Source organism: Alligator mississippiensis, chromosome 8, assembly GCF_030867095.1.
Source record: "Alligator mississippiensis isolate rAllMis1 chromosome 8, rAllMis1, whole genome shotgun sequence".
Taxonomy (NCBI): Eukaryota; Metazoa; Chordata; order Crocodylia; family Alligatoridae; genus Alligator; species Alligator mississippiensis.
The window spans coordinates 12192224-12402742 of record NC_081831.1 but is presented as its reverse complement, the minus strand read 5'-3'; the positions used below and the strand labels follow the sequence as shown (position 1 = coordinate 12402742).

Here is a 210519-nt window from a genome sequence, read left to right as displayed (position 1 = left end):
TGACGCAATTTGCAGATTCATGGTAGACAAAGTGCCAACTTGATCTGTACGTGTCCAGATCCCAGTGTCTCAACTGGATTGGGAGCTGCTAAATCTGTGTTCATTGCAGCTCCTGGTTCAGCATCAAAACTGCTGCGCTTGATCTAAAGACACGCTAAGGAGTCAGGCCCTGCATTCCTCACATATGAATCATGAACGATTGAGAGCATGAAGTGTCAGGTATGCCTAAAGCATGCAGTTGGTCAGAGGCCTCATTAAGATCACTTAGTGACCCTGTTAAGATGAGCTGGTATTATGCCTTTTTCCCTTCTTCACACATTTTCCCCCCATCCGTGTACTTCTGCTGTCTTAAAACAAAATATCTGGTGTTTTCCTCTTGTAAGTAAAATCCTAGTGCCAGTGCCTGAGCATGTCTGAGGTGCTCTGCTCCAACATGCTCAGGGATTAGTCTGGCCATTCAGGAGAGAGAACAGAAAAGCAAAGGGATTTTGGTTCCAAGTTTCAAGGGCAGTGACATGCCATGAGAGAACACAGCAGCAAACCTCAGATGCCCAGTTCTTTGCTTGCAAGCAAACCCTAGACTTTCAAGTGGAGCATTTGAGGCTGTGGCATTTTTTTTTTTAATTTTCCATATTCCAAGCCAAATTTGCCAAATCCATGAGTCAGTCCAGAACCTTAAGTGGCCCTACTACCAGCAAACATCCTCCACCCACATCTGAGGCTTCAGATGTTTCTAAATCCTTAGGCGGGCATCCTACTTGGGAGGCCCAAGCCCAGAGACTTGGGGTTTTGATGCCCCCAAGTTTTGCTTGCCCTTAGCCATATGGCTGCAGGAGCCAGCTAGGGAGGTGGTCTCCCTTTTTTCCATAAAGTGGGTATAAAGCCAATACCTTCCCACTCCAGCAGCTAAGTGGGAGGTTTACTATACATTATCTTAGCAGGTATTATCCCCATGCCAGGAGAGTGGTCTTCCCCAGGTGCGACTAGGAAAACCGCCTCAGTGGTCATGGTGTTTCCTTGCCAGGCAAGCATAGGGCTATACTTGATCTAAGCTGAGAAGAGACGTTGGCATATTACTGCACAAAAAGAATAATGGCCTTGTGCATGAACTGATCTGAAAGTTACTGCCAGGTGACAGCTGTCAGAGGAGTCACTCGGGCATTAGGGAGAGAGGCATGTCCCAGTCCCTGTAAGAAGTTTTTCCAGCTGCATTAAACACCACCTTGAATACATCCCTGAACAACACTCTAAATACATCCCTGAAACATGGAAGATGCTGAATTTTAGCTGATTTGGGATTTAAATTTCATTGGTGAACAACAAGAAAGATTTCTATACCTCCCTGCCTGTCTGCCATCTGACACCACCAAGGAAGGAATCCTGTCTTACCTGCGCATCAAAGAGCAACTCACAAAGATGCTCTCATGGACCCAGAGGAACAGGCTTCCACCTTCAGCTTCCTCTGTGCAAAAATGAAGTTTATTTTCTACCTATATGGACTTTTTACCATCTTTAATTTTCCCTGAGCCTGAGGAAGGGCATACATGCCCAAAAGCTTGCAGGAAAAGTTTTGTTTTTTTTTTGCGATTTCTTACCTGGTCTAATAAAAGGTACCATCTCTGAGCCAAGAGTTCGAAAGTTTTGCACATGGTTTTGCACACCATCGGCATTAATGCAAATCACTTCCCCAAGCTGGCAGTGCCAGCACAGCCCAAACTGAACAGAGCCTGCAGTGGGAGCTTTTCTCCCCCTTACTAGGAGATCCAAGTCCAGGCAGGGCTGGGGCATATTTTCAGTTCAATGCAAGAAATCTGCCTTGCAGCTTCTTTTCACTGTCCCTTGCCTGTGTCCCAGTAGAGCCCTTCAGCCTACCTGGCTCTCAGCCCTCCCCAGAGCTAAATTCACATGGAGAGGCCAAAAACTGGGACTGTCAAAGACCTGCAGTTCATTTATAGCCTTAGACAAAGAGTTAAGAGGCAAATGCAAATGCTTTCATCCCCAGGTCCTGGACTGATGAAGAGGAGCAGAGCTGGGATACCCAGAGACCAGCGGCTGGGCTCCAGTGAGCCAGGAGGTGGCACTGCTGCTGCATCTCTCCTCTTCCTCCTCCCCCTTTGGCTCAGGCTGTGAGGAAATGACCTAAGAGGAAACCCTCAGGTTTGCAATGGAAAGAATCCATCCGTCTGGCAACAACTGACCCCTACGAAGCTTGAACAGTAAGGACAGCAGCAGGGAGGTTCTGGCTGCTCTGGCCTGCTGGGCTCCCGGGGGTGCTTTCGTGGTGGTGGGGCCGATGCTGCGAGGATGCCCATCTTGCATTTGCATTCCATGCTCGAGCTGCTGCCTTTTCTCCTGCTGCTGCTGCTCTTCTTGGCTCTGGGTTTTTTCCTGATCTACCTGCAAAAGCCCGAAGCCGAAAGCAAAAAGAACTAGAAGCGGGGGCCAAGTCTCAGCTCTATGCAGAGACACCAGCAAAGCCGGCGCCCGAGTCCTGGGGAGGGGAAAAAGATCCCTCGCAGGGAACGTGCACAGGAAAACCCCAAACAGGTTGGTAGAATCTGCTGATCCCTGGCAGGGGCTGCCCTGGGGAGTTTTGGAAACAAACTTGTGGCTCTTCTGGTTGAAGGGGCATGAAGCAGCGGCTGTTTGAGCAGCCTGGGATATCCTCTGCTTTTGCTGCATGGTTCTTCCTGGTTTGAAAGCAGGCTAATCACTTAATTCCCTAGTCCTGTTCACAGCTCTGGCAGGAAGAAGGTGTTCCTCCTAATGCAGAGTTTCCCAATCCCCTGGTGGCCATAATCTGTGGGTGGTTTCTGAAGCTTGGGTGTGTGCGGCCACATCATGTTCCAAGCTGCTGCTAGGTGAAAGTGTCATAATCACCAGGCTGCTCTGCACTCTGCCAGACTGATTTTTCCTCCAGCTTTATGGCAAACAGTGGGGAATTGGTCCCATGCTGCAGGGCTGTTCGGGTGCCAGGGAGAGGGGTCCCAGCTCTTTGTTTCCCCTCCTCAAGGTCACCCTTTAAACCCACCATGTATGGATATCCTTCTCCAGGCCAAAAGCACATGCTAAGTCCTTTTCTTACCTTCCTTAGCATTTGTTGGGTCCTCATCATTGCCATAGCATAGAATCATAGAAAATTAGGGTTGAGAGAGACCTCAGAAGGTCGTCTAGTCCAGCCCCTAATGCTCGAGCATTTCCCAAGCATTAATGTTTTTATCCGCACAACGCCCCTCTCATTGCTATCATTCCTGCCTCACAGGAGCACTGGGCCAAAGAGAGGCTAAAGGACTTGCCCAAGATCACACAGGGAGTCTGTGGCAGTGCTGGGATTTGAACCTGGGTCTCTAAGTCCTAGGCTCAGGTTCTAGCCAGCAGGACACTCTTCTGTGTTTTTGTATTGGTTTTGGTGGGAGCTAGAGGTTTCCATACTGGGAGCACTTTAACCCCATTTCACTGCCCTGGAAAAGGGGAGGCCTGGGTAATTGTTGCTTCTTTCTTCCTGCCTCCTTGCAGACGGTGACCAGGAGCTCGGGCTGGGGTGTTAATAGACTTGGGGGTTGTTTGTGGGCTCTTCCCTGCACTCTGATGTGGGGAGGCTGCACCCTGGGGGCGACCGGGCTGGGATCTCCACAGCAGTGTTTAGGCAGTGGAGAGACCAGACTTCACTAGCTGTAAAATGGAGCTTTGATTTGTGTGTGGAAGGGACTGTGTAGCCCGGCTGTGGGCACTAGCCAAGGACTGGGTGTGAGATGCCCCATCTGCCCTGTATCCCATGTTCCTAAGATCCTCAGGAACCAGGAACAAAGAGTTTCTTGGAGCAGAATCAGTGTTCGCTTTATCTTGTTTCTCCCAACCTCCCTGTGACTCTCTTGCATTGAATGAAAGGTCGGCAGCAGCAGATGGGATGTGTTGGCCTCTCTTGTGGGGGACCTCTCTTGTCTTCCCTCTGGGCTGAGTTGCTTCTCCTGGTCCTGCAGAGGGTTGTGTTTGGCTGCAGGAGGGAGAGGCAGGCAGGGGAAGCCCCTGCCTCCAATCTCCTTGTGTAGAGTGACAGGTTCCTTGGATGCTCCTTCCCACGTGCTGGGACTGGGGAGCGCCTTCCCTCATCCCATGGCAAAGGAGTGAGACCCTCCTGGTCATTTTGCCAGCTCCTTGTGAGGCTCCATCCCACGTCACTGTGAATGAGATGCAGCAACTTGGGCTCTGGGAGTGTTAATCCTCTGACCACGCTGACGACGAACATGGGATCTCTAGACACCAGAGCAGGCTCTGTCTACATTGAGTGTCTGTGTGATGAGTGGGAGCCCCAGGGCCTTCTCCCCAGCCAGCAGACTCAGCCACCGAGTGCCCTGGCCTCTCGTCTGACCGTCCACCTGGCAGAGGGACACTTGGCACAGGATCTTTCAAGACTCCCCAAAGGGGAAACGGACAGCGATAGCAAAGAGGACGTCGAGACAACCGGATTGGAAGACAGCGCGGAGGACAGCAGCAGCGGGTCCTCCAGTGGAAGCGACAGTCCTATCCCCATATTCGGGGACAGGACTGAGAGACAAGGGGGTTTGTGAGGGAGATGATGCCTTGCGCACAGGTGCGTGGGAGCGCCATCTCACAGGTACCTGTATTGTAATGGGTGCATGTGTTTGTATGGTGGGTTAACGAGGCAATGATCAGTGACCAGGTGTGTGTGTGTGTGTATATCTATATCTATAAAACCTTTATATATCTATATCTATCTATATATATGTAAGACATATATTTTTACAAAAAAAAATGCTGAGACTGCAGCTCGGCCTCCACAAGCAAAGACAGTGACTCTCTAGGTTTATAGGTCAGAGGGCTCCCAGAAAGGTGAGCTGCTGCATGGTGCATTAGGAAAACTGATATATGTGACCTTTCAGAGGCAGGGAAGAGCTGAGTGGAACCAACTGGAACCAACTTCCAAGGGAAATGGTGCTGGTTCCTACTCTGGGGGTCTTTAAGAAGCGGCTCGATGCCTACATGGCTGGGGTCACTTGAGCCCAGTTTCTCTCCTGCCCAGGCAGGGGGTTGGACTTGAAGATCTACAAGGTCCCTTCCGACCCTACCTCTATGATTCTATGAGTGGGTGGGGGCTGCAGGTGCAGGGACAGGTGAGGTTTCTCCTAGAGTTCAGCCTGAGAAGGGTCTGGGGGTCCTGCATGATTGCAAAGCCTGGCTGGTGTGTGCTGTCCCCCGGGCGGGTAATGGCCTCCATGCTCTCCCTAAGCCCTGATTGTGGCTGTGGTGCAGCGGGTGAGTCAGGACTGTGGAATTCTGCTGAGCCGGCGAAGGCATTGAGCGCTCCACTTGGCCTCTCGCCTCTGGGGTGTTTGTGACACATGCTGCCGGGGCGAGGCTGCAGCACACTCTTGGTGCCGCGCAGACCAGGACTGGGCTCGCACTTGGTAAGGCTGGGTATCCCCTTGGAATAACTGAGCAGAGCATGGCACGGCTGAGCAGTTCCCAGGATCTTTATGTACTACAGAAAATAACACCGGGTCTAAGGGGGACTAGTGTCTTGGTGACGTCCTTGGCTGTAGAACTTGCTCCTCTTCTGTGCATCTGATGCAATTCCAAGGAAGCCAGTGAATTTGGCCCAGCATTGTGTGGAAGCAGCTGTACCAGTGCCTGAATTGTTGGCTGATGGTTTATGTTTCGAGTCACCCCTGCGCCTCTGTGGTTTTGAAGCAACTTGCTAGTGAGTGAATGGGTGGCAGCACAGGGTAAGGATAGGAGTTTCCCTGTGCTATGCCCAGGCTGCTGCTCCCTTCTGGGAGGGTGCGGGTATTTGTTGCCTTTTTGAATCTGTAGATCAACCAGATTGTCCCAGCAGACAGTGACACAGCCTCGGGGGGCCAGCACCTCCTTGGTGAAGTGTGGCAGAGGGCAAAGCTTAAAGTAATGAATTCCCCAGGTTGAGGGCTAGCTTGGAAAGAAATCTTTATAGTTTCATAGATGTAGGGTCAGAAGGGACCTAAGTAGATCATCAAGTCCAACCCCCAAAAGCAACCATGAAGGGACTTGAATCCTCAATCTTCTGATACGAAGTTAGACGCCTTATCCATCAGCCCACATGGTCATCTTGTTTCCCCTTCCTTTCCTTCCCTTCTCCCCCCTGCCCCTTCCCCAAATAATTGAGTGCCTCAGGGCCCTTGGCACCCATCAGCTGTACAGCCAAGGTGCATGGATCGTTTGGGGAAGGAACTGTATCAAGATCTCCCAGCAAGTCAGGGGTTTGGTAAGAAAGGGATTTCTGGTGCATGCGAACAAAGGACTGTGCTCCAGCCACTGGATCATGCTGCCTTTTTTGCAGGGTTTCCCCAAATAGAAAAGCAAAAGCCCATGCTAGCCTTTGCCTGTCCTCCCTCTGAGCTCAATTGTTGTTTTTTTTCCTAGGGTTTCTTAACTCATCTGCTTCCCAAACTCTTGGAGCAAACCAGACATGGGCGAGACAGGCAAAGAGGAGTACAAGATACAGTCGTTTGATGCCGAGACTCAGCAGTTGCTGAAAACAGCCCTCAAAGGTCAGCAAATATCTCCCTCTCTCCATCACCCCTGGGCCAACCTGCCCTGCCCAGTCTGGCTGGTGGATCTCAGCTGGGCAGTCTGATGCCATTTTGCCATGTTAACTTTAACTGCTGGGTGGGCGGTGGGTGTGATCAGGTGCAAGAACAGGTGTGTTTAGTGGAACGTTTACACTGGGGCTTCTGCTGCCTCCTCCCTGGTATTTAATACAGTACCTATTCTGGGCTGGGCTCCAGGCTTGGGAAGAGAGTGGTCTCTAATGACGGAAGAACTGTTCTGCTCCCATATCCTTGACTCTGTGTGTGTCCCCCTCTGCCTTGGTATCCCCTGCCTTTCTGCTTCTATCCAGTCCTCCCACCTCTAGCCCTCCTCCCTTCTGTATCTACCAAGTCTCCTCTCCTATTTCTTCCCCCTGACTTCTGGCTTTTCCCACTCTGCCTACATGCCCTCCTTCCTTTGTTCACTTCTCAGCCCCTGACACCTGCCCCTCAGCATCTGTATGTAAAGCCCAGTAGAGTTTGCCTGTTCAGCTCCCATTTAAACCAGCCTTGGAACAAGGCCAGGGTCTCTGGTTTAAACCCCCGAATATTCTCCCCTGCTTCTACTCTTCACTCCTTCCCTCCCTATCATGATGACTCTCTCTGGCCAACACCTTTAGGAGATGTCACCCCTAAACCAACCTTTTGGGATATTAGAGGGACCATTTTAGCCTCATCCAATTCCTGCTGGGTTTGGAGCGAGTCTGGGTTTTGCAGTGTAGATACACCACACATTTACCAAGATTTTGTGCACACTCCACTGGGATTCAGAGCAGACAGACAGCCAGCTTATCCCAGAGTAGCAGGCTGTAGGCTGCTACTACAGCCCTTTGCCACTGGCTGGTGGGGAGCAGGTGATACCTCAAAAGAAGGGCAACCGTGGGATAGTCTAGATTGGACTAGAACTGTAGGCACAGGACATGTACGCCTGTGTGATTTATGTACTCCTGGGGGTAGCTGCTAAAGTTTTGTGGAGTAACTTTACACTGGGGTAGGGTGAATTAAACTGCTCAGAGCTGTGTGGCATGTGCCCATTCTGTTGTTACACTGACATGAACATGTCCAGGGGCCTCACTTCTTGTAGCACATGGTGCTATTGTAACTCTTCCATCCACCCGTAGCTGCTTTCCAGCAGTTCTGGAGCATTAGTAAGGAGTGTGTGATGTGGGGACTCTGTGCAGTACCAGGGGGAGCCAGTGATGAGTGGGTGGCAGTGATAGCATGGCCTCTTCCCTTGCAGACCCCAGCAGCGTGGACCTGGAGAAAGTCGCCAACATCATTGTGGACCAGTCCCTCAAAGACTGTGTGTTCAGTAAGGAGGCAGGACGCATCTGCTACACCATCATCCAGGTGAGTAGGGGGCTGCCCTCCTGGATCAGGGTTGGGGCTGCTTTGTAGCCTGGCCTCTCTGCTGGGCCTGACTCCCTCCTACAGCACTTACAGAGCACAGTGCTAGCACTAGAGGCCCTCAGAATGTCTCCCTGCCACCTTATGCCTAGGACACAGGGGACCACCCCTCAAAGGGGATGTCCAAAGGGGATTGAGTGCTCCACCATGGCTATGAAGTGGCTGGTTCCCAGAGGTTCCTTCGCTGGCCCCATGTTCTGCCTACCAGGCCAGCTTCGCTTTGTCTAAACGGTGTACTGGAGCAGCCAGTATTTCTACCCACTGCCTGACAGACATCAATTCAAACCTGCTCCCCTTAACATGAGCACACCTGCTTCATGCTAACTCTGGGCTGCTCCATCTCAGAGTTGGGGTCTTCGTGGCAGAGGGACTTGTGCATTGTATTGGAGCAGCTTCTTTCCAAGAGAGCAGGCATAAGGCTGGCCAGGGGAGTGCTGTGTGTGATAAGGTGCTCCAGGGAAATAAGGGGAGGGGAATGTAGGGGGATGCACAGACTGGAACAGTGGTCCTGGGTCTGTCTGCAGCAAGACTGGCAGATAGCATCCTCTTCTGGGCAGTGGTGGGAGTCTGATCATTAAGAACGTGTGTAGACCCAAGTCTCCTGGGAGCCACATCCTTCTCCTCCTCTACTGCTGATGTCTCAGCTCTTTGCCTCTCTCCTGGTGCCATAGGCAGAGAGCAAGCAGGTGGGTCAGAGTGTCTTCCGGCGGAGTTTGCTCAACCGGCTGCAGCAGGAGTACAAGGATCGGGAGGAGCTGCGAACCCGCTCCCTGCAGGCCTGGATCTGCTACGTCACCTTCATCTGTAACATCTTTGACTACCTGAGGGTACGGAACTGGACCTGGGAACATCCCTGGCTGCTGCCTCATGGCTGGAAATGGGTCTGAATCAAACCCCTGAAAAAAAGCATCCCCAGAGTTCAGGCACTGGCCTGGAGCCTGGATCCTGAATTCCATGCTGCATGTGGTGGCGAGGTTCAACAGGATCTTGGTTCTGAGCTTCTCGCTCTTTTTGCATACACAGATCTGCATTTACATTGCATGGTTCAAAGCCTCTCACTAATTGTGCCACGACCCTTTACCTATTGGGGACGTGCATTTTCCCTTAGTGGTGAAATGCACAATGCCAAAACTGTTGTTAGAGCTGATTCTCAGATGAACAGATGTGTTCTCAGATCTGTTCTCAGAGTGAACAGATATGGCCCAACTTCTTCCCCCTGCTCCCACTCCCTTGGCGCTTGCCTTTGGAAATCCTTCTTTCTCATCTCCGAGGTTTTAACTTAGAGCCTTGCTGCTCACTTGCTATTGTTGAGTTAGTCACATGGTGTCATTCCCTGATGCCTAAATGGATGAGCACACCTGCACTTGGCTCTCTGTGGGTCTTTGCGCCAGCAGACTTCACATGCTCCGATATTGGCTGACATGGGCGAAAGACACAATTGCAACTAAATCATTTCCCATGAAGGTTTGGTTACTTTTTAAAGTGCACATAATGGCATTGCTTGTCCATCCTTGTTAGCACCTTTGTCCCTTTCAGGGATCTCTAGCTTCTCTGGCTAGGAGAGACTTGAGTGTCTGTGGTTTCCTTGGCAAGTCCTGCCAACACTGAGCTCTCAGCCAGTGACATCAAGGCCAGTTCCTTGGGGTCCTGTTTCCTTCCCCTTTCGGAGAGCATCAGTCCTGTAAAACAAGCAAACCGGCTCTTCTACCTGTGAGTTGATACATTCATGCCTCCTGCTAACAGGTGAACAACATGCCCATGATGGCGTTGGTGAATCCGGTTTACGACTGCTTGTTTCGACTGGCACAGCCTGACAGCCTACTGAAGGAGGAAGAGGTGAGTGCTGGTGGTATGCTAACTTACAAGCACTGCTAAGTGATCAGAAATAATACAGCTAAGGAGGAGGATGCTGGGAAAGGCTTGGACCCCTATTTGCAGCACAGGAGAAGGCACAAGGCCCCACAGGGCTTTTTTCCTAGGACTGGTTGTAAGTGGCAAGCATGGATAATGAAGCCTTGTCCAATGGGAAACTCCCTGCAGCCTCAGATTGGAGACAGCAGGAAGGTCCTGGCTGCAATTCCATTGTTAAAATTGCAATAGTTCTCTTCTCAGCCTGATTTTTCTCCCTGTAACAATGTGTTTTAAAGCTATGGCTTGGACTGTGAGCATGGCTGTATGTAGCAATTGGTGGATATGAACACCTAAGGCTTGTCTAGCACAAGCAAGGAGTGGTTATAAAATTTGTGTGTTGTCTGCCATGGACTTTACTTGTGCTTGCTGTTTTCTGTGATGCTTTATGTCAACCCTTCCCTTTGGGTGGAGGGTAAATTGGATGTGAGGGTGGTGCTGGCAAGTCAAAAGACTTCAAATGCACCAACTTTCTAGAAACTTGGAGAGTGTTTCAGACAGTTTTATCTGTTCAGTGCAGGTGCTGACACAGGGCTCTGTGAATGGGCTCACTGTAAGTGCTGATCCAGGATTCTGTGCCCTCATGGGGGTCCCAGCATGAGCTGGGGAGTTTCTAATGGCATGTTCCAGTCCCTTGCCTCCATGTGTGAAATTGTGGGACCTCCCTTCAGACACATCCCCTCCAGAGCTGCTGGAGGCATCCCACCTTCTACTATCATATATTTCTGGGGTGAAGAGGGCATTTAGGACCAGACACTCTCATGAGGAAAGAGGAATCTTGAATCTGTCAGAAATAAAAGGGATTGGGAACTGGCTCACTGTAAAGGTGCTCAGCTCAGAGGCACCAGAGACATCATCACTGCCATATTTAGGTGCTTTTTCTCCCCACCTCTTTTCTGTGCCTCAGGTGGACTGCCTGGTGCTGCAGCTGCATCGCATTGGTGAGCAGCTGGAGAAGATGAACTCCCAGCGCATGGATGAGCTCTTCTTCCTCCTCCGGGATGGCTTCCTCCTGCAGGAGGGGCTCAGCTCCCTCTCTCAGCTCCTGCTGCTGGAGATCATTGAGTTCCGTGCAGCCGACTGGAAGATGACAGAGGCCGCCCAGAAGTACTACTACAGTGAACTCACGGATTGACCCTTCAGCATCTAGAACGGACTTCACCAGCGGCAGTGAACTGACCCCAGCACTTTCACCAGCAAGCTTCACACACACAAGTTTTTCTAGTGCTTCTTGTAAATAGGATTTATAATACTGACACCCGATAGATGCTCTGTATCATATCATTACTAGATTGCAACTTGTTGGGCTGCTTTAACCTAGCCAGAGCTTCCACTGTTTTCATTCAAGGAGGGGCCCATATTGATCACTGCCCCTCAGGCTGTCGATGAGCTTGTAACATGGGCTTCAAGCCCAAACCAGGATTTTACATTAATAGGCAAGAAAGCACAGGTAGTGGTTTCCACTGAGATGTGCCCTCACCTTCCAGCTCCCCCAGCCACCAGCGGATCTGATAGAGAAGGAAGAAAAAGCTGATGCGTCTTGCCTGGAGAATTTGTGTCTTTCTTGATTTTCTACCCCATGGGATCCCTGCCCTTACTTCTCAAACCAGGTCAAGACACATCATGCTTCTACCCAAAACAATGCGTGTATGGTTGAAGTCCTTATGTGGGTTATTAAGTTTTACTTCTTCCAACCCTTCCATTCACCTGCTGGGTGCAACCAGAAGCAGTGACACCTCCTCCCACTGGTGACAAAGCCACCCCCAGGAGCACAATTGAGCATATGCAGCATAGGAACTGTTTTTATAAGTTTTATACAGTAACCACAACAGAAGGTTTTCCTGAACAAAACTGAGTGAACTTGATCACTGCACATTTGTGATGATGATAAAGGCAGAGAAAGGAGCAGAAAAAAGTGGGTTTATGATGCTTTTTCTAATAAAACCTTTCTACTTATGAATGCTGTGCATGCTCTCTGCTAAGCTTTGGCTGTATCATTTCTACAGAGTGGACCTATTGTAGAGTCCTAGAGATGGTGTAGTGTGGGACATTAAGACTGTAACATGTTGGTTAGTCCTCTGGTGTGGAAGAGGTGCTCATCAATACTGGGCAGATGAACAGTCAGAGAGAAAGCACTATAATATTAATTTCAGTCAAACAGAGGGGTCTAGAACAGTGTTGCTCAACCTGTGGGTTGCAACCCAAAAGTGGGTCACAAGAAGATATGAAAGGGTTGCAAACAAACTTTAACAATGGATTCTCCTTCAAAGGAGAAAAATGTGGTGAACTGTGGCTTTTCCTTTGCAGGCAGGCAGCATTCCAGCCTGCAAGGGGCTGCTTGGGACTCCCCATGCCCCTCTTCCCCTCCAGCCACACTGGGGGTCTGGGGCCTGGAGGCAGTGGATTAGGAGTGACAGGCACTGGATCAGGACTGGCCACTGACACCAGCATAGAATTCCTCCCGCCCTGCATGGAATGTGGTTAGACAGAGGCACAGTGGTAGGGAGATCCCATTTTTATTTTCTCATTGTAACATTCAGGTCAGATTTTTTCAAACTGATTCTGCTAAGAGATGCAACTCCAGTGGGCTGAGAATCTGACTGGACTCATCTCTGTCTGGCACAGCTACCACTGACTGTTCATGCTGCAGACCAAATTCCAGCTTGTTCTTCTCTGGCTCAACTCCTAACAAGCAAGTCACGTGGAACAGATTGACTTGCACCCTCCTGCTCCTGCTCGAGATGTGGACAGGTGGGGTAGGGAGAGTTACTTAATAGCATTCCTCAGATGTTTTTTTTTTCTAAGGGCTTCACTGTATGTGGAAATTATTTGAAAATAACCAAAGTGTGAATTTAGAGGGCAACAGGGCTCTAGCAGGGGGTTTAATCCCCAAGGGGCAGAAAAGTGTTAAACCTCACATAACCATATTCATCAACTTGCTTTTTCTCTTAGAAGATCCAACCTGGAAGCTGCTTGGGGACAATGACACTAGCACCTGCCTGTCTGAAAGAAAGCAGCTTTGGGATGTTTCTTTACAGGGCTGGGCCTAAGGAGAAATGAGTGTAGGAGGAAATTTCTTCCTGCCTAAGGCAAGGGCTCCCCAGCCCACAGCCACGTCCTTTGGTACCGAGTCCCCTATCCCCAGCGGAAGTGGGCAAAGGCTCGGTTGCCCTCTGCCATCTTGTGCAAGTTCTGCTTCTTTTTGATCACAGGGCCGTCATTGCGGAAGGCCAGCAGCAGCTCCTGGGACAGCTTCTCAGGCATGAACGTCCGATAGTGCTTGTTCTCCCTGGACTCAGTGATCAGCCACTTCATGGCCAGGAAGCGCTGATGGTTTTTCTTAATAGGGGTGGGGATCTAGGAGACATTCAGAGAGAGAGACAGACAGAGAGACAGAGATGTATGAAATGCCACTCCAAGTAGTTCAAAGGAAAGGGACTGGTACTGAAGAGATAAGGAAAGAACTAACTCCATCCAGGTAGCACAGCTTAGCACTGCAGAAGCTTACTGCTTTCTCTCTTACTAGCTAGAGATCAGCTAAGGCTTGGCCAGTGCAAACTGCTGGATGCCTACTTGCCTCAACCCCAAGGTAGGGTAGTGGCTACCCTTTTAAGGGTGACGGAACAATCCCATTTAGTTTTGGGCCCAGTTCAGAGACTGGCTTTTGTGACACAGAACCTTGTTCACCTTGTTCACCACAGTAGGGTGGGGGGGAATTTTCAGCCACTGCTCACCTGAGGTGGAAGAAAGCAGGTAGAAATCTCCCTGTTTTATCAGTGTTCCAGTCTAATGACAACTTTGTCGATGCTTTCAATAAAATTATCCATACAATCCTTTTTACATGCTGACCTGTCTTCTGCAAGAGCTGAGCTGCTTTCCTACTCTTGCTCAAGCAAATAGTCTTACCCAGAAGGAACAAACGCAGCCTTGTGGCCAATGCATAATTCAGCTCTGTACAGCATCCCTCTGGTCATTCAGAACACCTGCATTCTTTTGTTGGCTCTGCCACAGGCAGGAAATTGACCTTCCTGTGCCTGTTTCCCTCCTACTTTTTCTCTTTAGCTACTTAGGCTGCAAGCGGTTTGGAGCCAGGACAAAAGTGAGTATAGAACTCAATGGAGCCTTGATCTGGGATAGGGTCTCTAGGTTCCAGTGTAACTGCTTCCCTTCCCCAAGGAGAGGCAAGCAATGTTTTTGGTTATTTCTTCCAGACAGGGTTGATTTCCATAAATCCCCCTCCCCTGTTTACCTGGTAGACTTTGCCACCTCTCTTGATTTTTTCAAGTCCAATGATAGGCTTGCAGTTATTCACTGCCTGATGGAAGATGGTATATGGGTTGCACTCAATGTTCACTTTTTCCTCCTCAGATGCTTCGTGATACTTCTTCAGCTGCTTCCTTTTAATGGTTTCTAGAGTCTGTGTGCAAAAAGCAAGGAAACTCACACTCAGCTCCAGCCTTTAACCCCCTCCAAGTTCAGACAACCAGGTCAGTTTAACACGCATCTTCCACTTCTTCTTTTTTTTTTTTTTAAATCTGGTTCAGTCTGTTTTCCAGCCTGCTGTAGCTTCAACGGGCCTGCTGAGGATCAGCCCAAGTACTTCTGTCTCTAATTTCAGCTCTTCTCACTTTCTTGCCCTGAATACAACACTCAGCCCTGCGGGACTCTAGTTCTCACTGGTTTTCCTGTAGCCTCTTGACCCGTGTCTAGTATTTCATTTCACACTAATACACAGGAGTTAGCAAAGGGGAGATGGGACTAAGAGTTTTTTTTCTGTCCCTCTTCCTATCTTCCCTTTGATTTTTCTGACATGCATTTCCACCTCTCCAGCAAATCCAGCTGTTTTGCAGAATCAGGTAGTTTTCTAACCAACTTATACCAACTACACTACACCCCTACCTGAGAAGTCCTATGTGCCCCATAAGGCAGGAACACTGAACACCATGAACTAGGGAAAAAGTTCTATATTGGTGAGTTGCAAATGAGGCAGAGATGTTGGAAGATGACGACAAGGGATGACTTCACAAGAAATGAGCAATTCTATATTCAGAGTAGGATTTGAACAATGCGGTAAATAAGACCTGTGCAATGGTGGAGGGAAGGCAAAGAGATGGTCATTAAGTTCCATATGAGGCAGAGGCTCGTGCAAAAATTGGAAGCAATGACTTAATTAAAAACTACTGTATTGCAAAAAAAGGGCTCAAGTTAAATTGTAGAGGCAATTTTAAATCCTGCTATACTTTAATTTTACATGTTTGATTATACAATCTTAGCAAGTCTTGTGATATAGTTTGAGCACAGTGTCCAAAGGAAGAGAGTGGAGTTCTCACCTGCATCATGATGTTTCTGGCCAGTATTTTGTTTCCGTGTTTGATCATCATGTTGATGAATTTGCTGCAAGCACAGAACAAATAAGACAAGTGAAATACTGGTTGCAGCACAGAAGGCAGCAGGCCCCATGCTGGGTTTGTTCCTGCGATTACATCTGCTTCCTGCCGGCATTTTGGCAATTGCGCTCCTCTTTAAATCACTGTTTGGTGACAGAGCAGCCTTCCAGGGAAGAGCTTAACCCAAATGAACGGATTACATGGTAACAGGAAGACAGCGTGCAGCCCAGTAGATGAGAGGCTGCTCCAACTATTTGGAAGTGGAATGCCCGCTTAGATTTTCCCTCACTGAACTCTTTCACAATAAAATCAATTTATTGACAAATTAAACAGCAAATCCCTACTCCAATGACGAGAGCTTGTTAACACTGTCTACAATCAACCCATATACAACCTACATGTTAGGGGAAAGAAATGATAGGACATGTTTCTCATTGATGGTGACCTCCTATAATGTCCACCAGAATAAAAAGAACTCACAGCTGCTCCTAGCACTTCTAAGCTCTACACTTAATTGCAGTCACTGATAGTGACCTCAGTGGAAGCAGAATCAGCTGCTCAAGCTCCTTTTTTTCCAGCTGGTGTAATAGGAAAGATGGGGCTTTTTCTGACCTGATCAGAGGGTCACTAAACACAGAGCTGGTAACAGAAGAAGGGGCAGCTTTTATGGGGCAGGTGGTTTTGAACTCCCATTGTTCTCTCTCTTCCTTGGACAGCTCTGTCAACGGCTTGCATAACATCTCCTTGTTCACCACCGGTTCAAGGAAAACGGGTGCGTACCGGCTCCATCTCACCTGGATCAGCCTGCAGAGAATAAAATGAGAGGAAAGGCTCTGTCAGTCTCCACCAACATAAAAAGCCTGATTCTGGAGAGCTTGCTGAGTTTGCCTCCAACATTACAGACCAAGCTGCAGAAGAGAAAGATAGGGAGAGACAGCTTTCACCTTGCTAGCATTGTTTGTATTACAAGAGAGCCCCTAAGTGCCAAGCACATAAAGGCCCCATCATCCAAGCTGCTGTACATAAGCTAACAGTGTGTCCCTTTTTAAAAGACACCATGCGCTAAGTAGGGTCTAGAATTCATTCATTTTACAGATGGCATGAACACTGAGTATTGGTACTGTTAAGTGTTAAATTATTAATATAAAACCAGCAAGAGTACAGTGGCTTGATAAGGCAAGCCAGATGTTACAGCCACATAGTGCTGCTCTCTGCACCTCTGCCTGCGCTAGCCTTGGGGCAGCCATGGTGCACGCTTTCCCTTATGTGGTAACAGCCCATTGCTGAGGGGAGGAGGTGGAACAGGAGATCCTGGGACTTGGTGGGACCACAGGCGGGGAGTGCGCCATGTGACACGGGCACAGTTATTTTGGGAATTTGGTACGTGGAGTTTAGCCACCAAATCCATACAAAGTGCGACCCTGGTGCTCCAGCGCGCAGACGCCCGCAGCAGTCAGTCTTGCACGTGGCCTGCTTGGTGCAGCCGACAGCATCTCCGATCCCGTTCTTCGGAAAGACCGTCAGCACCCCTGGGTCTCCTCGTAAGCGAGGCTGGAGATGTGCGGACAGACCCGCCCCAGGGGTGGCGTTTAGCGTCTGGCAAGCCAGGCGGCGGACGGCCGTCTTGAGAACATCCTGGATGTTGTCGCAGAGAACCGCGTGGTGGTGCTTGGCACCTCCTTCCCCAGCGCCCGGCCCCCTTTGCCACGGCCAAGCCTGGCCGAGCACCTACAGGTAGGAAACCAGGCAAGACGGACCAAGCCAGGACTCGCAGTTCTTATGTCCTTGGCCGTCACTGAGCGCCGCCATCCTCCACCTCCTCAGACCCGAGGCCCCCTCAAGCCCTGCCGCCCCTCGCGAAGTGCCAGCTCCTCATTCCCACTTGTTTTCGAGTGGAGAAAACCTCTCCGCCCGCTGCTGCAGAGCCCCGAGAGCCCCCAGGAGGTTTCTGACACGCTAGGTTCCTACGGGACGTCCCTGGGCCGCTCCCCAGAGAGAAGCGGGGCTACAAGGGCCTCCAGAGCTCGTTTCGTCTATCCCCCGGCCTGAGGCAGAATCATCCCCGTCCAGCCCCTCCTCGCCGGACCCTGGAGTTAAATTCCTCCCGGCCCCGCCTCACCCGGGCAGCCAAGCCCCGCGGGCCGCGCGCAGCACCCCGAGTGCGGGCGCCGCCATCTTGCCTCTGCGCTCAGGACCCTGCGGCTGCTCGGCGCGCGCCTGAGCAGAGTTTGGCGACTCTGCGCAGGCGCGGGAAGAGATGGGGGGGGCTCGCTCGCGTCGCAGTCTGTGACGTCATAGCGCCACGCCTTTGCTCGTCCGGCCGCGGATCCAGACTGCGAGGGGAGGGGGCGTGGTCAGCGGAAGGGGTGGGGCGGGGCCGCGCGGAGGCCCCGCCCCTTCCGGGCCTGGCTGTCGAGCGGCTGGGCGGGGCCTGGGCCCGGCCGCGACATGGCGGAGGCGGAAGGCGAGAGCCTGGAATCGTGGCTGAGTGAGTACTGGGCTCCTGGGGGCGGCCGCGGCCTGGGTCTGAGGGGGGCGGAGCCCCCGGGCCTGGGTGAGGAGGGCCCGGCCCTGGTGGGCGCTACACCCCCGCGGAACAGGCCGGCTCCATGCTTCAGAGTCACCCCCACGTCACCCCCGTGGCGTCACCCGCTGCGGTACGCTGTGCTGTTCTGTCATCATGCTCTGGTGTGCCGTGTCGTCACCCCCCTCCCCCCCCCCCGTGTTGCTATGTCATTTTCCTGCACTGTCGCGTGCCCTTCTTTGCCCCAGCTTTTCCCTGCGGTCTGCACAAAATCTCCCCGTCTGTGAACCCGGCGTGCGCGGGCTGCGTGGCCCCCGCCGTGGCACCCCCCAAAAGACGGGTGCAGGGCACCCTGGGTGAGAATCGCTGCCTTCATATCTTCCTGTCGTCGGAAATCAAACGACAGCTTAGAGCTGGGGGGTCCCCGGGGGCCCGGCACAGGTGGAGAACCGCTGCGCCGCTCCAGCGGGAGGGAGAGACCCGTTTGTCAGAATGCGGGAAGCTTAAAACGAGGGAAAAACCTTGGGTCGTCCGTCTCCCGGCCAGTGCCGAGTGTTTCGCCGTGTACGTCTACTCGTGTTTTGTGCAGTTGGACCAGCTTTTTGCCCTGTGTTTGTACAGCTCCTAGCACAGTGGAGGCCCGGGGTCTGAGGCGCTACGGCCACATGGATAAATGAAAGCGGTGCTTTGTCCTTAAATAATGTTGTGACTGATGCGGCCTTTCCCACTTCCCCGAGGGAGGCTGCTCTCTAAACTGATACATCTGCCGCCTGGATTTTCCTGTTGTTCCCTTGTGTGTATGACCGTACCGCCCGGTAGCCTCAGCCAGGATCTGGCACCGTAGAAGCATAGGACAGAGGAGCTTCCAGTATAAAATCTATTGCTCTTCGTTGTACCTCCATATCTGACTTAAATAAACCCTGTCATTTTTCTTCGTTCGTGTTTGCACTGTCTGAACGCGTGTATCATCTAGCCCAGTGGTTCTCAACCTTTTTTGAGCCAGGACCCATTTGTAAACATCAATGGCCAGTCCCGATCCAGCGCCCCTCGCTCCTGACTCGCTGCTCCCAGGCCCCAGCTCCCAGTGTGTGTGTGGGGCGGGGGAGCCCCAAGCAGCCCCTCGCAGGCTGGAGCTCTCTGCCAGCCTGCAAGGAAAAACCTGTGGTTTCCCACATTTTTCTCCTTTAAAAGAGCATTGATTTTTAAAGTTTATTGATCCATTTTTAAAGCTTGTTCGTGAGCCTTTCACATATTCTTGCGACCCGCTTTTGCGTTGTGACCCATGGGTTGAGAAACACTGATCTAGCCTGTAGTTCTTGCTGGGCAACCTGTGCTTTTTGCTGTATGTTTTGTCTTGTAAGTCCACCCTACCTGGTTCCTGATCATTCGACTGCTCCTCTGAATTCTTTCCCAGTTTGTCAGTCTCTCTCTGGTAAGGTATTAATTGAAGCCTGTGACACACGCAGAGGAACACCCACATGCTCCCTGCTTCTCTCCCTACGGAAACCTGACTCACTGAATGCAGTTCATGTATGAAAATATATCTAGTGTGAAGGAAATTTTAGGCTGAGCAACAGTAATGACTTCCCAGTTAGCTTTTATTTTTTCTGGTAAGACTGAAAGTTCAGGGGGACGTTTAGTCTGCTGATGCATCACTTAGAGCTAGACAAGGACAAATGGTTTGAAAATGTACTATAAGGAATAATACTGCCGTGGACCATCGCAGGCAGCTATAACAGGTCTTCCCTATAGCTGAGTATCTGAGCTGTTCCTCATTCCTTAAAGAAAATGCACATTTTTGTCTATGGGATTTAAGACTTGAATATTGCTTTCTAATTTTAAGAATTTGTGTTTATGCCTGATCACTGACATGGTGATTTGAGCTGTGGTACTTTCCACAAGCCACTGAAGAAATGCATGTGGGCTGACAGGGAAATCTGAAATCTTGCCTGATGTCTTTAGATTTGTTTTTATGATAACTCACCTTTTTGATACAAGATTGGGTCTGCTGCTAATCCTGGGATTGCAGTTGTTGTGTCCCTGCTGATGGGAGAAGCAGACCCCACAACAAAGCTGTGTAGACCAGTGTCTCCATCAGGGGAAAAGATTTTTGTTTTTAGGGATTAATAGAGTCTGGTATTCAGCCTTCAGCAGCTGCAGTGTCACTCTGCCATCAGATGGAATCACACAGAGTAATAACATCCATGTGTCCCCATGTTGCAGCAGGATAGGTGTTTCAGTATGAAATGCCTTCATCCTCTCTCCTGTCCCACTTCTGGCTGTTGAGATGAGAGAGAAGTGTCCCTGCTTTTCCTCTATCTGCCTGCCAGCCAGTCTTCCACCCATGAAGTTTGAAATGGACAGGGAGGTTGGCAAATGAATCTCAGCTGCTTCCATAGAACTGGACCCTCTTCTTAGCGTTCCTCAATCTGACGTGCACAAAGTAGCTTTTCTATATTATGATTATCTCTGTGATGTACTATGCACTATTGAATACATAGAAAACAGTTACTGTCCAAAGGAGTTCATAATCGGAGAAAATGGAGGAGTATAGGAGTTAAAACATATAATCCAAATCTATCTGTTTTCCTCATCTGTCAGTCAGGATTCTGCTTATTCTACCTGGGATACAGAATGCCAGATAGTTGGAACAGGGGATCCCCAATGCAAATCTTTACTTTGGTATTGGGCCTCAATGTGTTTTGCAAGTATGTTGGCTTGTGATTTTTTTTCTTCCTCTTTCAATGAAGAAGTGAAATGCAGAACACATGAGAGCTCATTAACGGAGTTCCAAAGCATTGCTGTACAAGTGAAATAAACACTGTTGGTTCATGTCTCAGAGTATAACTCAGGGTTGGCTCATTAGTATTTAAGGATATGGAAGAACAAAAGAATTCTGAGTGGTGCAGACACCTACATTAGATATGAGACAGTATTGTGATACAATATAAGATATGACCCAAATGTTTTAGTATCCAAAAGCCAAGGGACTGAATGATGATGGGATTGTGGTGATGTGGCCCCTTGTGCCTAGGCTGCTGGTTCAAATCTACTGAGTGCTGTTCAGAAATCAGTTGTTAAGTTGCAGTCTGACTCGCTGGTGTTTAATCTCTCTGGCCCCACAGGCTGTATGTGTGCTGTAGGGCCAGTCTGCAGACTGGATCCCTCACTGGATCACATGCAGAGTCAGTCCACAGGTGCAGTCCAGCCTGCCAGCCTGACCAGATAAGGCCACAGAGCAATCCTGTGTGTTGGTGCAATTTAGCATACAAGGCCATGTTATCCAGACCTGTGGGGGAGGCAGCTCTTTGGGCCTTGAGTTGAGCACCACTGGTCAGATCCTAGGGGCCAGGTGTCCTCATGAAACATAACTCCAGCTGGGTGCTAACTGAACCCTTATTGGCGGTTTCAAGAGGGAACCTGAGGATTGAATACATCGCTGAGTAGAACATTCCTCCCTAGCAGTAATCTTCCACGGGACAGTTGAAGCACATTAAAGGGCTAGTGTGGGGAAACTTGTTCTGCTGCTGCTTACATCTGGTCTACTCCGTACATCAATAGTGGACTGTGTGGTAGGTCTGTGGCACAATGCAGTGACCTGTAGAAATACTTAAATTGGCTCTAAAAAAATGAGCTCAGGAACTGCAAGCACTATAGCCACATTAGCGCAGGCTAATTTACCCTGCTGGGAAGCCTGGACAGGTGGAGGGCTGACTAGCGTAACTGTCCTGCTTCCAGTACCCACTCTAGCTTGGGTCTCTCTCTACAGGGCACTGCATTAAGCAATGGAGACAGACTTGTAGCGTCCGCAGCCAAGAATAGAACCTCTGAGGGACAGAGCATGTTAGCGTCTATGAAACTGGACAACAGACAGAAATGGTCTCAATATTAGAAAGCAGGGATTTCCTTATTTGGAATGTAATCTCTTTCTAATAATGTCTCTGTTCATATGCAACACATTATCATCCTGTGAGAGCTTCGAGTACGAAGCATTCAGGTTTGTGAGAGAAATCTAAGCCCAAACGGAGCCTTCTGAAGTTCCAAAAAATGCTGGGAGGAAATATTGAAATTAAAAAAGCGACTTTGAAATCAGCGATTGCCCTGAAAATGTCAATTGTGTTTTATTGTCCAGACCAGATCTTTCCTGGATTCAGAATGTGCAGCCAACCAAACACTCATTGTGTTGAAAGTCATTTGCTGTTTCGTAATAATAGAGCATCTCCGATGAAAGAAAACAAATGCCAGCAGTCCCAGCTGTACTGCTCTGTAGTACTGAAGCCAGCAGCGCGTACAAAAGCAGCAAAGATGGAGGTGTTAGCAGTGTGTGGATTTTGTGGAGCATTGAGTAATATAAGAGGCTGCTTCACTTGCTTGACAATAATTTAGACTCTTGTAAGCCTATTTTTCATATCTCAGGTGTTTAGCAGCCGAAAGTGAGGTAATAAGGTTTAAGTGCCACATGTTTTAAGAGGTGTAGTGCCACGTGTTTTAAGAAGTATCTGGCAGTGGAATGATGGCATTTATATTCAGTTGGCGTTAAACTTCTTTAATTTAGGGTATAACTTGGTCGTTTAAATACCAAGGTAGAGGTCCTCCAGGTAGCCCTGCATTATACCCTCCTGGTTGCCCAGAGATCTACAGAAGTCAGTTGTCGTATGCAGGAACACGGGGAACCACCAGGAACAAAATTACTTGTAAACCCAACTCAAGGCCTATGGGATTACTTTAGGCATGGTTTTCTGGGGAGGAAGAAAAGCCAAGCAAACAATGAAGGAATATCACAGTAAAAGGATCAGGGTGTATTTTAGAACAGATTTTGGTGCAGTAATCTGACAACTGCTGTATTTATCTGCCAACAGGAAGGTGGAAAGATGCATTTTAAGGCTGACCTTGAGATGCAGAGTGCACTTAAGCTCATTGTTTTATGCATTTGCCTCTAAGACTACACATTTTCACTGTCCTGACTGCTGTATTTCAACTGGTTTTGCTTTCCTTTGGTATTGATTCCTGTTATCGCTAACTTGATCATTGGTGTTTTGAGGGATTTCCACCCCCCACCTCTTTTTTTAGTAGTGCAACGGTGCAGCATGTTGTTGCTGCACTTGCAACAAACACATTTCTATTGTATTATTTGGTGTGCTGTACTGGAAAATTAGGTCTAAGTAGAAGCCTTAGCAACTGAAAATCCAGTGCTCCATCTGAGCTGATCTCTCTGGGGCAGATAAATTCATAACAAAAATAGACCTTGATAGTATCAGTGTGCTGCGATCTGCTTCAAGGACGTGTCTGAAAGCAAGAGCTTGCCCTAATGGATTGTAATTTTCATTACTTATGTGAAATGCAAAGGCATCTAACAAATCTGATGCCACTCCAAAAAATGGGTGTCAGAACCAAAGGACTTGCATACTGTATTCAGCTGTATCCTTTGGTGTTTGCGTGCAAAACTCGCAGTGTTTACAAAGGGGATTTTCACTTGCAGCAGGTCTGAGAGCTTTGGCCCTGAGTAGTTTAATACCAGATGGGCAAATAGAAAAGAGATATTTCAAACCCTGCTAACTGGAGGGAGATTATTAACCTCCCTTTGCTTCATTCTCTCATCTTCATTATGAAAATGCAGTGTCTATAGGCAGACAAGGTTTAGACCAACACGGCTACAACCTAAACCCCTGCAGTGTCTATAAGCACTTGAGATTTGATAGCCAGGGCTTGGAATGCAGTGAGCCATGGTAGATGCTTTGCTTTGTTCTGACCTGACTTGCCCCATCCCAGCTGGGCACTCATGGATATTTAGGGATGCAAACTGTGAAGTTGCCTCTCCATGCTTATGGGTGGCAGTGGATGCTAGGTGCTTCTCCATGGAAATACAAGGCCTTTTGTTCTGCTGCTTCGGGTTTTTTTGTAATATAATATTCTCTTTTTTTTTTATGAAGATAAAGCCACCAACCCATCTAACAGGCAAGAAGACTGGGAATACATCATTGGGTTCTGTGACCAGATCAACAAAGAGCTTGAAGGGTATGTGTTTTAGTCGGTCAGACAAAATGTAATGGTTTTACACACTCAGCTGAGAAAAATATCTGTGTCCTTTGGTTACTGATGTTTCACGTTTCTAAATATGCTCATGTTATAATATGAACATGAAAAAAACCTGGGTCGTGTGAAAGGATATAGCAAAATGTCTGTCTTTTCTGTGAAAAGCAGCATGGTCTAAGCACAGGATTTGGGACACTCAGAGATCTAAATCTGTCTCTTGACACCAACTGTTTTTTTTTTTTTAAGCCTTGGGGATCTAACCTCACTGCTCTTTGCCTCAGTTTCTTGGTCTGTAAAATGGGAATAATAATTCTGAGCACTCATGGTTTTACAGCTTTAAACAGTTTTATAAACTTCAGCTAATGAACTAAAGTTAAGTCATGGCCCTCCTGGGAAGGAAGGAGGGTTATTCTGCCCCAGGTGGAGGAAATGAGCCACTGGAAAGTTAAGCAACTTGCTCAAGATTACAGGGCAAATTGATGAAAAGATTAGCACTCCACTTCCTGGCTCCTAGTACCATGCCGTATCTACAAGTCCCTGTACCCCTCTACCCGTGTGTAAGCTCTCTGGCATTTTTGTTAATTTTTGCCAAGTACTTTGAAGGTATGATGCTGGAGAAGAGCTGTGGGGCATTTCTTTCTACTTTTGTGATATCTAAGTGTTCCTAAAACCGTCTCTGTCTGTTTTGTTTGTAACATTCACTTTGATTTGTTTCAGTCCACAGATAGCTGTGAGACTACTGGCTCATAAAATCCAGTCGCCCCAGGAATGGGAAGCAGTCCAGGCCTTGACAGTAAGTAGTCTTTACCTTCTCTCTCTGATCCCAAGTCACTAGTTAGCTGGCATTTTGAGTGTAGTACTCAGGGGCAGAGCAGTCCATTCTTTTCAGGGGGGTTATCTAGTATCGCTCCTGTGTTCATTGACATTGGAACTGAAGCACTTAACTCCCTGGAAGTGGAGAGTGAGAGACAAGGACACTTATGTAACTGAAGTGTACAGTTAGATTGCTAACTACAGCAGGGCTGGGCAAAATGCAGCCCGGGGGCCAGATGTGGCCTGCCAGGCCATTCTAACCAGCCCGCGGGGCCCCTAAAAAATTTAGAAAATTAACATTTATCTGCCCTGGGCTGCCTGTCATGTAGCCCTCAATGGCTTGCTAAAATTCAGTAAGCAGCCCTCTGCCCAAAATAATTGCCTGCCCCTGAACTACAGTGAAGCTAGAAATAATGTGGTTTTACTCCAAGTCCTTTAGTTTATCTTCAGGCCTTCTTTTTCCACCTCTGCTAACCCTGCTCAGGAGAGAGCTAAGTTTATTGTGGTCATTACTGCCCGGTAAGCTTGCCATGCTCTAGTGCAGTGGTTCTCGACCTTTTTTTTTGGACCAGGACCCATTTGTAAACATCGATGACCAGTCCTAACCCAGTGCCCCTCACTCGTGACCCACTGCCCCCAGTCTCCAGCCCCCTAGTGTGTAGGGCGGGGGAGGCAAGCAGCCCCTTGCAGGCTGGAACTCTGCCAGCCTGCAAGGGAAAAGCCAGTTTCCAGTGTTTTTCTCCTTTAAAGGAGAATCCATTTTTAAAGTTTGTTTGCAACCCTTTTATATATTTTGCGACCCACTTTAGGGTTGTGACCCATGAGTTGAGAAACACCGCTCTAGAACAGAGTCCTCAAGCATTTTGCGCTGCTTTGAGTGGGCTGTTGCTTAAATTAGAAGCAAAGTAGTCGCATCAACATGGCCTTTAGGTGGTCTAATTAGTACTGCTGAGTGCCAATGAGCCTGTTCACAGCACTGTGCAGACAAACTGCGCTACCTCTGGCATAGGAAGAATCCCACATGGAGCAGTGCAGTGTACTTGAGGAAACCAAACGTGGACAGTTTCCTCTGTAGATGTAACCCGAGTGCTAGGTCACAATTGAGGAGCTACATGTCTTGATACCATTTCACATTTGAAGAAGTGGAGTTCAAGCCCTATATTCTTGAGTGAATTACTCTGTCCCTGTGAGTTGTAACCCTCACCTCGTCCAGTCACAGAAAACTGCTATGTGATTTTTATGGGTTTGATGGGTGTTGACTTCACCTCATGTTTTTGTTGCTTGAACACAGGTGTTGGAAGCTTGTATGAAGAACTGCGGGAGAAGATTTCATAATGAAGTAGGGAAATTTCGTTTTCTAAACGAGTTAATCAAAGTTGTGTCTCCAAAGGTTAGTCTTGTAGCTGTTTTTCTTATCACTGTAACTCTCTGTTTGGGAGACAGACGGTTCCTAAAAAAGCATAATGCTCTGTCTGGCTGTCTTTGTGCTAGGCTCTTGTTAGCTGGGTTTTTGTACTCTGATTAATAGCTCTCTCAGCAAGCAGCAGTTTTATTCCTAGTACTATTTCCACACTGAGCTTTGTTCCTGTCTATCAAGTGGCTCAAAGATTTTCTGGGCCTTGTGTTACTTGTTTTATTTGGATGTGATCATCATCCAGGGAGGAAGTGTGGGTCCATGGTTAGAGCAAGAAGCTAGGAGTTGGGACTCCTGGATTCTCTTGTGAACTTGGGAAGGTTTCCTAACCTCTCTTTGCCAGTTTGGGAAGGGGATAATCAGTAGACTTCTTATAGGAGTATTGATTAACATTTGAGATTCTTTGGTGAAAGTTGATATCAGTGGAAAATATTACTGATACCATTATTTTCGTATGCCTAAAACAACTGACAGAGACTGAAAAAGGGCAGTGACACAGTTCCTGTTCAGTTCAGTGAGAGGAGAACTAGGCCCAGTGGGTGACGTTTAGCTCTCGTGCAATGGTTGCAAGAGTGGAGACAGGATGATATTTTATTGTGGAAAAGTATGTGACTTATTTGTAAAGGTGCTAAGACTTTTTTCTGGTGAGTTGTATTATGCATCACTTCTGAATGTCCTAATAGATATTCCTGGTTACGTGGTCTATGGGACTGTCCCCCAGATCAGTACAGGGAGGCTGCCTGGTGTATTCATACTCCCATCTCACATGAAAATAGATTTTATTGAGTTCTAGCGAATTCCTGAATTCAGTGCTGTTTGTTTGTTTTTTTAAAGAAAAAGAAAGTGAGGGAGTCACTTCTCTACTTTTCCTTGCAGTACCTAGGAGACAGAGTCTCTGAGAAGGTGAAGACTAAAGTCATTGAGCTGCTGTATAGCTGGACAGTGGCACTGCCAGAGGAATCCAAGATTAAAGATGCCTACTACATGCTGAAGAGACAAGGTGAGAAGTAGCATGTCCTTCATGTGTTTCTCTCCACCCAGTGCTTTTAGGTAGGACTCTCACATAGCGGGGGACGTTCTGGAAAGCAACCTTCGGATATCTTGATGCATTGGAGATTCAGTTAGATGGTAGAACAAGGGAGAATTGCAAAAGGCCTTGTCTGCAGGGGAAAGGTATCATGGTTAAATTTAAATGGGTTTTAGGTCAGTTTCAAAACTTCTGCTTAGATGCCTCTATTTTAGTTTGAGTGGTTTATCTTGGTGTCATTTATCCTCATCAGTCTCAGCTTAACTTTGAATAAGAGTGTGCTCACAGCTTTTGGCATTGTTTTAACTAAGTCACCTTAACACCACACCTTTCGTTAAACTGGTATGACTTTCTTATCTAGAGAAGGCAGGCGTAACAGGCTTTAGGTTAAGTATTAAAAAAACCTGCTTTCGGCAACCTATTTGGATAGACTATCAAACTAGGGATTTTGTAGTAAGAACCAGTTATGAAACCAGACTTCTGTCTACCTCCATCCCTGCAATATTGTTCTGTTTCTGTCTTCTGCTACTCTTACACTCATGGCCTTGAGTTTGCACTAAGTAGGATGACTGGGACCTTACAGTGAGGTTTCTTGGCCAAAGTGAAAAAAGAAAGACCAAATAATAATTAATTGTATTGGGTTCCCACAGAAATGTAAGGATGTGGCAGCCCAAGTCCCAGAGTGTTGGATGTTCTCTAATGACAGCTTTTCTCAGTTCAGCAAACAACATGCAGAGAGATTTTGCTGTTGTTTTAATTCTCTCCTAAATATCCTGCTGTAACCATTGTTCATTTAGCTCAACTGTATATTTCCTTAGACTCCAGGCTACATGTACCAACCTACTTTGGTTCCCCTCTCTCTTCTTTCAGGTATTGTTATGTTTGACCCTGTAATCCCTGCGGATAGAACCCTGATTCCCTCTCCTCCACCTCGCCCCAAAAACCCTGTATTTGACGATGAGGAGAAATCCAAGGTAAAGTGAAGGCTAGAACCATAATTACCACAATCAAAATATTATTGCATAGCACACACTTGGAGTGAGATTAGGAGGAAGACCACTAACAGCACTGATTTGCTGGTAGGTCAGCCCTCATTTCACATGGGCCATAGGTTTGATTCTTATTGCTAGTTCCCTTTCTTATGGCCTGTCCCAAATTTAGACAGTGTTTAAAATCCTGATTAAGATGCCATGTCATATTGTTATTCCCTAGCCAATCGTAGTTAGAACAGGAGTGGGATAACCATTTAGAGGGGAGAGAAGGCTGTTTACTATCTTTAGGGTCTAATATTTTGGGATTCATTCTTGACTAACATCAAAGGGCTCCAGGGTTTCAGTGCATTTAAACTGTTTGGGAGGGAAATGCTGGTGACTTAACCCAAAACAAAATAGGCCCCTAAAGGACTTCCACTGAAGTCCCTGTAGCTTGTAAAGCAAAGCAAACTGCTTTGTAATATGGAGCTTTGTCTGCTTTTGCTTAGTTACCTGCTTCCTTTGCTCCCAGGGAGCTGCTACCTCTTTGCCTCTGCTGAGGGACCACTCTTTCTTAAATGTTCTCTTCTCTTTCCTTCTTCCAGCTTTTAGCCAAACTATTGAAAAGTAAAAACCCAGATGACTTACAAGAGGCCAACAAGCTTATTAAATCCATGGTAAAAGAGGTGAGGAGACCTGCCTGTTTATTTACTAATAAAGCTCTGTAGGGAGGGGCTTTATTAAGGTCTTGTTTTATAATTTTAAACACTTTGACACTGAAATGGTACCTAGGTATGTAGCTGTAGTGACTCACAAATGGCAGAGTAGTTGGATGTAATCTTTCAGTATCCATTAATATTGTGCTAGTGCCTTCATCAGTTAAATTAGTTGTGTCAAAGATACAGCCCACAAGCTGAATCCAGTCTGTGGAGCCACATCATCCAGCCTCTGCTGCCCTGGCTTGCCAGTTGGCCCACGCACCACACACAACAGACACAGGGCCTGGGACACGCACCACATGCTCTGAGACCCACCTTGCATGTAACCCCCACACAGGGCCAGCCCAGGACCTCTCCCATGTGTCAGATATAGTGCCTGCCCTGGTTGGTTCAGGGCTATGCTGCATTGTCCAGTCTGGAACATATGCTTCATGTGGCATCTGCTCTAGATGGTCTAGGGCAGGCACCACATGCAGTACAGCCCTGGACCGGCTAGAGTAAGCACTGGATCCAGTGTGGGCTGGGGGGAGGGGGTTTGTGGGTCTCTTGCATAGTGGATCCAGTGCCTGCTCTACCCAGTCCAGTACTGTGCCACACATAGTCTTTGCTTCAGCCAGTCTGGGCCTCGTGCTGCACAGTGAACCTGCCTGGACTGGCTGGAGGGGTGCCGTGTGCTCAGTTGGAGCAGGTGCTGTATCCAGCATGCTGGGAGGGGGAAGGAAGTATCTGTGGACCTGATCTGGCTGGCAGGGCTGGCCTCTGAGTTAAACCAACTGCTTGTCTGTGTTTGAAGCTTTGGGGACAGAATGGCTTAAGCAGGTTGGTGGGGACCCAGACTCTTCACTAGGGTTACCTGTTCACCATTATAATATACAACATGCAACTTTTAAGTCAACATTGGCATAAAACACAGTTACATTATCAAACCAGATTCTGTTTTTAATTTTGTTTCCTGAGAAATTCTGACTTTTGCATTTGCTGCAGTTCAGAACTAAAAAAAAAAACCCCAACCCCCCATAGTAGTGGAATTTCCCATGAAATGGAAAATCCCATTCCTGTCAGTTCTGTTTCAAATACTGCTCGGTATTTTGTTTCACACGAGTCACAGCTGCTGGTAAGCTATTATGGGACCATAGGGAAGACTCACTTGTCTCTCTTTATTTTAAACCCTGAAGGATGAGGCCCGCATTCAGAAGGTGACAAAACGCATTCACACCCTTGAGGAGGTGAATAACAATGTGAAGCTCCTAAATGAGATGCTTGCTCACTACAGCAAAGAGGACTCGTCAGAGGCTGATAGGGAGCTCATGAAGGTACAAGTTTTTCTGTTTTCATAGGAATCCTTTAGCATTTTCGTCTTACAAACTTTATTTAACTTAACCTTTGAGCCAACAGCAAGTAACACAGAACAAAGCGATCAGTGCTTGGAGACCAGTGAACAAATTGGGAGTTATCTGTGGGAACAGTTGGCAGGAGATGAAAGCATTGTCCATTGGCTCCCTTTCATCCAAAGGACTGTAAGATCCTTACAAGGACAGCAGGTATTAACTACGTTTCACAAGTGCTGGAAAGGAAACGCAGCAGGATTATGGGACTTGCAGAGATTGTGCTGGGTCAGTAGCAGAATCAGGAAGCTTTGTCTTCTACTTCCCAGTCTCATTAGATGTGCGACCTCTAGTAGATAACATGACTGTGTTCCAGTGTACAAAGGCTTCGATCCAATCAATACAGGTTGCCATCCTTTCAAAGAGAGAACTTTTAGACCTTATATCTGATGGGGAGAGCACCAAGTCACTAGTAACCAAAACAGACATCAATGAACAGTTCAGTCCCTTAATTAATCCTCAAGAGGATCTCTGTGGCTGGACACACACATTTAAAATACTTACTAGTCTTCCCACAGGGCTGAGTAAAGGGGAACTTGGTCGCTGTATTGGCACAGCATCACATTGAGGGGTGACTCTGGGTCTCCTTTTGTACTGGGACTTCTGTGCAAGTGAATCATGTGTACTGACTGGATTTGCTGTTCTTGATGTCTTTTGGCTGATGAGCCCTTTTCAATTTCTCCCCATCTCTTTTCCCAGGAGCTCTATGAAAGGTGCGAGACCAAAAGACGAACTTTATTCAAACTGGCCAGTGAGACGGAGGATAATGACAGCAGCTTGGGTAGAGCAGCCATCTTCCCTTTTATGGCTGAGGGGTTAAATGGTTTATAGACTGCAGTAGGGTTGCTGTGATAAGCAGCCATGCAGAGGCACAGTGAGAGGGCTCTCTATGTCGCTGTAGGTGTGCTTGACCCTTAGCAGGCAAACTACATACAAGATCCTTGCCCCTTAAACTTAATGTCTGTATTAGAGCAAGGACCTGAGAAGGTAGTTGCATGAAAAATCTATAAATAATAACTGAGGCGAGTGCTGCCTCTGGGGAAGAATAGTTGTTTGCTGTGGGAAACTCACCAGTCTGAAAGACCCATCAGGGGCTCTGTGCTAGGCGTGATGCAGACATCAAGTTCCTGCCCCAAAGAACTTGCAGTCTAAGTAATAGATTGTTGATTGTTATTGACTTTTGAGAGTTCAGTGTAGTGGTGAGAGCAAAGTGACCAAGTTCCTGATGCAGTTCTTTCCTCTCTTGCATGTAGGGGACATTCTACAGGCCAGCGACAACTTATCCCGGGTAATAAATTCCTATAAAAAAATAATTGAAGGGCAAGTCATCAATGGTGAAGTAGATATCCCAGCAACATCTTCAACAGAAGGTAGTGCTGCATGGAAGCCATCTCTTTTTTGCTTTGTTTCAAATCCTGAAATTTTGAATGTCCTCCTAGGAAAATGTCCAACTCATTGCAGTAAAAGAATAGTATTATCAACTCTTCTGGTCACAAGCTGCTCAGTCATTTTTGACAGAACAAAAGCCGCTTGTGGATACTCAGTTGAAGTTACAATTCTGGCCACTGGTGATAACACTCTTATCTGGGAGACTGTGGTTTCCCACTGGCTGCTGTTTAATAATGAAGTCTTGTGTAACAGTCTGGCTAAGCAGACCTGTACCTGAGCTGAGCTTTCCTGTCTAGACTGCTGATGTGAGGTACTGCTTTTTAGTTAGATCGGGGGTGTCAAACATACAGCTCGTGGGCTGCACTTGGCCTGTGGAACTGTTCCAGCCAGCTCACTGGTAGTCCAGCAGGCTACCAGAATTTGGGGGGTGTGAGCCTGCCACAGAATTCAGGGTCCCTGAATGGCTGATAGATTTAGCCATTGGCAGCAGGCCCCTGGATGCATTCCAGGTCTGCAGTGCTACCCGAGTGAAGACCTATGCTGTGCCTTCAATATATACCCACCACAGCTGCTCCAGCCTGCAGATCTGGAGGGTCCAGGGGTGGCATTCAGCACTCCCAGCTACATGAACAGTTTAGTGGCAACAGATAACATTTTCTTAAGAGGGAAGGATCTAAGGGATTGGAGCAGGGAACTGAGGGGTCTGTTCTCGGCTCTGCCACAGGTGGTTTGAACATAGGTAAGTCACTCACTCAGTGCCTCAGTTTCTACATCAAAAAAATGAAGCCTACAGTATCAACCTGACAGGGCTTCTGCAAGCCGTAACTGCTGTTTGTGAATCGTTCTAAAATTCTTGGATGAGCAGCTCGAGGAAGTACAACATAATTACATACTAATCATGATACAGTGCAATGCGCTGTGTATTCCCTATGACAAAGGTTTGGTTGTGATTAATGTGAAGAGGATCTTGGACGCAGGCCCTAGATTTCTCTGTGGTTCTTCTGTTGCCGGATTAACTAACAGCCAGTATTACTGTGTCACTGCACAGGGTCTTGTGGATTTTAGCCTGGGCTGAACAGACAAAAGGAACTGCTTGCTTACGCTGTAGACAGCACGTACTATGGAGTGTGCAGTGACTGCACTGGGCTTCTCCTTTTATACAGAAGGTCCTTAACTGTGCCTCGCTCGGTAGTAGTTAAACAGCTACATTTCAAGGACAGTATATAGATTTCCTCTTTTTCAAAGAGCCACACAAGCTGTAATTAGTAGGGAAGCATTTTTCTGATGTTTGTACCCTCTGTTCTTTGTCCATGCTGTTCAAAGCCGCCTGCTGTACATTCCCTATTGTTACATTTTCTCCTATATTTGCTGCAGGGAGCGATCCTGCTAGTAATCTCAACACCCTCATTGACCTTGCTGGATTGGACGTTACCAGCACCCCGCCACCACCGATGCCATCCGCAACGCTGACACCAGCCCCAACGCTAGCACCAGTGCCAGCCTCGTCAGAAATCCCCATCCTCCCTCCTCCTCCCCAGACATTTGGTCACTCGCGGAGCCGCTCCTCCAGCCAAGCCGAGACGGCTCCTGCTCAGCAGAGCAATACGACTAATTCTCTCTCCTTGCTGGATGAGGAGCTGCTTTGCTTAGGTAAGAGTTGAGGATGTACCCTCTGGGGATAGGGTGTTATAGAAGTTAGTGCTCAATCTGGGAGTATTGGTTTGTCCATACATCACCAGCACTATCTCTTCTTCCTTCTCTCTTGGTCTGGGCCTTCCTGGATGTCCTCAAGTCTCTGTGCAAGGGACATCTAGGGAACTTCCTCTACCAAATGGTCTAATAAAAATTAAGAAGTAGGTCAGTGTTCCTTTTTGGAGGCTTCTCTTGCATTCAGACATAGGTCAGAAAGGACACAAAGAGCCTCTATTTAAACCCCACAAGTGCTTGTCCATGTTGGAAAACCTCCCCTGCAGTTCACCACAACCTTCAGGATTAAAATAGCATCAGTACTGTGGTTAGGAGGCAGGTGCATTAGATAAGTTGCAGAGTAGCTACCTGGGAAGCACTGACATTTAACTAGCAGGGCACGTGTCAGTACAACAGTGGAGTATCTTAGAAGTACAGCTTGCAGAAGCTCTCCAACTTTCCCAGAACACATCTGAATACCTGCTGCTCTTGGTCCAGTGCTCTCAGGATCATTGGCATGCCACACGGATGTTTTCTTCATCATGCTTTCAGACTGCTTTGAGAGGAATCAAATGGTTTGATCATAGTCAGACCCCCAGTATGGGATGAGGAGGGGGTGACATCTGACTTGACCTCTGATTGCTTCTTAGGGTGAACGGTAAAAGATTTTGTATGTTCCTCCTCCAGTTTCCAAATCTTTTCTTTTGCATTCAGGCCTGAATGACCCAGCCCCTACAGCAGTGAAGGAGTCAACTGATAACAATCAGTGGAACGTGTTCCAGGTATGAAGGAAGAGATGGGGTTTGCCTCCAGAGAGTGATACTGCCAAAGTCTCTGAGGGCTTTCCCTGCTGCAGTAACGGTGCTTTTGCCCATATCCTATCAGGAGCAGCTAAGCACAGTTACCAGTTGGAAAGAATAGCTGTTCCAGACTTAACCGATCTGTCTCATTCTGGACAGAACAGATACCTGAGCTTTTATTTCCCTTCTTTGTATGTGCTGCTTTCCAATTGTACCTGAACAAAGCCTGATATGAAAACTCAGGAGAGGAGTTTAATTAAATAAAAACAAGAGGGCACTCACTGTATACAGGGTGAGAACTATAGTCTGGACTGAATGCCCTTCAAGACCAAAGGCAAAGGAGTCCATCCTGTAGGGATGCAGCTGTTGCTGTAACCTTCCAGTTGTTGCAGTATTAAAATGCATTGGCCAGGGTTCTGATTTGGCTCCTAAGAGTGTCTTTGCTCTGATGGGCAACTTTCCTGAGAGAGACCAGCCTAAATGTTTATGATAAGGGTTGCTACCTTAGCTTGTGACCTTTCCTTACTGTCCAGTAGTAATACCCTATCCAGCACAGCATGGAAGCCTGTCAGATAAGCTGCGAACTGGACATAGCCCAGACAGATGCCACAGATGCTGCTTTTTTCATGCTAGCTTCTCCTCCATCCTTCCATAAAGGAGTAAAATGTCTCCTCACGTTATGGTGATACCTGTAGATCACGGTGGCGATGAAGGAGTGACTGACAGCATGTACTTGTCCTTTCTGTTGCAGAACGACCAGGTGGACCTGGACTTCTTTAGTCCAAAGCTGGTGACTGTTGCCTGCAACTCTGCAGGGAACCCTCTTCTCCATCATGGGTCGCAATCTGCGTGTGGAATTTCTGCACCGCTGCCTTCCACTTTCACAGCCTCTCAGACTGTTTCCAGCATTCCTGCACCTAACTTATTCTCTGCTGGACCAGCCACCCCTCTGGGCCCTCCTAAGACCATGCCAGCTCCTCCTGGGTACCTCCCTTCAGCCATGGGGGGCAATACTTTGCACAAGCTGGATGCATTGGGACACCTTCTTGAAGAGGCCAAAGGGTAAAAGTCCTGGATGTTGCTGCATCTCTTCAGTTTGAAAATAAATCTTGCTGCAGTGTGTTGAGTTTGTAGCTGGACTCCCCTCTTCCTCTTTAGTTGATAGAAGTTTATGATTGGATACAGCATGACCTCTTTTATATAGCACCTCTCCCCTTCAGGATCTCGGAGCACTTTACTGACTAATGTACAAAGTACATATTTGAGTGACAATCCCTCCACTGAAATGCAGCTGACTGTGGTGGAACATAGCAGCTGCTTACACTATAGAGATGAGCTACATAATGCTTTAGGTAGACGAAGTGTTACACGTCCAGCACGCTTGGTTAAGGAACTTTCTTTTGTGAAAAGTGCCCTAAGATTCTTAAAGGACTATCACTGATCAGGAACTTGCCTACCTTCTCTGCTATTTGGAGGATCCAGCACCCTACTTAGGGCACTAGACCATTGCTGGGTAGAGAGAACAGTGGCACCTACTGAATCGCCAGTATGCCCTGAAGCATTGTGGGTTTCCTTGTAACTCTAACTCAGCGCAGCCCTGCCTAATGTGAGCAGCACAGGGACCCAACACTGTGGCATGGCTCTAGGCCTCCACTTCCGTTCTGGTGACTCGCGATGGCCTTGGGGAAGGCAGTGAGACCTTGCCTTTGGTGTTGTTGCTTCTACTGCTGCTACACATGTATCTTTGTAATTTTCTGCTGTTATTTTTGTCTCCCTCTCAGGATGTCAGCCCAAGTGAAGCCCACACCCTCAGTGTTCCCTGGAGTTACCTTATCAACCACTGTCACCTCAGCACCCATAGTATCCACTGCAGGTGTGCCGGTCACTGATCCAGTGGTCCCTACCATTCCTTTTCCAAGCAGCTGCACCGCAGGTTCAGGAAGCCCCCTCTTCCAGCCAGCTTGTTTCCAGCAGCAGGGCAGCCCTCTGAAAGCACCTGACATTTCTTTGGCCAATGTCCATGTTCCACTGGAGTCCATTAAACCCAGTAAGTATCTCAGGCCCCTTCTGACCTTTTTCCAAGCTACCCCTGCTTCAAAGCCCCTACTGAGCTACCGCTCTTCAAAGCCATTATTGGCTCTTGCTTTCAGATGCTGTCAGTTGGTGATTTAAGATCAAATTCTTTTCTTTCTACACATACACAGGTGGACAGACATGCACATGTGCGTGCACACACAAAGACAGACACGCAGACAGATGCACGTTCCTCCTTCCCCCCCCGCCCCCCCCCCCCAACGGACAGACACGTACTTTCCTCCATTCCCCCCAGCCCAAGCCAGACTGTGGGGCTGCGTAGATGTAATTTGTAGCAGAGTCCTGTCCCTGCTACTGATCACAGTTGGGAAGCAGCTAGTTTTGGTTGCAGTGTTTTATTGCCAGGACGGGCTGTTGGCTTTTCAGAAGTGGACTTTCCCTCATCTGGACCTGCCTTTCCCAAGGCACAATATGTACAAATGTTGGTAGGCTCTTAGACTAGTGTGTTATGGGCATGTCACTTCTAACTGGCAAGGGACTTAAAAGACATTTGTCTAGTTGTTTATTTAGGAGCTAGTGTTTGCTTATGAAATCCCCTCCCTGTGTTTGCATCCTAGCTGTGTTGCAATACAGGCACATAGGGCCTCCACAACTGTATTGCCACTCACAACCCTGGAGGTGTTGTGGAGCAAGACACTGCATCATTGTGCTACCCAACCCAAGTGCTCAAAACATCATTGCAACCAGGACTGGCAGTGCAGGCGCAGGGTTAGTTTTGATCCGGAGTCTCATTGTACAGCTGAGATGTTGCTCTGATGCCTGAATCCATTGTGCTTGTCAAATCCTGCTGTTGCACTTAGCACCCTCCCTTTGCTTTCCCATTTAAAACCATCTGGAGAGGACAAAAGCCCAGGCTGGATGAAGAGAGAAGCAGTGTTGCTGCTGAGGAGGCCATCAGCCTTGGGAGAGAATTGGTTGCTCTTTGAACTTATTCATACAGAGATCAATGTCCTTTACTGTTTAGCTGTATTGTGAAAAGATATGGAGAGCTGTGTTGCTTTTCTGAAGAAGAGCCTGACATTGAGAAAAATGCCAGGCAGTGAGACACCAGAGTCTAATCATCTGCTACAGATTTAGAGTATGATGAGATGTTAATTTATAGCACTCTTTCCCTTCTATCCTTCCCCCAGGCAATGCTCTTCCAGTGACAGCCTACGATAAGAACGGGTTCAGGATCCTCCTACACTTTGCCCAGGAGTGCCCACCTGGGAGATCGGATGTGCTGGTCGTGGTTGTGTCTCCCTATTAAAAATATTATACTGCAGGCAGCAGTACCAAAGGTAGGGACGTTGGGATGACCCTGAGAAACAGAGATGCTTTTGGGAAAGCCTACAGAGCCAGGAGATGTCTGAGGTTCCTGACCTCATGCCCATGACACTCCCCCTCTCTAGTCTCAGACCCCTGCTCCTTCAGTTTCCAAAACGTAGGGTGTAATTGTTATTAGATTTAAACCACAGCTTCCTGGCAATGAGCTTGATTAGACTGCAGGATAATGTGCCAAACAGAGAATTCTAAAACGCATTGAATGGGGCATTTGAAACTAAACTGGATTACTGCTAAAACAATGTACAATAATCCTGCCCTGGCCAGGAGATGGACTGGAAGATCTAATAGGCCTATTGCATTTCTCACTTCTCAGATTGCATCAGGCAATGGTCCCACCTTCCCCACTGAAGCTGCAAGGTGTCATTAAGCAGAATTATAACAAACGCAGAACATCTTAAAAGCTGTTTTTCTGCAGCGTAGACTTGTAAAACAAATGGGCAAGCTGAAAGACAGGGAGAAGGTACAAACTGTATCTAAGAGCATGAAGTGAGTTTCAGGGACTAGCGCTGTTTTGCATTGAGCCATGGAAGGCTTTCTTGATAGGCCTTGTTAAATCTTTTCCAGTCTAATGTTGGATGATTGATTCTACTTGTGGAAGACAGCATAGAGCTTGGATCTAGTCTCTTCACCAACTAAGGAATCTCTTCTGAAATATAGCTGGTGAGAAACCAGTGCTAGAGGGGTGCTGTTCTGGTTTGCCTGGTATTGGTTTATCTTGCCTGTCATAGTTTGCGTCACAGAGACTAGCCTTACCTCGGTTTGTCACTCCTTCCACACGGACATACACTCATCTGTGCACTTCAGATGTGCAGCACAACTCTCCCTGTCTGTGCATAGATTCCTCACTATCCCCAGTCAAGTCATGTCACCAGGTTTCCTGTGTTTTTTCATTTGCAGTCCATGAAAGTGAAGTTGCAGCCCCCCTCGGGCACGGAACTGTCTCCATTCAACCCCATCCAGCCACCAGCTGCCATCACTCAAGTCATGCTGTTGGCAAACCCCACCAAGGTAAGAAGTTTTGTCTTTTTGCTGTGACTTGAATACCACAGTGAGTTTAGACTAACTGTATGAACAGACTCGTCTAAATTCTGGAGCAGTATCCTGAGGGAGGTTAGTCATTGCAGGTGGAGTATATTCACACTCCAGAAGTGTTTCGTTTCCGGGATGGGGAAAGCCTGAATGGCTCAGGGACAACCTCACTCCGCAACAACCCTAGACAAGCCAGGGGAGATGGGATGAGCATTTGGAGAGCTCTGGGTTGGAAGAATAACCACCATAATGTTCTGCTTCAAGTGAAAACAGGTTGGGCTCCTGCCCAGATCTTCCATCTCCCCCAGTGGGATGTCTAACATTCAGGAAACCCAAGCTGATCCAGGGTAGTAGAAATACTCTCATCCCACTGAGTCTGTAGCCAGACACAAAGGTTTGAACCACAAGCATCAAGAGAGATCTCCCCACTTTCCTTTGGGACAGTCACTGCAAAGTGTAATGCAAATAATTTAAAAGACAACAGTCAACCCCTTCCTTTCTTATCACATAGGAACTACTTAGCTGCTATATTTTTTCTGGAGCACTTTGCTGTATCTACTGTGTGGTGATCACTGCAGTGGGATGTTCTGTGAAGCTCAAAGTCTACTCAAATAGTGTTTTGATTACTCCAATCATTTGGATGTTTTTTACTTACTATTCCCAAAGAGTATGGTTCTGTTGGCATTAAGAGCCTCAGCTAAAAGGCATGATAGCCTCAAGAGACAAATATTGTGGGATGTTGGATTTCTGTAAAATAAATAAATCTTGACTTCAGGGAACATTTTGAAATTCCAGATACCCAAGCAAGGACAGATTTCTGTTCCCCCTGTTCATTCTCAGCAGGGACTGTGAAGCAGTCAGATTTATCCTTAACCTCTGCTACATGCTGCAGCCTTGCTTAGTTTTGAGACTTAAGTTCCTTTGAGCTGCACTCACACACGTTTCACAGGATCACTGAAGAGCACCTGAACTCCTAATGCTGGTCAGCATATGTAACGTAGGTCATGCTTTTCTCCTGCTGTTCCATTCAAGAGGGGGGCTCCTCATAGCATGTGAAGTAGAGGATAAATAAATCAGCCTGCCTATGTGTCCAGAAACACGCCATGAACTTAGCTTGACTGCCTCCTCTCCCTGATGTATGCATGCATGGAGCTTTTATGGCTTCTACAATACTGTTACAGCAAAGCATGTAACGTGGAAATAACCCTGGTCGTCTCATTCCACTACTGATTTCACAGTCTTTCTGGGAGGCTGTTTTAGCATCTCCTCTTTCTTCTTTCCTACAGGAAAAAGTGAGACTGAGATACCGATTGACCTTCACTTTGGGAGACCAGCCCAGCACAGAGGTTGGGGAAGTGGATCAGTTTCCCCCGGTAGAACAATGGGGGAATCTATGACCCAGCGAGATTGCCACAGACTCCATGACAGGACCTGGCAGGGATCCCAAAGGGACTGGAATGACTGTGACGTGGAAGGGGCGCACATGCTATCCACTGGTGATGTTTAGCTTTGTTTACATGTCCTGACCACTCTGCTTGTAGCTTTAGTCCAGAATGTCTTACCCCAGGTTGAAGTGGTCCTGGGGCATATATGCCAAGCATGAACTGAGTGGCAGCCGGTAAGACCTTTTGCTGGCTGCTTTTATCTTGGCTTCTGGGTGAACCTGGTTCTATCTTCCACTTTGTTTAAACTTGAAATGATGGTGTTTTGGAACAGAGACCTGTCGCAAGAGGGGGATTGGGTTGGCTTACTCCCATGCTGTTCTCCAGAGATGCCTAAAGGCTGGTAGGGTAATGATGTAATGAGTTTCCTCAGTGCAGAGCCCTAATATAGGCCTACCCTAGGGCTTTTATCTCCTGGGTACCAGAACTAGACTCTCTAAGCCTGTTGAGCAATAAGGCCGGCTCGAAGAGGGTACATTTATTTTTTACACTAGAGTGACGCTGCATACGCCCACTCCATTTTCTCTCCCAACAGCCATCCTAAGCAGTCCGTTTAGGCAGATAGTAGGTGTGAGCTGTGTGACACTCCTTTCTCTAACTGATAAGGTTTATTTTATACTCCCAGGTGCCTGTATACAGTATTGCTTCCAGGCAGCTGGGACTACTCTTTGTACACATGTGGCTACACACTGGTTATTCTTCTGACTTCGTCACATTCCACAGTGTTGAGCAGGGGGAGGTGAGGAGGTAAAACCACCAGGGCTAAAAGGCTCCAGGGGCCCAGGATGTAAGAGCAGCAGAGTCTCTGCAATTGCTAATCAGGTGCAGCAACCAAAGCACGGTTAAGATAGGCCTCTCAAGTCCCCTCATGCACGGAGTATTATTATTGTAGTTGAGTACTATGTTCTCTTGAGGTGATTAGGAGTAGGATCTGTAAATACTAGAGCTGTAGAGCAACTACTAAGTAAGCAGACAGATGAAGGGAAGGAAGGACCCACTAGGCTATGATGATGCATGTGTTGGGTGTCTTACCACTTTATCTGTTCCCAGTATTAAGTGGCAAAGTGCAATGGTCTCCCCAGTGGGAAATCTCTATCCTGCCGGACATCAACTTTGTAGTGGGGGTCAACACAAGGAGGTGAGAAGAGCAAGTCCTCTCTATACTTACTAGGAAATGCAGTTGAATAAGGAAAGGTTTGATTCTTGTTGGATGTGGCCTGCCAGGCCGTTCTATTCGGCCCATGGGGCCCTTAAAAAATTTAGAAACTTAATATTTACCTGCCCCTGGCTGCCTGTCATGCAGCCCTTGATGGCTTGCCAAAACTCAGTAAGCAGCCCTCCGCCCAAAATAATTGTCCACCCCTGGAATAGACTGTGCTTTTCAGGGAGGTAAGGTCACTGGGTTTTTCAGTTCCCTAAAGGAAGTGGCGGTGTTTTTCAACAGAAAGGAAGAGGTGGGGAGCAAGAGAGTCCCTTTCTGCTTCTGACAAGGTCCTCACTTGCATTTTAGACACAGTAAGCATAGGGCTTTGCTTAGATCATTTGAGTCTGCCCAGGTGCTGTAGTATATCCTTTAGGAAGCAGGTTTCACTGCTCTAGCTGCCTACAAGTGAATCTCACTGTGACTTTGAGGAAATCAGACGAGCACAAGTGCTTTCTGCAGAATGGCTTCATTCTTACTGTCAACAGCGCTGCAGTGCCCAAGCTGTACAGTCAAAAGGAACGATCCCATCTTCTCGCTGTGTGGAAATGTATTGTTAAAAGCTTTGGAAATTAAATTATTTATGAATGTTACTTGTTCATAGGTTGAGGTTGCAGCTTCATACTGAACCGTCTTATTATAAATACATCTCGAATGCATTTGTTTTGCTGCATGTTAAATAAACTGTTTTCCCTACTCTGCTCTGTGGGCAACCCTTCCTAATGACAGCCTGAGAAGTAAGACAAGACTCAATCCAAGAAGGCAGAGGCAGGCATCTTCTGGAAGGTGAACACTTCCAGCCTGCGGTTTGGTTTGAAAGGTAGGTGTATGAAGCATTGCCTTTGCTTATATTAAAAGCTGCCTTGCGGTGTTCCAAGCCAATACAAAGAAAGAACTTTAAGGCCAGTTCTTTGCTGAGGCAAAGGAAACTGCAGGGACCCTATCCAGGGTCTCCTTTGAAATGAGGAGAGAGACCAGCTAGATGTATGTGAAAAAACAAGACATTTACTCTTAGAAACACCATCAAGTTTATGTACAGTATGCCACAGAGGAAGTATAAAAATAATGTGTTGGCCTGATCTCAGGACCCTTCCAACGTGCCCTCTTTCACAATGGCTCGGGCAAGGTTTCGTGCAAATGCGAGTCTCAGCATTTCCACCTTGGTTGTCTCAATGTCGTCATCCTGGAAAGGAGAAGTGTTAGGGAGACAGCGATAAACACTGACACGGCCCTGGGTGCTGCTTCTCTTAGGTGGCTGTTAAGCAAGGGTTTTTTCCATGTTCTAAGAGGATCAAACCAGGTTTCCTACATCTTCAGCCCAGCAGACAGGGCAACTCAACCTCTTTCTTCCCCTCCAGAGCTTTTTGTATCTAGCAAACAGTTGCCCATTTGATGTGGGCAAGTGCAGTAGTTTGGTTCCTTATATAAAGTGTGTATCACCCTTTTGCTCTAATTTACAAGTTATTTTTCCACAAGGAAAATGCTTGTAAAGGTAAATGATCACGGAGTACCCCTTACAAAACAGCACAGGGTAAGGGAAACAGACAGGGTTTTGGACAGATAAGGACATGTTGATGCCTCACAATATCCCCTTCCTTGCTGTTTTTCAACTGCTCATGGAAGGTCCTCCAGCCTCAAGATCCTGGACCTTCCCTCAGCAACAAGATCCATCTCACATACCAATGGATTTGTTATCTGGGTGTCCTCACAATAGGACTTACCTGGAGTTTTCGATTATCCAGCTTTCCTGCTGTCAGGTCTTCCAAGCACCGCATCAGCTCATATGTCTGCTCAGCTGAAAATATTACCTGCAGGACATAGACTGCTTACTGAATGCTAACTGGTTAGCACAGGGAATCCAGTTTGGGGCAGGAGAAGCTGATCAGAAAGAAGAGCATGCCCTTTGCCCTCCCCTGACTCCACTTTGAGCCTTTGGATGTTTGTGGGTCTGGTACTTAAAGCTGAAGTTTTCTGAGCCCACCTCAAGCCACTATGAAGTAACATTCATTGCTGGAAAACCCCAATTCAAGCAACTAGATAAGCCTGCATGATGTCAAGTCCTCAGCAGTACCTTGATTCTACTATTTTGGAAGAAAGGGGCTGAATGCAGTCCTAGTCATTCCCCAGCCTGCACCACCTGCAATCCTACCACAGATAAAACAACTGCCTAGGGCACACAGAGCCGAATTCTGCTGCAAGTGCCTGCACCCTTATCTCACGGTTGTGCCCCTGCCAATTCTATATTGCTGCTGTACACATGACTTTCAGATGGCCATATGTTTCTCAAAGTTATATTACCCGTTTGCATTGGGAGCATGGAGAACTGCTCGGAGTTCCTGCTCATTAGATCAGCTGTTTGGAGATACTCGGTCAGATCCAGTCCAGAAAAGGAATGGCCTATGGGCGGATTGCTGTCTCTGAACGTTAGTCTCACCTCTTTCTGCTCCAGCAAAGGAAGAGCATCAGTGAGTAGAGTCATCCAGAAGGAGCAAGGAGCAATATGAGCAGTCATCAGCATCAACAGCAACTTGGCAGCTTCAGAAAACCGCTTCTCGCCATATAACCGATGGAATTCCCGGTACTTCCCTGTGCAAGTGGAAGAGGGACCAGGGGCAGGGGGTGAGTAAAACACATCAGCACCTGGCAGAAACATCCCATGCCTGAGTCACAAGACACTAAGCAGGCAATTCTCCCACAAAGTTCCTGGTAGAACTTCCAGCACCTAGAAGTAGGACTGGGCCACAGTCATTGTTGGATAAAATTCTAGGATCTAGGGTCTGGAGGAGCTCAAATGCAGCAGGCACATTTCTTTCTAGGCTCAATCACAAACCGTAATATTAAAGTGCAGAGGAGCGATTCTGAATTGTCACCCTGGAGGGATGAAATGCTGTGGTCACCCGGAAGCCAGCCAAATTTTTGTTCCTAGTCGAGATTCTGGCATTATAAATCAAATGTTCTAACTGCCAGTAGCTCCCTGGGAAGTTGCATTTCAGCTCTGCTTCCTGCCTTGTTGGTTCATGAATCACCAGAAGCCACAGCTGAGCAATCTCAGGTTTATGGCAGCTGAAAGGAGGAGGAAGTTGCGGCTGTGCAAAGGAAATTGGATGGAGCCCTTCCAACACTCGAGTTCCTGTGTTATGGGGAGCCCTCCTCACTTGTGTGAGCTTGTCAATGTAACAGACCATCAGAAGATGGTGGAGATCTTCAGGCAACAAGCAGAACTCTCCTATACTCAATGTACTACAAGCCACTAAGCTACCTTGTATTATCTAATGTGGTTTTCCTGGTTCTGGTTGCTCACTCCTCAAAGGAATCCCTAGGAGGTAGGGGTAGAGTGCATGGTGGAAGAATCCCAGAACACTTGGCTGCTCCGGTAGAAATAATGCACAACAGGCACCAACTGTGATGCTGGTCGAGGCACCAATAATAATTTGTTTTCCTTGCCATCCTCTAACGCCCTTGGGATGGAGGGAACAGAGGGAATGGGGAGCTCCAAGCAGTGCCGGCAGAGTGGGCGTTCTTTCAGGAAGCATTTGGTGGCAGAAGGTTCTCACCAAGAAATGTCAGGCGATCACTAAGCAGCATGGATGGCCCCAAGTTGTCAATGAGGTCCAGGTCTGAGAAACTGCCCCTCTCACAATAATCCTTCAGGAATCTAGGGAGGAAGAGGCATAAGGTCCGAGGGGAAGTCCCATATTACCTCCTGGGCTCCATTTTAGCTGTCTTCAGTTGGGCTCTGGAAGACCCATAGGAGTGGAGCGACAATGCATGCTTAATAGCCCTCTCCCCATGCTGCTTATTGTTCAGCAGCTCAGGAAGATTTTTGCTTTTGAAAGAAAAGGTGGGAGAATCCGGAAACAGCCCCAAGGCAAAGCAGCACAATCAGCTCTGCCAGGTCATAACAGCAGCTCTACTTTCCTGCGGCACAAAGGAACTGATAAGCAGCTTTTCATTTGCTCAGGCAGCGGCTTTGTTATGCTGCTCTGCTTCTTTTACCTTCTGTTAAAGCCAAAGGAATCTCCTCCCACTGGCAAACAGCAGAGACCCTTTCCCACAGAGCTCAGCCCTCAGCTGAGCCTCACCTCTGACCCAACCACACATGGGTGCTTGCCCCTCTCCCCCACCTGGCAGAGCTTAAAGCACAGACTGACACTCTATGATTTCTCAAAGATCATACAAAGCTGCAAGCAAGCCAGGAATAAGCCCAGATCTCTTAGGCCACTGCTGGGGAGCTCGTTCTCCTTTAAAAAAAACAATCCCTTTCTTTACAATCCACTACTGAAGAGTTTATTCAGTACAAAACTAGGGCTTGCTACACAACTGGCCATTTTATCTGGCCACTCCTGTTATCTTTAGATTGCAAGGGGTGAGGAGGCAGGACAAAGGAAAAGGGAATGGCTAGAGAAGGATATTGTGGATGTTGCACAATCCTTGATCTCTGAAGAGAGCCAAGGATGGATTTAATTCCCTAGCACAGAAACTGTAATCAGTTGGTGTGCTGGGGGGCAGGGCTCTCTTAGGGGCAGATAATCCCAAAGAGACTTCTCAGGACAGTCTCCTCCTCCCCCCTCCCTCCTCAGCAACCGCAGTCTCTAGAATGTCCAGCTTAGTCCGGAGAGTAAAATGACCCACCTGTCTGATATGAGTGTAGCGAAAGCAGCGTCCTTGGCTCTGATGCTCCAGGACAGGGCTGAGCCCAAGCGATTGTTGCGCAGAGCTTTCATGGCCATGATTTTACAGATGCTACGAACTTTGGGACCAGGGTCAGAGAGAAAAGAAAGTCAGGATTCGACAGTGACACCGGGGTCACTACAAGGGAAAGAATTCAGCAGTCTGTCACCTTGCTCGTGCATCTGTCTCTGCTCACAGATCCTCAGCACCTTGAGGGCTTTCTGCTCTGTCGTCAGGGGGATCCGCTCAATGTGAAGCTCTAGGTAAACCCTGCCATACTCAGAGCAGTGGTCAAAATAATCGACCCCCAGCTGCCACAGGCTACAAAAGAGGAAGGAGAAGGGTCAAACATCTCAGTGGCAGGAGACTGCTCTTACACAGAAAGAGCTCTTAAATATGCATGTTGTTAGAGCCACAAATGGGATCTGAATCAGGACCCAAAATGACAGCACACTGCTCATCTTCTTTCTCCTGGGGTACTTCAACAGGCCCCCACCCTTTGTGTAGCTGCTGTTACCTAGAACTGCAATTCTGGACTATCCCTTTATCCCACAGGCTGCTCTGTGGGCTCAGATGCAGAACATGAAATGCTTTATTTGTAACATCTCTGATTAGACAGAGCAAAGCACTAGCTGGGACAGGATTTTTCCCCGATGGAAGTGCTAGAAGAGACCTGCTAGTTTTCTCATGATCCTGGTAATGGAGTACACAGGAGCTTGTAAAACAGCATTATCTAGGACCCCTCAAGTGGATCCCTTATCTGACCTGTCTTTCCCTTCAACATGAAGGTTTCTCTTTTGTTGCCCTGGCATCCCGGAAGAGAGAGGATTTGCTACCTGTGATGGGAGAAGAGCCCCGAGGCGTACTCCAAAAGGAGGAATTCCCGCATATTCGAGCCAAAGCTGGAACAGAAAAGCAACACTTATTTCAATCCTAGATAGTGTTTAGACTACAAAGGAGTCAATCCTATGCCTACATAGCCCAATTTGAATTCTTCATCTCCAGTTCCCTGGTCCACTGCTCTTAAACCATGTTATCTTTTCCTTGCAGCCTTTTTGTTCCCATCCTTTGTCTTTGGGTGTCTGACAGCCCAGAGAGACACTTACTAGAGGTTGTGAGACTGCAGGAGCTTGCAGTGGTCTAGGAGGTCAGTCAGATGAGCCACAAACCACCAGTTGCTCAGGGCGATACTGCATTTGCAACAAGAAAAATAAAAACAATTTTAAGCCTGGAGCTGGCTAATGACACATTAAACTTATCAGGAGATATCTTCTACAGCTACAACAGCAAAGCACAGCTCTCCCCCAGCAGGTGGGCAGACAGGTTACATAGTGGCTTCATAAACCTTACATAACGGTCTCGTAATTGCTGATAGATACAGAGCTTCTTGCCGAGACTGTTAAAAGGTTTAGCAGAGAGGCTCAACCATCTTTATTCTGTGCACACGTATCCACAAGCAAGTAAACTGCTCTGTCTCAAAGATGTAAGAGGTGCTAGTTTATCACCAGACTGAGGATGGACTGGTAGTCCTATAAAATCCAGAAGTTAATGTCTTAATAAAACCTGACCTGCATTCCTTAATCACTTGATGGATCTCAAACTCAAAGGCTGCCATTAGGATGGTGTCCAAAGGCTCGGGGCTGTTCTCTCCTCCCAGGAACTGATCCAGGCTTGACTGCAGAAGCCCCAAAAACAAGACAAAGTGAATGCAAAAAGCCACAAACTGTGCAGAAGAGAGGAGGAAATCAGTTACCTCATCTTAACTCAGGCCTGTTTGGACTGGGGGTAAAGCCTTCTAAGGGGAAAACAAGTCAACTGAAAGGGTCAAGCAGAATTTGCCTCCACTTTTACAGGAAAAGCTCAATCTTGTAACTCAAGAAAAAGCAGCAACTCTTGTCAGATGCAAATGGCTTGCTCCTAGAACCTGATTTCCCGCTCATTGCTTTTGCCAATCCACTTCTGGACCCCATGAGAATTCAGCCCCCTCAGAGTTGTTTGGTATGCAGTGGCCTCGGACTTGCCTGGGCATAGAAGCGGAGTTCCACTGGCTTCACAGCTGGATGAGAGTACAAGAGACGGGTCACCAGGAAGTGGTACCAAGTAGTCATGAGCTCCTTCTTCTCCAGTATGGCATTCTCATCGCCCAGAAGGATCTAACAAAAGTGAGTACCCCGCTGTAACCCTTTGAATACTGCAAAGCAACAATCACACCTTTATTACTATTCCTTCCACTAATTGAAAGCATTATTCTGAGGGATCATCTCAGCCAATGTCATCAACCCCTAATAGCCACCTTCAGCAAGGAACCCTTAAAATTTCACAGTTAATTGGACTTCAAAGTGTGACTATGAGCTTAGTTCTACGATCAGCATTTCTGCCCATCTCATCTCACAGAGATGAGTCAAAGGAAAGGCAGGACAAATTATTTGCCTCAAGTTGCACAGGGTCTTTGACAAAAATTATTTGCTTCAAGTTGCACAGGGTCTTTGCAAAGTCAAGAGTAGGCAGCAAGAGTCCTGCCTCCAAATTGCTTGCTTTGATCAGCAGACACTATAGCCTGCCCATGTTTTACTTATGTCCACCCAGGACTCTTAATCTCTAGGATGGCTAGTGCAATCTTCAGATCCACAACCTTGACCATAACCCCCTTCTTTTCTAGCCAAAACACACCTTGCAGATGGATTCCATATGAGGATTAGAAGCAAAGGTTCCATCCTGCAGGTACCGCTGGCATTCCTCATGCCAGTGCTGCCATTTCAGTTCCATCTCTGTCAGAGTCTGGGTGTTGCCAAGCTATATATGGGATGCACAAGCACACAAAGAAAGGAAATGAACGGTATAGTCTATAAAACTCATTTCAGCTCAACTCAGTTTTACATGGTGCAAAGCTAAACATTAGACCTTACAGTAGATGATATATGCTGCCACCGAACGCTATCTGAAGCTTTTTGGTCACTAGCAATCTAAATATTAAAGTAACATACAGTAAGAGAACCCACATTAGACCCCAATGAAGCAGCGGCAGCCTTCCCTCCACGGGAAAACCACAAGGAGAGACAAGAAGTGATGTCTTTAAGGGTCTTCAAGCTAATTATGCAACACTACAGCCAGGAGGGGACAAGACTGATTACAAAAATAGCTTGATGAGCTATGATGTTATGTCAGGGAGACCCATAAGAGGTACAAATTAAACTTCAAAGTGCCACCCCCAAGGGCTGCATGCATACACCAAGAATGGGCATCTTCTTCATCAGGTCATCCAGTATTTTGCACATGCCCTTCGACGTAGGATTGGCGGTGGCCTCTTTAGAGAGCAAGTGGCGGGCATCCTCCATCCGGCCTTGAAGCACAAAAATGTCCACCTGCAAAAGCCATCAAAGCCTGTGAGCACCAACTGGGAACAGTACAGAGAAACTGGCCATATACAGAATCAGGCTGAAGGGGAATTTCAGTTGAGTTAGTGTGCGCTGTTTAAGAAAGTTAAGGGGAAACCAACGTTTTTAAACTTCAGAATCTGTTAACTCAAATGCTCACATACAGGACAACACAATGCAGTCTCCCCTACACTGTGCTGGGCCTAACATCTACCTTGATCTGAAATGGAAGGATCACCCTCTAGGGATGAGATGCAATGCGGTCTTCACACTTGATTCGTTCAAGAGCCTCTGGGTAGACACTAGCAACTAAGCTAAAGGTCACTTTTTCAGATGTAACCTAGCATACAATGCCTGTGGAAGAGGACACAAAGCACATAGAAACTCCTTCAGCAGACGTGTATACTCACTACATTCCAGAAGAGCTCATGTTTGGATGGATTTTCGCTGTTCAGAACTTCACGGACCATACTGTCCACGTCACACACGTGAAGTTGAACCCAGTCAAGGAGGTGAAGCAGGAGGTGACCAGCTGCAGTCAGAGAAAACATCTCTCCATTAGATTCTTGCTCTGCTGCCTGCTGTTTCCAGCTTCTAATGTTAGTAGGTGCACCCTGCGTTTCCTAAGAGCAAGAGATGGGGACAAGTCTGCCTATTTCTCTTGCTCATCCATATTATCATCTACCAGTCTCAAGCCCTAGCAGAAAATACACAAATATCCAGATGATGGAAATACAGCAGACTCCAAATTAAACTCAGAATTTTACAGATTGAAAAAGAACCCTTTGTCTACTAACTTTCTCTTTCACCCTGGCAAAGTTACTGAGTAACTATAGTGGTGTCATTTGCAAAAGACAAGTGCTTGAAGACACAGAAGGATGAACATAGATAAACCTTACACTGTCTACATGATGCACAAACTTATGAATGTGTTTATTTTATTCCCAATCTGATTTCTCTTAGCCTGAAATGAAGAAAAAAGCTTGTACCAAGTAATGAATATGTTCTCCAGCAACTAGTGTCAACACTTTGAAAAATCTCAGTATGTGAATGAAAAAGGGAAGTCAGTTTATGCAAAGAAATATGCTTCTACAAGCCATTTGGATTGGAATCCTAGGGTCAAATTCTCTGCTGAAATTGAGCTGAAGTGAATGAAAACACACTGAAGTCACAGGAGTTGCATCAGATCATTTGGCCCCTAATGGGTAACTGATACTTAGGAAGTATATAGAGTTGCTGGTTAAGAATTTAAATAGCATTTGTATTTGAGATTTTTCCTTAATTTTTGATTGTCAGGTGAAAACAAAGTCTGTTTGATGGCACTGTAATTAATTAAGGTCAGGTAACTAGAAACAGTTCCATTTCTAGGTTAAAATACACAGGGCACAGAAAGCAGGAACTGGAAGGAAAAAGGCAAATGATCTATTAATTTAGAATTCGATGCAAGATACAGAAAGTAATTCTTATCTCTGGCCAGAAGAAGGGACAGGTTTGTTGTTACTTCCTGGCATTAATAGTATGATTGCTGAAGAGATGGTAAGATGTAATAATTTCTACATGCTTTTCTAAAACAAATAGGTACATGAACAAAAAAGCCCCTCTCAATATTAACATCAGTATAGGTCTATTCTCACCTGGTGCCACTTCAACAAAGAGAATCTCACAGAGATTCCAAATCAGTTCCATTGCAGAGAGAATAGAGACCTGAGGAAAAACAGGAACAGTTACCAATGTATTAATCACTCCCATGCTTCCTAGCAAAAGCAAAGACATTTGAATAACATCCTCCCTCCTTATTGCTTAAGTTTCCTTCTTGTGGGTAAAAGAAATGGTTACTGACATTTAGAGAAGATGTGAATTACAAGGAGACAATGGGTCACCACATTTTCTTTATGTAATTGGGTTAAGTTTTAAAAGTTGTTTGTAAACTGTAATAGAAAAAAATCCTTCATTTGTGCTAAACACTGAATGGTACAGGAATTCTTTCTAACATTAATGCTCAAAGGCCTTGTACAGAAAAGCCTTAACCAAAAAGTGATTTACTCTGGTTCTGTAAAGCAACTCAGATCTGAATTTTAGAAGAGAAATACCAGTGATAAGATGCATCTACATCTAATACTTTTTGCTCTTCCTGGAAGATTGGTCTATTATTGCTGCAAGTTCACGGTCTAATTTTCAGGGATTGCTAGGAGACGCATCTGCTTATTTTGGATGTGGTATTTGAAGGGTGAAGTGAGATATTGGCTCACAGATTTTATAAAATGGTAAGATTGCCTCTCACCTGCAAAACTGGACATATACTGAGGTAATAGTGGGGGAGCCACAATTCAAAGGGGCAACTTTTCATAACTGTATAAATACATATAAATAAATGGCTCCTACAGCTTGTGTATCTGGCCATGTACAGCTGCGGGTACACAGAGCCAAATGACTAAAACAACCCAGATTCAGAACATATCACTGCCACAGTATGCTAGCCTTCGTATATTTTCTGGCAAGAGTTTACTTTCAGTTGTGACCAGGTTTCAAAAATATAAGGACTGTTTACCTGAGTGCTATACTGGTTGTGCAGGGCAGGATCCCGAGTTGAAACTGAGGAAGAAAAAAATAAATAGAAGTAGTCCAAACATTTGTCCAGACCTTTTAAACTGTATTTTAGACATGTCACACAGTGCTTAAAGGCTCATGAAGCAGAGTAGCACAGAAAAATAAATGACCATGAGTGATGCTATGTGCAAGAAAAAAACATGACTGGCAACAAGTATCATCATACTGCTGCAATCAGTCACAGAGAGTAGGGGCATTCCACTATTATAATGGTGCTATATTGTTGTCTGCTCTGCGGGAAAACCTGTTTCTAACCCTAAGGGTTCAGAACAGATCATAATAAAGAAACCACCTTTTTCATTCATGAAATGACAGGTGATTCAGAAGTCCAGCATTCTAAAAGGGACAGCAAGAATGACCCTTGACGCAGCTAGGTTAGAGTTGGGGTGCTAGGTTGCAAAGTATCTTGTGTGAAGAAAAATCAGCAAAACCAGAAGCAAGGTAAAAAAATAGAAAATGATCAGGTTTGCCAAGGAACTGAAAAATTTAAGAAAGGAATTGAAGAGTAGAGAAATAGAGTGGATAAGATTAAAAAGACGTAACCACAAGAGTAATCTTGCAAGTTCAATTAAAAAGTAATGCAACGATGTCTCAGCCTCTGTTCAAAAATCAGCATGGAATTTAGGGAGAAGAGCAGAACCCCCACTGACAATCAGAACAGCTTATTTTACGGTCATTTATAATAAAGAGTTGCAATAAGATTCAATGTATGGACTCAAACCTAGTCTGTTTGTTGTTAATGGAGAAAAACAACTTACTAGCCACCTGATGCATGTCCTCCATGCAGGCTCTGATGACTGACCGGTAGTTTTTACTTACTCCAACCAACCTAGCAAGAATAAAGAGGCCTTGTTTAGAGAGAGATGTATTATTGGCCATATGGCTACTGGACATTAGGATCAAGACCCTTCAAATTTTCTCTGCTCAGCCAGAAATTCACCTCCTGCACTGGAGAATCTAAATGAAGCAAGGGGAGTCCATATAGGTTCTGTCTGCACAAAATAATCTGCAGGCGCAGAACCTAACTTTATAAAATATATATTGAAAAGATTAGTTACGTAAAATTACTGATCAGCAGCAGCTCTGAGAACTTGAAACTCAGAAGTTTTGTTATTGGCTTCACTGCAAACGGACTTGTGTTTGATGTACAAACAGGAGCAATACGTTAGGCCTTTTTTGTACAGCATAATTATTAATGTACCACCTCCCTTCCTAACAAGACAGCCATGTGCACCAGTCCTAAGGGGATTGATCTCCTACCCCCTTGGCCAGGGAGGCGGCAACATTCATCAGCAGTAAAGGAGACTAGGCAATAATAAAGAGGAATAACAAAACCAAAATACATTCATTACTACGTTCAGTCAACAAGAGGCAAGTAGGTATTTATGTCTGATCACTTCAGTGACTCGGAGACACTTTAACAACGAAAGGGGACGTGCAAACATGCTACCTGAATTTTGCCTCAATAAGAGGATATTCTTGGGGGGGGGCGGCAAGAAAGCTGAATTGTCCTTTTTATGTCAAACTTATCAAGCATTTCCATCCACTCACTGTGCCTTCCTTGATTTCCCAGACAGTTCTTCCTCACTCCTCTGGAGCCCCACAAAGATGCCATGGGATTCATTGAAAAGTTTACGTAAGGTATGTAAGTATATGTCCTGATCCTTGCGAAGGACATAAATATAGGGGCAGCCAGGCCCTTTCTCCCCGTGTCCTGAAACAAATCATGGAAAGCCATCAGTTCATAAAACAACACGAGCGTTACCACTCTGCAGGGCAGAAGCACGCTTCTAGGCTTCACAAGTTAAAACCCAGGGTTTAACTGTTTTTAAGCGACACATGAGGATTAAGAAATGAGCCAGTAACAAAAACAGCGCGAGAGGTGCAGACCGACTGGATGCGATAAATATTCTGCTGGAGACAACTCCAAGTCGGTTCCCCTGTGATCAGTGTCCGAGTCCCTGCGTTCCTACACCTGAACGCCTACGGCTGATCAGCGCTGCTGGCGCTGAACTCTCCCCCTGCTCCTGCCCCGTTTGTGCTGCTGCTTCTGCCACGTGAAGGTGCAGTTTCCTTCCTTAACGGCCTCAACTCGGGGAGTCAGAGACGCCCTGAAAATCTCAGCTCCTGTTAAAACAAAACCTTAACCCTTATTTCTTTCTTTATTTATGTTCAGCATAAAATAGGGGGGGAGGATGGTAACCCTTATGTTGCTGAATAAGACGGAGGGGGGGGGGGTGCTAACCCACCTGCGCCGGGGAAGGCGGCCTCGCACACCAGCATTTCTCCGGGCCCCCACTGGAAGTGCAGCCCGCGGCCCGGCGCCACCCCCGGCACCACCTGTCAGGGAAGAACGGGGCGGTCAGGTCAGGCCAGGCCAGGCCAGGCCGGTGCCCTCCGCCCCACCCGCCCCGCCGCCTCCATACAGTGAGCGCCGGCTCCACATCCAGCTCCTCCATGGTGCCGCCGCCGCGCTCCAGCCCGGCCGCCGCGCGCCCTCGCAGAGGAAGGCCCCCTCCCGGCTGCCCTCCGCGCTGCCTGTCGCCTTCGACTCCGCCCCACGTTGCGAAGCCACCGCCTTCATTAACCTCCGAGAGTAGAAAGCGCTGTGGCGAGGAGGATGGGTTTGCTGGGCCTTAACAATTAGGTTTGTTTTGGGTTTTTTGGGGGGGGCAGGCGCGCCGAGGGCAGCCCCGCGCGACGGGCTGAAGGAAGAACCCCACTGGCCCTGCTGGAGAGCCGAGGGCCGGGCTCGGGCTCTGGGGTGCGGGCGGCTCCGTTCCGTTCTCCCCGCCCCGCCCCGCCGGCTCGGGGGCGCGGTGCTGTGCCGGTTGTCGGGCTGCACAGCGAGGCCTCCGAAACATCGCCCTGCTGGGCCAACGGGTGCCGCTGTCTTTCCCTCCTGTGCTGTTCCAGGTCCCCGCTCTGCGTGGGGCGCCTCGTGGTCCGGGCCGACATGGAGAAGAGATGGAAAGAAGACGAGACGGCCGCGAATCCGTTCTGTACGAAGCGGTGCGTCGCGACGGTGAAAAGCGAGCCCGACGCGTGGGAACCGCTGGATCCCGAGTCTGCTGCGGCGCATCAAGCTCAGCCGTTGGCGCTGGATCAAAAGGAAGCCCTGCCCGATCCCGAAACTCCCCACGACTACGACATTGGGAACTACGTAGACTGTAGGCATTCGATAAGCGATGAAATTAAGTATAAACTGCTTACCCAGCCGTGGACCCCTCATCCGAGCTATGAGTTCCCGGTGTATAAAGACTCGGAGAACACGTCGCGAAAATTTAATTACTCGTGGCTGATAAATTATCCGTTCGTATCTTATAGCGAGAAATGCGCGGGCGTCTTTTGTCGTGTTTGTGTGCTGTTTGCCCCAATACAGGTAGGAGGCCAGAAACTGTCTACGCTGGTTTCTCAGCCATGCAAGAATTGGCAAAAAGTTACGACAAAATTAAAAAATCACACTACAAAAAAGTTTCACGGAGCAGCCTGTTTGGAAGCACAAATATTCAGCGAATGTTATGAAAAAACCTATAAAATTCTCATACACACGCTGGATGAAGAAAGATGTGCCCAGGTAGAAGAAAACCGAAAGAAACTTGCGCCTATCATTGAGACTGTGGTGTTTGCAGGTAAAAACGGTCTGCCACTTGGAGGGAAGGATAACGGTGAATTGGGTAAGAACGGTGAGAGTAAATCTGAAAGCATTTTCCAATCACTTCTGCGTCTCCATTGTCAAGCTGGTGACATAACCTTACACGAACACTTACTAAATGAGCCCCAAAATGCAATATACAGTAGTGAAACCATTCAAAGGGAAATTATAGAAGCAAGCAATATCATCGTCAGAAGCAAGCTGGTACATGAAATAAATGAGTCGGGTTTCTTTGCGGTATTCCTAGATGATGAAACCACAGTCATTTCAAATGTGGAACAAATGTCTGTCTGTGTGCGATATGTCAAAGAAGATCCAGTTACAGTTTGTGAAGTTTTCCTAGGCTTTTTACCTGTTTATAACCTGACTGGTGCCGGTTTAGCAAAGGCCCTTTTGGATTTCTTGAGGGAATGTAGTCTAGATTTGACAAAATTGAGGGGGCAGGGTTATGATGGAGCCACCAAAGTGGCTGGCCACGTAAACAGTATACAGGCTCACATAAAATCTGACTTTCCCAAAGCTGCGTACAGCCATTGTGCATCTCATGCTTTGAATCTTACCATAGCAAAATCTTGCACAATACGTGGAATAGAAACTACCTTAGGCATTCTGAATGAAGCTATTGGATATTTTGAGGAGTCGGCCAAACGGATGAAGTACCTGTCAGATGCTATAAATGCCACGTGCCCAAAGAGCAGGCACAAACGCTTGCAAAGTGCCTGTGTTACTAGATGGGTGGAGCGACATGACAGTATCATGGTGTTCGCTGAGCTCTACGATGCTATTATTGCAGCACTGGAAGCAATGCAGACGGATGGTGACAAAGCTGTCAGAAATAAAGCAAATTTCTACTACAAAAGCGTATGTGATTTTGAATTTATTATCAATTTGACAGTTGCTGAATTCCTCTTAGGAATCACTCTTCCACTGTCCAAGGAACTTCAGAGGGTAAATGCTGACATTGTGGAATGTTTTGACCAAGTGAAATTGGCAGTTGAGGTTTTAGAAGGTAAGAGATCTAACTCTAATGCTGAATTTGCAGAAATATTTAATATTGCCCAGTCACTTGCAATTAAACATGACATTGAGGTAAAATTGCCTCAACTTGCAGCCCGGCAGCAAAACAGATGCAATGTTTCATGTGACAGTGTTGAGGACTACTTTCGAATTAACACTTATATCCCATTTTTGGACTTCATGATTCAAGAACTGGCGAGGAGATTTACATTGCACAGCAACACTGTAACGGATCTTGGCATTCTAATACCTCTCGTTTCATGTCGGTATCCATCTGAAAAGCTTAGCCGTGTTTTAGAAATGTATGGTGAAGACTTGCCAGATAGCAGGAATATGGTTTTGGAGGAATTTCAATTGTGGAAACTCAAGTGGCAGGGCAAGGAGGAAAAAGAAGTGCCAAGCACAGCCATTGATAGTCTGACAGACTGCGACAAGGGATGGTTTCCAAACATTCATATTTTACTCAGGATTCTGTGCACGCTTCCTGTATCCGCAGCTCCAGCGAAAAGATGTTTCTCTACTCTCCACAGAATTAAAACTTGGCTTCGTTCAGCAGTGGATGAAGAGCGTCTTAATGGACTGGCCATGTTGTACATAAACTCGCACATTAAAATAACTGTCAGTGAAGTGTTGGATGAACTGTCAAGACGCTCAAGGCTAGATTTTATTTTATTACTCTGAATGAGAAATGTACATAGCATCCTAATGATTACAGGACAAAAGTCTTTCCTAGTTTGTTGCCCTTTTTATACTTAATATAGCAACTGACTGCACATTCCAATAAAGTTGCATTTGTTTTTGTTTCAATCTTAAACTCAATAGTATAACCCTTGGCCCCTAGGATATTAGTAAAGTTTCTAGTTTCTTTGTAGTTGGAGAAAAATTGTATTGTTATATGTGATGATGATGCACCGCATCCCATGCTGGTTCTTGTGCCTAGATGCCCCAGGCAATTTTGTCTGTCATCCCATTGGTTATGGCCAGAGGAAACCAGTCATGGTTTATGCCTGATTAACCTCCATAGGCTGAAACTGGAGGCCAGTGTGGAACTATGGAACTACAGAACTCCTCTGGCCAGCTGGGAACACTGCCAGCACAGAAGGTCTAGGGAACTCAAGACCTGCCCAACCAAGAAAGCAAAAAGCAGGAAAGCACTATTTTCTGAAAAAGCAGAAAGTTGATGAGAAAGGGGGCATTGATTACCTTTTAAAGCTCATTCCTTCTACACTAATGTTGTGACTTGGGGAAAGAGGAGGTGTCAGTATTTATGAATGTTGATGTAAGAAGTTGGGAAGATTGCATGCAGTTTATACTCTGTGCACAAAACCATATTAATGCAAAGTGACGGTTATACAATCAGGCTTCCAGAGTTAAAAGTTGAGAGGTCAACTTTAGCCTCGCTCTTTTTGCTTATGCAAACCCAACCTCGGGCTTAATGTGGAAATGATTATGAAATTGCACATTGGTTTTTCTCCTGGAAGTAGCATTTCTGTGGAGTTCTACCCCTTTGCTCCTCTTCAACTCACTGAATTAGGCCATTGACCCCTTACAGACAAGGCACCAGCTTGTGCCACTTTACTATCACTTGGGTGCCACAGGTTTAGGTCTGTTGTGCAGTGTGACCTCCCTCTGCAGTGTGCTCTGGGTGACTAGACACTGTCATGTGTCTCTGTGATGGAGTTAGGCTCTCTTCTTCACAGATTGGCCAGTTGGCACCAATTTGTTGGTATGGTTGGCCAGTTGCCCAAGGATGAATCTTGATTCCTAGATTCAAATAGAATTTAAGCCTCCTAGGGAATCTGGGGGGGGCTTTGCTCTGCTGAACTCAGCTCTCACCCCTTAGCCTTCTTTGTAATCACATGTGTTTCAGCTCAGTTGATTCCAGGCAAGATTCTATCCTTGCTGCTTTCATTTCATGCTTGTTTTACTCTCCCTGTTGGAATTTGGGGCAAATTGTTCTGCCCAGTGTCTCCTGTGAGCTTGGACTTTGGAGTCTGTCCTTGCCATTCCGCAGAATGTCTGCAGATGGCTTTGGAGGGGAGAGTGCAGCGCTCCTCACTTGGAAGGAATTCTGTTTTAATTGAGAAGTTGAGAGAAAAATGGGGAATTATCCTAGCTGATCAGGAGATACAAAAGCTAAGAATGGAAGCAGACTTCCAGCATGCCCTCGAGCAACAAATTTTAATAAAGCTCTGGACTTATCAAGTGTCTGCTCCTTTGTGTCAACCAAATTTCTCCATGCTCTCAAAACTCCTCCTCTCTTTGGTACAATCCCAGGCCAACTCCCAAAGATCCTAAAATCTTTCATCTCCTGAACATTTGTATATTTTTAAATAATCCTTCTTTATTCTTTCTAGCTTCCCAATGCTTCCCAATGCAGTTAAGGAGAAAAAAACACCCAGATCCCATGTTCACAGGACTGTAGCAGGAGAGGAATCCTAATTTCCTTGGGTTTGTCCTTCAGTTTATACTCTGATGCCTCTTGCCACACATTTACCTACTCCCTGTCCAGAATTTGTCTGCTCTCATATCTGGGCTCCTCTTTTTCTTTCCATGATGCCTTTTAAATCTCTCTTTCATGTTGCCTTTTTCTCTTGTCCCTTCTCTCACTTGTATCTGGCTATATCATTGTATCCAGTCATTTTGTTCTCCCCCTGCAGTGCTAAATCCCTCCTAGAAAGGCAGGACAATCTTCATTGCACAGGGCTATTGCTGTGTGGAGTCCAGTGCTGGGCTTGAACACTTGAGAGGGTAACATTACAGTCCAGTACTGAGATGCACTCTGTGCTGTCTCTTTCAAGCCCTCCTGTCTCCTTTAGTGGTGCTCGTCTCATTCCACCATTTTGTGACCTCTTCTTCCATTGTCATCATTGGTGGCAGTCCCTTGATTCGAGGATGATCTCTACCACAGCTCATTGGAGAGTGTTTCCTGTGGCAGAAGCCTGTGTATGACTTCATTTAACCTGAGGAAGCTGGTGCACAAAAACAGCAGCCACACAATCTTCACAAGGTAGAGATCTGGACCCGGTGTCGGGAGAAACCCTGATGACAGGAGACCTCCGTTTTGGTGCAGCCGCCTTCTGTTTTTACAGCTGTTGAGATCCTAACACCTTCTGCCTGATCCACCATTGAGGACTTGGGGTTGGACCATAGTTTGTCTGGAACCTCCCCTCAGGCTTGTTCACTGTGAGTGATCCTGCCAGAAGTACAAAACTGCAGACAACATAGCTCTGAGGATCATTGGGACACACAAGCCTCTCTGCCACTACAAGGTCTCAGTCCACAGAGAGGATCATGAATATCTGTGGGGTCAAGTAGTACAACAGCTAAGTATCTTGCTATGGCTCCCAAGATGTGAGTGTGAGTCTTGTTCTGGACTTTTGCTAAAGGCTGTCCCTAACTGACCCAGCTTCAAATGAGTACCTAGTTGCTTCGGCAGGCAAATGGCACACGGGAGCCATGTCACTCCTTCGTGTACTGTTGGCTGTAGCGATTGGTGTGCCTTTACTGTGCTAGCTCACTGGGCTGCCAAGTTCAGTGAGACTTTTGATATCTTGTTGGTGCTTAGCAGTAGTAAGACATCTAAATAACTTCAGTGACTTAGTCCTGTTCATGTACTCCACTGGAAGTCCCATATGACTTGGACAGGAAAGGGCACTTACTTCACCTGTTCAGAGGGACTTTTCTGGCCATTTTGCCTCCAGAATTTCTCTTTGTTCATTTATATCCTTCATAGTCCCTAATGGGCCATGGGATTGCTCCCAGCTCTTCCATTCATAATGTGAACACTAACAATTGTGGGAGGAAAGAACTATGCATCATCTCTCACGGCAATGATTTTACTGTGTTGGGGTTAGGGAGAGTGACATCAGAGCAAAGCTTAGATGTTCTCCCTGATCTTTTTCTCTTGGATTTTGGCAGTAATACAAGGAACAAAGTTGAGATCTATGACATATTTGGTCAGTTCCCTACACTTGGAATATTGCTATTAGTACCAATATCTTACTAGTAAAAACCTGGGTTGGGTTAATAGGCACCCACTGTACAATTTGCTGGGTAAATTGTCATCAAAGGGTTAATTCATGCTTGTATTTTCAGAAGGTCTTACTATAAACAGGTTGGATTAGAGTTTCCTTTCATTTACACTGGAGGAAAACAGAAATCACTTTGTGAAAGAACATGAGATTATACCAGAAAAAGGGAATATCAGACTTTAATTTCTCTCTTCAAATGTAGAATTGGTATGAGTTGCATTATCATAAACTCAAACACGCAGGTGTAGCATGAAGGCATTTTGTTGCCTCTTTGTATATTGTTTGGCGGTATCAAGATACCATCACCCATATGTGCAGATAAGATGAGCCATGTGATAGCAGAACTTGTAGATTTGCCAAGAATGTGAGATAAAGTGAGTATTTATTGCTCATAGTGAGAGTGTTTAATTTCTAAACCATCTGCATGTGGAAATGAACAACTTTACTTCCATCTTGTAGTGACACGATGCAATAGCTGTATGATGAAATGGAGGGTGTATGCAGTCACAGACTGGATTAAACTAATTTTTAAAGGCACATTTTTTTCATTTCATGGTTTCATTGGAGAACAAAGTTAAGCTGGTTTAGAATATCCTGAGTTTATAACACTTGGCTTTTGGATAATTAAAACAGCCCTGTGATACATTTTACCTTTAAATTACCAATCTATACTCTATACTATTTTAACTTTTTCCCCTAAATGTCCTTGTTTAAAAAAAAAATAGAGATCATTCATGTAAATTAGATAAGAAATCCATAGAGAATCTTACCATGCAATACATGTAATGAGTTGAAGGCATGTGGTACCAGCTTTAAATCATTTGTAACTATTAACTTTCCAGGGGGAGATTCAGTGACACACTAAAACGGGCACTGCTGGTATGGACCAGTTTCAGCAGAGCGTTCCAGGTCTGGAGGTTGGCCGAAAGAAAGTGCAAAAATATTTGCTGGAGAAAGAAGCAGAGTGTATGTTGAAACACAATTGCAAGAGCAAAGGAGCTGTGCACAGAGCAGATAAGTATGCAGAGATGGATGTGAAAGAGCCTTGATAGTGAGAACAAGAAAATTGACCTTGAGGCAATTAAAACAGGTAACCAAGGGAAAGATTTAAGGAAGGGTGAGGAATGTGGTCAGAGAGGTGAGTAGGGAGGTGATTTCAACAGTAGGGGCCTATATGGGCATGTGGGTTTTGGAGGATCCAGAGAGGAAAAATCAGGCTGGGAGATAATGAAGGCCTGAACAAGAGTCTTAGCTATTTTGAGTAAAATGATCTCAGAAATGTTATGGGGAAAGATACAGACATGCAGATCAAGGGACAAGAGGCAAAAAATGTGCATCACCTCCTCTTCTTTCTCCTGTTAACTGTCCTTAGGAACCTGGAGGGTTGTGCTATCTTAATGATGGAGGCAAGTTTAACTGTGATGGCTTTTAGTCGATAGCAAGATATCAAGAAGTAACTGACAGAGAGGGACTGAAGTGCAGATCAGATGGAGGGAGTCAGGTAAGACATGAGGAGGTAGGATTGCATGCAAGTCATCAGTGTAATTTGAAACTGGGTAGACGAGGTCATCCAAGGAGTGAAAGAGAAGAAGGGCCAAGAATGGGATATATGGAAGAGCATCTGCAGAAGGAGTGACTAGAAAGGTGGAAAGGGAAACAGAGGAGGACAAGAGTAGGGCAGACAGTGTCAAAAGAAACAGAGAGCAATGCAGGAAAATGAGGGTGGAATACAGGCCCTAGATTTGCCTGTGCAGAGGTACGTATGCTGTGTTTTACTTTTCCATGTTAGCAGGTGAATATGGCTGCATTTTGACTAAAGACATGTAGTGTTAAGGTCTGCTCTGAAACATGATCCTACCCAGAATGGTGTTGTGCAGTCTCACATCTATTCTCCAAAACTCCTGGGTCAGATCTGCTTCTTTTACAAGTACATGCATGTTTGTTTGCTTTTTATAACTACCAGCACTGCAAATTTAGCACTAGAAAGTCTAGTAGTTCTGCATCTGGCATTTTCATCATCACCACTAACAAGGATTTTATAATTAATGTCTGCCCTTGGGTATGTCTGGGCAACTCTGATATCATCTAAACACGCGCTGGATTACACCTCTGCAACTCCTTTGCATAGGTGTAAGAAAGGAGGTCCTGTGACTGGAACATGCAGTCTGCTGGTGTTAACTAAGAAAGGAACCCAGCTCATTCTCCTTGAGCTATGGCAGTTTGACAGGACAGATGGGAGCAAAAGCCCCTTGTTTTCATAACTGTGAGTAGATAAAGGACACAAAGGTAACAGGTCTGCTGAGGCATATTTACCTATGCTCTTAAGAGAAGCTGCTTGCTTTCAGAAATGGTGAAAACCAACACTTATGTCTGGAGGTTTTGAATGGTCTGTCACTAGTAATCCCTACATTCTCAGTAATAAACTTAGAGATGTGTCATCTCTTCCCATTTTTATAATTTTATTTGAAACAGCACTTGATATCTAGTCAGTTTGGTTGTTTCTCCCATATAATGAACTTTCCCTGTTGCTGTGTAGATGCCCTGTATACGTTTTTTTTTGTAAGTAATGTTCATGAACATGCATAGTTGGTAGCAAGACTCGGGGCAAAGGTTGTCATCTCTGAAATTGTTTTTTAGCTTGCTTTTATATAGTTGTAATACAGGAATCATGAAAGCTGATATATTCTCTTAAGATCCAGTTTCTTTTCATATCTGCCTTCAAATCTTTTATTCTACTAACAGTGCCCATCTTGATATGTCTTCTATGTAATGCTGCTTCTGTCTTCAAATCTCCCATTCTATTCTCAGACATGAAGCACTAGTTCAACCCTCTTCTTTCAGATAACCCCTAAAGAATTCCCCTGTATGGACAGGTTGTAAATACTAAAATACTAAAAAAGAGATCAAATAAGAGGGAAGGAGTGAGCAATGAGAAAGAAGACAGAGATCAAATAAGAGGGAAGGAGTGGCCAATGAGAAAGTAGACAACTTATGTTTAAAATACAAAAATGTCTTGTGGCACTATCAAGTAATCTCCATTTTGTGACACGCTTCACACAGTGTTTGCTATGGTGGCTATTTGCATTATTTCTATAAATAGCATGTAAGATGGTTTTGCATGTCTTTTGATCTGTAATGGCCTTCACATGTTTTGAGCCCTGTTTAAATAAGCTGTATACTAAATGGAAGAATATAGCACCTTTGGTTATTTTAAGAAAGCTCCTTTTCTTCCTCCCCCACATGTTCCTACTTCTCAACCAGCTGTTACAGAGGTGGTGCTGGGCTTTGGCGCTAGTCCTGCCCAGCCATCTTCTGCAGATGAGAGAGTCCCTCAGATAGAGTGTGTTAGGGAAACAAATTATGAGACTCTTGGAAGAAACCCAAAAGCGAGAAAGTCCATCCACTTGCATGCAAAGAGCAGAGTAATGTAGATGTTAGGTTAGAAACAAATACTGTTGCTCTTCTAAATCAAGCATTTGTTCAAGTTAAAACTTTGGAATGAACTCAAAACAGTTCTTAGAGGACATTTATCTGTCACAAAATCACCAGAAAGTATAGTGTCTCTGGCCACAAGCAGGCCAGAACTGAAAAAGAGATAAGAGGAGGTTGCAGATCAGAATGTTGTTCTGGTACAATTGTGTTTCCATACCAGGAGCCCGTATCATGGATGTCTCTAGTTACTAGCTATTTGTTTATCTTGCCTCTTAGGAACTGAAATAAGTACGAGCACCGTAATGTGAATGATAAAATGTATGTCAAGTCAAAATGGAGAGGCTTATTGGAGAAGTCCTCTTTGATAGTCATCCGAGAACATAAGAGAAGTCAAGCTGGGAAAGAACTGCTGAATCATCCATGTGTGTGAAAAGTTGGTTTTGTGTTGCAAGGAGACATGGCTTGGAAAGAATGGCTTGCCTCTCCTCTTTCACCAGGTTACTCCCTGGCTCCTTCCAGTTTGTCATGTGTTATAAGGTCAGTGCAGTATGTTAGGATATAGCATGATTACCGTGTTACTTATTTTCAAATACAGTGTATTCTTTTCTCTATGTGGTGTGACCAAGCTATGCTATGGAAATGCTACACTGGCCCCTTGAACGAAAGAAGGGGCAGGATGTTACAATTAGAAGTTTTGTTGGAATTTGGGATTAGATTCCAAATTCCAGTGCTGGGAAACAGAGTGTAAATGTTACAGTTCGTGAGAGGCTGGACTACAGAGAAACTGTGCAAGGAGAATTAACTACCTGTCTTCAGTGGCGGGAACCCGATCAGTCAGTTCATAGGCCGGGCTAAGCCCCTCTTGTAAGGTTGCAACCATACGATATTCATACGATTAATTGTGAAAATTTGATTTCCAACAAGATCCCAAATCCTGGTAGGAGTGAGGTTTCAACTTCCAGACAAATCTTTGCAAAGGTCGTTTATGTGGCCTTAGAGAAATCAGGTAGCATTAGGGAGGGAAATCCATGGCAACAAAGGAAAGGAAGGGGAGCAGAATTCCTGATGGGGGATGAAAAGGAAAGTCTGAGTTCGGGAGGTGAATCCGAGTTCTCTTCAGTTGACATTGCACAACATTACTATTTCAGTTTGGTCATTTTCAGCTGTTGTGTTTCTGCTCCTATAGGGATGTGGAAGGTACATTTTTGGCATTAAAATATGCAAACAATTGGGTTATTTTCCTTCCTATGAAACCATGTGTGTACAACCATAGTGCAATACAATGGGGACAAGCTGCCCTAGTAATACCCAAGCTATAAAGGCTCAAGACCAGCTTTGATGGAATCTATACAGCCGGCCTAGCCCACCTGCTGAAGCTTTCAGACCTACTAATGTCGAGTCAATGTTTCTTCCACAACTGTGTGATTAATTATTTTACAGGCTTTCAAATGGCATTGGTTTCAACTGTTAGTGTGAGGTTTCTGAAACTAGCCAGATCAAGTCATGGAGAAAGACTCACTGGTTCTCCAAAGTGTGTGGCTGGGCTGGTGACTTTTTTTCTTTTAAGTAGGACTGTTGATGCTTGAAGGGATCAAACAAGCAGAAGAATTCATTGTGGCAAGCGCCTGCTTGGGGTTAGTTTCAGTAAGTCTCTTATTATCGGACGGTTTTCCAGGTGCGGTGTTGTCTTCGTGCCCACTTGAAGGATCTGAAAAACAAACTTCAGCTGCCATTATATTGCTGCATTATCTCCACATTAACTTTTACAGGCAAACATTGCTTTTGGGCTTATATGTGGGATATACCCCAGTGACTTTAGTGGAAGCTTTGTACACTTTATGACAGTATTGACTTGCACCTAAAATATATAGCTTGTGCTTGCTCATGTGTAATCTCTGTCTGTCTCTCTCTCTCTCTCTCTATATATATACACATGCTGTGCTTGGCTTGTTTTGGTTGCACCTGATGAAGACTATCAAGCGTTCAAAAGCTTGTCGAACTCTATCCCAACTCTAGAGTTGGTCCAATAAAAGCTACCAGCATAAGAAATCCTCTCCTCTCCCGTATGTATATTTACACTTTTTGGATCGTCTGTAAAGTGCTAATCTACCCTGTCATCTACTTGATTTCAGACTAACATAGCTAACAACGTCTCTTTATGCCTGGAACGCCATGGGACAAATACCAGCCTTTTGCAACACGTACATAACCCGCGAAAAATGCCATTTACTGGGTCAGCCCACGGGTCCGTCTTGCCCGGTCTCCTATGTCGCAGTGGTAGAGCTCGGGTGCAGAAAGGGGAAGCGAATGGGGTATGACCAGGGTTTTTCCCCCCTTTCCTCTCCCCCTTGCAGCCTCTGGCGTTTAAGGTCTAGGATTTCGAGGCTGCACCCCGAATGTCCACATTCAATTGCTACCACCGGGCGACTGAAACCACCCCCCCATAAGCATCGCACGTGGAGCACGTCACGCGGCTTCACGACCCGTGGGGAGAGTCGCGAAGCCGTGAGTCTTAATAACAAATATGACACAGGGGGACGATGCCAGGCAGGGGCTTTGCCGTCTACGGCGGGCGGGCGGGCAGGCGAGCCTGCGGGGCAGACGAGGCCGGGGTTTTGCCCCAAAGTGGCAGCGACCGTCCTGAGGAGGGTACGTGGCTGGAGCAGCAAGGAGGGAGGTTGGGGGCTGTGTGTGTGGGGGTAGAGGGGGGGCAAGCAGGGGCCATGAGGGAACTGGGAGGGGGCAGACAGGGGCCATGAGGGTGGCCCTACAAGGAGCCTGCGAAGCAGGCCGGAGCGGGTGAGTGATGTTGCGAGGAGCCCTGCAGACAAGGCAGCGCCCATGGGGCCACAGGCGGGCGCGGGGAGGCCCGGCCACAAGGAGCGCAGCGGGCTGGGGGGGCTGCCAGGGGCCCCGGCCTGTACGAGGCGGGCGCGCAGCCGCGCGGGCACGCGCCGCGGGGGGGGGAGGCGGCCATTTTGCGAAGGACAATACCCTCCGCGCGGCGCGGCCAGGGGGCGGGGGCGCGCACGCACGGCAGCGCCAGGGCCGGGGAGCGCGCACGCCGGCAGGGCCGCGCGTTATGTAAGGGCGGGGGCGCGCTCCCGCCGGCCGGGGCCCAATGGGGGACGGGGCTGGGGGGCGGCGCGGGCGCGCGCACGCAGGCTAAGGCGCGGCCCCGCGGCAGTGCGTGCGCGCTCCGCCGGCCTCTCTCCCCGCCGCCGCCGCCACCTCCTCCTCGCTCCCTCCCTCCCTCCTCGCCGCCGCCGCGCTCGCCCCGGCTCCAGGCCTAGCTCCGGCCTCGGCTCCCCCCGCGCCCGTTGTGCAGCGCTCCGAGCGGCCCCGCCCGCCCCGCCATGGCTGACGAGAAGCCCAAGGTGAGCGGGGCCCGGCCCCGGCTGCGCGCCATTTTCCTGCCCCCGCGCGCCAGGCCCGGCCCGGCCCGGCCCGGCCCGGCCTCCCGCCGCGGCCTGGACCGCCGTCCTCGTCCCCGTGCCCGTCCCGCGGGGCGCCCGCCGGGCCCCCGCGCCTTCCCGCCTCGCAGGATCCCCTCCCACGAAACCACCCGCCGCCTCTTGCGTAATTTGGGGACCATCCCGGCCAGCACATCCCTCCAGGCGAGGGCAGGGCGAGAGCGGGACTTGGCTCCTGGGACAGCGTCGTGTCCTCGTTGAACTGCCCCCTCCACCGAAAACGCTACCTTGTTTCATTGCTTTAAAAAAACCCAACAAAACATCCCTTTTTTTATTTGTTTTCTTTCCTGCCTTGTTGGGTTTTTTCCCCTTTGATGGGAGCTCGTCGCTTCTTTTAAAATCGTGCCTCTTTCCCCCCCCCTTGTTCCCCCTCGGCGGGAATTCATCGCTTCTTTTAAAATCATGCCTCTCTTTTTTTTTTCTTCTCTTTTTCTCTTGTTTTTCCCCCTCCCTCCCTCGACAGGAAGGCGTGAAGACCGAAAACAACGACCACATTAATCTGAAGGTGGCAGGGCAAGATGGGTCTGTGGTGCAGTTTAAGATTAAGAGGCATACACCACTTAGTAAACTAATGAAAGCCTATTGTGAACGACAGGTATGGTTCTTGCATGAACGCTAGAAGAAGCAATGTCTGTTGGAAGGGTCATCTGCATAAGATGGATGAGGACAGTAAAGTCTTACCACAGTGTAAATATTTTTTCATCAAAATCTCGCGTATTTTTTTTTTAACACCTCTCATCAGGTTCGAGGGATGCCTTGTTTGGAGGGTCTGTTACAAAGTAGGGGGCAGGGAAGGGTAGAGCAGGAAGTGAGTGACAGATTATTTGCAGGGGTGTAGGTTTTAGTTGTTATCTTTGCAGCTCTGGTTAGTCCGAGGGCTGTTGATGCTTCTACCCCAAAATCAGTCTGGAGAAGGTGGGGCAGGGACCAGTAGAAAATACGATCGGTAGTTGTATACCAATAAGGATTTTTTTTTTTGTTCTGGGTCTGAATTTGAAAGACATCTGACTATTAGCTTGGTGTTGCTGGCTTGAGCAAGATAAAGAAGCAGCCAGCTGAAAATGGACTTATTTGGATTTTTTGAAGCTGTGTGATGATGGGTTTGGGAAGGAACATGCACATTTTGTGATAAGGTTTGGTTTATTTCCAAGGGATTAGTTGTCCTGATCAGCCCCTTCCAGTTCACAAAAAGAAAGCGGCAAGCATTTTGATAGCATGTGAGCAACTGTACCTAACCTGCCTCTAAAGATATTAAAAGAAGGGAGTTTGAACATAATGGTTGCAGAAAGAGTGTCGTGATAACACTTTTTGCAGCAGCAGTTGAGGAAAAACTTTTTTTTTTTTTTTTGTGATACTGCCCAGAACTTTCTCATGGATGTCTATTTTTTAAAAGCCCTTCTTCAACAGGAATTTTTGAAGTGTATTAAATGAATCTAAGGGCTTGTCTCTTACCAGGTTAAACTGGTATAATCCTTCCCATCCCTGCATGAGCACAGTTATACCAATGTTGTTATGCACTCCAGAAAAAGAGTAGGCCAGACCAGTACAAGGGATCTTCATTTGGATATAATTGCAGTCATGTTTTGGGTTATGCTGGTTCCAGTTGAGTAGAAATTGCACATGGACCACAAATTGGGGTTCTTATTCAAAAACCATGTCTAGTCCAGACCTAATCTAAGAGCTCAGTCATTCTGAGAAGTGTGATAGGAATAGACAAGAGAACGTTTGTGAAGCTCTGGATTCCTTTTCTGCAGCTCACTCTCAGACTCGCGTTAGCTTAGGTAAGTCACTTGACCCTCGGGTTTCCCAAGTGTAAACACGAACACCATCTTCATGGGATTTTGTGAAGATTAATGAACTGTTTGAAAAATGTTGTGAGATTCTTGGATGGAAGGTGATGTGATATAAATGGAAAGTATCATGGACACTCAGGTTAGTCAACATAACATGTTTGCTGTGTTTGTGTTTGTTTAAATACTTTTAAAATAAAACTGGTGCGAGACTGTTTAACCCATGAAAATCCATGAGTAGTAAGGTTTAGACACCTCTTGCAATTAGCAGAAACTAAGTTTTAAATAAGCCAGCATTCAAAGTGTTGCTAAATTAAGAAGCAAACGCCCACATGACAAAAGCCATGTTTTTGAACTGGGCTGTTAACTGGTTAGGCACCAAATATTAATTATATTGTGAAAGTATACCTCAATATACTTAAAATCCACAGCTTCCTTTTGACCTCATTGGGTACAGTGAGTGTTCAGCACCTCTAAAAATCAGACTCTTCTGATATGTACAAGGTAGACCCTGGTTAAACTCTAGCTAAATAAGCAAAGCTTAACAAAAAACAGGCTTTTGAGAGAAATGTAAACTAGGTGGTGTAGAGTGGAAGGTTGTGCGTAATATATGATAAATAGGAAATGTGAAGAAAGAGTTTAGTTTAAAGTTCTGACGATCAAGGTGGGTGATGATTTTGCATTACTGAAACTTGTTTTTAGTATACTGAACTACATGCATTAAGATCCATGTCTTCCTGAGGTTGGAAAAGCACTTCAGTGAATGCCAATCAGGATCCATTTTGAGATGCATGCACAGTTGCCAGGAATCTCTGCAAAATAACCCTTTTTAGAATATATAACGTAAGATGCATGCTGTTAGAGAAACAGTATATACTCTTTTTGATGAAACCTCCAGTTTTCTCCATCTGTTTAATTCTTCCTTTCAAAAACCCCTCTTCAGTAACCTGGCAACAGGAAGTCTCTTCCTAAAGAGATTGGCAGTTTAAAATAGCATCCCCAGAGCTGAACAAGTTGTGTCTCTACAACATTCAGCCTCTAAGCACTCGTGCTTGAAACAAATTCTGCTGTGCAGAAGTGGGTCGTGTTGCCTCTGCGCTGCTTAGTCACCTACATGCTTGCCTTATACTAAGACAGTGTCATGGGTGAACGTGCCGGAACTTATTTTGTTCCTTAGTCTGAGATTTGGCCTTACTGGTGAGATTTTGTTTTGCTATGAACCGTAAGTTTTTATTCACTTAAATATTCTTACTAAAACTTGGTTCCTGACAACTGGACCTATTCGTGACACTACAGTTTTGTTTCTTGTTTATGTGGCAAAGTAAGGATTTTACTGTTCAGCGTGGTCCACTACACACAATGTGTAATTTGAAAAATAAAAAAATACTTGCTGTACATTCCCAAGCTAGGCAGAAGATAGAGCTTGCAATTGAGGCAGGAGTTCTGGTCTTAGTTCTGCCACTAACTATCCTTGGGCAAATTGCTTAGGATGTGGACACACAGCACATTTACTGCAGAGCAAACAGCAGAGACATGATGCACAGCTTTGTATAGGTGTAAATTGCTTCATTTTGGGATGTAGTTACCTCAGAAAATGAGGAGTGACTATACGGTGGTACCTGTTGTGCGTCAGCTCCCATGGTTGGCATCAACCTCTGTAGCTCTTTGCTCAATGAAAATTGGCTCCTCTGCCACCTAGTGGTCAAGGTTTATCATAGTATTTGCAAGAACTCCAGGCAGGAGCGTGGAAGGGCTAGACTTACCTGCTCCTTACGATAGACTAAGGTTGTGGTAAACACAGTTACTATGCTGTATGTCCTCGTCCTTAATCTTTCCTTCTCTTTAGAAAGCCAGTAAAAGAGCTGAGAGGTCAGAGCTAAAGTGCCTCTGAAGTAATGTTTACAAACTTCAAGCTTATGTTAATGCACAGAACTATGACTAATTAGCTAGGCATTTTAACTGCTGTTCTTTCTCACTTGGTCCGATAAAATTTTTGGAAGTGGGAGAATCGGCAAAATGTGATGGATAGGAATTTGAATGATTTTTTTTTTACTCTGATTGTAATATATTTTATTTGGAAGATTTCCTCTGAAGCGAGATGGTTCCATTGACTCTTTTGAAACCTAACTGCAAACTAGTGAGTTGTTACCTGTGTGTTCAAGAAGTTACCTTTTAGGATTAATTGGTTACTTCTTGAATTGCTTTGGACTAATAGGCCAATATCAACTTTTGGGGAAAACTAGGAAGCCGTGTTTCCTTTTTGTGGGTAGGGTTGTTGCTGTTCTGATGATGACACCTGATACACAAAGTGCTAGTTCTAACTTTTTTTTGGCTGTATTATTGAATATTAAATATTCTTGTGAAAAAAATTAAGGCTGACTTCTGGCCTTCAGATAGGCTTTGTGGGCCTTTTGTCAGCAGGGACACTGTTTTATGTTCTAACAACTAAGTTACAACTTGTAACACACAACCTATCACTAAATCACAGCAGTTGGTCTGGTAGCTCCAAAACGGGTGCATGAGAAAAGTAAGAAAACTCTGGTATGAACTGTGGATGATTGGTTTTCTATTCTGAGTCAAGATGCAGTTCCAGTTACATATTGGAATGAATGCTGAGGAGTGTTTTAACAAGTCATTTATTTTGCTTTTGTGTTCTTTCTTATCCAGGGTTTGTCAATGAGGCAAATCAGATTCCGGTTTGATGGGCAGCCAATTAATGAAACAGACACACCGGCACAGGTAAAAATTGTATTTAAAGTTTAGCTCCGGAACTAGTATATCTGTTTAACAGAAGCATTTGTCTAGCTGAATACTTGAGTGATAGAGCTTGATCACTGTTTATAACCTAAGGTTTACTCAGGAACTAGTTCAGATTTGTTTGGAATAGCACTTAATGCTACTGAACTTTTACCACCTCAGAGCAAAGTAAGGTAACAATGTACAACTACAGCTGAGATTGAGCCTTGTGAGGGAGTTCTGTGCATTATAGACTGTCATGGTTTCACGATCCTGACAGAGAAGTGTTGGAGTTGTCCAGTAATAGCATTTACATTCATTTGCCTTTTACACTTGATAGGTACACATGTTGATCTGCCAGTTGATGCTAGCACAGGTTCTACTTGTAATGCTGGACAATGATATCTGAAGATTTTCTAGTATCTCTAGGTTTATTTCTAGTGTCTCTGGTATAAAAATCACTGGATGTTCTCCAGGTTGAATTGACCTGAAGGTTTAACATTGTGGTGCATGGAAATTGGTTAAAACATCAGGATGCAGGTTAATTGCAGCAGTAACTAGTGGTGATTGTCAAGGATGTCTTTCTGTAGTGGGCTGTGTAGTTGGCATGAGTGACTGACCAGTGTGCAGTTCCAGTGCAAAGTTTTTATGCTTTCAAAACACCATCCCATGATAAATGAGGGGCTTGAACAATTTTGTCAGTGTTGTCAAAGGGTCAGTCAGCTGTTTTGAAGAATTATACCTCCTTTAGCTGTTGCATTTGGACCTTTGGTTGAACCTGACTATTGGGAATTAAGATTACATGCAACTCATAGCACACATGGAAAAAACCATGTTGAGGCTAAAACATCAGTTGGGTGTCTGTCTACAGCAGAGGTCAGCAATGTTTTTGGGCAGAGTGCCAAAAACACCCACAACCTCAACTTGTAAGGGGTGTGCCAGGGGTGAGGCTGTGAGGGGTCCAATCCTTGTTGTGGCAGCAAAGCCCCAGCCCCTTCCCAACATCTCCCTTGTGGTGCTCATGCCAAGCAAAATGCCTTTGCGTGCCACACTCTGGCACCTGTTCCAGGGGTTGCCTACCCCGATCTACAGTAAGAGTTGTACTTGTACAGTAAGAGTTGGAACAAATTGCTTCAGTAATATTGTCTGTAGCTCAGAATTGTGATGTTCCTTGTTTTATGGCTAATTATGCAACATACTTAAAAACTGCCAGTCTTTCAGCCTTTTTTGTACTTAGTAGCTGGTGGTTGATTTTTGTTACTCTAGGGGTATAGAAATCTTAATCCTGGTCTGCTTCCCTTTAGTCCTTTTGCTGAAGCCACTTAGATCCTGTTCATTTGAACAATCATAGTATGGGAGGTAGCAGCTTTTTAAGGACAGCCAAAAAAATGAAGAATGAAGAATAGGGTGGTCTGTTTTAAAGCAGGCAGCAAGATTTCAGAACATAAAGATCAGCACTCCTGACTTGCTACTACAATAGTAATTACCTACCATGCTTCATTATTTATACTTGTTCCAGTGAAGCAGACTAAAACCCCCAAAGCTTGGGTTCTGCTCTGGTAGGTGGATCTAAAATGAAGGATGTCTTCAGCATCTAATAAACTTAATTGAGTTGAAAGCAGTCTTTCTTTTTTCTGTTACAGTTGGAAATGGAGGATGAAGATACAATTGATGTGTTCCAGCAGCAGACAGGAGGAGTTTACTAAAAAGAGAACCTGCTTCTTTCCTCTCCAGAACTGTGCTCCCACAGATGACACATTCACAATTAGAAAACGAGACTTGGTTCAGCCACATCCTGACTACTGCAGTATAGTTTCTCTTTCTCTTTGATTTTTTTCCCCCCTATTTCTTCTATTGTACATAAAGTAACTGGTGTATGTGCACAGACATAATGCATATTTTTTTTTAACTAAATGCCCAATAGTATGTTTTGATCAACATGGAATGGAGATGAGGTGGGAAAAACAAACTGGGTCTGTGAAAATGCCCCTTTTCTCCATTAGTGGCATGCTCCTTCAACTTTTATCTTTATATTCCAGTAAGTTATTTTGCTCTCACTGTTTAAAAACAAAACCTTGCATACTTTGTTTGATTGGATAATTTCATTGTTTTTCTTTTATCATTGTAAAACCAAGGACGATTTTATAACTTTTTTGTACGTAGCTGTTACACGTAGAGCAATCTGTCTAAATAGGGGTAAATTACTCTTAAAAGGAAAAAAAAAAATGATCCTAGATAGTTTTCCCTTCAAGTAAAGCGTCTTGTTGTTTAAATAAACTTCTTGTTTAAAATAATCAGTTTTTTCTTTTATGCTTTTATACAGTGGTAATACTTGGCACTTGCGGCTTTTTATTTCCACAGCACTGTACAAACTTTAGTCCTCAAACCATCTGTGGTAAGTATGATCCTCGCTTTATGGGTGGGGACACAAAGATGAAGGGCTTATCCAAGGTAATGGAAGAGTCAGTAGCTGGTCTGGAAGTAGAAGCTAGGAAACCCTCGCTCTGGGTTTTGTGTGCATTATACTACACCGTTCGGCTGTCATGAAGGGAAAAGAATTACTGTTGTTCAGTTAATTGGAGGAGGGAGATGAACTGTTGTACAAAAAGAAACAGTTTCCAGAAGCTAGGTGAATTGCAACAGACTGAAGCGTTACAATATCTCATGGACTTGAATTCAGTTTTTTTGCATAGGAACTTGGGATGCATTTATAGAAATATTGGCATTTCAGTTGTAATAGTTTTTTGATATTTTTGATTTGCTGACTTTTTCTTTTTTGGGGGGTGGAGGTTGAGAGAAGAAACAAATCATTGAGCATTCAGCTTGTAAGTAGGGTGCTCACAAAACATGGAAAGTAGAATAAGCAAGTTGAGTGCTCTGGGCATGTTCACTTTTACAATATTTGGATTCCAAACTCCTGTTCCTTTGTGCTTTGTTCCTGGATGAAAAGGGAGGAGCTTATATTTCATTGAATCATTGGAGGCAACCAGAAATAAAGGCTTCTTGCAGCTATGCATGATTTTGCCGCTTGTGCTCATCTTGTCAAGACAACATAAAATCTGAGGTAGTGGTAGAGTGGAGTTGAAACCCAAGACTTTTGTGAAAGACTATTGAACTACTTTCACAAACTACTCTTGCTACTTCCTTGCTTCACTGTACCTGGAAAATGCTTTCTTTGCCACTGTTCTAGTTCTTCAGGAAGATCTTATGGCTCTATGCTACTCAAGTAATTTATATCAGATTCCTAATGCATAAAAGATAAAATAGATAAAACCAGATCCTTGTTGATAACTATGCAACTTCGCTGATGACCCTGAGAGTTGATCATTGCATGTGTTTTTTTGCTTTTTTTTTCCTGTGCCTGATGTTGGAACAAGATGATTTTAATACCTGGTTTTGTGTGTGTGTGTGTGTGTGTGTGTATGTGTGTGTGTTCCTGTGTTTTAGAAAAAAGATGAAGGGATGATGTTTTTCCCATCCTGTGATAGCACTATTGCTCACTTCTAGAGAACTATAAGTATTAGGAAAGGATAAACTACTACTGGATGTGCCTTTGTGTGGTAATGCTTTAATTGGGTATGTGTAGCGGATCAATGTCCTACTTTCTGGTTAATTTTAAGGAATCAACAATCATAGTAAGCAAATATTTTTCTTCCCCAGTTTACACCTATTTTGGACTGCCGCACCAGGCTATACAGTCCTGTACATTTGGAATGGCTTCCTGTTGTAGATAAATATTTGTATCAAGAGGTGCATGGAAGCCTGGAGAAATAGTTCTTTTTGAGCTAGAATAGTTCATTACCTTTCATAATATTTCAGTTTTAATTTCCTACCTCAGTTCTCATGTGGGTCTCTGAAAATTGTTCCTTTTTGGCTTTAAAAGCTCTATTCTTATCTTCCCCCGCTAGACTTCTGAAAACCTGGACTCAATGATCTGTAAGGTCCCTTCCACCCCTAACAACTATGAAACCTTCCATCTCATTCTTTAAACTTTGCTGGCATTATTGCCAGGATTTTGTTCTTTGCTGAAATCTCTCTGTTAATCCAAAAAACATATTTGGCCTTGTGTTGGCCTCTGAAAACGGTGGGTGAGGTCTCCTTAATCATACCTTCCTGAGCTCTAACCAAATTCAGGCCAAAAACTTCCAGTTACATCTTGTTTTCTGTTTCTTCTTCCCTGAGGGGAGAACAATGAAAAATGGGCAGGGAGTGCAAAAATGCTTTCAAAGTTGCCATCTTAACCTTGTAAGAAAGTACAATTAATGCTTTGTCACAACCTGCATGTGGAATTCCTGTCAACAGAAAGGGAGTTGCACATTTTGTTAAGGAAACCAGGCCTTCTAAGGGGGGTTTAGGCCAGTTTATGAAAGCTCCTCTGTGCAAAAATAGGGGGAACCTGTCCATAATCCCGTTTTAAGAATGAATCGGCTGCAATGGTTTTATGAACGTCTGTCTTCTGTCATCTTGTGCTAGAAGCCTTTTACAACATGCTATTACACTTAAACTGTCAGCTAATCTTAATTCCTTTATATCTAATACCCCTCTTATTTTTAGCTTATGTTGAGCGAGCCCAAAAGTGCCTGTTTGTAACAATTTATTTTAATATGACTAGAAAGTAGCTGTTTTCAAAGCTGTAACAGCCTTACACGGTCAAAATAGCTTGTTTTGGAAAGCACCTTACTGAAAAGATCCTGATGATAAAAATGTCTTGGAAAGCTTCTCTGCATAAGAGCTTCAGGTTTTTTAATTCACATTATTCTAACAGTTCAGTGGATGGCTTTGACTTGTTTTTAAGTACAAAATATTTGTCTGCCAGCAGGGGGCTAAGATACCAACCAGTTTTTAATTTTAAACCCACAAACTAGACATTAGGTCTGTTCTGATGTGATTCTGTAGCTTGTAACCTGATGGTCATGGAACTTGGAGGCCTGTTGGCACGGCTCCTAAACTGGAGACTTGGTAGCAAAGCCTCTGTTCCCTAGGATCTGAATGCTTCCTCTGTGACTTAATCTGCACTCGGAGAGCTACTTCTGAGATATGAGGGGGAACGAACGGATCTTAATGCCAGTTTGCAACAGCATAAGTCATATTCTATGTAGTTTTCAAAAACAGGTTAATAGTGGGTGTCGTATGAAAATGGTTTGGTTTGTAGGCCTAAATCGCTTCCCAACAGTTTTCCAGTTTTCAGTAGAAGAAAGAGGTTCTCTTTGCACAGTGCAGACAGATCAGTGCTTCACATTTACCAAACAGTAGGGAATCTTCAGGGGCCTGTGAACGTTGTGCTGTCCACCAAGTCTCTGAAAACTGCAGGCAAGTGATTGTGTCATGTAGTTTGACAAAGCCTTTTCCACAAGTACTGGACTATGCACCGTCTTAGTCTTGGTGAAGGCATGGGATGTTTTGTTCCTTAGTAAAAGAAATCATTTGAGAAGAGGCTTTGTGGTGAATCCAACACTGAGGACTCTCAGTAGCGCAGCTCAGGGGCAGAGACAGTGAGCCTCGTAGCTTTTAAGAGATCAACCAGTACATGAAGAGCATCTGGTTAACTTGCTTTGGCTGAGATAGAGTTAATGTAGTGAGCAAGAGGAAATTCTCTTTGAGGACTTCCAGAGGGGAGAGCGCAGTATCTTTAGGGCCCAAATTTATTTTCAGTCTTTTAACTGAAAAGTCCGAAGGCCTGTAAAGGATAGAGGCAACATGTATTACTTGTGGAAAAGGCTTTGTCAAACTATTCCAGACTATATGATTATAATTATTATATCCTGCTCTGCTCAGAAAGGCTCATCACTTTCAATACAAAACTTTAATGCAAAAAAATTCCTCCAGTCTTGAAAACCAGCATTTCAATTTTATGTGCCCCTCAAGTCACAGCTGTTCTACTACTTGCTGCGTGCTGTTAGCCTTGGGCACGCTAGGGCTCATTTATTTTCCCATTACTGTTGTCTTTATATATTTAAAAAAAAAAAGTGTGGGCTACTCTTATCTGCTAAAGCACAAGGAATCGAGATTCCTCAGTTCTATTCTGGGCTCTAATGCCAAGTTATGTTTTTAGGCACGTGACCTAAGGCAGCATTTTCAGGCTTCTGTGCCTAACGGGTGGGTACTTGCATCCACAATAGTGACCCTAATAAGAAGTAACTTAAACTTCCAAGGTGCAGCTTCTATTGACTTTGTGCCCCTCCTCTTCCCCTCATGGGAACTTGTCTACTTGGTGCCTGACAATCAGGCTCGTTTTATTCGGACAGTTCATTTTAAGCATCTCACTTTAGGCGCACAAGTTTGAAAAGGTTCACTTTTGGTCTTTGGGCCGGCCTTAGTTTTGTCATCTGTTAAAATGGGGATGGTACTTACCCACTGCAGAAGAGTGTTTTGAGGATTAATGTGAAATACCTTGATGTTCATATTTGAAAGTTTCTAGACATGCAAAGTATTATGACATGCTTGATGTCGAGATGTTCTGAAGCAGAATTTGTTGGTGAGCTAATAGTGCAGCATAAAAGGGTGCAAAGGGGTATTTTGGTGTGATGTAAGAGATTGCACTAGTTATGTAGGGGTATTCTAAAGTTGTTTTTCAAAGGAAAAATAGGTGATACTACAAGAATCAATTGGGGTGAATATTTTTACTGTCACAAAACAAGCACATTGCTCAAACTCGGATACTGCTATAAAACAAGCATCTTCTGCTTTAAGCATAACTATCTTTTGCAAATGTTTCTCCTGTGAGAGTGCAGACCTCCCAGTGACTTCACTGCTCATGAAGTAGCCAGTGTAGAGCAAGTGCTGGCATTGTGTGAGATGGATGTTGATTCTATTGTGACTGTTATTGCAACATTAATGAAAAGGTATAATCTAACTAGTCCAGAGAGCTGATACTCAGCTGCCTTTAGCCAATTGGAAACGAGCGGCTTTCCAAAGCTCTAGCTATTTGTGTTCAAAGTGAAAGATCTGAAAATCACACCCTTGCTCTTCACTTTTTTAAAAATATGAAGTGAATATTACAGTAGAAGGGTTTTTTAGGGGGGCGGGGGTTGGTTTTGTGTTTTGGAGGTTTTTTTTGTTCAACTAGGAGATAAGATTGTGGCTTCTTTTCAGTACGTGTCTCTCTCACCTAGTGTGATAGGCTGTTTTGGAGTAATAAAGTACAGTTTAAAAGCATTGAACTCAAATATGTTGATTGATTGTGATTTTTTTTTTTTTTAAAGCTAATACTGCACTGCATCAGATTATTTGTGTACAGAGCATGGAGGCAATGGATCCCAGCAATGAGGGCAGGGATTTGTTGTGGGGGATGGGAATCTGGATTCTGATCTGAATTTTGCCTCATTACCAGACTTCTGCTAAGTCATTTAACCCCTTGGTGTCCCTGTTTTGCCAACTGTAGAAATAGGGCTAGTGCCCCCCCCCCCCCCCCCCCCCCCCTGCTTAATCTATTTTATGTTTATTGAACCACTTTTAAAATACTTGGACAGAAGGTGCTATTAGAGTTAGATATTACAGTTAGCTTCTGACAGTGACATTAGATAGCTACACAGTTACAACCTGTGGAACTGTACTGGACTATGCACTGTCTTGAGTCTTGGTGAAGGCATGGGATGTTTTGTTCCTTAGTAAGGGAACTCATTTGAGAGGAGGCTTTGTGGTGAATCCAACACTGAGGACCCACAGTAGCGCAGCTCAGGGGCAGAGACAGTGAGCCTTGTAGCTTTTAAGAGATCAACCAGTACATGAAGAGCATCTGGTTAACTTGCCTTGGCTGAGATAGAGTAAATGTAGTGAGCAAGAGGAAATTCTCTCTGAGGACTTCCAGAGGGGAGAGAGCAGTATCTTAACACAGAGTCTAGGTCCTCTTCACAGAAGTCTTCATAATTTTTCATCTGGCTGACTTGAAGCAACAATTATAAGTCCAGTTTAAGGTTAGTTAACCAGTCTATTGCTCTTGAGGGAAGTGCTGCAAAGTCTCAGTCTGAGGGCTGCCAACTATAAGCAATTGTAGCAAGAATTGCCTTCTCTAATTTTCATTTTGGATGAAGGACTGGCCACAGTGCTTCAGGCATACGATGCCTCCACAGTAGCCTGTTGCATCTCAGCTGCAAGTGGGAGCAATGCAACCTGCATTTTGTGCAAAATGCAGCTGTCTGCTGTGACAAGACAACCAGTCAAGAATGTATCGCACCAGTGTTCTGCACTGGGAAACAAGGTGCAAGCCATGCCTCATGGGTCAGATCCCAACTACATCCGAGATCACTTCTATCCAAGATCCAGGGACATGATGGGTCTTTTAGCTAATTTAAGGGAACAAACCACCAGGAGAGAGATCATTGCAGTAAGATCTGTCCTTTGTAGTCTGCTCCCATAATCTTCTGGTCTTAAAGAGGAGTGTGCTTTGTAAAGAAACTAATGGTTTGAGAATAAACACCAGTCTCAGGAGAGTCAGCAGACAGAGGCTACCCCAATACTTATCTGCCTCATGCTAGCTCTGCTATTCATATTCCTGGATGTTAGTTAGTTTCAGCACATGTTACAGGATACGTTGCCACATCTAGCTAGTGTTCCAGGGATTCAAACAGCTGCACAGGGCTGTGCTACTGAGACACGCTGCCTGGAAGGATTAGTTCATTTAACATTGGCTAGTCTTGGTTTCCTTGGTTATGGCTGTAAGACTTACAAGACCGCTATTCAACCCATCTTTTCATGGTACTTTCCATTCAGCTCCTAATACAAGCATTTTGAACACAGATAAGCATCCCTCTGTCATGCTTAGAGGCTGCTTTTCCAAGTCAGGGTTCAAACATCTTGACAGTAGGTTGTATATGTTGCATGCCCTGGATTTCCTGGGATCATCCCGATTTTTAACGGTAAACTTGTGATCCCCACACTAAAATTGGGCCATTTCGAAGATCATTGGGAAGATGCACATTGCACTTTTTACAAGCCCACTTCTTTTCAGTTGCCATTACTGCGTTCTGTTGCCGTGTGGTGATTTGTGACGACACACCAAAAATTTGTTCCGATAGTACTGAGCGTGCTCTGGGACTGTGACAGCGATGACGTGTGGCTGCGTGCCTCGGTTTTGGGGAATGCAGCTGTTTTGACAGCTTTTGGGTCTCGTCAAAATCTGAGCCGGCCCATTGCAGTACACCATGCTGAGAGAGCATCATAGAAAATTAAGGTTGGAAGGGACCTCGGGAGGTCAACTAGCCTAACATGTTTAAAACTGAACGCAGTACTCCAGATGTGGCCTCACCATAGAGGGGAAGAATTATTTTCCTTGATACACTGGCAGTGCTCCTACTACTGCAGCCCAGATATCGAAGCGGCAGTCTCCTGGCGGTGCTCTTTTGACCCTAGAGCCGTGTCACATTTTGAAAACCTACAATCTGCTTGTGTGTATGGTGGGTTTGCTGGTGCGCTGCTGGGCCGGGTGGTGAGACGGTTTTGTGAGGCTGCAGGGCAGGTGGACGCTGTGCTGTGCATAGGCTGATGCAAGCACTTGCAGGGGGTGCGGTGCATCGCCACATACCACACAACACCTTTTTCTCCAGTTAAAAAAGCAGCTTTCCTAATCTATTCCTGGGCTTGCCCTGACCGATTCAGTTTATGATCAAAGCGCAAAGAAATAGAGTTACTGGACTGTGCTTGAATTTGCTAGAGGTAGTCGGTTTAAAAAAAATGACAAACTAGGCACAAAGAGTGGAAAGATCATGTCAGGCAGTTGGCTTTAAGGTTTGGGTGGAGTAGGAATCGAAGGGGAGGGTGTGACTGCCCCCTCCCCCTGGACCCAGCCCTAGTGCTGTGATGCCAAGCTCTCAAAGTTGCGTCACAGTATGATGAGTGACGTGTGGAGGTGACGTCATTACATCACACTGTGGGGTGGTGATGTTTCCCAGACTATGTTCTTGCTTTGGAGGGTTGTTGTTGCGAGGCCGATGTGAAAGGTTCCCCCCCACTGCAGCGCAGCTACTCCCGGCCCGACCTCGCCCCTCTCCCGCCCCCTCTTCAGGGAAAGCCGAAGCGACTACGCGGATTTCTTATTTTTTTTGTCTCGCCTCATGTGTACTCGAGCCAATCAGAACGCGCTTTACTTGAGTGACAACCAGTCTCGCCAATCGCCAACAGAGAAACCAGGTATCACAGGCAGCCAATCACTGCTGGGCCGACCTATTTCTTCACCAATCACATGGGCGGAAGGGGGTAAGGCGGGATCTAGCCAGGAGTGACAGGCCCTCGCCCAATGACGCTCGAGGAGCGGGTTTGAATTAGCCATTGCGGTGCCATGTGGGGGGCGTGTCCAGGGGCGCCTATAAAAGGGGTCGCCGGGGCGGGCGGTGGTCGCAGTTGTCATCGACAGCGGCAGGAAGAGGAGTGTCCCGCTCCGGCAACGGGACCCGTCGGCCTCAGTCGGGAGCTTTCCCATCTCTCCCTCCATGACCACCACCACCACCTACACGGGCATGGACCCCAGCGGCAGGAGCAGCTCCAGGTGCGGGCGGGACCGGCGGCCCTTACCGGGGGGTGGGGCTGCTGGCACCCCCCCCTCTCCCTTCCCCCCCGCCGGGGTGACTGGGGGCCGCTCCCTCCCCTCTGCCGGGCGTGGGGCTGTCCCGGGGGGAGGCCACGCCCACGCGGGGTCCGCCCGGGGGGGCCAGGGGGGTCCCCCCGCCCCGGGCGGTGCGTGCGGGTGCGCGGCGCTGCCTCCTCGCCAACAAAGGATGGAGTCTCCCCCAGTCCCAGCCGGGCTTCCCTTCGCCCCCGGCGGGCCCCGGCCCGGGGCTTGCCCGCTGCGGCCACCCGCCCCGCTGGGTGGGGCGGGGCGGGCTCCATTGTCTCCCCGCTTCCCCGGAGAGAGCCAGGCGCATCTCTGCAGGGCCGCTGTGGCTCAGCGCATTGTGCAACGGGTCTTTAACAATTATAAGAATAAATAAAAATGCTGGCAGATGGGGATTTCCCAGGGAGGAAGCCTCATTTTTTCCCTTCATTTTTCCCCCCCCACCCCTGGGATCAAAGCCTGTGGCGTTGTATCGGCTGGTCTTGGGGGTGGGGGTTACCACCGGAGCCATTTTGACAGGCAAAGCAGTGCTGCGAAGCCGGGGTAGGCAGGTGGGGAGGGGAGGGAAGGGAAGGGAAGGGAAGGGGGTGTGGGAGCAAGAGCTGGAAGGCGAGGAAGCCATTGCTGGGCTAGAAACAAAGGAGAACTTGGATGGGGAGGGATCGCTTTGCCTTCCCTAACCGTGTGCGGTGGCGGCGGCAGCCCCTGCAAGACTGCAGCAGCGAGGCACAGGGTTTGGGGGGACGGTGCAGAGAGTCCGGTTTTCAGATGTTTTTGGCAAGCCTCCGCTTTGAGCAAGGAGGTGCTTCCTGTTGAGGATGGGAGACTTTAAGCGGCCTCTAATACGAGAGGGTCGAGATGTCTGTAGAGCTGTAGTTGCATCTTCAGCATCTTAACTCGCCTGGCTGGGTTTGCTGCGTAGTGCTAGCGCTGGCCCTTTAAGTGTGACTCAACTGTTGCAGGGCAAAAGCAAAATCGGGAGTGTCCGTGTGGATTCATGAGCAACTCTCGTGAGGATGACTTGATAGACTAACTGGGTCCTAATACTAAAGCTGAAGTTGTGTGGCTTGCATACTTGTCCCTCTCGCGTCTGTTATTGTTTCAGATGACCTCATTAAGATGTCGTAACTGCCTAGGAAACTGTTATGATGTCAGTCGTTAACTTCACCAGTTTGTCAAACTTGAAGATGCAGATTGTGGGAGCAAGCACTTGTTTAAATGTTCTTTTCTAAATCCTTTTACTGCATCTCATGCAGTGTGCTGTCACCTATGAAATCTTATGTCTTTCTGAATGAATGAGCATTTAAGGTGCTGCCCTGCCTTCTGCCTGACTTCAGACTGATGCTGCTAAAACTAACTACATCTTCCTAAGAACTAGTGGATGTGACAAATGCTACATGATACAAGAAAGGAGGTCTTGCCACTTTAGCATATTCCCTGAAAGGATCATTCCTCTGGAAAAGTAACTTTTGTTTAACCAAGGGTTACTCAAACTTGGCAAGCTATGTATTTCAAAAAGGAGAGAAGGAAATTTTTGGAGAGGCATGAAATCTTAAAAGATTCCTGGATTTCTTAAGAGGATTCTTAAGCCACTGAGTCTCTCATAAATAACCAGCACTGCTGCGTAGCAACTACATGACAGATCTCTGGAGAGGAATAAGGATCTCTTTCTAAACTTGCAGCATTTGTAGGATGTTACTAGTAACTAAATCACACCTAAATAGAACATTGGCAAGCCACATTTTATCCACCTTTGAGTTTAGCAGGCCTCCAAATCGACATCTGTGTTGTCCTTGGTGTCATAGGCTAAAGGACTAGGAAGGTCAGAATTCAGTTTTTTTTTTTTTTAGTACTGATCATCCAAGTCCACAAACACAAGTTTCCTTTTCAAGCTCTGTGGCATTCCTAGTTGAATCCTGACATGGTGAAATCCAACAGGCCTTTTTCTATTAGGAACAGCATCAAGGGCTTTCTAACTTCCCAGGCCACCTTAAAAAGGATGGAAAGCTATCTGCTTGGCCCCTGTATTATGGAACTGTCCATTTTTCAGAGCCTGGATCCAAAGTTCACGTGGAACCCACTTCATCTGGCACACTGAGGTCACATATCAGCGTTTTGAATTCTGCTTGAGAGCTGGTCACACTTCTCATCTAGCCTCATTCATTGTTAAACTCCTGAATCTGATCCTCTGGTTTCATCACCCTTCTGATGAGTTAGAGGGATATTATGCTGAAAGAATCTGCAGCCTGAGTATTGTGAACTTTCTCACTTTCCTTGCTGACTGTAAGGAGGAAATACCAGATAAGCTGATTGAAAGGTCACTGAAAAACTTGTTTTTGGAGGCTTGGACCTGTTTTCCCCGCTCCTTAGCAATTCTTCCTCAAGGTTTATGGCTTTCAAATAACTTGTTTTTGTTTAAAGCTTTGCAATTAAGTTTCTCATTAATATGAGAATCTACAGCAGATTACTTTTTTTTTTTTTTTTTTTAAATGGAACAGCTGTAAAGAGAAGAGTCTGGAGCCCAGATGTGATCAGTGATGGTGTAAAGAGTTGTGGGCTCATGAGCCAAACTTGAGTCCTTGTCATAGTATTTGCTTTGAGGTTCACTTTTCATTCAGTGCTCTAAAATGGCTATTAATAGTGGGGAAATTGGACATAGACAGAAATGAAAACCCCTTTTTGGCTCAGTTTTTTGGGAGTGGGGGCTGGGGTCCCCTCCATTGACCTTGAGATATAAAAGAATAAATAGAACTGGTTGTTTTATTAGCTTCCTCTTTTGGGCTGTCCTAATTTTTAGTGTTTGAGGAAAAGATATATTGAGGCTTCTGTGATTAGCCTCAAGCCAAAGGAATTACAGCGATGGTACAAACTCGGTTATATTGTTCTAAGTGTTGTATTTCAGTCCTGCAGTTTTAAAAATAAACCACTTTTAGTGCTTGGCCCCTGAGTGGCAAGAAGTATAGCAGACAGGTTACTTGCGTTGACCACTACTATGAATAGGCTGTGAAATTTAACCATCTTGCATGGTAGCCTTGAGTTACTACCAACCTAACCTGACTTTAAGCCATGTGACTCTTAGTTCTGTCATCACTTCCCAAAGCAGTTAGTCTACTTCCTCACCCCATGCCTTTTGGTTTGTCAATAATATTTCAATGCTGATGGTTAAAATGCTCAGTATATAAGGTTGTGAAGTCAGTTGTTTGGTTTTTTCCCCCCCTCCCCAGAGTACTTCGCCCTCCTGGTGGTGGATCTAACTTTACCTTGGGCGGCTTTGATGAGCCAAAAGAGCAACCAACGCGAAGGAACAAAATGGCATCCAACATCTTTGGGCTTCCTGAAGAGAACCCACCTTCTTGGGCTAGCTCAACAGGTAAAGTTTCACTATCTGGTTTCTTCATCCAATATGTGACTGCTTAAGATCAGCTCTGGTGTCCTGGGTTGTAAACTACTAGGAAGTGAGGTGGAACAGTCTCTAGGTTGGCTGTACATCTTGATAGAGTACGTTCTTGTGGATAATGGAAAAATTGATATTTTAAGAGTGCAAATCATAGATAGTTGGTCATAGAAGACATAGCTTACCATCTATCTAAACTACAACTGTTATGGCGTATGTATGGCATACTCTAATGTGATCTGTATAGGAAATTGGGGACTGGCCTGCAAAAGGGGTAGCATCATTAATGTTCTTTATTAGATTACACTGTGGGACTCCCTAATACAGAGGGAAGATGACCCAGTAGTTAAAGCACTAGATTCAGATTGGGTTTGAATCCCATTGCTACCAGAGCTTCCTTTGCTCTTGGAACCTTTCTGTCTGCATAAATAGAAAAAAATAATGGTATTTGCCTTACAAGGATGAGGTTGTAATGATGGACTTGTTCATGTTATGGTAATGCCTCTCGAACACTGCAGTGCAGAATACCATGGAATTTCCTAAACAATTGGGATGGAATCTTTGTCTGCTAGGACTTCATGCATTGGGACTAAAGCTTTAGAGATTATATGGCTTGTTTCCCAGTTAATTGACCTTTACAGCTCAGCTAAAACATGTGCTTTCAGGAGCCAAGCCCAGTGGTGTCAGAGAAGATTTTGAATCATCTGGCCCTCAAAGAAGAAACTCATCTGATGCAAATTGTGGAGACTTTGTAGATCAAAAGGTCAGTGACTATATCAGAAGCCTGATATAAAATATATTACTCTTCCATTTTATTGACTGCTTTATCACCTCTGGTAAGATGGGAAGAACTTTTTTTTTTTTTCCTTTGCTTTGTACTCCACAGCTTCCTTGAAATCTCCATTAATTTCTAATACTGTGTAAAGTATAGGTTTCCCTCACTTTATGTGGTTCTGTATGTGCGAATTTGCTCTTGTGCAATGACCCTTTTTAATACCAAAAAATTGTTATATGTGAGGTAAACTCACTCGTGTGCGATCGGTGTGGTGGAAGCCCACAGTAAGCTGCTTTGTGCAGTGTATCGTGGGCGTGACGTGCACCAAAATATATAGGTCTCCTGCGTGGATCTATGCTCCTCGCTCTGTCTGCGACATGTGTTTCTGTAGTTGCTATCCCCATTATGATAGTGCCCTATGCTTGTGTGTACTGTCTGCTGTTGGTGAGTACCAAAATTGTTTTGTAAAAATGGTAGAAATGGGTCTGGGGGGGTCAGTACAGTTGATGTGTTGGAACATATCCCTATGTGTTACATTATAAAGTGGGTTCCCTTTATGCAAATTCAAGTTGTGCACTGTTTTCCAGGAATGCGTGCACAGCATAAAGCAAGGGAAACCTGTATTAAACTGAGTTCTGAATTCTTAAACTGGGCACTTGCTAAAGTAAGGTCTTAGTGATAGGACAGACCAGGAAGAGGTGAAAAGCCTGGCCTCAGCTACAGGTTCACTACCAAAAATAGTGCTTATTTTATTTAAAAAAACCCAACAAACAAACAAACAAACCCATGTACAGCTCTCCTTAATGAGAACAGGCTGACTTCATGCTGGAATGTAAACCAAATAGCCTACCTACTGATGTAATGCCTTTTCTGCTCTAAACTGTGTAGAAGACCTAGTTGCCAAAGGGGTACAAAGAGCATGGATTGTGCTTAGTACATGATTTTGAATCGTACGATAAAAGCTGCTCTTGATAGCAAGAAGGGGAAAGTCTAAAGCTGACTTTGTATTTACAAATTTTACAACTGAGGATTCATAATCCTTGTGCAAAAACAAGAATTTTTTTGAAAGCTGTGTAGGCAGTGTAGTTGCCAGATAATGGTGGCCAATGCTTATGTTGTCCTAGAGGCCTATTCCTATTGTTGCTCCATGTTTAGCTAGTTCACGTTTATTGTTGCTAACAAAGGATGAGTTAGAGAGAGCTCTTCAAACTCATTAGTGTGCAAAATGTTCCTAATTTGGAACATGGCAGCTATAAACTTAAATTGGCTGTTGCAACAGAAAACAAAAGTAAGCTGTTTGTTCTAATTCTGTTATCTTCTTAATTGTATTATGTACTGTTTAGCCAAACAAGTATAACTTTTCAGAGAATCCTTTATTTTTGTACAGTAACTGCAGTTACAAATGGGGAGGCTTAAACTAGTGGTGTGGGCTCAGTCAGGTGTTTAAGGGACACATCTACTTAAACAGCCAGCTTCAATCCTGACTGGGCTTATCCATTGGAACTGTACTAATGTACAAGCACTGATATCAGATGCACGTGTACCAGCATCACTAGCTCCTGAGACTCCTCACTTCCCAGTTGGTCTGCATGAAGGGAAATGTATTCTTTTACACTTTAGGCCCCAACCTTGTTGAGCTATTCAGATGCTAATGGAGATGGGGACACTTCCAAGTTCTCTTGCTGAAAGTGTAGTTGAGAGCTGGTGAGCTTGACTTCTAGCACCATTGGGGATTTCATGTTTTATTCACACTAAACTGCCCATGAGAATTGGCAATGGGGCTCTTCCTGCACACCAGGGGCCCTACTCATTTCCTTTGACCACTGCTCTGTTTTGAGAGTCCTGCTTCTGCCCACTCAATCCTTAAATGACTCTCTAAACAACGACCACCCCACCTATGTGTAAAATGATGCATTTCGCTTGTTTGAACAGTTGACAAACCGAGGTGCTTCCAGAGGTGTGACTCAATAGCATTTCATTTGATCAGCAGGAAAATATGTGGTCTTCAGTAATGCCTTGACATCTGACTTTGGAAATCTAAACATCCTGATGTTTGCTTTATTTTCCCTTGCAGCCCTGTAATTCAGGGAGCTCTCTTGGGTATAGAGAGCCATGTTGGCTCTGTCTAGTGGCTGTCGCCAAGTAAGGGATTGTGGTCAAGACATGCCACTCAATATCAAAATGCCTTGTAAAATACAGGAAATAATGTCTCTTTCTTTTCTTTTTTCTTTCCCCTCAGGGAGGGGAAGCTGTTGAAACTTTTGGTGAGTAACTCCTTGTTTTTATAACTTGTAGTCCTTCATCAATGAACAATTTCTTTACACTTTTGAGGTGCTGGAAGGGATGGTGGTTGTCAAGTACTAAAGGCGAAATTTAGCTTGTCATTACTTCCTGAACCCTTCAAAAGTTTAATGATCACAAACTACTTCTAGAGTGTGTTTAATATAGGGAAATGGAATCAAATTGTAGCATGTCCTGGTCTCTCTCACTAACGCATTGACTCTGGTAGTGTTATTGGATGCTTTGCCAGCCAGTGGTTTAGTGCTAGGAAGATTTAAACTTGGGACTAATGGGTTAACTTGCTACTCCTGTTACAAGGGATATGGGGATGGACAGGGATAGGCATTAGCTCTGTTAAAGTTATGATACAGCGTAGCACATGATGTCTAGCTGCATTTTATCTAACCCAGGAACTAAATTTTGGGCTCTGATTATGGCAGCAATAGAACATTTCAAGAATGGTGATTTAGTAATCTTGATATCTGAAAATAGCAAAAATATATTGCTTCTACTAGGATTTTACATTTATATTTTACAAGACACCTGTAAGTAACTTGAATTTGGCTTCCTATGTTTCTAAAACTTGGTATTAAGTTCAGACTCCAAGCAATATAAATAATTATTTGTATTGCTGAACAAAAGTAAAGGTTCAACTCGTACCACCTGCATTTTCCCCAAAGATGCAAAGACTAACTTAAAAGTAACAAAAGAAATGTTACATGATTAGGTCCATCTTGTGTAACTGTTTGCCCAGGATGTACTTTTATTTATTTATGTATTTATTTATTTATTTATTTATTTTAATACAGACAAAAGTTATAATTTAATTGTACAAGATGTGCTTCCTTGAAGGCATCTTATAGAAGGACTTTCTCCCAGGCTAAGGGTGGCTCCCAGAGTCCCTAGTGGAAAGTAATCAGTCACTAATGTTGATCTGGTTTTAAAACTTCATGGCTACCTGCAGAAATGTTTCATTTACTCTGGACTGGAACTAGGCTGTTTTAGCTCTGTCCTGAGTTGGACAGTATTTGTATGCTTGGGACCAAACACTTCTTTTAAACAGTACAACTGCAGAGGGATGGAACACTGAATAAGTTAGGTACTTACAAAACTAATTGTTTTGGAGCACTTGGATTTCAGCTCTGTGACAAAATATCTAAGACCATAGTTTCTCTCTTGGTCTAGTACACTCCAGATCTATTGGTTGTCATCACAATAGCTTTCCTGTTCCTGAAGTGAAAGCATGGTTCACACGGAGAGGCTGGCAGACAATATTCTGTCATTGGTACATATCTGGTTTAGGGGTCAGTCATTCTAGAGAATTGGCAGCTTGAATATTTGTTCCTCACAGACCAGGTAAAACTGACTCCACTCCTGTCTTTTTCCCTTGATGTCATGTTTGTGCCAGTCTTGCGTTGGAGCTGAAGCATTTGTGTAGTGATGTCAAGGATACTCAAGACTGATGTAGCATCTGAAATGATTCTTCACTGATCTTCATTCATTGATTTCCTTTTTAACTATTGTTAAAAAGGTGATGTCCTCTTTTTTTACTATTATTTAGCAACCTGTTTTGTTGAGGAGGTGCAGACATTGGTAGAAACCTGTTATAAAGAAGGGGAAAATATCCATTCCTTTGATACCTGTCATCTTAGAATGGTCTCTTCCAGGATTGGGTGGAGACAATGCCTCTTCCCACCATTTACATTGGAAAGAGCCTGATTAGAACACTCATGTGATTTTTACTCTGGTACTTTGCAGGTGTCACTCTTCACACCTATAAGCTTCATCTCAGGAAGATGATCAGCACAGCTCTTACCACTTCCTTATTCTGAAAGGACATCTCCCAGGGAGACATTGATCTCAGTTTTTCTTAAATACCTCTCAGTGGGATTAATAATCTCTGACTTCCGGTAGCCATACAGCAGGTGTTAGGTTTGGGTAAAGCAATATTCCTGACTTTGGCTTTTCAAATTTCCTTTATTTTCCTTTTAAGCTATGTCCAATGATTCTTGATTAGCACTGCAGTGCTTCATGTATAATCCAGGGCCAGAACCTGATCTGAAGTTGAGAGTATGAGTTTCAAGACCTTTAGAAATCAACTCTCTCTGTAGAGTAGAAACAGTTATAGCTAATACCTAATTTATAACTGGTATCAAATGTCATTCCTGTTATGTTTCTAATGTTCAGAGTGCTAACTGCATAGCTGATGCTACCTTCACTGCTCCCAGATACTTAGTTGCTCACTTCTTAATGCTTGGAGTTTACAGCTGGTGGGTAGTTAGTTGCCTTCACTGACAGCCATCATTTAAGAAGCAAGTGAGAAAGCTGACTCTGAAGAACAGTTCAAATAATATTCCTGAAAAGTCCTTTTTAGGAGTTGTTTGCTTTTCCTTCTCTCCAGTCTGTTCAGGATTGAGGATTAGCATGTGTGGGGATGGTTGATCACAATAAATATTGAGAACATAGCAGGCAAACCATTCAAATTAAACCTGCTATCATTAGAGTGCATAGAACCCAGCCTCTTTTGCATCTATCTCTAGAAACTTTATCCCTACTATCTTAGTAGTGTAAAAACTTGTAGAAGAATGAACTCATTCAATGCTCCTCTGAGGCAGGGATAAAACAACATTTTTCTAGATGGGAATCTGAGGCACTAATTCAAAGACATGTCCAGGGTTCCACAGGAATCTTGTAGCAGTGCTGATTTTGAGTGTAGCATCTTTTGCGTTCAGCATCTTATCAACTAAGTGATTCTTTCCATAGTGACTGCTGAGGTCAGTGGGTTCCATGTACTTTACCAGTTAACCAGCTGAAGAGGATGAGGTGGTGTCTAATGCTTATCTAGTGTGTAAGCCTCCAAGAATGTGGACATGAAGATAAAGTCTGGCATTTGGAGAACTGCAGATCATTCTGACATGTCTCACAGTATTCATGAACTGTTTCACTTGAAATGCAGACAGTGGAGCATTCAGCTCTCTGCAATGAATCAATGGGCTCAACTGCAGTAGTTTCAGTTCTGCTGAGTAGGCAGGCAGTGGTATGCATGAGTTTTATGGAGGGTGTAAGCCAGAGGCTTCTATAGAATATAAAAATCCACTGCCTGTTTTAAATGTGCCTATGGACTGGTAGCTCTGAGCAAATCCTGTTTCTGATTCTGTCTAGTCACTTGTCTACATTGGTGCTTTTGAAATAAATGTGGGAGCAAAGGCTGTCACTTGCACAAAATTTAGCCAGTTTAAAAAGGGATGTGTTTCTTCTTGGACAAATACAGAACTCTGTGCCTCTCTTGCTAAGGCACTAAACTAGGCAGTAAACTACTAGTGGCCTGGAGAGTTGCCTGCTGCTATATCAGCATGCCATCTATCTGTAAGCAATTGCTGTAGCTCTCGCAAGCTTTGAAACCAGACTTGAAAGGGAAGATGTCATTTGGCATTGGTACGCATGCTTGTGCTGCAGCGGTGGGTGCTTTTAAAAGCTCCCAGGGCTGCAGTGCATACATTTGTATAAACGACGAAATGCGCATCAGTGCTGAGAAAATGGCAGCAGTGTGCTTTTGAATCTAAAATGCATCAAAGATGTTTTAGTTCAAAAGCGCACTGCCACCATTTTTTCAGCGCTGTCGCTCACTTTGCCATTTATACGAATGTATGCAATGCAGCACTGGGCATGTCACCTCGCATGTGGAGCAAACTCAATTAATCAAAGTGTATAAATGCCTACTGAGACCACCTTTTAGATGTGATCCATGCTGAAAACTTAACCCATCTGAGCCTGCACTTTTTTAAATAGTACATTAGTAAGAATTTATTTCAGAGGTGCAACAAAATCGTTAATGTTTCAGGATTCTGTTTAACGTGTAGGATCCATGCTAACCCACCCAGTTTCCAATTGTAGCATTATTAGATACTGCAGTCTTTTTCATGTTAAAAATCATTAATCTCCTTTGGATTCTTGGAGCATGTTATATATTCCTGTGCATCAATTAAATAGAACTATCTCTTTCTTCCTTGGTTTCTTAATTCTGTAAGATAATTAATTAAATGGTCTTCGATTTTAAATTGGCCAGCCATACACTTCTCCCCCGTCAAGACCTGAACTTTGTCCTATGTAAATCTTGTTAAAACAAGACTAGACACAAATAATTTCCACAGTTCCCGAAGCGTATTGCAATGCATCTCTTATCTTCCCATCTAATTACAGTAAAGCCCACAGACTTACTGTTTTTAATATTTGCAAACGGACTTCAGTTATTGCAAATTTATTTATTTTTCTGAATAGTTGAGAATTTGGAGTGGGCTGGGTTTCTGTCTGCCTTCTTCTGAACTACTTGGTAAATCTCCTGCAAGGCTTTTGAATAAAATTTGGGATGTCCTTTTGGTCACTCTCTTTTGTGGGTAAATAGATTAGATTATAGACTAGCTGCTTGGGTATCATAAACAGAAGGAAGGTCTGTTTCAGGAAAACTACCTGGAAGTATTCCCAAGCTGCAGCAGAAACTGATCTAGGTACATCACTCCTTGGCATATGTATTGAGAAGTGAAACGTCTTCCATTCTCAAATGTCTTAATGCAGGCATTGGCAGAGTGGATAACTGACTATAACAACCACCAAAGCAATACATCATACTCGGGCAAAGAAACTCTTGAGGTATTGCATGAATAAGAGTCCTGTATGTGTTGGAGTCCCTGTAATGCAATTTCAAACTGTGGAGTACACCCCTCCCCCGAGGTGTATGGTCAGGCTTGAATCTTTCATCTTCATGTCAGCTTGATTGAAAGCTCCAGCACTGGGGAAGCTAAGGAAGGATTAAGTATCTCCTCACTTGATTACTGTTTTTCAGCTTGCTTCTTTAACCATTACATTTGCATCTTGTTTACAGGCAGTCTTTGGACTTGGGACACAATTTGTTCTTGAAGAAAACCGTGTCTTAAGTTGAAATGTTGTAACTCGGAACCAATTTTCTCATAAGAAACGGTGTTGTGAATGGGCAATGAGTTCCTGAACCCAGGCCTGATGCCCTATTTTCACTAAAAAAAACCTAGAATTTTGTACTCGATTAATTATAGATGAGTAATATAGCTACATTAATGCATTTTATATTGTAAATAGCTATCATATTGATTTGGAATTACTTCTTTGAGGTGACTTTGCTGGACTTTTTGAAGGGTTCTTGGCTGGAGTCCTCTCAGGAGTCTTGGCTGGAGGCTTTTCTGGAGTCTTGTCTGCTTTATTAAAGGAGGTGTCCAAGGACGTTTGAACAGATGTTCTCCAGGGAGATGGGTGACACAGCAAACTTGTTTGCTGGCATGGTGTGGCATTGCATCGGATCAAGCCTTGTCAAATCAAAACTGATGTCATAAAGTTGAAACGGGGTGTCAATTTTTATAAACATTGTAATTGCAAAATGTAACTTCAAATGTTGTAAGTGGAGGACTGCTTGTACTTGTAAATACAGAGCTCAAGTCCAGCCCTACACTGTGGTAGCTTTGTTTTTAGCACCTGCTCAGGCTTCCATAGGAGTTGTTACAATTATGTCTCATGTTGATCCATAACATGTATGACCGCATGAATTGTGGCTTCTTGGCAAGAATTACTGGCAGGTTGCCCCATTTGGTAATGGGACTAGTAGAGTTCCTAAATGACTATATCCAAGTGTAAAGTTTGATAGTCCTTTGTGGAAATGTATTTTTAGTATTTAACTTCTGCTGGCAATATGGACTCATCAAAGCTAAACACTAAAGCAGGCTTGGGAGGAAGCATAGCTTTTTGCCCTCAGAATGCTGATCTATGTAGTGCTTCCATAGCATCTGACAAAGTGAGTCTGAACTCTCATGCCTCTGTGAACCAGTTGGTTTCTAAGGTGTCACCCTGCCCTACCTTCTGCCTCTTTTATTTAAGAGGAAGTCTGCCTTTCCTCTTCGCTGCATCAAACACACTTCTGTCTTTTCTAGAAAACACTGAGGCCGACGTAGAAGCTGTCCCGAGCCAGAGCGAAGAAAAATCCCTGCCTGCTGCACCTGTTCCTAGCCCTGTAGCACCAGTACCTGCACCATCCAGGAGAAATCCACCTGGTGGCAAGTCCAGCCTAGTCCTCGGTTAAACCTGTTCCTTCCTGACTGTTTTGAACTCGTGTCTGTTTCTTTTCCCCCCATGCTTGTGAACTGCACAACTTGAGCCTGACTGTACATCTCAAATGTCGTTCATTAAAAAGAAGCACTTTATGTACTCCATCTTTTTTTAAGTACAACTTTTTTTTGTTTGTTTTTCCCTTCTGTCCTGTCTCCCCTGGATCTACCGGAAGTGACATGAGTGTTTTCTCTAGTGATAGACTTGAGGGAAAGCTTTGAGGTATAGTAATGTATTTCAAAGGGGACTAGATTTGGTTCTAAGTGTGGTTAGAGGGTTTTTGTACTGAGGTTTTTAGAACCCCCTTAGTTTCACAAGGGTCTACAATCCTGCATATACAGGCCAGCAAGCAATCAGCAAGAACTGTCCCCTCCACCACACACGATAACTGATTATCTAAGGTTTCATTGACTTCCTTGTGGTAAATGTCTTAAGCCCCACTGTGCCATACAGAACTGTATAGTGTGGTGCTAGCTTACGCCATGCTGCCTTCAATGAGGAGTATCTGAATGTTGGACCATTAAGTGGGGTATGTGTGCCAAATACAGGGCAAATGAGTTGCCTGTCCTAATACTGGGGAAGGGACTCTTGTATACAGGAGACTTCATTCAGTGAAGGTGGAGTGAGGAGTGGATCATACAGGAGTGAATATTTGCATACAAATCTACAGGGCATTTTATTACAAATGACTCAATGCTGTGCATGATCATGCTGGTGCTTGACCATGAGGTGGAAATCTCATCCTTTAAAATGTGTGTTGTAATTTCAGAAAGCTGGACTGTTGCTTAAAAGTAAATAATATAGAAATTTTGAAGCAGTGTTTCCTGTGTGGGCTTTATTTTGGTGCTCTTGCTCATCTTGCCTTTAATTTACAGGTACGACGTCCTGTACAGGAAGGTGCAGGGACCCCCATAGTGGACACTCTCTTGCAACCTGCTTAGTGAGGGGAAAAGTCTTTTGGTCCTACATCAGCTGGAGTTGAGTCTGGCTTCTGAAGCATGATGGCCTTTTTTTAATAAAAGGATGAACTCCAAGTTAAACTTGTTTCTTTAGGATGCATTTCAATTCAACACATTTTTTTGTGAAAGAAAAAACAATAGAGATTAGACATGTTGCTGCCAGAAAGAATATAATTTGAGCTTACATACACACCCCCCTGCTTTTCAGTATGCTTGTTCACATTTTTTTGTCCATTGTCTTGAGCAAAGAATTGGGTTTGGATGTTACTTGCTGAGATTCCCCTCTAGTATAGCAAGCATCAAACAGGGGCTTAATCAGGAATAGCTTTGTATTTTAATAGCTACACTTCCATCACTGTGTTATGAGTCCTTCATGCTTTTTGGATAATGTGGGAAAGCCACTCAAGTGCTGCCTCTGAACATAGTCCCAGAATGTGGCTTTCCTTAGTACTTTTAAGGAAGGCGTGAACTAATTACTGACACCTGCCTACTCCTGTTAGACCAAAGCTTAATCACCTCCATTCTGCTCACTTGCACTCTTTGTGGTGGCTGGGGGAAAGTGTTCCTTCCTGCTGACATACTCTAGTTCTAGCCTTCAGTCATGCTAGTGCCACATTTCTTAAATTCCTTTGTAATCTTCAGAGGGATTAATTTAGTTTATTTTTCTTGTTCCCTCTAGTTTTCACTTCTTAAAAGATGCAGTTATCCACAAGCTGTGTCCTTACTGATTTGATTCCTTACCTGCTTTAAAACAATCCTGGTAAGAGAAAAGGGTAGTAGCCCCACTTACTGTGCGGGGTACCGGTGCACTACCCTGCCCCATCTGTAACAAAACTTCTGCCAAAAGCCTAAAACAATGCTCAGCCCTACCACACCCTGCAGACTGTGGAGGGAAGTAGATACCTTCTGCAAGCTGGCAAGCGCCTCCACGCTTGTGCAAATGGCTCTGCACCAGTCCGGCTTCGAGGAGCCTTGGCCACCTGCTCTCCTCTGGCTGAGGGAGCTCCAGCAAGATCTCCCAGTGCCTGGCCTTCAATTCAGCGCCCAAGTAGGGGCTGCAAGCTGACCGAAGGAGGGGCTTGCAACTTACGAGGCGGCTGCAGCTGCTTTAAGAGACGCAGCCTCTCTGCTGAGGCCAGGGGCTAGGGCTGGGAGGGCCCTGCCGGGCTGCACTGCCTGCCTCCCTCCCTCCACGCTGCCCTGGGGCTGATGGACAAGGGGGACCCCCCCCATGCTCCTCCCCGCCACCGCCCTCATGAATATGCATGCCGGGCCCCGCCCCGCGCGGCTGAGCATGCAGCGGCGGTCGGAGGCGCCATGGGCTGGGGCGCGGCGCTGCGCGTGCTGGCGGACATGGACGGGGTGCTGGCGGACTTCGAGGCCGGCGTGCTGCGGGCCTTCGTGGCGCGCTTCCCCGGCGAGCCCCGCGTGGAGCTGGCGCAGCGCAGGGGCTTCTCGGTGCGGGAGCAGTACCGCGGCCTGCGGGAGGACCTGGCGGTGAGCGCGGGCACGTCCCCCGGGGGGTGCCGCAGGCCGGCTTCCCGCCAAATAGTGCCCGGGGCTTGGCGGGTCGCGGTGACCAGAGCAGGAGCCGCTTGCCCCCCAGCCCTGGGTGCAGTGCCCTCTGCACGGGCGGGAGCCGAGACGGGCTTCCAGCCCCCCTTGCTCTCTGCCGCATCCAACGGGGGGATGGCGAGCCCGGGCAGGCGCCTGCTCTTCCTTGCACGCCAGCAAACCAGGCCGGGCTCGCAGGTAGGAGAGGGTGGCGCTTAGCCCTCCCGCTTCTGCAATCTGCGTGAGGCGCCAGTGCCCGTGATGGCATTTCCTGGCGCCATTTGACACCAGAAACTTGCTGAATGAAGAGGACCGACCTGTTGAAAAGGATGCGAGTTGATCCTGGGCGTGAATCCCAGCCAACTAGGCAGATACACTGGGGTGAATGCGCCTGTAAGTGGCTGCAGTGACACCATTGTATAACATCCTTGTTAAGAGACCCTCTAGCTCCCGAGCTCCTTCTCGGCTATTCCTGACCCACAGCCGTCCCATTCAGCTCTGTAACCCTCTGCGATTTGGGGGCTGATCTTTTCTAGATGAAGAGTTTGAATCCAGCTGGGCTCGGTAGGGACAAGCGGCTGCGACTCGCTGCGTGTTGTCCGCGTTGGTTGTGTTTGCACTCTGGTGCTAGGTGCGGTAGAAGCATCTAGCAAAATAAACTGTGCAAAATAAATTGCTCCTACCCAAGAGAATTCGCAGGTTTGGGGTTTTTTATTAACGTAAAAGCAAAGTGACTAGTGTTAACTGTAAGCTTGTGGGGATGGAGATGTGTGCAGGCACATACAGCACCGAGCACCGTCGCCATCAAACACAGCTGTGACTGTTTGATGACAGTCACCTTGCATTTATTTTTCCCACTGGCTCGCTGTTAAGTCCTCTCACTACTCTTTGCTGTTTGAATGCTGTTTTTCTGATGGTTTAAAAAAAAAAAAAATACTAGCCTCTTGCTTCTCAAGCGTAGGTGTTCCCAACCTCCAAATGCTAGTTGTGAATCCCCGTCGATTCAATATTGCCTCTCTCCTCTTTATGCTGACCCTTAAATTGACCTGGCTTCATGCGCATAATGAATGCTGATGACTCTCTCAAGACTTTCATGAATGTTTATGTGTTCATTTTGCACCGGTGACACACAAAAGGGGGGGGATAGGCAGGTCAGCTAGAAAAGCAGCAGTCCTGCACGCTTGGATATGTCTGATCAAAGGCTGCCAGACTTCTCCAGAGGATTATTCACCCAGAACTAAGCTTTCCAGCCTCTTCGGTAGTATGGGTATGAGGGAGTACAATGACAGGTTTGCAGCTCTGAAGAATGAATGTCTTTGTGCTTTGCCTTTTCTGTGCTCACACACGCTTCTCGAGGTAGGACCGACTGGACACTGTGTCTAGGTGTGCGAAAGGGAGCTTTGTCCCTGTGGCCCCTTCAGTCCCGTCCGCTCCTGCGGTGACTGCCCTGGAAGAGGTGAGGGGTGGCAGTGGGGTGTGTGAAGCGGGTAGCTGTCTGTGTTGAGACTAGGGGTCGCATCACATGGGCCACTGCACAGCCACCAGCCAGCAATTTTTGTTAAACCACCGACCAGAGCTAGATTCAAACCAGTGAACCTCTTAATAAAAGATGCTATTGAGGTATTAAAGAAAATGAGGAACAGTGTAACTAAATGACTGGAGGGCCAGGCAGTTCCCAAGGAACAACGCCGGGCAAAGATTCCTCTGTGTCCTGCAGCAGCCCTGCCATCACTCAACAGTAACTGGCTCATTTATTCTCTTGTCCCTCTTAGGGCCAGTACTGCCCTTACTGGAGTCTCATCTGACAGTAAACGCTCTCTTGCTTCATCATTGCTCCTTAAACCCTGTCTGTCGATTGGAAACTGCCTCCTTTCCTTCTGCAGCTCAGTTTCCCCTCGCAGCAGAATGGCATCAATCACATGCATGCGCCCCCCAGTATATCTGGAGCAGTTGCGCAAGGGCAAAGAGAGAGAGAGAGACCCTGCACCCATGGTTCACTCCTCCCCTGTGGGCGTACTCCCCTGAAAAGCCAGGAGCTGACCAGGAGTGTCCTGCATATGAATTAGGGAGGGCAGGGAGGAAAATGTGCATCAGAAACAGAGACAGAAAACTCATTCATCTGGTATAGGCGCCAGGCCAAGTGGGAAGGGGCCTGTGCTTCCCAGTGAAATATCCCAGGCAAGCAAGGGCTGCCTTGCCTTATTCTTCTCACCCGGGGACAAAGATGTGCTGGCCACCCACTTCATCCAGGCCCTTCCCTGCCTCCTGTGCCCCAGGCCATTCCCTGTTCCTGTGGCTAGTGATGCCAGCTCTGCACCTGGGGCAGTGCTCTCACTGGGAATGGTCTCCATCACAGCTTCAGCCCTGAGCCCACACAAGGACAGCAGAGCACAATAGTGAGTCTGGGCCTTAGTTTAATTCAGAAGCAGAGAGATCAGCAGTGACTGATTAGAGAGGCATGTACGCTTCTTTAGCTAAGCGCAAAACTGGGATCCTGGAGCAAGGGGCAGTGTTTTGTCATGTGTTGTGACCAGAGCAGAGTCCTTTAAACCTCGCTTTATCTGTGATAATGGGGATAATATTTTCCTGGGAGCCTCTAAATTCAGGCCCTTGCCTGTAGTTATGTGGCAGCTGGTAAAAAACCTGTCTGGCTCGTGTTGGACTATGCAGCCTTTGGCAGAAGGCACCATTTTTCACTCCCATCTCAGGAAAGCCTGTCCTTGTCCTTTCCTTTACAAATCCACACCTGGTTGTGTTGTGCAGCCAGGCTGCTGACTGACTTATTTGAATAGAGGCAGCGAGCCTTGGGGCACCCTTCCTGGCAGGGCCAGCATAGCAGACATGGACAGGGAATGGTGGGAGAAGCTTGTGCAGCCTTGGTCTCTGCTGAGCCTGTTTGAGGCTATGGGGCTCTGCTACCAGAGCTGTCAAGGAACAGTCTTAATTTTGCATTTGTTCAGCTTAGCCACAACCTTAGCACCTCTGAAAGGAGAATGTTTGACATGTTACCCCGGTAGGACAGCTGTCTGCATAGAAGCCAGGTTCCGCTGTGTTACAAATACAATTTTTTTCTTGATGCTGAATTGAAAATCTTGGAGAACAACAAAGCAAAGTTTCCTCCATACTGGAATGCCTTGCTCGTGGTCTGGAGAAATCAACTCTGAAGTTCCCAGAGTAACGGAGTCTCAATATCCCGGTCTGTCCCTGGTTCCTCTGTTGAGGGTCCCAGCTATCATGTCTTTTCTTGGGAACTAGAACAGTATCTGTCAATGTGCTTCATACAAGACACCAGATAACAACATCCAGTCATTATCTACCTGGGCTGGACTTGTCTTGACAATCTATTGGTGAGATTCTGCAGTCCTCTTTTAACCACCTTCTCTCCCTGGAAAATGCGGACCAGAGACCCATCTGAGGTTGAGCAATACGCAGTGGATAAAGAGAACAGCTGTCAGGCTCTGAAAAAGTAAATGTTGCTAATTCTCCTCATGTCTCTTCCAGGCCAAGATAGTCAGTGTGTATGAGTCACCTGGCTTCTTTCTGGGACTGGACCCAATACCAGGAGCCATTGAAGCCATGAAGGAGATGATCCAAATGAAGGAGTAAGGACCCTTTGCAATGCACCGTCCTTTTCTATGATCTCATGCACTCCTATAACTACTAATTGGGGCTCTTTCTTTTTAGCACTGAAGTCTTCATTTGCACAAGTCCCCTCCGGAAGTATGAGCCCTGCATCCCTGAGAAGGTGGGAGAACTTTTTTTAACTTTGGCTGGGCTTTGCAGAAGCAGCTTTTAGCACTGTACAGACCAGTATGACCATAGCCAGTTGCTCTAGAGGGTGTTCAGACATGCCATCAGAGGTGACTGTCCATCCGAATAGCGGCCAACATAATAAGCCAGCACCTGGGACCTCAGCACTTAGGTGGAGCTGCATCTTTTTTTTTTTCTTTAAAACATCTGAGCCCTATTTATTGGGAGCCAGAATAAAAAAGAAACCATGCTTTAAAAATTGCTTTGGCTGCCCATCTTGCAGTAGCAAGAAATGGCACAGGAGAACTAGGAGATGGTACAAGAGTAGATGCAGCATGGGCCAGCTGGACTTTCAGCACGTACCAAAGGCAAGCAGTGAATCTGGCGTACAGAACTCGATATAGGAGGAACCTCATCTGAAAAAGCCAGCAGATTATTCAGAGCACAGAGGACTAAGACCAGAATTGCTCTTGTTAGCCACAACTGCCAGACAGGAATGTAGGATGAGAGAAAGGTAGGAAGTGGCCAGGCTAACAAGTTATAGCATGGTAAAAGGGGAAAGTGGTTGCCATGCTTCAGCTGATCAGAAGTAACTAGTTTGTGTCCACTCTTTCCTGCAATCGGTGGAAGCAAAATTGGTAATTTTAACAGTTGCTTAAGAAGCAATTTTTCCTTCTTTAGTTTTGCTTTCTGCACAACAGAGCAGACTTGATTACTGCAGATCAGCTGACATACAAGAAATCAACCCCTTTCTCTCCTTGCAACCTTTCTCTCAACTTGGTATAATTTGTTCATCTGTCCACAGCCTTTTAAAAGGTATTTTTGGCCTTTGATTATTGGAGACGTTTACATGCCAAAGGCTTGAGTCTCTTCTGCTGCCTCCTGTCATTTAACTTTACAGAATACATTGGAGCTTCTCTTGCCTTAAGTTGGTGAAAAAAAGAAATGAATGAAGCCTTATGTATTTGAACAGTTTTTAATCAAACTGGATGTAATTTGTGAGCTCTGGGCAGATGGCCAGTACAGGTCTGCAACTAGATGAAGTTTGGACCTCTTCAATGCAGTCCTTACTAAAATCTGTTGGAAGTACAGGTCAAAACAAGCCATTTTGGTATCCTGGAGCACAGCCAAATTGCAGGGTCTGGAAGGGATACAGACAGCCTAGCCTTGAAGCCTGAAATATTTAGGTTGGGAGCTGTCTGGCGTCTATAGCGTGAACCTCTAAAGCTGCTAGGTCTAATGGCTTGCTTTTTGCCCTACAGTACAAGTGGGTGGAGAAGCATTTGGGACCAGAGTTTGTGGATCGACTGATTTTGACCAGGGATAAGACCATTGTATCAGCCGACCTGCTGTTTGATGACAAGGACACCATTCAAGGTTTGGGAAACTTAAGGGAGAAAGTTCACATGTGATTTACTGCTGCTTGGGAAGGACAAAGATGACTGACTTCAGCTTCTCCCTTGCTCTTCTCAGGTGTGGAGCCTAATCCGAGCTGGGAACACATCCTGTTCACTTGCTGCCATAACAAGCACTTGGAGCTTAAGCCCCCACATAGGCGGCTGCAGTCATGGGCCGATGACTGGAGAGCAATATTGGAAAGCAAACGCAGGAAGTAATGGAGAAGGGAAACAGTGCTGTTCACATCGCAGATGGAAACAGCTGGGTTGTGAACTGGCATTCAAGTCCCTTTTGAGGGAATCACTTTGACATAGCTCAGGCAGCACCAAGGGCTGACGATACTAAATGGGGAATGACTCCCAAACTTTGAGTCATCACAGATGTGCATCTCCTTCAAACTTCCTGGAACACTTGCCCTATTAAATTATTTCACTTTGTCAGAGAGTTGTTATTGAGCTGGAGGGGGAATCCTTCACAAGAGGAGCAGCAGCTGGTTGTGAGGTCTAGTACCGTGTTCTGGGATGCTTGGGTGAAGTAGGCAGGGCACTGAACCCCCAGTTACATATCGTGCCACCCACCATGCAGTGACAGGTGTGGATGTAAGAAAGTCATGTTTAACAGCATTGGCATTTCAGTGATCTCATTTACTGGTCAGAACTTATTTGGCAGCTTACCCTCTACCAGACATGACCTGCTTTATATTACAAATTTGCTCTCGCAGCCCAGCTCCCTCCCTGCCTCTTTCCAAACAAAGCTACTTCCATCTGAATGGTTTTCACCCCTTCTACTTGGTTTCATCCCTCTGGTCTGTGCCCAGCAGCTATAGGCAGGCTCTGAAGACAGGGCCAGCTCTCTCAGTTACTACCCCAAGCTGCTTGCGCAGCTCTGTGCTGCTCAGTCCTTTGGGAGGGGGATCCCTACCGCAGTGTGTTTGCTTAGGCTCCTGGCCTCCTCGACCTGCACAGGTGTACAGTAGTCCTCAAGGAAGACCACTGCCAGATTGCTCAACCTCCTGTTGGTAGAAAGGGAGAAACGCAACATGCACTCCACCACGGGGAGAGCCGTGATCTGTGGGCGAGACTGCGGCGTGGTCAGGTACATCAGCGTAGTGACTGCCGACATCACCGTTTCCTCATTCGAACTGGATAGGCAGTTTATGATAGGCTGCACCCCATTGGCCTCCAAGATATAGTCCTTGTTGGTTTTATCCAGGCAGAGGTTACAAAGACCACCTGAAACAGAGAGGACGCGTCTAGCATCTGCTAGCAACACCTTACCTCTGACGTTGAAGTTTCAAGTGCATTGGTGCAACCAGGCTGCTCACTTCTTTTGTAAGGCTTATCTACATGTGAACTCAGATGAAAATGCCTAAATCGTTGTAACATGTTTTAGTTTGGTGAAAGTTTGGGTAAGAACATGCCTATATTTGGGGGTGGAGGGCAGGGGAAGTTACCCAAGATATCTTGCTTTAGCTGCTATTGACTTAGGCCTATCCTTCAGAGAGACTTTCCTCTAGAGCAGTGAGAGACAAACCTTTCAGCCATCTAAATCCTGGGGATGAAATGTTCTAATAATGCAATAGCAATTGTATAAAGTACATAAAATCCCTAAGGCTAAGCAAGGGTTTACACATCATTGACACCCAGATCCCAATATAGAAAGAAATGCTCAGAACATTGTTTTACAAGCGTTAACATGGTGTATATCATCTGCCTCCTGGTCTGAATTTACTCTCATGTCCTTCCTCAAAGGGAGTTTTCAACCAAAACACTTGCTCTTCTCTATGGCATTAGGGGGCACTGTGCTGTCAGAGGTAACGTCTTTTTCATAGGAGAGACAGAACCCTGGTCACTAGAAATCTCATGGCAACTTTTACAAATAGAGGGTTAACAGTCCAAAGAGTTCAATTGAGCAGTTATCCTGTTTCATCCCAGAGGTGGCTACAATCCAGTAATCAATAAAAGGGTTTCTAGAAATCTCTTTGCTACCTCATACAGAGGGTATAGGGAGGCTTAATTATGTGATCTACTGATGGAAGGTGTTATTAAAAGTAGTATGTCAGTACTAATTGTGTTTGCAATATTTGATTACTATCTGTTACATGGTGCATGGGTAAGGACAGTACTAACCTGTCAGGCATCCCACACTAACAGTGTGTGCTACTTGCCTGAAGTCTTGCCAGAGGAAGTTGTAATATAGATGGGACCCAAGGGTATTTAATTATCCAATCATCTCACCCTGTTTGCCATTTGGGATTAAAATCTGACATTGCTGGCTCCCAAGTTTATATTTAGCCCATGCTGACTCACTGTGATAGGATTGTATTATTTGGTATAAATCATTACCATTAACTGCTGACAAGAGCAAGAGTAACAAATGAATATTGTACTTCCACAGGCTGTCTGGCAAAACCTTAGCTGTTCTCAATGACTGTCTTATGCAACAGAGACTTCCCTTAAAAATAACTATTAGAATTGAGTTGTTGTTCCAGTATTGAGGGACTGGCCTAGTCCTATAAATATGTATTTTGTTAGCACTGCAGCATGCTACTGAAATGAAGGGGAGACTTGCCTTAAGCTAAAATAACAAGCCCCAGCCTCCTTTCCTGCTCTCTCATCCTCCCCTTACATTGTTCCAGTTACTGTATCCTAGAGAGGTTCTTATCACCATTATGTTTGGCTGCCATCCACTATTACATTAAACAGCACAATTAATCTCTGTCGCAGTGGCTCGTTCTTTCTCCAAAGCTCAAATGGACCACTGGGTCGAAGCCGTGAGGCTGGCATCCCATGACTTGCTAGTGCTCCATTAGCACTTCGATAAGCGTTTAAATATAATCCTTACCAATTGCAAACTCCACAAGAGTCTCGTTGTCCTCCGTGAGCGCGTCCAGGAACAAGTCAAGGACTTGAAGCTGCCGGAGATATTCATAATTCTTGGGATCATAGGCAAAGTTGGCTAAATTAGCCAGTACTTGTTCCTTGGCTTCTGCAACATAAAAGCAGCTTCAGATTCAGGAAAGGGACAACTGATAACGGGGACAAGCTGTAACTGAATCCACTATGATGTGGTAGCAGAGTAACTATACTGCTGCAGTGTCCTACTTTGGCCCTAGAGCAGTGGTTCTCAAACTGGTTAATTCAAGGCACCCCATGGAAAATGCTAACTCACCTCGCGCTCATTTTTTTGACTGCGGAAAAAACAATCCAGCAATTCTTCTGTTGCAAAGAATTCAGAAAGACCCCAACAAGTCACAATGCTTTTGACGCTGTGGATTCCTATTTGAAATCTCTTGGGTTTATTTTGTGACTCCTGTAGATTTGTCATTGCAATGGCACCCTTATAAGGATCACACAGCATGCTGGCTGAGAATCACTGCTCTACAGGCTCACATTCAAGCCTTGCTCTTGGCTCATCCTGAAGGATGCTCCCAGCTGGTACAGTGGGAAATGGGCACCTGGTCATTCAGACTGTGGTGTTGAATGGGTAATGCCAGCCACATTGTCTTTTTGTGTGCTGCTGGCTGCTGAAGATGGTGTGCCAGTCCTGGGGTGTCACCCCCGCTATTAGACTGGGGCAGACCTTTGATTTTGTCCACGCAGTGCACAAGGGAGAGCCGTGCAGACCAGCCAGCTGACCCGGAAGCTCAGCAAACACCTTAATAAAATAAAAAGTTGCATCCCACAGTCTCACCTGAACTCTCCGTCACTTGAAACTCAGTGACAAGGGCCTGCAGGTACTCGAGCCGCCCCAGATCCATTGGATCCTACTGATCCTGCAAAGAGAACAACAGGGCTTTATTTTGGCGGGCCCTAGAGTCTCCCATCTTCGCTGCTAGATTAATACAAAGATGTTTGAGTGAGCGTTAAACAGTCCCTGGATTTTCTTTGGAGTCCCTTCAGACCCCCCAGGGGGATCTCACGGGGTCCTCTGGCAAATGTTAACCTGGTCAAGGCTTGGATAGGGCTGCCGCTAAACACGGCGGGGCCCGAACAGGGCTGGGGACAGCTGCAGGTTCCCTGGCTGACCCCCACAAGCATTGTTTGCTCTCCCAGGACAAGTGTGGCCAACCTGCGTGGGCGTGCCATGCAAGCCGGTCAGCGGATGGGGCTGGGAGCAGAAAGCAGAGCAGCAGACTGGGCAGGGAGCACAGTGCTGGGAGCAGAAAGAGCAGCTGGTTAGGTAGGGCACAGAAAGCAGAGCAGCAGTTAGGGCTGGGAACAAAAAGAGCAGGCAGGCAGCACACCCCATGGAGCAGAAAGCAGAGCGGCAGGGGAAGGGCCCGGGGATGGCGGGACCTGCGCCCAGGACCGCGCGGGGCCCGAACCGGCGGCAGGGCAGGAGTGGGTTCACATGGGACAGCGGCGCCCCGCGCCTTGCAGGACAGAGGGCGGAAGTGACGTATAGGGACGCTCAGGGAAGGGCGGAAGTGGCTGCCGAAGGCGCTGAGCCGGAAGTGGTTCCTGTGTCTCCGGGTGGGGGCGGGGCCGGTTTGGGCCTGGGGGCGGGAGCGCTGCGGGCCCAGGAGCAGGAGCTCGGCCCCCTCCCCCGGTCACTGAGGAGAGTTGGGTTTGGGCCAGGCCAGGTGTTGGCAGAGCCCTTTTACCTACTTCACCTCACGGATTGCACCATAGGAGGTTGTTGCCCTGAATCTGCACTGGGGAAAAGGTCTAGTACTCACTGACTAGTACTCACTAGCTAAACCTGCCGGGGCACGGCTGCTTTCCTCGTTGAGGTGACCCTCTTCATTTTGGCTTCTCCGTCTGGAAAATGGAATCATAATAATTCCCACTTCTGTCACGAGCTGATATACGAGGGCTCGAACGGCTCGGCTGTATTTTTGCATGCATGAGCGTACATGCCGCTTGAAGGAGTTTTTCTAGCCTGTTGTTTCCGCTGGGTGGGTGTTGCACACCTTCTGCCCAGCCAATAAGACGTGTAGCCAGTGTCTTTGCCTGATGGTTCATCCTAAAGTGGGACTGAAAATCTCAGGCATAAAACACCCAGTCTTGACCCCTGAAGATTGCTTGGGGTGACATTCACAGCCCGCCTCCAGCTCTGGATGAGAGAGGGGTTTTTTTGCCTATATTTTTTGCTTGAAAAAATGAAGGGCCCACTCTCCCTGGTCAGGAGATGAGTACTTGCACTTCAGACTCGGCAAGTCGTGGAGAATCGTTGCAGTTCTGGACGGTGGAGTCTTCAATGACCCTCTCGGAAGGGTCAGCATTTCTCTTCGGTGTTAGTTACCTGCTCACCTTTGTATTTCCCTAGTACAGACTATTTGTCCCTTGTCCCATAACTTCTCTGAATTGTTTGTAATCGCTTCATTGAGTCACTACTAGGAGAACAAACAGCTTGTTCCCAGACTCATGACATTGATCAGCCTCTTGGCAGGCCCGGGCAGCGCAAGATTTACTTACCCTGGACAAAACAGAAGTCTTTATCCCAGCATCTCCCCCTTTCTTTACTTCAGTAAATGATTAGAGAAACGGATTTGAGAAGCAAAAATTCACAGGGAAGGGGCAGTGCGTGCATGGGTGGGAAAGGGAGGAATGATGTGTGTTTTTGAAATGTATCATTGGGCTGAGATGCTCAGGGAGCGGGAGAGGGAGGGAAATGTCAGAACAAGAGTTAAAAGAGAGAGACAAGGCAGAGACTGCAAAGTGGGAACAATACTGGCACCTCCAGATGTGTGAATGAGAACAGAAAAAGTGGAGTGAAGCCTGGGCTGTGACAGAAACATGGGAGGCCACGACAGGCTAGCAATACAGTGCCCTGGTTTGAATACAGAGTTGCATCAGCTTAACTGACAGTAATTTGAAACCGGTTAAAGTTCATTTTTAAACCCATTTAAGCTAAATGAGTGCAGCTCCAGAGTGTGGGCATGGCTTAAACTATGAAGCAGGGAACTCATTGCAGAGACAAATGATTGATGAAACGAGTTAAATGCAGTACTGAGTTACACATCAGATGATGCCAAATGACCTGGCTGTAGCCAGTTAGATACGGTGGTACTTCTACCCAAGCTTATAGGTTGAGGGCAAGCCTATGCTGAAACTTTTGCTGGTGTCATCGGTGGTGGGGTTCATCTTTTTGAGGGGCCCTAGGTGGTGGGTCTGTTTCGGACCCTTGTGCTTTTTAAGCAACCAGACCAAAACTGTTGTAATGCAAGAAGGGTCTCTGTCCAACTTGGAGCTCAGTGCAGTTGCCAAGTTTGTACTCCCCCAATACCACCATGGATATAGTGATGTCAACCAAGTTGTTAATGACTGAGTTAGACACTTCTGTAGCAGCAGAAGCCCTAATGCACAGAGCCCTACCAGAAGAAAATGCATTCATTGGCATGGGTTATGTTATTTGGGGAGCAGGTCATAGCTATGCTGCAAAAGCACCTGTTTTGCTGGTCCAAGCAGCATCTGCCCAGGAGGGCTTGCTGGTACGAGTCCACTGGGAAATCTTTTCTGGTGTGAACTAGATCTGTTGTTCTTGCTGAGGTTTCTAGAAATAGAAGTGGTGTGCAGAAGGCAGCAGTAAATTCAGGGGCCAGTGTGAGGCTGTGAGGGAGGGGGAAGCCCACTGAGGTGAGTTTGGGAGGTGAAATGATGCTGAAGTGAAGTGGAGGGGGGGGAGAGAAGGATGAGGGGAGTTGGATTGAATGGGAGGGGGGGGAAGGAGCAGGGAAGGAAGAGGGTATCTAGGTCTGAACTTGTGGTCCCTCAGTCTGTAATTCTGCACAGAGGAAAAAAGGAGAGAGACTATCACTCTTCTGTTCTTGCGCACATGTCTTGAGCCTGCGTTAGCTGGATTTGCTAGTATATGTGCTATAGGGATGCACTTCAGGTCATATTATTTAATGCTTAGTGAGTGGGAAAATCACTTATCAGCTCAGGGTGAGGGGCCCAGCTTTGCTTGTCTTCCTGTGACCCACTAGATCTGTTTTCTGAGGTCTTTCTCTTGCTTTGACATAAGCCCAGATTGATTTAGAATCAGAACAATGGAAATTAAGGGCTGGAAGGGACCTCGAAAGATCCTTGAGTCCAACCCCCCTGCTCTGGGCAGGAATACTACTGAGATCAAATGATCACCAAGGTGTCGGTTCAGTCTCCTCTTGAAGACTTCCAAGGTTGGACACTGCATCACCTCCTTGGGAAGTCTGTTTCAGAATCTGGTCACCCTTACTGTAAAGAAGTTCTTCCTTACATCCAACCTGAAACCATTCTCTAACAGTTTATGGCCATTGCTCCTTGTCCTCCCCTGGGGTACCCTAGTGAACAGTTTTTCTCCCAGCTCCCGATGTACACCCCTTACATACTTATAGACAGCTACTAAGTCCCCCCTCAGTCTTCTCTTCCCCGGGCTGAACAGTCCCAGATCCCTTACTTTTTCCTCACAAGGTTTGTCCACCAGGCCCTTAATCATTCTTGTGGCCCTTCCAAGATTGTCCACATCTTTTTTGAAGTGCAGCACCCAGGACTGGACCCAGTACTCCAGCTGGGCTCTCACCAGCGCTGAGTAGAAAGGAAGTATCACTTCCTTAGCCCTGCTCGTGATGCATCTGTTAATGCATCCCATATGCTATTAGCTCTGTTGACAGCATCGCCCTGGCTGCTCATGTTCATCCTCTAAACATGAAGGTGTGTGTGGGGGGATGTTTTTGTGGTGGCGCTGCTACCCCCTGGGAGGTGGGTGAGACAATGTTCACCTGGCTTCTGAGTTGGAGAACTTGAATGTAAGATTTGTGGGAGGCTGACAGACAATACTAGTCACGTTCTTGACAAGACCTGTTGGGAGAGTGGGTGCATTTGTCCCCTTTAAGCTGGCTCACTGCCATGGTTTTCTTTACAGACCGCTCAACAGCATACAGAATTGGATCCCATGAGCTCATCTTTTTGGCATGTGACACTTGCTGTTTATCTTAGGGATTGTTAGAGCCTTTCGAAGTCTGACTGCTGTCCCTGCCAGGTGTTTGCCAGGACAGTTGATGACAACCAGGATGATATCATGGAGGAGGCATGTACAGGGGTAGCCCCTGCAGCTGCAATTCGGTGAGTTTTAGGTTGTAGCATGTGTGTATCACCCCAGTCTCCAGCATGGCAATCTAGGGATGGGCTTGATTCTACAGTCATTAGTGCCTTAAATACAGCTGAAATGGTACAGATTGTGTCTGAATGTCACCCTTCTCAGCTCTGGTTTTTATAGGACCGCAGCAATGGTTCCATTGGTTAAATATCAGTGAGAATGTGAAGTTTGATTAGAATCCTTGAATATTTAAGTCTGAACTTCCTGGTTTGTATGCCACAGCCGTACACAGACACGCTTACTGCAAAAGTGCGGAGGAGCCCAAAGGTTGATGAGACCTGCAGAAACAGAGCAAAGGGGCCTCGGAGGGGTGTGTGTCCCTGGCCAATTCTCCTTGTTCTGCCTAGGTTCTAGTAGTTTATAATCTGGTTGAGGCACTAGTGTTTGTATATAATTAAAGCTGATTTCAGCTTGACTGTCTATGGGAAGTCGGTAAAAACCAGTTATGCTTGGTAATTAAGTGGGGCTGCCTTGCATCATTGGATGACCTTAAGCTAATGAAAGGAACCTTTGTTACGGGTTTCTTTTTCTTTATGTTCTCAATCTTTAGAGCTTGTGGCCTCCCCTTCCTGTCCTCTTGTTCTCCAAGCAAGGGGGACTTTTTATTATGTTTTTGCCACCTGTGTGCATGCCCCTTAGCATATATACACAGGGGGAGACCCTACTCAGGTCTTTAGGTTACAACAGGAGGCAGAAGGGCTGTGGAGCGACAGGGCTGAAGGATGTTAAGGGCTTCATCTAAAAGGGTAGCTACAGTGATCAGCTATAATCTAAAGAGAAGTGATTCCAGATCCTGCTAATTGGGAGAAGAGAAACAGAGTCCAGGCTGGAACCCAGGAGCACAGTATGCTGCTCCTAATCAGGAATTTGATGCATCACCTATTAACTCTGTGCCCTGTACTCTTTCCCCCCACCTTTCCCACTGAAAAGGATGAAAATCAACCTCTGGGGCTGGTTTTGTAACACAGGACTAGCAAGATGGTTCTTGACACCCCTGTTCACTTTCTGTCTTAACCTCTTTGCTGTTATGTCCTGCTGAGCAGTTACTACAGGCCAACCCATCACTTCTTTCCAGTGCTGTCTGCATTGCTTGACTCTTGAAGGACAGGAAGATGCCTCCTGGGACTCCTTCCTGTCTGGCTCGGGGCAGTTTTGATAGGTTCCAGCCTAAGCCTGTATCATGTCCATTTTGGCCATGACAGAGAGACTTTGAGATCATGCGATTTTCCCTCCTGAGGACAAGGTCAGCTGGGAAGGAACAACCGGAAATGTAAAACATTATATTGAATACAGACATCGCTTGAAGCACACGCTGTTGTCTAGCTCCTTTATTTATTGAAGCTAGAACAGGGTTGAGACTTGGTCCTTTCTCATTGATTGGTTCTAGTGAGGAAGAAAATCCATACATTTCCTTGGTATGAAACAGTAGTTGTGTACAGTCAGCTGAGTGACACTAAGTAATTGCTTTGCAGTTATTGACCATCTGAGCTTTATGGAAGTTGCTGAAAACATGTGACTAGAGATAAGATGCCATCACTTCTAGGAAGCAAAGGGCTACATGTAAATCTGGTAATAACCTTACTTGAGGAGATGTTTGATCTAGAAGTGTAAAGTATGTTATGCTCTAGGGATCCTGGACCACTATTAAAATAGGCACTTGTTGACAGTGGAAGCAATACATCATGACCCAACAGGGTTAGTTACAGATACCTTCATAGTCTCAGAAAGCACAGGGGGTCAGCTTTCTAGTGGTTTAATTCCTTGGTTTCTAGGTTTGGCAGGCTGGGACCCCATAATTGCATTGGTCTCAAATAGCAGCTTTGGTTTTGTCACTAGAATTGAAGTCTTTAGCACCTTTTATCCTGGGGACTGCTAGAGCAAGTCTTAAAACCATTTGAAAGTGGAGAGATTCTCGCGCTAATCTCCAGCTCCAGTGTTTTTTGAGAGGGCTGCTACCCTTGAATCAGAACTGAAGTGGGATAAAAGCAAAGTTCATCATCAGGACTATAGTGCACGGAAGAGCCAGTGCAGTGGCTGCTATCCCAGGCCAAATCCAGAGAAGTGGCTAAGATGGCTAAGTCAAAGCTTGCTTCAGCATGACTTCAGACTGATCTTCTAGATTCCTTGGTGCTCATGTGGACCCACCCATTCAGCAGCAAGAAACTCGCACCCACAGGTTACCTGTCCTCTGAATTTGGTCCATGGAGCCTAAAGCTGATGTAACATGCATGCTACAACAACAGAAGAGCAGTGTAGCAGGAAAGGCTACAAATTGGAGGTTGGAATAAAGTGGAGGTTAAATGAAATTCCTCCCCACATACTTCTTTTTCCACTTCTTTTTATCTCCTCAGTACTAGGTTACATCAGTGTGGACTCGTTTATTCATCAGAAAGTAGGTGTCATTAACTCCAAGCATCTAGGGTTGACTTAAGTCCATTTATACCAGAGAAGACCCTGACCTTCTGAGTGTTACATCAGTGCTGAAATTGGCCCTGTGTCTGGCAAGTTCAGGACTTTTTTCAAAGAACTGGTCCTGGACAAGGCCAGAGAAGGAAATGTCCATCTCTAAGTGCTGCTCCTTCTTTTAGTGTCTTAATATGTTTATGTTGGCCATGAACTGTCAGATCCTGTCCTACAGCTCTTTTGGGCAAGGGTGTGGAGGAAAGCACTTGAGAAGTAACTGGCTATAAAATGCAGGCACTCTGAGTCTGCCCTGTTTCCCTGGGGTTTGGTTTGAAACCTTTGTTTCCCTGAAAATGCCCCTGAAATACAAGAATGCTCATTGTTTGGTCATTAGCTCGTAAGAAAAACCACTTGGCCTAGATGTGATTGACAGAAGAAACGTGCCTGAGTTCTGCATCCCGTATAACAACTTCCACATTCAGAGATGGGGGACATGGCAGAAGCGCCTCTTCCCCTGAAATGAAAGTGTTTCTCCCAGCCCCTCTGTGGGAGGTGGTTAAGTGTCACTTCTGGTCCTTGCCAGGAGGATGTGTTCAGACAAGGTGACTTAGTGTGTAACTCGTCCAGGACTGATAAATGTCGCTGGTGTCAGGAAGCTGTGGTAGTGCAGAGGCCGATGTGCTAATAGAGCTTTTCTGGTCTTAAAAACAGCTGTACTTGAAAAAGAAATCAGCCTTTAAAAAAAAAAAAAGTCATAGACTTGAAGCTAACTAGATTCAATTACCCATGATGTCACCAAATGACTTCTGTCATTGCCTCGTGATTCGCATCAGGCATAAAAAAAAAGTGCTGTCTGTTCTTTGGCTTGCAGGCTGACGAGGGGTGTTAGGGTTCAGTCCCTTCCTCTGGGTCTTCTGTCTGGAAGCTGACATACATAGTCCCAGCAAGTGGAAGCTCCCGGCAGGAGGAGGATGGGTCACTGTGAAAAGCAGGCACTTGTTTCCTACCTGCCTCCACTTAAGTTGTGTGCACGTGCCCTGGAATTCCTTGGGTTCCAGTTTGTTCAGATGCTGGTGATATACATGACAGCAGGAGGGGCCTGCCCCTCTGCCTCTGGCTTGCTTGGCACTTCGGTGTACTGGTATTTGGAGGGACTGTCTCCAGTCACCTTTGGGGCCTCTTTCAGCTTATTCTTTTTCTCCAGAGCACAGAAACTGAGCCCCATGAATAGCGCAGCTGACACCATGAAGAAGCTGGAAGCATAGAAGACGTAACTGAATTGGCCAGTTAGGTCCACCAGGAGACCTGAAACAGAGAACTGGGGCTTAGCCAGACAGTAAAAGAAAGCATCTTACACTTCTATAATGCCTAGGACTCCAGATCGTCTGACAAACAGCAGTGAGGTCACCTCGCCATCAAATGGAGCTGCCACTGGGGTGGAACAAAGCAGCTGTTTAACAGCTCACAGCAACACTACTAAGCCTAGTAAGACAGGGAAGTAATGGTAACTTATCCAGGCAGAGACTATGACCCCAGGCAGGGAAGAAGAAATGCCTAAAGGAGAAGTTGGAGCATGGGCTGATGCAGACAATATGTCTTTTTTAAACCCTAAATTAGCTGCTTTGGTAAAAAAAAAAACTGCCCTGAAAACAGCCCAATAGTGAGCTCTGCCTGAAGTAGGTCACAGCCTAAAAGCATTCATCCATGGGCTAACTTCTCCCAAGTACAGATGCTGGGCTATTTTTTTTAATAACTTGGCTGACTTTTTCTGCAGTTGTATGAGTGTTTGCTCAATAACAAGCCAAGTCAGTAAAGAGGGAAAACTCCCAAACAACTTCAACCTCCTGCAATTTATTTATTCATTTAGTTTCCTCAGCAGGGGGCCTTAAAAATTGCTAGTAGTCACTGGATATTGGAATAGGCTAATTCCCAATCTGAGAATCCAGCAAGCTTCAAATACTTGAAGGGCTGCCATAAAAAAGAGGGAAAGCACCTTCTCTCTCTTGCTGCATTGAGGAGGATGCAGACCAATGGCTTGAAGTTGAAGAAAGTAAATTTAGATTGGATATCTGGGAAAACTTCTTCACTGCTAGAACTGTGAAGCAGTGGGATAGATGCCTGGGGCAGCTGTGGACTCTCCATCACTGGAGGGGTTGAAGAAGAGGCTGGACAGCCACTGGTCCGGGACGATCCAGGTGTAGCTGTGTCTATGTTCTACTATAGAGATTTCCCAGGCTTCTGGGCTTTAATGGTTGCCCCTCCCAGCCCCCTTTCATTCTGCTACATGTGTTTTTAAGCCTTCCTCAGAGACATTGGGTGTTGGCTACAGCCAAGGCCAGGGACTTTGACTGGGCTGTGCCAATGCTTCTGTTGGAACCAAAGCCAAAGGTTCCTGGCTAGGGGGGGTCTTGCCCTTCTACTCAGGGTCAGCTTGATCACCATATTTGGGATCAGGAAGGAATTTTCTCCATGGTCAGATTGGTACAGACTGCAGGCAGGGGTTGGTCCTTTGTAGCATGGCCTTGGTGGGGCTGGCCCTCTCCTTGGGACCTCTTCAGCATATATTGACATTTCATATATTTGAAATGTCAATATATATTGACATTTCATATATTGACATTTCACAGCAGGATGTTGACTGCTGTAGTTTTGCTTTACCTGTTGCAGGTTTAGGTGTTAGGTCTGTGTTGCGTCAGGGTTGACGGTCATTTTATGTAGAGCTTAGATTACAGTTTATATGGGATGGTTTGGATAGGGATGAACCTGCCTCAGGCTGGGAGATGGACTGGATGACTTCTAGAGGTCCCTTCCAGTCCTACTTCTCTTTGATTCTACAAAATCTGAAAATCTGCTTGTTTTGCTTCTAAACTGAAACCCTCCTTCATGAACAGGTATAGTCAGGGAGAGCAGGATTTGCAGGTAACAAGACTAATCCATGTTTTTAATGCACTGTAAAGATGTAGACCCTTTAAGACAGGTGAGCTAGGGTGAGCCCCATTCAAATGTGGACAGTTCATGTGTGTGAATAACTAACCTTTGTTTTAGTTGGAAACAGGCATATTACAGTGTGTCCTCTCTGCCCATTACAGTGCATATACATGAGGGAAGCTGAAGGAACAGTCATTATCCAAACACTGAATGTTAATTAATGGCCCTTTCTCTTAAAATGAGTGTCCACACCAAGCTCTTTGAGTGCAAGTGTAAATGGAGCAACAGGAAATGCATTCCTGCTGGTTTTGCAGAATTTGGTAACAGTGCCAATGCTTTGCTCTGCCCTAGCACCTGCCATCAGAAGATTTCAAAGTGTTTGACACACATGAATGACTTTCCTTCTGGAACTCCCTGGCAGGTTAGTGTATGGAGGAAGTGTGGCCATTACATTAGAATGGCCCTGGTCTCAGCAAGCCTATCCTGGAAGACTGTGCCCCTGTTACGCAGCAGGAGCTGCATGTGTTTTGCCATTATAGCATAGTCCCTGTGACAAAAGAACCTTAAGAAGGCTCTGAAGTAGCAGGGCAGCATTTGATCAGTGTGAGGTAGCCTGCTAGACCCTCACTAGTGCTCATTCAGCTCCTACTGTGTCAGGGACTCAGATCCTCAGCCTGAGATTCACATTCAGTGCCAGTTTCCTGTCTCTTAGTTACTTGTTGCATTGCTTGCTGTTGCACTGCAATGCTACTTCATGCAGGGACAGCAGAGATATTAACAGGACACCTAGTGGGGTTCAAGGTGAACTGCATCTGGCTGAAGGGATGGGGCAAATGGCTATCCTAGCTTCCTTTCCTCCCCCCCAGAGAAAATAGTATTAATTCATGGGGCCAACAACAGGGAGAGACAGAAGTGGCTGCAAACGCCTAAGCAACCACATTCCTCTTCCTACTGTAGGTGTCCTGCACAGCACAGAACCTACTACACTTCTGGTCCTGCTTTGAGCAGGGGGTTCGACTAGATGACTGCCTGAGGTCTCTTCCAACCCTCATTTTCTATGATTCTGTGATCAGGCTGTCCTGTGTCTGGACTGCATGCTAAGAAGCCTCCAGGGACAGGTAGAGAATGGTGCAGTCAGCAAAGTGGTAAGAGATTCTGTCCTGTGAATATTTCTCAGTCTCTGTCTACCAGCCAGTGAAGATCCAAAAACCTGTCACCTGCTTGGATATCGGAGCTGTCTGCCAGTCAGGTTACCTCTCCATGCCCTCCGCTGATTAAAAGGAATCCAGCTGCAAGCCCCCCTCTTAGAGACACCAGGGAAGATGAAGCTCCTGTTAATGATGTTCCCTCCCCACGGCCCTGGGGAAATCAGATAATTCCTCCCACTCTCCCTCCACTTTATACTTCCCAAGGTTTGGCTTCAGGGCCCTATCAATCCTCTCTCCAGCCAGGGAACTTTTCTCACCTATAAGTGGTGGCCCAATGAGGATGGTGATGCTCTCCAGGATGGTGAAGAGCCCCAAGGCACTTGAGAACCTGTCCATCTCCACCACGTCCATCAGCACCTGGAACACGAGTGCTCCGATGCCACTCATGGACACGCTGTAGATGAGGCAGTAGAGGACGAGCACGGTGAAGTCAGCTGAGATGACGCAGATGAGGTTGCTGAGGCCGTTCAGCAGCACGGCCAGGCTGAACAGGTAGATGCGCCTCCCAGCAAAGATGTTGAGTCCTGAAAGTAGCCCAGCCATGGGGCGCATGAAAATGTTGATGAAGCCAATGATGGAGATGAGGAGGGCAGCCTTGCGCTCCTCCACCCCATTCTGGGTGGCGTAAGGAACCAGGTAGATCAGAGGCAGCACAAAGCCCATCACCATCCAGGTCACACCAATGGTATAAATCTGATAACCCTTGTTTTTGTAGAAGACGTCAAAGGCCAGATACTTTTGTAGTATCCGGCAGCAAGTAGCAAACCTGCCCTGCTGCGGGGGCTCTGCTGGGTGAGGACCAGCCCCATTGGATAGCTGTGCCCCCTCTGTTGTCTCCTCTGGCACTTGTCTAGGGCTAGGAGATTTGTGCTGTACTGGCCTCATGATGGCTCCACAGACGCAACAGTTCAACTGCACCCCCCCAAAGATGAGGAAAGTGTTTCTCCAGCCCATCTCGTCCAGCAAGTACTGGGAAATCAAGGGCCACAGTGTGAGGCCAATGGAAACACCAGTAGATGCTACAGCATTGGCCAGGGCCCGCCGGCGCACAAAGTAGTATCCCAGCACGGTCACTCCTGCTTGGAAGCTGAAACATGATCCCAGGCCTTGAAAAAAAGAGAGAAAACAATAGCAACGTTTTAGGTTTCCAAAGCACCTTTCTGCCTGAAGGATCATTAGCCTCAACCGTGCCCACAAATTACCTCAGCCACCACTCTGTAACAGTGTGCACAAGTGAACAGTTTTTAGTAGCTCAGCACAGCACAACACATGATATAAAAAGCAGTATCTTACATGGAGCTTCAGGCAATTTTAGGTGAGCTGGATGCTCTTATCCAAGTTGAAATTTGTCCCAAAACCCCTGATCTTGACAAAATGGTACCAGGATAATTAATTACCCCCATGATAGAGATTTGCCTTCTTTAATTCATTTTACCAACTTAGAGAATGGAATGATATTTCCTGCTGATGGGTTTCCTGTGCTGTTGCGGTGATCATCAGCTTTGACCCTGCTTTTGCTTCAGCAGCTGATAAAGTGAGCTACAGCCTACGAAAGCTTGTATTATATAGATACCTAGTTTAGTTAGTCTATAAGGCACAAATCTACTGCACCTTGTACTTGACTTCAGACTAGTACATCTACCTATATCTCCCTGCTTTGCTCGCAAAGATCCAGTGAGACTGAGTCCCAGGGTGACCTGACCACAGAAATTCATGACTGTGCTACAAAAAGAGGGAGAGTCCCTTAATGGACACATAACAGAAATATTCAGGGCAGTGGTTCTCAACCTTTTTAGACTTGAGAGCTCTCCGTAACTTTTGAGGATTAAGTGGCACTCCATTTCAGAAACTAATGTATTTAGTACAGTGCTTGCCTCCTTGCAGAGGGGCTGGATAAGGGGGGCAGGACAGCAGTCAGGCAGGGACAAGCCTGACCCTGAGCTTATCCCCTCACACATCAGGCACCCCCATGATACCCCCCCACAAGTGGTTGAGAATCACTGGGGGGTGGTGGGGGGAGTTTCAATATCATTTTGATCAAAACCACCACATTTTGGTAGAAAAAGGGTGTGTTCTGACTTCTCTGAATAGGGAGGGGTGAGCTATGAACACATAGGACCCACATGGATGTTTTCCCAGTGCACCACATTGCAGCTTTGGAGAAATTAAGGTCAGAAAAATCATCCCCCTTATATGACCTTCCCCCTCCTCAAAACCAGAAAACCACCCAGCTTCTAAAAATGGTAGTATCTTTGTTCATCATCTCTCCCCTGTAGAGACGTGTATCCTTGTGGGGAACTGTGGAAGAAGCAGTTTCCAGCAAGCCTAGCTGAATAGTACGTGCCATAAGCAAGTGCAAGAGGCTGCTGGCTATTCAGCCCGTTAATCCTACCAATTTGTGCATATTGTGATCAGTCGTGTTTGCTGGATGAGGGAAAGACCCAAACATTCAGCCTGGGCTCTGCTCCTTCTACACCGCTCCCCAATACTTTCAACACCCAAATCCCAACAAGGGCAGTAACTGAGGCCTCATGTCCTAACTTAGCACTCACCCGTGATAAAGCCGGCTGTTATGTAGAGCTGGCTGATGGACTTAGAGAAAGAGCTGGTCACCATGCCCACTCCACTGAGCAGACCTCCCAGCATCACCGTGAGCCTGCAGCCAAATCGCTCGACCAGGACACTGCAGAGAGGGCCTGAAAAGCAAGTGAACAAGAGTCCAGAGATAAATTCAAGATGGAAAAACGATTCTGCATTGGGTTTCAGCCCCCAGAGCCTGTAGAGACCTGGATTCCTTGGTCATTCCTGGCATGCAGTGTGACTCGCTTGAGAATTCCCTTATGATCCTCCCAGTTCCCACAGCAATTTGGCGGAGGAACAAGGAATAGAAACCAGCACTCCTGACTCTCCCATGCTCTTGCTCAATTTGTGTTAGTCAAGACAAAGGCTCCCTAGATCTGATTATCTACTGGCTTTTAGGTAGGACAAGTATAACAAATGGATTGCCATGCTTTCCTGCAGAGGATTCTGGGAGCTCTGCATGAAGACAGAGGAGCAATCACGAAGGGAACTCTAAGCCGATGACGTACAAATTCTGGGCATGTTCTTCAAGAGAAGAACATGACCTGGATTTCTGTGGTCCTGGGGAACACATTCGGTGCAGAGCTCTCACTCCAGTGACATGTCTCTAGGAAGGAGGATACAGCAGAAACACGTGCACTGTGCGGTGAGTGTAAGTGCCCCGCATTAAATTCTTGCCAGCATCTCTCAAGTGCTCTCCAGTTGGGTGATGGGTTCACCCTCGAAGTCAAGAGTGCTGCAGGGCTCCAACACAGTGATGCTCCAAAAGTCCTGGTATGAACAAAGAAGGTAAGAAGGGGAGACAATGGTGGAAAGAAGCAGTTGAGAGAAAAAACAAAGAGAAAAAACAGATCGAAGAGAAATAAAGAGAAAATCCAGCCAGCTAAAAACAGCCCTTTTGCAAATAAGGCCCAGCCCCTGGGAACTTCCTACCAACTCCCATGCTGATTTTGGCTGAGGGGTCCTATCAGTCGAAGCTGGGAGGTGCTGCCTTGGAAGAGCCAGCTCAACCTTCAGGGAGTGCAGGAAAATGTTGTGCCTGGCTATAAACCTGGAGATCAACTCAGACCACCACAGCAGGTGCTGGACTGGGATAAAGAAGAAGGAGGTGTTTATTCCAGCTCTGATGCAGAATTCTTCTGTGACTCTGGCAAGTCACATGCCTGCTTGGTACCCCAGTTTCCTCAGAGGGAAAGAGGGACAGGGATAATTCCGGCTCTCAGGGGCTTGGCATGGGTTAGTTCATTAATGTGGGAGAAGTGCTGATCGGGGCCTTGCCAAAGCTTAAATACAGGAAGAGTCTGAAGTCGGGTCCAAATTTTGCCCCCTTGGGTTTAGATCCAATTCAAAGATTATAGCAACTGGTCAGAGGATTCCTAGGCTGAATCTAATGATTCTTCCCATCCAGATCTTGGATTCCCATCTTCAGAAATAGCCCCTTTTCCTCCCTCCCTCCCTCATTCAGAGTCAGCTCCAGAGCTCATGCTTGGGGGCATGCCCCCATCTGTGCTTTGCTGATAGAGCCTAAACTTGACCACCTCCTTTGAGTTTCTCCTCTTCAAGTAGGTGATGCCATAGCCCTGAATCTCCACTGCTATCGTTAAGGGTGAGTCAGCACTCTCTGACTCCAAGACTCAACTTGGAGATGGAAAGATGGAAAAGCGTTCTGAGGTCTCAGCCTTTCCCAGTAAAGCAACAGAGCACCTCAAGTGTCAGGAGCACCGGGACTGACAATATTCCCATGGGGATGAGAGCCCTTTGAAAGGAGGACAGACCCAGCCCAAAGCAAGGCAAGAATAGGAGAAAGATGACAAGTGCCCTTGAAGAGGGTGATTTAGAAAAAGACCGATGGGCTCGTTCTGCTCCATGTTAAAACAAAATCGAACCTCTGCAGTCCCCAGTATCCAACCTGTGATGTGTGCAGTTGTCCAGCTGCCCACCCCTTCACCTGCCTTGGAATCTAATAACAATGCCAAGTTAATGCCAAGTTACAGCTCTTTATGCCTGCCAATCCCCGTGCATTTGACAAGTTTAGAATAGCTGCTTGCCAGAGAAGGAGGTCTTCCAAGCTAATGACTGAACTCAGCACTCCTGTACCTAGCCTACGCATCAGCAGTGCAGCCCACAGCAACTAATGCTTCACCTGTCTCAGAGGCCAAATTTGCCGTTACTCTCAAATGGGATATTGGGGTTTGCTGTTTGCACTGCTGGTGGGTTCTGCTGGCAAATACCATCCAGCAAAACAATGTCCAAGCGTGTATGGGCGTGTGCATCTCTGTTTAGTTATTTATGAAAATTTATGCTGCCAGGCTATAGCCCACAGGCTGCTAGCAAACTGCTTATATGTTGATATTGCTAATTATAGGGCACTTCTCTTTGGGGCAGGACAGCCCTGAAATGCTGAGGGAGGAACAGGCTCTTCGGTTTCAAAGGCCTTGAGTCCATTGGGAGGGGGACAGAAATAAAAGTTTCCCTTTTCTGAAGAGGAGGTTGAGGGTTTTTTTAAATTTAGCATTGCATAAGCCACTGCGAAATGCTCATGGACATCCGCAACTGATCAGAGTGGGAAAACAACCGGCAGCAAATTTTTTATCCTAAAAACAATGTGCTGGTTGAAACAAAATCCATACTAGTTAAGCAAGCAGCTGAATTTGATTAATATGAAGGCTGCAGCTGCCTTGTATTTTGATCTGCATGAGAGATTTCACCTGTTTAGAGCTTTTGAAAAAGTAATTGATAGGTTCAGCAAAGTGGTGGCCAGAATGATTTTCCCTCCCACAGAAGGAACTACAGGCTGCTGGAGCAGTGCTGCAAGCCCCAGAAGCTAAAACAAAGCCATGAGACTCCTCTCTAAAGAATACATATTTGGTTCTTTTTAAAATGTTTTGTAGCTTTTGAGCTTTCTGGGCATGCTTCATGTTCTCGAGCTGTTCCCTAAAACCCTCAGGGCTTAAAAAACTTAAAAAAAAAAAACAAAGAAGAAGAAAGCTGAGATTCAGTTTTCTTAAAGCCCCACCCTGAAATCTCAGCTCTCATGTACTTAAAGTAAGGTGAGTTTTTTTGGGGGGGGGGTTTCTTTGGTCATAAACTTACAAGAGTTGACAACATTAGTAAAATCTGAGGGTCTAATGCTGTTCTCATCTACACAGGGGCAAAGCTGGATGATTCTGATGAAGTGAATGGACTGGCTCCAGCCCTACAGCTACATGAGGACAAAATGCAGTGCAGAGAGAGTTCTGCTTGACTCAACATCTTGGAAGAAGGAATCTGCTCAGGCTGAGCTTCCAAGATCAGGGACAACATGGGATCTCTCAAGTGAGCCTCCTCATGCTTGTCTTATTTACTGAACTCTTAGAACAGACCCAAATTAGCCCTTTGTAGACCCAAATTAGCCCTTGTTAGACTCAAGGCCCCCCCCTGGGAAAATGCTAGCTCTTAGTTTTTAGTTTGTTTTTTGACAGCAAAAAAATACTAGAGCAAGTCTTGTTGCAAAGAACTCAAAAAACCCCTAACAGGTCAGAATGTTGTTGACACTGCAGATTCCTATTTGATATCTCTGGATTTATCTTGTGAATCATATTTGCAAACCTAACAGTGCTAGCATTGCATGGCATGCTGTGGCACGCTTAAAAGGAATTCAAGGCACCCCAGGATGTCACAGCACCCCGGTTGAGAACCACTGTCTTAGAAACTTCCTCAGTGCCATTGGTGTTAGAGAGACTCGGTGTGCTGGTAAACTTGGATCTGTCTGTTCAGGTGTACTTTGTTATGAAATTTGTGGAATACTTTGCTCCTTGCCTTTACCAGTTTCTAGAGAGCTCTGCTGAGAGTTATATATGCTGCTGGAGGCTTTGTTGATGTCTTAGAAGCCCTATTCCACTTCCAAAGCTGAACTGACAGATTTCAAAGCCTCAGCCAGCATATATTTAAATCCTGCCAGTCATGGTGAAAAGACTATCAAAAAGGCAGATCTCGCAGCCTGTTCTGAGATTTGTCAGGCTTCAGATTTGTCTAATTTCCTCCTGTAACCCCCCTCCCTCCACCCTTGACTGAGAGGACCATCAATTTGCTTCTCTCCCATTTTATCCTACATTGTTTCAAAACAGGACAGCTGTTTTGTCAGGTCGTGTGGATGGTCCTCCAGCCTTCTGAAGACTCTGCAGAAGGTGGCCTTGTATAGGTACCAGAAATGGAGTAGGAGCCATGGAAGATGCGAAGTACAGTAGTGATGAGCCCATGCTACACCAGCTGTCCTCCTGCTTTCATCCAGCTGATGGTTCCTGAGAGAGACTTTCTGTTACTGATGCAATCTGAATGTGCTGCGTGCCACCTGGGAACTCCTGCCCTGTGCAATAAATACTGAAAGTGCATTTGCCAGTCTGCTAAATGGGGAACAACTAGCCATGAGCAACAGGTCCCAAGAACCGATTATGAGGGAAGCACTAACTTCACTCAGCTCTCTTTTTGCACAAGTAACCTCTGCAAAATCACTGATGATGACAAGGTCTGTCTAGAAAGTGGAACTTTTCCATTGGTTCCCTCTTCAATTTGTTTCCTCCATTTGCTGGAAATGGTCACAGCTTGATTTCCTTCCCCTTCCTCTTCCCCTTCCTTCCCCGCCCCTATGCTTTACTTCCTTGAGTTAAGTGTCATAACAAGGGAGGGAGAAAAACAAAATAATTTAAGCCTGGTTCTTTTTGCCCTGAATTTTGTATGGGTTTTGCTTCGCAGGTCAGCCACGTCTACTGCTTTGTGCCAGAATCCGTGAGCAAGAATGTGTTGCTCCGCATTTTGGCAGCTTGAACACTGAGACATAAATTTGCAGAGTAGACATATCTGGCTTGGAATTGGCTGGTTATGCCCTGTCCCATCACATGTCCTTCTGCTACTGTTCTGATGGTCAATTTAATAACTGCCATGCTGTTCTTTCCCTCTCCATTTTATGGCTTCCTGATCAGTTTAATGGCCTTCTTCCCTTGACCCTGAACTATGGTGCTGAAGTGTCAGGAAATGGTTGTTTCCTTTAGGAAAATGAGAGTGATAATATAGCTATCTAAATGCTGTTGGATGCTACCTGCTTGGATGGCTCAGGACAGCAGTGTGCCTGACCTAAGAAAGTCTCTCAAGACAGTGGGCCCAAATAAACTCTTTTCTACAGATAGCAGGAGGTGCTGTGTGTGCCTGTGGTTGGAGGACAGCATATTGGACACCATGAACCAAGTTTTCAAAAGTTAGGCACTGGTTCTGGGTGCTTAACTAGAGATGGATTGAGGCTTCCAGCCTCTCTATCTTGAGTCAAGCATCCAGAATCTCCTGCTTATTTTGGAATATTCGAGTTTGGATCCACAGATCCTCAATCTGTGGAGAGAAGCGCGCTCTGGGTGGTGGAGTCTGGGTGCTGGGTTCAATATTTCTGCAGAGCTTTCATAGGGATCTCTCTACATTCAGCATAGTTCCACCTGTGATTTTTTTTTTCTGCCTTATATTTCTGGACTTGCTGCAACCTTGGTCTCCCCTGGCTGTCAGCCATCCACCTTGGCCTATTCAGGAGATAACCATTGGTGAATGAGGGTTTCCCCATGCAACCTTGGCATGAGCATGACTCAGTGTTTTCTTTTTCTTCGAAGTGTCACCTTTCACTGGTGCTAGGGCATACAGAGCTGACGGAACAATTCAGGTGTTCAGCCCCAGGCAGCACACTGTGGCCCTTTCCCCTAGTGCCAGTTCATATTGTGACCTTTTTATAGAACAAGCACAGGGAACATGCAGAGAGGGTGTTGCAAGGCACAGCCCATTTAAATGGGTGCTTTAGAGCTGGCTGGATATTTTTCCTTCTTCCATCCCCATAAATATGAAATCAAAGGGAGCTTTTGAAGGGCTGGACTAGATTCTGGCTGTCGCCTGGGAGTTGGGCAGACACTGGGGTGGAGAGACAAGGCACACAAAGCCTCCTATTCTGACCCGCGTGCTCTGGTTGCAGAGATGGGGCAAACACCGGTATGTCTGGACTCCCCAGAGATGCTCTGGTGGGCTGCAGCTACCAAGGGGAGCTCCACCAAGGAAAGGTTTGGCACTGCTTGATGGTGTGATGCCACTGGAGACCTCCACCCCCCTCTGCTATCTGGAGTCCTTCCAGCCTTTTTACTGAAGTAGCAGAGCTGCTCATATTCATTAATGTCACAGACCCCCAGCAGAAGCTTTTCTAAGAGAAGTCCGAAGGGTGGGATATCCTTTCCCTGTTGGAAAGAGGGCTTTTCTAACTACTGCTGAATCCCAGCGTCTAGAAGTGAGTGATGGATAAATCCTACTGAGAGCCCTGAAAGAGACTCCCTCCCTCATTCCACTCTCTGCCTTACAGATCCTTCCCGAGCTCTTTGTTTATCCTGACTCGGGCCACTGCTTTCTCCTGGGAACTGAGCAATCCTTATGCTAGCTTATTGTTGGGAAATTTTTCCCAATGCCCAGCCTACATTATTCCCTTACTCGGCTTCATCCCATTATTTAATCATTTAGCCATGACTCAGCTTAACTGTTTTTCCTCCTCTTGGCTGAGTTATGTAATAACCATTTTTTTTCTTTTTTTTAGCCAAGACCAATGCAGAAGGAGCTGAGCGTACCCAGGGTTTGACGCCCATGGAGCTTATACGAAAAAGTACGTGACTGTAGGAAATTCTTATAGCCTTCTTTTACAGGTCAATCTCCCTACCCTTGCCTATTCTTATAACCTCTTCTTACAGGTCCATCTCTCCACTCCATACTCTTCTGGAGCACTGTTGCACCCAAAGATAACATTAAGCAGTTATGTTTTGCTCTTGTATCCTTGCCATGAATATAACTAAATGAGTCCCTTTTGGGGATCTGAACTTTTCAAAGCTTCTCTGTGCTTTTCTGTTTTCCTGTGGTACTAAACACCTGAGGGCAATTCTGTGTGTTGTTGTAGGATACTCTTCAACTACATAAAACAGTTAAATGCTGAATAAAGTTCCATGTGCCCTTGGAATACCAAAGAGATCATAAATACTTAAGCTTTGCTCTTGTTGCTAGCAAGGTGCAACCAGAAGCTTGTGAGGGAAGAATGACATGTGGGAGCATTTGCAAGGCTTATATACCAGTAGTTTCAGTTTATCTATGTAATGCATTGAGTGTGCTCACACAGGTACATATAGATCCATGCATGCATGTCTGTCACTAATGACATAGTGTGTGTACATACTGTGTTCCATATGTGTGTATTAATAGGGTAGTGTACTACTCTTCATTGTATTATGATGGATAAAAGTCTGCTCAGTACGTCATGGCACAGATAAAAAGACATGATCTTTTTATCTGTGAAAAGAACAAATGGACTGGGGTTGGAAGAAGGCAGGGAGAAGTCACAGTGATAAGATAAGGTTGTCACTTGGTGAAGGCCTGTGAGCAGCACAATGAGAAGGGTTTAAAGTGCAATTATATATATATGCAAAACCAACAAAACAATAATCATTGTCATGGTTCCCTTCTTTCCTGTGTATATCCTGTTAAAAGTGAGTCTCTGGGAGGGATTTAAAGGTGAGAGAACAAAAAACCTGATCCAGGTGTCTAATTCCCATTGACTTTAAGAGTATTAGGTACCTAAATCCCTTGCCTCTGGGCCTTAATGTCTATGAAGGCTCCCTAATATATAGCACCCTGCTCCTGAGAAAGAGAAGAGACTGGGCCTGGGTGTGCAAGGGGAGTAGCATGTGTGTTCTAAATTCTGCTTTGTTACTGACACCAGGCAAGTCGCTTAGTTCCTTAATGTCTCAGTTTCCCCACTGGTGAAAAGCAGCTCCTGGTACTTCTTCCTCTATCTCCCACAGGGGCCCTGATGATTAATTAGTTAGTGACCACTGAATTCTCCGATCATGTAAAGTGCCCTCTTGAGACTCTACCTTATTAATCTTTCATAGCTCCCTTTTGACTGTGGCACCAGACTCTCCCTCTGATCCAGGGATCATGTGCTGATTCTTATGCTCCTGGCACAGGTGGGGAATGTGGGTTTTAGTGTCCCTAAGAAGGCAATTAATTCTGGAATCAGGAGTTCCAAAAGTCACTGACTAGCAAGTGTTGTAGACTGAGTCATCTCTGCAGCAGAGACACCCACCTGATGACTGTTTTGGAGGGGCAGGTGCCCACAGCATTGCACCTCTTTCCGGTAAGAACCACAGAAAGGATGCTCTGGCACTTGGTGGTAGTGCCAAGGTGAAGTCAGTGCCACAGCTGGAAGAACAGAGTTCAGGGACCCAGGAAACTGCTGGGCTGGGAGCTCTGTTGAAGCAGAGAAGCAGATGGCTTGGTCCAAGGGGCATGTAGAGCCCAAGGAGCCACTAAATGTCTAAATGGTTTAACTATCACAACAGGCCAGTTGGCTAAAGAATGGAGAGCGCTAGCTCCACAGTGTCAAGTACCAGCTAGCACTCATATTCTTAAAATAAAGTTGGATTCATCTCTGGTGCCTTCCAGCTTCCCCTGGCACATATGAAGGCACTGGATGCCCAGCAATGGAAAGTGTGCCAGGTGGTGTTGGCATAAGATGGTCACAACCTCTGTTCTACCGGGAGTCCCCACAGGCCACAAGGGCAACCTCAGACGGGATGGTATTAGTTGTGAAGGCACCTCCAGTAAGCACATCCCACCTGCTCTACTGTTGAGGTGTGATGGAACAGCAGAAACTAAAGCAGTCATCACTTAGAGAGGACCCCATTTCTCCTCTCACAGGCAAATCATTCCTCCATCCTCAGAAAGCAATTCTCCTTCCACCTCCTGTTCCCAGCAGAGATAAATCTGGCCCGCATTGCATAGCACAGCTTGGCTAGTAGTGTCCTGAGAAACAAATTCCCTGTCCACACTGGCCAGGGATACTGTGTAGGTGGGAAGTACTTCTCTGAACACGGTCTTCTCCATCTCTGGGCACTGAGCTACATTGACTTCTGTCCTTATTTAACTGACAGCTGCTTGTCAGCTGCTTTTAATCCAGTTGATTTGTATTTGGGGATCTCTCTGGAGACAGCAAAAGCCTCGTAGTATCTTGTACACCATGGAAGGCAGAGTGTGGTGTGGTACGGGCAGAGAGACATGCTCTAAATGGGCACAGAGAGGGAAGGGGCAGTCTGAGGGTAGAAGTATCAGATGCACTAGCCAAGGAACTGTTGTGCAAAAGGCAGTGTATTTTGGCTGTTCTGGAGAAGACAGGTGAGAAAGGGAGTCAGCATCTTAAGCCTTTCTCTCCCTGCCAATGTGCCTCCAGCACAATCTAGACAGTTGAGAAAGGAGTTCAGTCTCCATGTCCCAATCAACCTTTGCAACTGCCACCAAAGGCTGATTGTAGTGGTGGACCCGGTCAGAGACACCCTGGGCTCATTTCATGGGTGCTACCAAAGGAAAAGCTTTTGGTCACAAGCAGCCTGAATCCAGATTCGTGCCTGGGCTGTATCCCCTTTCCAGGCCCCTGTGACATTTGGTTCCCAGCCTGGAGCTACTGTAATACCTGCTCATTAGTTAATGACCCCCTGCCCAGTGCCTTCAACAGGAGAAGGTGAAAGTAGCTGCTTGGTATCTTACTTACCTCCTGCATGTAACAATGCTGTCATGATGGATGGGAACCACGATGTCTCGCTGTTGGTGGCTTGGAACTCATGCTGCAGGTCAGTGAAAAAGACCCCGACGCAAGAGGGGAAGCCCAGTGTTAGCCCCTGAACCAGCACAGTGGCCAGCAGAACCATCCAGGCCCATCCTCGGTCCTGTGCCTTGGAAGTCCCATGCACTGCTCCCCCTCCGGACATGTCTGCTTTTACCTTCTGCCAAGCTGACCTGTCAAAGAAAAAAGCCCAGCTATTGTACAGCTCCTGGTAGAATGCAGGGCTATTCACAGCAGAGCTGTCTTCACTCTGGGCTCAGGAGAGCTGCTACCTTCTACAACCAAGGCTGTTTGTTCTACGTGTTTCACAACAACTTCCTCTCTTTACAGACTCCCGGCACCAGCCTACTTGGGAAAGTGCTGCCTTCCCCTTTTATTTCGCAAGGCTCTGCACGTGGCCAGGTACAGAAGTGGCTCCACCTCTGTGAGGTATGAATTGCCCTTGCCGGCTCCCTCCCATCGCTTGTTTTCCCTTCTACCCTCGGCAGTCAGAGTCCCCTTACCGGGTTGGAGCTAAGGTCACAGAATCCTCTTGCGGAGGAGGGAACCAAAATTATGCAAACGCCAAAAGTAATAGAAAACATACAGAGCTCTACTGAGTAGGGCAAGCTAGCTATACTAGGAAGCTTTATGCAAATCCTCTTTGCCAGCTATTTTAGGCACCTCCCTGTTCTTCTCACTTTCCTGTTTAAGCCTTAAAGGCAAACCTGGGTTAGCTCCCAGGGTCCATCTCTTGGGGGCCAGTAGAATGAAACAGTAGGGAGTAGGATTGCCAACTCTGATTGACGCTATTTCGGGAGAGTTTAATAGGATATTTTAAGAAAATTAAATTAATCATCATGTTGGGGGAAACAAAAAATCTCCCGGATTGCTTTCAGTAGTCACCAGGAGATGGATGGCTGGGAGTCTCCCCAAATCGGCAATCTGGGAGGGTTGGCAACCCTAATAGGGAGATTCCCCACACCCAGGTCACTCCAATACTTTCCTGTGGCAGCTGGCCAGACTTTGATCTTTGTGACATTCATGGCACAAGGGAATCCCAACCAGCCTGCACAACAGCCCTTTATACCTGTGAATCCCCAGGCACTGCTCAAAGGAGGGTCACTGTTATAATCCCTGTGCTACAGATGGGGAAACCAAGTTTGACAGAATTTAAATTGTTTATCCCAGGGTCATGCAGTGAGCCATGGGCAAAGGAATAAAGTATAAAAGTCTCCTGACTCTGGGGCTGGACCACACGGCCCTCTTGCAATGTATGCTGATCTGGCTTGGCTTTTGTTTGAGGTTTTTTTAGGTGACATATTTTTAGCTGTGGAAAGCAACGGTGTGGCTATTACTAACTCTGATGTTGGCTGCCCAATCAATGTCTTAAGAGTCTGTCTCTCAGGGAGAGTTTTATGGGCAATATTTGATTAATTCATTCCTGAAATAATCCAATCAGACTTCATATCTCAAAGTCCAAAACACAGTGGTGTCAAGGAGATAATTTCAAGTCTCCAGCTGGCACTGAAATATCCACTCTGTAAACTAATAGGATGATAAATAAGCATGCATGTGTGATGTAGGCAAGCTCATTCCCCTATGACTAAGCATTTAATGTAGCAAATAAAAAAGCCCTGATCAAAGCTGAGGCCACACAGAGCTGCACAGCACCTATGCAAAACAGCAAGTATTTACCCTGATGTCTTGTGGTTCGAAAGCCTATAAACAGAGGAGGCTGTGGGGAGGGGATGATCGGTACAGCTTCATTTTCTGCGAATGCTTCTGCTCAGTTCATAGCCTGGCCCTTTAGTGTGAGCAAACAGCTCTGAACTTTCTGGCTCAGGACTGTCTTCAGCACGAAGAGCCTCACAGGCAGCAGCATGGAAAATTACAGGCCAATTTGTTTCTGCCCCTAATTGCGCAGCCCAGCACTTTACTTGTTTCATCCAGCTAACTGCCAAGCCCATGGTGCTGCCCATATGTATTCACTTGCTACTGATGCGCATTTATTCTCCCATTAAGATGCACCCCTGCTTTAGTTATTAACCGCCTTTGCCACCCACGGCACCTCATCGCAAGCCAGATTCTTCTCTTTGGGTGTCTGACTCTCACATTTGCATTGCCAGGCCTGCTGCCTGAACCAAGATAAATGGGAACAAGTTAATGTTAGTGCCAGCTCACCTGGCTGTACCTCATACAACCTGCAACAGGAAGGATCTACTGTGGTACAACGCCTTGTTGGAATTCTCCTCCAGGTAATGGGCCAGGGACAGCTACTAGTACAAACACTTTAGGATCAGAGGAATGGTTATCCTGGCACAGCTAGCCCAGTATCTAATAGCTGATAAAGGGAAGTGCAAGCAACCCCTTTAATAGGCAGAGGGATGTTTTCCTGCGCACAGATAAGGCTCATTTTATGCCTCTTCGTTCCCCATACTAGGCTCTTGTCACGTCAGCAGCTTAGAGTAAGAGCAGAATCCGGGTTTATTCATGCATCATGCGTGTCATTAAAAGTCCTCCTTGGCGTGAAAGCTTACTGCTCATGAAAGACAATGGGCTGAAATCCTGCCTGTACCTATAAAACAGAGACCTTTTCTATACACCAATGGTCCTCAACCTTTTCAGATTCGAGGCACTCTTTGATAGACTTGAGGCCTCCCTTGGAAAATGTCAGTTCTTGGTTTTGACTTGTTTTTTTGAAAAATTCTGGAGCAATTCTTCTGTTGCAAAGAGCTCAGCAGGGTTTTAACACAATGGCTTCCTGTTTGAAATCTCTGGATTTGTCTTGTGAATCATGTTTTCACACCTTACAGTGTTCATATTGTGTGGCACCCTGCAGTAGCTTTGAAAGGATCTTAAGGCACCCCAGAGTGCTATGGTATCCTGTGTCAGACTCGCTGCTATATACTGTCCTTCTAGTGTAGTTCAGAGATAGGATCACTAGCAAGGTTGTTCTGTCTTTGGCCAATCTCTTGCCAATATTGGTGATTATTTTTTGTCTCTCAGATACTTGTCCCAACAAACTGTTTTCTTGATAAGCAGCCATGGGATCAGCCCAGCTGTCAGTCACTGCCATGCTCCAGTCTCACCCATAAGCACCTGGGGAAAACCCTTTGCAAGTGTTCTCATCTGTCTAGTCCATTTCTCAAACTTCCTGCCCTGTTAGCTAGGCTGCAAGATGCACTGTTCGCAACTGAAGGGTTGTTTGTCACGAGAACCGGGGGAGTGGGGTTCAACATGCAACTACTTGCTTTCTTTATAACAAGCAAAAGACTGGAAGGGAGCCACAGACATACGGCTCATCTTCCCTGATGCAGCACGTTCCATTCCCTGATGCAGTGTTGCTATATTTTCCTGTTGCCAATTCCTGCACCCTCCAAGGACTAGCAAACAACTTGCATAAATCATTTTAAAAGTTTGTGGACTCTTCTCAGGAATATTGTGGTTGCAGAAAGAACTTTGAATAAAGACCTGAAAGACGAGCAAATAAGTGACGTCTACAAGGGATCTATTTCTTAGTAAACAGACATACAAACGTGTACCAAGGTCCTCGTGGTACCCCAGCTGGCGAGACTAGTTAAGCAGGATGCAGCACTAATGTGCTCATGCATTTCATTATTAACCAGCTGATTAAACTATTGCTCGTTATGTGCTAGGGCCTGACTCTGCTCCCATGAACGTCTATGCGAGTTTTGCCACAGACATCAACAGGATCACAAATGAGCCACTGCCACTTGATTTTTTTCATAGGTTGGAGGAAGCAGGACCTAATAACTGTTGCTCAAGATGGGGCATCAGGATCCTAGACCCTTCTAACTGTGTGGTCTCTCTCTCTGCCTCAGTTTCCCCATCTGTAAAATGGAGTGAATTCCATATAGCTGCCTTTGTCCTGGTAAACTATTGATGTTAATTGTTAATCACTTGCCCAGGCATTTGACTGGGCATGAAACTCAATTCTCCTCTGGCCAGGAGGTGGGGATTCATGGGGGCCTGTGTGAGCTGCATCAACCCCACCCTGCTAGACCTACTGAGGTGCTGACCAAGAAGAGTGGATTGCTGCCGTGAGAGGGGGAGCCCGGCTGCAGGTAGGACGCTCAGATAATTTGCTGGCTACCTAAGTCCCCCCTTTGCTGCGGGATGGCTGCCCCTGGGAGATGTGAAGCCTGGTTCTGAATAGAAGAGTGGGGTCCGGTGGAGGACGGACTGGAGAGCCCTATTGTGCAGTCCCTTGTTTCTTCCTGTTTTGGAAACTCCGACGCTCTGGAAAAGGTGGAACTGGCTGGAGCTAGTGGTGACTGACTGGTGGGGGACCGTGAGTCATGTCCTCTGGAGAGCCTTGCAGCTGACTGTCCTTCCTCCCTGGCACCTGAGACACTTAGAAGGGAAAGCAATTGTCCCATCAAGGAACAAGGGGGCAAGGGTGAGAGACCCTTTGTGGCCTGCCTGAAACCCGGTGGCTGCTCTCCCACCCTGCTCTGAGGGCAGAAAGGGGACTCACACTGCTTCTTGCCAACTGCCTGGCATAGGGGGGCCCCTCTGCCCCTGCGTGATGAGGCCAGAGGAGGAAAAGACTTAATGCAAATCAAACTAGACCCTAGCTTGCTCCTGGAGCCTTGTGGTAAGGGCGAGCAAAACTCGGGGGGCATCTGAACCCCAAGCCTCTGGGCTTGGGCCTGCACTAGGATGCCCGCCAAAGGATTTGGGAACATCTGAAGCCCCAGCTGGGGGTGAAGGATGTTTCCCGGCCTGACTCTGGTTCTGGACTGACTCTCGGATCTGGAACTGGTTTGGTTGGAAATACGGACACCCCCCAAACAAACGAGCCCCATGCTCTCGCCTCACTTCCGCGCCCTGCGATAGGTGGGGCCGCCGCCAGCCGTGCCCGGAGCGGTGCCGAGTGGCGGGCGAGCCCAGCCCGGCCGGCCGCCGGCGGTGCTCGGCGCTGCGCCCCCGGCCCGGAGCGGCTCCCGCGCCGCGTTACCTGTTCACACGGGCACCTCCATGCGGAGCGACTCCGGAGCCCCCGCGGCGCCTTCCTCCCCGCTGCTCTTCCTGCGGGGCCGCCTTCGCTCCGGCGGGAGGAGGAGACAGCGCGGGGGGGAGCCGAGGTCCGCGCCGGGCGCCAGCGGGTGGATCCCCCGGGATCCGCCGGGAGGCGATTGCATCCGCCCAAGATCCGCCTTCTCAACGGGGGGGGGGATCCACCCGGGGATGAGTCTGATTGGAGGGGGTGGGGGGGATCCATGGGGCTGGAGAGGAGACGTGAGCGGGGTCCGCAGGGGGATGCTGATCCGCCCCGAGATGCAGGGTGTAGAGGGGCGGGGATCTGTCGGGGATCTAGTGGCAGCTTGGGCGGGGGGATCTGCTGGGGATGGGATCCAGCATGTTGCGTTTCTTGGAGCCACCTGGCAGACTCCGCTCTCCTAGTGCCAGGAGCTGCGAGTCGAGATGGTCAGGATGGAGGCGGAAGGAGATCCTGAGCTGGGGTGATCGCATGATCCCTCCCCCAGATCCAAGCGGTCTCCTACCCCAGGAGTCCCCCTCGTGTCTGAGCAAGTCCGTGAGGACCCGCATGCCCTTCTCCTTGGTTCTGCCCCTTAACTTAGCTGCCCATCTGCCCGTCTGCTGAGGTTGCAGAGGGATTTTGATATGAACTTCTCAAGATGCGGGATTGTGCTAGACAGCAAATGGATCGGAGACACCATGAAACAGGCAGCTGAGCCCACCGCTGTCTCAGTTATAACACCCCCATGCACTCCACTTTCTTCCTGCAGCAAGTGGTGATCACCTTGTGCTCTGCCAAAAAAAAAGGTGCCCTTCTGTCTGCGTCAGCTGCAGATCTGTGTTTGGATCCATGTCCCAAAGCCTAACGCAGAAGTGACACTGCTCAGGAAGGAAATGAACCTTGACATCATATGATCTGTCTACTGAATTACCAGAACAAATATTACATGGGCAGGCTAAGCTGACTCCTGGCTGCTATCAGGCTGGGAGATCTCAATGTCCTTTCCCGGTGAATGCCAGTGGATGTTCCACCCTTGGCCTTGCTTGCTACTCTAGGCCCAACCTTGTTCTGCAAAATTTGTGGTAGGGTGGGGAAAGGTATAGCTGAAGCATCTGGCTTGTGCGTGTCATTGCTTTGGCTGAGTGTTGATATATAAATTGGGGATCGGGAGGTGGTGTGGGGGGGAGTTATTCAGGGCCTGTTTACTGGAGTGAATGAGTGGGGATCTTGGAGGGAACGTCGGGCATGAGTAGTGGTGCTAGAAGGGAGACAGTGCTGTTGACCGTGATGTGATCACTTGGAGTGACATTGTGAGGGCAGCTGGGGGAGTGACTATAATGGGGGAACAGCTGGAAGGAGAAGAAAAGCAATACATGATAAGAAAGAGCTGATGGAAGAGACACATTATAAAGGAGGCACAAGACACTTGTGGGACTAAAGGTAAGAGGGAGGAGGGTGCTATAAAATTATTTCAAAATTTGCTATATTACATTATAAAGCATGCAGCATGTCAACTTCGCCCGGCCAGGCCTACCTTGGCTCGGCCCCAAACCACATGTGTAACGAGCTTATTTTTGCCCATCCACCAAACATACTGTACAAACATGCAAGGTGGTTGGCGCAAGCTGAGAAGGACTGTGGGGTTTATTGTAGGGCAGAATAGTCAGCTTCTAGGATGAGGGGGGAAACCAACCTCCTCTTCTGGAAAATGATCTTTATAACAATCTGCTCCTCTAGTGCCTACCTGTCTTGAGATCTGCAAACACTTGAAAACCTAATGGAGTCTCGTAGGGCTTCTCTGGGCTGGATACCTATTGCATGCAACAGTCCGACTTGTTTGTAGCTCCACTGAGAGAGCTAAGAATAGAACCCAGGTGTTCTGATTCTTATTTTCTAACCACTCAACCGTGCTGCAAAGGCTGGCCTGAAGTTAATCTTTTAAAAATGGATTTGTGCATCTGCAGTGTACTGAGTTATTACTTGTCAACCATCATTTGCGCATGAGTAGATGGCTGTGATCTGGGTAACTATTGCATGCACTGAGCTGCAGCTGTTTATGCCTTTTGCTGGGGGGAGCTGTTTAAGCCCAGTGTCATTGGGTTTAAAGGAACCTTATTTAGGATGGGCTTTTGGTCCAAGATGGAACCTGTTCTCCAGAACTGAGTGGGATCAAATCACCGCTCACAGATTTTATTATTTTTTTTAATTTTTTTTGAAAAAAAGATGAGCTGAACTGGTTCCAGGCACCCAGATAAGGAAAACCTTTGGGATTCCATTTGTTGCATGAGATGAAACACTGCGGGGACTTCACTTAGACAGTGAAGGGTGGGGGTGACAATGACACTTCAAATCAAGGACGTTGAATTGCCTTAGCCTCCAAATTCCACATCAGTTTACAAATAGGGTAGACTGGTCATTCTCAATCTCTGTAGGCTGAAGGCACCTCTCAGAAAATGCCAGCCCTAGCTGTCCCTCTTTTTTTTGACTATGGAAAAAGAATAGAACAATTCTGTTGGAAAAATGACAACAGGGTAGCATATCTTTTTTGACACTACAAATTCCAATCTGAAATCTCTGGGTTTATCTTGTGAATCATGTGTAGACGTGGCACCCTTAGAAGGATCTTATGGCACCCTGGGGGTGCCACAAAACCCTGGTTGAGCATCATTGGGGTAGGTGCAAGTATTGTTCCATCTACCACTGAAATGCAGTCTCCTGGGCAAGAATATGGGGATGGGTGGGGGCAGGCAGGTGGAAAAGGAGGCTTTTCATATTTAAAGTTTTTGAATGCATATTTTAACAACCCTTGCAGCAGCAGGGCATTGGCCACCGTTGTCCCTCTACTCTACCAGTGGCAGGTTAGGGCACCGTATGGCAGGGGTGCCTGTGTAGTTGTAGTAACAGGTTAGACAAGGATTTGCTTGGGATGGTTTGGATCCTGCCTCAGGCAAGGGACCAGACTAGACCTCCAGAATTCCCTCTTTTGATGGAGTCTTACTTTTTATGATTCTTTGCTGGACACAAGGGATGCACGCATATCCCAGGCTCAGTAGCTGAGGAACAGGACGTGACAGCACTATGAGGGATCTGCAGATGCCATGTTAAAAGGAGGCTCTCCTCTAGCAGCACCTATGCCAAGAAATAAGAAAGCAAGAGTCTGGCTTACATGGATTGGGTCCTTTAGTTGCATTCTGAATACTTAGCAACGTGTTGGCTGTGTTTCAGGTTCTCTCTGCAAACATGAAGACTGGAAGTGTGTGCGTGCGCGTGGTCTTTTCATGAACGTCACGATTCTCACCTAACAGCCTGACTGCAGAGCATGTCCAGACCACCTCCATGGCCTTCTTGAGACAACCACCAAAAACTAAGCCCTTTCCACCCTTCCTGGGGACATCCCCTGTTGCCTCTAGAGCAGTGGCTGGGGATATTTCCAAATCATCTCTGCTTCACTTCTGGCTTTGAAGTGCAGGGACTTCTTCGCAGCAGTCCTGAGAGCTGGGGAGGCAATAGAGGTCTGAATGCTGCTGAATAGTGGGTCTCAATGAACGGCCAGGAGTCAGCAGTGTTGATTTGCAAAGCCACAGCAATATATAGCCTGCCTTAGGGCAGCTCTTGGGTAGGAACTGAGAAGACTTTTTACTGAATCCCATCCTAGTTTCCTGCAGTGCCTAGCATTCCCAGCCAGGCTCTGAGCAGCCCACACCTTGCTTGGCTTCTAAGTGCAAGGTAAAAAATGGTCAGGTAGTAGCACAGGCACAGACAGAAATGAGAAAACATGCCCCCCCTCTCCCAAATGCTTTATACCCATGATAAAACTGCACCTACTCTTTTAAAAATGGCTGTTTTGGGATGCAGCCACAGTGTCACTGGGAGGCAGCCAGGGCTGTCATCCGAAGCAAACTGCCTGCAACGGCAGGCAACAAAAGAGCAATTAATGTTCACAAGATCTTAGGTTAACTTGAAAGGGCCTGTTAAGAGGTGGTGTTGACACGGGTCTCCTGTAAAAGTAATCCAACCACTGCAGGGGCCAGTTGAATATTAGTCTGAGAACAGAGACCTTCACATAAGTCCGAAGAGGCTCTGGCATATTACACTTGGTTACGCTGTTGAAATACTTTCTCAAGTTAGTGGGATCACTGGGCTGTAACTATGGGAAGCTGCCAGCTCTTTGTGGATGGGAAAAAAAATGACATGCAAGTGCTGCCTCCATTTCTCTTGAGGTTTCTAATAAGGAGCAAGCTGAGCCATTGCTTTTTATCACACTGCTGGGATGTAAACCAGGCTGAATTGTGCTTACTGATAAGGGTGTAGGCAGGGCAGGGTGGCACCTTGAGACAATAACTAGTTTGGAGAGGTATGAACTTTTATAGGAAACGTGACTACTTCAGATGTTATGAATAATAAGGGGGTGTGGGGGATTGTGCATGTGTGTGTCTTGCTGAATCTAACTTCAAAAATACATTTACCTAATTTTAGTGCCTAAAATGGGCTTCTTGCTGAGACTGTAGGGGGGAAACCAACTAGATTCTTCAGGGAAGATGTTCCAGTGATCGATTTGTCTGCAACTTTCCTTGGTCTGTTGAACCCATGCAAGCCCTTGCTTATCTATTTCTGGTGCTAAAGAAAGCATCTGACCAGGTTGAGTGGAGCTTCTGCCTGTCAGGGAGGAGTGGGCAAGCAGTACAAGCCCAGAACCAGAAACTCTCCATGAAGAGCCATGCTAGATTTGAAGGCTGCTTGGCACTATCAGCAAAGTGCAGAGCAGCTGGAATGGGACAGAGTCCCCAAGAGGTGATACTCCCCCTCTATATGACTTTGGTCAGACCGCAGTTGGGGTACTGCATCCAGGTCTGGGCGCCGCACTTCAAAAGGGATGCGGCCAGCCTGGAGAGGGTTCAGAGGAGGGCCACTCACTTGGTGAGAGGGCAGCAGGACAGGCCCTACGAGGAGAGACTGAGGGACCTGAACCTGTTCAGCCACAGCAAGAGGAGGCTGAGGGGGGACCTGGTGGCTGCCTACAAGCTCATCAGGGGAGATCAACAGCTAATAGGCAGAGCCCTTTTCTCCCCAGCACCACCTGGGGTGACAAGGAGCAATGGTAATAAGCTGATGGAGAATAGGTTTAGGTTAGAGATCAGAAGGCAATATTTTACAGTTAGGGTGGCCAAAATCTGGAACCAACTTCCCAGGGAAGTGGTCCTCGTCCCTCCCTACCTTGGGCAAATTCAAGAGGAGTTTGGATGATCACCTGTCTGGGGTCCTGTGAACCCAGCATTCATTCCTGCCTGTGGCAGGGGGTCAGGCTAGATGATCTGTTCAGGTCCCTCCTGACCCTAGCTACTATGATAGGGGGACTTCAGGTTTGTAAAAAGGAAGCACAGCCAGGAACAACAAGGGAAAAATCTGGGCTAGACCACAGGAGAGCCTAGATTCTCAACAGCGTGGCCCATTTTAGCATGGCTGCCTTGTGTGAATAGCACTTAGTACTATCTTGGTCTGTTATTAGGGCTCTTAATGCCCACGTGAAGCCGATGGAGAGGAGGAAGGGGGAAAGAAGCGTAGCAAGGTTAAATGATTTGCTTAATGTGGGAAGAGAATGCTAGAAGGCCTGACGCCTGGTCTTGTATTACAAAGCTGAAAGGACACCAGGCAGAGATGATGCAGGGAGCTGGATAGAACAGGTGGAAGACCCCTTCCTCCCCACCCCTGAGTGGTGGATCCCGTTCTCCCAGGGGAGAACCGAGTGTAAATGCCATTAATGCTGTAGCCATGAATTAAAAACCCAGCTTGGCCGGCAATAAGATAGAAACAAATTTTATTGGCAACAAAGAGCCCCTGTGAGCTCCAGGCAGCAAATCTGCTCCTACTTCTGGTGCTGCCTCAGGAACAGCGAACCTCCGCCGCTCACCATGGCAGCGGGGTACAGTGGTTCTGTGAACGTGGTCAGGAAGTGATAGATGAGGTTCATGGTGTTGGTGACCCCGTAGAAAGTCAGGGAGCCAGCAGCATAGTCTAGGAAGATCCCGACAGTTTGGTAATAGCTGCCCTTCACCACTGTCTGGATGTTGTTGTGCCAGACGGAGAATTTGAGCGAGTCCCACTCCAAGCACCATGAGGTGCTGTTCCTGCCTATCAAGTAGATGTAGTTCTTCCCGGTCCTGTGCGCATAACTGTAGGTGGCTCCCAAGCAGAGCCACGAATCTGAGACCTCAACCTCCCAGTAGTGGCAGCCTCCGCACAAGCTCTGGGTGCACAAGACCTGTGGCCAGTGGTTGAATCCTTGGCAGGGCATGGAGGAGGACTCCAGCATGATGCCAATGTTCAGCACCGAGTGGGTCTCCTTGAACAACAGCAGCTCTTCGCTGGTGGTGTTGGGGTCAAAGTTCAGGTTGCAATAGTCTGCAAGAGGAAGGAGGAGATGTGGGTCAGGGCATGCAAAAGGAAACATGAACCCAAGGAGGTTGAGTGGGGAAGGGAGGAGCCCAGGAGACAGTCGGTTTAGTCCCAAATGAAGGATGAGGAACTCTGTGAAATGCCACTTAAATGAATTGGACCGTATTGTCTCCCCTTCCTTGTGCTCCTCAGTCTGTCTGTACCCATTTGTGGTCTCTTATGGGGTTGGAGGAAGTCATCTTTGTTTCAAGTACAGTAGGGTCCTAGACACTACTGTAAATCTACCATCACCTCTGAGAATTATTGCTGCTCTTGGGTTGTACCCATAATGTATTATACTGTGTAGGTCAAACCTTTCATAATTGAGAAGGCCGCCCATGTATCCAGAGCTATACCAAGTGTATGGTGTCATACTGCATTCAAGAAATGACCCATGATTATGTAGCTAGAATTTAGCATGTGCAAGAAGGCATCTACTGTCTGAAAGTCTTCTTGGCTTTGAATGAAAAGGGAAACAATAGGGTGGAGGGGGAATTGTGTGGAAGAAACGCCTTCCAATGGCATGATAATGCCTTGTTACAGATGCAAGTTCCATATATGTCACCTGAAGCTAGTTGGGTAACCGCCACTAGGAAGCATGTCCCAGGTATTTTGGGCCATCTGTGGGAGGAAGCCTGTCTGCTGTACAGCTCAGCTGGTGTCCAGGATGGCTCTTCTCCCAGGCTGCAGAAGCCTTAAAGTGAATCCCAGCAGAGTTCTCTCCTGCAAACTTGAAGCAGCTGCCAGCCACTGGTTAAAGCTTGCACACCTTTAGCATGGTGGTTGTTGCTTTACTAGGTTAGCTGCACCTGCATAAGGCTCACTTTCCTGAGCTGCGCTCTGGGGCTGGTCCCATTCCAACTGAAATCATGGAGCGCAGGTCTGAGCCGACCCATCAGCAACTTAGCAACTCCATCTATAAAGCGTAGGTGCATGCTAGACATGATAATTTTGGGTCAAAACCAAGCCAGTTTTCACTGAAGTGCTCAAAGGCACTTCTCTCTGAGGACAACAGCCATTCAAATCTCAATTTCCATCCTCGGCTAGGCTGGTTGTAGCATTGCTCAAAAAAAAAAGTCTGTAAGAGAATTTAAAATAAGTATTTTCTCCCTTCCCCTGCCCAATTGTACTCCAAATCTTGAAGGAGGGGAGGGGAACTGGAGAAGAGTGCTAGCCTGAAAAGTGAAAGTTTCAGGAAGTTTTGAGTGATTAAAAATCAGGGGCCAGATGGAAATGGTAGTCATCTTCCACTGTAGTCATTTAAGGTTAAGTATTATCAGTTAAGTACAAAGCCACATGCAAACCCCCTCATGCCATGCTTATCACTATCGTGCTGCTTGCTAACTTTTTCCATTGCACCCAGTCACTCACAAATAACTCTAGTTCACTTTATTTTCCAGTAAGGTGCTGCAACGTTTAGGTTACAGAAAATACAAGGGAAGGAGGGTGTGGGGATGTGTGTGCATGCATGTCTCTTCCCTATCCAAAAAATCCCAATTCTGATATGTAGGACAACCAAAATACTTCCTTCGTGACTGAGTTTCAAGTAGAGAAAAGTAATTTGGTTTTAAAACTAACTAAATTCTTTCTGGGTCACCAACCAGACTTCCTCAAATAATTGCTTTTTTGGTTAGCATCTCTTTTTAAGATATGGTATGCTATGTTGAGGCCAGATAAGACCATAACATAGATGTTAGGGTCGGAAGGGACCTCAATAGATCATCGAGTCCGACCCCCTGCATAGGCAGGAAAGAGTGCTGGGTTTAGGTGACCCCAGCTAAACACCTAGCTGTCAACATTGAAATTGCCTGTCAACATCCTTGACAAAGAGGTCAAAAACGGTCTTGTCTTGCAATTTCAGACTTCTAGCCAGTTTGAAAAAGAGACTGATCTCCTTGGTCCTAAATCCAAAAGGCCAATTTTTTTTTTACATAAGCCTAAAACCAGCATTGAGTTCTTCAGGCAGTTTACCACTGCAGGGTCAAAATGAAATAATTATTCCGTTAAATTACGATCCCCACAAATCAAGTGGTTGGGCTGTTTTTATTACAGGCACAAGTAATAGAATTTAATTGAAATAATTAGTCTCTTAAATTTTGCAGACCTATTTTAAGATGAGGCACGATTTTAACACAAGATAACATGTACAAGTGCCTAATCATTTCTTACTAACACAACACTATCTCTGCTTGTAGATCTTGATGATGGACAGACTTGGAAATGTAATGCATGTGCCAATACTAATACGTAGTGTATGTAAGTATTTTGCCTTTCTTTCGGCACAGCCTGTCATCAGCTTCATGTGTTCACAGGCAGCTTGAGACTGACTTCAGTTTGAGGCTGTTTGGGAATGGGGCAGCATTTGGGTTCCGAAACACATGGATAATCTATTGGGATTTGAAAAGCAAATCATAAACTTGCCTTTTGTTTCTGGAAAACTCTCTTCTCAAAACTTTTGGGGCTGAACTAGACCTGGCTGCATCCTTTGTATCCCAAAGCACCTGACCTGCAGGTTACTGTTGTTACAGAGGTAGCCTTTACTTTATTCCGAAGTTAATTTACACTTGGCACTGTTGGTAAATAGACTGAGCAGGCCTCTGCAAGCTACCTGCTGCTTCAGACAGGCAGTGAGAGTCATTGCTACAATGCTAATGAGACTGAGAGATGCGGCTTGTACCTTATTCCATCTTGGGCTTAGTTTGTTTCCTAGTACAGTTCGGGGGCCGGGGGGAAGTGGGGGGGGGGGGTAGGAGAGGAGGTGTGTGAGTGCGTAGGGGGGGTTGTTGTTAAAGTGCGAAATAGCTGCCAAGGTGCCTGGTAGCAAAGTGTTTGGTAGATGGGCTATGTGATTGTTAGTTACCTTCTCTACAGGAGACCTATCTTCCAAAGGGATCAGTGGATTTTCCCATAAGGACTCTAGATGCAGACAGGCAGGTATTATGTGTAGTTAGCCTGCTAGAGATGCCCTGTTATGACTGAACAGCACAGCATGATTTCTATCACTATCAAACCCCTGATGCACACGAAAATGTTCACACACGTGTAGCCTCCCCCCTGCTAGATACCCCAAGCTAACATTTTAATAACACCTAGAATGTGTATAGTGTTTATCTGAGCTCCTAGGCTCTTTACAAACACTTACTAAAGAGGCCTCATGTCCTTTCTCTGTAGTTGTGGTCCCCACCGTACAATGAATGAACCTGAGGCTCAGTGCTGTACTTGAGGTTGGAAACTCTTAGTCATAGTTTCATAGTGCTTAGGTTCAGAAGGGACCTAAACAGATCGTCAGGTCTAACCCCCTGCCCCGGGCAGGAACGGGTGCCAGGATCATATCACCCCAGTCAAATATCTGTCCAGCCTCCTCTTGAAGACCCCCAAGGTAGGAGAGAGCACCACCTCCCTTGGGAGTCCATTCCAGAGCCTGGCAGCCCTAACTGCAAAGTAATGTCTCCTGATGTCCTGCCTGAACCTTCTCTTAACAATTTGTGGATGTTATTCCTAGTAACCCCGGGTGGTGCCTGAGGGAACAGAGCCTCCCCCAATTTCCGCTGGTCCCCCTGGTGAGTTTGTAAACGGCCACCAGATCCCCTCTGATCCTTCTCTTGTGGAGGCTGAATAGGTTCAGGCCCTTTAGTCTCTCTTCATAGGGCCTGATCCACTGCCCCTTGACCGTGCGTCACTTGACATCCAGTTCAACCCAAATGTAAGGTAATCACAACCTTCCCCTCACTGACTGCATCATTGGGACTGTGTGGTTAGGCTGCGAGCTCTCTGGACTAGCGATGATTTGCACAGCTTCCTTCATTGTGTTTGTGCAGAGGGAAACCTTTAGTGCTACTCATGGAGTCTGCCTGCTAGGCTCCTCTAGGGTTCACCTTGGGCAGAGTGGTATGTGCTACTCCTCCCACCTCCCATTGCCTTAGCAGTAAAACACATTCCTAATGTTCTTCTGTCCTTCCTGGGCCTTTGACGATTCCAGCTTGCTGAGTTCCTTCCATCAAGGACCTTGCCATCTCCAGCAGTTAGACTAGACCAGGGGTTGGCAATGTTTTTGAGCATAGTGCCAAAAACACCTGCAACTTCAACTTGTAAGATGTTTATGTGCCAGGGCTGCATGGCAGGGGAGCCGTAAGGGGCCCAACCCTTGTGGCAGCACAGCCCTGGGCCCTTCCCTGCTACCTCCCCCAAGGTGTGCGTGCCAAGCAAAATGCCTTTGAGTGCTACACTCTAGCACCTGTGCCAGGGGTTGCCTACCCCTGGACTAGACCTTTCCCTGAAGTTAGGGCACAGAGACCGGAGAAAAGAAAGCCAAGAAATGTAGCCAGGACCTACACTTCAGGAGGGTCTTCCTGTCCATATTGGGTGGTATCACCTCATAGGGCTGCATGGTGATGCCTGTAAAATAAAAGGCACAGAAGCTGTTCATTCAGCTTCTGGAAAATGAGGGTGGGTGAACTGTTGAACAAATGTGTGGACTGGAATGGGGGAGGAGGCCCTAGGATCTCTCCTTCCCTCTTGAATTTTGTCTAATTATCAAAGCAAAATGTTCTGCACAGGGTTCAAAAATGTTAGGTTAACTGCCTTGCTTTCCATTCATGCCCTGTTTCTGCATGCATGTTCCTGCCCAGGACTGAATTCCCAAATACAGAAATACCTCAAGAACAGCTTTTTAAACAGCATCTCCAAGCCCAGTCAGATGTGATGCATCTCTTGTGTTAGAAAAGGAAGGGGAACAATTTGTAGGTAATATTTGACTTTTGGATTTGGATTTAAGCTGGAATATCATGAAGTTCCTTTGTCCAGCTCTCACTTGTATGATTGTAGCAACGTGCAAGTCAGTTGATGGCCACTGGAGGATGGTGCGTAAAGGTAGTGGGATGGGGTGTAAATTGTCATGGATGCACTGCGGTAAATGAAGCTACATGGATTTATGCCAGTTGAGGCCTGGTGGTTGAAGTGGAGGCACAGTCCAGACTGTCCAAGGGATCCCTCCTCTCATTCCCTTTTAGTGCTGTAATCTAGATGCTTCATGGGAAGGTGTAGGTGATTTAATATTGTGAATGGGAACATGGGTATGGGAGGCTGGGGGTGAGGTGAGGATACCACTGTCCTGAGATAGTAGGATGTGGTGTAGGAACAGTATTCCCGAGATGAGAAACCACAAGTTAGGTTACCTCCTTGACCCAGGCCAGTGAGAGGAGTGGGAGGTTAGCCTTCATGAGATGGGATCCATGATATGGTGGGGCATGAACTTGTTCAGTGCTGACTAGTGGCTCGGAAGCTGTGCTGTTCCACAGAAGGTTGATAAGGCACCTGAACCGGTCTCTTGATCCATGAAAGGTCTCGGCTTGGACTCTCGGTAGAAGGTGGCTGGTGCCAAATGCACCATTGTGTGTTTGGACTCCCTTGCAGAGCAGCACCGAGGGAGACATTTATGTAATTGAGACCAGCCGGTCTTAGAGTCTTAGCTGTTCTGGAAGGGGGAGGACATAGGGGCTCCTCCAGGATGGAGAAGTCCTCTGCAGTCAATGGCAGAAGACAACTACCCACTGAAAACCTGGCAATAGCATCCTTGATGGCGTTCCCCATTTCGGCCGCTAAAAAAAGTACCTGCCAATGCCAGCACTGTCCTGTCTTCCCAGTACTTCCAGAGGAGCTGGGACCTGGGGGTGCAGCTCAGAAAGGTCCTTTGGGGGTAAAAACACTCTCAGCAAAAACAGCTCACTCACCTGTCTTAAGGATTTTATTGACGAAGTGGAGAGCAACCACTGCTAGCTGGGCCTTCAGATCACTCAGCATCTGCTTGACGCCTATGAAACTCGAGGACTCCTCACACTTCAGGCTGACCACTCGTTCTGGGCAGGCTCCCAGCTGCTTCAGTTTGGGGAATTCCTGTGAGGCAGAGACCATTTGGGGAACTATAGCCATTCACTGTTGATGCCACTGGGCCAGGTTCTGATGTCCTCCTACTAAACGACAGCTTATTCCACGGTGTGGGGGTGTTTATTGCGGAGGTACGAACTACAAAGTCTGTGTTCCTGTGTCAGAATCTGGCCCGTAATAAATTTCTCCAGATCTCGGGATTCAGCACGGAGGAAAGAGCAGGTGCGTGCTTGTATGGGGAGAGAAGGTCAAAGTTATGGTTGTGAAACGACATCTGAGGTTTAAATATATCTAGATATTTGAGAGGCCGTTATTGCTGCATAATCAAGGCACTCCAGTTCCTAGAAAAGCTATGAAAGGGGATTGGAAATTCCTGCAATGTTATATGCAAAAGAATGTGGCACAGTATTTGAACAGTGAGAGCTGGGGTGTTAGCAGGTGGCTGACTTCTCCTGTGTGCAAAGAGCACGGCGGGGAAGCCTAACCGTTGCTTAAATTACACTGACTTTAATGGTCCTCTGCAGAGCATGGATTTTATGCTACTCATGTGTTTGAGATGATGCCAAATGTTACCATCTCCTAAGAGCCAGGACAGGATTGTTCTCCATTACACTGGAGTCTACCTCAAAGCCAATTCTCTAAACTGACTCTCTGAATTTTGCTGCAGTGTTTACTTATTTTTTTCAGCATAGGGTTCCTGTCTGGATCCAGAAACAAGCATGCAATCCAGGAACTGCAGTCTGTTGCAATTAGGGCAGAATGGATGTCTCACGAAGGAAGGTTGTTTAGACTTGATTTGGGGAGTGAGTCTCATTTCTTTCCAGACAGATTTATTGAAAACCGCAAGATTCTTCAAATACAAATGGAAATACTTCTGGTTTAGAAGCTGGCCTAGTTCTGTTCACTGCATTGAGGGGCTGTTGGTTGTTAGCTATGGGGCTGGTGCACTGGAATGAATTCAATTATAGAGGTGGCCCACAGGTAACAAGGGAGAGATGGGGAGGGGTGGGAAGAGACTCCCAAGAAAAGATTTGAAGGGTGTCACAGGAAGCTTACGTAAGAGGGGCAGAAATGAGTGTGCTTTCACAATAGGGGTAGGGCAGGGTAATTTGGCTTCAGGAAAAAAGAGGTCATAAGGCAATCCTGGGCAATTCCAGAGGACCCTGTGCTCAGCCGAAAGAATGCTCTTGAGTGGTGGGGAAAGGCATGCTGGGGTTAGTGCTTTTATCTAATCCACACAACTCTTGTGCTGCTAAGTAAAGAGTAATGGTGTTTTCAAAAGGCAGTGTTGGTAGGTGTGTAGGCTCACACCTACCTTTTGCCCTGGAAGCATCAAACTGGTCCAGAATGGAGCTCAGAGAGCACAGGTTTCAATTCTTTGGGGACCCTGGAAGGGGGAGTACGAGCTCCATGAGCCAGGCAATTAGACCTCAGGTCCCATCTCTTGGGTCAGCACCATGAGAGTGAGCCTAGAGATTCCAACCCGGGGAAGCGCTTGGACTCAGACTCCAGGGGTTCAGAGCATGCTGAGCCTAACAGACGTGGACCCAGAACAGCAATCTGCATCTCCATGAGGAGGAGTTTAACCTATGACAGTGGCTGGTGGTACAGACCAGTGGTGTCCAATTTGTCTGGCTCACAGGCAATAATATCTTGGTTGCCCCTGCTCTAGATGCCAAGTTCAGGGCAGACCCCTCATGGAAGTCGAATAGACCATTCCAAAAAGTGCAGATGGCTGTGGAGACATGGGCCCCTGCTACATGTTGCATATTATGCAATTAACTGGCTAACCGTGCAATGAATTTAGACCAGCCATATGTGCAAAGTAAGACTAATTTAGACCAGCTACACATGCAAAGTAAGACTGGCTACAAGTGGATTATTGCACAATTAAGACTGGCTACAAGTGATTATTGCACAATTGATTGGTTAAATGCGTAATAAATGTAGATAGGCCAAGTGCAAACAAATTATCACTTGATTTGAAAATGACTTTCCGGCTATAAAAAGAGCCAACCGGCTATCAAGTCAGTGCTTGAAAATGTGTTATAACTCTGTAGCTGGTTTCTATCCAGCTTTAACTTGAACATGTGGCAGGAACCCTACCTGCACGAACTGCTGGTCACTTGTATTCTCCAGGAGGCCGGTCATCCAAAGGCTTTGCTTCCAAAGGTCGGCCAGCTTCACTTGATTCTGCTGAATGGAGTTCCCCATCTGGACGAGAGCTGCTTTCTCCTCCTTGTCCAAAAACTCCAGCACCTTCACCTGCATGATCTTGAGCTCCTTGATAATCTCTGCAAAGGTCTGGTTCACCTCATCTCGTGCATTCTTGACCACTCTCTGCATGGGAAGGAGACATGCATGGGCTGTGGTCACTGAGTTTAGTGAGGTGCATGGACTTGAGATGGGGAGTACTGGCACTCTCCAGAAAGGTGCTTTCCTCTTCTGTCTGACTTGTTGAGCCAATAATCCAGGACTAACCTACAATAACCAGCAGAAAAGTTCTCTGGCCCCCAACACTAAATCATATTGGGGCAAATCCAAATACCACGTAGCTTGCAAGGAGTGGTAACTCTCCTGCTAAAACATTAGAGTAGGGGATCAGAATATGACTCCTTGGTGAATAGACAGATAAAAGAGAAAAACCACTGAGTTTAGTGTGGGCCTAATTACTAGGAGAAATGCCCAAGTTGAGTCCCCCTGATGACCAAGACCCCCTTTTTCTGGGTCCCATGGGACAGAATGGCTGTTGGATCGTCAGGGCCCACCCTAGTAGGGAGACCCTTGTGGGAACTAGTTTTGGTCAAGCTGAGCGTGGAAGCAGTGGCTTTACCATGAGGTAGATGACCCTTTCCTTGTGCCTATGACCATCGGAGGCCATCATGATGATCTGGTTTTCCATGTTGACTTGTACTTGCTCGTTTTCCACCTGTAAAGGGAAGAGCAAATCTATGGTTTAGCAGTGGCAAATGTACATGCAGTGTCCCTTGGTGTTGGTGACTGCACAGGCTCTTAGCTCACTGCTGCACCATGCTCCTGAACATGTGTTAGCGAGAGCTGACAGTTTGAGGACTGTGGACATCCGAACAGGAATGAAACATAACTTAATGCAGTGCCCTGAACTTACTTTTTGTTGCAAAAAAAAGAAGAAGAAAAAAATTTTGCTCCTTGCAGAAGGTTTTGCTTGCTTTCAGTGGGAGAAGGTAATGTCTGAGTGCTGCAATACCTCTATTCAAAAGAGGTGGCTGCAGTGCCCTGTAGGAATTGTAGTTTGGGTTATGTTTTCATTCTTTCTGAACTGTACTCCCCTGGTAGACATCTCCCTGGGCTACCTGGCTGGACATCTCCACAGTCCAGCTAGGAAGCCCAGCCCAAAATGACGAAGAGGGACATTGATCACAGAGGAGCACTTGCAAACTGAAATATTTCAAATTTCAGGGCTTGTTTCTTGCCCAAAAAACTATCTGAACTTTTCATGGAGGAAAACCCATTTTCTGACCAGATATAGGAGTTCCTCCAGCCCCTGGGTGTGGGACAGGGCAGCTACTTAGAAGCATGCAACAACATTACGAAACAGGTTGGTTGGAAAAGGGAAGCTGGCAATAGCCAGGGGAAATTGTAGATAGATGGGTGGTGTGAATGTCATTGGCCAAAGCTGAAATCCAGCTAGGGCATGGGGGTTAATACAGCTGATCTTATGAAAGACCTCATTCAATGATCAGCCAGGGTCAGGACTTTGACTCATATTCCCTCTGAAAAACAGTGCTTCCAGCAGCATGGTTCCCCCTGAGGCACTGGGTTCAATGCTAACCCATAAAGCCACTGCTGTTTCCTGCAGCAACCTGGCTTTCCTTAGGGGTCCTGATCCAGGTGTGAGCAACAGCAGTGAAGTAATAGCAATAATTTGCAGCACCATAAGGTCACACCAGGCTTTATACCCCCAGTCTGTTCAGGAGACCCTTATGGGCTTGAGGCCTTCCAGTGAGATGTTCCCTGCCCTCAAGAACCTATTGCCCTGGCTGTGTTTTCCCTTTACCTCCTTGGCTCTAGGGAGATGGCAGCCCAGGGCAGGATGGCTGCAAAGCACCTGCTGACTTCTCAGCTCTGCTCCCTGATGAGATGCGGGCTTCTGAAATTCAATATTCCAGCATTAAGGTAGATAGAGGCCGAGCGAGCTCATTGCAAGCTTAATTGTATCCTAAAGGAACACGTGGTATGTAGTGATGGCTTGGTGCTTAAGGCATTTGCAAGAGATCTTCTTTCTTTTGTGTCCCGACCCCACTAGTCACTTGTTACAACCAAAGCTTCTTGGCTTCACAGCATGATCTCCCATATAAGAGCCAGCCAACCAATGGCTGGGGCCCAGTAGGTTTGTTCTGTCATTGTCTGCCCTGAATGATAGAGATATGCAGGTCTAAATAGCATCAACAGAGGAGTATGTGGATCTTGGGGGTACTGGACTACTGACTGATGAACATGGAAAGACCAGATCCTCAGTTGGTGTGGCTTTGTCAAGGGAACTAGGCTGGATTAGGTCTGAGAGGGCAGAGCCAAGACCCCTAGAGTTACAACCTGTTTCTTCCAGGTGGGATGGACATGTGAAAGCTAGCTTTCTTCCCTTATGCTCTCTTCCAGCCTTGGGAGCAGAATGGAGCTATCTGGCTATTGGCCTCGAAGAATATCTACAGAGAAGGCAATAATGGGCAGGAAGCTGCTTCAAATAGTTGCCTTTTTGTCCTGTGATGGGCCAGAGGACCCAAATCTCATGCTTCAGAAGGTAATATGAGGCCCTGCTGAGACCTGGAAGCATCCCATGACTTCCAGTCTCTTACAGCATACTGGCTAGGCCCACCCAAGAGATGGAGGGGAGAGAGATTGCTCCCTCTAGAGCAGTGGTTTTCAACCCGTGGTCTGTGGACCCGTGGGGGTCAGCTTACTAAGTGGTCCTTGGAAGATGACTATGATCAATCCAAAGTGTGTGAATACCCACACTTACAATTCAAAGGGGTCCACATCTCCATTCAACCTGAAAACAGGTTGAAATCCACTGCTGTATTGTGTGTGGGTCCTGCCTCTGGCCGTTGTGTTACCAGATGTTCAGCTTGTTGCAGGCTTTCTAGAGGAGCTGCTCTTGAGGCAGGTACAAACTCTTTCCCACTCTCTTGAGTTGTTAGCTTGACTTGTCCTCAGAAGTACCCATGCTGGAAAGAGCCTCTGATCTGAATCTGTACAGGTTGTGCCTTTGCTAAAGTCTCAGTCTAACCGGCTGAAATCAATGCTCCAGGTCCTCAGCTGGCATAAATCTATGCAGCTCCACTGGGGAGAATTGATGGCAGATGACCTGGCCCACAGTCTTTCCATGGATTTCAGTGGGAGGTCCCTCAGGCTGTGCAAAAGCCAATGTTGTGCACTAGTCGTGGTAATAGTGAAATAAGCAGCAACGGGCTTTGCACTAATTTACACAAATGCATGGTGGCTACTGGCTTTGGCACATCTGTACTCAGGGCCATTTGTAGTGGTGCTAACGAGTCTGGGAGATTCCTGAAACACTTACCCCATTGAGCTCAGCACTGCTTCTGGGAACAGGGGTTTACTATGTAACCTTCCAGTGGGATTCACCATGTTGTCCAGTGGAGCAAGGAACTGCCTGAACCAACACAGCTTCCCATCTGTGCTGGGTCAGCCTAACCTCAAGCTTACTGCTGGCTGGTCTGTGAGTGCCAAGGATTTAATTTGGGCCCCGTGGAGGACCTCCTATGCCTTGTGGAAGACTTCCTATGCTTCAGCTCTGTGGTTCTCAACCTCACTGGACTTGAAACCCCTCCATAACTGTTGTGAACTGAGTGGCACCCAATTTCAGAAGCTCGTGTGTATGAATTAAAGTGCTTACTTTGTTTCAGAGGGGCCAGGCAGTGGGCTGGGGGACTGGCCAAGCAGGGGCATGCTTGAGCCTGTCCTTATCTGCTTATCTCCCCAACCTTATGGCACGTTTCAAAGCATGTGGCGGCACCCCTAGGTGCCACAGCACCCTTGTTGAAAATTGCTGTCTTAGCTTCTCCTACCAGGAGATAGCTCCTGTTACAGGGAGGCTGCCAGAGGGGGTTACACCTATAGCTCCCGCTATTTCCACCGCTGCAACATGCCAGCAAGGCATGCCCTGTGCCCTGCGTAGGCATAGCTTTTAAATGGGCCATGGTGGCTGGTAGAAAGTGTGGGCCTGGCTACATGCTCCTGTCAGCTGCTGGGTCCTGCTGCCATGGGGCAGCTGTGTGTATGGCCTCGCAGCTATGCTGGCAAATCATGCTAAGTAAGCCCAGGCTGCAGCCTGTGCCATAAGGGTCACTGTCTTGCTCACCGCCTTCGTGGCTCTCTCCCCCTGCAAGGGGATTGCCTCGTGGTTCCTGCGCCCCTCCTGGAGGCGGGTGTGACCGAGGAAGCTGCCCTCTGCCCGGCAGTTCTGCTTCTGCAGCTTGTGGTGCTTGAGGCACAGCCTGGCTTTCAGGTCACTGATGGGCTCCAGCAGCTGGTGGCTCCTGTATACCTTGTCTTTGTAGTGTAGCTGGGTGTGGGTCTCGCACAAGGAGGGTGTATGCTGGAGGCAGGTCTTGATGGGCTTGAGTTTCCCAGAGGAGCAGAAATCGCAGGGGATGTTGTTGGGACCTGCTGGGGGAAGCTTGGTCATGGCCTGAACCTCCTGGGCGAGCTTTGCTATTTCTCCCAGGTTGATGTTTTGGCAGAGTCTAGGCCTTGAACTGAAGGGCTCCTGGCACTGCGGGCAGTAGGGGCTCTCTCCGATCAAGGCTTGGTGGTCCCAGTAGTTCTGCAGGCAGTCCATGCAGAAGTTGTGCCCGCAGGCTGTGGTGACGGGGTCAGTGAACAACTCCAGGCATAAGGGGCACATGACTTTGTCCTTGAGAAAATATAAGCTTGTGTTGTTCATGATGACAGAAGCCTCCACGGGACTCTACCACCAGATCCAGAGGTCCTGAGCTCTGAGAAGAAATAAGAAGACCTACATTTAATCCATATAATCAGGCTTCATGATGAACTTGGTGGGCCAGGGGGAAGTGACTAATAAACTTGGCATGCTTTTCTAGAGGCGGCCAGCCTGTTCTGAGAAACTTGTGGATCTAAGATTGGGAGGGGCAGTTATGATTATCTGACCTCTTGCATAATGCTGGCAGGTCTGGTGCAACCAGGGCATATATTTATTTTAAACTGAGCTTGGATCACTTTGTAAAGGCCTTGAGTGATGGACAATCCACCATCAAAAGCATTTGGCCCTCCAAGCACCCTTCCTTTAGAGCTCTCTGTCCTCTGCCATCAATTAAGCTTCTCAACTGCTGTAAGAAATATGTGGTATTGTCCCAAATTCTCACATGGAGAAATTGAGTCACAGAGCAGCCAAGATGACTTTCCAACAGGTGTGGAAATAGCTGGAAGGAGAACTGGGGCCTCCTAGCTCCCCAGGCCAAGCTCTGTCCAGGGACATTCTGCTGCGTACTATTTTGGTGAATGTGTTTCTGCTGGAGAAGTGCCTTTCAGTGGGTCAGCCTGCCCATGCGAGTCTCTGCTTTCTCATTAGCTTAGCAGGGCTGTGAGGGTTGTAAAGAGCACAGCCTGATCTGGAGTGTTGGAACGGGGTCAAAGCCACCGTAACCAGCCATGAAATGGTACAGTAGACCCAGATGCGCAGGGAGAGGCATGAGAAGTTGCAGCCCAAGGCCTCCCAGGCAGCACCATTGACTTGGAGCCAGCTTCTCTGTCTCTTGGTTTTGGAGATTTTAGTACCCTATCTGGAAGGGTAGGTGTCAGGAAAATGCAAGGGGGGTGGGGGGCAGGGGTGAGTGACTCTCTTGAGCACAGCTAAGTGGCTACAGAGCTCACCCCTCTTCAGTCTGCTCTTGGGAAGAGCTAAGAAGCCCAAAGGGGCTACAGATGGTATGGAGCTCTGTCTGCCACCACCCCGAGATGCTTGCACTCCCCTGGCTGAAACACTCAAAGGAAGTACTATATAGTGGGACAGGATAGGCTGAGTTAAAGGAGAGAATGGTTTCCTCTTCCATTGCAACCACTGATTTCCGTGCCTTACAATAGGGTTGATTTTAGGCCCCTGTCTTTAACAGCAAGCACTGATCCGCTTGATGACTTGTGGTATTATTGGTGATGGTCTCAGAGTATGTTAGGCTGAAATGTGTCACTTCCTCCCACCCTATGCACATTCGAGCCTGCATAATTTGGATAGATTTTGTGTGCCTACAGCTTCTGGTTCAGGGAATGGTCCTGTGTAAAAGACATGTCATGTGCCCTATGCTCCATGCTCACCTGATCTGCTCAGACATGAGGTCACTCTTGCCTCCTTAGGGCAGCCACAGTCTTCCAACAGAGGCTGTTAAATGGCAGCACAGAGGGGTTACTCCGCTCTTTCCCACCCGGCCTACGGCCGGCTCCAACACTAAGTCAAAGACTTCGGTTTTGTTCTCTTTGGCTGCTGGCAGCTCCCCCAAGGATACCCTCCCTGCCAGCAGCCCTACATGGGCTGTGAGTCTTCCAAGTGATGGCATAATCCAGACTCTGGCTGCTCTGAGTGCTCTCATTGTGATGCCATCAGTAGCTCGCACTTGCTGGAGAGGCTGAGCCCTGCCCTGGCGTGTTGTCAGACAGAAGTAACCACAGTGAATCATCACGTCTCTGCTGCATCACTTGTCTCAACTCGCATCCAGCCCAGAAATGGGGCACTACTCTTTTCTGACAAATTTTTACTTCCTACAGTCTGGATCTCTTTTGCCCAAGAACCTGTAACAAGAGGCCGGTTGGGTGACAGATAAGCAGCCCACTCCCAATCCCCCTTCCCTAGCACACTAGATCCACTCCTGAACTTCAGGAAGCTTCCTGACTTTGTTTTTTTGTTGTTGCAATGTGATGCCTGGCCCTATCTGTGTCTATAATCAGTAAGAGCTGGGTTGTGTCTGTTTTCTCCATATGTACTTTTTTCTTTTATCCCATCCTAGTAAGCAGCAACTTACAACAGATCTTGCAATGTGTCAGCAGCAGCAGGAAGTACAGAAACAACTTAAAAATAGAGTTGGATGCTACAGCCTGGGGTCTGAGAACTGTTATACTGTGAAGGAATGCAAATCACTGGCAACAACAATGAAGAGATTTTTCTGACAAGCTAAGATACCCACAGCAACTCCCCTAGTGACAACTCATGACGGTCAGCTTGGCTGGTGGAGAAACTGCACTGCTTAAACAGAGTTCTCAGTTTTTAAGCCTGGATGCTGTTTTAGCAGTATGGCCCTATGGCACAGGCTATATGGGGCACGTGGTGCATCTTATAAGTGTATGATGAACACCTTGCTGGGGTCGTTTGACCCCAGTACTCCTTCCTGCCATAGGAGGGGGTCGGACTTGATGATCTGCTCAGGTCCCTTCTGACCCTACCCACTATGAAACTATGTTGTGTGTTTGAGTTATTGCTGATGGAAACCTTCCTTGTGAATGTGGATGAATGGACACATGGCCTGGCTGGGTTTGAACTTGAAGCTGTGGCAAGCTGGGCTTGGTCACCATCCAGATGGTTGTTCAGAGATTAGCTTTGGAGTTATGTCCTAGTAGCTCCTGAAGCATGGTTTGCCTGAAGGTCTTGAGGCTGTGCCATCCCCAAGTAGAGCGTAGTTGGTTGTGGTAGCAGTTAGCCTATGAAAGCACCGTGCCTCTCTGACCCAGCTAGTCAAAGGTGCCACCCTGCCCTGTTTTCTGTCTGACTTCAGACTAACATGGCTAGTACTTCTCTGTACTTAAGATCTTAATAAAGGGAAACCTGGTGTAACGGGCTGTGACTTGCTGCTTGATATTTAAGGTACTAGCCTGGTAACAACTTTATTAGATAACTGAAACCTTGGTAAGATGATACCCTTGGTGGAGACCAAGCTTTTGCCAGCTACAGGAATAGCTGGTGGCAGGTTACAGGTGCTTTAACAGGGAGCATGACCTTGTAGTTACAGATAGAAATCAGGTTTCTTTTTATTTTTTTCCTGGATTGTCTTCCCAGCTTCACCACTGATTTATTTTTCCCCCTCTGCCCTTTGGCTCATCAGTTAACTGTTCTAGGGCTTGATGTTACCCTTGCCTACACCACAAGGTACCAGCCAGGAGCATGACTTTGGTGCTCTGAGAGCCCAAGACAAATTACAGTAGTTGCAGAAGGCAGCATGGGCTTATATTCAAATGGAAGCTTTATTTTTCTAATCAGTACTTTTTGGTTTGCAATTCAAAGGGTCTCCAGCTCTCAGTCCTTCCTGTGGGAAGGATGCATGTATAATTTGCTGCTTTCCTCCCCGCTGCTTTTCCATCTGTTGGTACCTCTGCGTTTCAAGCCTTTCTGGATATCCATCCTCAGTAAACAAGAAATAAATTGAATCTCTGCTAATCTATCAACTGGGCTAGAGACAAATAAGGAAAAAGGCTGGTGGAGTTATGGCTGGGGGATAACATAACAATGATTTCATGTCCTTCTAAACTGCAGTGCAATTTCTACCCAAATATACTTCCAGATCAGCAATTATTTTTAAAGGGGGGGGGGGGGGGAGGTACCATTTTGTCTTTTGTGCTTAGTTAGGTCACTTATCAGAGCCCTCTTTGTATATTGGATTTGGATTATTTTTCCTGATACGAGAGACTGATTTTTCTAAATCTGTCTTTTCCGATTTTTTAATATTTTTTTTGTTGTGCCAAAGAACTGCTTGTGAACCTTTGCATATGTGCAGCGAGTTTTCACACCTGAAGTTAATGGGTGGGGTGGTTGACTCCTTTAACCAAAACAGTCTTTCTTCCAAGTGTGCGTCAGACAGACAGGCATAGAGATGTTGGCCAAAAATGACTTACAAAATCCATTGCCCTCTCAACCTTTTCCTCATTTTGCCATTGCCATTAGAATCTTCTTAGGTAAAGATCTGAGTTTCTAGAGTCAAACACCAGCAGGAAACACAAACGCAAGTTTCAGGTCTTCGTGGCACATAAGCTATAAAAAGACACAAATGTAACTCCCCTTGCTCTTTACAAATCTTTTTTTTGAAATGCTGAATAACCAAGAACACATTCCTGACTCGCTTTTCCCTCATATAAAGACCAAATGGCGCATTAGGACGACAAAGCCTTCTGCATCCCTAGATGCAAAGAAAAAGCAGCAGGACCTGGGACATTAGTTCAAACTTCAATCCCATTTCAGCATCTTTATTGAAAAAAAAAATGTAAATCACAGCATCTCAATCATTATTCAAACACATTTAATAAACAAAGAGAAACAGTAGCAAAGGGCACTGACACGTGACAAACTGTACAAAACCTCTGGGTCTGCAGGCAAAACCGGAGGGTCAGGAGCTGCTGGTACAGTTGCAGAGGCCCAGGGAGCTGCTTGCTACCCCTGCACTAACCCTCCCCCTTCCCCTTGGCCCACTCGGTCACCCCTGAGAAGATCGATTTAAAAATGTGCAGAAACGAAGACACTTTGAGAGGTTAATTCCAGTCTCGCTGTAGTGGAACAATTCAGGCCACTGGGAAATCGTTGAGGGGTGGGAAAGCACTATCCATTCCCAGGGCGCATGGTTTAGAATGAACCTTCTCAAGAGATGCCAACTCCCCTGGAGATCCAGCATGTCTCCTATCACCTGTTCACCCTTCCTGCTCAGCTACAAGTACAAGGACGGATTTTTGTTTTCATTTGAGGAGATGGGTCCTGTCTTTCTGTCCATTGCCTCTATCTCAAGCAATGGAGAGATGCAACTGATAACAGTAGAGACCAACTAGTCCTTCAGATCTGACCAAGGCCAAAGGTGACCTGTTGCACTCAGTAAAAAGAAATTTAGAGCTAGGCTATGTAGGAAGGCCATCCTACTCTAAATGGATTACCAGCCCTTATACCTAGAGGAGTCAAGAGTCTTTGAAAAAATAAGAACATTACCCAACTGTCCCTAAAGAACTCAAGTCCGATGCGGAACTGATACCTGAAATAAGTTGTCTTGGAGAAAGATATTCCCAAGATCTTCAATAGGGATGTTAGGGAAAGACTAAGATTGAACTTTCATGATCTGTTTCTTCATGTGTTGGGTAGAACTACCCCTTCCACTGAAATGGCATTGGCTCTTTGCCACTACCACATTCCTCTGGCTTGATCAGACGCTCCTTCTGGCACGCAGAAGGTGGAGTGGTGGTGTTTCTCAGTGGTGATCTGATGTCAGGCACTCCTCAAGGGCTTTGCTGTGCGTGGTGTTTTTGGTGATGCAAAAAAAAAAAAAAAAAAGCAACGAGGTATTGTTTGACCAGCTTCAACCATACTGGATAAGAGGTCTCCCTACTGTTCAGACCTAATGCTGTGCACAGCAGGTTGGCCTTGCATCAACTGCAAGGGAAATGGCAGCAATGCCATTCTTGTTGGCTTGAGCCTGCTATACTCCTTGACTAATTTCCCCAAGGTCCCTTCTCCTTTGGGGTGGGGGAAGGTGGCCAATGGTGGGGGGACGACGACTGATAATGTGCTAGATGGTTTTTTCTTCTTCCTGCTGCTAAGCCACATACATGCGCTATCTCTTTATTTCTCAGCTGCAAGCACAAACTAGTGATGGCTGGGGCTACAGGATACTGATAGAGAAGAGAGATATATACACATCACAGTGTTGTTTAGGCCCTGCCAAGGCATACAGTCTAACCACTCTAATGCCATCTTGTCATGTTTGAGACCAGGAAGGGGGTGGAGAGAGCAGGGAAGCCAGGTTGTTCAGCATGATGCCATCCCAGTCTACTTTCAACAGCCATGACTGACGCAATGCAAGTTCCAAGACATTTGGCACCATCCGTTATCAACACTGAACTAGCGCAGGTGATCAACCCCTCCTCCTGGAGAAAGAAGTAAGGAGCATGCAGGAGGGGGGTACATTAGCAAGAGTGTTGGGGAGAGGGCACAGAGAGACTGAAGAGGAGTGGACAGCAGGTGGGGACATCTCTGATCTACATGTCTTGCACGCTACAAAGGTCATCCAGACCCTCAGCAGCTCTGGTCCCCATCCTGTGCCCTGCAGTCATGAGGAAGAGATGGGGAAACCTCCCTACCAGAGGCATCTCAACACTGACCAGGTGTCAGTGAATCCAATTCCTGCAGGGCAAATTGACCTACACCAGGAATTTCCACCATGGCCTTGCCAACGCCTGTGAATTCCAAGGTTGAGTCGAGTCCCAAACTAGCGCTGAAGCAAAAAGACACGGGTGCCAAAATACTAGGCTACGAGGAACAAAGCCAGGATGGGAAGTTAAGGAAGAAACATGCAGCGAATTCCTAAGAAATTCCATTTACCAGACTAGGAGGGACACACCACTGGTTAGGGATGGCACAGACTCACTGAAGGGACCAGCGAACTGTAGTTTGGCTAAGATTAGAAATCAAAGAGAGAGGCACAAACGCACATTTGCACGTCCATTCAAGGCATTCCAAAAAAAGGTCACAAGTAGACACGTCACTTTGGACAAGAAACATTACAACAGTTTGGCAACTTTCACCCAACCCCCCTCCCCCCTCCCATCTCTGCAATGCCCCATGGTACTTCAGGCTGACCTGTTTGGAGGTGGTTGCATGAGGGGGCTGCAGATGTGGAACCACCATGCATAAAAGGGGGGGATCTCCTCCACAAATGAGCTGACCAGTTTGGATAGGAACAAACTTACTGGCTTGCTACAGTACAAAAGGACGTCTGCCCTAACTCTTCCTGCTGCCATGAGAAGGGATAAGACAGACAGAGCACAAGGGAGTCCATGCTGCTGGAGACGGACAAGGCAAAGCTGAACTTGGCAATAACAAGTCCCCTTACCCTTGATAAATCAAGTAATTCTGCCAGGCTAAGGTGTAGCCATGACATGGCATGAGAGGGGAGGTAGGACAGCATCCCTGTCACTACTCTTCTCCAAGATAGGAGAGGAAAGGGCAGAACTGTTGACTCTGTTGCATTATGGGTGAGCACAGGTTTTGTTTAAATATGCATGAAAAGCAATAGGCTTTCGGAAATGCCAGGAGCCCATATGTAGCAAGTGTGGGCAACAGAAGCCTTCAGGGCCAGCATTAGACATGCATACAACTTCCCTCCCCTCTAGACTTATGTAGCATCTTACTTGGCTCTTAGGAATCAAACCGGTAACAGATACAAAGCAAGAATGGAGAAGGTAGACAAAGTTCTTGGGTTTCTGTCATTTGCCTCTAGACCCTTTTTCATCTGATTTGGATAGGGCTAGCTGAGATGAAGGAGCATGGCCGAGTAGCTGGAAGTTTTCTACTCGGCAAACCCGGGCAAGGGAGATGGCCCAGATCAAACATAGCTCCTTGTTCACCTACTCCAGCCCACTGGCAGTGGGATGGGAGAGCAGATGACAGGGGCCTGCAGACCTGAGTGACTCACAAAGGCTCTGGCTGGGAATCCGGCCCAGCCGTCAGTTGGAAAGATTGAATACAGCGCTGGCCAAGGAAACAAAAATGAATATTTGGAGAAAGGATTATCCACAACTGGACGAGTGTCTCCTTCTTTCCTGGAGTTAAGGGGAAAACCTTTGGTTATGACCAGAATTCTTCTCCGTTGGCAGGACAGGCTCAGCTTTGTTTTGCGTTAGCTTGGTTACTGTACAAGAGCAAGGTTGAACTGCGGAGAAATGCTCTGCCCGGCTCGACTGCCCTTTTGACATCTAGGAGATTAACTGAACTAGCCACTCAGGTTACATCCGGGATCCTCGCTCTTGAAGAATCTGGAAAGACAGAGGCTGCTGTAGTAAAACGTGGGACCTGTAAAAGTTTGAGTGGTTTTATGAGGAATGTGGGAAGAATGGGTATGAGTGGTCAGTGCCTTTACAAGCCTCTTTCAAATTATTTTTCTTTGAACAGATGGACATGTGCTAAAAGTGGCTGGCTGCAGCAGGATGGAAGGTTCTGCTACACCCCGAGAGAATCTCTACTCTTTTGCGGGGTGAGGGGTGTGTGTGTACATCCATGTGCCTATTGTTTTATAACAATCTCTGCTTGTTTTCCTGCTTGAATATCTTGCTTGCTTTTCAGATATAGCAACAAGAAATAGAGGAGACTTTTGAAAATAAAGAGGTTTGCTCAAATGTCAGGGCACCACTGCTCACCACCTGTGTGAGGTAAGTGTTACCCTTATTTTATAGTAGGGCGGGAAACCAAGGTAGTTTGTGGCTCCGGGCAGGCCATTTTACAGGGTCAGGGGCAGAGCTGGGATTGGAGCCGCTGTTTCTTGAGACCAAGACATCCATCCCACTGCTGGGATAACGGGTGATAGCGGTTAGCTAGAGGGAGGTCAGAAGAAAAGCCCCCACTCCCCACACTGTGGCATCTCTGACCAGGAAACAAAATTCCCAGCTATGATAACTCCCTAAAGCTCACCTCTTTCCATTATTTCTGTGGCATAATGTGAAAAATGTGTGACTAGCCTTTTGGTTGTGGCTAGATTTGCTGTACTATCATGTGGCAAAACTGCAGAGATCTCAGGATGAGGGTGAAGGATATAAACAAATGTGTGCACAGAATTCATGTCAGGCCTCTTGTCATCATGTGGGCTGGAGAGGAAGTTGTTTTTTCCTGGGCACAGGGGAACTGTGGATCATGCACTTTCTCCAGTGCCTCACCTTTGCCTTCTCACTAGGTTCTATGACAATGCCATTGGTAGAGTTATTGAGCTCCCTGGAGACGACGCAGAGGAATTCTGCCTGGTCTTCATTTCCATAGTTATAAGATGATCCAATGCTGATGAGCTGAGGAACCAGAAACAACCAAGAGAAGGTAAGGAAGAAATCCAGCAATACATAACAAGCCCTGCTTTGGCCCTGATGCTGTATAGCAAGGAATAACAGGCTGGTTGAGCCCAGTATGAACCAAAGTTTCAACAGGACAAAGGTTGTCTTTGTTACCAGAAATGGTTTGTGCAGCCTAGGTCAGGAACTGGAAGTGTTACACTGCTCTCTGCTGGAAGCTGAACAGCAAGGCAAAATGCTGATCACATGCATTTTCCAATTTGGAGAAAATATTGATCAGCGTTTTTTTGTTTGGGTTTTTTTTTTTTAAACATTTGGATTCAGGGTGATGTATTAAGGCAGTGGGCTCTCCCAGGCACTGGGGACTGAAAGACTAGAGGATGCTTTCCTCAGCTTTCACATAGCATTATAGGGTGTTCGTATGTTTTTCTGTTTTTGTGGCTTGTATTTGTGTCAGGGTTTGAAGGGGTGATTTGGGAGGAAATTCTTGGGTAAAGGGATGCCTGCCAACAAGGGGACTAGATTTGATAAACACGGAGCCCCCTGCTGGTGCTGCATTCTTAAATCCATCTCAGATTACATGTGTTTTAATGTATTAAAATACTATGTTGTGCCTGGCTTCTTGTGATCAGACCTGATGAAAAATGTTTTGCATTGAAAAACTTGCTTAACTCTCTCCCAACTGTATAGTTGAGCAATAAAAGATACCAGCCAAGGAAATCCTTGCCCTTTGTATAGTCCCTGGACTATTATGGCCACAACACTCCTACACTACCATCTTTTGATTAAATTCTGATTATACTTTCTGCCTTGAATGCAGAGAATCTGGTGAGGCAGTTTTAGGATAGGAGCACCTCCTGTTACAGCAACCCAGTAACACCTGGCAAACTAGCTCTATTCTTTACCAAATTACTTTTTAAGATCAAGCTTGATCAGTGTGAGTGGGGTTATCTGATGTAGGTACCTGTGACAGCAAGGGAGTGGACTCTGTGACCAGGGAATTCTCTCTGCTCTATACTTGTAATTAATCAGTGCCGTAGAAAAGGGGGGGGGGGGGGGGGAAGGCGAGTGCCAAAGCGAAGGGGCACCAACAGGTGCTACGCAGCCGGGATGGGGTGTGGGATGGAGCAGAAAGCTCATTTGGAGGCATGGGGATGGAAGAAGGACAGCTAGGCGGTGGAAGGCCAGGGCTAACAGGGCTCAGCCCCACACCAAATGCAGGACAGCTGGTAGGGCCACAAGGCAGCCCAGCCATGGGCTCCAGGCAGCTGCAGCAGGGGCATGCATGCAGCCAGGATCACAGCCTGGCACGTGATCACTGGCTGCCCAGCACAGCAGTCAAGTATCAGTCGATTCTGTGAAGGGGGGCAGATAGAGGCCCCAGTGGTGAGGGGGTCGGGCAGAAGCAGGGGCTGGGGTGAATGTGGGCCCTGGCTGGGCAATCTGAGCCTAGGCAGCTTGTTATGGGGGGGGAAAGGAAGGGTTCCTGCCATTGTGTGCACCTCAGCAGAGGCCCAGGGGGTGTGTGCCCCCCCCCGCCCCAATAATTTTTTCTCCCTCTACATGGCTCCTGCCATTGCATGCAGTCCCAGCCAAGCATAGGGGGGTGCCCCCCAGATCTGTGTGCAGGGCAAGGGCAGGCTGCTGCTGTAGGCTTTACCCCAGGCACCAAATTTTGTTGTTGCAGTACTACTTATAATTGCACTGAAGTGAAGTACTGGAGTGAAAGGCCTAGCTGTCACTAGCATTTCTCAGCCCCACTCTTTTTCAGGATGTGAAATCCACAAATGTGGAAAAAAAATGGTAGGAATCTTATGCCCGAGCATAAGAATACATAAGACTGTTATACATCACAAGGTTCTATACAGGATTTTGGAAAATAGGAAGCCTTGCCTTTTAACAAGGGACAGATGTAGATTATAAATTTCTCTAGAATAATCAACGTAGTCTGTGTCATGCTAAGCCTGAAGAAAGAAGAGTCTATCTCCATCTTCTTTACAATCACCCTTCAGGTACTTGAAGACTTATCAAATCCCCTTGGTTTTCTTTATAAATAGTCTTAGTTCTTTCAGCCTTTCTTCATAAGTCATGCTTCCTAGGCCCTTAATCATTTTTACTGCTTTGCACTGGACTCTTTCTGGAGTCAAACTGTCTGTATTGTTCTTGAAGTCTGGGGCCCAAACCTGGACATAATACTCCAGGTGAAGCTTCACCAGTGCTGAATCAAGTGCAAGAATTGCTTCCGCTGATTTGTAAGACACTCCTGTTGACGTAATCCAGGATGCTGTTGGCTTTTTTAATTTATTTATTTATTTTGGAACAAGAGCACACTGTTGGCTCAGGTTTAACTTATGGTCCACTGTAACCCCCAGGTCCTTCGCTGCAGTACTGCAGCCTAACCAGTCATTCACCAGTCTGCTTTTGTGCATGCAATTATCTCCCTGCTCTGGTCAGTGCTCAGTGCCTGTGCTAATAATGTCAAGTGTCTTGTGGACATCTGTCCAATTAAAAATGGACAGAGAACCATCAAGCTTCTTTCACAGGGGTTACTACACATTGCTACTACATGGTACAGTAAAAACCCCGTTTTCTGGCATGAGTGGAGAATGGGGAGTGCTGGTAATTTAAAAATGCCAGTTATCTGAGGCACAGGGGTTGCCGGCTGGACACAGAGCGGGGAGGTGGTGGGAGGTGGGTGGCAGCAGCCACACAGAGCAGTAGCAGCGCAGGGTGGTAGGTGGCAGTGGCTGTGTGAGAGCTTCCTCCTCCCCACCTGGCCAACTGGAAATTCTGGTTAATGGCCAGAATAATAAAATTGGCCAGTTAATAAAATGCCAGATAACAGGGCTTTTACTGTAGCACTTTTCAGTCATAAACCAACAAAGCTGTATTTGGAAGCCTGCCCTAGAAGTGAAGGTGCCATCCTTGGTAGAGCTATTCCTAGCCCTATGAGTCATTTGGTGTCAGCATGTTTCATTTCAAAAGGACACTGCAGGAAGCAGGTCAGTCTTGGAAGGAAGTTAAGCTACAAATCATTTAGACCATCCCTTAATAGGCCATTAATATGGGCCAACCTGGCTGCTGGAGTTCGGAAGTACAAGGGAACCAGGTTTGGATTCTGATACCCATTTGGAGCCGATTTATGCCCTATAACGCCACTGACACCTGGCCAACAAACTAGCAGTGCTGCAAAGGCAGCATGTTCAACATTGGCAGGGGAGAGTATTTCTCACATCACTCAACACCTCACGGGCGGATGACCAGACACTGCTGCTGGACCCTGCAGAAAATCTCATTTCCTTTCTCCTTGGCTCTCTAATTTCTCTTGGATAAAGGCCAAAGATGCATAAAAAAAAGTGGGAGGAGGGAAAAGCTTTTCAGAAACCTAACAAGGATATGAAAGGGCCCAAGAAAAATGAATGAACTCTTGTGGATTCAGGAAATGGCTCTTGTTCCCCTTCCAGATGTTTCATATGGGGCAAGCTGATCTCTTTATACAGACAGGTTTGTTCATGGAAGGAGAAACAATGAGATAGATTAAACAGAGAGTGAAACTCATCCTCCTACTCTGGTCTCATGCCACGGGGCTAAAGGGATCACTAGTAGGGGTGTGCGAAATGGGCTGTATTCGATTTGGATTTGGCCTGAATCAGGGACAGTGATTTGGATCACTATCCCGATCTGATTCGGCCGAATCAAAATCTGAAGATTCGATGCCATAAACACAGCTTTAAATGGTTTTTCTACATACCTTGAGGTACCAGTGTGGCTTGTGAATGCTGTGATGGTGGGGCAGATGAAGCATCCCACAGGAGCATGGGGGGTGGTAGTTGCGTGCTCAGTGGTGGACCCAGAAGTGGAACGGAAGCACTTCCAGTCCACTTTCAGGTCCACCGCCGAGCACGCAGGGGACCACCCCCCATGCCCCTCTGGCTCAGCAACTAGCCACAGGGGGGAAGGGGTGGTCACCGGGTACACTCCCAGACCCAGGAGGCACCAGTAGCTGAGCCAGGTGGCACGGTTCCCCTGCACGCTCCCTGGTGGACCTGGAAGTATACCAGAAGTGCTTTTGGCTCACTTCCGGGTCCACTGCTGAGCACGCTGGGGGACCCCCTCCCCGGCTCCTGTGGGACACTCCATCCGCCCCAGCATCTCAGCATTCATAAGCAGCCTGCTACCTTGAGGCATGTAGAAAAAACATTTAAAGCTGTGTCTGTCCGAATCATCAAATCTTTCCAAATCTCTCCTAATTGATTTGGAGGGTTCAGATTCAATTTAGAGAGATTAAAGGGTATCCTGATTCTATTTGGATTCAGAGAGTCGGCCACCGAATCTTTGCCAAATCGAAACTATGACCAAAGCTTCACACAGCCCTAATCGCTGGCACTGTTACCTGTTCGAATTTCCATCCATCAGACATTGTGGACACCATCTGTGTGAGTTCTTCCTCTTGGCACTGTAGGACCCTGTACACGTGCTTCACAGGTCCCTAGAGCAGCAGGGATGAAAACAAGCAGAAACTTAATACCAAGGGAGCAGAGAGCTGGTGTAGCAGTGTCAACATTCAGACAAAGCAATAAAGTTCAGGCTTTGCCTCTCTAGGTCTCCTGCTCTGGTTCCTACCTTGACATTACAGTGAAAAAGGAGAACTGAGAACAGACTTCCCCCAGCCACCTTTAGAAAAATATACTGGATTTTCTTTTTGGCTCCTCCTGACTATAGGGACAATTGTGTAACATTCATGAAAGGATCTGAGGTACAGTGGTTAACACCTCTCAGTGACTTGGAAGTCCAAGTCCCCTTGAATGTTAAGTCACTTTAGCATGTCACAAAATTTTATTCTTTTAGAAATGAATCTACTAATGCAAAAAATAGTGGTTTACCAGCAGCAAAAAGAACTGCAAGGAAGAGATGCTGAGCAGCTAATGTTCTAAAGAGGTTTACTGCTGATAAGTATATTAAAGCAGTCAGGGGAAAAGAGCTTGCACTTAAGAGATTGTCTCTTATGAAGAAAAAGGAGGGGAACTGAATGACTGATAGGATGTTGCTATACTGCAAGAAAGGAAGTATGATCCAGTGGGCACACACTGCAGTGTAACTATGTTCTGCCAAAACAGTAGTGTTGCCCTTTTGTTAATTAAATTACCGAAATAATAATAATAAAAAAAAAAAAAAATCAGTGTAAAACAAAACCCACTGTCTAGGAGAGATGCTCATATAAGATCCTGACTAGGTCAAAAAACTAATCTGCTCTTGAGACACCCCAATCACCTTGTAGCTTTTGAACCTTATTTTACCCAATCCTATTCCTGGCCTCTTTTTATCCAACTGTGCGTGGTCTCTACCTGGAGAGGTTGGAAATGGATTGGCTAGCTGATCCCAGGGGCGCTCAGCCTCCAGTGCATGAGCCAAATGCAGTCCGTGCAGTAATGACATCTGGCCTGCAGGGTTCCCCAGGTGTTCAGAAATTTGACTATAGGGGAGCAGTGGCAATTTAATATTGCCACCTTCTCCCACTTCTAAATATCCAAGCCCTGTGTGGCTGGCTGGACCAGGCCATGCCCCCTTCCCCTGTGCTGCTGTCCCACAGACATACTGGGCAAAAATGATAAACACCACTGGCCTATGCCCACAGCCACAAAAACAGTGCTCTCTCAACACACCTGGGATACAGCAGACAGCACTGCCTCCCACCCACCTGAGAGGACTAGAATCCCGGACTGCTGCCAGCCCTAGGTGCTTAAACTGCACTGCCTGCTCCCCTTACTGCCACCCTGATGGTAAGTGCGAACATGCATTACTTGGGAGGTTCTGTTCTCGTTGTCCCGTATCCGCTCCTTCACCAGCCGCACCAGAGATGCAATGTTATAAAACTCGGCCTCTTCCAGTACCCCTTTAAAACAAGGTGTGGATTTGGTTAGATTAAAGCAAACAGAATAAGGACGATTTCACTACAGGGCGGCTGTGCATGCCGCCATTTTTCTTTTTTCTAGTAATGCTTATACCGAGATCCAGTCCGGATCTGGCACTATTGCTGGATGCAGGGTAGTGGGTGCTGCGATCCCACTGCCTCCAGCTGAAACAATGCTCTATACCCAACTGGTTGAAGCCTCTTCTACATGAATGAGCATGATACCTAGCAGAGCCATGCTCCCCACTCAAGAGGATGATAGAAACATAGGGCAGTGCTTCATTTACTGGAGGCTTTTGGCAAAATGGGTTTAGCTGTCTTGCACCTTCTAGAAAAGAGACAGGTGCCCAGTCTCACAGCGCTCAGGACTGTGGTCTGAGAAGATGAAGAAACCAGGAGAGAATGTTCAGAGGAAATAATCATCCCTCCCCTCTGAAAAACGAATTCAGCTTCTGGAATCCACTGAGGTAAGCACAGCAGCAAATATATGCATTCCTTGGTATAAAACCTGTGCCTTGCTAAATTCACAGTGTGTATTAGCTTTATATTATTCACAAGCATCATTGTAGGAGTCTGAAGAAACATTGCATTATTGCAAAATGGACCTAACAAACAAGATGGCCTGCTTAAGGAGCAAGGAAGGCTCCACACCCAGATGACTTTCAGGTAATGATGAGCAAAGGAAAGGATGAAGCTGTGTCGAGTGGGGTAGTTTGCAGCAGCCTTTTCCTTTTTTGTGGATGGTGGGGGGGTGGCTCTCACCTTCTTCAGCCAGCTCCTTGTTTAGGATGAGTTTCCCGTGTCGGAGGTAGTTCAGGATTGGACCAAAATAGGTGGGATCCCTGTCGATGAGATATGCCCCCGTCTCATCCTGTCAAACACAAAAAGGAGTCAAGCTATAAGTAACGAATGATTGAACTGAACCAGTAAAGTTTGGAGGAGGGAGCACGGGCATGAAAATGATAAGACTGGGTTTCCTTTGACTGAAAGGAAAAAAAAAAAAAAAAAAAAAAAGAGAGAATGCATTGTCACAGTTGTTTCTAAAGCTCTTAGGTCACAGAACCTTACTGTAACTCAGGGGTAGGCAGTGTTTTTTGGCCGGAGTGCCAAAAACCCACAATGTCAACTTTGGAGGGTGCTGGAGTGCTGACATGCGCCCAGAGCAGCTGTTTGCAGCCTCCCAGCCGCAGCTGGCCCACAGAGCCTTGTCTGCTTGCAGCAGGGCTTGCAGCCTCCCAGCAGCCTGCTGGGAGCAGCCTGAGCTCCATGGCTGGCAGCAGCTGCTTAGAGCCCAGGCTGGTGGTGCTGTGCTGAGCAAAGTGGCCTTGCATGCCATACTCAGCACGTGTGCCGGGGGTTGCTGACCCCTGCTCCAACTCCTAACCTACACTTCTTATTGACTGCTTTGAAAACTGCCCCAAAATCAAAGGCCCTCTTGGAAAGCAGTTAAGGTCCATACAACCCAAAACTGGCAGCTCTAAAATAAACCTATGCTAGGAAGTAGTTCTTGTCCATAAAATGCAGCACTTAGACAAGTCTTTCCATGTACAAAATCAAAGTCTCGGCATATAAAATAAGAAATCTGCACCTTAAATTACTTCAGTTATGTTACAAAGGTTGTTTTCATCAATCGGTTCCTTTTGTTCATTTCTTATTCCACACCTCTGTCCTTGTAAACTATGTTAATAGCAGGGTGGATAAAAATCAATGTTTTTTAAAAAAAATAATGAAAAAGTGTTTTTAATTTAAGTCAGATTGTTTTGACTTAATCGTATGTTTTGATTTTTTTTTTTGTTAAGATGCTTTAATAAAAAAACACTATATAAAGATAGTTTTAAGATATGTTAAAAGCTCAAAGATATCATCATGGGGATTATAACTTCTAACTGTATACTATGTGATGATATATTCATGTAACCTTTTTAGAAAAGTTTTATAAATAGGTCACAACAGGCCATGGACTATATTAGGGGCCAAATCTTATGGAGTTCCCTGAGGCTCCTCTATAGATTAGTAAAGATTAAAGAAAACCACTCTACCCAATGGGACTCTGTGCTCACTCTAGAAGACCCCATTAAGCATCTCTGTGATGCTTAGTTTCAGTTCTCAAACTGTGGGTTTGTCTCTCCAGAGATAACATCCTTGTTAACAGCAATATATGGAGATGAGAGACTCGATTACCTACCCTCAGCCCTTTTGTCTCTCTGCAAGTCTGTGGACACAGAGTCAAGCCCTTAACTTGCTCTAAAAGCGCAAAGTTTCAAGAAGTTACATGAATAAAGGATATCAAACAACAAGAATGCACTTTTTGTAGAAAACAATGATTAAGTCAGGGCTTCCTGACCAGTAATTTCAACCATGATTTAAATCGATTTGATTTAAATCAAATCTACCCTGGTGAATAGGTCAGAACTGCTCCTACAGCAACAAACTAATGACATGGGTTGGAATGTTTCTACATCACTGTAAACATCTGTTGCGTTTTATCGAGAGTCCCCCCCGCAATATATCATAACTTCAGGACATAAATTGTATATGCTTACCCCCAGGGAGAAATCTTACTTAAATCAATGTGATTACTCCTATGACTGCTTCTTTAAGAATGCCCTGAATTTAAACTTAACAGGGCAATGGACAGCAATAAACAATTGTTGATGCCAGTTAGCGAGGGTGAGGGTGATAAGATATTATGTTTGTCCTGAAGTGCCAATACTCAGCATGCAAACTTCTTTAAAAATTCCACTCCAAAGCCCAAATTCCCAGCTAGACTCAAGCTGGCAGATCTGCGCTCCCAACAAATCACTTTCAAGACATGTGCTTTTTTCCCCCCTCATGTACAGCAAAACAAATGACCAAAGATAAGACAAACTGGTGCTTATTCTGCCTGCTAAGGGCAAATGTTCTTATCACCATGTGAAACCCCATGGCCTTGTTTGGTCAGTCTGCTCCTTGTTTTCAGACCAGTTCAAAGACAAAGACTGCCTTTGAGGAAATTAAACAAGAAGTACTGTTATAAGCAACCCAGGCTTCACTGTAGCTAGTTAATGGTTTCCAACTTCTCTGGAAAACAAGTTGGCTTCTTTGCCCAGAAAGCAACATCTGACTCTAAAATATCTCCTTATTTTCCCCATGTCTTAAAATCCATCTAGGCATAAGCTGTTGTTATAACCTGGGGCTTTTCCAAGTTAAAAGGCCTTGTATAATACTTACAAAATGACCAATAATTAATTGTTGGAAGCATATCCCTTGAGCTGACTTTAAACTGTTGACGCATATAAAACAGCAGCACAGCCCATTTTGAAACATACTTTGGAGGAACAAGCATTAGCAATCATTACATATGTCTCACAATATTGTTTTCAAACATCATAGAATAGTGCCTCTCCTTCAGCTTATTATCAGAACAATCTAGGTGCGGGAGATAAAGAGTCTGTTTTACTGCAGAGCTGACCACAATATTTTCTGGAGCCTATCTTACTCTATGCCCAGTGAACTACGATAGAGGCCATTATAAACAGATTGCAGGCTGCTGAAATGTAGGAGACTGCATCTAATCTGTCCATAAAGCATTCGATGCTCGTATCCTCTAGAGAAAAGGCTGCAGTTTCAAAGTAGAGATTTCTCTGTAATGTGCCTGGAGTGGATAAGAAGCAACTTCAGATCAAAATAAACACCACACACTTAATAAACTGTAAAGACAATGCAGACGTAGTCAAAGAAAAAGCGGTAGTTTAAATACATTTCTAGGCTGAGGGATTAATATTCAGTAAAAAGTGGGAGCCATGGGGTCTTTTCAAAATTGCTAATACCTTTGCTTTATATAGGATGGCTTGGATAGGGATGATCCTACCTCAGGCAGGAGGCTGGACTAGATAAGCTCTGGAGGTCCCTTTCAGCCTGACTTCTCTATAATCCTGCGATTTCCAGCACTCCCTCAGCTGCCTGTCAGTCACCGCAGGGAGTTATGATGCAATGAATGTTGCTTGTTTGTGTAACAAACATCTGCCTGCACCGTGCATGGGAAGGGAGGGGGGACGAGACAAATTTGCTGTGAGGAGGCACAGCTGGGGCAAAAACTCCCAAACAACACAGGTAAGACTTCCTGGGGCAGGGGGCTAGATTTGATGATCTTCAGTCCCTTCCAGCTCTAATGTCTATGAAGTCTATGAAAACGGCAGGCTCATGTGTGTGCGTCTTCCTACCCTGCACGACAGCACAGGTGGCGAAGCAAGGGTCTAGGTTCGTAGCCCAGCGGGTGGATGCGATGGGGACAGGGTTGGCAAACAGCCCCCTTAAAGCTTGGGTGTCAAGGGCCAGGCCCCCTTCCCGGCATGGGAGCTGGAGCAAAGCCTAAAGTACGGCACAGGCACCAGTACGAGCTACACGTGGACGGTACATGCAACACAAATTGGACGGTGCTGGAAGACCCCGACTCCTTGTTGTGCCTGAGTTTCGTGGCCATTAGGGCTGGAAGGGACCTCGCGAGATTGGGGGCATTCGAAAGGGAGGCAGGACCAAACCCAGCACGCGTGTGGCGGCATCGCCCCCGCAGCCAGAGCGCCTGGGCTGGGGCACGAAGCAACTCCACGGGCAGGGGACGGGCCCTGCAGCCCCTCACCTTGTCCGACCCCAGCTCGGGCCCGTCCTGGCAGCAGAGGCGGCACAGGAAGGACTTGGGCTCGCGGCACAGCGTCTGCCGGGTGCTCACGAAGTACGTGCCGCCCACGTTGAGCCGGACCCACTTGGAGCCGGCGCTGGGCCGGTCGGCGGCGGGCGGTTCGGCGCTGCGCGGGGACAGGCCCCCCCCGGCGCAGGCGGCCCCGGCCAGGCGGGGGCTGGGCGGCCCGGGGGGCACCGGGCTGGGCGTGCGGCCCCGGGCCGGCCCGTCCCCCGCCGCCACCAGCTCCGCCATCCCGCACGGCCTGCGGGGCCCGGCGCTCAGCGGCGGAGCCGGCCGCGGGCCCCGGCCGCCATCACAACAACCCCCGTCTCCTCCCGGGGACAGCCGGACTTCCGGGATGGCGGCTACTTCCGGGTCAGCCACGGCGTCCAGGGCCCCGCGAATCGCCGCGCGCGACCCCGCCGCGGCTCCGCCTCCGCACGCGGGGGGACCCCGGGCCGGGGGGAGGCAGGGGAAGAAAGAAAACATGAAAGGAAACCTCGCGTCATAGGCGGCCCCCCGCAGACAGGGTAGGGCCACGACCCCTTCCGGGGCGACCGGAAGCAAAACGTCAAGGGTTTGAGCGAGAGGAAGCGTCTCGTTTCGTGGGCTCCTTCCCGTCACTTTTAGAACGTTTGGGAAAATCCCTTCCGGGTCGCCTGAGGGCAGTGGGCGGGAATTTGAACTCAACGCTTCCGGGGGGTGCTAGTCTGCTATTGGGTGGTGCGGAACGTCATTTCCGGCTGGGTCGCGGCGGTCGGTGAAGGTGAGTGAAGGGGTAGGGAGGCATTTCCTGGCCCCGAAAAAGGATTCCTGTTGCGGGGTTGGGAAAATATGATGGGGGGGGGAGAGGCAGCGACACGTCGGGGCCTTGCCCCTACCCCTGCCCTTGCCCCTTGTCTTGCCCCGTCCCGCCCCTCACTGGCAAGCCCCAGCTCCGCTGCCCCCAGCCCCGCTGGTGCCCTTCGCTCCCAAACAGCAGCACCCTGCCCTCGCTCCCGACCCCAGCCTCGCTGCCCAAGCAGCCCCCACGCTGTGCAGGCTTCGCTTCTCTTCTCCCTTCCCCGCCTGAGTGGGGAGCACGCAACCCCTGAGCAGCCAGCCCTGCAGAGGAGAGGAACAGCAAAAAACCCAGACATTTGCTGTTATTTTAAACTGCTGCCCAGGCGCAGCACGGGTCCAAACCAGAGGATGTCTGGGAAAACTCGGATGTCTGGTAACCCTAGTTTGGGCAGTGGGTGGGGGTGGGGCACTCCTATGACAGCAGCAGCCACCCCCTGGGAAGCCCTGAGGTAAACTGAGGCAGCCCCAGGAGCAGCTTTTGGCTTGGAGCTGCTGCCACGTTCAGTAGAAAGCGGGAGGGGGGCATGGTCTTCTAACAAGACACCGCCTCTTTCTCCGTGGCCCCCGAGGGCAGCTCCGGGTCTGTCCGGGTTTGACGTCTGTTCTGCTGTAGGTCGAGACCATGGCTGGTCGCCGAGTGGCGTTGAAAGCGATCGACTGGATGGCATTCGCGGAGCGTGTGCCGCTCGACCAGCGCGTCATGTTTAACACCCTCAAGACCACCAGCGACGCCATTTCGTCCAGGTGAGTGGGTTTCCGGGGAGCGTGGCCGTGCAGGAACCTGGCTCTGGCAGCGGAGGCTGGTAAAGCGGCCGGGTGGTGATGCACGGGTAGATCCAGGGAGTGTGGGTGGGGGTGCGTCATTATCACATAGAAAGCAATGCAACTTCTTCAGTTAGCGAAACTTCTGATTCCTTTTCTTACGCTTGGGGCCTCGGGCTGCATTACTCAGTTTAAAATGGAAGCAACAAAGAATGTTTTTAATTCATTCCAATAAAGCTCTGTCTGTGCAGGAGCAGCGACAGACAGCAGAAATGCAGAACAAAGGCTAGCTTGATGGGTGGAACATAAAGAGCGTTAAAACAGAGAAGGTTGTTAACGCCCGGGAATGAAGGGTTTAGAAGGAACTAGGTAGATGACAAGGACACATGAAGTCTAGTGACTCCCTCAGCGCTGCCACAGCCAGGCAGGTGCTTTTAAACTTTGGATGGAGCAGGAAGCAAAGGAGGGTGCAAGTGCACCCCCCCCGGCCTTCGATGCACCCTGTGGTGACTTGAAAGAATTTTCTTAGCTCTGTGCGTACGGAGCAGTTCTTAACATGAATCCTCTTTCCAAAGGGAAGCACGCTGTTCGCTGGTGCACAGTCTGCTCTGGCTCAGCCTTCCCCACAGTGACACGGGAAGAATAACCTTAGCAGAAGACCTGAGAAAACAGCTGTGTCTGGTGTGGTCAGAAAAAGGCTTAACAGTTGAATTTGTTATCCAAGCTTTTTATAAGATGTGTAGTGAGCCCTGGGGGAAGTCAGCTTAGCTATTGCCCATCTCTGTTGTGATTGCTAGGTGCACACAGTACTTGGCTTCAGCAGCCAGGGAATTCCTTAAAAGCCTTTGTATAAGCACCTCTATCTCGTGTATATATACGCTCCACTGTATAAAGATTGGAAGTGTATGTTGTAAATGTTTAACCAAAACAATAAAAATCCCAGGTTTAGCTGCAGAAGTATGGCTAAAACACAAGGCCACAAAGCTTGTTTCTTAGTAACCATAAAGTGAATATCTGTAGATATAACAACCAGCCTGGTCAGCAAAGTAAAGGAAGCCAGTGATGTGTCCAGCTGAACTAATAATGAGTTCACACACAAAATGAAACACAAAGCCTGGAAGGAAACATCATTCAGGGTGCAGTGATCGAGGTTTTTGGGGCTGATACTGATAGCTGATATTTGAGGAGGCATATTGGCTGATACTGATCCAATTTCTGATACAGCTGCCTCCAGCTGGTCAGTCTGGTGTGGTGGAAGGGAGGGACGGGGCATGGGTGGGGTGCAGATCATTGACCCCGCAGTGGGAGATGGGACAGGAGCAGGTGCTGCCCAGGCGGGGTGGGGGAGCATGGGCAGAGCCACGGCTTGTGGGTGGGGGGGAGGGAGGTGGCTCCTCCTGCTGCTTGCACCCCAGGAAGGCACGGGGGTGGGGAATGTTTGCCCCCTGGATCTGTGTGGGGTGGGCTGCAGCTGAGGCTGCCCGGGTCTCTCTTCAGTGGGGGCTGGGTTCAGAGTGGGTGCTGGTGGTGCTGGGAGGATGCTGCATCCACCCCAGATTTTGCTTCTGCTCCCAGCCCTGCCACAGCTCTTCTTGGCGGGGGCTAGGTTCAAAGCAGATGCCAGCACCCCAAATTTTGCTGCTGCTACGCTTCCAGTGCCCTTTCAGGGTGCAAGCAGTGGTGGGAGCCATGGTCCTCCCCCTCCCTCTCCCCCCTGCCCCCTTCCACCACACCAGACTTACCAGCTGGAGGCAGCTCTTCTCCTTGCCTGAGTGCTTTGCTGCAGCTGCGCACAGCACGGGCATTTATCAGCCAAATTATTGGTCCGATATCAGACCAATGTATCAGTGGACCTCTAAACACCATAAAGAAAGAACTCCAATTAGACCATCCAAATAGACTCTAATATATCTTAAGCATGTTAGTAGTAATATTATGTGACCAAGTATATTAGATGCAGTTTAATTTATATGAGAGAGATCTGTGTTGGGTTTCTTCAGATAAATTGTGAAAACAAAGCAGCCTTATTAAAGGCCATAAACCAAGGTGGAAGGAAAAGTGGAATGGTAACAAACAACATTCCATAATGGTGAAGGAAGGAGATAAAGAATCCTCCCTTCCAGAAATGTAACTTTTGCAACACACAAATCCTAATTAATGGAAATCTTCCAAGGCCACAAGAGAACTTTGTAAACTGGACTGAATCATTTTCAGTGGAACATTTAACTGTGTGCAACCAAAGTGTGGCTAGGTGAATATCATTAATAACTGGGTATCTGTGGTTGTACACTTGAGACGGTTGGGGAATGAAGGATCCAAGGAACTGAACAACCACCAGAGCTCAGAGATTCTGGGGCCTAGCTTTCACTTCTCTTCCTAGACATGAGTATGGCTTTGCATTCCTGTTTGCCTGGTTCAAATACTAATTTAGCTTTTTTTTTTGGTTTCCAATAAAGTGATCTGCTTGAGAAGAAACACATTTGTTCTTTCTCTTTGTTCCAGGATCTTGTCCAAGTAATCCCCTTTACTCTAGTTTGGGGATTTTGCCAGCACTACTGTGTATTATCTCTCTTCAAACAGTTTGTACCAGCATTTCAAAATTCAGGAAAACCAGCACCCCCTTCACACTTTCATTGATGACGGGGAAAAGAAGTAGTATTGTAGTCACCTATGCAAAACACCCTGGCATGGGCATGTGGACAAAATACAGCCCTGCTAAATTCTATTTCTTGATTGATGAATCTTAGAATACTGATAATTAAATGCACCAGATGATATTGCTTATCTGGAGACTGCCCTGGGGGGCAGAAGAATGATGTATGGAACTGGGAGCTGTCTGGAAATCTGTTGGCTATTTTACTGATTGCTCTGCTCTTGTTTGTCAGGTTGACCTCCCTACCAGAGAAGCCCCCAGCCATTGATTGGGCATATTACAAGAAGACAATTGCCCTACCTGGCTTGGTGGATGAATTTGAGAAAAAGGTGAGATTCTCGGATGAGCAGAGGATAAGGCTTGATGCATGGAGTAAAACTGGAAGGGCGTGTGAGACTTTCCTCCAGCTAACTCGTAGTTGAGGTTTTTGGGGGGTACCCCGATCTGGGATCCAGCTGCTTTGTATCATGTGGGTGTTGCAAAGCTGCTCTGAAGCTAATGGAGTTAACCCCAGGCAAGATAACCCTCTTGAAGTATGAGACTGACACAGCTTCTTCTGTACCCACTATGGGTTTTTCCTTCTACAGCCATAAGTGGTCTGGAAGCAGAGCAGAGAGGGTTTTCTTGAGCTCAGCTGACTCCTGGTGTCCTATCAGGCTCCCCGAGACCTTCAGTTGTCTGTGTAGTCTAGAGCACTGCTCTGACAGACATTGTGTGCTGGGCTGGTACCAAGAGGAAACATGGCCCCATTCTTTGAATTGGGCTTCTTTCTCCTTGGCCAGAGTCTGGGTTCTGGCCTGTTGCCTTGTCACAGAGCTTTACTGTTATAGGTTTCTGGGCAAGTGTTGAGTGAGGCTTTGGGTAATAAGTTGACACAATACATTCCTTGGGCTACTCTGTTTAAGGGCAGAAAACCTTTAAAAAAGCACTGCTTGGTGCTCCAAAGTGGCATATAGATTCCCCCTTCCACTTCATTCTACCCCAACAAAGAAGGCTTTGGCCTCTTTATTAATCGGCACTGGGTGGAATGACCAGGCTGACTTGCCCTGGGTTATACCTGAATTGGTATCAGAGTTGGTTGCTCTTTCTTCTGACCTTGCACTTGGTTCACAATGACCCAGTGACCTCTAGATTAGAGGTTGGGACCCTTTTAGAGCAGTGGCCCAGGCACTTGCAACTTGGACAGTGCTGTGGGTTGCAGATCCCCTGCTGTTTCAGTCCCCTCTTTGCTTTTTGCCCCCCCCCCCCCCCCCTGCTTACTAGGTGCCACTGAAATCTGTGGCTAGTGCTAATGGGAAGTGGCAAATTTGATAGTGAGGGCACAGAGCAAGAGGCTTTAGGTGGCCACTTCAACTTGGCTCCTTTTAAATTGTTGCCCCTGCCCCCCTCCACCAAATCAGACTTTGGGATGTAGGTTGCTAGCTCCTGCTCTAGATTAATTCAGGAACTTTTTTACCGTATAATATGGCTCACGGGGCCAAGTGGGAAATCTTTGGTGTCTAGAGGGATTATTGTCACTGTATCTGTACAGTGCTGTTCTGAGTTTGGATAACTCCCTTGAGATGATGCCACAGTCACGGTGCGTGGTATAGAGGCACGCAGTGCTGTTTTGAAACTAGTGTCCGTGAATGAATTGGTGACACATGCAGAATGTTCACTCAAAAGGGTCTGAGGTGGGTTCTGGGGGCAGGGGTAAGAGCACTGGACTGGCAGAATTCCCAGCTCCAACACAATTTCAAGGCAAAATCATGTAAACCTTTTTGTTTGTTTGTTTAAATTTTCAGTTCAGTGCACTAAAGATTCCTGTGCCAGTGGACAGTGAGACGGCCAAGGTTGATGCCCAGGAAAAGGCAACGGTGAGTGGTGAGAAGCTACATGTTGGCAGCTTTCAGTGGTGCACATGCTGCTGCAGAACATCTTTGCATTTGGAGTCTGTGGACTGAAAATTGTTAGGGCAATTAGGTTGTGACCATCCTTTGTGCCCATACAGGCAGTTTCTGCTGAAGGATGAGTCTTTTGTTTATATGTGGCCACGCTGTGCCTTTAGGCTTCTGGCATCTAAGTATGGTTCTGTTTCTCAGGCACGACAAACGTGAATTCAGAGTTAAACAAAGGCGTACTCATTCTACAGGATCTTACTGGTATAGGCTGCACTTACTGGCATTCAGTAGGCCTGATTGTGGGGCCCTCTTTTTATAATATGGTGTTGGAGTTCTGACTCCAGGGACAGTATGGATTGCTGCATGCTTGAATCCCTGTTCTACAGATCTGGTCTCCATAGTATGGCAAGGGTGGCTGTAGCACAACTCCAGAGAATGTCACCCATATGTCAGTTTGAAGAGTTACTTCTAGTGTGTTTTCTTAGGCATCCTGCCTGCTCAGAGCTGCTGGATCACTAGAGAGCTTTAAACGCCCATGTTCAAACAAAGCTGTCAAGCTGGCGTACATCTAATTTCTGTAGCACTTGGCAGTGGAGAGTTTTTTTTAGTCTGAAGTTTGCAGCTGACACTTGTTTAGGAACTTACCTGGCTTCAAACAATCTCCCTATCTCTTTAAAAAAGGGGTAGAATTCACTGCCTAACAAATTGATGCAGTGAAGAACAGTAACTTGCAATCTATCCTCTTTACAGGGTTTAAAACAGTAAAATAATTTGTCTGAGTGCATTGTTGCAATGAATGCCTGTGATCACTAAAATAGGAAAAGGTAATGAGGGAAAAACAACTAACTTCTCTCTGCATGTGCACTTCAAAACTTTGTTTGTGGGGCATTTAATTTTCTCATGTAGTTTATCTTTCCCTGCTGTGCATCTTTCATGTAGCAAGAATAGAGAGAGGCATGTAGAGGATGAAAAAAGCGATTACAACAATGGCAGAGGAAGGGAATGTTGTGTGTTCATGGGGTGTTTTTGCTATGGTCTGTGGGGGCAGGGATGTTAATTGTTACTGATCTTTGAGTGAGTGTCTTTAATCAAGTATAAAGATGAGTTCTGCTAGGCCTCCCCTGGCACAGGTAAAAGACTGAGAATCGCAGCTCCCTTGTAGGAATCAGTCAGTGGCACTAGCCCACTCATGAAACCTTCTGCTCTCTTTCAGGAAAAAGATGCCATGGCATATGTGGAGGCCTCCAAAGCTCGTGTGGTGGAGTACGAGAAAGAGGTGGGTTTGGGTTCTACTTTGCAAATATAATTTTTAAGACAGCCTAGCGCACAACCTTGCTTTGATTTCTGAGTAGGTCTAATGTAGGTCTAGCTTGCTACTGCTTCTTCCAACTGACTGAAATACTGACTATCTTGTCTCTCGCAGCTGGCGAGGTTTCGAAACATGATCCCGTTTGAGCTGATGTCTTACGACGATTTGCACGAAGCTTTCCCTGAAACCAAACTGGACAAGGAGAAGTATCCCTACTGGCCACACAAGCCCATTGCAGATCTATAAACCGCACTTCCAAGTGGGTTATCCACCATTAATATCCAACTCTAGAGCCTGTTAAATAAAGTAACTGCAAAGAACTTCAGCAGTCTGTCTCTTTTCCTGTTGTCCAGGGCTCGTGAGGGTTTGGGTAGGAGCTCAGAGTTGGTTTTGATTCCTGGAAGGGAGATGAATTACTGAGAAATGAGCAGGGGTCATTCAGGGACATTCTGTGGTCTTCATGGGGCAGGGATACTTGCTGAAGGAGGACGGCTGTTGGGGTATCATGATCACACGTAGATACTCTTGGGATAGGGAGTTCCCTAGTCATGAACCCAGCACCCCCTGTCCACTGTGCTTAGGTTAAACCCAAGGTAGCACAGGTGATGGGTAATGAGCTTACTAAAGCCAGGGCTGTGTGATGAGCCTGCCATGCATTCTCAAGAATATTCTGCTGCTCTAAGTTGGCTGCTTCCTAATCTTGAAGCAATGCAGCTGTGTCCTTGGGGTGCTTTGGATGGGCTAATCAGCCCTACTGAGTGAAAGTACCAATTTGCCTATTAGGCACCTTGCAGATGCAATTCTGCTTTAGGAAGGTTGTTTGGAATATTGCTTCTCTGGGATAAGCAACACAATCAATGTTCAGCCTTCTAGCAGCTGTGAAAGTTGCTTATAAATATGCAGGGTTAGGGTGAATGTGTTTCACAGCTGACTCTAAGAAGTGCAGTGTGTTTTAGGGGGACACCGGAACAAGGCAAGTTTACAGTGGAGACCTGTCTTAAATCCTGCAGTGACACACAGGACTGGTCCACTTTATCTCTTAAGCCCTAACCCAGAAGCTTTTGGCACTTGTTAAAGCATGCTAGGTTTTGTCTTTCATAGCAACATGAAAATTAACAAGTCTATGCCAGTTCAGGGGTCTTTTAGGAGCCTTTAAATTGATGACTTCTAGTCAGTAAGCAATTAAATGGAGTACAACTGCATTACAAAGCAGAGAGTGTGGCCAGACTTAGGCACTTAACAGAAACAATGTAACTAACATTGATTAGTAATGTAACATACCAGTCCCAAATTTTTGCCTATAACTTTATGCAGAAAAAGCAAATGACATTTATTGTTGAACTCTGCAGGATGTCCTGGGCACAGTGGAAGGTTTGGAGAGCCACTCATTAAAATCAAGCACTGCAGGGAATAAGTTGAAATAAATGTTTAATGGTAATTTTAATATTGAAATACAAATAGTATGACTGTTAAGACAACATGGGTAACACATTTCAAAGCAAATAATCAAATGGTCATTAATAACTTTATTTTTAAATCTTTAAAAAAAAAAAGGGCTTAATCTTAAACTTATCAAGTCTTAAAAGCCTCTAACAGGTGGCCAGCTGGTTCCAGGAGGAAGAGGAGGCTTCTTACCTATGTTTAAAAACTAAATAATAAAAAGGCCAGTTTATCTTGGATCATCTGACCATGGACCATTCAGCAAGAACCACAGTTCAAGGCTGAAGAGCAAAGATTCTGGAGTGAATCTGGATGTTCATACTTGATTACAGGGTACAATTTCAAAAGATTGTTAAGGCTAAAAAAAATAAATAGAGAAGTACCAGTTATTCCAGTATTAGAGTTCATATCAATATTAATGTGATTGAGTTGCATGTTGTCAATCAGAAATGCCGATTTCTTTTAATTGCCTACAGACACACATTCTATATCTATCAGATCTAACTGGTATAAAAATGACTAAATAACTTTAACTGACTCTGAGAGGACTTCTCTTAACCTGTCTTACTCTTGCCTTCTGAATTCTTGCCTCTCACCTGCTCACTTCCTTTGCCACTTCTCTCACCTCAAGTCTAGCAAAGCAAGCGCAAGCAACTGCTATAATATATTGCTAGGAAGCAGGTTAGAGCTTTCTACAGTCTCCATTATGCAGTATGTTTGTAAATGGAGGATGCTGTGTTATCCCAAGCTCCCTTAGCAAGGGATGGATAACACAAAATCATGGGAGGCACTGGGCTCTGGCAGGGGTGGAAGGTCCTTCCGATCATTTAGCCAAGCAAATGTGCTGGACTGGTGCTCTGGAGAGTGCCTGTAATGAGCAGGGCATGTTTTTGATCTAAAAGTTATGTGAAAGTGCTGGAAAACCAAGCAGGAGATGCCGCATCAGAGAGCGGCTTACAAAAAAGTGCTGGAGTTTCCTTGGTAATAGCTGGAGCTATTACCACCTCTTGTTATAGACCTGGACCATCTAGAAATCCCATTAGTGCCTTTTAGTATTAATGGAGACAAGTGCTTCAGTGGTCTACAAAAAAAGTCGGGTTCATAATGTATGTTTGCTTATGAAAAGCTGCGGGTGGTGGAGCCACTAGCTGGGATTGCTGTACCTTTCCCTTTGATGACCTCCCCCCGTCTCCCCAAGTAAGCGTGCAGTTCAGTCCCCTTTTGATATAGATGGGTCCCCACTTGGGCATGACCTTAACAGAGAAGCATGGATCAAGCCGAACAAACAGATCGAGATGCAGATGCTTCAAAACAACACTTTACGAGAGAAACAACTTGGACGGCTCCCTGTGTGAATGTGGTGTCCAGCAAACAGCACAGCACTTAATCAAAAGCTGTAATCTTTACAAATGCTCAGGCAGGGCAGATGGAGTCTGGACATTGAGCAATAAAGATATTGCTTTACAGATGCTATTAGCAATAAAGACATTGCTTTACAAATGCTCAGGCAGGGCAGATAGTCTGGACATTGAGCACCAGACAGTGGCTCATAGATTTGGAAGTTGATATCTGATACTATACGAAAGAGATTTCCAGCGGCTCCCCTGTGAGCTGTGATATCATCTAGCCAGCTTCATGATGAGGTCTAATTTCTGTAACTCATTTGTCTAGAGGATGTCCTGGTCCTATACGCTGCTTTGGCAAGCTTGCAAGAACAAGGCCATTGTCCTGAAGAATTTCTGGTCACTTTGGACAATATAGTTCACAGCTTAGCAATTCAAGCACAAAAAAGGAGGAAGAGCTCTCAGGCAGGTTGTAGCAAAGACGATTAAGGGCTAGCTCTGAAAGAAGACTGGAAGAGGCCGCTGGCCCATAGCTAACTGTTCCATTTTACAACAATATAAGTTAAATGCAGCAGTGATAAGAGCAAGTGCCCATAGAGAAACAGCTTCTCCAAAAGTAGCAGAGCCCACTCACGCTCCCGAGACGTTGCTTCGTTCCCTGTTCGCTGCTCAGGCCGAGTTCTTTTTGCAAGCATGGGTACTTCTGTATCTTCCTTTCCAAGTGGCTCAGTGGCCTTGTCATCTGCTTCCTCCAAAGTCTCTGCAGTCGGGAAATCTGCAATAAAGAAAATACCAGCCGATACTTTGGGGGCAGGAGAAACCATAGACAAGCAGACAATGGTGTATTATGTAGCATCTCTCATCCAGGATGCTGTGTTGGAAGCCTACGTTTTCTCTCCGTGTGTTCACCCGAGGAGAGGGTTGTAAATCTTCGGAGCTTTTTTGATTTCATTCCTCCGAGAGGGGAGATCATTTGTTACTGCAGCTGGGATCCAAATTTACTCATCTTGTCGGTCACCTACAAGGACAGAGTTTTAATTCTCTGTCCTCAGCAAACTTTTTAAGTTAAGCAAATATGGTGAATGTGGTCAGTTGAAAATGAATTCCCAAACTACTGGCATCAATTCCTGTGTAGAGGTTTCGGCTCCAATGACACGAGTCCTTGCAGTTGCTTTTCTGGCTGTAACATGATTTGGAAACTGCATTGACTGGAAAAATCCTCAAAGCTTTGGGATCTAGGTTTTTCTGGGCAACACACTACTGGTCTGCGGGAAAGCTGGGCTAAAGTTATAGAAAGTTAGGGCTGGAAGGGACCTCAGGAGATCACATCTAGTCCAACCCCCTGCTCAAAGCAGGGCCATCCCCAACTAGATCATCCCAGTCAAGGTTTTGTCTAGCTGGGTCTTTAAAAACCTTAAAAATCAGGGCACCCGTTTGGTGCTGCAGGCAGTTGTAATGCTCTGCCCTCTGCTACAGTCTGAATTGTAGGCAACAGTTTCTTAGAGGGTTGCAAACTTGTAGACCAAGACCTGCGCAATATCCACCCCAAATGCAGACCTGGTTTTGGTGGAATTACAACTCTGCCTAGAGAAGCAATTAAGTATTCACCGTCCTGTGTACACATATATTGCCTGTAACTATATTGGATTAGGGTGTATATATTTTACTGCCGACTTGAGGAGCCAGGTACTTGAAGTCTGTGGGTGTGAACTTTCTGCGATTAATTGGGCTGTAAAAAATGGAGTGAAGTTTTGAGCCTGTTGGTATGATTTTTGTTTTTACCTTCCTCCAAAGACCTGGGGGCTCTTAAATGGAGGGACTCCTGGATACGCAGCATCCAAGTGGAGTAACCCAGCTTTGCCTGCATAGAAGTTTCTGGATATTTTACCTGTCCTGGAGCATGTGAGAAGCCTCATGACCTTGACTAAAGCGAGTGGAGGGTTTCTCTCCTTCAGCTGCATCAACAGGCAGGTCTCTAAGGTGCCTATTATCATCAGCACAAAGGCACCTCCAAAAAACATCACTGAAACACAAGAATGCAAGGCTGGATGTATTGGATAAATGCTTTGCCTTTTTTTCCTCTACACCCATAGTTCTATCTATGCTCAACTGCCTTACAGAAAAACAGCACAACAAAACAGGGAACCAAGCCAGAAACAGCTTTTGAACAGGGGACTTTTGTATCAAGACTCCAGTGGTCCGACTAGGCACTTCTGGAGTTACTGCCTACTGTGACGCAGCCACGGTTGGGGTCTGGTGCCTACGATTCCCCTCTCTTCCCCAGAGTTCATGCAGGGTTTATATGCAACCCGAGCTCTACTCTATTTAAAAACAGGTACCTATTACGGGCAGGCTCTCAGAAGAAGTCGGAAGAATGTCATTAAGAATCACAGCTAACATGGAAATCCCCAGGATGAGCGAGATCTGGAAGCCGATCTTTTCTCCGTGAGAACTGGGCCCGAAAAGGAGAGCCATATCCAACAGGTACAGCATGCACGTAGGGAGGATAAGGTTCACAACGTAGTAAAGGGGTTGTCGCTGCATGAATATCTGTTGGAAAGGAGAAATACAATCCAGGTGAGAAGGGAATGGGGGTTTTGGTGTGAGACGGGGCTTTCCAGTTGTGGTCAGGGGCTGGGGTATTTGAAGGAGGGAACAGGCAAGGCTATGTCTTTCTGCCCTCTGTCTGATTTCTTGTGCCTTTGAGTGCTGCCAAATGAATTCCTGGCACCATATGCCCTCAGTTTCTTCCTTGTTGATCTTCATGGTCTACTTTCTGTCTACCCTTTAACCCCGACTTCTGTTTCCCTGCTCCACCAGCTAATTCTTCCCCACCCTCCTTTCTCACTCCCTTCCTTTGGGGTTGCTCTTATGTTCTTCCTATTTTCACTGTTTGCTTGTGGTTTCCTTCATCCTCACATATGCCCATGAAACACCATGCCATTGCCTATTAGTTGCTAGGGTAATCCAAAGACTTGCAAACACAGTCTCCTTGCAACATAGGCACTGACAGTATAACCATAAGGCCTCTCTCTTTCTGCATATCTGCCTTCCACCCCATTGTCTCCAACTATGTGAAGAACTGGGGTTGTGGCAGGGCCCCTGGCTCCTTGAGTTGTTTTGTGAGCCTGTTTTCACAGCTGCCGTCTCCCACTTACATGGGAGTTGCTTATTTCCTCCCTAAGATCTTTGCAGAGTTGATGACGCCCAAGAAAAAAAAAAGTGGCTTGCATGATCTGCAAAACTCTAGAGCAGGGCTGGAACATAAGAGGCACCTATGGTGGAAGTCTACCGAAGTGACAAGGTTTGCGATCCCTCAGGTAGGTGTAGGCAACTTTGAATTGCTAGCAGATTCTTCTATGTTGACGTTTTTGACTCGCATACAATTGCCAAGACAGGGGTACTAACTCTTGGGCTCAAGAGACTACAAATTCTCTCCCGCACCTACAAAACCATATCATTAAACTATCCAAAGCTGATTGATCAAACTCGTTGCCTGGTAGGGGAATGTGTTATTTAGTTTCACAGCAAGACGAGCACTTTGCTGTTGACTACATTTTGCTCAGCTCAAGGTTTTGGCTTGGGAACATGGCAGGGTTCGCGCGCCAAAGGGTCAGTTCTACAAATCGGGTGTTATAATGGCATGCGAAATAAAGTGGCACCTCGTAAACAATCACACTAAACTTCTCTTCCCGCTCGATGACCTTGTGTTCTCTTATCTTTATGTTCAGAGGCTTCCATTCTCCATCGGTCTGGAAATAAAGCTGGCTCTTACTATTTAGGTCCTCCTCCGTCTGACCAGGGTTGATTATAATGTCTCTTACTGTTTGTGGAAAGAAAGTGAAGACAAGGTGTTTCAAAGCTGTTTCCCTTCTTGGCGCTAGAGAGGTTGGATCAGTCCCCCATCTTCAGAACAAGAAAAGAGAAGGTTAAAAGGAGGAAGTCCCACAGAGCAAATGAGCCGAGTACTTTGGGCTTGTGTCTCGCCTAAAGGTAAATTAGGAGCAGTCGGATGGGATGCCTTCCTGGAAGATGTGCTTTAGCCAAGCACGAGGTCTTGTATTCAGCCCAGATCTTACCGGGTGAAACGTTGGCCTGTGATGCACAGAAGCCGAGACTGATGCTCTCTGCTGGCCTGCTACTCTATGAATATCATGAAACATTTTTCACTGTTCATGGAACCAATTGATTTTTTCAACTGAACCTGAATGCAGAGCATGCGTCTTGTTAAACAAAACCCTGTGGGTAGGCAAGCAAGGATCAGTGGCTCTAAATATCACTACTGCCCTTTTTTCTATGACATCTTTGGGATTAAAAAAAAAATAAAAAAAAGACAAGCAGCAGTCCCAAACCGGATCTGGAAGTTTCCCCTGAATCTTGGTCCCCTTCAGCAACCCCCGCTGCTGTAAATTGTCCTGCTGAGGACAGAATTACCCCTCTGGTGTTCCAGCCTTAATCTGGTCCCAGTGATTCTGCATTACATTTTAAAGACCAACCCCGGTGTTATTAGCCAGTTGACTAAGTATGACTACTTCTAGGAATAAGATTGTATGGGCGCAAATCATTCATTCCAGAGATGGGTATGGGGATATTCCCATGTGAACCATCATGCTATCTCCCAGTTGGTGGGGCCAACCTTTTTGGCAGGCATGCCACAAATTGGCCCCACACCTTCCCCAAGTGCCACTCCAATCCCACTCTTCTTCCTGATCTGCTGCTCTACTTTCTGCTCCCTAATCTGCACCCCCTGCCTGATCTACCTTCTGCTTCCAGCCCCAGCTGCTGCTGTGCTGTCTGTCCCCTCCCCGATCTGCCACATGCCACACAGAGACTGCCCGTGCCACTTATGGCACTCTTGCCACAGATGGGCCACCCCTGTTAAAGCCCATTTCCCCCTTATTTCACATCATCTTCTCTTTTAAAGGGTCAATATTGATAAAGGGACACATTGCAATTGTCCATAACCTGGCTCCAATGATGGCCAGTGCCAGTAAGGACAGTCCAACTAATAAAAACCAGAAAGCAAGGATGGTTTGAAGATTACCTGTGTACATGAATGTGGTTATGCTGATGTTGCAGGTCTGAGCATCAAATGGGAATTTGTGGATTTTCAAGCTGCACGTTATAGTGACCTGGTGGGGCTGCCTGGTCCTAACAATCCCGTTGTGAGTGATGGATAAAAAGGGTATGATGCTTGATTTCTCTTTATCCACTCTGAAGAAATGATTCAACAACAACCAAGATGAAAACCACATGATGCCTCTGGCAAAGCCAAGATATTTCATTTGCAAAGTCACTGTTTGGCTCCCTTGGGAGGGTCAGTGCATTTTACTAAAAGGTTTGAGCGGGGAGGGGGAAGTGAAGGGCAAGAGCAATGAGAGATTTAAAGCATAACCCCCCACCCAAACAAAGGGCAATTGGGAGACAGGGTGGAGAAGACAAGGGAGGCAGTGGAAGAGGGAAAAAGCAGCAGGTGTAGACGGGCTGGAACCGGGGAGGGCTGGTAAGCATCTCTGAACACCAACTTGAAAAGCAGCCAAATCAACTCAGCTCATTGCTACGCAAATTGTTTTCTCCTTTCCGTTACTTTGGTTTATGAGAGAGTGAAGCGGCTTGGGGACCTGTGAACCACATGCCCCATTGGGACCAAGTCTGTTGGCCTGGTCCCTATGTGATAGTGGCTATCTGGTGTAATTTGGTTCATGTCAGCTGAACTGCTCCTGATTTCCACCGCAGGAAGAGCAGAATCAGGCCCTGCGTCTTTGATTTTAGCTTCTGATTAAAGGTTCGTTAACCATTATGGGACCGGGCCAAGTATCTTCCTGACATATTATGCTTCTCCTTGACTACCATAATGAACCGTGACAACACGTGCTGCTAGAGTCTCTCTCCTTTGACTAGCCTCCTAATGCTTACTCTATAGCTTGCATTTGCTCCCTCAAAGACTAGCAGGTATCCCGCTGGCTTCTATGTTTAGCTAGGCAGGCATTTTCTCACTAGAGCACCAAAATCAGGAGGTTTGATGTGTAGCTCTTCCCCCCGCCCCTGCAGCCTGCAAAACCTTTTATTATCACCGGGCTTAGTTAGACCCATAGTCTGCAGTCGCACCATCAATGTGTCCTTTTGGGTTCCTCTTAAGGAAGCACATCTGAGTAAACCGAGGAGGATCTTACTGTTCAAAAATGAAGATATGTGGGGACCAGAACGTATCCTCTGGCAGAATGATTTTGGAGATGCCACAGAAATCCTGGGGTTTCCAAGTCACCAAGGCATTCTTCCACCTCTAGGGGAGAGGAAAACCAGAGAAAAGAAGTGATTTCTGGACTTACCGTACCTGGGCGATGGCTTATGTTGCAGATAAAATCTCTAGTGGAATCTTACCAAGGTCAGTAAGAAATAAAAAGTGACCGTCTGCAGTTTTTCAGCCTAGAGAAACAAAACGAGGAGGAAGTTTAGCAGCATTTCAGTAGCAAATGTTTGCACGGAGCTTGGAGACTGTCCAGTGACCATCTTACACCACTGGGGTTACAAATAACAGAGAATCAGATCAGGACAATAACATGCACCTTGGCCCTCAAGCCAGGAGGGTAAGAGTTACTAGCTGGAAAATGTAGGTGCCCCACAGACTAGATCTGTGCTGGGAGATGCTCCAGAGCAGTAAACTAGGGGTGAGGCAAGAGCAACACAACTCAAGGAAACAGTCTGCAGAGTCTGGTTGGGATCCGCAAGACAAACCAGCCCCGCAAGCCCATGTTGTCTGCGCCACTAGCTAAGGCTGTGGGTCCCTTCACCCAGGCTAAGCAGAGGCTACAGTCTCTCCCATAAGAGACTTTCCTTTACAGGAAAAATAAGGAGGTAAATGCAGCTGAAATCCCAACCCTATGCCTTGGCCGCTTTACAGTTGCCTTGCTTTGCTAGAGCAAAGCAACCCCAACTAAACTGTGTCATTAAAAACCGGGTTGAAGACCGTTTTGCATTGCCAGACCTGTACAAATGAGTGAGGCTCTAGGCTTGGATGTGATAGAGGCTATTTAACGTGCCTGAAGATTTTAAGCTAGCCTCCTTCTCTGTGGACCGGACACCTGGTTTTAGACCTGGGATCCTCCAACAAACACGGCTCTTCCACACAGCTACAAAGCCAGAGAAGAAAAGCTCAGGGCATGATTTTGCTCCAGCACACATCCAGTTCATGCCTGTACCTTCCACAGAGATACTCCTGATTTTTAGTAGTATAAATGACAAAAAGAAGCAGGCTCTTTCAGATTATCCGCCGCCTCAATTCTTCCAACCCCTTGGGTTTCCCCACCATAAAGGGTCACAATAGGAAAAGGTTTCTTTGCTTACCACCGAGAGAATGGAAACCAGGGAAAAATCCATCTTCAGTTCCAGCGGATCTTCCCAGTTCTTCTTGGGTATTGTATAGAGGAGGTGTTTATTGTAAGAAGGGAAATTCAGGTATTTAACAACATCGTAGTACGTACAGTTTTGCTCTGCAGCCGTCCCTGTGAGAATCAAACAAAGAGATGGTTACTTCCAAATCCAAACCCCTCAAGTCAGGAAAGACTCGGCAGGTAGACTTACAGCAAAGGGTGATGGGCTGGGATCTGTAAATGGTAGAAAAACCACCAGTGGACCTAGGTCCCCTTGCACATCATTAGTGACAGTGTCAACCTTAATCCTTCTACTACAGAATAACTAAGCTTTAACTTACCACTTGCCATGGACAAAGTAAGAATAGCTATAAAGGTTTCCCACATCTTCCCCCTTTTCCTAACACATCAGACAAATGGCACCGTTGATGTTACAGCTCATTTTGAGTGGCTACAGGATGATGCATGGCTGCTGATTTGATATTTATCTGTGAAAGGAGGAAGTTTGTGTAATTGAAGGCCTAATTTTTTTTATGAAGAATTAATTGATAATGGATTTGCAATCAGCTGGCTCTTGGGATCAACCTTGATTAATGTTACAGTAAGAATAATTTGATTTGATGATGGAATTTGTTTTAAAAACAAGTTGTGGAGATAACGAGGGAAGGGTCAGCTCCACTAAAAGGAAATACTAAAAGCTTTAGCTACTGAGAGCCCAAATCTCAGGTTTTCAGGTCTAATCATGGGCGTGCTTATGTAGAGTTTAGACCTAGATGCAGTATATGGAGGACAAGATTTTTCCCTGACCTCATTCCCATAGGTAGGATGCTTGGGGAAGGGGGAATGAGTGCCCCAGTTGGAGAACGTCTCAGTTTTCTAAAGCGTTCAGTCTTTTGTATGTTCACTCCATCCTCATCTTTCTGCCTGGTGGATCTAACATTATGTAGATCAATGTTTCTCAACCTTTTAAGTAACAAGTACCCCCTAATTTCTGAAAAGTTTAATAAGTACCCCAACACTCAGTTTTCCAGGGGATTTTATATTTACAGACTAATGTGTGCCATATGTTGGAAGAAGGGCTGTGTATATAAGGCTGTGATATGACAGATGTCTGATCTGGTGTGGGTAGGGTTGCCACCTTTTACACCAGGGGTGCCCAACTCAAGTATGTACCTGGGCTAGAGGTGATGTTGGCCAAAGCTAGGAGGGCTGAAACCAGTGCTGTGCAAAGTGTGGCACGCCGAATTATTACTGGGGAATTTAAAGCGCTGCACAATGCGCTGCGCACTCAATTTTTTGAAATAGGTTTGAGTGGAGGAAGGGGCGAGAGAGAGAGGAAAAGAGGGCAAGAGAGAGAGGGTATTGGAGTACCCACGTACCCCCTGCCTGTGTCTCGCACACCCCTAGGGGTACGCGTACCACAGGTTGAGAAACTATGATGTAGATGACTCCATGCTCTCCCTCTTCTCACTCCAGTCAGGCCATGCTGCAGGGAGGCAACAACGTCCCACATAACTGTCTTTCGTGCTCCTACTTTAGTAGGCCTAAATCCTTGAGGGTTTTCTTCATTTCCTCTTAGGACATTTCTTCAATTATAAAAATAATAATAACCAAAAGAAGCACTTCTACTCCCAACACCCTCTGCTGTGGTTGGGCTCCTTAAAATGGATAGGAGCTGGAGGGTGACAGGCAGGAAGGGATGGATCCCATTCAAAGGTGGATGGTTCATTGCATCTTGATGGGACCTGCTTTCATTTTATACATCAAGTAGACCTGATGGGATCTGATAGGCAGCACCTGGTTGCTGCCTATGTAGCAACCCAGGCTGCAATGGAGAAAGAGGGAGTAGCAGAGACTTCCTGAGAGTCACTTGGAGAAATTGGCTGGTACGAGTGCACAGCGCTGAGGACCTGAGTAGAAGGCTTGTGTGGATGCCTAAAGGTAAAAGGCAAGAACAAGCTCAGTCTGGGCAGGCGGAGGCCTTGAGCAAGAGGGGCTGATTGCATGAGAAGGAGCTCAGCAGGGCTAGGGCTTGCAGGAGAGATGAAACACTGCACTAGCGACCTTGCATGAGGAGGATGGATCCCTCTTGCAGAAGCACTCATGTGAATGGGTGAAGGGAGGGGGTTTTTGGTGCGCTGTTGGTGGCTGTTGACCCCGGGATTGAAAGGAGCACGTTAACTCCAAGGTGGATGGCTCCGAGAACTGTTGGGTCCGACCCTGTCCTCCTGCGAGAGGTGTGTGAGACTGATGAATGTGTGGTTGTGTGATGTCTTTGAGGGATCTGCTGGTATTACTGATGCCTGGAAGGAAGGCTTGAACTAGACTCCCAGAACAGTCAGTCTGTTTTCCTGTGTGTGGTGGGAAGGGGAAGGTAGTGATCAGCTTGACTTCTGGCGAAGATGGGCAACACCATCAGTCCTGGAAGTGGCTGGGGAAATGGAGGCAGGACTCACTTTTGTTGTGACCGCTGGCTTCAGGAGGACACTTGTGAGTCCTCTTATGAGAGGTGATTTGGTTTCAGCCCTAGGTCAATGCAGTTATATTAGGGGTGCTTTAGCCAGTGCATCCTGTCTGTCAGACAACCTGCATGGGCCTGGTGTCATCAGTCACCTGGCAGTCATGGCTCTTTTGCACATCAGGTCACTCGTAGATTCTGGTAGCCCGTCTTGCAGAACAGAGTGCCTCCGGCAGTGCTTTTCCCCCTCCCTCAGCTCTGAAAGGGGTTGATTTGTGTCCTGTGGAAGCACTGTCTGAGCTCCTGCTACGAGGACTGCAGCCTGTTCCACATCCTTGAAGTGGCTGCTCTTGAAGCTGCAGAAGTGTCTTTGCTAGGGCAACTCGGCTGGGGTAGCTTAAGCTTCTTTCCTGGTAAGAAAATTGCGTGGCCTTCAGTGCTGAGAGTTTATCCCCCTCTTATATCTGCCAATCATCACCTCTTTCTGTAATGCATAGGACAGAAAAGCCAAAAAAGGGTGAAACAAGAGCTCTGGGGTGTTAGGAGCCTTTTCTGTCGGGCACGTCAACTCTGCCTCAAACCCACTGTTTGATGTAGGAGAGCCTTCGCTGCCCTTTCAAGTGCATCACCTGGCAAACACAGCTGGCTCCCACGCATGCCCCACTAAGCCTGTAATGGGGATATCTAGTGGTGCCAGGGTCTGGGATCCTTGCTCCCTTCTCCCCGGTTTTGCATACAGCTCCTGCATCTCCCTGCTCTCCCTAGGCAAAGTCTCCACATTTGTAGCCTGCTGTTATGCCCGTCTTGGAAAAGCTCCCAGGCAGGGTGGGGACCTGGATCCACCCTACAAGGTCCGTGCCTCTGATCGGCCTGGCTCTCCAAAGTGGCACAGCTGCAGCTGAGCAGGGGGCCAGAGCAAGGAAAGCTTCTGTGCTTGGGCTTGCCTCCACCTGGGGTGCAGAGGTGCCCCCAGCTATTCCCACAAAGCACCTAATCTATAGGAAAGCTATCTGGACTCTAGTTCTGCCTTGAAACACCCAGGCATCACCGCTGCACCCCACAGCACTGCCCCAACCTGTCCATCAGCGCGTACGTCATGGGCAGAGGTCTGCCCAAGGTAAGGTGGCCTGTCAGGCTAGTGTGCTAAAGGGAAGGGAGCCATGCAGCCTGCATGGCAGGGGTTAAGCTCAGCCCAGGAGAGGGGAATGCCCCCCCTCAAGCCTCCCTGGGGTGGGTTGGATTTAAAAGCCTGCAGTCGCTGGTGCACCAGGGCTGCATGCACCTGGGGTGCACCAGGATCCCCTGGGGTCTCCTCTCTCCAGCTGCAGGGGGGCTTCCTCGGGGCTGCCGCTCGGCCGCTCCTTGGCTTTGCTCGGACCCGCTTCCCTGGAAGGAGCCGGGGCTGGTTTGGGAGCAGGGCTGGCAGGCGTCGCCCCGGCCCTGCAATAGAGAGCTGGGCCGGGCCGGGAGCAGGGATGCGCTTTCTGCAGCCTCCGCTGGAGTGCCTGCATCCCTGACCGCGTGGCCTAATGGATAAGGCGTCTGACTTCGGATCAGAAGATTGAGGGTTCGAGTCCCTTCGTGGTCGGTGGCTCTTTTGCCTTCTCCATCAATTTTAATTGTGCCAGGGCTCCCTTGGAGCCAGGCTCTGCGCCCCTGACATCAGCTGAGGAGCTGTAGAAGGTGCTTTCCTACACCCCACTATTTCCAAGGTGCCGGTGGACGCCCACTTGCTCCGGTACAGGCTGGATGTGAACACTCCCAAGCCAGGTCTCTGCAGAAGAGAGGAGAATCCACGATTTGCTCCCCTCTCCCTTTAAATCGGATCAGAATGAGAAATCCTGTCCTTGTGCCCACGGCTGCAGTGACTTGCAGAGGGTTAATGGGGCTGGTGCGGGGATGTTAGATTCACAAGGTTTACAAAAAAAAAAAGGAATCAAATGAAAATAATGAAGTATTTATGAACAATGTCCCAGATCTATAAGGTGCCATCAGGAGACCTGGAAAATGCATACCTATAAAGCCCCAGTGGCCTAATGGATAAGGCACTGGCCTCCTAAGCCAGGGATTGTGGGTTCAAGTCCCATCTGGGGTGATAGCTTATGTCTTGAATGAACTTTCTGCTTCCCTTTTATCAGAGTAGCTCCTTCTTCCACGTGTCCAATCACCACCGATAGTAACCATGCAAAGGAGGCTGTAATGAAGCATTTCTATTTGGTGGGCATTTTCCTGGGGCTTTGCTGGAGAGCGTGGCTTCTACCATAAGCCAGCACTGGATAGGGAGACTGCTTCATGCAGGCAGCTTCTGCTAGCCCAAGATCAGACATAGGGCTGGATAGTCCTGAAAGCAGCAGTTAACAATTCATACAGCTGCTGGAGCGGGGAAGGCGATGTGAACCGAGGTGTGCTTCAGTGTGTACAAATAGCTGGATATATACTGGGGTGATCTCTACTAGTTAGTCCTAGGCACTCTGATTTCCCAGTTACTTCTATAAATGGAGAGTTCAGCTGCAAGAAGCCAATGATCAGAGTGGGGAGGCGACCCAGGCAGGACAATGTAGACAGCAAAGGCTGTTTCTCATAGACCTTCTTAGTCATGTCTGCTATAAAGCAGTGTTTCTCAACCTTTTAAGTAGCAAGTACCCCCTAACTTGTGAAAAGTTTAATAAGATGAAGGGTTTTTGAACCCAAAAGTTTGCTTAATAACTATTCTCCAACCATTTGGGTTGGTCTAATAAGAGATATCAAATTCACCCAAGGAACCTTGTCTGCTTAATAAGTACCCCAACACTCAATTTTCCAGGGGATTTATATTTATAGACTAATGTGTGCCATATGTTGGAAGAAGGGCTGTGTATATAAGGCCGTGATATGACAGATGTCTGATCTGGCGTGGGTAGGGTTGCCACCTTTTACACCAGGGGTGCCCAACTCAAGTATGTACCTGGGCTAGAGGTGGGTGATGTTGGCCAAAGCTAGGAGGGTTGAATCCAGTGCTGTGCAAAGCATGGCATGCCGAATTATTACTAGGGAATTTAAAGCTCCATGTGACGTGTGGCACACCAAATTTTTTGCCATAGTTTTGAGAGGAGGAAGGGGCGAGAGAGAGAGGAAACGAGGGTGAGAGAGAGAGTGTTGGGGTACCCCTGGGGTACGCGTACCACAGGTTGAGAAACTGTGCTGTAAATGATCTCAGCAGTGATAGCAATCTGCAGAGAAGCCATGGCTGAGAGATTATAGTGAGCTCCCAAGAACAGGGAGGCTGTTTGCAAGACTTTGACGTTCCCAGTAAGGGTTTTCCCCAGTGGGAAGTTTTAACTTCCATATTTAGTCCATTAGAATAACATTTTCCTTGCTGGGGGTGGGGCAGACAGCTACAACGACAGGCTTGATAGCGCTCAGATCGTGGGGAGGGGAGTCCAAGGAGACTGTAGCCCAGGTCACCTGATTCCTGCTCTAGTCTCACTGGGTGTGCATATAAGCCACCACGGGATGGGGCCCTATTTCACAATGATTGCTGGGGATGGGACCTGTGAGATAAAAGACCTAATTCTTTAACTCCAAATTTGCTTCCACAATAACCATGTAGCGTGTTGGGGGAAAAAGCTTTTGGACTTCAGATCAGTAGAGCAAGAGCTGGATTGTACAGGGGTGGCTGCACCTTTTTATCAAATAACAGATCAATGGCTAATGCAGAATAGGAAGCTGCTTGGAGACCACATTGTATAATGCTCTGGTGGCCACTGGGACCACAGTAGTAGAGAACCCGCTTCAACGTGAACTTGAAGCTAGTCAGAAACAAAATACCTCCTGGGGCTTGAGACCTCCAGCAAAGGTGAGGAAAATCCCAGAGCATCAGCTTCTAATCTCTTGAACTGTAGTAAAACATCTTGGAGAACAATATTGATGCATAAGTCAGGGCGAGTCACATGAACAAAAGGCATACAGAAGATACTGAACCCACTCCTAAAGACAAACATGTAGTTAAAACACCCTGGAACTGGCTGGGAAAGTGCATTTTATGTCGGTGGAAAATGTCAAGAGTTTGGATTTCTTTTTCCTTCCTGAATTGGAAGAGAGAACCAAAACTTCAACTTTCCTTGGAACGGATATTCTACGTTTCATTCCTGTGAAACCAAGTTCCAGAAACAGGAATACATCATCCCTGAAATGAAATAGCTTCTCAGCTGACTCACTCTTCTATAGCTTGTCTGGGAAAGACAGAACAAGAATCTACTTGAAAAATCATTGTCCCAAATGGTATTTTAAGCTCTAGCATTGAACAACTATAGCCGGGGGGTGGGGGAGCAGCAGGTATTTCTTCCTGAGCCCTAGCAGGTGGAGGCAAATATGGGTTATTCCTTTCCCCCTTCAAACTCAAAATTCCCCTGGTTTGGTTATAACTTACTCTAGTCACCTTTGAAATGTCAGTAAACAAATACATTATAAAGGCCATACCCATCATATATTATTTTCCAGCAGTTTTTTATTTGTATGTTGAAGGTTTTATTCTCCATTTGAGCTTCGAAACATTTGGGATCAGCACAGAAGCAACCATGAAGGGACTCGAACCCTCAATCTTCTGATCCGAAGTCAGACACCTTATCCATTAGGCCACATGGTCACATATGCAAGCACCTCTGATGATGCTGCAGAGATAATACCGCCAGCAAGTGCCATAAATAACACCTCTGTGAATCACTTGAGCAGTGTCTCAACTAGAAAGAACTATTTTCCAATAGTCAAGGGATGCATGAGGCTAATGAGGGATCTCTAGAAAAGTGGAGAACCACTGTCGTGTCTAGAAAGGTTGAGAACTGCCGTCTTAAGGTAAGGAAAAGGAGATAAGAGACCTCAGAGGGAGAAATCTGCTGTGCAATCAATCCCCTCCAACAAACTCCTGCTGTTCCCACCAATCCCTCTGTGCATTTGGCCAGGGTCCCTTCCAGTTTGGAAAGCTGAAGTCTTCTTTAAGTGGGGTTTCTGATGGTGTTTCCACAAAGGAGCAGTGAGACCCATGCAAAAATGGAGATGAGGCTGAGCAGCTGGGGAATGATGAGAAGCATGCATGGCGGCACACAGGGCCCACCAGCAGAATCTGCGCTGGGGCAGCTCTGACTTCCCCGCTCTCTCTCCAGTGGGCAGTATTTTGGGAACCTCTTGCTCAGACAGCCCCGGATTTGGAGTGCTAATACTATTACACATCGTGGTGAAGCTCAGCACGCCTCTAGGGGTTCCAAGTAAGCATGCAGGATTGAGAGCACCAGAAGGGTGCTCACCTTTAATGAGAGTAGAGTAGAGCTGGCAAGTGGGCTTAGAAAACAGAGCGGGATCTTCCCCCACATCTTACTTTCAAGCAAGCACCCAACCTGAGCTCTGAAGAATGCAGAGTGCTCAGTGAAACAAAAAAACTGGAGATCAAATAAACTGGTACCACTATGAGTAGAGCCATCCCTATAATATAGACCAATCCCCCATTACAGTAGGAAACCGACTTTCCTGTTGATACAACTTAAATCAACTCTCTGAATACAACAAGACTCTTTTCCTGATGTAAATGTATCTACATTAGGGCTTTTGTGAGCTTAACTATGGCAGAGGTGAGTATTTCCTCCATGTTCTTGAACAACTCAGGTAAGCTAGCAACACTTTTAAGTGCCGGCCAAAGGTTAGATGGGTTTGCCAACAAAATTATTCCTGTGGTTTCACTTCTTTACTTTATTGATGGCTTGAGGGGGTCATTTCAGCCACAGCTAATGGACGCAGAAAGCATTCAAGGCTGCAGCCTAGTGGATAACGGACAAGACGGACCGTGTAGTTGAAGTGTCTTTGAGGTTGTGGCTTGCTACTTGGGTGGTAATACACTTCTGTTGTCAGGAAAGGTGCAAGCGGTGGGTGAATGAAACGGTGCAGGAGATGCAAAACAGACCAACCTACTCTGGAAGCAGTAGTGAAGTCATTTGTAGCACATTAGTTCATTAGCACTTTAGCTTCTGAGGTTGACATAGCAGACAGCAAGGCTGTAAATATTGAGGAATGCATTGAGACTAAAGGCAATAGATGTTGTTTTCTGTAAAATACAGGTTGGAAAGTGATACAGGTTACTTTTTCTTCTTACCAAAGTTAGTAAAGAAGAGATGGTTTAATATTCCTTATAATAGTTTGAAAGAAAATTCTCCCTCGTTTCTTCTTTTCCTACTTTAAGATCCAGTGCTACAGCTGCTGAGGGTTTCAAGTCATTTGTTCAGCCTAGGATTAGAAAAATGAACAAAATAGTATAATTGTTTCTAAAAAACATCTCAAGATAACTTCTTGTCTAACTTCTTTTGCGTTATAGTAGTGTCTTTCCCTGCATTTGCCTTCAAAACTTTTTCCCAAGTATCTTCAGTGACCTAATGGATAAAGTACTAGTCTCCAAAGCCACGTGTTTAGTCTTCAAGTCCCCTCTGGGATGAAAATGTGTTCTTTACTTCCTGAAATCTCCACCATAAAAAGTTTTCAAGTCCACATTAGACAAGCATTTGCAAGATGTTAGACAGGAAGGATCAATCTGCGACCAGCAGGTTGGACAACTTGAGGTCTCTTCCAGTCCTATTTTTCTATGACTTATGGTTTGAATCCAAGCATGGAAGCCCAGATATTTTATATTGGTTTCTTGTTTAAAATGCTCTTTAAACTGGCTGAAAAATCCAAACACTGAGCTCATGGCATAAACTCAGAAGGGTTTGAATAACAGTGGATGCATGTACACATTCATTAATGCACCATAATTATGGTACATTAAGTTTAGTACTTGGAATAGGAGGTACTAACTTAGTGTGCCATAATCGGGGGACTTTTTTTTTGTGATGCTAATGCGCAGTAGATTAATTCTACCGCACATTAGTACATTAGCATGGTTTCTGCTTGCCACGCGAATGCGCAGTAGAATTAGTCTACTGCACATTTAGTGACTCTCATATACATGACCAGTAAGCGGTTTTTTTGGGCAGGGGGGAACTATCTCTTCTGGAGTCTGGAGAAGGGCTGTACCTTTGGGACCTCCTAGCTAGCCCCATTTTTTTGCATTAAAATAATCTAAGGATTCAGTCCAACCACAAAGATATACTTTCTCAAGTTTATCATCAAACAACTTGGAGTGTGTGACCACGTGGCCTAATGGATAAGGTGTCTGACTTCGGATCAGAAGATTGAGGGTTCGAGTCCCTTCGTGGTTGTCTATGCTTAATTCATCTTTAGAAAACGCATTGCATTACAAATCTCCTTATGTTCTCTCCACAAGTACTTGGAAGTGGGCGCAAACAGACCCAGAATGTGGGAAAGGAGGAAATAATCCTAGGCTGAAGATCTTTAGTGAGTCCATGTGCTGTCTTAGCCTTCCTGGACAGGAGGAAGTGCTGGGTTTGGGACTCCAAGTATCCTGAAATGAGATACTTGCTTCTAGGTCCCAGCACAGGTGGAGAGCCCTGGGGACCATCTCTATTGGATGGACATTGGACAGCTTCCTCCTAAAGGTTTTTGCTTCCTTAGGTATTACTTCGTTGCACACAGCTGTACCTCCCCTGGGAGGTGGCAGAGTGCCCCTAAATCTCAGTTTTCTGTAATGATTCTTGTTCCAGTCAAGCCTCCTTACAAACTCAGTCACAGGAACACTTTGGACCTCCCTGCATCTTCTGCAGTGCTTTGATTCCCAAACAGTGCGAGAAATTTAGGAGGAACTTGATTTTATTTGGAAAAAGCAACAACCACAGAGGGACTTGAACCCCCAATCCCCTGATCCGAAGTCAGATGCCTTATCCATTAGGCCATGTGGTCAGCTGTAACACCTTCCTCCCTTTTTCAAACAGGGATTGTAAGGAGCCCCTAGTGATTTCTTTACTGGGAAAACAGGTGAAGAAAACACAGAAAGCTATTTCTGCTGGATCCCTCTTCATTTCTGAAGAAGATGAGCTATGTTCTCCCCCCCGGGCACACTGTCAAAGGTGATGGGGGAAGATTTGTGGGTGATTGGCTCTAAAGTGAGACCTAAACTCAAACTGAGCTTGTTTGATCCTATTACTGTTTACCTATTACTGGTGGACTGTCAGAAGCAGCAGGCAGAATATCATTCAGGATCCAAGATAAAACGCAGACCTCCAGGATAAGGGTAATCTTGAAATTAATTTTGAAGTCAAAAGAGGCTGGTGTGAAGAAAATGGCTATATCCAGCAAGAAGAGGGCGCAGGTCGGGAGGATCATATTTAAAACATGTAAAATAGGTCTCCTCTGCATGACAATCTGCCAGGAAGGGCAATAATACAACACAGTGAAACCGAGGCAAGCAGTTCTGAGTGACGGTGGATTATTTGCGTGTTTGAGCAGCTTTGAAAGCAACCCAGGCATAGACAGGCTCTTCCGCATTCAGGTCTGATTTGACTTAGGAAGGAGTAGCCCTCTCACTTGCTAATCACCCCAGATCTTCAGTTAGTCCAAGCAAAAGAGCTTCATTTGTGCCACACCAGTTTGCACCTGCTGCGAACCTAGCCCTCCGATGCGATAAATAATCTACCTTTGTCGGGACAGACCTGTATCTGCAGGATATATGGTATGATATGATATGATGTCATCATCCTCTGATACCATCATTCCTCTGATATGATATCATCCTCTCTGAACACCCCTGCTCTCTTTTTCCTCTCTCCTTTTCCCTTGTTCCATCCACTCCATTTCATATCTCCCCACCCATGGTTTCATTCTCTCCCACCTGTGCTGTCTGTCCCCTATCACCCCCTTGTTGACATCCTGTTTTCTCAACTCAGGTAAGCTAGCAACACTTTTAAGTGCCGGCCAAGGGTTAGATGGGTTTGCAACCAAAATTATTCCTGTGGTTTCGCTTCTTTACTTTATTGATGGCTTGAGGGGGTCATTTCAGCCACAGCTAACGGACGCAGAAAGCATTCAAGGCTGCAGCCTAGTGGATAACGGACAAGACGGACCGTGTAGTTGAAGTGTCTTTGAGGTTGTGGCTTGCTACTTGGGTGGTAATACACTTCTGTTGTCAGGAAAGGTGCAAGCGGTGGGTGAATGAAACGGTGCAGGAGATGCAAAATAGACCAACCTACTCTGGAAGCAGTAGTGAAGTCATTTGTAGCACATTAGTTCATTAGCACTTTAGCTTCTGAGGTTGACATAGCAGACAGCAAGGCTGTAAATATTGAGGAATGCATTGAGACTAAAGGCAATAGATGTTGTTTTCTGTAAAATACAGGTTGGAAAGTGATACAGGTTACTTTTTCTTCTTACCAAAGTTAGTAAAGAAGAGATGGTTTAATATTCCTTATAATAGTTTGAAAGAAAAATTCTCCCTCGTTTCTTCTTTTCCTACTTTAAGATCCAGTGTTACAGCTGCTGAGGGTTTCAAGTCATTTGTTCAGCCTAGGATTAGAAAAATGAACAAAATTGTATAATTGTTTCTAAAAAACATCTCAAGATAACTTCTTGTCTAACTTCTTTTGCGTTATAGTAGTGTCTTTCCCTGCATTTGCCTTCAAAACTTTTTCCCAAGTATCTTCAGTGACCTAATGGATAAAGTACTAGTCTCCAAAGTCAGGGGTTTAGTCTTCAAGTCCCCTCTGGGGTGAAAATGTGTTTTTTACTTCCTGAAATCTCCACCATAAAAAGTTTTCATGTCCACATTAGACAAGCATTTGCAAGATGTTAGACAGGAAGGATCAATCTGCGACCAGCAGGTTGGACAACTTGAGGTCTCTTCCAGTCCTATTTTTCTATGACTTATGGTTTGAATCCAAGCATGGAAGCCCAGTTATTTTATATTGGTTTCTTGTTTAAAATGCTCTTTAAACTGGCTGAAAAATCCAAACACTGAGCTCATGGCATAAACTCAGAAGGGTTTGAATAACAGTGGATGCATGTACACATTCATTAATGCACCATAATTGTGGTACATTAAGTTTAGTACTTGGAATAAGAGGTACTACCTTAGTGTGCCATAATCGGGGGACTTTTTTTTTGTGATGCTAATGCGCAGTAGATTAATTCTACCGCACATTAGTACATTAGCATGGTTTCTGCTTGCCACGCGAATGCGCAGTAGAATTAGTCTACTGCACATTTAGTGACTCTCATACACATGACCAGTAAGAGGTTTTTTTGGGCAGGGGGGAACTATCTCTTCTGGAGTCTGGAGAAGGGCTGTACCTTTGGGACCTCCTAGCTAGCCCCATTTTTTTGCATTAAAATAATCTAAGGATTCAGTCCAACCACAAAGATATATTTTCTCAAGTGTATCATCCAAAGCTTTTAAGCATGTGACCACGTGGCCTAATGGATAAGGTGTCTGACTTCGGATCAGAAGATTGAGGGTTCGAGTCCCTTCGTGGTTATCTATGCTTAATTCATCTTTAGCAAACGCGTTGCATTACAAATCTCCTTATGTTCTCTCCACAAGTACTTGGAAGTGGGCGCAAACAGACCCAGAATGTGGGAAAGGAGGAAATAATCCTAGGCTGAAGATCTTTAGTGAGTCCATGTGCTGTCTTAGCCTTCCTGGACAGGAGGAAGTGCTGGGTTTGGGACTCCAAGTATCCCGAAATGAGATACTTGCTTCTAGGTCCCAGCACAGGTGGAGAGCCCTGGGGACCATCTCTATTGGATGGACATTGGACAGCTTCCTCAGGTATTACTTCGTTGCACACAGCTGTACCTCCCCTGGGAGGTGGCAGAGTGCCCCTAAATCTCAGTTTTCTGTAATGACTCTTGTTCCAGTCAAGCCTCCTTACAAACTCAGTCACAGGAACACTTTGGACCTCCCTGCATCTTCTGCAGTGCTTTGATTCCCAAACAGTGCGAGAAATTTAGGAGGAACTTGATTTTATTTGGAAAAAGCAGCAACCACAGAGGGACTTGAACCCCCAATCCGAAGTCAGGTGCCTTATCCATTAGGCCATGTGGTCAGCTGTAACACCTTTATCCCTTTTTCAAACAGGGATTGTAAGGAGCCTCTAGTGATTTCTTTACTGGGAAAACAGGTGAAGAAAACACAGAAAGCTATTTCTGCTGGATCCCTCTTCATTTCTGAAGAAGATGAGCTATGTTCTCCCCCCCGGGCACACTGTCAAAGGTGATGGGGGAAGATTTGTGGGTGATTGGCTCTAAAGTGAGACCTAAACTCAAACTGAGCTTGTTTGATCCTATTACTGTTTACCTATTACTGGTGGACTGTCAGAGGCAGCAGGCAGAATATCATTCAGGATCCAAGATAAAACGCAGACCTCCAGGATAAGGGTAATCTTGAAGTTAATTTTGAAGTCAAAAGAGGCTGGTGTGAAGGAAATGGCTATATCCAGCAAGAAGAGGGCGCAGGTCGGGAGGATCATATTTAAAACATGTAAAATAGGTCTCCTCTGCATGACAATCTGCCAGGAAGGGCAAAAATACAACACAGTGAAACCGAGGCAAGCAGTTCTGAGTGACGGTGGATTATTTGTGTGTTTGAGCAGCTTTGAAAGCAACCCAGGCATAGACAGGCTCTTCCGCATTCAGGTCTGATTTGACTTAGGAAGGAATAGCCCTCTCACATGCTAATCACCCCAGATCTTCAGTTAGTCCAAGCAAAAGAGCTTCATTTGTGCCACACCAGTTTGCACCTGCTGCGAACCTAGCCCTCCTACGTGAGAAATAATCTACCATTGTCGGGACAGACCTGTATCTGCAGGATATATGATATGATATGATATGATATGATATGATGCCATCATCCTCTGATACCATCATTCCTCTGATATGATATCATCCTCTCTGAACACCCCTGCTCTCTTTTTCCTCTCTCCTTTTCCCTTGTTCCATCCACTCCATTTCATATCTCCCCACCCATGGTTTCATTCTCTTCCACCTGTGCTGTCTGTCCCCTATCACCCTCTTGTTGACATCCTGTTTTCTCAACTCAGGTAAGCTAGCAACACTTTTAAGTGCCGGCCAAGGGTTAGATGGGTTTGCAACCAAAATTATTCCTGCGGTTTCGCTTCTTTACTTTTTTGATGGCTTGAGGGGGTCATTTCAGCCACAGCTAACGGACGCAGAAAGCATTCAAGGCTGCAGCCTAGTGGATAACGGACAAGACGGACCGTGTAGTTGAAGTGTCTTTGAGGTTGTGGCTTGCTACTTGGGTGGTAATACACTTCTGTTGTCAGGAAAGGTGCAAGCGGTGGGTGAATGAAACAGTGCAGGAGATGCAAAATAGACCAACCTACTCTGGAAGCAGTAGTGAAGTCATTTGTAGCACATTAGTTCATTAGCACTTTAGCTTCTGAGGTTGACATAGCAGACAGCAAGGCTGTAAATATTGAGGAATGCATTGAGACTAAAGGCAATAGATGTTGTTTTCTGTAAAATACAGGTTGGAAAGTGATACAGGTTACTTTTTCTTCTTACCAAAGTTAGTAAAGAAGAGACGGTTTAATATTCCTTATAATAGTTTGAAAGAAAAATTCTCCCTCGTTTCTTCTTTTCCTACTTTAAGATCCAGTGCTACAGCTGCTGAGGGTTTCAAGTCATTTGTTCAGCCTAGGATTAGAAAAATGAACAAAATAGTATAATTGTTTCTAAAAAACATCTCAGGATAACTTCTTGTCTAACTTCTTTTGCGTTATAGTAGTGTCTTTCCCTGCATTTGCCTTCAAAACTTTTTCACAAGTGTCTTTGGTGACCTAATGGATAAAGTACTAGGCTCCAAAGTCAGGGGTTTGGTCTTCAAGTCCCATCTGGGATGAAAATGTGTTTTTTACTTCCTGAAATCTCCACCATAAAAAGTTTTCATGTCCACATGAGACAAGCATTTGCAAGATGTTAGACAGGAAGGATCAATCTGCGACCAGCAGGTTGGACAACTTGAGGTCTCTTCCAGTCCTATTTTTCTATGACTTATGGTTTGAATCCAAGCATGGAAGCCCAGTTATTTTATATTGGTTTCTTGTCTAAAATGCTCTTTAAACTGGCTGAAAAATCCAAACACTGAGCTCATGGCATAAAGTCAGAAGGGTTTGAATAACAGTGGATGCATGTACACATTCATTAATGCACCATAATTATGGTACATTAAGTTTAGTACTTGGAATAAGAGGTACTACCTTAGTGTGCCATAATCAGGGGACTTTTTTTTTGTGATGCTAATGCGCAGTAGATTAATTCTACCGCACATTAGTACATTAGCATGGTTTCTGCTTGCCACGCGAATGCGCAGTAGAATTAGTCTACTGCACATTTAGTGTCTCTCATACACATGACCAGTAAGAGGTTTTTTTGGGCAGGGGGGAACTGTCTCTTCTGGAGTCTGGAGAAGGGCTGTACCTTTGGGACCTCCTAGCTAGCCCCATTTTTTTGCATTAAAATAATCTAAGGATTCAGTCCAACCACAAAGATATACTTTCTCAAGTGTATCATCAAACAACTTGGGGTATGTGACCACGTGGCCTAATGGATAAGGTGTCTGACTTCGGATCAGAAGATTGAGGGTTCGAGTCCCTTCGTGGTTGTCTATGCTTAATTCATCTTTAGCAAATGTGTTGCATTACAAATCTCCTTATGTTCTCTCCACAAGTACTTGGAAGTGGGCGCAAACAGACCCAGAATGTGGGAAAAGGAGGAAATAATCCTAGGCGAGGAACTTTAGTGAGTCCATGTGCTGTCTTAGCCTTCCTGGACAGGAGGAAGTGCTGGGTTTGGGACTCCAAGTATCCCGAAATGAGATACTTGCTTCTAGGTCCCAGCACAGGTGGAGAGCCCTGGGGACCATCTCTATTGGATGGACATTGGACAGCTTCCTCCTAAAGGTTTTTGCTTCCTTAGGTATTACTTTGTTGCACACAGCTGTACCTCCCCTGGGAGGTGGCAGAGTGCCCCTAAATCTCAGTTTTCTGTAATGATTCTTGTTCCAGTCAAGCCTCCTTACAAACTCAGTCACAAGAACACTTTGGACCTCCCTGCATCTTCTGCAGTGCTTTGATTCCCAAACAGTGTGAGAAATTTAGGAGGAACTTGATTTTATTTGAAAAAGCAACAACCACAGAGGGACTTGAACCCCCAATCCCCTGATCCGAAGTCAGATGCCTTATCCATTAGGCCATGTGGTCAGCTGTAACACCTTCCTCCCTTTCTCAAACAGGGATTGTAAGGAGCCCCTAGTGATTTCTTTACTGGGAAAACAGGTGAAGAAAACCGCAGAAAGCTATTTCTGCTGGATCCCTCTTCATTTCTGAAGAAGATGAGCTATGTTCTCCCCCCCGGGCACACTGTCAAAGGTGATGGGGGAAGATTTGTGGGTGATTGGCTCTAAAGTGAGACCCTTTTGGCTTTAAACTCAAACTGAGTTTGTTTGATCCTTTCGTGCCCCCTCCTCGTGCTTCACTCCTTTCCGTGAGGAATCCTGTCTGAGTCAGGAAGCATTGGTATCTTATTCTAAACTGGAAAATGGTGGACATGAACTGTGCAACTAATTTTGGAAGGAGTAGTAGAGATTTATAATAGCCATTTATGTAGCTAGATATCTAGATAGATATCTAGACCATGACCCGTCTCCATAGTGTCTGCGAACTCTCCTAAGGATATAGGACTCTTTGCTTCTAAACAGACCATATGCTAGCTTACTCTCTGATTTGCTGTCCCTTGCAGAGAGAAATAGGAAAGCTGGCTGTTTTGGAGGAACAATAAGTCTATATGCTATACCAAAGGTCTCCAGGTTTAGTTTTTTCAAGTTATTTTAATATGTGAAAGAACTCTCATTTCTTGTTAGCAACTCCTTCCAACCTTCAACTCGTAACCGCTCTTTCAACCATTTCGCCCACAGCAAGAAGAGTGCATTCTGTTGACCATAGTCGGAGGACCTTTGAGTTGCATAACTAAAGATACAAGAAACCCAGACCTACCGCATCTGACCTTGAGTATCTTGGTGAGATTGCACCTCTAAGTAAATGTTGATCAAAAAGCAAAAAAAGCAAAACCCCATTGAAACCCTGAGCTTCTTTGCATAAGTGAAGCAATCAACAGAAAAGGACTAGGAAAACGGTCCCATATTTTATTATGTCTCATGCAATCAGAAGGCTCATATAGCAACATACAGCAATTACAAGACAATGATTATCTAGGAAGGTTTTAGACTCTCCATTAATGGAGTTAAAGAGTAGGTTAGGCAACTATCTAGCCACAAATCTAGCCCATTATTACTCAGCTACAGCTGATTCTGTACTGGGGTAAGGGATAGACTAGCTGACCTTTCAAGGTCCCTCCCATCCATTTTCGATGCGTTGCCAGAGTCAATAACTCACTTGAGAATAACTATTGTCCCTTTACACATTCATAACTGATTAGTGAAGCTAGTAGCGCTGAATTTAAAAAGCCAGATGGACAGAAAAAATGAATGGCTTGCAAGGCAATATAAATCCTCTCTCCTTCCTTTAGCTCCCTGTGGTGACTGTGTCTTCTCCAATGACACAGATGGTCACAGGCAGCTTTGTAGCTAATAGCTCCATTTGATGATAATAAAAGCAAAAAACAGAACGGAGGCAATGAGATGAGTGTAGGAAAATACTTTCTCCAGGAAGATCAGGGTCTGCTCCCATTCCAGCTCAGCTTGGTCCTCGTCTTGCGAGGAAGCTGATTGTTGGATGATTTGTAGTTCTGAGTGGAGCTCTTTCAGAAACAAGATGGTCTCTTTTCCTTCCTTTCCAGTCAGGTTAGGGTCCCAGGTCTCCCCTTGTCCTGGAGGTACCTCACCTGAAGGAGGCAAGAAGAAGCAACCACCAAATACACATCTCTCTCTGTTGGACGAAGGGGACTTTTCACAGTAAGGGTGGCATCACTAAATCGACCCATGCGCGTTCTTTTTGGGAGCGATGCCCTTGGCTATCATTCCTATTAGTTTTGTTCCTGGCCTAGTTCTTTACACCAATGGCAGCCAGCCTTTTTGGCCCACATATTAGCCCTGCATGCTTCCCAAATGTCACTCTGATCTCTTTCCCGTACCCATTCTGCTGCTCGGCTTTCAGCTTCCTGCCCTGTATGCCCCTGTCTGATCTGACGCTCTTCTTTCTGCTCCCTGCCCTATCACTGAGGCAGAGCAGTTAAGGGGTCTTGCTGCAGCTCCAGAGGTGTGCTTCCAGTCAATCCAGCTGGAAATGGGTACTCGGTCATTCAGGCGAGGTTGTCAATGGCATCTGGATGTGACGCTGCATCAGTCCCTGGTGTGCCATTAGCTAGAGACAGTAGTGCACCTTAACCACACTAGGCAATGTGCTTGTGGCCTCAGGGACACATTTGACCTGTCATGTTATGTATATAGATCACTTCCTTTACTATAAAATATTTAATTGTTGGTGATTAGCTACCCACCGTGATGAGTTGCAAGGTTCCCAGATGTTGTCTTCTCCTTCTTAAAGAAGCTCAGCACCAGCTTCCTTGCATTCAGTAAAGATCTTAGGGGCTTTCTTTCCTTCAGGGTCATCAGCAAGCAATTCTCCAACAGACAAATGACCATGGACAAGAATACACCTGAGAAAAACATAGCTGCAAAAGCCAAAGCAGAGAGGTGAGCCTGATGTCAAGTCCCATGCTTGAGCACAAGACTCCCTGGCTCAACATTATGAAGTGTCCACTTGGGAGGTGTTTTTGGACACCTGTGGGTCTGCTTTGATCAAAGACAATAGGAAGCTGTGTGTGCTCAGCAAAACAGAAAACCAGACCCAAGGTTCCTGAAGTTGGGCATCCAAAACCAGAGGTGACCAAAATCAGAAGCCACTTCTGAAAAATAAGGCCAAATGTCCACCCTCCCCCGCCCCCACCCCCATCATGGAGCTTGTTAATCACTTGGTAGTGGAAAAGCATGTGTCCAGTTGTGTCTGTTGTGTTTCTCTGTACAGTAATAATTTTATAATGTCTACAACCCCTTCACTGTAATTTTACTGTAATTACGGTTCTTATGAAGATGGGTTCACCTATTACTGGTGGACTGTCAGAGGCAGCAGGCAGAATATCATTCAGGATCCAAGATAAAACGCAGACCTCCAGGATAAGGGTAATCTTGAAGTTAATTTTGAAGTCAAAAGAGGCTGGTGTGAAGGAAATGGCTATATCCAGCAAGAAGAGGGCGCAGGTCGGGAGGATCATATTTAAAACATGTAAAATAGGTCTCCTCTGCATGACAATCTGCCAGGAAGGGCAAAAATACAACACGGTG

At 46.5% G+C, this 210519-nt stretch overlaps 14 protein-coding genes, 2 long non-coding RNA genes and 8 other non-coding genes across 32 annotated transcripts in view; 13 read left to right on the top strand and 11 right to left on the bottom strand.

Annotated features, from left to right (window-relative positions):
- Positions 1–2109: 2109 nt before the first annotated feature.
- On the top strand, positions 2110–11859 carry MIF4GD (MIF4G domain containing). Of its 2 annotated transcripts, none has more exons than XM_014601865.3 (6): positions 2110–2216; positions 6418–6545; positions 7825–7934; positions 8663–8818; positions 9735–9827; positions 10807–11859. In XM_014601865.3, the coding sequence occupies exons 2-6, from the start codon at positions 6464–6466 to the stop codon at positions 11032–11034; spliced, it is 669 nt and encodes a 222-aa protein (XP_014457351.1). In that variant the 5' UTR covers positions 2110–2216; positions 6418–6463; the 3' UTR covers positions 11035–11859. The 2 variants fall into 2 exon arrangements, with proteins under 2 accessions (XP_014457351.1, XP_006269317.1); XM_006269255.4 differs by having other exon boundaries at positions 2128–2547.
- On the bottom strand, positions 11698–17513 carry MRPS7 (mitochondrial ribosomal protein S7). The gene is made up of 5 exons (XM_006269256.4): positions 17406–17513; positions 15899–16090; positions 15230–15293; positions 14149–14316; positions 11698–13256 (listed from the first exon to the last, which is right to left on the bottom strand). The coding sequence occupies exons 1-5, from the start codon at positions 17459–17461 to the stop codon at positions 13035–13037; spliced, it is 702 nt and encodes a 233-aa protein (XP_006269318.1). The 5' UTR covers positions 17462–17513; the 3' UTR covers positions 11698–13034.
- Positions 17514–17664: 151 nt separating this feature from the next.
- GGA3 (golgi associated, gamma adaptin ear containing, ARF binding protein 3) lies at positions 17665–41835 on the top strand. Its single transcript, XM_014601863.3, is given in 18 exon segments — positions 17665–17774; positions 23741–23825; positions 24561–24636; positions 25948–26046; positions 26947–27070; positions 27968–28071; positions 28674–28754; positions 29963–30100; positions 30872–30953; positions 31426–31542; positions 32936–33211; positions 33962–34029; positions 34799–35109; positions 35829–36094; positions 37272–37377; positions 37379–37421; positions 38365–38475; positions 39783–41835. Coding segments are annotated over 18 exon segments (2238 nt in total). The 5' UTR covers positions 17665–17734; the 3' UTR covers positions 39894–41835.
- Positions 41836–42124: 289 nt separating this feature from the next.
- Positions 42125–54300, bottom strand: NUP85 (nucleoporin 85). The gene is made up of 19 exons (XM_006269257.4): positions 54218–54300; positions 54041–54131; positions 53343–53505; positions 52550–52620; positions 51733–51776; positions 50819–50888; positions 49595–49716; positions 49038–49172; positions 48481–48603; positions 47832–47963; positions 47379–47485; positions 46917–47000; positions 46647–46712; positions 45980–46131; positions 45772–45889; positions 44694–44794; positions 43574–43725; positions 42861–42947; positions 42125–42322 (listed from the first exon to the last, which is right to left on the bottom strand). The coding sequence occupies exons 1-19, from the start codon at positions 54248–54250 to the stop codon at positions 42221–42223; spliced, it is 1953 nt and encodes a 650-aa protein (XP_006269319.2). The 5' UTR covers positions 54251–54300; the 3' UTR covers positions 42125–42220.
- Positions 54301–54315: 15 nt separating this feature from the next.
- LOC109284805 (52 kDa repressor of the inhibitor of the protein kinase) lies at positions 54316–65980 on the top strand. Of its 3 annotated transcripts, none has more exons than XR_009463834.1 (2): positions 54316–54438; positions 61340–65980. XR_009463834.1 is itself a non-coding variant. In XM_059732115.1 (2 exons), the coding sequence occupies exon 2, from the start codon at positions 54748–54750 to the stop codon at positions 57142–57144; it is 2397 nt and encodes a 798-aa protein (XP_059588098.1). In that variant the 5' UTR covers positions 54371–54438; positions 54708–54747; the 3' UTR covers positions 57145–57270. The 3 variants fall into 3 exon arrangements, 2 of the variants coding, with proteins under 2 accessions (XP_059588098.1, XP_019349774.1); XM_059732115.1 differs by lacking the exon at positions 61340–65980 and adding an exon at positions 54708–57270 and having other exon boundaries at positions 54371–54438; XM_019494229.2 differs by lacking the exon at positions 54316–54438 and adding an exon at positions 54467–56455.
- On the bottom strand, positions 62414–66992 carry LOC132252092 (uncharacterized). Its single transcript, XR_009463835.1, has 2 exons — positions 65449–66992; positions 62414–65109 (listed from the first exon to the last, which is right to left on the bottom strand). It is a non-coding gene; the product is annotated as an uncharacterized LOC132252092 (long non-coding RNA).
- A 180-nt stretch (positions 66993–67172) lies between these two features.
- SUMO2 (small ubiquitin like modifier 2) lies at positions 67173–74222 on the top strand. Its single transcript, XM_059732116.1, has 4 exons — positions 67173–67306; positions 67866–67997; positions 71860–71931; positions 73572–74222. The coding sequence occupies exons 1-4, from the start codon at positions 67286–67288 to the stop codon at positions 73632–73634; spliced, it is 288 nt and encodes a 95-aa protein (XP_059588099.1). The 5' UTR covers positions 67173–67285; the 3' UTR covers positions 73635–74222.
- Positions 74223–82249: 8027 nt separating this feature from the next.
- On the top strand, positions 82250–95863 carry JPT1 (Jupiter microtubule associated homolog 1). The gene is made up of 5 exons (XM_014601894.3): positions 82250–82408; positions 85699–85844; positions 86534–86631; positions 88883–88907; positions 94875–95863. Exons 1-5 carry the CDS (start codon positions 82353–82355, stop codon positions 95021–95023), a joined length of 474 nt encoding a protein of 157 aa, XP_014457380.1. The 5' UTR covers positions 82250–82352; the 3' UTR covers positions 95024–95863.
- Positions 95864–97279: 1416 nt separating this feature from the next.
- On the top strand, positions 97280–103147 carry NT5C (5', 3'-nucleotidase, cytosolic). The gene is made up of 5 exons (XM_014601790.3): positions 97280–97505; positions 101064–101164; positions 101247–101307; positions 102575–102689; positions 102786–103147. Exons 1-5 carry the CDS (start codon positions 97326–97328, stop codon positions 102926–102928), a joined length of 600 nt encoding a protein of 199 aa, XP_014457276.1. The 5' UTR covers positions 97280–97325; the 3' UTR covers positions 102929–103147.
- A 186-nt stretch (positions 103148–103333) lies between these two features.
- ARMC7 (armadillo repeat containing 7) lies at positions 103334–107117 on the bottom strand. Of its 3 annotated transcripts, none has more exons than XM_014601937.3 (4): positions 107038–107117; positions 106404–106485; positions 105555–105698; positions 103334–103942 (listed from the first exon to the last, which is right to left on the bottom strand). In XM_014601937.3, the coding sequence occupies exons 2-4, from the start codon at positions 106468–106470 to the stop codon at positions 103605–103607; spliced, it is 549 nt and encodes a 182-aa protein (XP_014457423.1). In that variant the 5' UTR covers positions 106471–106485; positions 107038–107117; the 3' UTR covers positions 103334–103604. The 3 variants fall into 3 exon arrangements, with proteins under 3 accessions (XP_014457423.1, XP_014457420.1, XP_014457424.1); XM_014601934.3 differs by having other exon boundaries at positions 107009–107115; XM_014601938.3 differs by having other exon boundaries at positions 106957–107112.
- A 4985-nt stretch (positions 107118–112102) lies between these two features.
- On the bottom strand, positions 112103–134845 carry SLC16A5 (solute carrier family 16 member 5). Of its 2 annotated transcripts, none has more exons than XM_006269261.4 (5): positions 134527–134845; positions 129492–129736; positions 119881–120024; positions 117586–118434; positions 112103–114497 (listed from the first exon to the last, which is right to left on the bottom strand). In XM_006269261.4, the coding sequence occupies exons 2-5, from the start codon at positions 129706–129708 to the stop codon at positions 114256–114258; spliced, it is 1452 nt and encodes a 483-aa protein (XP_006269323.1). In that variant the 5' UTR covers positions 129709–129736; positions 134527–134845; the 3' UTR covers positions 112103–114255. The 2 variants fall into 2 exon arrangements, with proteins under 2 accessions (XP_006269323.1, XP_014457441.1); XM_014601955.3 differs by lacking the exon at positions 134527–134845 and adding an exon at positions 129836–129967.
- On the top strand, positions 122104–127767 carry LOC132252091 (uncharacterized). Of its 2 annotated transcripts, XR_009463833.1 has the most exons (5): positions 122104–122958; positions 123058–123223; positions 124015–124412; positions 126495–126560; positions 126646–127767. It is a non-coding gene; the product is annotated as an uncharacterized LOC132252091 (long non-coding RNA). The 2 variants fall into 2 exon arrangements; XR_009463832.1 differs by having other exon boundaries at positions 122109–122958; positions 126495–127767.
- A 5542-nt stretch (positions 134846–140387) lies between the features above and the next one.
- LOC109284796 (E3 ubiquitin/ISG15 ligase TRIM25-like) lies at positions 140388–155407 on the bottom strand. Of its 2 annotated transcripts, XM_019494206.2 has the most exons (7): positions 155191–155407; positions 153221–153857; positions 149699–149794; positions 148972–149205; positions 146712–146874; positions 145315–145377; positions 140388–140949 (listed from the first exon to the last, which is right to left on the bottom strand). In XM_019494206.2, the coding sequence occupies exons 2-7, from the start codon at positions 153803–153805 to the stop codon at positions 140414–140416; spliced, it is 1677 nt and encodes a 558-aa protein (XP_019349751.2). In that variant the 5' UTR covers positions 153806–153857; positions 155191–155407; the 3' UTR covers positions 140388–140413. The 2 variants fall into 2 exon arrangements, with proteins under 2 accessions (XP_019349751.2, XP_059588096.1); XM_059732113.1 differs by lacking the exon at positions 145315–145377.
- A 2661-nt stretch (positions 155408–158068) lies between these two features.
- Positions 158069–173721, bottom strand: KCTD2 (potassium channel tetramerization domain containing 2). The gene is made up of 6 exons (XM_059732114.1): positions 173196–173721; positions 169340–169448; positions 168468–168559; positions 167060–167155; positions 162541–162666; positions 158069–161646 (listed from the first exon to the last, which is right to left on the bottom strand). Exons 1-6 carry the CDS (start codon positions 173487–173489, stop codon positions 161617–161619), a joined length of 747 nt encoding a protein of 248 aa, XP_059588097.1. The 5' UTR covers positions 173490–173721; the 3' UTR covers positions 158069–161616.
- A 188-nt stretch (positions 173722–173909) lies between these two features.
- ATP5PD (ATP synthase peripheral stalk subunit d) lies at positions 173910–181009 on the top strand. Its single transcript, XM_019494361.2, has 6 exons — positions 173910–174003; positions 174694–174824; positions 177728–177824; positions 179280–179351; positions 180589–180651; positions 180799–181009. The coding sequence occupies exons 2-6, from the start codon at positions 174703–174705 to the stop codon at positions 180928–180930; spliced, it is 486 nt and encodes a 161-aa protein (XP_019349906.1). The 5' UTR covers positions 173910–174003; positions 174694–174702; the 3' UTR covers positions 180931–181009.
- Positions 181010–194810: 13801 nt separating this feature from the next.
- Positions 194811–194883, top strand: TRNAR-UCG (transfer RNA arginine (anticodon UCG)). Its single transcript has one exon. It is a non-coding gene; the product is annotated as a tRNA-Arg (tRNA).
- A 434-nt stretch (positions 194884–195317) lies between these two features.
- On the top strand, positions 195318–195390 carry TRNAR-CCU (transfer RNA arginine (anticodon CCU)). Its single transcript has one exon. It is a non-coding gene; the product is annotated as a tRNA-Arg (tRNA).
- Positions 195391–197846: 2456 nt separating this feature from the next.
- TRNAR-UCG (transfer RNA arginine (anticodon UCG)) lies at positions 197847–197919 on the bottom strand. The gene has a single exon. It is a non-coding gene; the product is annotated as a tRNA-Arg (tRNA).
- A 2520-nt stretch (positions 197920–200439) lies between these two features.
- TRNAR-UCG (transfer RNA arginine (anticodon UCG)) lies at positions 200440–200512 on the top strand. The gene has a single exon. It is a non-coding gene; the product is annotated as a tRNA-Arg (tRNA).
- Positions 200513–201037: 525 nt separating this feature from the next.
- On the bottom strand, positions 201038–201110 carry TRNAR-UCG (transfer RNA arginine (anticodon UCG)). The gene has a single exon. It is a non-coding gene; the product is annotated as a tRNA-Arg (tRNA).
- A 2494-nt stretch (positions 201111–203604) lies between these two features.
- Positions 203605–203677, top strand: TRNAR-UCG (transfer RNA arginine (anticodon UCG)). Its single transcript has one exon. It is a non-coding gene; the product is annotated as a tRNA-Arg (tRNA).
- Positions 203678–206751: 3074 nt separating this feature from the next.
- On the top strand, positions 206752–206824 carry TRNAR-UCG (transfer RNA arginine (anticodon UCG)). Its single transcript has one exon. It is a non-coding gene; the product is annotated as a tRNA-Arg (tRNA).
- Positions 206825–207348: 524 nt separating this feature from the next.
- TRNAR-UCG (transfer RNA arginine (anticodon UCG)) lies at positions 207349–207421 on the bottom strand. Its single transcript has one exon. It is a non-coding gene; the product is annotated as a tRNA-Arg (tRNA).
- Positions 207422–208348: 927 nt separating this feature from the next.
- Positions 208349–210519, bottom strand: part of LOC109284784 (5-hydroxytryptamine receptor 3A) — an 8793-nt gene continuing 6622 nt past the window's right edge. The window contains exons 7-9 of the mRNA XM_059732112.1: positions 210278–210488; positions 209676–209849; positions 208349–209060 (exon numbers count right to left, since the gene is read on the bottom strand). Coding sequence (XP_059588095.1) covers positions 208804–209060; positions 209676–209849; positions 210278–210488 — 642 coding nt within the window. The 3' untranslated portion in view covers positions 208349–208803. The remainder of the gene's footprint in view (positions 209061–209675; positions 209850–210277; positions 210489–210519) is intronic.

What these genes read in the sequence shown, in the direction of transcription:
- MIF4GD (XM_014601865.3), top strand. Translation starts at nt 6,464, where the DNA reads ATGGGCGAGACAGGCAAAGAGGAGTACAAGATACAGTCGTTTGATGCC. An exon ending in GCTGAAAACAGCCCTCAAAG is followed by an intron (nt 6,546 to 7,824) that starts GTCAGCAAATAT and finishes CTTCCCTTGCAG; the next exon opens with ACCCCAGCAGCGTGGACCTG. An exon ending in TCTGCTACACCATCATCCAG is followed by an intron (nt 7,935 to 8,662) that starts GTGAGTAGGGGG and finishes CTGGTGCCATAG; the next exon opens with GCAGAGAGCAAGCAGGTGGG.
- MRPS7 (XM_006269256.4), bottom strand. Translation starts at nt 17,461, where the DNA reads ATGGCGGCGCCCGCACTCGGGGTGCTGCGCGCGGCCCGCGGGGCTTGG. An exon ending in CGCGGGGCTTGGCTGCCCGG is followed by an intron (nt 16,091 to 17,405) that starts GTGAGGCGGGGC and finishes TATTCTCTGCAG; the next exon opens with GCTGATCCAGGTGAGATGGA. An exon ending in CCAGAAACATCATGATGCAG is followed by an intron (nt 14,317 to 15,229) that starts GTGAGAACTCCA and finishes TTTTGCACACAG; the next exon opens with ACTCTAGAAACCATTAAAAG.
- NUP85 (XM_006269257.4), bottom strand. Translation starts at nt 54,250, where the DNA reads ATGGAGGAGCTGGATGTGGAGCCGGCGCTCACT. An exon ending in AGAAGATGCCCATTCTTGGT is followed by an intron (nt 48,604 to 49,037) that starts GTATGCATGCAG and finishes TCCCATATATAG; the next exon opens with CTTGGCAACACCCAGACTCT. An exon ending in GAGACAGATGCACGAGCAAG is followed by an intron (nt 45,890 to 45,979) that starts GTGACAGACTGC and finishes CTGGTCCCAAAG; the next exon opens with TTCGTAGCATCTGTAAAATC.
- LOC109284805 (XM_059732115.1), top strand. Translation starts at nt 54,748, where the DNA reads ATGGAGAAGAGATGGAAAGAAGACGAGACGGCCGCGAATCCGTTCTGT.
- SUMO2 (XM_059732116.1), top strand. Translation starts at nt 67,286, where the DNA reads ATGGCTGACGAGAAGCCCAAG. An exon ending in AAGCCTATTGTGAACGACAG is followed by an intron (nt 67,998 to 71,859) that starts GTATGGTTCTTG and finishes TTTCTTATCCAG; the next exon opens with GGTTTGTCAATGAGGCAAAT. An exon ending in AAACAGACACACCGGCACAG is followed by an intron (nt 71,932 to 73,571) that starts GTAAAAATTGTA and finishes TTTCTGTTACAG; the next exon opens with TTGGAAATGGAGGATGAAGA.
- JPT1 (XM_014601894.3), top strand. Translation starts at nt 82,353, where the DNA reads ATGACCACCACCACCACCTACACGGGCATGGACCCCAGCGGCAGGAGC. An exon ending in TTCTTGGGCTAGCTCAACAG is followed by an intron (nt 85,845 to 86,533) that starts GTAAAGTTTCAC and finishes ATGTGCTTTCAG; the next exon opens with GAGCCAAGCCCAGTGGTGTC. An exon ending in GGAAGCTGTTGAAACTTTTG is followed by an intron (nt 88,908 to 94,874) that starts GTGAGTAACTCC and finishes TGTCTTTTCTAG; the next exon opens with AAAACACTGAGGCCGACGTA.
- NT5C (XM_014601790.3), top strand. Translation starts at nt 97,326, where the DNA reads ATGGGCTGGGGCGCGGCGCTGCGCGTGCTGGCGGACATGGACGGGGTG. An exon ending in GCCTGCGGGAGGACCTGGCG is followed by an intron (nt 97,506 to 101,063) that starts GTGAGCGCGGGC and finishes TGTCTCTTCCAG; the next exon opens with GCCAAGATAGTCAGTGTGTA. An exon ending in TGACAAGGACACCATTCAAG is followed by an intron (nt 102,690 to 102,785) that starts GTTTGGGAAACT and finishes TGCTCTTCTCAG; the next exon opens with GTGTGGAGCCTAATCCGAGC.
- ARMC7 (XM_014601937.3), bottom strand. Translation starts at nt 106,470, where the DNA reads ATGGATCTGGGGCGGCTCGAGTACCTGCAGGCCCTTGTCACTGAGTTT. An exon ending in TCAAGTGACGGAGAGTTCAG is followed by an intron (nt 105,699 to 106,403) that starts GTGAGACTGTGG and finishes TTTATGTTGCAG; the next exon opens with AAGCCAAGGAACAAGTACTG. An exon ending in TCTTGTGGAGTTTGCAATTG is followed by an intron (nt 103,943 to 105,554) that starts GTAAGGATTATA and finishes TCTCTGTTTCAG; the next exon opens with GTGGTCTTTGTAACCTCTGC.
- SLC16A5 (XM_006269261.4), bottom strand. Translation starts at nt 129,708, where the DNA reads ATGTCCGGAGGGGGAGCAGTGCATGGGACTTCCAAGGCACAGGACCGA. An exon ending in AACAGCCGGCTTTATCACGG is followed by an intron (nt 118,435 to 119,880) that starts GTGAGTGCTAAG and finishes CTTTTTTTCAAG; the next exon opens with GCCTGGGATCATGTTTCAGC. An exon ending in CATTGGGCCACCACTTATAG is followed by an intron (nt 114,498 to 117,585) that starts GTGAGAAAAGTT and finishes TCTCTGTTTCAG; the next exon opens with GTCTCCTGGTGGACCTAACT.
- LOC109284796 (XM_019494206.2), bottom strand. Translation starts at nt 153,805, where the DNA reads ATGAACAACACAAGCTTATATTTTCTCAAGGACAAAGTCATGTGCCCC. An exon ending in GTGACCAGCAGTTCGTGCAG is followed by an intron (nt 146,875 to 148,971) that starts GTAGGGTTCCTG and finishes TCTGCCTCACAG; the next exon opens with GAATTCCCCAAACTGAAGCA. An exon ending in CAGGAAGACCCTCCTGAAGT is followed by an intron (nt 140,950 to 145,314) that starts GTAGGTCCTGGC and finishes TTCCTCTTGCAG; the next exon opens with ACTATTGCAACCTGAACTTT.
- KCTD2 (XM_059732114.1), bottom strand. Translation starts at nt 173,489, where the DNA reads ATGGCGGAGCTGGTGGCGGCGGGGGACGGGCCGGCCCGGGGCCGCACG. An exon ending in CAAGGAGCTGGCTGAAGAAG is followed by an intron (nt 168,560 to 169,339) that starts GTGAGAGCCACC and finishes CTTGTTTTAAAG; the next exon opens with GGGTACTGGAAGAGGCCGAG. An exon ending in AACCTAGTGAGAAGGCAAAG is followed by an intron (nt 161,647 to 162,540) that starts GTGAGGCACTGG and finishes CTGTCTTTCCAG; the next exon opens with ATTCTTCAAGAGCGAGGATC.
- ATP5PD (XM_019494361.2), top strand. Translation starts at nt 174,703, where the DNA reads ATGGCTGGTCGCCGAGTGGCGTTGAAAGCGATCGACTGGATGGCATTC. An exon ending in TGGATGAATTTGAGAAAAAG is followed by an intron (nt 177,825 to 179,279) that starts GTGAGATTCTCG and finishes TTAAATTTTCAG; the next exon opens with TTCAGTGCACTAAAGATTCC. An exon ending in TGGTGGAGTACGAGAAAGAG is followed by an intron (nt 180,652 to 180,798) that starts GTGGGTTTGGGT and finishes TGTCTCTCGCAG; the next exon opens with CTGGCGAGGTTTCGAAACAT.